At 40.8% G+C, this 212,391-nt stretch overlaps 14 protein-coding genes across 35 annotated transcripts; 4 read left to right on the top strand and 10 right to left on the bottom strand.

The window, feature by feature from the left end:
• Positions 1–8,421: 8,421 nt before the first annotated feature.
• LOC137199202 (G patch domain-containing protein 2-like) lies at positions 8,422–31,895 on the bottom strand. Of its 3 annotated transcripts, none has more exons than XM_067613331.1 (10): positions 31,042–31,888; positions 28,867–29,547; positions 23,524–23,585; positions 22,473–22,631; positions 22,091–22,170; positions 21,924–21,988; positions 21,773–21,812; positions 21,567–21,658; positions 17,477–17,562; positions 8,422–12,033 (listed from the first exon to the last, which is right to left on the bottom strand). In XM_067613331.1, the coding sequence occupies exons 2-10, from the start codon at positions 29,541–29,543 to the stop codon at positions 11,858–11,860; spliced, it is 1,437 nt and encodes a 478-aa protein (XP_067469432.1). In that variant the 5' UTR covers positions 29,544–29,547; positions 31,042–31,888; the 3' UTR covers positions 8,422–11,857. The 3 variants fall into 3 exon arrangements, with proteins under 3 accessions (XP_067469432.1, XP_067469430.1, XP_067469431.1); XM_067613329.1 differs by having other exon boundaries at positions 28,867–29,576; positions 31,042–31,887; XM_067613330.1 differs by lacking the exons at positions 21,567–21,658; positions 21,773–21,812 and having other exon boundaries at positions 28,867–29,576; positions 31,042–31,895.
• A 475-nt stretch (positions 31,896–32,370) lies between these two features.
• On the bottom strand, positions 32,371–52,396 carry LOC137199203 (uncharacterized). 2 transcript variants are annotated; one of them, XM_067613332.1, is made up of 4 exons: positions 52,252–52,396; positions 48,777–48,977; positions 34,339–34,460; positions 32,371–33,173 (listed from the first exon to the last, which is right to left on the bottom strand). In XM_067613332.1, the coding sequence occupies exons 1-4, from the start codon at positions 52,275–52,277 to the stop codon at positions 32,863–32,865; spliced, it is 660 nt and encodes a 219-aa protein (XP_067469433.1). In that variant the 5' UTR covers positions 52,278–52,396; the 3' UTR covers positions 32,371–32,862. The 2 variants fall into 2 exon arrangements, with proteins under 2 accessions (XP_067469433.1, XP_067469434.1); XM_067613333.1 differs by lacking the exon at positions 34,339–34,460 and having other exon boundaries at positions 32,935–33,173; positions 52,252–52,367.
• A 6,909-nt stretch (positions 52,397–59,305) lies between these two features.
• Positions 59,306–73,706, bottom strand: LOC137200454 (Intraflagellar transport protein 43 homolog). Its single transcript, XM_067615290.1, has 9 exons — positions 73,588–73,706; positions 71,845–71,946; positions 68,225–68,295; positions 65,847–65,882; positions 64,953–64,999; positions 60,870–60,942; positions 60,081–60,156; positions 59,881–59,943; positions 59,306–59,620 (listed from the first exon to the last, which is right to left on the bottom strand). Exons 1-9 carry the CDS (start codon positions 73,630–73,632, stop codon positions 59,522–59,524), a joined length of 612 nt encoding a protein of 203 aa, XP_067471391.1. The 5' UTR covers positions 73,633–73,706; the 3' UTR covers positions 59,306–59,521.
• A 1,140-nt stretch (positions 73,707–74,846) lies between these two features.
• tgfb3 (transforming growth factor, beta 3) lies at positions 74,847–86,076 on the top strand. Its single transcript, XM_067615288.1, has 7 exons — positions 74,847–75,647; positions 80,290–80,453; positions 81,793–81,922; positions 82,081–82,188; positions 83,953–84,106; positions 84,729–84,882; positions 84,976–86,076. Exons 1-7 carry the CDS (start codon positions 75,302–75,304, stop codon positions 85,132–85,134), a joined length of 1,215 nt encoding a protein of 404 aa, XP_067471389.1. The 5' UTR covers positions 74,847–75,301; the 3' UTR covers positions 85,135–86,076.
• Positions 86,077–86,210: 134 nt separating this feature from the next.
• ttll5 (tubulin tyrosine ligase-like family, member 5) lies at positions 86,211–140,758 on the bottom strand. Of its 7 annotated transcripts, none has more exons than XM_067615275.1 (32): positions 140,674–140,758; positions 140,079–140,222; positions 136,915–137,021; positions 136,696–136,778; positions 135,872–135,978; positions 135,464–135,594; positions 135,262–135,344; positions 134,068–134,137; positions 133,892–133,976; positions 131,556–131,657; positions 131,326–131,417; positions 130,983–131,090; positions 121,330–121,411; positions 120,955–121,016; positions 118,441–118,532; positions 117,823–117,864; positions 116,775–116,882; positions 116,576–116,667; positions 114,941–115,003; positions 114,156–114,304; positions 113,625–113,868; positions 112,391–112,508; positions 111,849–111,995; positions 111,634–111,725; positions 111,353–111,501; positions 110,497–111,075; positions 110,221–110,408; positions 107,457–107,596; positions 98,414–98,612; positions 94,085–94,293; positions 90,713–90,795; positions 86,211–87,884 (listed from the first exon to the last, which is right to left on the bottom strand). In XM_067615275.1, exons 2-32 carry the CDS (start codon positions 140,135–140,137, stop codon positions 87,832–87,834), a joined length of 3,918 nt encoding a protein of 1,305 aa, XP_067471376.1. In that variant the 5' UTR covers positions 140,138–140,222; positions 140,674–140,758; the 3' UTR covers positions 86,211–87,831. The 7 variants fall into 7 exon arrangements, with proteins under 7 accessions (XP_067471376.1, XP_067471375.1, XP_067471380.1 ...); XM_067615274.1 differs by having other exon boundaries at positions 140,623–140,742; XM_067615279.1 differs by having other exon boundaries at positions 98,414–98,606; positions 140,623–140,742.
• On the top strand, positions 137,331–145,703 carry erg28 (ergosterol biosynthesis 28 homolog). Of its 3 annotated transcripts, XM_067615292.1 has the most exons (6): positions 137,331–137,550; positions 141,719–141,897; positions 143,318–143,472; positions 144,182–144,272; positions 144,362–144,480; positions 144,655–145,703. In XM_067615292.1, exons 3-6 carry the CDS (start codon positions 143,340–143,342, stop codon positions 144,741–144,743), a joined length of 432 nt encoding a protein of 143 aa, XP_067471393.1. In that variant the 5' UTR covers positions 137,331–137,550; positions 141,719–141,897; positions 143,318–143,339; the 3' UTR covers positions 144,744–145,703. The 3 variants fall into 3 exon arrangements, with proteins under 3 accessions (XP_067471393.1, XP_067471394.1, XP_067471392.1); XM_067615293.1 differs by lacking the exon at positions 141,719–141,897; XM_067615291.1 differs by lacking the exons at positions 137,331–137,550; positions 141,719–141,897 and adding an exon at positions 143,024–143,125.
• flvcr2a (FLVCR choline and putative heme transporter 2a) lies at positions 145,503–169,379 on the bottom strand. 5 transcript variants are annotated; one of them, XM_067615284.1, is made up of 12 exons: positions 163,924–164,011; positions 159,566–160,238; positions 156,631–156,772; positions 154,199–154,339; positions 152,817–152,884; positions 152,428–152,531; positions 150,573–150,683; positions 149,911–150,016; positions 149,697–149,808; positions 148,981–149,045; positions 147,757–147,867; positions 145,503–146,971 (listed from the first exon to the last, which is right to left on the bottom strand). In XM_067615284.1, exons 2-11 carry the CDS (start codon positions 160,181–160,183, stop codon positions 147,802–147,804), a joined length of 1,533 nt encoding a protein of 510 aa, XP_067471385.1. In that variant the 5' UTR covers positions 160,184–160,238; positions 163,924–164,011; the 3' UTR covers positions 145,503–146,971; positions 147,757–147,801. The 5 variants fall into 5 exon arrangements, with proteins under 5 accessions (XP_067471385.1, XP_067471383.1, XP_067471384.1 ...); XM_067615282.1 differs by lacking the exon at positions 147,757–147,867; XM_067615283.1 differs by lacking the exons at positions 147,757–147,867; positions 163,924–164,011 and adding an exon at positions 160,465–161,284.
• Positions 169,380–169,469: 90 nt separating this feature from the next.
• On the bottom strand, positions 169,470–174,805 carry LOC137200453 (jun dimerization protein 2-like). Its single transcript, XM_067615289.1, has 4 exons — positions 174,608–174,805; positions 172,520–172,737; positions 170,913–171,017; positions 169,470–170,788 (listed from the first exon to the last, which is right to left on the bottom strand). Exons 1-4 carry the CDS (start codon positions 174,792–174,794, stop codon positions 170,603–170,605), a joined length of 696 nt encoding a protein of 231 aa, XP_067471390.1. The 5' UTR covers positions 174,795–174,805; the 3' UTR covers positions 169,470–170,602.
• Positions 174,806–175,388: 583 nt separating this feature from the next.
• On the bottom strand, positions 175,389–178,812 carry fosaa (v-fos FBJ murine osteosarcoma viral oncogene homolog Aa). Its single transcript, XM_067614913.1, has 4 exons — positions 177,912–178,812; positions 177,049–177,276; positions 176,613–176,720; positions 175,389–176,515 (listed from the first exon to the last, which is right to left on the bottom strand). Exons 1-4 carry the CDS (start codon positions 178,230–178,232, stop codon positions 175,847–175,849), a joined length of 1,326 nt encoding a protein of 441 aa, XP_067471014.1. The 5' UTR covers positions 178,233–178,812; the 3' UTR covers positions 175,389–175,846.
• On the bottom strand, positions 177,922–189,212 carry mlh3 (mutL homolog 3 (E. coli)). Of its 4 annotated transcripts, none has more exons than XM_067614905.1 (13): positions 186,230–189,212; positions 185,954–186,055; positions 185,775–185,860; positions 185,496–185,600; positions 185,314–185,398; positions 183,097–183,165; positions 182,887–182,995; positions 181,719–181,878; positions 181,575–181,598; positions 181,391–181,469; positions 181,116–181,267; positions 180,929–181,004; positions 177,922–178,015 (listed from the first exon to the last, which is right to left on the bottom strand). In XM_067614905.1, the coding sequence occupies exons 1-12, from the start codon at positions 188,850–188,852 to the stop codon at positions 180,933–180,935; spliced, it is 3,666 nt and encodes a 1,221-aa protein (XP_067471006.1). In that variant the 5' UTR covers positions 188,853–189,212; the 3' UTR covers positions 177,922–178,015; positions 180,929–180,932. The 4 variants fall into 4 exon arrangements, with proteins under 4 accessions (XP_067471006.1, XP_067471008.1, XP_067471005.1 ...); XM_067614907.1 differs by lacking the exon at positions 177,922–178,015 and adding an exon at positions 179,257–180,562; XM_067614904.1 differs by lacking the exon at positions 177,922–178,015 and having other exon boundaries at positions 180,839–181,004.
• Positions 189,213–190,604: 1,392 nt separating this feature from the next.
• acyp1 (acylphosphatase 1, erythrocyte (common) type) lies at positions 190,605–192,868 on the bottom strand. The gene is made up of 3 exons (XM_067614917.1): positions 192,754–192,868; positions 192,456–192,543; positions 190,605–190,999 (listed from the first exon to the last, which is right to left on the bottom strand). Exons 2-3 carry the CDS (start codon positions 192,534–192,536, stop codon positions 190,784–190,786), a joined length of 297 nt encoding a protein of 98 aa, XP_067471018.1. The 5' UTR covers positions 192,537–192,543; positions 192,754–192,868; the 3' UTR covers positions 190,605–190,783.
• A 55-nt stretch (positions 192,869–192,923) lies between these two features.
• Positions 192,924–196,646, top strand: LOC137200245 (zinc finger C2HC domain-containing protein 1C-like). Of its 2 annotated transcripts, none has more exons than XM_067614911.1 (3): positions 192,924–193,051; positions 194,132–195,446; positions 196,100–196,646. In XM_067614911.1, exons 2-3 carry the CDS (start codon positions 194,190–194,192, stop codon positions 196,202–196,204), a joined length of 1,362 nt encoding a protein of 453 aa, XP_067471012.1. In that variant the 5' UTR covers positions 192,924–193,051; positions 194,132–194,189; the 3' UTR covers positions 196,205–196,646. The 2 variants fall into 2 exon arrangements, with proteins under 2 accessions (XP_067471012.1, XP_067471013.1); XM_067614912.1 differs by having other exon boundaries at positions 192,968–193,051; positions 194,110–195,446.
• On the bottom strand, positions 196,514–204,473 carry LOC137200244 (serine/threonine-protein kinase Nek9). Of its 2 annotated transcripts, none has more exons than XM_067614910.1 (23): positions 204,056–204,473; positions 202,992–203,169; positions 202,836–202,891; positions 202,677–202,747; positions 202,461–202,566; positions 202,090–202,221; positions 201,883–201,993; positions 201,686–201,750; positions 201,503–201,553; positions 201,205–201,397; positions 200,968–201,112; positions 200,676–200,876; positions 200,473–200,519; positions 200,170–200,331; positions 199,961–200,069; positions 199,705–199,866; positions 199,436–199,603; positions 199,295–199,348; positions 198,953–199,140; positions 198,653–198,814; positions 198,441–198,545; positions 198,292–198,345; positions 196,514–198,198 (listed from the first exon to the last, which is right to left on the bottom strand). In XM_067614910.1, the coding sequence occupies exons 1-23, from the start codon at positions 204,239–204,241 to the stop codon at positions 198,001–198,003; spliced, it is 2,904 nt and encodes a 967-aa protein (XP_067471011.1). In that variant the 5' UTR covers positions 204,242–204,473; the 3' UTR covers positions 196,514–198,000. The 2 variants fall into 2 exon arrangements, with proteins under 2 accessions (XP_067471011.1, XP_067471010.1); XM_067614909.1 differs by having other exon boundaries at positions 199,289–199,348; positions 204,056–204,472.
• A 153-nt stretch (positions 204,474–204,626) lies between these two features.
• Positions 204,627–210,609, top strand: LOC137200247 (CD209 antigen-like protein E). Of its 2 annotated transcripts, XM_067614916.1 has the most exons (6): positions 204,627–206,796; positions 206,897–207,016; positions 207,243–207,506; positions 207,612–207,775; positions 209,669–209,808; positions 210,266–210,609. In XM_067614916.1, the coding sequence occupies exons 1-6, from the start codon at positions 206,733–206,735 to the stop codon at positions 210,414–210,416; spliced, it is 903 nt and encodes a 300-aa protein (XP_067471017.1). In that variant the 5' UTR covers positions 204,627–206,732; the 3' UTR covers positions 210,417–210,609. The 2 variants fall into 2 exon arrangements, with proteins under 2 accessions (XP_067471017.1, XP_067471015.1); XM_067614914.1 differs by having other exon boundaries at positions 206,720–207,016.
• Positions 210,610–212,391: the final 1,782 nt, after the last annotated feature.

The raw sequence follows: 212,391 nt of genomic DNA, 5'->3' as shown, positions 1-212,391 counted from the left end.
CCAACTGCGAAACAGTTGGAAGATTAGTATACGGTACATATATACAATTAGTTCCCACTGTTCCTCTGATCAGACTGGCAGCCATATAGTCACAGCTTGTTCCTTTTAACCGTTACTACCATGGTACTTACAGTCTTGGCAGGAAGAGAAAGGGAGGCCACCATAACAGATGTTTTGCAGATTCACAACAGTGAACAGAGATGAACTTTGCAGGTACAAGACTTCTGTCCTATGCACCTTCCTATAGTCACATATCATTCATAAATCAAACTGTGATTCCATCACTTATCAGATATATTGTTTTTGTGAGGCTAAACCGCCATAATGTGACACAAGTGACAGTTGAATGAATGTCATGTCAAGGTCAAAAGAGGCATGTCACATGTCAGCACACTGCAAAGTATTATAGTCATTTGATATAGTACTAAGAAAAAAAAGATTTTTAAATAAGTCTGGCGGTATAGAAGAGTGGAGATTATTTCACTTGTGTCTAATACATATCAACCTTTTTAGGGATGATCTTTCTATTCTACTGTTATAATGTTCTCATCTGCTTTCTACTGTAGCAAGATTTTGATCTTATCTCTTAAAAATACCAGAAACCTTTGCTTCAGATGTCTATTACTTTTATTCTGTTCATTCTTTTATGAAACATAAACAACATTTTAAGACTTAAGATAACTTATGTAACCATGTTCTTTTCACCTCACTGTCTCTCCAACTGTAAGTCTCTCTTTTTCTGTCCGTCTCCCTCTGGGGTCAGCGAGTAGTGAGTCAGTAGAAGTGAATGAGAGAGTGCCTGATCTCCTGTGAGCGAGGCTGTCAGCGTGGCTCTGAGTGGGCTGTGTGGAGCTTCTGTCAGAGGGTGTCAAATTTCCCCAGTCCACACTGTGGCCCTCTGTCCTGCTCGTGGCTGGGTCTCAATGGGCCCTTTGATGGGCCACCCGAGGCCTTTCATCGTGCACCTTGCCAGGGTGCACGGGGCCTGGGGGGGGGCTCGCGCTGCACAACACCTGGCAGGTATGCAAAACCACGTGCCTGAGCCAAAACAAAAGCCACTCTGTGAAGCGTTTATTGGAAATTAATTTCCTCTCCCTCATCTTTTTGCATTCATAAAACGCAGGACGGAAAAGAACAGGATGATATGGGGCAGCGCTCAAACGGGCAGGAGGTAGAACTGGCAGTAGTTCATAAAGGAAATCACAGGACTCATTGGCTAAAAGTCAGATTAATATCCGATACACCCAATTTAGGTTGTGAAAATTTTTCACATATTAAAAAAATGAAGCTTATTTGTGTGGTCGTGTGCCATGTGATCATTAATGTCTCAGCACAGGAGAGATAATGGAATGTTATATGGAAATAAAACAATTAGCACTGAAGTTGAGAGGTTATCATTTGGGAGCACAAAAATATACATCCGTTTTAAACCACATAATACTAGGAGTGCAGTGTAAATTGGACAGTTCTATCTGTCTCAGGTCTTATCTTACTTGGCCCCCTTCTGTTCCCATACACCTGCCCCTGCCTTCCTCGGCCTGTACTTCCCTTCCTCTCCTTTGCCCCTGCCCCATATACTGTAGGCCCATCCCTGAGATCATCCTCTTCCTCCCTTATCTGCAGTTCAAAGCCTGTTGACTGAATTATCTCCAGACTGTAAGAGAGAAAGGAAACAACTGTCGGCAGCCCTCAGTCAGCCGGAGAGAAACTCTTCTCCGACAGCTGGTTGGTTAACTGGTCTTTACTGCCTAATCCCAAGGTGGAGGGATGGTAGCGGAGAGAAAGCGCAGTGTAAGGACACATCAACGTCTGTGCATGGAGCTCTCCACAGACAAATGGGTTCAGTGTTTCCTCTCGGAGAGAGCAGTGTCATGAGATAGTGGATGTTCATAGCAAGAGCGGAAGCCGAGGTCTCAGGTTTGAGTGGCCACAGAGAGTGCTTGACTGAGGTGTTGAGAGGAAAGGTGTGGTGGCCAAACCCACAGGAGGACAGAGGGCAGATTTAACTGCTGCGCTGAGGGGGAAGAAAGAGCAAGCGCTGCACTACAGGATGAGTGGAGCCTTTTGAACCCAGAACACCTGTGTTCTCTGATCAAAGGAAATGTCTGTGTGCCATATTGTTTCCATAATCGCAGTTCCTTAAGAGACTCTAAACTCAATTAAGTAAGACGTTTACAAAGAAATATCTTTTCACTCTCATGTTAGTTGTATCGCCACTGATTCACAGTTAGTGCCTGTCTTGGAGGTCTATTTACAAAATTTCTACAGTGTCATAAATCCAAAACGAGACAATTAAAACCCCATATTTTTAAATATCTTTTTTTTAGTGATTTTACACTAATCTTTCTAGTAGCTCTTATGATTTCAGCTTCAGTTTGAAGGTTTTAAACTCTGCTTTGGGGGTAGTATTGTTCAAAATGGGCATGTTTAGTGTTGTAGTGGCATTTCACAGTGTTACCACATTGGTCTTGTGCTTCCCTTGGGTGGCTTATTTCTCCGTCCACTCATTCTTCAACATATGATTTTCACTGCTGACCTTTCTTTTCTTTGCACTGGCTTGTTCCGAAAATGCTATTTCACTTTTTCAAACTGAGCTCCTGTCTCTGACAATGAACTTGCTCACTGCAGGCTGAAAGATGACAGGCGGGGTGATGAGATACCGATGTTGCTCAGAAGTGGACTACTGAGTATGTGGGTTCTAGGATGTAATTGGGTAAATGTTTTAGACACTTGAATTGTGCTGCTCCAGTTCTTTGAGGAAACTAGACGAACATTTCGTGCTGCTGTTCTGTAACAACATTACTGTATTAACTTGATATACAATAACTACAAGTTTTTGATTGTTTAGTTGTCCTACAAGTATCAATGAACTTTCAGTTCCTATTTTCTCTGCCGTAAATATAATTTTGGACTGCGTAGTTCCTTTACCATGTAAATATTACCAACTGTTGGCCTGAATTGTATTAATATACATTTGATTCCCCACACATTTGCACTGACGACATCAGCATGGCCAGTCAGCATAAACGTTTTACCACCATATGGCTCGACCCTTAACTACAGTATGGGCTGTTAGATACAATTGATTTAAAGAAGCCCAAGTCCTGCACATCCACATAGATCTCCCCTCTGGCCCCCTCGTCTGTCTTGGCTCTCTGGCACACAAGGTCATCCCCTAGCCAGTCACGACACTCCAATTAAGGCGACTGATGGACGCAGCTAATTGGTAGGATTTATAACCTCCTTTTATTATGCTTTATGAGGAAGGCAAGTGGAGGGCATTACCATTTATAGGCCCCAGGCTCCATGCTGGATCACTGTCATCCACTACTGTCCAGCCTGACTACTGAATAACCGCAGCAGCCTGTGTTGCAGGAGCTGGGGAGTCTAAGGGTAACAGTGTCCCCTCACCCTTTGCTGTTTTGGATTTTGATATTTGAAAGGAAAAATGTCGTACAAACAGAGGAAAAAGAGGAAGACATAACTGAAGAGATAGGAAGGTTAAAATAGAGAGTGAAAAGGAAGGACAGAGTTAAACGTAGGGTGAGGCATAGAGGGAGGCTCCACGGGGCAAGGAGGCAGGAGAAGGCAGGCAGGGCTCCCATAATGAGTGTGTGGTTATTGATTGTATTGTCAGGGTGGCTGACCAGGGTCCCGTGTGCTATGGGCCCCAGTCCATCTGTGGACAATGCAGTCAGTTACACCTCACTGCTCCGTCTAATAAAGAACAGGCAGATTGATGTCACCAGTATGGTTGAACTCTACCTAACACTCACCAGCACCACTCAGCACATACACACACACATACACACACACACACACACACACAGGCACACAGGCACACGTGTACAGTAGGACAGTTGTGAAGCAGTGAAATCATTTCTATTTTCTCCTCAGTGAAGAGAAATTACAGGAACTACGGTTTACGATTAATAACAAGCTTAAAATATATAATGTAGGGTGGCAGCAAATGATTATTTTCATTATCAATTCATTTGACAATATTCTTTTTAATCAATTGATTAATCATTTAGTCTATAAAATGTCATAGAATAGTCTAAAAATTGCAAAATTTTTAGAAGTGATTAACTGATTTGTCAATTTACAATGATATAAATCAGAGAAAGGCATAAAATCCTCACATTTGAGAAACTGGAATCAGTGAATGTTTGGCATCTTTGTGTAATAAATGATCTAAATTGTTGATTCATTTTCTGTTGATCATTTCAGCACTGATTTAACACTAAGCAGCATTTGAAAAAAAAAAAAAAAAAAATATATATATATATATATATATATATATATATTTAGTGCTTGTATGTTTTTTGCATTTTGCATTACACACCTTGATTGTGAGATAATGTACTATAATTGGAATGAATTGAAACTTGACATTATGGATAATGGACACACACACACACACTATTGCATTTGGTTTGTATAGATAAACAACAGGAAAGTTTGCTCTGTCACATATCTGTATGTTCATCTACTGTCTTAACACTATAGTTCATAACAGCAACACATATCTGCCAGGAATCATTTCACAACATATGACATTATCCGGTATTCTCAACTGAACTGACTGACTGACAGCGTATAACGTCAGGACCCACATATAAATGGTGGAACAAGTGCTGTCATAATGAAGGCTCTGTGTTGTTCTGCTGGTTTAAGTTGGCTCCTTTAGGAGGAAGTCAGCGCCTCCACCTGAACATTTAGCTGCACCCGAGCCCCATAGCCTCGGTGGCAGCAGCACAAGCGATTACTCCTGCGCAGCCAGCCAAAACACAAAAATCAATAAACAATCTCAACGTTTCTGAGGGCCTTTCGTCTGACTTAATAAATGTCTCAATCCACTGTTATGACTTCATTTTGCTTTAACGTCTTCTTCATGTGCATCTTTTGCCGATCAATTAGAGAATGGAGTGCCCCTTCTGTCACGACACCTGCCCTCCATCCGCTGCTGCAACACACACACACAGACACACACACATCTCATGCCCAAGCACAAGGTGAACAGCTATTTTAATCCTTGAAATCAGATACTTTTTGAAAGCACTCTCTTAAATGGCTTATTAGAGGCCAAGCCATCCACTCCTTTCAGGATATTTTTTATCTCATGTTCTTGTGATGGATAATTTTATCTTGTCTCAATTTGAAAAGAATGATTTTTCTCATCAGTATGTTAGCCAGTCTTGCACAGTATATTGCTCACAGAGAAATCCCATGGAGCAGTGTGGCTCTTGGGTCCAGCCGGGTAACAAGACATATATGTAGTCTAAGTGTGCAAGAGAGGCACCATTTCCAGGCTGTCAGTGGCGGTGACGACCACAGCATCTTTCTCTCAGGCTGCTCCTGCTGTCACAGGCCCTAATCCTGGTGCTGCAGGGATGACAGGTGAGCGGTGCCAGAGCCCTTGGTCTGTGACTGGAAGCTCCGGGAGAATTTCACGCGCATCCCTCCCTTGTCTCCCATCGATTCTGCCACTTCCCATTATTGTCAATCAGAGCGGCACCGTCTCCACGGGAGGAGCTGTGCGGCAGGCGATTGCCAGGGCAGCGGGGTGCGGAGAGTAGCATGCTGCGCGCCTGCCAGCCACTACACCAGCATGGGGCCACCAGGGGCCCCTCTCAAGAGGCTATCCGGGCAGGATGCCACAACTAAAACTGAGACCTTTTGCTTTACAACACATAGTGCACATGGCTGAGAAGCACAAAGGGGTGAAACCTCTGGAGCAGCTTTGTGTCGACATTAGGAGCAGCTGAGGCCCTCGCTGCAAACATAGTTTCACAGGGCTGTCAGCGGGAAAGCATTGCTGCTCTCTCAGACGTGACCGCCTTGTTAGAAAAATGACATAATAACAATGACAGGAATAATGGAACTGAAGTGAAGCACTGTTGTGCAGGTTAAAGAGGGTTTTGGCTCTCTTGGGCCCGGTCCATAAGTGCGCTCTCAGCACGGCCACATCCTCTGGTGGCTCCTGACCCAGAGTGGGCTGTCAGCGTGGTGCTGTGCAGGCGTTCTGGTCAGGTAAGGCAACCATGCGGCGGCTATAAGCCCTGGAGATTGATGGGAGTGGTGCCCTCCCTCCCTGCGCTGTAAAAGATTATCCGCTCACCCGCTGGAAACAAAGCTGTGATGGAAATTCGTCTCGCATCATCAGCAACAAAATATCTACACGGCGAAGCGGGAGTCTCTCATTTTTCATGGGCTATATATTAAATAAAAAAGGGCATTAAAGAAAAAGGGAAGGGGGTGGTCTGAGTGATAGCACTAGTTAGTATTTTTTTTTAAATGGGCCACTTGAATCAGGGAGATTATAAGGTTTTTATTGGCTGTCAGGAAACACAACTTTCTGCGTACTTCACCCGCTGAAGCTCGTAACGCTCTGATTAGAATGCCAGCAGAAATGAAAAGGGATGGTGCTGGTGTAAGACACAGGAGAAGCAGCAGCACAGGCACAGATGCCCTGGAATCTGCTCTCCCTCAAATACACAAGGGGGACCAACATGCGCAACAATAAAGCAAAGAGTGAATGAACAGGCTGCACACGAGCTTCAGACAAAATTTATACACCAAGTTTCACAGTCAGGTCTGGTGTCAGGATCCAGTTATGCTGTAGGAGACTGAGCCGTGCCTGTTCTGAACCTGATACATGAGACACATCAAGTAGAGTGTTATCTCTCACTAAGTGAATATTGCATTCAGCTGATATGTGATATTTGAATTTCCCATTAGGCGGGGGAATATGTGTCTGAATGAAAAAGCTCAGTGATGCTTGCTCATTTCACAGCAAGCAGTGAATGGAAACCTTGCTTCACAGTTGCAGTGTGTCATAGTGGTGATAAAGATGAAGTGATGGAGGGGGACTCCTGAGGGGGGTGACTGGTAAGAAAACTGACTGCTGTTATTCACAGGGTCACCTACACAGGGTCTTACAAGTCAGTTTAAAGACTAACTATTATTCACTAGAAACTCAACCAACTCAACTTGATGACTGTGATCTTCTCCAGTGGTTTAGGAGTGTTTTAAAAGGCAGCATGGATACCTCATGACTGAAGCATCAGAGTGAAAACGGTCATTATATCGACTTGGAGAGACTCCAGTCTTTTCACGTCTGTCAGTTTGTTCAAACTCAGCTTTCAATTTCCCATAGTGGAGAGAGAGTAAGAGAAGGTAACATCAAACTCCCAAACATGACAGAGCTTGCTCTTTCTGACGAGAGGAAGCCATTGATTTTTCCTCCATTTCACCATCAATCTGGTGGAGAAGAGGTGGCTGTGGGTGCTCAGACAGCTGATGATGTGATTTGTAACCGTGGACCACCGGTGAGCGGAGAGAATTGCTCTGACTCTATGGCAAGTGACTACCACCGTCTTCAGCATTCAGCCGCAAGATTAACAGTGGGGGATCTACTGATAATCTCCACTGGCTGAGGGAGTATTTTCTCTGTCAACCACACTGCAGCCATTTGTATTCAACAGGACCACTGTCAAATCTTGTGAGGCTGGTGACAGTCCATTGTGAAATGTATAGATCCACAGCTAACTATTAGTTTCATTATCAGTTGTTCTATTGATTATTTCTTGATTATTTGATTAATTGTTTATTCTATAAAATGTTGGGAAAAAATACTAGGTCCAGGAGCACTGTTTTGTCCAACCAAAAGTCCAAATTCCAAAGTTATTTAGGTATAAAACATAGAAAAGCAGACTGGAAGTGGAGAATGTTTGCATTTTTATTTTACTATTTTAGCTATGCTGGTGTGGCACCGCATTTGGTCAGTTGGTCCCAAATTTTTAACCAGACTTAAGTATCTCAACAATTATTAGATGGACTGTCATAAATGTTCATACATTTATTGTCCTCCGATGATGAAGAGACTTTGGTGATCCCCTGACTTTTTTTAGCGCAACCATGAGGTCTATCCCGACAACTATTAGATAGATAGCCATAAACTTTGTCCCTCAGGATTAATTGTAATAACTTTGATGATCCCTTAATTTTTTATTTAGGGTCATCATCAGGTCAAAATTTCAGTTTTTCCAATACATTATGACCAAATACCTACAAAAGTAATGACATTCACATCTGCCTCCGCTGTACTTTGTAGTGCCAATAAGCAAATGTTAGCATGTTAACACGCTAAGCTACGATAGTGAAAATGGTAAAAATGACACCTGCTAAACACCAGGTTAGCATTGTCATTGTGAGCACGATATCATGCTGATGTTGGCATTTAGCTCAAAGGCGCCATGGTGGTTGAGTGCTAACCCCTCCGTCCCACTGTTTCCTGTCTCTCTAATACTATGAAACACAAAAGGCAAAATACCCTAAAAAATCTTCAAATAAAAAAGTTTACCATTATGTGAATACATACAAGTCAGTAAACATTTACATATAACCTTCACACCAAAGTCAAGATCACCAAAACTCATTTATTGCACACAAATTCAGCATTTGGAATAAATAGATACTGCACATTTTTCTATAAATACTCATGACATACAACAATGATTATAACATCTATGACATATAGGCAAGACATACATCCTCTTTAAAAATCCCAAAAATCCTTTTGAACATACACAAATGACATTTTTAACAGACCTACCACAGCTTCTTATCTGGAGCAGTCTAATCAAACATGTCCACCTCGTCCATACATGTATTTTTTTTTATGAAATATGTAATGATCACAAAGAACAGAGGAACAGAACTACTGTATAAACGCTGCACAGCAGGTTTGATTAAATTTTACCATTGTAATGTCTCACTAACATTTAGTGACACTGTGCAGGCTTTCTGAGCGAGGAGTGATCCTCTTTAGATCATTTGCAAAGCAATTAGGCATGCCTTCACTACTATTAAATATAAAGATAACAGCCTATGAGATAAGATGCTATTTGTACTACGTATCAAATGTGGATAGCTGCCTAAGAGCCCTGATATCAGGGATATATCTCCCTGATATTAAATCCTTGTACATGAAATTAAAAAATACGATAGTAAAAAATTAGAGAGACATATCTACCATGCTATCTATCATGAAATTGAATTTATGAATTTAATGTCCTCGGACCTAAATCCTCAATTAATGGACCTATAATTATGCATCACATCATAAATACTACACATTTTATACAGTGCAATCACTTTAAATGCATGGCTTGATGGATAATATCAACGCTGACATTTCAATGAACAAGGCAAATATATAAATACTTTTAGCTGCCAAGAAAACATGAGATAATGTAAAAGTTATTGATCATTGCTACTACAGCATCACCACTCTGACAGTCACAGGAAACCCTGAGACCACACAAGGTTGGATTTCATTGTGAGTAGGGTGCCCACATCAAACCAGATCACTTTTGAAATCCAAAGTGAGTTGAACTACTGTGACTCGCAACATGCATTTGTCAGCAGGAACCAGAGAGCTTCTTTTGCATGTGTTTCTATCATCACTATGCACTACATAGCAGAACAAACGCCGCTGACAAGAAAGGAGCCAAAAAAAAGGCAAATTCCCCGCTGACCTGTGACCCGGGGGACAAAGAGGCTGCCCTGCATGCATACAGAGGAGGTTCAAACAGAGTTTATGACTGCATTATCTCGCCTCTTTCTCATCACCCCTCCACCCATCAGTGGACACTAGGAGCCACCACGGTGGAGCAGACAGACCAGGCATCACTCATTCACTCGCCTCCTAGGTGCCTTTGTCAGGTGATTGCTGGCGGAAAAAGGAAAACAGATCAATACATCTCCCATGGGCCTGACAGGTAATCTTTACCTGGGATGAAATATGAGTGGTACCAGCCTGCTGAATTCCTTAACTGTAACAGGGCAATTGACTGGCTGCACGGAAGCCATTCCCCCACTTCCTGGCCATTGGAAATTTATTTTGGGGCATACGGTTTGGCTAAGATGTCATTATGGTGACTGCTAATTACCATGGAGGGAGGTGAGGTATTCCCTTCCTGCTACTAATGAAACTGTATGTGAATTGATGCGTCTTCCTCTGTTGTCAATGCCTTGGCACCAAAACACAGACTGACGGATAAGGCAACAGCCAGAAGCTCTCCTTAAAACACTACACAGTCGATACTTGTCAACGTGTTCAGAGGCATGTCTTGAAGCAGCCATCAAGGTATTTATCAAAAGCCTCTTTTTTTCTAATTACGAACCTCAACCTGTGCTATTCTCAATTCTCAATCAGGTGTGTATTCCTGGCGTGGTGTAACTCTGAAAGACTGGTTGCTGGCTGGCCACTGGACTCCCTGGTAAAGCTGCAGCAGCAGAATAGTCAAAGGGGTGGGAGGGGGTGTCTCAGCCTCAACACTTTGACTGATTCCTGTGGCAGGATGTCTTGTGTGAGGCATCCATTTAGACGAGTGTGCACACACAGCATTTATAAATGTCATCCCTGGCCAACATGATCACATAAAGCCTTCTCAGACAGATTATTGCAGACGTATAACTCACGTTAATTGGCAAATCTCATTCTACTAAATGCGACTATTCTCTTAAATAAGGCTTTAAAGTGTCTGAAAAGACATGTGATATGTGACTGATAATCTGGTTCATTTCACTAAAAAGGTATCTTGTAGTCATTACAGAAAGTGCATACCTGTTTCCTTTTGCTGTTTGGGAGGATTTCAGATTTTTTTTTTTAATAACTTTCGCACACAACCAAATTCACTCTTTTGTCTAAAGTCAAGTCAACATTTCACTGTCAAATACCCTTTCAAGATTTGAAAAGGTGCAGTGAGTGTTTGTTCATGTTTTGAAAGACTACAACAGTTATCACCCACATGGTTCAGGTCAAGCACAATGTACATCACTTGACTCCTATATAAAAATACATTTTTCTGAAAATAGTTCTTGTTTATCAGCTTGGCGAGAACTGCTGTGTTTCATCTCACTGTACACTGCCATTGATCTTATAATGCATCTGATGCCGAGGGAGCTGGGGAAATGTATACCCCAAGGGTAGGTGAAAATACCGTGTACGACTCTCCTCTCCTGTCTCCGAGAGCTCCTCCAACTCCTCTCTGCTGGCTCTCGTTCGCTCTCTGCACAGTTCCTGGTGCAACTTACCCACCACTGCTGCAAAAACAGTTTGTTCAAAGAGATTTGCAGCTGGCCTTGAACATAAATACGTTTGGGGAAATTTGAATATGGAAGGTAAGCTGAAGAGAACAGAGGCAGCCCTCCCTCTGTGTTGTGCTAATGAGCACCCTTGTAAAAACTGTAGCTTTTCAAATCCATGCTAATAGGAGGCCTGTACTTTGTGTGGCTCTCTAGCGGTGGTCGCCTCTCTGAACCCTGTAGCAGCATGTGGTAGCTAAACATTCTGATGCTCTCCTGTCTCTGAGCTAGCGACTGTACATGCTGCAGCACAGCCATTGTTGACTAGCATAAAGTAGAGCAGACTCCCCCCTCGGCCACCCAGCCTCGACTGACCATCCTCTCCCAGTGTCCCTGCTGACAAACGCTGCGCTGCTACAGTGGACATAATTGTTGGATTGAGTGGTAGCAGGTGGCCTGGAGACTGTGCGTAGAAACAGGAGGAGCCGCAGAGTCTTGAGTCACACGAGGAGCCTCTTGAAGCTGCCTTCTTACTTGAGGAGATGGCGGAGGGTTTAACAAGGCTTGATTGCATTAACATTTGTCATGCTTAATATACTACCTAGAAAGACTGGATCTAGCAGTAACATGCTGATTTGAGGAGTAATGATGTGCTTTGTATTTTTTCCCATCATAAAGTTTGTGCAGCAAGACTTTTAGCGTTTTTATTTTCTGGCTTTCCCTTTGTTATGTTCTTCCAGGCTTGGGCGTGCTTATCCTGCGTTCAAGTGTCCTCATGGTCCCCCTGGGAGAAAGATAAACTCTCAGGCTTCGCAGAAGTAGAAGACCGTGAACCCGCTGCACTCGGTGCTCCCGAAGCCGCCACAGCCTCTAGGGTTGAGGTGCTGCTGGCTCCCTGTGCCTCTTCTTTCTGGTGATCCTTATGAAATGGGTTGCTAGCTGCAGACAAAAAAAAAAAGAAAGCATATATCATATTCTGGACATGTAACACAACAAAGAGAACAAACAGTAAAAGATACACACACAAATCACATTTTCCTAGACTGTTTCAATGGGCAGCCTCTCGAATAAAAATTAAATTTAGTCCACGACTCTTGGATCGCTTTATGTTTTAGGTATATTGAAATAAAACTTTGAAGCAATCCTCTCCTAATAGGTTAAGTATTAATGAGGTTTTGGTCAAGTGAGCCAAATCCAATTTGGCCCCATATGACTTGTGGACATGGTTATTAAAAGGCCAATCTGTGCTGCTCCTATGGCTTAACTTCCCCCCTCCAGTTATGCTGTGTAAGAAGCTGTATGTTTTTAACTCCATTCATCACACCTTCACATCTCACTGACTACCTTCCTTTTTAAAGATCCTCTTTCTCTTGATCTCGCTCACCTTTAAAGCTTTTTGTCTCTGCGAGTGAAGGGAAATATCTGAAAGAGAACCGGGGCCAATTTTCTCAGAAGACAGAGGAACTCTAAAACAATTGTGCTCCCTAACATGCTTTCCTGCTTTCCTACTCCACGTTGATAAATAAATCTTTCCTGATCTCCCCCCAAAAAAGTTAGCGGCGGTCACACAAGACATTTGCGAAGCAGTCCCAGAGCAGAGGACAAGGGAACTAGAAGTGACATTGTGGCTCTGGGCTGTCTCAAAGGATTAGGCATTACAGCATTCGCTGGCATGTGCTTTTGCTCGTTCCCATTATATCTGCTTGTGCCTCTTTCCAGATGACTTCTTCCCCAAACTGATCCGGCGGGCAAGATAATTGATTAATATTTCTTGAGGGAATGATGACTAACCGTTGCTGAGGTTCAACCAAAACACTTGAGTTAAACATAGTCAAAGCCCTGGATCAAAATTCAGGGGATTTCATATTTGACAGATACACAGAAGTGGCTGGGAACATTAGTCAGTGGGTGTGTTAACATGCACGTGCCATACCAGATACTAGCTCGAATCCTGGGTCAAGGTCACATTCAGGATAAGCTTTTTTTTGTTGTAAGAAAACAGACATTTACGTACATATTTTTAATATTACAATACAAATTAAGGCTACACTAGTTTAAGTAAAGTCACATTATTCCTGCTAATGACTGGCTCATGTTTAGCCTATTATATGCAGTGGTGGAAGATGTACTCTAATCTTTTACTTATATTAAAGTTCCAATACAACAATGTAAAAATACTCCATTAAAGTAAACTCCATTAAATTCAAAATCCTACTTCAGTATAAGTAGGATTAGTATATAGCACTCATTCTTCAGATTATATATAATTATATATTACATTATGGCATTGTTATGACTGATGCATCCTTGCAGTGGTTTTTAACTACTTTATATATAGTTTGGTAGTTTAGTCCAGTAGTTCCCAGCCAAGCGGAACAGTCTTGGAATCTTGAATAAATCCGAGGGGTCGTTAGATGATTAATCTAGGAAGGCAAGAAGAAAAAAACAAAGTTCCGCTCCACACATTTACATTCACTTTTTAGTTTTTTCTCTAATCTTTGCTTTTTTTGTATGAAATATTGGATAATTTAATTTCTTTGGGCCTCTGACGATTTTTTAAATGAAACCATCTGAGACGTTTAGATGGGAAATGTCTCTTTGGTGGAACTGCTAACAACTCACAGACATCTGAAATGTGACAAGGGGCCTCAACTAGTAAGGGATCACAAGCCAAACAGGTCTGGAACCACTGGTTTAATCTTTAATAATGTCCTGTATTTTAAGATTATCATATGTTTTTAATTTAAAATCTTAACCTGAAAGGTAACTAGTAACTGTAGCTGTCAATTAAATATAGTGCAGTAAAAGGTGCTATATTTCCTTCTGAAATGTAGTGCAGTGGAAGTATAAAGTGGCAGGAAATTGAGTGCTTAAGTAAATGTACACCACTCAGTATGTAGGTTGTCGATAAATAACATAGCATTCACATACAACAACCCATTAAAATGTATATTTGCATATTTATGGGCTTTCAAGAGAATTAAAAAACGATGAAAGCAAATAATCAGCTGCTTAAATAAAAGACTGTTTCGTTTTTCCTGAATACCTGCACCTACCCTCAACAAGTTTTACATCAAGGTCAATGAAGACATTAAACGCAAAGGTTTTCTGTCAAAGTGGGAATTACAGTACATGCATTTATTGTGGGTGATAATGGGAGGTTGAATGGAACCATCTTACCATCTTAATAAGCTCTCATGTGATGCTCTCTAAAAACAATCATTACAGGCCTTCCTGGAGCACTCCCCTTCCCCCTGTTTATTAATCAGCTAATTACACATTGACAGTAATGGGCCTGCTGATTCCCACACTTAAATGAACAGGGCTGAATAGCTCTTTAATAATTAGCCTTTGTGTTTCTCTCTCTCCTTCTCTCTCTCTCTCTCTCTCTCTCTCTCCGTCTCACACACACACACACACATATACACACAACGCTCTCTCCACAAGTTGAAAAAACAGGACATTCAAATCAGACCTCCTGGTGAGAAGGTTTGCACATAAGCGAGTCAAGAGCGCCGCACCCGACAGACTGCGCTACTAAAAACAAAATCTGTCTCCACAAAAAAAAATAAGCCAAACAGAAAACAATTAGAATGGTTACAAAGGCAGCGGGTTAAGTAAGTCAACTTGTGTAGGTTTCAGTGTTGAGCTCAGCCTCCAGCAACAGCTAAAACCACCATGGAAGTTTGGTGGAGCAGCGCAGGCAGGTGCAGGTGGAGATGGAGGAAATGGGTTTTTTTTTTTTTTTTTTTTTTTTTTTTTTGAAGGACGCGAGCAGGGTGCGGAGTGGAGCCGGAGAGGGCGAAATAGTGCGGTGGGCTGCATTTCTGTCAGCAGAAGTGATGGCTGAGTGGTAGCGTTATTTGTCTTGTGCTGCCATACGGCCCTCGCACCAGCCTGGGCATTAATGAGAGGGGGCCGGACCGCCGGGCAGGAACACGGCGGGCCTCCGACGCAGGTGATCTGTCACGCAGCCGTCTTGCTCAGGCAAGGAGACACATGAAGACAGAGAGGAAAGGGAGAGGCGGCAGGGCTGACCAAGGGGCTGGCCTCAACATGGGCACCCACATGTGGTACTTTCCAACACGTAGAGATAACATTCAATAACAATCAAACTGACTTCAATCCAACCTATTTACTCCATAACTCTCCCCCAAAATTTAGCACACTGAATAAGTTCACGTTTGGGTTTATTACCGTCATCCTTTTACACAGATAAAGATGAAGGGCATTACAGGAGACAGCAGGGGAGGAGTAACATTGCAATAATTAATTAGTCTGTGTGTGAGGCCAGCCAAGGCTATTAAAATCCATCAGGATCTTTACACTTACTGATTCATCTCTGCTGCACAAATAATTCTCCAAAAAATGTGCAGTGTGTAGATTCATTGTCATTCTTGGCCACTGGGCAGCATGGTGATATTTTCCAGAGTACAAATATTGATATTCTTGGAAATTGTACAAACCATAGACAACACTCAAATTAATTAATCTGATACCTGAATTTTAATGATATCAGGTGAGATATAGCAGAAAGCTGGCATGCTTTGTTCTATATCTGAAAGGGAGTTGTTGGATTGCTGGATTGCTGGTGGTGAGAAAGTAGAAAATGGACAATTTAAGGCTGAGAAATGGAGTGGTCATCTAATCCAAACAGATACCTGGCTTGATAAGTTGTTGTTTTTTTTTTCCCACAACCAGCTTCAGCACTGCTGTAGAAGTGCTAAAAGGGTAAAGAAAGAAGACAAAGCAACAGCTGGGTACCGCCTCAGTAATTCCCCATGGAGCCCTGGAAGGCGCCTCCAGCCGCAGACCATTTTCACTCCTGATTACAGAGTTTCAAATCAACCACTAACACATACAACAATCCACTTCCTCTGGCCAACTCAAACAAAGACTTGGCTGTCGTGTTCAGTGAGAGCAACACCGGGAGCCGCGTGTTCTTTCTACTAAATGCAGTCAACAATCTTTCCATGCAAACAAGATGTTTACCAGGAAACAACTCCACTCAACAAATCACTGACTGTGATTTTTGTCTCTGTACACATTTGTATCAGAATGGCAACAAACCAAAATTTGTACACACACCGAGTGTGAGAGCTTGTCAGAGTGAATGTGCATCTCCTGGCGCTGGCGAGATTACTGAGAAGAGACATGGTGCAGCAGGCTGCCAAAGTAAAGATTTATACAGAGCAGTTGCAGCTGCAGAAACTGACATTGGATGACATGGGATGCATGATAAATCACGGTGGACAGGGGGCACTAGACTCAAGAACCAGGAAAACACTCTGAACAGGGCTGAAGGGGGATGAACCAATCAGGAACACTCTTGCACTTCTATGCAATTTAGGAAACAGATCATCTTTTGGTCACTCACTCCACAACACACACAATAAAGGATTTAATTTGTAGTATCTACATTAAATTAAACATTAAAATATTCTGTATTTATTTTAAATATTTTATTTGCACAGATTACACTGATGAGTTATTTCATTTGAGGAAAATGAATGAATCAGCTTTCATGTTTTAAGATTTTAACAAACTTCTTCGTCTTATGTCTTTTACAGCAGACTGTGGGTCTGTAAACTGTTGAGAAACTGAGGGATGCCCCTTGTTCCGCATGTTGAATATGAGGGGTCCTTAAGGGGCAGGGGTGAATCCTTTTTTACTTTTATGGGAAGTGGTTCAGCGCTGGGGAGGTGAAGGACAGAGTTGCCGGCCGTTCCATCACTCAGTGCAATAAATGGATGCAATCTGTATCCAAGTAAAGCATTGGCTGTTTTTAAATTCCACCTCTTTTATCCAAATGAATGATGGACCCTGGTACAGTGCACTGTGCGGCAATATTAATATACATCGGAGGCCTGCACCCCTCACTAAATCAGCGAACCACCAGCATTTGTTATTTAAATGACAAACAGCAGCTGCAGTAGTGGAGCACGGAGAGGGGACGCAGAAGAAAAGGTGGACAAACCAATTCAGATTTCAATCCAGCAAAGACACAAGGCCCCGAGCCATCAGTCTAATGAAAAAAGGCAGCTCCACTGGTTCAAACACACACAGCGGCTGCTGCTCAGTGCCTCCTCCAATAGGGTGAACTCCACATCACACTTCTCTTCTTCTGCTTTACACAGAAAGCTCCAAATGTAAGATAGATACCAAGTCTGACTGTGCACTTCACTCTGATCTTAACTAGTAAGAATTCTGTAAGTTCTTCTGTAATTACAAAAATGAAAGACAAATTTTAACACCTCCTTAAAGATACATTCAGCTCTTCCTTTGAGAAATGCAAACTTTGTAACAACATAACACCTCCAATAATAATGTAAGTGAGGCAAGAGATTCATATATATATATAGGTATATGTGGAGGATATTACCTGATGTTGTGATGGACACAGCTTCTGTTTTCCTCCTCCTCCTGATGTCTCCTGTGCGTAACAGTCCTGGAGTGACGTTAGTCTGCCTGGGGGACACATATACAGACCCAAGCAAACGTTACTCACAAATACGATGATGCAGCTCCCACCCACAATCCACATGTACTCTTGTAAAAAAAAAAATATAAAAGAAATCGATAAACGCGAGCGCCGCACAGCTGCAAATACTGCAGTTTACATTGAGCCTCGGTAAGGTGCATGTTTTACCACATATTAATTTTTCTTCATTAATCTGCGTTTTCACCAGAGAGAATATTCAATGAGGAGAGGTGCTGGGGTGCATGTGGCTGAGTCATTGCAGAGTTCACATAAACAAATTACACCTGCTCTATGCCTCCTGTGTCATATGTCAGGAGCACTGAAATAGGAAAAGCCCCCCCGCCAGCTTAATAGCCATGACTTCTGAGATGTAAAGTTAAGGTCAAGGTCCGTTCCATCACTGGGAAGAAGGGGGGGGGGCAGCTGATGTGATAGGTGCAGCGTGTATGTTTGTGTACAGGAGGTGTGAGGTAGCTCCAGTAGGATGAAATGACAGGCAAAAATGCATTATGCTTTATCTTATACACAACTACACTGTATCCTAGAGAGAATTTAAAGAAGAATATGGCGTGCTGTTTGAAAATGCCAATAAACATGACCTGTAAAAATGGAATTAATGACAGATTGCAAAACAACAGAGCAGCATCCAAAAGTAGAGCTCCTTGTTAACCAGCTCGGCTCATCGAGGGCTGAAGGCTACATAAAGCTCACAACCCTAACAGACACGTGCTACAATAAGGCCCCGTCAGGGCAGCCTTTTAACAGGCAGCGTGTTCCATGACCTCCACACCCATAAATCACATGACGGGTGTGCAGGCACGGGGTGTCGAGAGCTGTGCGGGGCACGCTTTGAGCGAAGTCTCTATGTTGTATAATCAATAGATATAAAAATAAATGGCCTGACCGTTATTCTCTCCCTGCTACCCCTCTCTAATAAAATCCCAGTAATGCATATTTCATTTACTTTTATACTTATTGATTACCTGTACTCCAGTTAGTAAATCACGCGCCTATCGATCCCTCAATCGTACCTCTGTCGGACAGCACATAACCAGCCATTTGCGCCACTGATAAAGAGCTCAGGCATTGAACTCCCTACAGTAAATCTTTGCAAACTAACTTTTTAATTCCAAAATCGATCCCCGTTTAAACGTTGTCGCATTATTTCACGAGGCACGCCTGCGGTATTAAAAGTAATACCCTGATGCATTTGGTCTTAATGTGTGGAGGTCCATCCCTCCATCTCTTCCCTCATTACACCGAGGCCGAGGCACTCCAGGGCCCCTGCAGCCTGGAGGGAGGTGAGGGCCCTCCCCTGCTGCTGAGAGCTGAGAGGCAGAGCCGCTCCAGGGCCGCCGGGAGCCCACCGAGACACTCAGCACAATGCTAATCAAACATGAGAATACCATCAGCTGGCTCATTAACCAAGGCAAAACACCGCCATTCATCTCAGAGCAGAACCCAAAGGCGTTTTATAAGCATGTTACATGGCTCGGTGTAAAACTGAAAGAACTGGTAAAAAAACGCACAACACTGTTTTTATTATTTAACATCTGTTACTTCATCATTTTTATCAGCATGACAGATGTTGGCCAGTTGTTTTGTCCCTAAATATACTGAAACCGTGATGAGAAAACAAAGATTGACTTAGAGGCAATGAGGGGAGAAAAAACAAGTAATATGTAATGAAGATGGCCAACAACAGCTAAATCCTATCAAAGACACAAGGACACTGAAGAAAAAGTCTCCAAGATAGATTTTTTCAGGTCATATGAGACACTTTTAAACGCAGTGTGGTCCCTTAGGGTACAGAGTAAAACAGCACTGACACAGGGTCAATTGTAATTTTGGCGCCCACATCCAAAAGCAAATATATCAATTAAAAATAATAAATCAAAAGAGGAGTGAGGTACAGCAGTTACAAAATGGCTATCTATTTTCATTAGGGTACATGGCGCTTCAGGTGTGAGCAGGATCTCAAGATTAATAGAGGTATTCAAATGAATCAGAAAGGATTAGGGTCTCCAGGGAACATAATCAATAGCTCCAAATCAATAATCAATAGGCCACTCACACCAATATACTAACTGCTGACACCAAGATCTCACAATTAAAATGAAAACTGGGAAGGGAGTGGCGTAAGACTATGATTTATCTCACAGCGCAAGTGTCATTTAGAAATAAATAAGTCAATAGATAAAAGCTGCTGCTGCCTCGCTCAGGTGGGAGGCGGTTATGCATTTTAACGTGGCCACCGGCCCCGAGCATTACAGCCAAATCCCACAAAGCATCGCGCCTGTTCACGCTCCGAGACCAGGATAAACAGCATGCAACCTCATACAGCCTTTATCACTTAACATCAAATATCTGATTGTCGGCGTCAACTCGCAGCAAACGGGAGATGACAGCTTTTATTAATACAGTATCATTTCAACCTGGCCGCGGTACAAGATTAATGCTTACACTCTGCCCACAGAGAAAACACTTTTCTCTCAAGGGTGTTTGAATACAAAGAAAAGTCAGATGTATGGGAGCTCGGGGCTAGAAATCGATCATATGATGTTCAAAAAACATGAAAATAGAGTGAAGTGAAATCAAGAGTAGACCGTTTAAAGTTTGTTAAGAGCAGGTATCAGCAATTATAGTATCGCTCATCACTGTCATGCAGTGCGAGAATTGTTGTTGTGTTTGCGTGTGAGTTTCGGATGAAGTGAAAGGAAGTAAACGGGCGCCATGTTTGCGGAGCTGGGTCACAAGGACAGAGGAGCCATCTCACTAGAGAGTGGATTTGAGCAGCTTGGGGAGATAGATTCAGCTCGTGCCCGTCCAACGGGACACATCAGAAGCCCCACTCGTCAATCCCCCCTCTCTCCCTCGTTCATTTGGGAGTATGATTTATACTTTTTGAAGTGAAGGGTCTTGAATCCCACTATAAAGGAATTAAGAGGTCTCCCCTGAGTCCGCCATTCAAATGAGAGCATGGCATGGATATGAGGGCTTTTTAATAGAGAGAAATTAGTATTCACAATGCCTCAAACTGGAATCTGAAGGAACCTTTCAGGTGGAGAAGAAAGGGCCAGTTTAGAAAAGAAAGCCCTAAGAAGTCGGGGGCTTTTCATAGCAGTCGTGTTTTTGCCCCTCATCAAGGAGCGCCGGAGCGCTCTGTGAAATAACCCAAGAGAGAGGGTGGAAAAAGTGAGTGTGTGTGAAACAAAAATTAAGAATGCATCATAAATAGGCAGAGTGGGAACAATGCAGCGAGGAGTCCCACAGTCTTGAGGCCAAAGGGGGCTGCTCGGCTTCTCAACAGTCCCCCACGCAGATCCAACAGTTCCGGGGATGACTGGGAGCCATGCGATGCTTTGACAAACATCTTTTGGATTTTAAAATGTTTTTGTGCAGTCCCAGAAATGCCGGAATTTAAATCTGCATTAGAACTATGTCCACACATCGTATTTCTCTGTTTGGGAACACTGACCTTGAAAACTATTGAATTGAAGTGTTGCTGCATCCAAGTGTTACTTCTGCAGCTGTCTATTGTCAGTTCAGTTTAGACTTTAGGCCAGGATTGCCATTTGGATGAATGTGGGGACATGTATTTATGCATATGTGTGTGTACTAAATCATTGAAAAGAATACATCAAGTATAACATAAAGATTTAAATGACTTTGAATATTTTAGTTTTTTAAACATGGCTTGAACTCAAGTGTGTGTTTCCTTCCTCCACAGCTTAATCTCATTTTGATAGAGAAGAACAACAACAATCAACCCACTGAATGTATCTGCCCACACACAGACACACACAGTCTCTGAGGCATCACCTTAACATGGATTACTCTAGTTAACAGCGACCTATGCTCTCTAACTGATTCATTTAAATGAGCCGACCATAGACTTGTCCATCAATATATTGAGCTTTAATGGCAAAGACTGAATTGTGTCTCCGATAGGCCCTTGAGAGGTTGCGTTAGTTAACGTGGCATCAACTACCTGTTTCTGCAGACAGAGGAGGAACATCTGAGACGGGAGCTCTCTGACACCATGTCAATGGGACACACGGGTAATTGGCACAAAGGGTTCCACTGAAAATTGAAAGTATCAATAACATTTAGATTTTGAGACTCACAAGTACAGTCTGAACAAAGTGGGGCCAAAAAGATAATAAAGCTTGGAAAGAAATGTTTAATGTGACATACCTGGCTTCGGTCTCGTTTTCCAACAGAAGGAAGCCAAAAGCTAAAAGGAGATTATAAAAGTATAATCACTGGATTCAAAAAGATGATGGGAGCAGATGCACCTAATTCAAGATAATTGAGTTTTGTAAGAAAAGAGTTTGAAACATCTTACTCTCTCTGGTAAGGATCTTGAGAAAAGTGTCTCAGTCTCTCTACAAACACTGGCATGCGGTTACCCTGTAAAACACAAATCAAAGATGCACAGTAAGAAACGAACATAAAAACTGGTTTTCAGTAATTGTAAGTCTACTGAACAGGAAGGTGCCAGTTTGCTTTAACCTTGCTGGGAGGCCTCCTCCTATCCTTCCTGATGCAGCAGGCAGCGGTGCCAGGCAGGCGTTTAAGATGTGAATGATACCCTGCAACAGTACAAAACATGACATTTATCTTCCTGTGTTGAAAAATGGTCAAAATGATTATTATTGCTTAAGAAAGATGCAGGAAAAAGACAAGTAAAACTTTATTTAAAGTATATACTGTAGCAGGTTTTATGCAGAAAATCAAACATCTGGCGGCAGCAATTTGAACAGTGTTCTAAGAAAGACCTGAGAGGATCATTACAATAGTCTGTTCTACAGGATAAAAAAAAAGCAGGCACTAGTCTCTCCAAGCCCGCTGTTGATAAGACGGAAGTCAGAAACACTAAATCATCAGCCACAACCTCTCTGAGAGGGTCGTGCGGGTTGCAGGAAGGTAGGCGATGGGCGGTTATCCTCGAGGGAGAGCTGATTGTCTGAGTCCCAGCTGGGCAGCAGGCTGGCCACGCCTGACCCGACTCCACAGTCCCCCTCAAAGAACCAGTCACTCTGCTCGTCATCACCTACGTAAAAGGAAAGGGAAGATATTGCATTGGTGAGCATGTCATTGCTGCAGCCAGCAAATTTCCAGCAGTTTCTGCCAAAACATGCTTTTCTAAAAATGTTACATTTAAAATTGTGCTACTGTGCTGCACTTAACCAATTATAAACTTGCCTCCAGTCTGTGGGACGACCAAAAACACGGAAAGTTAACCAGAATAATGTTAGAAATGGGAGGTAAATAATTAAATGGCTACAAAACACTTGGATAATGCTACATGAGCAATTTGGATACGTTTGATTAACATTATATTTATACATTTTAGATGGTCAAAGGCTGAGATGAAACTGCAGGAGCTAAGTGTGTTTGGTGGTCCTACAAACTTCTTGCTGATGTGTGTGTGTGTCAAAAATGACTGAATTTTCATTTTAGGCAAAATCTTTCCTTTGACGACACCCTAATAGACAACTAGACAACACCAGTCTAATCCCCAGACACCGAACTCCCTTCTCAGACCTGTCAGTCAGCGAAGCGCACGCAGGAACCATGCCTCTCACAGTCAAGGTGTAGTGACAACTGTTAAATCAGAGGCCGTCTGGCCCCACCACGGCTAATGAGATTAGCAAAGGCTTCAGCGCTCATTAACACGACATGACAACGTCTTATTAGAGTCGCCTGGGTGCCCAGCAACCAGCCCATTGTATCGAAACCTCCCTCTCTAGCCCCAGCATTCCCTCAGAGTTGAGCAGGGTATTGTCCAATGGTGACAACTTGCCTCATTTTTCTTTACACGATTGAGAATGGTTCTTCTGTTAGCTGCAGACACTCAAAATCAAATCAACTGTTTACTATTTTTAATTACAGTAAGTGAAGAAGCTGCTGCTCTGTATGTTAAAATATTTGTTTTTTAATACCTTGCCTCCCCTCATCATTGGTGAAAAGGCCGGGGTCACTGCTGCATGTACTGCTGGTTTCACTGCAAAGAAAAGAGGAAAAATATCACGTGAATTATTGCCACTGACCTGTTTCTTTAATATCAATGACATTTTAGGGATGAGGAACGATGTTCTGATTTGTAATCTCAAACCTTATGGGTTCTTAGGTCAGACAATGTTATAGGATCTGAAAAGTGAACAATGTGAATCAAAAATGTACATGCCACTGTAATGTCAATATTTAACATGTAACATTCACCGATAAAAATAATGAAGAAGTCCGGAGCTAGAGGTCGACATAAATGGAAATGACACAAAAAGACAGAGCGTGCTGTGTTCTCCCTTGTTGCGATAGCAAACACAAAGGCATGAGGAGAGACTCTGATCGAAGCCACTGAGTGACATGCACAATCTAATTGAATATCCTCCGCTGTCAGCTCCAATCTAATCTGGCCTGCGTTGTGGAGGATGACAGGAGAGCGAAACACATTCCCCCTGCCCACCCCTCCCTCTGGGTGTGCCCCACACACAGAGCGACCCACAGACGTGCTGCTTCCACACACAACAACTGGCCAACATCTGTTGTGTGGGTCTGTGACTGCACACTGCCTAGACTGCTCCGTTGCTGCTCCTCTCCACACCCCCAGGCAACCCCCGTTAGGTTCCCACCACACCCTCTGTGCCCCCTCTGCTACCCCAGACCACATCAGGTTTCTCTGTGCATTTCACACCTCAGCCAACTTGGACTCGACCTCCAGACACTCCAAGGTCATGGAAGGGGGGGTGGAGGATAGGAAGGAACAAGAGTTCAAAAAACATTTTTCAAGATTTTTCTTTCTAAAAGTAAACCAAGTTGTCACACAGCTGTCATTGCTTACTTTAAAGAAACGTAACATGCAGATATATTCAACTAGCTACATAAATACTTGCAGTATATTTCATAAAAGCCAGTTAACTTAAAGGACATTGTTGCACATGTGGGTGAGATGTTCCTTCATTATGAACACGAGCACTGCAGTTTATTTGAGTCAGTCCTACATACTGCCATAAATACTCACTGATGTGTATTAATCTGCATGAGAAAATAGTTCCCAACAAATGCACTATTTACTCCTGTTTGAGTAACAATTCCTAACAACTGCAGTATTCAGCTATTTAAGGAAATTACTTAGCCTTTTTTTCATTAAAATATATATTTGTGACCCATTTTTAAAGATACGTCTTCAGTAGGCTGCCACAGGGAGGTTAGGGATGTCTTAAAGTATTGGTCTTTTCATGACATTTGTTGACTATAACACAATATATATTAACACCAGGCTCATCCTTTGCCTGCCATTCAAACTCCTTTATGAAAGAGAGGGAGCCTGACGTTCTTCATTGCTTGCATTTTGCTTCCTGTTTGTCATTGCTGACCTTGCTCACACCAGAGGCTGGAGGGTCAGATATGCGCTGATACGGTGCTTTGCCATATTGCAGACGCCTGCCAGTGACGGCAGGATCAGAAAAACGTCCGTCCAGCCTGCACATCTTCCTGGCCAGATGGTCCTGCATCATCTCCCCTCGCATCCACAAGAAGCAGATGTGAGAGGGAGCAGGCCTCTCCGGGGAATCTGGAAGATGTCTGGCCTAGCCAAGCATTCCTGGACCGTCCCCTCCACCCCCGTCCTACACCCCTTCAGCCCTTCCCAACCTCTCCAGACTGATTCCCCAGGCCTCTGCTCAGCTGCACCCCACTTCTGGACACATCGGTTGGCATCTGGAGCACACAACGCTCCATCATCAGTAGAGGACACAAGCTCTACAATAAGCAATTACTACCATTTTGGTTTTATGCTTCATTCAACAACCTTTCTCCCTTTGAAAGATGGAAGTGTTTGTGTTGCACCAGAAAGGCCGGGGATGCACACAGCACTTTGTGGTTTCTTTTTTTGATGAGGTGCTGACTTTTAACTGTTTCCAGCAGCGCGATGTCTTCCTCCATTTACTTGTTGAAAAATGTGTTTGCCTCTTATTGGAGGGATTTTGTGCAAAGTTTGAAAAAGAATCACAGGTATAAACAATTAATTAGAGACACCCATTAAGTATTTATCCGTATTAAAGGTGTAATGTGATGTTGCTTGGAGCAGCACAGGGCCAATGTGAGACCGTTTCCATTAAGTACTGCCTAATTAATGCCATGAATAATTGAGACGCCCATTTTTCTTGGGACCAACAGAAACACCTCTTCTTTCTTCAGCAGTGACCTTTGGCAAGAAAAGCTGACAAACTTGGTCGATGTCTCACACAGAAGTCAAAGGACATCATTCCAGTGTTTGCTTAGACTGCAGCGAGCAGAGCCTCGCGCAAAACAGCACGTCCCCCAGTTCAAAAATAAGATATTCTATTGCGGATTAGGTTCCATAAAAACAAATACGTCTTAATTAGATAAAACACCATATGTCCATGGTGAGTCAAAGGCAAGGGCAAAAACAAAAACTGCATTTCAGTGTTCTGGTGCTGAACTTAACTCCCCCAATGGTCCTATTGTCTCTACACAAGCCAAAGAGGTGAAGCAAAACACAGTATCCAGATGAGCACTAATCATTAGGATATAATCCTCAGCTCCTGGGAGAGGCAGACCAGTTTGCACAGAGATTACAGGCTAGCCGCCATTTATTGAGCCCAGGCTCATTCTGCAGAGGAATAAAGAAGAGGCAGAGACAGAGGGGGGCAAAGCGCTGATAACAATGGATCTGTGGGCTCTTCAAACAAGCCGCCCCAACCCAAATCCATGCCCTCTTCCATGGGTGTCTGATTATAAGGTTATCCCACCCTCCCTGAGCTGCAGTAATTGGATTAGTCTCAGAGATTTATGAAAATTAACTTCGGCAAATGGCGCACAGCTTTCACAAAAACTCCTCATTGAGTTTTCAAAATATAAATTACAGCATGATAAAGCTGAGAAAAGCAAGCACAATGGAGTTGTTTTCCCATGGCGGCGGGGGTTGGAAGTCAACGTCACCAGTAGCAGCACACAGCAGGAGACAGAGGCTGAGCCCGGGATGCCGTCTACCCACAGGTGAGGCCTGCTTGCTGGGCCAGCCTGGGTGCCAGGTGGCCTCACTGCCAGCAGGCTGGGCCGGGCCTAATCAAGGATGTGGAGTCCAACTGGAGCTGCCAACATCTGCTCTGCTTGCACTTGGGTGGCTGAAGGCAAAGCTCTGCTCAGTATGCACATAAGAGGAGTGACCTTGAGGAGAGGCACGTTTTAAGAGACCAGACACTCCATATGAAAAAGGTTAATGGAATGAACGGAGACCAAAGAAATCTGAGTGCTTCAAAAGACATTTTCACAATGGCATCTGTGTCTGACATCAAGTGGACCGTACACTCTCGGATTATAAATATTGCTGTTGTACCACTGTCAACCACTCATCACTGCTGCCATTTTTTCATATCCTTTGCCTCCGCCAGGGCTTAACCATTAGATTGTTCAGCCTTCAGTACAGTGTGGCAGTCTACTGAGCAGCAATCAAGAGCGTTGGCGTTGTGTAAGTGAGAAATGATTGACAGCGTGCTATGGTGTTCCCATTTATTTCTTCTCCGGAGCTGTTTTCTGTCAGGACGGCTATTGATTTTTCCATAAAGTAAGAAAACAAGTACCGTTTAGGGGCTAGGGAGGTCAGCACAAATTAAACCAGAAGATGTAAAGCCTTCTGTCTGTCCCATTACCGGTTACCACAAATGTCTGTCTCATGTGGGGTTTTTTTTATAATATATATGATCAACAGATAATGAGATCATCAAGGCAAATGCACTGTACAGGAGCATGGGGAACTGCAAGGCTTAAAAATTATGTTACCAATGTAGCAATAAGCAATTTTATAATGAAACACATCTAACCAGCATAATATCCAACTATTTATCAGCTCATTATACACGGGGATCATGTGAGGTATTTACGGCCAAAACACAATTTATACATTCTGAAAAATAAACACTCAACACTTCACCCTTAAAAGTTTTGATACACCATAATAATATTATCTGATAATGATACACACTAGTAGAACTGAAACAATTAGTAAATAAATTGTCAGAAAATTAATCGGCAACTATTTTAATGATTGATAAATCCTCGATTTTTTTTTGCTGATTTCTGAAAACATTTGCTGATTTCAGCTTCTCAAATGTGTGGATTTGAAGCTTTTCACTGTTTTATATCATTGTATTACTTTGTATGTCTTATGTAAAGCACTTATGAACTGAATTGCCTTATTGTAAAGAGTTACTATACAAATAAACTTGCCATGTGTTGGGTCTTGGACTGTTAGTTGGACAAATCAAGACATGTGAAGACATTAACTTTAACTCAGGGAAACGCTGACATTTATAAGACCAAATGATTAATTTAATAATCTACAAACACTATAAATAATCATTAGTTGCAGCCCTTGATACAAAACCTGTCACCATTTAGTCTTTGCTTCACTGTAATAACATTACGTCCCTCTCTGCTGCTGCCAGTTACCACCACATTTAGTTTTGCTAAATAAAATGCACACAAGAGGGTGCACTCTGGGATACTGGGACAGGCACAGCTTTAATTACCCAGCCCAAGACAGGAATTCATTTCAAAACAAATCAATACCTCACCAAGTCACGTGTTTATTTGTGACAATATTTCTCGAAAAGAAATAATGAGCTGGCAGATGCCCGGAGGCATAACTATCAAAGATCCCTCCCTGGTGATCATACCAGCTATAGGAGATGAGGATGAAGAGACTCTATCATTCATTTTTAATGTCAACTCAATACTTTAAAGTGGAGTGGCATGATTGTGATACTTTTTTTTTGGTTTAGTTGAGGACACACTGAATATTGACAACTGGCTAGATGAAGACAGGCAGTATAGATCATCTTAAATGTCGCCTTGTTTAATTGCTTCTGTCTGATACTGTAGTAGTTATGCCCATGACTTTTATGTTATAGGTTTAACTGCCTTAGTAACTTTCTATTTAAAGGGTAAAATTGGCTTTTAGAGTTTTGAGCACATCTTTCAGAATGATTTTAATCTTGACTCTTTAAACAATGACAGGGTTAACATTTGGCTTGTTGCAAAGCTGTAAATTTTGAAATCTGGAATTGCTTAATTTTCACAAACAGTGAACCAAAAACCTTTTCATAGAACACTAAATAAATGTCAGATGTGGACTGGATCTTTGCCTAAAGGCCTAACTGTGAAACAGTAATATAATGAATGAAAGGTTAGGTTTGACTCAAACAAAAAGAAGAAAATGCTATTTTCGGTGTGCAAATATCTTTCCGTGAATATAACATTACCCCTCAGACATGTTCTCATCTCCACCATCTCTGTGTTCCTTGGCCTCCAGTGTGATCTTACTCTTCCAGCACTCCTTTCCCATCAGCCTGGCTCCTTCAGTCTGCCTGTCTGCTCCCACCCAACCACCAGACCTATTCTTCGATCCAGAAAGATGCTGCATCCTGGACGGCCTGTGCCTTCGTTTTCCATCCACACCAGAAACCTTTAACTTCCGCTGCAACCTGACCGTGACGTCTGAGGTCATACGTTTGACCTTCCTCCGCCTCCTGAGTGGCCGCCCCGGATTATTCTCAGTGAAGGAGTCAGACTCTGGCCAGGAGGGCTGCCTAGTCCTGGTCGGGCCTCCTCTCATAAGGGAGTGCCACTGGTTGGTTGCAGTCATATCGTCAGAGTCGCTGCAGTAGGCCACGGAGGCTCTGAAGGCTGAACGAGCGTTCCCCCTGTAGTTTTTAGAAGCCTCGTCCAAGCTGGACTCTGAGGCCTCAATCCAGCAGCGTCTGTGCTCCAGCGGGTAGAGGGAGGACTCGCGATGGCGCTTACGGCCTCTGCGTCGGCGGATCTGCCGGCGTTGATGCAGTGGATTCAGGACCATTTCCTCCCACAGCTCCCCCAGCTTACTCTGCTCTGAGGTCTGCTCCAGTGCAGACACCAGGTCCCGCACCAGCTCATCCATCATGATGCTGGAAACCAAAGACGCAACAGAGGAAACCTGAGTGATGTGAAGACAAACAGTTAAACACTGTGGATGATGGTACATCAAAATAAAATGCAATACGTATAAGCAGAGTAGATCTTTTGATCTGTACAGTGACAAAACAATGACAGAAACAGAAATGTCTAAAGATGCAGCTCCACTGATGATCACCAGATTCTGGCTCTAATATAACTCCCACTTACATTTATTTAATAAATCATCATTTTTATACAAATACTTACTTTACTTGGTATACTGTTTGCTTGTGTGACAGTTTTGCTTGGGGACATCTTTATCTTTACCTGATAAACAGCTGTTTTATAGGGTTGGGCATTCTGACCAATAAGATGCTAAATGTTTGGCAACCAGCAGAGATATTGAGATACTATTTTCACAATGATATCTATTCATGGCTGTACTATATTATTGCAAGAATTAATAACAACAAAATAATAGATTTGCAAGATTTTTGGCATCAATGTGATAAATCACCTTGTTCATCCTTCGGGTTTTTAATATATTAGCAAAAAGTGTAATAGTAGTTAAATGTTGTTGTTTACTCTACATATGGTTTCTCATTTGAAATTCCAGAAAATGTACTACATAACCATTGATATCATTATGTAGCATTACATTTTATCTATATCACCCACCTCTATTGTCTCGGGCTTCATCAAGGACCCCTAAACTTACACAAATTAGACTACAGACCCCCATTTAATAAGATTTTGTCCCAGGGTCTGATAAGATTTTTGCTTTTGGATGTTTTATTACAGAAAATGTATGAAACCTATGACCAGAGTAGTCATACATTCTGTTATTGTGTTACTTATGGATGGAATTATAGTGAAAACAAATTATTCCCCTTTCCACTGGGGACCCCCTGAAACCCTCTCAAGGACCCCAGGCCCTATTTCGAGAACCACTGCTCTATACACCTGTCATGTACCCCACTACACAAAATTCATCAAGATATACCAGATTTACACCAGCTTTCTCTCTTTTTAGTTTGGTGATTTTTATTTGAAGTCTAACAGCGTTAAATTGTGGAGGACCGTCCACACTGTGACACTGTGTAGCTTCCCTTGTTTGATTGCAACGTTACTGAAAACGACTGCTTGTTTGAGCGTCTACACATCAGCAGCAGCTACAAAACGCTCACAGCGTCTTCATAGCAGCTAAGAAAGCGACTTCTGCAGCTGTAGGACATCAGTGGATGAACACAGTGGCAGAGCAGAGGCAGGCTGAGCTGAGCTGAGCTGAGCTGAGCTGTCTGCTCTGTAGTCTGTTACATAACAACATCTCACACGTGAGCTCAGCACAAGGACAGTCACACATCTCTCTACTGTTAACTGTCAGCGAAATACACCTTGATACAGCAATTCATGCGAAAACCGTGTTATATACGAGCCGAAACAGCTACTGTAATGCTATGAGCGATAATAATAGGCAGAGAGTCTATTGTGTTTTGTGCACTCACCAGTCGCAGCCTGTCTTGTTTTGTTTTCAGCACAGCTGGGACACCAGACGCACTTCCGCCCTCGCTGCCCAGCCAATGAGATCCCTCCGCCTCTCTGTGCCACATCACCGTCATGTTTATGCAGATAAGGACAACACACGAGTCTATTATCACGCAGCTAACACATTTAACTTTCACTATCATAACATTCCTATGACGAGCTGATAAATTGCTGGTGTTTATTATTATTTCAATTAGCTGCATGACCGTAAATGTTCTATAATGTTTCTGGTGATCCTGTTGTAGTGTATTATTGTTTTATTTCAGTTAGGAAACAGTTAGGAAAAACTTATATCTACATTTTCTTGCGGTATAGAGCCAATATTCATGTTAGTTTTATACTATTTAAACTGCCAGTTCTGTAGCCAGGATTTTAGAAATATTAGTCAGACAAAGGCCCCCGACCGTTTCCTTAAAAAAATAGTCTCTAAATGATTTTTTCCAAGTTTTATTCCAATGGAGAAGTTCTTTCACAGGAAATTCCTCCAAAAACCGCTTGTAAACTGCTTGTAACTAAAAATAAACCTAAACCTCTAACTAAAATAACAGCCTCAAAACCTTTATTCCTCAATAATTATGATAATGTCTAACCTTTCATTTACATTTTGACCTAGTGTCACAAAACAGTTGTCTCTTATGTGAGTCTTTTGTCTTGAGAACATACTAAAAACATTTTGTCAGGTATTTGTTCTTTTTCAATTCTCTTGGTTTGGCGCTCGTGTTGTGAGGTTCCTTCGTGTCAGACAGTGAACTCTTGTCCCAATCTTGCTGAATGGTTGATGGTTTATGAAAAAAACCTAAAACTAAATTAGTACCAGATGACATCGTTCTTCCCAGGAAACTGCCTAGGATGTTTTTAATGAAATTCCACTTGTGTAAAATAAAAAGAAATAATATAAGTTTTATTTTCCAACATGAAGGTCTAAATGGTGTTTCAAAGCCCTCTGGGTCTAAAATTACTGGAATCAGCTTTAAAAATATGTGGGTTTTTACCCGTAGAGTTATGTAAATTCCCCCAGGTTGCTAAAACCTCCAATTTCCAAGAAGAAATACAGAGAACATGACCTCAGTGTGTTTAATGGCAGCTACGGTCTTGGTTACTGATGCACTTCTCGTAAATGTATTATGTTACGGTTGCCCTCATGTAGTCTGGACACAGTATGAACACCTGTAAAACCTTATGTAATACAATAATTATGCAATAGACTACTAACCATATACAGGCTTTCTGAAGCTTACATATGACCAGTTTCTGCTGAGACTGTCATAGAGGTTAAGTCAACTGTAAGGTGATTTTCACAGCCTGAATTTATTGCCACTGAGTGTAAAATACATTAAAAAGAATACTAAAAAAGAGCCAAAAAAACGATCCAAAAACAACATATAGTTGAATCAAACCCTCACTGACACTCTCAGTAAAAGTCAGTGCAAGCTTTACAATTTGTCGCAGGGCGATTGCATTGAATTGCATTGCATTTTACAGCTTTCCATGCAATTGTAGTTAATTTTGTGAATATGTGAGTATCAAGAGGTCTATTCACAATGCTGATTACTGATAAAAACTTCTATAGACAGGCCATTGTTTTGAATCTACATGTCTGTTAATTTCTTCAAACAAAATCAAAAACCCATGTAAAGTTTGTGATTAGTTGTAGATTATAAGATTAGAGTAATTCTATTACCTCCACACCTTTTAAAACAATAGTGGACTAATGTGTGACAACTCTCTGTAATGAAGGGTTGTCTCTCAAAGCCAGTGTGTTGCTGAATGAAGCAAAAAAGTCATTTACCACTTCTTTCATCTCTCAGATGAAGGCAGCCCAAATAATAAAAAAAAAGAAAAGTCTGTGAAAATGAGTACAAAAGCCATTTAATCTCTCTCATCTTCCTCTTAATAACTGCAAATTTCCCCTTGGGCCCATGGGAGAGGGCCTCTCTGTGCCGCTGCCACCTTATCTGTCGCCTCCATATTTCAGCATGCTGAGCGGCTCCCTCAGTACCCAGCCCCCGGCCTCCTCTCGCCCGGGCCTGTGGGGAAGCTGGGCTCCTGGGCCCACCATTGTTCTGGCCTGGGAGGCAGTCCGGAGAGAGCCCTGAAAGCCGGAGAGTGGGAATATTAAAAAAAAAAAAAAAAACTTGAGCCACTGCCTCATTAAGTGGCAGCCTTTCACAAGCAAACATATCAGAAACAGCCCCCTTTCAGAGGCAGTAATTAGCAATTTGGAAACCTTTCCCCCTCAGGATATACAGTTTCAATTTAGTCAGCAGCTTTAGATTCTTAGGCACTTAATATTCATTGTTTCTGCCATCTTCCCAATTTCTCGACGTACATTGTCTAGTCTTTCACTGGCGATAAAGTGTTTTATCTTTCATGTAATTCTTCTTTACAATGAGCCCTCTGCAAGAGAAGTTAATTTTTATAAATAATTTTCAAAGGGATTTGCAAAGAATGTGAGGGATATGATAGCAAAGTGCTCTTCAGGAAGTGCCAAGCTGAATATCCTATGGAGCTTGTGCTCGATTGATTAAGTCTGGTTGTAAATAGTCTATGGGAAAAGTTTGTGCAACTTCCTGGGAAGTTATTTTGGAGAGAAACCATATACAGTGCAAGCCATTACACAGGGCAAAAAGCAAAGGATATTTAAGTTTGAATGGTGATATTTCATAAAGCACTATTCAAAAGTAAATTAACACCAGCAGAGGCTTTCATGATACAAAAGCATCCTTAGATTCTGCAAGTTTTGCAGTGTGACATTGGTTCTTTGGGTCACGATGTTACATTTTCCAACTGAGTATTGATGTCATGAATTATTTGCTTATGTTTTTGTTTTGCATGGTAAACCATTTGCATGGATGCCATAGCAAATGTTTGCAACCTGCTTATTAAGCCAAACCACATATCTTACCTCAGGGGGGCAAAGCTGACACTTATCTTTGCCACCATGGAGCCTTTGTTTGAAAATGCTACCACTTCCATTAATTTCCAATCAGCATTGTCTAATAGAAATAATTGATTTTTGCCTCCTCTCCACAAATGAAAAACGCTTGTGATTAAACATTTTGTCTGGAAATCTAAATTCCAAGATCCCCATCAACACTTGAGCAAAATAGGCAACTCATTAAAGCACAAAAAAGAACTAGCTGAGATGTGAAAAGAAGAGACAGGGAATGAAATAATGAATGGAGTCCGAGTGAGCTATCTTTCCCAGGCAGAGCGCCACTAGGGATGCAAACTCTCAGAAACCAGAAATGAGCTACCTATCTGTGAAAAGAGTGACTGCTCCATCCTATTTGATTTGGCTCTCCTATCATCTCTTAAGAAGATGTCAGCCTTGCTTCTTCTATTGCTCTGAGCCTTTATCAACCCGGAGACGATTTCCCTGCAAAAAAAAAAAAAAAAAAAGAGGGGGTGGGGGCGGTAGAGGGGAGGGGGGTATTTCAGTGCCTTTCAGGGAGCAACACTAAAGAATAAGTGTTATGCGATAAAAAGGAGGTTGTTAAATAGATCTGTCTATTTGTATGGTAATAATGATCGCTTAAAGACTCGGGGCTCCGTGACTTGTAGAACAAGGAAACAAATCTGTATTCAGGTATTGTGTTAACACGACTCTCCAAACGACCTTGTGAAACTTTCATACAGTAAAAAATGAGTTGGATTCTCAAGTTTTTTTCCCCTCTTTGTTTGTATCATTCTTTTCCCTTTCCTTTTAGAGTGGAGGCAATCCTGCACTGAGCGAACCTGTCTCTCAAACTCCTGTAGGATGGAGCCCTTTGAGTTTTAAATGATCTTGGTCAGAGTTTTTATTTATTTATTGAAGTATCTGGTACACATTTAAAATTCAATATTCAGTATTTAATTCAGTATATTAGTAAGAATTCCAAACAGGGTGTGTGGTAGTTACATATGTTTGAATGTTTGTGATATTGTGGAATTAATTAGAGTTTTACTACATTTCATGAAAAATGTATGTTTTTTTTTAAATGAACACCTTTTTAAGTAAAGAAAATTGTGTGCAGTAAATTTTTGCAGCCCATTTAAAATAACATGGTGGGAGATGTACTTAGATTCTTAACTGTAAAAGTACTTTAAAAACACTTCAGTACAAGTAAGTCCAGCATTCAATTTTTACTTTAGTAGACAGTACAGATGTATTAGTAGCAAATTTGTAACCGGTGCAGGCTGACCTAGCGTAGCTCCTACTCCCTCCAGTAGTTCCTGAGCAACCAGGATGCCAGGGTGGCTGGGTGACTGTCCAAAGGAAGCATAACCCTAAGCAGAAGCCCACAGTTAACCACCAACCACTTCACGTTTCTAACAGGTTCTCCCCACTCAGTGACACACCCGCTGAGAAACCAACTGTGATTATTGGCAGCTTCATAGTGAGAAACATTAAGTCAGCAACACTAGCGTCCATAGTCAAATGTATTGCTGGGGCCAGAGCGGGCGACACTGAGTCAAATTTAAAACTGCTGGCTAAGGATAAGAGTCGGTATGGACATATGCAAAGACAATGTAGGACTCCATAGTTTTCTCTGGGCCCCTGCAAAATCTGACCAGTGATGACATATATAGCCGCATGTCATCACTCAACCACTGGCTGTCGAGGTGGTGTCCAGCAAATGATGTGGGCTTTATAGATAATTGGCAGACTTTCTGGGGAAGACCTGGTTTGATTAGGAGAGACGGCATACATCCCACTTTGGATGTAGCTGCTCTCTCATATCTAGAAATATGGTCGAGTTTATTAGTAGACCAAAACCATGACAACCCAGAGTTGAGACCAGGAGGCAGAGCTGCAGTCCTACATGCTTCTCTGCGCTTCCATTAGAGCAGTTACCCACCTAAAACCACATAGAGACTGTGTCTGTCCCTAAACCACTTAAATCAATTAAGTCCAAAGTAAACAGAAGAGGAGTTACACATAAAAATCTAATAAAAATTAACATGATCACTGCAAACAAAATAGGAGAATTAATATAATAATATGTTAGCATAAATGAATCCACTCCCCTCAGTCATATTAATACTCACATTCCTTGAGACCTTAAATATAACTCATTTGAAAGCCATGTTCTTAGTCTTCCACACCCAACCTGGAAAACACTATTTGTTATAGTGTAACGACCCCTGGCCCGTACTAATTATTATCTGAGTTTTTATCAAACTTAGTAGATAAGGTTATTACAGTAGGTGACTTAAATATTCATGTTGATGTCCATATTGATATCCACTGCATTTATCTCATGATTAGACTTCACTGGCTTCTCTCAGAATGTAAATAAACCCACTCACTGTCTTAACCACACCCTTGACCTTGTTCTGACATATGGCATCAAAATCGAACATTTACAATTACAATTTACAATTTCATTTAACATTTAATAGTCTTTCCACAAAATCCTATTTTATCAGACCACTACTTGATAACTTTTAAATTCCTATTACTGGATTACACACCATTAGACAAAACTGTCTTCACTAGATGTCTCTGATACTGCTGTAGCTAAATTTAAGGAAGTGATCCCATCAGCATTGAACTAAATGCCATGTCGTGATACAACAGAGGACTCTTATTCTAACTTTAGTCCCTCCCAAACTGATCATCTTGATAGTGCCACAGGGTCACTTCGAATGACACTCGACTCCATCGCCCCTTTAAAGAAGAAGATAAAACAAAAGAGGTTAGCTCCAAGCACTCGTTATGCATAATGGTTCCTCTCAGAGATTTATATTAATATATACAGTGTATGTATATATTATTCAATTGTTATTATTTATGTATAAACTTGTAAGTAGCATGTTAATGTTGCAGCTGGAGCAAAATTGAACTTTATAAATTATAAATGGTTGGTGAAATGTAAAATCAACTCTGATGTATCATTTCTTTATGACCTTTGAGAATATAACTTCTCATCCATATCATTTTCAAACATACTGGTAAAATATGTTTGATACTCCTCTTCCTTGGTTTAAAAATTTTAGGTGTATTTACTGGTCATCTTGCTCTACTTATTTATGGGCTTTCCAGGTAAAAATGTCAAGATGATCAAAATATGTTATTGAACACTGTTGTGTACTTGGCAAAGTTTATATATTTGATACTCGAAAAACCTGGTTTTGAGCTCCTTCATATTATTTCTCAAACATTACTACATAAATACTGCAGGAAAAGATAATTATGAAAGGTAGAGCAAAAAGCTCAGACAAATAAATGGGAGATATTGACAATATCAAAAACTTGGGATACAGAACTATGATATCATAACTTAACATTATTTGGCTTTTTCATTTAGTTTCTGCTATAGAATGAAGTATTTAATTTGAATTGCTGTAGAAGTGATTTGTTTTTGTATTATAACTACATATAGTACTTGACATGTATGTATGTTTGTATAGGTGTATATATATGTATATAGCTGGTACGTCTGTTGTAATTTGTATGGTTATGTTTGTGTTCATGACATAAGTTATGTTATATATGTTAATTGTTTTTGTGTCATTTTTGTAAATTAAGAAAAATAACTATTGGGCATTTTCAACATTCATAAGAATGTTATGTATGAACGTTTTTAATCTGTAAAATGACATGTAACTATATATGTGTAGTGCAGTAAGAAGTACAGTATTTCCCACTGAAATGTAGTGGGATAGAAGTATAAAGTAGCATAAAATGGAAATACTAAACATACCTCCAAATTTCCCTAAATTACAGCATTTGAGTAAATGTTTCTTTCCACAACTTAATGTTAGCTATCTTCTCGATCAATTACCAGTTTCTCACCATTATGAAGCTTTCCAATTTAACCCTAACTATTATAACCACAGCAATACCTGCTGACTGTCAAAAAGCTAACCCTGAGGTCTCTCATTAGGATTCAAGGGCTCCAGTTTTCTGTTCCCAGGTGGCGTAAGCTATTAACAAAATTATCTGGAAAGCTGGCCTATAAACCTCTGGAGCATTGTTTTGTTGTCAAGCAAATCAAACAGTAAGTGGGGTTTGTTTGTTGTTCTGCGTACCTGGAGACCGACCTGTACGTTGTTTCAGATGCATCACTGCCATGGGTAGCCATGTCAACCTGCTCTAAGAAGGTGTGTTTGACATGTCAATTTAGCAGGCAGCAGGTTGAAGCAGAGCCCAGTCATTTGACTTTTTATCTCCTCTTTAGATATCTGCGCGGCATGTCAGTGTAAACAACTGAAAGGTCTCCTCGGGTTGTGAGAAGAGTGTGACTGATTCTTTAAACACAGAACTGGAGGATTAAAAGTTTATGCGATGGAAAAGCCCCCATAGCACAGCTGGTGAAATTTTCTGTGGGTTTTTTTTTTTTGCATGGAAAAAATACATACTGTGTGTATGCAATGACACTGTGGAGAATGTAGTGGAGATAAGATCAAGACATGATAAAATATGGCATTCAACAGAGGGAATTAAATGTGAACTGACCGAAAAATCGTCTGATTTGTCTGTTGCAAAGTACAGCAGTTAAAGAATAAAATAACACCTGTCTCTCTCCAACACAATAAACCAGCTGTAAATACTGCTTTCCTAAAGATTGTGTGAATGTTTTGTTGAAACTGTGTCAGATAGGTGTTAATTATTTTAAAACTATAGTTTGGAATGTTGTGTAGACCTTTTGGATATTTACTTGTCATAGCAGGAAAAGTACAAGTGCATTAATGGCCGCTCTTTTCCATTTGAGTGCCTCAGTAAGTCATGCCAGTGAGCCACTGTGCCAAATACCAGACTACTGGAGTTGGAACAACTACAGTAAAGGGAATGTAGCCATCATCAGCATTATTAAATTACACCTGTGCTTTTCCTGCATGTCTAAATGTCCTAAAGCTTACTGTAATCAACAGGCTGCTCTCACAGCACAAGGTTTGACTTGTCATATACTGTAGGAACAGCACAGATGTTACTGATAACATTAATGATGGCTCTGTTCAGTTTAAGTGTCCCAGTTAGCCACAACAGTGTGAAAGTGAGCCAACATACACAATACCAGGACCCTGAAACCAAAGAAGCTTAATGGAATTCAGCCATCATTAATTTTATTATTATACAACTGTGCTTTTCCTACTGTGAAAAGCCGTTGACCGTCACACATGAATGCAGAGAGCGTCATCAGTACTAGTTTACAACATTGATGGTAAAAAATTATGGATAAACCCTCTGTGACATCACCCACAGGTTTCCTGAGGGTGGGTGGAGCTGATCTAGCGGCTAGCCACCTGTGACTCAAAGTGACCACGCCCTTAATTATGCATAACGTTAAGCCTTAATAAAATTTAAATTGGTGAGTTATATAAGAATTCACCCCCTGTACAGTTGTCATGAAAGATGAAATTACCTATACTGACATACTGACCAAAACCGTTTTCTGTACCAGGCTGTAAACATGTTTATTTCTGCTGTAAAGTTGGGAATTTTAACATGGGGGTCTATGGGGATTGACTCACTTTTGGAGCCAGCCTCAAGTGGCCATTAGAGAAACTGCAGGTTTTGGCACTTCCATGTTGGCTTCATTTTTCAGCCCTGAAGGTTGCCGCTTGGACACAGCACAATACAAATAATATCACGCTTCACCAGCTGATTAGTGATGTCCAATCATAATCATGCAGGTGAACACCAGGATCTATTTGATCCCTCTTATGTGCTTAGTTTATTGAATTGTTCATTTAACTGAAATGTAATGTTCATACATGTATTTGTTATCCTCAGAGTCTTTCAGAGCTCCCTCAAAGAATGGAAGCTGTACACCCATTTGCTATAAATGGTCTGGGCGAAGTGTTTATGACTTAAATTAACAAGATGAGCAATTGTTGGTTCAGTTGACAAGACGTAGTCTGTTACGTGAACATTTTAACAACACAGGAGGTGAGACAGAGTATGACCATGTTGTGTTCATCCTTCTGCTTACTTGTGCAGTGGAATATATGGAATTACTAACAGCTATAGTACTAAAGGGACTGTTACATTTTCATTGTGGATCTTACTGATTAATAAATTTAAACATGACATAATAAAAAAAAACTACTACCAAACTATTTGCACATTTGTATGAGGGAAAGACCTAAAGACCCACACATATAATAACAAATTTGTTCTTACAGCACTGGATGAGATCTGTTGTCCCAAAATGATGCAGCAGATATTTCATTTATTGAGTCTTCCCACATTTTAGTGTACAGTAGTATTTGATTTAAAACCACCATCATCTGTTAGTTAGTTTTAGAAAGAGGAAAAGGAGAGGGAGGTATGTCAACAAAAAATCTCTGGGGAGGTTTGAGAGAAACATCTGAATAAAATGTGTTTAAAAATGTTTACATCTGTATGATATTGTCTTCTGGTCGGTCGAATCTGAGCATTGGGACGAAAATAGGTTATCTTGTGTGTAATTCTTTCATCTGTTGTTAAATAATTGTTATGTATTTGGAGGAATGTCAATGCTACAGAATAGTGAAACATGAGCAAGATCATTCAAATGACACTGAAATGCAGCACTGATTTAATCAAGACATGAGCAGTATTTAAAGTGTAGAGAAAGCATCCTTGAATTAACAATTCACCAAATTACTGCTTTGTCCATATCTGTATTTGTTCCTTACAACCGCATTACTGTCCACAATGCCTACTGCTGAAAAGAACAACCAGAAAGCTAAGGAGGAGGAGGAGGAGGAGGAGGAGGATGCAGACTCCACGTAGCTCTCCAGGCCCGGCGTGGAAAGCACTAGAAGTAGATTGATTAGCCTGCTCAGTTTGGCTGATTAATCAGGGCCTGTCAGATGGAAACGAGCACCATTTATGGCTGATTATCTTCCCAGAAGGCAAAATCTTAAGGTACAATCCACAGTGGAACTTTTTAACCTCAATTTAAACCTAGCATTTTCCATCTCCAGTAATGAAAATGCTGCTTTCATGAAGTTTCACATTTCTAGTATATGAGTATTGCACTTAATCAAGCTTTGCATGGTACACAAGAGGAGTAATCTGGTTCACGTTTGCCCTCTTTCAATCCACAAATTACCAAGGCTAGTCTACATTTAATTCAACGAAAATTAACATTTTATCAGATATACTCACTAAATGACAGCTAAATTACTTGCTGTAGCCTAAAGCCCTCAGGCAGGAACCTCTTTATCATCTAAAAATTTAGGCTAAAGATGACACTTGACATCAAGACTCCAAAGCGAGAGAACCTCTTTAAGTGGCTTAAAATCAATTATAAAGACAGGTAGTTAAAAAATGGATTTGTTTTAACCCGTTTAATTCAAGTTCTGTTTCTGCATTTCTTTCAACTTCTATTTTTAACCAATGTGAATTACTTTTTTACTTTAATATCCTTTATGTGATACTGTTGTCTGTTTAAAGGTCACATATTATGCAAAATGTACTTTTCATGTCTTTTCAACATAAATGTGTCCCTGGTGTGTCTAGAGGCCCCCAAACTATAAAAGACAATCCTCTCTCTTTGTCTCCTGCTCCATCTTTCAGTAAATGTGTGTGCAAAAAACAGTTTAAATTTAGCTCCCTTTATGACATCATAAAGGGATCCGTTGAACATAGACCTCCCCCCAGCAGGCTGACATTCCCCACTCACTGAAACCTACTGAATCAACTTTTGAACTAAATCAAAGTTCTGTTGTTTGCCGCAAGAACCAACACGAGGAGGAAGTGAAGTGTTGGATTCACTATATTTTTTAGGGAATTGTCCCCAGTGACTCGAAAATATATGTGCGTATAATGGATGTATACCGGCTGTTCGTGACCCAACCTCAAACTTGGAACTTGTTTTACTGTTAATTTAGCATGTTAGCCTGTCAAACTTGGCATTTGCATGCCGCATGGCTATTATGGCTAGCGATGTCAGACTAATGTTGTTGAGGAACAGTCAAGAGAAACTGTGTGAACGTTAAGCCTTATTTGAAGCCAACTAAATAATGACAGTAGTAGGTTGGATGGTGGTAACTGTTTTTTCATGTTACTTTTTGTGGAACTTTGAACTGCAGCGCTAGCTCAGCTAGCTTTGTTGTTACACGTTAACCCGTTCTGCTCTGTGATCCTTGCTGGTATGTGTGTGTAGCTGCTGTAACATTATGTAAATGTACTCGATAGACATGCCATGAAGGTAACATGTGAAACAGAAATGGTCAAACTGCAGGAATTCCTTTGCTTGGCAACATTGTGTAACTTAGATTAGCACCCAGCAGCTAACTTGCTCAGACTGTAAAGCTGTAGTGGCCCGCTACAGTGTGTAAAGTGTGTGTAAGGTGAAGCCGAGGTTAATACGTTCTGATCCACAGATACACTTAGCGTTACTAGTGACGTTACTGCAGCTCTGTTGCAGTTCCAGTATGAATATGAATACTGTCAACAGCCCTCTGTCTCTCCTGTTGCGGTCATATAATCTCGCATTGCATCACGGCCGGAAAGTCACACCCAGTTCTGGAGTGGGGCGCGAGGAGCAGCAGCTCATTTGCATAGACACAGAAACAGCCCATGGGACAGGACAGAAACAGAGGGCTATAGATTCACGCTAGAATGCATAATCTGAGTGGTATTTTCAGCAAAAAACTTCAAAGACATGTTTTGGGGACCTCAGAGACCTATAATATGTGACCTTTAATGGACATAAAAGGAGCTCAGACTTCCACACTTCTCCAAATATCTGCTCCTCCTAATCATCTCTGATATTTCTTTACCTGCACACCAGAGAAGAACAGAGAGGACAGTCTTTGGGATAATTATTTTGCAGAGAAAGGTTTTAATTATATGAACTGTTTCCAAAACATTTTTGCTTTGATGCCAACGTCATTATCAGTCTTCCAAAAGGGTTAAAAACCCACATGTGGAATTTAAAGCATATGCTCTCTGATATGAATATTATGTTTCTAATTTGACGTTTTTCTAGTTGTGTGTTTTCAAGAGTCATTACATTGTACATGTAAATTAAAATACTCCTATAATGCAGTGTACTGTACTTAGGTGTGGGCTAGAATTTACTTAAACTTACTATGCATTGAAATATAAAATCTAAACTTCCACAAAATAGAATAAAACATACAAACATGCATTGAATTTATGTTTTCACCCCACATCTTGACCTACCTTGTAGTTATTCATCTGTATTTTAAATTTTTATGCTGTATATCCAACATCATATTTTAATGCATTATGTAAAGCACTTTGAATTGCCTTTCACATGTGACTGTACCAACCAAGTTTTTATCTGTTATCAATGAGAAGTTGAATAATGAAAAGCTACAACAGAAACTCAAGTACCAAAACTAACTAACTGCAGGCTCTGCTCCGGTAACAGTGAAAGACTTTATGCAAAGTGCTTCTGACCTTTTACATTCAAGTGAGCTTGATATTATAGTAATGCTGACACTACCAAATTGGAAAGCGAACACCTATCACCCTGAGGACAGTTGCAATCACCCTTTTCATCTTCTACAGCTCATTCTCAATGGAGCTAGACCACAGTGTGACACGGGACTTTAACTTTCTTCTCTACCACTGTAGAGACGGGAGACAGAAGTGAAGATATACAAACACAGACTGAACTTTATCTGACGTTTGAATGACACATCACAGTTTTCCTTAATGTCAAATTAATGTAAAATTAGTCTGTGCATGTTGAAACTTGTAGCTACAATTTCTCTATGGGAAAGAATAGGAATAGGAGAGGATGTCTCTGGTGGTAACAGCATTCTCATGTCTGTGGTCGACCCTTTAGCGTCCACCACACCTCATGCTGTCGTCCAGCCCTGCAGCCCTCGCTCGCTCCACAGTGGCCTTTCCCAGCCTGGTCACCCGTTTCCATTTATCTGCTGGAATAACTATAAAAATCTGTCAGGAGGCAGGGTGGGTTTTTTCGCTCAGCTCAGCCCAGCTGGCAGATTGAGAGCCCCCTGTAATGCACAAGTCTGTTTTTATTATTCTTGCTGGGGGAACACTATTTCATCAAGTGCATGATTCCACAGAGGAGAGGAGATAGCCTCAGCCTGGCTATATTTCTTCCAATCAAACATTCCAAGGGGAAAAAATGAGTGGGTGCCATCAAATCCCAGAATAATGCTGCCAGATTTTATGTAAAAAGAAGGACTGATGGACAAATACAGGAAGGCAAGACAAGTTTAATGACGTGTGTTCAGGAGCTGAGATTGGAAAACTGACAGAGAAAAGCAGCCTCTTTGCTGGAATATAAATTGTTGTGCGCTGTAAAAAGGCTTTTATCTGGAGTGAATATGGGACGTAATACACAGGTCAGGGTTAAGTCATTTTCTCCGGCAAGTTAAGCGAATAATGAAGGCGAGCCCGCATGGAGAGGAGCACTGCTACTGCCAGTTTGTCTTCATTTATTATGCCAAATCTCATGATTTTGGCGTTGGCGCGGTGAGTGCTCTGGCGCGCACCGGTGGACGACATATCGCTTAATTTACACAAGGTAATGAAAGCAGGGAATGGGAGGACAAAACAATTTACCTGCTGACACGGGAAGAAGTGATTTGCGAACATGGGGGGTGAGCGAAAGAGCAGGCAGAGGGCCAGGGCCAAGGGGTGGAAGAGGGGCAGAGATAGGGATGAGGGGAAGGAAAAGAGAGAAAGGGGTGGGGGAGAGGCTTGGAAGGATGAAAGAAAGGGAGGTAGAGGGGGGAAAAAAACAAAAAGGATGAAACTGACAGACAGAGAGAGGCAACTCAAGCCTCAGCCTCCTCAGGTGATGATGATGGCTTCAATGAGGCAACAGTAAACTCTCACTCTGTCTCTCCCTCCCCCACAGACACCACGCACAAAAATACACGCAATCAGGGGGCGAAATTGACCTCAAATCTGGAGGGTCTTTTTCTGACAAGGCCCTTGTTTTACTCCTCCTTTCCCCCCCAATTGTAATCACTTATCAGAAAACCACTTGTGTAGCAGGGACGGGTGCCGCAACAGGTATTTTCACACAAAGACCAAATCTCTGACTGGTGTCTCAAGACGATTTTGCTGACCAATTCAGTGAGCATGTGTTAGATTTAGGCCCTGATCAGACAGAGCGCTTTCTGCAGGTTGCAAAACGAGGCGTTTTGCTGTGTTTTGTTTTCGGGTTTTTTTGTAATTGTTGCTAGGCAACCATCAAATCACCTGTTCTTAGCCTAACTGTTATTTTGCTGTGAAAAAACTCACAGATCTGTACCCTTTATTCTTTTAGATAGTTAGTTAGCTAGTTAGCTAGTTAGTAGCTAATTACCTTACCTAGTGAATAAAAATCTGCATATCAAACGGACAGGCGGAGGGCACTTGCTCTGGCTCCAATTGAGGGTGAGAGGCTGTTCCCAAATTGTACGTTGGACACGGAAAAAGAGATCCATATGGGTGCATAAGACCCTCAGAAAGAGGAGAAATCACAGAAGGCCCACTTTTCAATTCATCCAATTGGACAATGGGAAAAAATGCAAACGATGTCGGGCACTTTTCTGCTCTGAGTTGGAGTTTTTTCTACTCGAGGGCACTCATGCAAAAACGCGAGGCGCACAGAGCAGAAAAACGTAAGGTGCTCAGCAACGCAAAAGCAGCGAGCAAAAAGCTTCAGTCTCACTGACAACAATTACAAAAAGCCATCCCCAGGCTGCTAAAAAAGTGCTCTGTTTGATCGGGACCTAATGGAGTATTTTATTTGTGAGGAAACATACAAAGCAGAGTAGAAACTGGCATCATTTCATGCACAGATGCTGTGTTCTAGTATAATTTGCTCTTCATCCACATATACTGTAATCAGGAATAACCCAAATAAGGATTACAAAACAATTGATCCAGATCTAAATTAAGCTCTGTCGACAGCCAATCACTCCACAGTATTGATGGATGCGTTCTAAAAGTGTACGATTGGCCATTCAGCTGATGGCCTTTCACACAAACAGAAGAGTCTGGCTGAGACTCCCTGACAATATGGCTGGAGCAGCACTGTAATTTTCCAATCACTAGCCCTTCAGGCCAGGCCACTCCTTAGGGCAGTAAGATCAGATGAGCTCCGGCATTTTCTTTTGTAAGTGGCCAAACTCTATTTGTCTGCTCACAGGAACAAAAACAATCAGGGAGCCGAGAGAGACCGGCTTTTTGGTCTCTCTGGAGAAGGGCCAAAGGCAGAGCGGGAGGAGGGGGAGGACAGAGGATGGGAGAAGGGGGTGGTGGGGGGGGGGGAGTGGGGGTGGGCAGCGGGGTGACACAGATAACCGAGCCCCCCCAACCGCCGTGGGTGGTTGGTTCTAGTGATGATGAATGGGGACGCGGCTCAGCACCAGGTCCCTGCTGTCAAGGCTCTCGGCAGGACGAGACAGAGAGAGGAAGTGTCACTCTCGGCGGGCCTGCTGGGCCAACCTGGACTCTGCTGAGTCCTGCTGCTCGAGTCTTCACAACAAATCAAACACCATAACACCCACCCCTCCCAGAACACGGCCACACACACAGCTTGGTCTCCACCACTGTCTGGAAGAATGTGTTAGAAAACATAACCAGACTGTTTAGGCGTGCTGTATCTGAATATCAGCTCCTATCTGCTTTCCAAGTGTCTGGTCAGATGTGAACGGATATTTAGAGGCATCCAAGTGGCCGGGTAGGAGCTTGGCTCTCCTTGGACGAGAAACTAGTCCTTGGGCTGCGGTTGTGAGGGGGCTCCCTCTGTCCTCCACCCTCCCCTGGCCGCAGCTCTCTCCACAGGCTTATTTCCCCTCACAATGAGAGGTGACAGTGAACAGTGGAACTCGTCAGTGTGAATAACACGCAGTCACGCTTGGTGAGACCCTCCGGTGGAGCACGATACACACACTCGCACACAATGATGCACACACTGAGGCTCAAGGGCCCAGCGGCAGGCACGCTGTCAACCTCAGTGCACTCCCTTCCATTACAGCCTAACAGGGGACAAATTGAGCAATCTGATGGGTTAAATTTGACACGTTTGCCAGTCTGACCCATGTTTGTTGTACAGTACACTCACTTTGCATAGTTTTATGGGGTGAGAAGAGTGAGCTACAGTACGTATATGAGTTCCTGATGAATGCAATCAACATAAAGCGCTATCTTGGATTCATAACAAAGGTCAGAAGGACATTTTTCAAGTTTACAAACGCAGCTGAGCTCACATTACTGTACCATCAGGTCTGTCGCAGTCGTATGTCCCTCAGTGATGTGCTGTTCTCTTTGAGTCTTGCCGTGTCCTTCAGTGGCTCCTTATAAGAGCAGTCCATAACACAACCAGTGGTCAGGCTTAATTTACCCACTTTCTCTGTCCACTGCCCCATCAGCATATAGTATCACATAACTGCTAATGGGCTAATGGAGGAAAGAGGGGAGGGAGCGAGAGCGAGAGGAGGACAGCGATAGTTAGGGAAATGGAGCTCGGGTTCATCCAAACATTTAATAACTTATTCAATCTGGAGCGTTCACCTCTTACAGGGCTAATTATATCATTTAACTGGCCTGGGCGCGGGGGGCCAGTGTGGACGCACCGTCTTACGGTGTCATCACATAATTATGACTTATGCCAGCGCAGCCTAGCAAGCTGGATGAAGTCAGCTTGCCATAAATTTTAATGATCACTTAGACAATATGAACGTTCACAGGGCTTCCACAGTGTTAACAGGAAAATATGGACACTGCAAAAGCTGAAGTATGGAAACACAGAGGGAGAACAGAGAGGTAAGAGGAGAGAAGAGGAAGCAAAGTGTATGTGTGTGTGTGTGTGTGTGTGTGTGTGTGTGTGTGTGTGCGTGTGACATGTTTGGGAAAGGTGAGTTTAGACAGGGTAGACACAGCCACTTGATTGTGTGGGATCAGGTTCTGTGGTCACTGGGCTGCTAGGAGGCCAACGTCAGGCCTGTCAGAGGGCTAAACACCCGAGTGTAGTCTGTTTCAATGGAAAAACAGCAGCTGACACTCAACGCTTGCGGGCCAACTGCTGACCTCATTCGATGGATAAAACGTGCTGGACGGAGGGGGAGAAAGCCTGGCGAGGCGAATATGGAAAGTTGGTTTTGATGCTTTATTCCTCTGAGCAGCAGAAGTTTCTAATAACTTTCAGAAGTTGAAAAAAAAATAGAAAAGGCCATAATGGTGGGAAAATAGATGGGGCATAATGAAAAAGGCTGAGTGTCTTTTTTTAATAGCTGTAAAATGGCTAATTAGCCCTCTATGATTGATCATTGTGGGAGCACGCATTGGGAGGTTTGAGTCTCCTGGGCTTTAATAGTTTTCTGGTAAAATAATTTTACATTTCTGGTGTGATTAAGAAATGTTCTGTGACCTCTGTGACCTTTGAGTGTGGTATGTGGACATATTTCTAAGTCAACTTAGGCTCATTGAATGTTGTGTCAATACATTATTTTCGAAAACTGCATTTATTTTAAGAAAATGTAGTGCAGCATTAAAAATGTAATGTAAACATATACTACAGGATAAGGAATATTGATTTCAACATGCAGGTGGCCAATCCAGATATTCTGCACTTATGAAAAAAGGAGAAAGGAGAGCAGTCCAAAGAGAAGCTGATCTCCATTGCACTTAATATTAATGTCTGTTTTGTGGCTATCCCGTTTCAGGAGGACCCAGCTTCTGTGGCGGAGCGATTGAATGACAGAGATTACCTGTTTGGAAAGCCCCACGAGACAGCTGATTGATAATGCATGACACAAAAATGTTTTTGTTTACCCACAGAAATGGCTTTGAGCAGGGGTTTCAGTTTCTTGTTTTTTCTCCCGGAAACCTGATTCACCAGACTGAAGTGGATTGACGGGAGAGTCGTGGGTCAGGAGGTCTCGGCTGAGAGTCGACTGCGGCGTCTGGCTCCATAGGTACCTTCTGGACTGGGGATCATCCACATCATATTCATCCCATTGGGCCTGTGTTGTCCTAGAGGGGATATAACATGAAAACATAATCTCACACCACAATTTCATTCCTTCAGCAGCATTAGATTAGATTGAAAGTTCCCCTGCACACTTTCCTGGGGCTGTCAAATGAGCTGTCAGTCATGTGTCAGAGCCGGCCCATGCTCATCTGCTCTAATACATCACACAGCCTTTTATATGGATCAGTATGAGTGTGACTCTCTACACAAACACCAGCAGCTCCTCCGCTGGGATGCCGGGTGATTGATAACATTTCCCCGGCTCTTCACACTCATGCCCATTTGTTTAGTTGGTTGGAGAAGGGCCCCTAGTGTCCACTGACATCTACAGTGCCCATCATCGCCTCGTGCAGAACATGACATCAGCCTCCGGAACAGTGCGACTCGTTCTGATACATGCCAGGAATGGGCAGCTTTCCATTCATAAAGTGCGGTGTGACAGTCACTGACAGATCTCTTGTATACCAGAAGCTGATACTAGTATTTCCTTAACAATGAAAGCATGAACTAGCTCAGGTGCCACTTTGTAGTAAACATGTCAGCTATTAAATCAAGTATTTAACCCGCATATTATCACAGTTGATAAATGTTTATTGCTCATTATGTCAGTACACTTTTAATGCCTTGGAAATCCTCAGCTGCTGACTCTAGTCCGAGTGTCGAGATCACCGGGGGGAATCCTGAGCCTGTTTTGTGTACAGTCATATTGGCATATTGGTCGAGCTAATGGCCACTTGGCACGTAGACAGCTATCCATCCCAATCTCAGCTTCACTAATCCAATTGTGGCAACCTGCTTGGCATGAGAGAGACTCATCTGTCTTTACTGTTCATTAATAGGGCTCCTCCTCGAGCTCAGAGCCCATTCACATTCCTTTGGATCGGGCCGAAAGCAAACTCTATCGCTGAAGCGCTGGATCTGTGCTGGAGGTACAGCCAGAAGGGGGGTGGATACATAATCACTTCTGAGATACATAATCACTGCTGTGTGGTGGAAAGTATCAGAAAATATGAAACCTCCCTAAGGGATGAGCTACATATTTTCACAGACAGTATGAAAAAACACTTTTCCTATTTGCCATGCACTCTCCTGAACTCGTCAATAAGTATGCAGGTATGTGATTCAGCTCAATATCAGGACGACCATGTTATGGTTTTTTTTTTTGTTGTTTTGTTTTTTCAACCCCGTCCTGAGTTAAGAGCCTTCTTGAGATTGTTTTTTCTTTCTCTCCATGGCAGGGCTTTATGTCTAGCGGTGGAATGATAATAATGTTTCTAATCTTGTTACATTGCACACAGAATTGTCTTCCATGTTAATGATGGACCGGCCCCCTCCCTGCTCCAGTGAGATGCTTACTTTCAATTTGTGTACTGTCATCTCCCCGCCACGCGGCTGAAATTGATGCACCCTCTTCCTTTTAATTAAATCAAAAAACAGTCGGGGGTCCAGGCAGGTGGGGGACCTGCTCCCATATACAGCCATCATGAAGACCTGGCTGACTCCAGGATGAATCAGGGTTGCTCCTGTTCATGTTTCTGAGTCTGTGTGCTGCCTGTGCAGCCAAGTTACTGTATATATGAAACTAATATTAGTTTTAAATTACAAACAAATAAATGATCTTAATAAAGTTAAACAGATTTTTTAAATGATGTTCACCCAGTCAGGAAAAAGTATTTAGTTAGGGGTTCAACTACAATTTTAGTTTCTTATAATATTGATTTCAGTCAAAAAGCCAATGGACATTTTTACTGGTAAATAAATAAATAAATAAATAAATAACAATCCCAGGAATCTTTCTCAGGTAGGTTTGCCCTCGGGCAGAGCTGGAGCCAGAGTCTAAGAAATGAGAGCGTAAAATTCCCACACATTAGAAGGCGGGTAATTGGATTTCCTGTGTCCTGTACGGTGGGCAATGTGGTTCCTGCAGCTGTGACATTATCAAGGTAACATAACCTGAAGGCTGCGGTGTAGCAGCACAGGCCCCGCAAGGCCTGTCCTCCAGTTCCACATCACTGCCTGCTTGGCTATTCATCCTGTGGACCCTGCAAATGAAATTATGGGAGGAAGAGCAAAGGACATTCTTTGGGAATTAATCCCATTTATGCCTAAACCCACTTCAGATTTTTATAGTGAGGCCCTCTTTAGATGTAAGGCGCATTCACAATTAGACAAGGCCTTCGGAGGATTGAAAGAAATACTGTGTGTGCTGGTTTGTTTGGTGAGTAATTTGTGGACACAGACAGGAAGTAGGAGAGCATGGAGAAAAAAAAAAGAAATATTGAAAACTGAAAAAACTGAATGTTATTTTGATGTCATTGAGAAACAGCTGCACCAGATGTCTTAAACTTCAACATCATTTGACTAAAGTGTCTAAATGCTCCGTTCATTTCAATAATACAGTTTGGACATCGACTGGTGGATGTGTAAATGTATTTATTATGATAAATGAAAAATATCTTCTGATCTTATCTGAAATAATGCTTTTTTTTAATCTCATTACATGAATCTACAGCAGCCAGTAATTAACATAAGTGTATATTATTATATTATATTACATGACCAAAATACATATTTTTTATTTAGTATCAGAGTTGATATAACATTACCAATTAAAAGCTAGTGGACACATTACTGTGGTATCTGCAGTCAAATCCCCAGCAGCACTGACAAGTCCTGCACACATATAGGCTACCAGAAGTTATTAATGAGGGGAAAAAATGATAAAATATCCTTTATATATTAATTCTATATTATATTTTAAAAGTGTATGGTACAATTATCACTACAATTTTAAATATATATATATATCAATTAGAAAATCCTAAATCTAAAACCACATTGACATCACTATTATAGCACTTTTGTACGAATATTGTGGCGATTTTAGGTCAATCGACCACATTTTAGGACTATGTTCTAACTGAATTAGAGTAATAACGTGTTTAGGGCAAAAAAAATCAAAATATTAAACTGCGCCATCACTTGTTTGACTTGACGGTTTCTTATGTTTTGTTTTACATGACTGATATTTACTTTCTCTGTGGACGTTGGGCTTCATTCTCACAGATAAGTGCTATTTAATATTCTTTGTAACCTACGTTATTTAAAAAAAAAAAAAAATCTTCCATAAATACAATTTCCAGCCCACAGAAGAGGGGCCTGAAATGTGTCCAGGAAGTCCGCACAACCAGGTCACCATGTCAAAAATGCCTGCAATTAAAAAAAAAAAAAAAAAAAAAAAGTCTTATAAAGTATTATAAAGTGTTTCCATCTTACCTCTGATACAGATGATTTAATTGCATCGCATCCTCTTGTTTAAGCCACACAGTCAGAGGAAGCACCTGACATCAATTAGCCTCGTCTGTTTACTCTCGCGATGCATTGCAGAGAAACACTGCCCCCTAGTGACGTCACGTGAATACAACTAGTCAAACTACAATCCCAGCGTTTGTTTTGTAGACTGAAGCTCCTCAATTTGTAAGATATTTTTGACTCGTGTTTTATTTAAGTCTATCAGGGAACTACAAAGAGCTTTAAAACATGAAAATCTCATCAGACTGGATGAATTTAAATAAATAAATAAATAAATTTTATGTCTCTTTTTTTCTTAGAAATATCTAAGATTGTTTCTGATGCTTTTTGTATGTGCTTGTGTGTCTTTTTTGTTTGTCCTGTCTCTGGTTTTATTTAATCTGCTGTACTCAGCTGTTTGTTGTAAAGGAAATCTTTACCTCATTGAGATACCTAATTAAATAAAGGTTATGATAATAATAATCAAATTCAGAAATCAGATTTTTTCTCTTTTCATTGAATACATTTTTTGTCAACAAAATGTACGTAGACCAAAACCCTCAAACATATTGTTGTCATTTGATATGCTATATCAATGTTGATATATATCGAATTAAAAATATTACAAGGCTTTGCTGCAAATAGTGAATTTATATTACTTTAATTTCTTGATTTAAATAATTATATTAGATTGGATTAGACTAAATTTCTCAACACTGGTTCTGTGTTCATATTAAAAAACATACTGCATGTCATTGTCATAAACCTGGAGATACACAGCTGAGGACACACACACACACTCACACATGTATTAGTACAAGGGCTGGGCTGATTACAGCTCCTTCACTGTCCTCATCAAGACCAGAGCAGACCACAGTCAGAGATGAGAGGCCCCAAACACACACACACACACACATGCACACACACAAACACACACATACAGTGCATACAATAATCCGTTCTACCCACTGCACACAGACACACATACTGTACTCATAAACACAGAGATAAACAAACACAAATAAACACATACACACACACACACACACACACACCATGGCAGCCTCCTCAGGCAGCCACACAGCTCAGGCAGGTCCCTGCCATTATCCCGTCCTCTACCCTAAACACGCAGTTTTAATTTCAAAGCTCTGATTAGCTGATGATTGCATGACAGCCGCCGACCAGGTTCCCTTTTCGCCCGGCTCCCAGACTGCAACTCAATCATGCCCAATTAGTGGGTCCCCAAACACTCTCTCTTATTAGAGGACTCATAATCGACTCATTGTGTCCTGATTTGGCAAATAAATCACTCTGGAGGCTGCTGACTCCCCCCCACACCCAACCCCCCTTACCCCTCTTTCTCTCTCCCCCACTTCTCTCACTCTGTCTTTCACTGCCCACTCCCCTTCTTTTCCTTGTCCAGGGGTTCAGTGACAACGTTTTCAGGCATGCTTTTCATTGGAGCTGACAGTTTGAGCAACGCCGGACTTCTTTTTTTTTTTATTCCCCCTGAAGAATGAAGAATAATTTAGCAGCTAAGGCAAGGCAGGCAGCACGCTGGTGTCCTTGTCCTACAAGGTTAAGAATCCATTCCATCTGAGCAAGAAAGGAGTGAATTAAAATAAATGATGGCCAGATATTTATTGCGAGTTTGTAGATGAAGCCAAGTCACTCCAGTGGACCAGCGGGGCCTGGGCTGCCAGTGGCTCAGTGTAGCCGAGTGACCTCCCTACCTCTCGCTGCCTAACTGGGGTATAACACTCAATGTCACATTACTCCTATCCTGCATTTGATATATTTATTTTTATCCCTATATATATTTATATCTATAAATGCATGTGTTGGGGACATCAGGGCAGAACGTCAAATGAGATAGCAGGGACATATTGTATATGAAATTATCTAGCTGGGGAATGTTAAAAATTATTGTAATTTGATTGAAAGAGGGGAATTCTTGAGAAAAACTGAGATTTGCAGACACAGACAAGGAGATCCTGAATGAGACGGTTGGGATAGGACACATGGACACAAATGTCCTTCAGTCTGGAGACACAAAAACTCAAGGCCAGTCTGACTTACTGTACTGACTGTATCACACAGTTTTAGTAAAGGTAAGAAATTAAATTAGGATTCTTTTTTTTAATTAAAGGGGGGGCCAGTTCCCAAATTTTCTTGCTACATGTAGTTCCTCAGGACTAGAAAACCACATTGAAAAGGTCCAACATGAGAGCTTTACACACTCAGTGAGTGGACCAGCTTGAGCCCGGGGGCTTGCGGAGTGCTGGGAGACCTGTGATGTTGTACACATGCAGAAAACCAGTGGACTGTGATGTAGTGGACTCCGAGTCAGACCCAAAAAGTAGCTTTAGCAACGTCCCACTGTGATGTTGAGCTCCCTCCGCAGGCTCAAACAGCCTCTCCTTCAGCAGCAGATCCTGTGAACTCATGATGCTGCTCGTATTCACACAGTGTGTTTATTTCTTTTATCCAAACCAAACCAAGAGTTTTCACCTACCCCCTCCTCCACTCTACCATGTGTGGTTGGTGTGTGTGTGTGTGTGTGTGGAGTGGTCATTAGTCTCTGTTTACAGTGGAGAGAGCCTGGCCAGCTGGCATGTGACGTGTGATGTGCCGCGCTGTGGTCTACCACTGTGAGACCCCCGTGGCAGAGTCGTGGAGGCCCAGCAACCCCCTTCCCCAGGCAGGCCGCAGAGACCGCTGTGAGCCCTCGGCAGATGGAGCCTCTAGCGTTTCTCGTCTCTTCCACAAGCAAAGAAGAGGTGGAGCGAGCGCTGGAGGTGGGACTGGCCCCGGCCCCCATCACAGATGCCAGGAGAAGGCTGAGACTCTGGCGAGGCCCTGCTGTGAGGGTGCTGGGCCGGAACAGGTGCAATCTCAGCCCCTCGATCCCCTCTGTCAGCACCTCAGTGGTTGAGCCCGCGCTCTCTTCCTGTCCTCGCTCCTTCTCATTCACACACTCGAGAGGTGTTGTGGGACTACATCCAGCCCCTCCCAACATGCAGCCACAAATCCGTCCACGCATCCTTTTTTTCCAGACACCACAAACCACGACCAGACACAGTGCTCCTGTTGCCTTTTGTCTTCCCTTCATGAGAAACAACAAAAAAGTTCAAAGCACAGTGGCAGAAGAGTGTGTTTGTGACCCTCAGAGGGCAAACACCGGAGATGTGTTGACTCAGGCATTTTCCTTTTCTCGCCATGATAAAATCCTCGGCTGACCTCGCCACTGCCAGGGGGCCAACACAAACACTTTCCCATCAGCCCTTGCTTTATCTACAGCTACAAGACAGAGAGGTTCTGCTGTATACCTGGCTGCATGATGGAAAGAGTTTACGACGGGAGGGGAGGGGGCGGGGGGGCCCAACAGGCCACCTTGACCTGTCCCTGCTCGGAGGACCCATTTGCCCCCCCGCCGTCCCCACAGCGACCTGGCCACTCCAACCGCCACTGAGTTATTATCATAATTTCCCCGAGAGGCATTGCAGGGCCTCCACGAGCAGAGAGGCATCCGTGTTTTACAGAATGTTTTGTGTTTTATTGCCTTTAAGTCACTCATAGGCCAGCGGAGAGGGCCCACAATGATAAGAAAACCAGTCATGTGAAAAATGAAGGACCTCGCGTACAGGACTGAGAGGTGAAGAAGGGAAATAATAAAATACATGACAAATGTGGAGCCCGACTGTATTTCATGTTCAAACCCCTGTCTCGCCTTCCAACCTACCGCTGCACTAAAAACATATGAGGGGAAAGAGGGAAATAATAATGAATTCAGCTAATCTCGTTACAAAAAGAACAGAAGCTTTTTTTTTTCCCCCGTCTCATGGTTTACACTTGGAAAAAAAACTCCCAGCCCTCTCACTCCCCCTCCCAGGTCCTTTGACAACATGACGGCCGTAAGATGCCCAGGGGCATTCCAAGCTGCCACCGTCCCGGCCATTTCATGTCCGAGCCCACCTGGGGTAAACAAAAAAGGACTTGGAGCGATAGAATATTAACTAAAGAAGAGAGGGGAAAAATAGCACTGACAAAACTGAAAATACTTTTCAAACCGTCAAACTTTAGGTCTTAAAAATATCACTTTCATTGTCTCCTTTGTGGAGCAATTCCCCCTCACCTCCCACAGCCCCCTGCAGGCTTTTAAAGGTGCAGTATATCTAATGAAAAATAAAACATCTGTTTAATCTAGCATTTTCAAAGGCAAATCTCCTTTTGATCAAAAAATGATATTGATCTGACTGCCTTAGTTGTGTGGCGAGGATTTCTCCTTTAAACTTGAAATATCATGGAGTCTTTGTGGCAAATCAATACCGCGGCTGCTTTTTGAGGCTCGTTTCAAAGGGCACAAGATCCATTTGAATATGGTTGCATTTGCATTTATTATTCCTACCGTCAGAATTCAAATTGACCTTGCATATATTTATGTTATAAATTAATGTGTAAAACATGATCTCGTCCTGGCTTAAAAAGTGAGACAGCTTTATGTTCTTGCCGTTTCAAACTGATTATCATCCTCTCATGAGAAACTCAGGGTTTCGGCAGGCTCGTGGCACCTGACTGATGCAGTGCTGACCGGGTCAGCGACAGGGAACCTGTGACAAGCACGCGGCCCCTGGTGGAATGAACTGGTCCTAATATTGCACAAGCTTTAGCGTGTCTGTCCTCACCCCTCACTCTGTGTCTGTGGGGCCCCGGCATCGGGCCCCAGTTATCTCCACATCTCCCCATTTTCTTTAATTACACCGCAGCATATTGCTTTTGGACCATATGGAAGGCAGATATTGAGACCAGATAAGATGTATAAACTTCTGTCAACACCGCAGCATATTAGCTAGAGCTGGAAGCATATTATCTCTATTCTATCCTTCCAATTAGCGCCCAATATCAAAATACATTAAGACAAGCCTGTCGACAAGGAGCAGGAAAAAACATTACATAAACGGGGCCTTCGTCCGTTTTTTATTAAAACTGTATTACTTCCTTGCGTTTGTTTTCTTTGCCACAAAATGAAAAGTCATTTCCACCAAGGGACCCAATAAAAACACAGATAAATTATCCATTTAAACTCAATGGCCTGAAAACTCCCTGTGCTCAGCTGGTCCGTACTGGCTTCAAGGTTTTACAGTGAGTCTTTAGTAACAAACAGCTGCTTTCAAAATAAACAGTGTAGATTCACACAAGAAAATATATTCTCTCTGAGATTTGGTGTGCCATGATGTTGCATGTGTCCCATCAAATCAAAGGATTTTAAACATCGTGTCATTACTGGAACATTTTGAATGAAATATCGGATTACACGAGCATGCATTGGGGCAATGTGGATTTTTACAGCAGTAATGGCTCCATTATTTTAATAGAAAAATGTCAAGGAAAAACAAATTACACCCTAAACCAACATGAGGCCTGTATCCTCAGATCTGATATCCACAAGCATCAACATGGCCTCAGACTCACTTCACCTCCCACTGACACCATGTTCATCTGAAAACTACCACCATAACCACAGAGCTCTTGAAGAACGCAACTGTCTTCTTCACTAGAAATAACGTATATATTGCAGTTGTTTTGACATGATTGAATTCGCTGCACTCAGATGGTGAGAGGTCATTCCGAGTCTTGCTGCAGCATCAGAATATACTGATGTACACAACAAGAGACATGGAGAGAATAAAGGAGGAGAGCGGCAGGATGAGGCAGTAGAGAGAGGTCACTTTGAGAAGCTGGATGCAAGCACATGCCAAACAGCGTCTCTGGATCTCCCTCTCTCTCTCTCTATAATCTCTTCTCTGATCACCGATGCTCGGTCCAATCATTTGAGGCCGGCCACAACCCGTGATCACTGGGCCCTAATCTGAGTCCTCGGCCCGTCCGCAGTCCACCTCAAACAGCACCGGCCGGCTGCCAGCAGAGGAGTGGCAGGCTTAGCCTTCTCCAGAGAGACAGCTAGAGGTTGTCTCTACATGGATGGGCACTTCGCAGCTCGGCGGGGGCGGGAGGAAGGGGCAACATAGCAGCTGCTCAGGGCATATGGGCAGAATTCATTAAGTCTGGCAAAATAAGCCAATTGTGGAGGCGGTAAAAAGTGTGCGTTTGTATGTCTGATAGAGAAAAACAGAGATCACTCACTGCTTTTGCGCAATGGGCTCAAATATTTTACCACATACAAATATTCTGAGCACAAATACCCCATGTGATAGCTTCATCCTGAGGTATTACACTTGATGAAGTTGATACAAGGCCTACCAAATGAAAAAATCTGGATCTATTTGTGATGGGCAGTGATTGAGCTGTCCTTGAGGACTTTGCTGTGCATCTCTCAAATGTCACGAGACTTCTCTCTGCCTCAGAAATAAACCTAATCACAATCTGTAAATGTTACAACTGTTTCCTTAATAGACCTGGCCTGACTTTGGAGGCCTGCATTTATATTCACACACATGAACCAAAGACAAAACTGAATGCTGATACACAGGACCAGCACATATTGAAGACACAGTATACAACACGTTTCATAAATTAGCAATTGTCGATTTCAACTCAGAACTGGAAACGACCACATTGTTCAGAAGAATATCTGTTTTTTCACTTTAAAAAGCACACAGCAGCTGTATTTTTCCAGACTTACATCCATTCCTCTTTATCCAGTAAAAAGGTATAATGTATGCTAATCCCCCAGGTGTCAATAGGAACTCTGTTCAATGCATTTGAGATAATAGTGAAGAAGGGGTTGCTCCTATCGAAGAGCTGGAAGATAAAGTCAATGGCACAGTCAATAACAATAAGGTTGTAGGCTTTAATGAGGAATGTTAATTTGAACACAATCAACTGGATTTCAGCTTAGCTGATTATCAACCTTGGACTTGTATGAGGGTGTTGATAATGCTGGAAGTACAGCGAGGGCATTTTTATCTGTGACAGCTATTTTCAGAGGGGCTTTTAAATCAGTTTGCCTTTTGGCTGTTTAAGTGAAAACTAACAAACGAAAAAGGGTGAAATCCCAAAAACCTAAATAAAGACAGAGTAAGACAACACTGCACTGCTCACTGCGCAGTGAACTTTATTTAGAAAATGCAAGAAATGCTGTATATACACATTACAAAATATAAATTCTGGATAACAAACAGTAATTAAAGTTAATATAACCAAAGTCACTGGCCCTTCTGTGTAATGGACATTCAGCCAGTTCCCACTGGAGCCATCTAAAGTCTCGGTCCAAACCTCCTGCTCATGTTACTGGCTATGCAGCGTGCTCCTCACTCTCTCCTTGATCCCATTCCATCAGCAGCTCTGAGGACACCTCTGTAAACAGATGATCCCAGTCCCAGCTCACATCTTCCTGCAGAGCAAAAGAGAGACAGAAGAGGGGGAGAAAAGAAGAATTAGGGAGGCGGAGGGAGACAAACCGAGAAAGAGAGTATGAGGAACGGAGGGAGCAAAGAGAGGAGAACGGGGAAGGAGAGCAGAGGGTGTTAATGTACACATCATAAATCTTGATTACCTGGGAGACAGAGTGGCAACCTCCCCTGGTGCTCCAGAAACAGCTGGACAGGCCTTCGCTAGGAGCTCACAAGCTATATTTACTAAAAACTCACTCACCTCTTTCACCTCCTGCTCTGGGGCTAAAACCTTGGTGAGGAGCTTCAAGTCAATCTCTCCATCCTGAAGAAAGAGCGCAGTGAAATGCACTTAGCTTGCGCAAACAGAGGTGATGCTGGTTGCAAAAGTAAATGTACTACCTTGACGAGAAGAGATGTAAGAATATCAAAGAGATATAAAAATAAATGTCCTTGACTTACTAGGGTCTGGAACGCAGAGTAATACTTCAGATCATTGTCCAGATCTCTGTAGGTCATTACCCGGTTCACCTGAACGCTAACGGGGTGACATAAAGCCAGAACAGTTGAGAAAACATAGGCTTGTGATACACTTAGAGATTTTTATTTCAATCAGACAACAGACAAAATATTGCTTTCACAGTACCTGCAAACCTAGACTGAGAAGTGGCTTTGGAGAAGTTTGAAGTTTGTGCACAACCAGGTTTCAAGACTTCAAGCAAAGACCACAGAGAGCAGGAGATGGTTGCCAAGTGGTAAACGCTTCAAATTGAAACCCAGCTGCTTATCTGTGGGTTGGAATTAAGTGGGGGGGCTCTCAAAGTGGCCGGGGCCTAGCAGTGCATGCCAGTCCTACTTACTGCACATTACACGCTACATTGCCCCCACAATGAGTTCAATGTGGATATTATCTCGCACAGAGAGCAAGCCCCAGCCTAATAACCTCCACCGCTGTCATAGCCTTGCTACATATTCGACACATGTCGGCGTGTCTCTCACTGCCCTGTAAATCAAAGGGCCCGGTTAGTAAGGACCCTGGTAACAGAGTTGCATAAATCACACCCAACTGTTATTTCTCCATTTCAGGCCGATAAAGGTAGACACTCTGCAATGGCACGAATGAGGACAGGTAACCATCAAAGTCACCAGAGCAGGCTACTGATCCTGTGTCCTGTGCATGGACAGAGGTTAACTGTCAACTCTCTTGTGTGATAAGGATGAACTTCTAAGAGTTTTCAAGGCATTCAGTACCTTGGTGGAGCGGCAACTTGCATGGTGAGATCCTCTTCCTGCACCTCATCGAGGTCTGGAATCACTGGAATATCTAAAAAACCAAAAAACAATAAAGAGACCACAAAATTGAATCTTGCAAATTAAAAATTGAATCTGATTCTATTCTAAAAAGTGTCAAAATTTGAGAAAATCAGATCGGTAGGCAAATGACAGAATCATTAAAAAAAATACAGTAAATCCCCTGTGTATGGCTGCTAGAAGTGTGTGTGTTTGTGTGACTATGTGTCTGTGTGGCACTTCCTCCCCTCCCTCTCTCTAGCTACATCCTCGTAAGAGCTGCCCTGTCACAATAGCCATGCGGCCATGAATATTCAGGAGTCAAGGCGGCAGCTCTTCCTGCTGTGAGAGGGGCGCTGGCCAGGGGCTCCCCAGAAAGCACCCCCTGCTACCTTAGCATTTGGGCCCTGTCAGCGCCGCCCACCCCCAGGACCCACAGTGGCCGGTAGGCCGACCTCCATGTCCACTCTGCCACTCCGACTGGGGCGGCATCCAGCCATGTGCAAGAGTATTTGCTTGCGGGCCCATCTGTGTGGGGTCGGAAGTCACAGTGCGGCCTGGCAGGGGCTGCAGTGCCAGGAGCCGCCTGCCCGCTGCTCAAACAGTGGGAACCCACTTTAATTGGCAAAACGCAACAGGAGAGAGGATGGCTCCACTCCCAAGAAGGACAGGGCAAACTTTCACAGTATTTTTCAGATGGACATTTTTTGGAGGCAGGAAATAAAAGAGGGATAATAAGGGATAGAAAGATTGGATGGAAATAAGCTAAATAGTTAATAATGAATAAAGGGAATGAAATGTGTTCAAAGACTTGGCTGAAATTTCATAATAACTACCTCACTGTGTGTTGACATTTATTATCAAAAGGATACTTTATAGATTGAGAGGAATGTGTGACACAAATATCAATGAGGGGGGGAAATATTTATTCAAGTAAAAAGTTTCACCATGTCAGCAACATACATTTTAAGTAGTAATGACAGTTGCCAAACACTTAACTGGACTCCCTGCTGCCCTTATAGAAAATGCGTTAACTTGGGGTGTGATGCAGCTTTCCTGAACAATATTTTCTGGAGGGGCAGCCGATTGCACATCCTTATTAGCTCTACAGTTGAGTGTTGACAGTGAGAGAGACAGAGTGAGAAGAACAGACAGATAGTGAGAGAAAAAGAGCGAGCTGGACTGCATGAAGAGGGTTGTCAGTAATCTCTAACCACAGTACTGCACCCTGAGGGGAAAGTCAATAGAGGAGCTAAATAGAGGTGAGGAGATGGAAGTCTGCATCTGATGTGAGGAAATATCTTGGCATCTATGTCACCATTCCTTCAAAATAACTCCTGAAAGTAACCCCGAGTTGAAAAACATCAATCATAGATGGAACGTTACATTTTAGTACTCCATAAAAGTTATAGAGATGAAAAGAAATCACTTTGATTCTCAACGTATTTCTCATCTGGATGAAGAATTCTGTCGACAACTTGGTCAAAACCTAACCCATCAACTTTCTGTAGATAACAAAGCCTCCCCCTCTGTTGATAACTTATTTCTTTCTCTTTTTTAATTAAACCAAATTAAAAATGCCACGCTCGTTTAGCCACTGACAAGATTCATCTGTGTTTCTGATATCCAAATAAATGCGGGCGCGGGTATTTCATATTCATGAGGCCCCGGTGACACTTTGTCCTCTCATTTACAAAGCACAGCGTTCAGCAGAATCCGTCCCCCCTGGACCCCCAATCAAATTTAATGGTCTTAGTGCAATGACATCAAAAAGCCTTGCTGTCCAGCTCTTTGCAAATAGTTTCCTGGGTTGTCTATCTGCCCACACACACCTTTACTCTATTTCAACCAGTAATACGCTATTAACACACTCGATGAGAGTTCAATGTGAAGCGCAGAGGCATATGTTGTCTATATGCAAAGTCTATTATTAAGTGAATAAAGGAACAACATTTTTAAATGAGCTCCAAATTCAACCTATTACTGGAGGTCAAGCGGGGTATCAAAGCAGCTGAAAACAAGCCAGTGTTTTCTTCTGACACAAAGGGCAACTCCATCAAGAGGAGCTGTCTCTCCCCAGCTCGGCACCCATTACCCACACAGACTTCCTTCCCTCGGCTGGACATGTATCAAGGTGGCTTTTGTCTGGCAGCGAGCAGGCCACGCGTATCCTTATTACACAGTCGCGTCCGGCTTCCCCGCTGAAGCATGTAAATATCAAAAGGGGATAATTTGCTGTGGATGTAGACATACTCCCGGCAGGCACACGCCAGTCAGCGACTTTGGAGAACAGGACGTCTCTCCCCCACATCACCTGGGCTCCTATAATCTACGCAGGGGTCCAGTCAAATGATTACCCAGGCACAGAATCCATTTGAAAGGCTTATGGGACAATATTCAACACATTGCCGGCTAAGAGTAAAGACAGTGAGACATGAAACAGATGAGTGTGTTTGCGATACTGGTGCTATTTTAAGTGACCAGCAGGAGGCTGTGAGGGCAGCTGATGGGGAGATGGGAGCAGGGGACTGGGCTAGCCTTCTCGCTCTCTCTCTTTCTCTGCTTGTAGCCAGTGGACATAAGGGATAAGGGTAGGGGACATAATCAAGATCGCAGGGACTATCTCACTACCCCTAAGCACTGTAATTTCCAATGCCCCTGCCTGCGGCTCTGTATTAAGAGGTCTCCCTCCGCAGAGTAATAATCTTTCCGGCGGCATTAACTGCAAGAAAACCAAACCTCTGGACTCTTCATTCAACTGGCCATTTTAGCCAGTTCACACTAGACAGTGACAGGCAATATGTGTGTGTGTACATGTATGTAATAGGTACATACAGTATTATAAAATTAAAAATTAAGTACTTTAAAACCTGCAATTAATGTTGATTTATCATTACATTCTAATTTAATTTGAAAGTTTTTTAATGTATTATACTTTTTAAATTTTCCAGTGGTTCAACAACAAACACCAGCAAATAAGTCTTTGAAACCCAAATAAAATATAATATTTTAGGGAGGTATTGCAACATTTACATCAGGGTTGAGTGGTAATTAAATATTATTGGTCACCATCTCTCCATGTAATAATACTGTGCGAAAATCTTCACAGACTTCATACGTAAAATTGTCAAAAATTTAATGTTTAAATTAAACACTTGAAAGCAATTTGATGAAAATGAATTAAAACACTGTGAAGCTTTGTTTTGAGTTGTATAAATTGATATTATTCTTCTCATTATTAATATTCATCTATTTATTATGTATTGCAATATTCTGACTTTACAAAAATGCTGATGGATATTTTAGGCATGGACATAGAGAGCTAAAGTAAGTAAAGTAGGCTATAGCAAAAAGAGTTAAGATCAAAAATGGCATTTGTTCATAAATGGCATACACACTTCTACCCGAGGCATTGATGCGTATAAGTCCTTCACTATTGTCAACTGAGCAGTGCATGCTCACATATCTTTACTAAGGCAATTTCACCCTATTTTGCCTGCTGCTTTGCACTGCAAAATAGAACAATTATCCTTCGCAGGGTTTTGCTGAAATTTCCCACCTCAGTCCCGACATTGTTTGTGGTGCGCAGAGTTGGGCCCTCAGGTGACTCAGTCTAAGCAGAAATGTTCCCGCTAGATCTGTATTCAACAGCTCTTGCTTCACTCTGTGTGTGTGCGTGTGTGTGTGTGAGATTGTGACAAACTGTGTCGCTTTGAGGGGTGAGGGTACCACTTAAATCCTGCCACAATATTCTCCAGCAACTATGGATCTAATTTTATTAAATTAACATATTTTATCAAACGAGTGTGTGGCTCATGCTTATATGGTGTCGCGCACTTGGTGGTCAAAGGCAGGGCTCTAACACGTGCATTCATGCTGGATCCAAGGAGAAATATATGGTGGGAGAATCAGTGAAAAGCGATGATCTGACTGCCTGCTTATCTGCTCTACTTCTGGAGGATGAATGTGCAAGGGAGGCACTGGAGGGCTCCTCTTTGCCCGTGAGCAGAGACACAGGGTGGGGGATTGCGAGGGTGCTCTTACCTCCTTCATCATCTGATCCCTGGGGAGTTTGTGGTCGCAGGCGACGGCTGTAGAAACAGGAAGTGTGAGAGTATGAATTATTTAATGCTTTCAAAATGCACCCCGATGGTGAGGTCATCATAGGGAATGAGTGAGTTGGCTCCTGGGCTATTTTGCTTTGATGATGGGCCTGTTTTTTGTCTTCTCCCTCTTTCATGATAGGTAGGACACTTGCTTGAGCCTGACTGGACTTCAGAACAGTAGCCTCTGTCAAAAGGCACTGATTGAGCTATGAGACGCTGTTGTGCTGCCTGGGTGACCAGCCTGGCAGCCCTGAACAAGATCACCTCCAGGAATATCTAAACAAAAAAAAAAACAAACCCAGCTGGAGCAGCAGTCTGAATAAGTATTACCAAGACAAGACAGTTGTGACAGAAGCACAACATCAGGGATTTTTTCTGGAGGGTAACTTTCATTTCACACAGAGTCTCTGTCTCACTGTAACCATTCAGGCACCGATCTCCAACTGCGATGATGAGTAAAACACAGTCGACCGCGTCCTCTACCTGCCTCTCCTCATGGTGATGTCTATTCTAGTCACAGAATGATGTGAAGGAGGTTGAGGGGGGAAAAAAACTAGAATAACAGGAAACATGTCTCCTAACAGCAATAAAAGTGATGACAACTCAGTCACGCTGTATTTTAATCATGTTAAGTGATTGTTCTTGGAAGTCATGGATTAGTTGCAACCAAGGACAATCTGAAAGAACAGCGCCATGTTCACTTTACTGCAAAGGGAACAAACTTTTAAACTAACCTATTTTTATCCATATACAAAAATGTAGCTGTCATTGCATTCAATCAACAACTGCAAGAGTACAATGAAATATGGATGAGGAGTCTGAGTCAACTTACTCTTCCAGATCCTCAGCTGCAGGTCTTCTTGAAGATCTGTTTACCAGCAGAAAGAACAGCTGTTAGACAAATTATATAACACACTTGTTAAATAACATTTTTCCTTCCTTCAAAATAACAGTAAGCTCAAAACTTCCTGATAGATATGTCTTCTTCATCCGTATCTAATGATAGTGATTCCGTTATATCAGACACTGTGGGGTCTACAACAGCCGTGTCTTCTCCTCTCCTCTCCGTTTTCTCAGCCTTGCCTCCTGCTGGATCATGCCGCTATTTTCATACTTCTCTCCATTTACACAGCTCAGCTTAAACAGAGCACGCAAAACACCCAAATACTGTGTTTTGACACTTTTCTACTTCAACATGGCAGTTTTAGCACACACTATCTGTTTTAAGAAAGGTAGCAATCACATGTGACATCACAGAAATACAAGTATTACCACATTATCAACGCCATTTAACCATATCTTTACAGCAAAAGTAAGTTTTAGTATGTTTTTCTTATTAGCCTAAACATGTGTTTTAGTAGCAGCTTTTTCATGCAGCAAAATGCTTTTGTTAGTTCTCCTGGTTAAGTAGTGCCCCCTACTGGTTTTAAAGGCAATACAATCAGTACTGCGACTGTCTTTTACTTGGTGTTATTTTTCACTCTGCCAAAAACCAGAAGTGCAGACCTACATTGTTAATTTATATTATATGAATGCATTTTTTTTTTTTTACATATTTCTATCTAAAACACAACTATTAAAAAAGGTGCTTTTTACAATACATCAGTTTCAACATTGGGAGTCAAATCACTGCACAACTTGTGTTCAGGGGCTCCTAACACAATGAAGTAGTATAGAGATCACTGGCTGGTAAACCCTGTGTCGACGAGGATGGAAAATCAATTAAAGCTTGTATGTCAAAGGTAACACCTGCAGTACCATTCCTACTTTTATGTCACCATCAGAGCAGGCAACATTTCAATCCACGCAGGATCTTTATTACGTCAAATAAATTAAAGCTCGCAATCTCATATAAACCCAGATACCAAGCCTTAGAATCTAGTACCCATGTGTAGAGAGTAGCATCTTACTTTAACCTGAATACACACAAATTAATATATAAATCATGATGTATTTATTATGTGTATTTTAAAGACTGGAACCTTATTAATTAATCATTTACTTAATCCAAAACAAAAGGAGAGAATGACAACAGCCTTGATGATACTAGAGTCCAACCAGGCAGGGCAGAGAGGAGCTGAGGGAGCCTACCTGCCTGCCCTTGGACTGTGTCCTGTCTGGGGGGCGGGGGTGGCGACACTTAAGACACATTACAGGCCCCTTGATTAAGACTCATGTAAGGCAAAGCGATAGACATGGTAAAACTGTCTGGAAAAAGTTGTTAGGGATAAAATATATTGTGACAACCTGGTTTCAAAGGTTCATCAATAAACTGACAGATCATTTAGTGTCAATTAGAAGTGATAGATCGACAAATCCAGGGATTTCTGCGCTGGGATTAGTGGGAGGAGGGCGGCGGTGATTGAGCATGAGGGGTGACATTGAAGGGAAAAGTCCTTGCCAGTTCCAGGGGGGACCATTACTTACTTTGTTTCAGAGAGGATCAATGCACGTGCAAACCCCTTTTACACCTCCTGTATTTCAATCGCTTTGAGACTGGGAATCAAGCTGGGTTACGCAAAAGCAGAGAAGCGACACGCTGACCTTCTGCGAGAAAGGAAAGATCTATTGAGTTTGCTGTTTTCCCTGCTTTGCACTAACGGTGCAGTAAACTAAGCAAATAGGCACAATTGACTCAGCCTGTTCACTTCAATGCATCTCCTGTGCTCTCACCTCCAGTGAGACTGAAGAGAAGAAGCGCAGTGGCAGGTGGAAGAGAAGACAGGTGAGGTGGTTCCACATCATAATAAAAACTCTCATATTGAGTCAGTCATGTACAGTATTTAGATTTGTAGTGTTAGTTGTAGATGAAAGCTTTTGGCAAACACCCTCCATCTGTTCCAAATATTTCATGAATTCTACATGTTGTGCACCCTGTGTAAAGAGCAGACCGCAGTGGTAAGGGGTGATTAAGTGGCTTGAACCCCTGTGATGAAGTGCCTAGCTGACTAACAGTGCCCTCCTGTGGCTGATGCATTAACCATGTCAATTACCGCCTTGCTCACAGATGAAGACGAATGGAGAGTTGCCTGCTCAGACAGGCTCCCTCTAACCTTGTTGATTCACAGCCTGAGTGCCAAATATGCACTGATAAATAAGCTCATTCAACAGCATGAGAGTTCATTAATAACACATAAACCAAGACCACAGCTCGCAGTCCCCGCCTCCAGTGTAGCACTGGGCGATGGAGGAAAAGGTGAAGATACGTACTTGGCAGAACTGGACCCAGAGCTTTCTTCTGCCCAGCCGCCCTGCCTCCGGGCTGGTTTAGGAGGGGGGCCCTGGAGGAAGAGAAGAGTTTAACAGCAAGTTCTATAAAAAGTTTACTCATTCACATAGAAGAGAAATTAGATTTATATGTAAGAATATAAACTGTCTTTAGCAGAAAAATATCATGGTGTAATATATAGTTTTAATTTGTATCTTAGTTATGAGTCTTATGTGTAACATCAATATTACACATTTAACACAGTGTTGAATAGTATATCTTGTGCTTTATAAAGGGGGAAAAATAATGAAAGAGAAACTTGTAAAAACCAGTGTAATTTTTACAGTGGTGCCAGTAGGGGGCCCTCTTGTCTGCAACAACAGAAAATCAAGACCTCAACAGAGACAGCAGACTCCAAACCTTAGCATAAAAGTAAAAGGCAGGAAAGGTAGGTTTAAATGTCCTCCTCAAGGTGTGGGGACCATTAAAACCAAAGCTACTCTTGTGCTCCGATGTTTAAAGGGGACCTATTATGCTCATTTCCAACTCTATATTTTTGTTCTGGGACTCCACTAGAGGAGCTTTGCATGATGCACAGTTAAAAAAAACTCCTTATTCTTATAAGGAGTCTTATAAGAATCTTATACTGGTCCATTATGCAGCCCCTCAGTTCAGCCTCTGTCTCTAACAGGCAGTCTTAGCTCCTGTCTCTTTAAGGCCCCCCTCCAGTTGAGCCCACTCTTCTGATTGGCCAGCTTTCAGGAAGCCTGCCGAGGGGCAGCCGTATCAGAGTCGTGTTAAATTACTGCTGATGCAAACCCAAATTCCTGCTTTACTGCTTCATATTAAAAGCTTTTAAATGACTAAATAACGGGAGATTTTTATTGTGAAGAATTTACAGAAAATGAAACGTGTTCCTCACCAAATTAGCAGAGCTTCATTAACGGCACTAAAAACCGGCCGACACAACACCATATGGAAATATCTGGAGCTATTTGTTCAGTGGATCAGTTTGAAATAATGCAGGGAGGAATAGTATGAGCAGAAACAGCCAGTGATGATGATGTTTGATGAAAAGCTGCAGACGACCAGTACACCTCCAACAGGTAAGTTACTTATTTTACTTTGCCCTGCTGTGTAATGGAAAATCATTCACAGCGTGCCAGCTCAACTCGAGTCATGGTTCAGTGCAACTACCCCTAAAATAATGGGAAAATGCCATTAAGTTAACGGAGCAGAGCAGTGAACTTGTGTGCTATGCATGGAGCAGATGACCATATAAAGAAATCCGTCACGAGCCGACGTTGGCTTAACAGAAAAAAACGTTGGAAATTGAGCATTCAGAGTTTTGCTAACAGGGATTACTTCATTATTTGACGCTTTGGCCACATTTAATATGAACATCCGACACTGTAACATTATATATGACTGAAAATAAGGAATAGGATAATAGTTTCCCTTTAGGCTACAAGCTACCACAAAGCTCATGTACAGTAAACAATAAGTCTGGTATGTGCAGCACAGTCGTCTATATGCACGCCATTGTTTTGTTTATTATAGTTTTCAATACGTCCATTTCCAGGACCAGAACATATGGAGCAGAGTGTGGGAACTGCCAGGGCCTGTAAGTCTGACCCCTAAAATAGATTAACACGGAAAAAATGACCCTCACCCTCTCATTCTTTGATTCTGAAAATAGTAAACCCAGTATGCATCTTGATCCTGAGACCGGGACCCTGAGAACAGCACTTGAATGAATGAATTCCTTAGAGCACACAAGGGTGGGCACTAGACAAATGAATTAGGAAGGAAAAAAAGGCACAACATTTCTCATTACTAAATTGAGTCTGCAGAGGACAAAGTGCTCGTGAAGAATTTCTTTCATTTATGATGAAAGAGGAAATAATCTTTCATGGCTGGTTCCTTCACCAGAGCCATTTATAAATCTGAATGTCACCATTAAGCAGGGCAGGAGGAGGGGGGAGCCCGCACTGCTCCGCTGTATATTACTATTAATCCGGAGAGCTGAGGCTGAACAAGCTCCCTCAATTTTGTGTAATTAGTGACTGTCTCTTTATCAAGAATAAGAGGGATTAGAATAAGGACAATTGTGGCATTTTAAGCAACGTTACAAAAATCACTTTCAGTCATATGAAATCACTCTGATGTTTCACGATTGGTATTTCAAACAATGAACAGTTTTCATGAGAGACAAGATAATAAATTCAAGTGTCTCTGAGTGTAATAAATTCGTCCTTGGACAGTTATGTCACTCAACAAAAATGGAGAGCACCATAAGTGTCCTGAGAAACAAAACAAATCCGTGACTCCATTTCTTCATGACCAAATATGAACCTCACAGTTGTAGTAAAATAGTTATGGCTGTTAAGCCAATTAGTTTAGTCCTCGTGGTTTCTAATTCAAGAATCTCTGATGGTCTCTAGGGCAAGGAACTTGTGGTGTCCAAACCCTACGAGCCCATAAAAGCAATTGAGTCTTTGTTTAAAAGGATGTCAGGAATGTGACCAATCAGTTGGGTATTTTAGGCAGAAGAGGCCAGGGTTGATAAACGAAGACTGTAAATAAACCCACCCAGTCGCACGACACTCTGGAAAAATGTATTGCATGTGCACAGCAGGTCAAAGAGGGCGCGAGAATACTGGTTCATACATTAGGGAAGTTGGCCTAATTTGGAAAGATTAGCCTAAAGCAAGAGCATTGCTGGAATTTTTTTGCTTTGGGAATGCTGGCTGTTTTTACAGTTTGCCTATCCAGACAACGTGACTGATTCCATGAATGCCAAAGATAGTGAAGCGAAGTTATTTGTCGTCTTTCAACTGTCACTGTTGATATGACTTCCCTCATATACTGTTGTCCTATATTTAGCCTAAGTTTAGCATCACTAAATCCAACATGTTTCAACATCACTGAGAAAACTTCACAACAGCATTTCTGCCACGACTTAAAGTGATTCATGTTGCATTAGCCAGTGAGAGCAGAGGATTAATAAAAATTAATGGTAGAGAAATAAGTGATGTAATGTGCTTGTTTTTCAATGAGACAATTTATAAGAGTACAATTACAGTGTTTTGTGACTTTTAAGGTTTATAAAGGTTTTAGAGCTTCTATGAAGTAACACTTCAAAACACTTCATGCAAGCACATGAAATCCAACACAAACAGGACAATAAATGAATAGCAGCTACTCTGGAAGTTTTTACTGCCTTCGCTTTACAATCTGCTGAAATAGCAACTTATCTGCGTAAATAAGCACTCCATTAAAACTTTATACCATGTGTGTCAAGCTGGTGTCACTGTGTATGCCGTGACATGAAAGAAGGCAAATCTCAACAGGCTTGGATATCAGATCCAACCAGCTAAACTACAGTATGGGTCTCACTTTTAATGAATCTGTGCATTAATTGCAAATGGTATAAAGTTGATGTCTGGAGCTTTAGCAACAGAAGCCATGCAAAGTCACCACGTTTTTCATGCTACCTACCTCGTCATCATCCTTTGATTCATGTATGAGAGAAAATCAAAATGCATATTGATGAGGCTTATTGTGAGGTGAAATTATAGCATGCAGCTAATTACAATAATCACATGATCAGAAACAGTACCTCTCCCAATGAAGCGGAGGTGGAGGACTTCCTTACGTAACGAGATTCCTCAAACGATGATTGGTCTGCGGTAAGTCGAGCCCTTCGTCCGGATTTTGCAACCTGGAAAAATGTGCAAATACTCAAAATGGGAAATTGATTGCTTTGATTTAAGAATGTGAATGTAAGAGCACTGGCACTCACAACATCTACAAAATGCTTTGTGGTTTTGTTTTTATTGAAATGTACCATCTACTGAGCCAACCAAATGTTCTATGAATGGACTTCAGGTTATTCCACTTGAATAAACCAAGTTTCTACAGTCATGTCTGCATTCCCCAGTGTGTGTGTTGCTTAGTATGCTCACTTTTTATGCACTTTTTGTGAACATGTGGCAATGATCACATATATCCCTTCCATGAATATCATGTGGGCATTATCAACAAATTGTTTGAAAGGACTGGAAGAGTGGAACAACACCCCACAGAGTAGGGTCATCATAATATATTGGTTGGACACTTTTTAAAAAAAAAAAGTTTGACAGCACAAACATACCCAGGATTTCTGGAGAACATCTGTAAACTGAAACGTTCATACCAAACAAGATCTAGAGCAGGTAAGTGTCTCAAATCTGACTGAGTGACCTAAATTAACTTTTCACAGACAAAGGATTTGGTGTAAATAGCAGTAGTACCTAGGTGCCTAGTGCTGCTGATGTGGGATTAATAATAATAATAACAACTTTATTTGTATAGCGTATTACATGCAAAGATCGAGCCCAAAGTGCTCACAAAAATAAACAATAACAATACATATAATATAACATTATATGTAATGCAGCAATACACATCATATAGACCAGAGAGAAAAGGAACTGGGAAGCTGATATTAGCTCTAACAGATTGGGATGTATAAGGCTGGGAATAACGGCGAACATGGCAGGTAGAGATGGAAGGTCATGCCTTCATTAACATGCTGTACCACATTGGAGATGCAGGTGATACATGTAGGTGCACAAAAGGTTAAGTGTTAATGCTGAAAAGTAGCATTGTTCTCTAAAATGCTACTTCGACGACAATACTATTAAAGCAGTTTTTCTCTGTAGTCTTCTAGCAATGGTTTATCATTGAGTAATGTTAACTCAAAGAACAGCATTGCAATATTGCCTTAATGTCAACTAAGAGCAGTTGGGTGTGGTTGTTTTGTTTTCATTTCAAATATTTTTGCAATAAAAAAAATGAACTTCAGCACCTCGAACATCCTAATAGCTGCAGAGAGTATTTCTAGCACTGTCAGGGCAGGAGACGAGTTAGAGGATAGTCTTTTATGAAGAAAGGTTGTGACAGCAATTGAATTATTGTAGATTCCCCAAAATACGTACGGTATGATTCGTGTAAGTTTTAGAACAAACATTGAGCTGTAATTTACATGTCGAGGGATTTGAGCTAGCACGGCTAACCGCTTAGTTAGCGTTAGCTAACTGTTATATACTCACAGACAAACCTTCCTGTTGCTGTTGCTGAAAAGCTGCAAACGATAATGTCGCTTTGTTTGTATCAGGTTTTAAATCGCAATCTCTGTCACTGACTAGCTGATGTTTGCTGATGGTTAACGTTACTTTAGCTTCATAGCTACGTAACAGCTAGCTAGCGATAGCCTCGCTGCACCGTTACAGTGTGGTCTCAACTCCACAAACAATGTTAGCTCTGCTTATTAATTCCCTTAATGCATTCATTTACTGCACTATTAAAACGAACCACTCACATTTTTTACCGCTCCAGCATTTCCGAGCTGAAAGCTATCGTCCATTTCTTTCCCAGTTGCTACGGCTAGGCCAGCGTCTTCCTGGATATCAACAGGCGTCACGTAGCAACGATCTCCATGGTAACGCCAATCAGGAGGAAAGTGCGTGTCATAGTAAATTGTTGTGAATCCATTACATGAATGAATGAATAAATAAATAAATACAGCGGTTACACGGTACAAGTATTTATGACAAAGTGACTATAACGTTGCCCCTGTTTTTGCTGAGTATGATTATAATGATTAAATGCATGTAAATTTCATCCCTCGTCCAGCAATTCCCTATGAAATAGTCATCTTCTTTTTTTATCAGTCGTATCATCATAAACGTAATCATGAAGAAATTAGGTAAGGACAAAGATATTAGAAGTGAAGGATGATCTTCGGTATGTTACCATTTTAAGAATTCACATCGAAGTGTTCAATTATGACTGTGTTTGGTCACTAAAAAACAAGGACCAGCACTGAGGACAGCAGGGAACCAGATATATGTGACAGTAAAATGATGTCATCTAAACAAACTGAGACATAGCTGGCCTTTAAACTAACAGCATCTCTCCCACATCTTTAGCATTGATTCCTCGTCGTTAATGAAGTGGAAAAAATGTTTTGTTTTGACTGCAGTGGCCTACCACAGTCACTGTCCACACATACACAGAGATAGAGGAAGAAATATGACCTGATGTTGCTCCACATGTCCGCTAGATGTCGCTGTTGTGTATGTTTTATGTCAATGGGGAGAAGCTGAACGGTAGCAGCATCTAAACAGATCACAGCAGCCGGCTGCACTCCCTTGTGCACCTTCAAGATCCCTTTTGTTAACTTTGGCTTTCCATATGCGTTTAATGTCCATCTGAACTGTATTTGATATGTTGTCGATATCGTTAAAGGGCCTCTATCTAATCCAATTAAGGAGCACCATAGTTCCTATATGCTGAGTTGATGAGGGATTACATATGAGTGCATTTTTAAGTTTTATTCATTGGTAATTAGCTCAAGTGTCCTCTCTTCAGTGGGAATTCTTCCTATTGTCCCTCTTGCGAAATCACAGATTGCTCAATATTTCACACATGTGAAGTTTGATTCGAGATCAGCTTTGACAGCATAAAGTTTTGAAATCTTATTAAGGACACTGCAGAATGGGACAGACTTTATTGTCCGAGGAGAGGTTGCCCCTCCTTCGGAAACGTCACAGCTTGTGGCTATAAAGTATGAGTGAAAGGGGAAAAGCGCTGGAGTGTGTTTGAGGCTGGACTGCAGGGAGATAGCAAGAGAGGCGCACTGACTCCATGAGCACAAATGGATGGAAGGAGCCTAATGCAATGGAGACACTGAAGCACGGTGCAGAGATTGGTGCCCTGTAAACTCTGGAAGAAAGGAAAGAGATGCGTGTATGTGGCGAGGGGGAATGAAGAGTAGGATAAAGAGTTTTGATGAAGAGTTGAGATTATTTTTCAGAAATGGCACGGATTTGCTCTCATGCCAATGCGCATTTTGCAAAGATGAGATAGCACTTGAGAAAATGGGATTCCTCCAGGAACAGAACTCACTCACGACCTGAATGAAAAGAGAAAAGGGGATTCTATTCAAATCGGAATTTAGTTTTTTTTGTTGTTGTTTTTTTCCGTTCTTTTTACTTGACAAGCCTCGGTTGTGAGTGAACGCAGAGTGAAATATGAATCTGGGCAAAGCACTTCTGTTTTTCCTCCTCTCAAATTGTGTGACAATGACTTTGTCGCTATCCACTTGCACCACTGTGGACATTGACCACATAAAGAAAAAGCGAGTGGAGGCGGTTCGGGGACAGATCCTCAGTAAACTCCGACTGACCAGTCCTCCTCAAACAACAGGTCCGAGTCAAGTACCGTTTCAGGTTCTGGCCCTTTATAACAGTACCAAGGAGCTCATTGAGGAGCTGGGGAGAGACAGGCAGCAGAGTTGTGGACAGGATAACACGGAGACTGAGTACTATGCCAAAGAGATTTACAAGTTCAACATGGTCAATGGTCCAACAGAAAACAGTAAGTTAACTCCCTTTGACATGTTTGTTTGAGTGTTTGTAAATTTGCATAAATCATATCTCTACTACGAACCCGCTGAGCTCTGGATGTGGGTGGATAAAATATGTAGCTATTATTTGTGATTGGCAGTGGGCCATACAGCTAACCTTTTTTTCTCCCTTTTTTTTAAGATGTAGATGCCCAAACTTGATCCAAAATACCGTGACGTATATTTTTGTGAAAGCACTTGTGCAAATGTATTTACGCCCATAAAACTAAATCCTTTCCATTTGGCCATGATACAAAACTATTAGCTATAAGTGAGACAACATAGTCAAAAAAAAAAAAAAAAAAAAAAAAAAAAAAACAGGATCTAATTTTTCCAGCTGGCGTTAAGTCCACTCGTGTCTGTGCAGCTTTTACGCACAGACGCGCCTGTGAGCAGTGGAGCGGCGCGCAAAGGAGAGGGCAAAGTAAACAGTCTAATTGGAATGAGCACCATTCCTCATACATACCTCACACCAAAGCCATGGGAACTCCAGCCTAAGTCTGATACATTCCTAAGCGGGGAAAATTCTCAGGCAGTTAAGTCTAGTAGCTATTTATTGCCAACTCCAATACCTAATTTCCATTTTCTGGCCGTGAGTTTCCCAATATTTTTCATCCACTGTTACGACTCTCTCACTTCTATTTCCCCACTATTTCTCTCTAGTAGTGAGGAGACGAGTGGCTCTGTGTTATGATCTAATTCCCCTGTTCATCCATATTGGTATTTCCTGTATAAACTATGGTCCATTGATTGTTCCAGAAATCTGAATCAGAAGCTCACTGAGCAGCTCCGTCCGTGATTCTCCGGAGTTTGTTTTTTAAGTGGAGGAGTTGGATTTGTGCCTGTTGACGGTCAGCGGCCGGTTAGTGCGTGGTGTTACCATTTTGAAATCAACAGGTGTTTATGCTGCGCTGTGACACTGAGCAGAGCCTCCAGCATAAGCCCCTGAATCAAATCCATTTCACAGGTCCCACAAAGTGCTTCTGACATTCAAAATACACAGCTCGGGGTTTATCCACTGGTCAGAGGTAGCCAGAGCTCCCAAAACAAACAAGAGGTCTAAGGAGTGGGATCAGTGATGGCCAGGTGCCCAGGACACATCACGCTGGCCTCATACTGTAGCCCATACTGTAGGTGATAATACAAGACGTGAACTTGACTTAGTACTGGCAACACTTACTGCACTAAACAGCTCATCTAAGGAGGATATTACCCAAATTAACACAAGGTGCCAACATACATTAATTAGGAATTTTCTCCTCCTTTCCATTATGCAATCTTAAAGAGTGCAGGACATGTTTCAGTATGTAGGAACATAATGTCTGTCACCTTGATAATTTTGCAGTGTAGTTCATTTTCATTCCTGCTGGATATAATGAGTTTTACATTCACTGTTTTTGGAAGGTGGGAGTGTTTGGGAATAGAGTCAAGTTTTGCTTTTTTTTCGAGCCCAGTTAAAAAGTTAAACAGAAAGTTTTCTCTCATACTTTAATGCACCACATGCTCTAGACTGCTTTTATTAGACATTACTACTAATGCAAATCAAGGTATTTGTTATTTATGAGTAGATGAACCATAACTGAGACAGGGCAGTGATGTAGATGTGCCTAGAAAGCCAGCGTGGCACCTTATGTCACCCATATGCCATCCTGCCTGTCATTATAAACTAAATACTGTTGAAGAAATGCCTAAAGACATCTTAAGTATACCATGATGACACTGAACATAAAGAATCCACTGACTCTCACATCTTAAAATTAGAAAGCTCAAGCCTTGCACACTGAAGCCTGCAGTTTCAGTGAAATTTTAAGCCCATCATTGACTCAGTGTTGGGTCAGTAAAAAATGAGGACCGGCGCTGAGGACAGCAGGGTATCTGATATATGGGATAGTAGAAAGATGATGTCATCTGAACAAACAGAGACAGAGGTCTTTGGCTTATTCCCAAAAACAGAGCATCTCTCCCCCCCAACTCCCACGCCTTTACCATTTTTGCTTCCTCATCCTTAATCAAGTGGAGAGAAAAAAAAAAAGTTGTTTTTCTTCAGAACAGAGCTCCTTCACATTATCTCCTCTACTTCAGCGGCCTGCCACAGTCAGTGTCTACATGCAGCCAAAAGAGGGAAGGAGAGAAATGAGGCCCGGCTTATTTGACAGTTAAAATCAAACCTTTTCATAGTAACATAATGTGAATAAATTTGAAAATTCTAACTTAGGCTACCACAATTTAACTAGAACATTGTGCATTCTTGCTAATATATTTCAAAAGAAATTTGTGTTGTCCCATATGAGGTCTAGACACCTCAGCAGCTGGCTAGCACCTGCTGCCTTATGCTTCCTATTTCCTTTGTTTACCTCCACAAAGCACTGGAGAGACTGACATCACAGACAATCCTCCAGGCAAAAGGGGAAAGAGAGGTGATTCCCGAGAGTTTTTTTTTATCAGTGTCCTGTTGTCTGTGAGCAGAGAGGACAGGGGAGGAGAGGAGGAGAGGGCAATCCTAGACCCGGGAGGCGTCTGTCAGTGTGTGAGCGTGTGTCAGGGTGTGAGGTGTGGTCGAGCATCTGGTTGAGTCACTTAATGTGACTATTCAAAAGTCTGTCCCCAGGCCCTCTTGTACTGCTTCACCACGAAATCCCTCATTTAAATCCTGTCTATGCTCAAATGAATCCAATCAATCAACTGGGTATCATTTTGTTACCCAGGCTTTTTATATGTGACTATAAATACACTTTTGCAAGGCTGTTAATGAGAATGTCCCACAACAAAAGTCAATTCTCCAGTTAGAATCTGATCTAAGAGCAGTGTGTAATTTAACTCAATCAGTAGTCATAATAGTAGATCTAATTTGTTTACCACCATAATGTTTAAAACATACCAAGTGATATTTTTAACTCTAATATTAAACATTAAAAAAATATTTCATGGATCATTAGCAGTGGGTGACTGAAGAAGTGGGACCCTAGAGAAACTTTTTGACATTAATCAAAGAGTTTACAGGTCAAGTTTATGTCAGCATCTCGACACTGGTCTTAGAGAGCTCATGTAAAAATTGCAGGGGTCAGAAAATTAGTGAATGTATTTCATTTTAATTATGCAAGCAATCCCCTCTACTTGCCAACATGGAACAAATTACCTTTCAGACCCTTGGCAAAAATAAGCCATAATGTGAAATCCACCTAAAACCATTGCAATGGGAAAAATGAGGTCATCCAAAAGGAAACCAAAGACTTGATTAGAATTTCAAATCTCCCCTCGAAGTGGGGCTTTCCACCTTCTGTGGGGGAGGCAGGGAGGGTGGGGGGGTGAGGGGAGAGGGAGTAGTGAGTGAGGGGAGGAAAAGGCTACTGAGGTTTCCTCCTTATAGATTGTGTGGAAACACTGGACAGATATATGGCTGGGGATGAATGCTGAAAAGGTCACCTATAAATAGGGAAAGTTGTAAAAAAAACTTTGTGGAAATATCAGATAATGACTGGGAGGACGCTGAAATAGGATTATGGGTCAAACGAAGTACAGATACTTGGAGATGTGCAAGTTCCTTTTGCATGATGACACAGAAACAGCCGAACATCTGAGTTTCCATTGTCCAAAAACAGCTCGAGGTGCAAATCAGCTAAAGGTGCAATGCCCCTTTTAACCACCAGCAAATCTGAGGCTTGGTAATAAAGCTTAAGCTTGGGGTAATAAATTAGCCATGGCTTGGCTGTAAATGACTGTTTCCACTTGGCTCGTAAAAAGTTTGCTATGTGCTTGTTTTGCTCAACACTGCATGTGCTTGGCCTGTTAAAATAATAAACTATTCAACGGTATTATGGTATAAAAAAGGGGAAAGGCTTCAGTGCAACAGGAAGCTTTTCAGATAAAATCATAATGGGGCCATTTATTTAGCAGATTCTGCTAAAGGTCAGTGTGGCATGCTATCACATACACACACCCACATGCCATGTTAAGGTCTACAGCAAGTTATTACTTGTCAAGCATGCATTCAGTGGAATTACTGTCATGATGGAGTTGCCCTCCTTGTTTGGTTGCTCAGGTATTGTCCTGTTCCAGCACTAGAGCCCACATGTTGCCGGCTAAACCTCTTGATCCAGGGAAGTACTTGGCTTGTGTCTGAGCCCTCAGAGCACCTGTTGGGTTCCAGAGCTGGTGGGAGGAGCGCGCTGCCGTCCCACTGCAGCCTGCTCAAACCACCACATGGGACATTTGGTTTTCATTTCATGACTTCAACTTGTTGCTGACTTGGACCGCACAAAGCATAAACAGATGGTTCGTGGTAATGGCTCACATCTCCCTGGAATGGACTAGAAATGGTTAAAAATGTTTTTTTTCTATCTGTAAGCTATCTAAACTTGTAGTGGGAAATCCTCTGCAAAAAGCTTATCAGTCATCAGAAGGTAAACATGTCCACCCCTGTAAGGATATCTGTGGAAAATAGGCTTTGATTACATGTACACAATGAGGTAACAGATGAATAAGAGCTTAAAGGGATTCTGACAAAAGAAATAGAGAATTTCAGTCTTATTGGATATTCCAATTTTTTTGGTAGAAGAAAACTTTAATAACATTTTTAAAGCCAATCTTGAGTCATCATTTCCATTTTACCTGCAGATGACCTCCCCTACTGCCCAAGGGGTATCACCTCCAAGGTATTCCGCTTCAACGTCTCGACCATGGAGAAGAACTCCACCAACTTGTTTCGGGCCGAGTTTCGAGCTCTGCGGATCCCCAATCCCGGCGCCAAGAAAAACGAGCAGAGGATTGAGCTCTACCAGGTGTGTGAACTGACCGCTGGTTTCCACTGTTAGCAGAACACAGGGGGTAATGTGCTCTATTTCTCTCAGAAGGCCTATTGCTAAGAGCCCGTGTAGGTCAGCGAGGAAGATGAAAACATTTATATTAGGGTGTCCAACTCCCTCTCTTCTCTTTTCAAGCGCTGATCATTATTCCATGTGCTTACAGTCAAATGGATTCTACATTAGAGCGAATTTAAGAGCTTGCACAGCCGTCTTTGAGAAACCCTAGATTACCATTCGACGATTTCTTCTTTCTTAGCTGTCAATCTCAAAGCAGTTGTCCATCCTTATTAGATCAAGTAAGGCATTATGCTTTCAACAGGGGGTTTATAGATCTGCACCTGCATTTGTGTGTTTATGAGCATTTTGTTTTTTTTGTGGTGTGTGTAAAATCTGTTAGATCATCTATATGTGGGGTGGCAAAGATCTTTTTTCTTTTTTTTTTTGGTTCGGTTTCCTCATTAATCTCCCGTGAGAGACTAGGAGTAATGATCAGGTTCCAACATTTCCTGCCAGGGAGACAAGCGTCTCCGGACTGCATACCACCTCTGAGGCAGGCTCTGGCCAGCGCTGAATACAGACTGTCAGGCCCTCAGATTGTTTCCAGGGGCCTAGGAGGAGATAGAGGCAGGGTCACCCACTGGGGGAGTAAATGGAGCTGCTCACTCGCCCCCACACTTTTCAGGCTGGAGCTGATTGGCAGAGGGCTGACGCTGGCAGCCCTCGGCCCCTCGTTCCCACAGGAAGACAGATTAGATGCTGACAATGTTCAGGAACCTGGTTATCCTAGCTCTGCTGTGGGGCTAAGTGCTCATACCCACCACCCAAACACACATATTTCTCACTACAGATAAACACCTTTGTTCAGAGAAGTGCTGGTGCAGATATGAATGTCTAAACCACACTTTTTCAGTCAGATTGCATTTTCCTACAACCTTGGTTTGGGGTCTCGACATGATAACACAGTTAGGTCATGAATGCCAGCAGAGATACCTGCTTTCTGAACTGTGTGACACTGCATCTGGGAGCCCGGCTCAAGTCAAAGTTTGAACTGCTGATGTGAAGGACAGCCAGGTTCTCATTGGCAGGAGGGTAACACGCAGGCATTAACTTGCAAAATGGGGATATCAACACAGGGAGTCACTTTTTCCATGAAGAGTAGACATTTGGCCCAAGGCATCCTGGAGAGTCTGGCTCAGACAGACAGCTCTGGTTCTGTGTGTGTGTGTGTGTGTGTGAGTGCACGTGTGTGTGAGTGTGTAAAAGAGAGAGAGAGAGAGTTTATGCAGCTGGGTCACATTTTCATCTCTCCGCACAGATCCTCCAGAAAGACGACCCCAAAGCCAAACAGCGCTACATTGGGGGCAAGAACGTCCTGACCAAGGGAACGTCTGAGTGGGTCTCCTTTGATGTTACAGAGACAGTGAGGGAGTGGCTGATGTACCGACGTGAGTGGGGCACCTCAATTTTTCCTTGCATCACACCTTATTACATATCAGTGCTCCTGCCAAAGAGCACAAGTTCATTTGAAATGAAGGATAATGGTCTTGGGGGGAAAAAAAATGTCAGCTCCTTACATCCCTCTGCTCTCGTTTTCCCCCCTCAGAGACCAATCTTGGCCTGGAGATCAGTGTGCACTGTCCCTGCCACACTTTCAGGCCTAACGGTGACATTATCGAGAATGCCAATGAGGTGCTAGAGGTCAAGTTCAAAGGTGAGATTGCATTTAATACCTCTGTGATGCGAGAAGTTAAGATGGTTTGAGGTTGTGTTCAAATTGTCAGTCAATCAGACACATTTATATAAATCTATATGAAGAATATTAGGATCAGGGGAAAAGAAAAACACAAGTCCTCAAGAGCAAAAATGACATATAAGTAAAATCAACAATGGTTACAGTTGTCGAATTTAGTGGGGTGTTCTTACTAGGAGGTTTAGGGGTTATGTGCCAGATTATTTTTTGGCAGGCATAGTGACGGATTTTGTTAACTTTGGACAGAGCCAGGCTAGCCCCCTGTTTCCAGTCTTTATGCTAAGCTAAGCTAACCGACTGCTGGCTGCAGCCTCACATTTTAACAGACACATTGAACTCTCAGCAAAAAATCAAATAAACATATTTTCCATGATATCTAACTTTTCCTTTCAATATCTCTCTCCTTGATGAATCTAAGATTGTCTACTCTCATCATCTTTCATCAAATTTTGGATCAATAAATCAGGTGTCTTTCAGTATTCTTCTCTGATTAAATTTGTCCTATTTTAAGACTGCATCTCGGTCTCAATCTCTCCTGTTGTGCATTGAGGACAGACTCTTTCATCTGCAGGTTTCCTAGATTTTGCGCATCATGGCCTATGACCAGATTGTGGTCGCTCGGTCTGCATTTGGTCAGGATTTGTCCCCGCTTTTGATCACTCACTGTGAAAAGATGTTCTGCCAGTTTGTATTCTTGATCGAGGGCCGGATAACAATTCAGTTTATTTGATTTGTGTTTGATTTGTCTAAATTTCCAGATAGACATCTTGTGTTTGTTGAAACTTGGGTTTATTATGATTAGCGCTATTGAGGTATTGTTGGTTTTAAGATGATTTGCATTAGTGGATTTCAGGACCAGTTGATATAAGAGGCTTTTTTTGGATTCCAGTTTCAGATGTTTCCAAAAATCATATAATTTTTTTTTTTTTTTTGGATAATTAGTTATCAGTGGATCATTGGTTGGTCATTAGTTCTTCTTGTGATGTCTGATATGGCCCTACACAATTCTTTATTCAGGGCCTCTACAGGGAGCTCCATTTGGTGTAGTCATGTTGGAAGAGTGGACCCTATACTTTACTTCTACAAGGGACAGGGGATTGAATTAAAGTCAAAATATTTTATATCTCACTTCAATTACTATACCTATATTCTGGATTTTTAAGTGTAGCACACTTATCAACATGTGCCTCAAGCAGTGATACTCATTGAGGTCTCTCCAGTAAGATAATGGGTTTCCTTTCTACAAAGAAGAGAGACACAGAGCATGGGAATACAGTTGATCTGGTATCTCACTTAGCATTGGGGCCCCCGGGCCCTCGATCCTGGGAACACTCCCGACTGGCTTGGCCACAAGGAATGTGCTGCCACGGCGCTCAGACGTTTGGCCCCGAATTAAAGAGGGGCCAACATATCCACCAGCAGCATCTCTCCTGAGATATCCACTGCTTTAGCTATCAGGGGTAGATTGGATGAGCAGACGCAGGCCCAGGGGGGAGAATGGAGGAAAGAAGGAAGTTAGGGACCAGTGTTGAATAAGGAGAAGGGTGAAAAGTGAGCCAGAAATGAAATGAGTGAAGCTCAGCCTGGAGATGATCCTTCCATAAAAATTACACTAATGAGAATCAAATTGTGGTTCGACTGGAGCCAGCTCTCAACAAATCTTCTATGTTTTCGTGCTGTTTGTTGTTCTTTGTATCTTCCTGACTAACTGACTTGTTCCTGCAGGTATGGAGGGAGACTACGATCAGAGCCGTGGGAAAAAACAAAAGGAGCAGCTCTACCCCCACCTCATCCTCATGATGCTCCCTCCCCACAGGCTGGATGCCCAGTCCTCCTCCCGCAGGCGCAAGCGGGCACTTGACACTAATTACTGCTTCAAGTAGGGCACATTTTCTTACACTGGAAAATGTAATGCACTGCTTGGACTATTGTTTATTGTCTTTAACTCTCTAAAATAATTTCTCTGGCTGCACCTGCACTGCCAATTTTGGAGATTTGAGCACTTGTTAGAAGACAGATTATGGGTTATAGTTTAAAAAAGTGACATTACTGTCTTGCAGGCAGTTGTGTCTTATTGTCAAGTTGTGCTGTACACCAGCCAAGGCAACATGAAATGGAAATATCATCTGTCATGTCTCAAAAATATGGCAGGGAAGAAAAGTGCATGGGCACAGGATACATAGGATAAGCTTTTGTTAATCAGCTAGACGAGCATGACAGAGGTATTAGCTGATACAAGTCAGGATCTGTCCCAGAACCAGCAAACGCTACCTCCTCTTACACGCTGTCTCCTCAGCTCTGGATTTCCTCTGTCAGGCTGACAGGCAGCACCAAGACACCTGGGCTGACTCCAAGAGGGAAAATAAGGGCACACCTAAGAGTGGAATTTCTCAACTTCTCTCATCTCTGGCAGTGAGGCCGTAGGGAGGAAAATGTATGCTTAAATTTGTTTGTAATTAGTGAAATGAAGAGTGTAATCCCCTCTCCCTTCTTGTCTGCAGCAATTATGAGGAGAACTGCTGTGTGCGACCACTATATATTAATTTCCGCCAGGACTTGGGCTGGAGGTGGATCCATCAGCCTGAAGGTTATTATGCTAACTTCTGCTCCGGCCCCTGTCCTTACCTACGTAGCGCTGACACCACCCACAGCTCGGTGAGACAAAGTGCCACAACACATTTAAATAATGAATAATGTTTGGGAGATGTGTTTGCTGATCCCATTCGCCTTCTGTTCTTTCTTCTACAGCTGCTGAGCTTATACAACACCTTGAACCCAGAGGCGTCCGCCTCACCCTGCTGTGTCCCTCAGGACTTGGAGCCCCTCACCATCCTCTACTACGTGGGTCGCTCCCCGAAAGTCGAGCAGCTCTCCAACATGGTTGTCAAGTCCTGCAAGTGCAGCTAAACGGCTTTGGGGCCCCAGCGAGAGACATGGGATGTGACGGCTCCCAGCACTACTCAGGAGCGGGTATGAGGTGTTAAAGGGGGGGGGGAGGCGCGGTACAGTTTGTCCTCCATTCCTCCTGCTTCAGCCTTGCCCGAGCTCTCTCACGAAAAAAATCAAAACCCCGCCGACAAGATGCGGCCCACCACTCCGCTCACAATCATTGGCAGCATTTACCCAGAAGACTCGTCAAACAACACTTCACTAGCGGCACCCTCAAACCCATCAGACCTCTTGTTGACCTTCAGCAATCGCCTTTCTCATCAGTGTTTCTCATGTTTTATTTCATATGCCAGCATTTTGAACAGCCTGTACCTCAGTATTTCGTGATATTTCATGGTATTCAAAAGAGGAACAGAACAAAAAAAATTGTCTCCCAGTGGCCACCGCATTCTTAAGGACATACAAATAATTGGGGTCAAAAAAGAGAAAATGACTGAGCATGCAGACTGAACTCAGCGTGATAGGAATTCATCAAAGAGGGTAAAACAAAAATGATTGTTTGCTGAGAGCAAATACATCCCCGGCCAATCACGCACGGCCCTGACACACAGGACACGTTTGGATGTCTGAGCTGGAAACCGAGGCTGTGCACGCCGCAGCTATCTACACTGTTTATTTAGGATTAAATGCCGTTGAATAAAAATGATCTTAGGAAAAAAAAAAAAAGAAAACATGCTGGAAACCAACCTTTATTCAAAAGTAGTATTTCCATGGTTATGTTTACCTCTGTAATGCAACAGGATGGTGATTCCAGGGATTGTTTCATTTTACAGTGAAGCCTTTCTGTTGTATGAGACAATGTATGTCACTAAGTGAACACTTAACTAGATCACGAACTGTAAATGTTTTTCTTATTACTCTTGGAAACACTTTTTTTTTAATTAAAAATGGACAGTTGGATAGAGTTGTTCTATTTTTGTTATTGTTGGAGGGTTTTTTTGTTTTCATTAAGTATTTTAGAGCACTTTATTTTAAAGGGTGATGGAGTAAATTTAGATGACCAAAGTGAAGAAATCAACCACTTCCACTGTACCTAATGTTGAACAAATACTGTATATTTACTATTGTATTCTACATATTCATGTCAATGTTGTTTGCTACAAACAGCCTAAATGATTCCAAAAATATTACATTTCCATGCATGTGTACTGTAAACAATCAGGAGCGGAACAGATTAAAATATTGGACTGTAAACAACATTGAATCACCACAGTAGAATATACACACTGATTTGGATTCTACTGTTGGATTCTTGTAATACAGCATGCACTGGCTTTAATAGCAGTAAATCCACAACATGAAGTTTTAACATCAACCACTGCAAATTTTACAAAATACCATCAAGTATATTAAAAACAGTACTGTTGTACTGAGCTGAAAACTGCAATCTGTGCAAAACCACTCTGATGATAATCATCAGCTGATATGAGAAAGACATGCATGAAATTCAAGTATTTCTGACAAAGTCATCATAAACATATGCTGAATCTTATGATATATAACAGAGATGCTTTATTCTATTAACACGCCCTGAGTGAACTCGCTATATGGTCCCAAGCAGCAGAATATCCACGAGGATATTGGTCTGCTGGTGCAGCATTAACCTTCATTATAGGCAAGGCTGTGCATAACCATAATTCCTCTTTATGTTATGCTTCAAGCTACAGAAACGGCCGAGAAGGCCTTTTGTTCGACAATGTACGATGTAAATGCAATAACACAATAATTTACTTCTTAAGACAAAAAATATTAAATTTGGTCCATCCATAAAAACATCAACATCTCAGCAGTTCACAGGAATAATCACAACTGTATTCTTGATACAAAACTTAAATATCTGTCAACCCTGCAACAATGTTACATCATCACTGAGAACAGGAAACAAGGCAGAAACTAATCCGAGTTAAACTCTAACAATCAGAATTTTCCTTTTTCGTTCCTTCGAGCACAGGATGCTAAACTTTAACACATCCTTTGGTGAGGACCAGAGAGTCTGATTTGGCAACTGTTTGGATTCCAACAACAACTGGGAGTCAGAGTGTCTAATGCCAGAAGCCGCACATGAAAGGAACCTCCCTGCATACTCACCATTCATGGCAGCAAGATGAGAAACTGCTCAGGCTACAATACTTGTCAAAATCTCATCAGATGTCTATCACGGACAAAGCCCTCATCTAACCTGCTTGTATAACTTTTTAGGGGGGGAAAAAAATGTACATGAATGGAGTGCACATGCAAAATGCCTGCAGGGCTTGAAGAACCATCTGCCGAAGGCTATCTGTCTGTGAAATCTTTTTGTGGCATCAGCAGCATGGAGAGAATGAGGGCGGGCAACTGTTGGGATATAGACTGAGTGCCAAAGGGGATAGAGGGGTTGGAGGGGAGGGGCTGAAAAGGCCATCTGATGTTGAGCTGCGCAACAAAATCCCAACCTGCGTCAAAGCTGGGCATTCCTGGCCTGGCATACTATCCTCTTGCATGTCTGTGGCTGTATCAGAGAGAAATTAATAGGACCCTGTTCGATGTCTGGCACGCTTTCATCTGTTGCTGTTGTCCTTTCCCAGAATACACCTCTGTGATGTGGGTATGTAGTTACATGCAGAGACACCTGTCAGGCCAGCAGAGCGGCAGGACGTGCCTCTGGTCGCCTTCGTGTCATCTCTGACTGGGCTCCTGGGCCTGGAACAGCTTGCGGTACACAGAAAGACCTGGAAAGCAACAGATGAAAGAAAAATGAATATAAAAGAGGTGGAAGGGCAGCACTCGGTCCTCCCCGCAGAAGAAAAAAAAAAAACAGGAATGCTCAGGTGAAAACTTGAAAGACTTCCTTAAGAAGTGGTGAATGTTGTGTTGATTCTTTTGATTATTAATGGTCAAGGTGTTTAATGGTCGGGTTTTGACCTGAACGTGGGGAAGACCAGCAGATCTGCTCAGTCAGCTCAGAGGTTAGCCTTTTGTCTGGCTGTCCCTTCACTCGCAGCCCCTCATCCTATCGCCTGGCGCGTGTCCAGGCATCCAGTAGAAAAGGCATTCCAAGTACAGTTAGAGCTGCCGTGTTTGTGCTCCCAAACAGTATTCCCTTTCATTCCCTCTCTGCACACTCTGTTTATTTTGGTGCTCTTTTACACCGTGGGGCCTGACTGAGCTGGAAAACGAAAACATCTCCCTGACTTCCAATCCGATGACATGACCGCTGGAAGCAGCTTCCTCTAGCTCAGCAAAAGAAAAGATAAAGGGACAATATTCTCTCTTACAATCCCCACTCCAAATGACACTTGGAACAAAAAATGTCAAACAAATGACGTCAAGTCGAGTTTAATCGACGGCAAATTGACCCAAAAGATCTGACAGGTGTGATCGTGATCCACCATAATTATTTATTAATCAAACAGTTTGCATCTTTGTGTGCAACAATAGTTCTTACATACACACATCTCTTATTACATTTGCTTATCTACTATTAAAATACATTATTCAAAGAAAGTGATCCACCTTTTTCTGTAAAGAAAACACTTTGAATCAAACAACTATTAGCTTACATAATACATCTGAGAAGGGGATGACAGCCAATAACTACCTTTCCTCCCCAAACAAGGCACCACACAGTCTGATTTTGAAAGAGAGAGGCTTAAACTATTCGTCCTGACATTATCACACTCCCATTAATATGGCACAAGTGCAGCATTCATTTCCTTTTAAAACTGAGAGCGATAAATCTTCCCCCAGTCACCGGCTGCGGAGGCCTGAGAACTTCAAGAAAGGGAAGGAGTGTAAAACACATGTGGCCGATAGAACCTGTAAGCTTTGATAGCTCCTCATCAAAACGCTGCCCTCATTTCATGTCACAAATAAACAGGAGTGACGCACACAAGAAACGGGGAAAGAAGGGTGGTTTGATGGGAGCAGGAAAAGTTTTTGGAGGATAAAGGGAGAGTTTTACAGAGCGAAGAGAGGAAGAGATTACGAGAGCGCACAAGAGAGAGATAAAGGGAGAGTGTGATTAATGATGGTTGACAGCTGATCATAGAGAATGCTCTCCATTTTGACCCGCTTTAACTCCCTGTCAGAGTCAATCAGGGGAGCTCAGTCATCTCGCTACAAAGGTAAACTGGGCAGGCAGAAAGACCTGACTCACTCCTAAGCTCCACAAAGGCTGTACCCCTTCTAATAACACCATCCCCCTCTCCGAAACACCACACTGAGTCTCTGTTCAACTCCCAGTTCCATTCTCAAAGCATGGATAAACCTGCCCTGCTAACTGGTTTTGGTACTAGGATTGTTTTTTTTCTCTCTCTCCTCTCTCTCTCTCTCTCTTTTTTTTTTTTTTTTAAAGTTTTAAAAGTCAGGGGCGAAGCATCTCCCCCACCCTTTGCGCCCTAAACGACGGAAAAAATGCATTCATGAAATTCAGAAGCTGCTCCCAACGGATCCAGTTACAGTAATTGATGAGTTTATAAGATGTTTGTTAACCTAAGCCAGCCTTCATACTTTAGGGGGGAAGAGGGAGAATGAAAAGAAATGTTCTGGTCACAGACACACGCACACATATTTTCAGGAGGTGCACAGCTACCGTACTTTTCCGACAGCTCAGTTTTGGACAAATGTAGGCTGATCTCTGGTTAAGCTTTGCGACTGTGACACTCACATGATGTGATGAATGGTATGATTTTCTAATGCTAATGTATAGTATGGAAAAAGCGCCTTGATCAGACAAACAGATGTGTGCATCAGCTTAAACTGCTTAATTTCACTGTTACTTCAATAAGCTCAACACTTCGCTCAGCTCCCGGCAACTCAGGATGGAAAGAGTTGTGCAAGTACTGAAAGATGACAGGGCACACATGAGTGCATGCACCCACAATTGCAGTGCGTTACCCACAATAAACTCAGCGAGGGCTGAGCTACATTTTCATTTTCTTGGTGTGATTTCTGGGGTACAACTGGACAAGGCTTTTGGCAGATGCATAGCAATTACAACTGGGGAGGAATGGCCAACAGATGGGAATACCCGATCACTGGATCTCATTACAAAAGAAAGATGTCATCACTGTTATAGCTCTTTATCCTTCAGCAGTAATCTGACCTCTAGTCTTGGACACATTCAGACTATATGATCAAACAGCAAATTACTGCACTGGAGAGTTTGTTTATGCCCATTCAGTCCTGGCTGCTTCAACTCTACTTGGCATGAACTCTAAAGAGGGCGACGGCACTTCGAGTCATTTCAATCTAATAAGCAATAAAACTTCGCCTGTACTGAGGTTCTGTTTAAAATTTGTACAGTAGTTATTTTTACAAGAGTGTAGCTGTGCAAAATACATTTACACACCCTTACACCACTGGGCAAGCAGGACCTGGGTAAAAATATCCAGTGGTGTTTATCAGTCCTCCATGGGGAATGTCCACTATGCCTGTAATCACTGACACTGGCATAGAAAGGGCATAACTTCCCCTCTGCATGAGGACCAGCGGGCACCAGCGGGGCCAAGTTACAGCACGGAATTAAGCACGTGCGGAACTGCAGCATCAGACCCACCTGTTTTACCGCAGATGGCCTCGTAGACCATATGCTGGCCGCTGGACACGGTTCCGCTGGCTGAACTCTCCGCAGACGTCTGCCTGTTAATCAGACATAAGATATGTGTGAGTGATGAGCAAAGGAAAGACCCTTCCCCTGTGGTCTTGCGTGGTGACAAACTGTATTTAAAAAGGCCACGCTTATCGCCCAAACTGTTAGGACACCTCGTTCTGGATTTAGCTCAGTGCATTATTCAACTCTGAGCTAAATATTTAATCAAATATATTAAGATAACGGTTTTTGGCATCTTGTGATTGTTTGAGCTTATGTGTGTGTGCACGATGTCTGATGAGTCACTCGGCAAACTTGAAATAGCCTTTCTGTGTGTGCAGTCAGAGGAGCCCAGCAGGGGTTAAGTGTTTACTGAGTGCCTCTCATGAGCTATTGTGACAAGAAGGGGGCAAATTCCTGCTGCTTGTCCTGGGTGATGTGATTTTCACATTGGCAAAGTTATTCTGTTGATTACTGAGTGTGTTTCACTGCAGGAAACGGCTATAGAAAGAAAAGGCACATTCATACAGAGTGAATAGTGAATACTGTGGTATTTTCTTAGTATATATCAAAGAGCTTTGTAGAGAAATCTAGAGATCATAGACAACAAATTACAAAGCCTTTTTTTTTCACATTATCAGACAGCAAACAGTGTTTTCACAGAGTAAACCATTAGGAGAGCTGGTGAAGCGTGGAGCGGGAGCAGACATGTCTGTAACCTTATACATTAAATCTGTTAAGCATTTTTAGGGGGGAACAATAAATAAAGCTTAGCTGGCATTAACCTCTCGCCCCATAACAGCAGCTTGCCAAAGGAGCATTAACAAGGTAATGAGGGTACACACAGCCTCCTTGTAAGGGGCTGCACAGTTGTTCTTTCATACCATTACACAACCACAAATAGAACTGGCCCACTTTAAGCGTGGCATACCTCGACAGGAAGCAACCCCTTTCATATTGAGAGGTGTGGGGGTGGGGGGTGGGAGAGAAAAAACTTGACCTCTGGGTTCTTCACATCACTTTCTTTGTCAACAGTCTCTCATTCTGTCGCTTCGAGAATCGGGCAGCCGGCAGCGCTGTACTGTAGGTGAGAACTAAATCTGAACTTGTAGTATACCAGCCCAAAGTTGAAAAATGTTTTAAGTATGTAGAAGTTTTCAGACTGACCAAAGGGGATAAAGTTTAACCATAAACACACTTTTGGCAGCTTCGGTGTGTATACAGTATCCTGTGAAAATAACTACTGTTGTGGCTGATTAATAGGGAGTGAAAGCAGCGGCAGGGCTGACATTAATGGTGCTGCTGTAATTGTCACCCTATTAGTAATGCCACACGACAGGCCGGGTTTCCGTAGTTACAGCTGCAACTAGCCAAACCTCGCAAACAAAATACCAAACAGGCTAATTTATTTGTGTTACAAATTGCTCCTTTCAAAGCCTTCACAGAAGTCATACCACTTTGAGTCCTTGCAGCCCCTCGGGTTGGCAGTTGTGGTATGTTGATAGACCAGAGAGCCCTGCCCTGCCCTGCTGAGTATGATACCAACATTTGCAAGTGCACTGCATGCGAGTTAAGGTGAAAAAAAAAAATCTAAGTCACTCAGAACTCTTGCCAAGGTCCCTTCAGGCTCTTTTAGTCTTCAATTAAAAGTCAGTGATGACGAGTCAGTCAGACCAATCACTAGACAGGAGTCAGCATTTTTACACTAAGCTGATTGGACGGCGTCCATGTGAAAGTCTTATTTTGTCTTTTAGGCCTTCTGACAGAGGAAATCATTTGGCTGCATCGGCAAAAATCTTCACTCCATTTCCCCTCCTAAACAAGACCAAAAACCAAACGTCACTCTGATAAATACATTCCACTAACAACTACCAGTGATCATCAGTGGTGTATAACACAAAAGGAAAAAACAGGCAAGGTCAGAGCTGGTGAATTTGTATCAAACTGTTTTCACTTCAGCAGCTGGCTAGAGGAAGGTGTTTGGAGGGCTGGATAACCTTGAACTGTTTGAATACACCAAAGTGATTCTATTATAAGTTGGAGGAGCTTAGACCTACACTGGGATGCATTTCAGATGTGCCTCAATAACAGAGGTATTGAGTTGCCCCTAAAATGAGCGCTGGAAATAAAGGGAAGCAACTTATTATCCCACCATTCTCTGCAAACAATCATCTCCCTTTCTCCTGGACAGAGTTTACTTTTCTGTCATTCTTTTTTTATTTTCTCCCCCCCCCCCCTCTTTATTCTTTCTTTTCATTGTTTCCATCAGTGCATTTTTGGTCCTGAAGCTTCCGTTTTTCCCACACTCTCCCCTGTCACACTGGTCGACCACAAAAATGCAGGACAGAGGAGAGGAGTGTGAGGGGGCTCTGGAATTCCACATGCAGTGGGTAAACACGGCAACTGCCAGGAAGATACACACACAGGAGCAAACACGGCACCTACCCGGCTGCCCTAACCTATACTACAACCCCTGCCCTCTTAACTCTTCGCTTGCCAGGCCTCTGACGGCACAGTTTGTCCAGTCAAATAAAATGACTGAATGCAACACGTCAGCAGAAAGAGGGCTTTGCTCAGTACCTATCTGCTGGTCTCAACCACATTAAAACCGCCAGGGTGTCAGCAGAAACGGATGGTCGACTTAGCTGACAACTCACATACTGTATGGTCTCATTTAACTCATTTAAGACACAGAAAACAAATACTTCTTTCAGCCATTGTTCCAATCCATTTACAATCCATTTCTTACACATTAGACGAGTGTGAAGAGCCCTTCACTGCTGCAGCAGAGTGCTTGAAACAAACAATCAGCCCTGATCACAAAGGTTTGCTGTGTTGTTGTGTAATTTGGCCAGATGTTGCGGTAATAAAGCCATAAAGTAAGTGAGGGAAATAGCTGGGAGTTCAGCCCTGTTTGACTCCTTTCCTTTTATTTTCCCTTCTGTGCTCTTCAGCTTATCTCCAAACCAAACAGGATTTAAACGTCGCTCGGAGCTCGGGCCCTTCCATTGAACCACGCTCTGTTTACGGTTCAGGCAGAAATCAGGCCTGTGATGAGGTTGTTTACTGAACAGGCAGATACACCCTGCAGCCAAAAGACTGGGAGCACTCCGCACATATTCTAACTCTCATTAGCATTAGCCATGTCCTCTTGAACTCCCCGATCCCATGCACTCTGTCTCACTCCACAGGCAGGGTCCAATCACTGGTACTGCTCTGCAATCACTTAATGTGCCATAAATTACATGGTGACTTTGTTCAACGTTCAGCTCTACTGGATTTAAGCAGCAACAAGAGTCAGGAGCAAAAGCATTGACTTGGTTGAGAGGCTGTTCTTACTTGATGAGGCGCTTTGTTGCTGTTTTCCTGATCTGACCTTCTCTGGCACTGCTTGGAGGCTTTGGGGCAAGAACAGGTCTACCACAGGTCTGGATGTGGCTGTGTCCATGACTGGGATTGGGTCGAATGTAAAGGCTGGATGGAGGGCAGCTGGATGGGTTAGTGGGAGCCTGGGCATGAGGAGTGGTTGTCTGGTCTGAATGTTGAGCCTGAGAAACAAGAAAGACAACTGTTATTTATTACATGTCATTAAAAAATGAAACTATCTGGACACTTTTATTAAGATACTGTGCATTGATGAGTTTGCTGGTGGTTTAACTCTTGGGAGGGTGTAAGGGTGTCAGTACAGTAAAAGCAGCTAATAAATGATCATCTCTCACCGGTCAAGCATCACTAATCCTCTTATCACAAAATTTTGATTTAAAACCATATTTGCTGAAGCTGTGTGATATTCATCATCTACAAGTGCAAAAACAAAAATATTACTGTAAAGAGGCCTTCAAATTTGCACACTGATATCTTAAGTCTGCTAACTGAGGAATTCTAATAGTAATAAGACAAAGCATTTTGTCAGCTGACTTCCTGTTCATGGGTCTTTGCTGCCAGCTGTATTAACATGTGACAAACAGTTTCAAGTATCAAAGGCCGGTTGCATCATATTAATGGTACGTTAAATAGCAAGATGACATGATCAACTTTGAAACTTCCAACTTTGGAGATAGAATAAGTTGATTGTTTGATTTAGTTGAAAACTAAATATAGAGATCAAATTGACTGTCTGAAACTGACCAGTCTACATCACTTTAACTCATCTTAATTTAATGAACTGTGAGGAGAAAAAAGCTTATTGAAGAACCAAAAAATGACTCTGGACCGGTGGAGGCGGTGCCAGAGGGTTACTGTACTGACCCGAAATACATGTGTGCATTTTTTTGACAGAGCTTTATAGATGCACCAGCTGGAGTAAAATATATTTTTAATAACAACTCTAAAAGCTAAATCCTGAAAAATATCAATACAATAAGCATGCTGCTAGTAATTTCCACACCAAAACTTTTCAATATGTTGATATTATAGGTACTCTAATAGGTAAGGTAGCCGCCGTCACTTCTGGTATTCCACAAGTATCAATTCTAGGCCCTTTACTACTTCTAATATATGGAAATAATATGGAACCTGTGATCGGTTGTAAGCTTTTCTATATGCTGTTGATCAGTTTTTCATAAATACTCTAACCTATTTCAAGAAATGTTGAAATTGAATACATTACTAATTGACTTTAATAACATCTATGCCAGACTGAATCTACTGTATTCTGTTTGCCTCAAATAGCAAAGCTGCTCTTAAAAAAACTTCTTCACACCAAATTATGGAGTCTTGATTAGGGTCAGATATAAGAAAAGGTCACGTATGTCCATGATATGATTGATAATTGAAGTGCACAGAACTTTAAATACCATGATCCCTCAAAGCATTATCAAGCTCACTTAAAAAGTGTACAAAATGTGTTTTGATTCTGACAAAAACGGAATCTTTTACACTGAGACCTTCAAATCATTACAATGGTTAAATATTGTTTATAGGGTTAAGTAGAGACTGGCATAGGTTTCAGTAAAATTTATAGTTATGATTGGTTTGAATCAAGTTCTCAGTGTATACTGCAAGTGGCATGATTTAGTAGCATCATCAAACAATTTTTAAAAGTATTTTTCTGAAGTTTCTTTTAAGACAAAATAAAATCAAACCAAACACTAAAAGAGGATTAAGGTGGAATCACATTTGGAATGTCTTATTCATGGGAAAAAAGTGGTCTCTGGTTATTAAGGTGAGTCAAAGTACTGACATGAGTTAGTGCAGATATTAATGAAATGCCATCCAGAATCAAAACATGCTCAAATTTTTTTCGTTTTTTTTTTTTTTGGCAACTGGCTGCACTAAAAAGCATTCTTCAAATTATTTGTTTGTTAATAGATCTCTTGGCTTGGGAAGAAGGAAAATACCATTTTCATTCTGACATAATATTTTAGAGCCGCATTTCACTCTGTCCTTGCAGTGCCGGGAATGCTTTGCATACATTCCTTCCACATCTCATGCCTATGCTATTTTCTCTGCAGCTTTATACGGCTATCTAACAAGCTAATGGTTTTCCAGCTTCACAGTGCAGCCGTTCAAAGGGCCGGCAGTGTGACAGGGAATATCTGATGTAATTTCTTTGTTGATAAATGAGAAGCTGCGTTTCCAGGTTGCAAGGCCTATGGCCGCAATTCAGTTTGAACGAGGCCAGGAAGGGCACCTTTCTTTGGCTGCCAGGTGGCCTCAGGCCAAGCCTGTGGAGGAGCCGCACAGTCTGCACCCAATAACTGGAACGTGGATTGGAGCGCCGGAACAGCCCCATGTCTCTTTCTCTCTCAAAGAGGACATACAAATATATGTACATAGACTCATACTCTATCCAAATGCATCTATTAATTTTCCCATAGGGCCAAGACAGCATTTGTATCAAAAAGTCAAAGTAAATTTTTAAAAAATGATCAAATTTGATATAAGTTAAAGTCAAATCATTGACTATTTACCAGACCAATCAAAGTGCATGCCCTGCAAAGAAAACTTTAAATAATTCTCTCCAACATCATAAAGAATGGGTTAAATAGTAACACATACAGAGGCTGCAGGATTTAGGACTTTAATCTTCACTGACAGAAAGACCCGTGTGGGTGGAATGAACAGGGAGTGATGGCAAGGATTTCAGGGAGGGTTGTCTGATTCGATGGTGAGACAAACATATCCAGAGTCAGCCTTCCTATGACCTCAGTTTGTGAGGGTTGAACAACAGGATGGCTACGTCTCAACAGCGCATGAACTTCACTGTACACATGCAGTCCTTAATGCCACAAACCATTGCAGATTGTTCGAGATATTCCTGCCTCCATATGCTTGGAGGACGACGGGACATGCCCGCAAAAAGAGCAACTTGGTCGAATGTGTTTGAACTATGAGATGGGTAATGAAACAGAGGAAAGGGATCGCTTTCATAAAGTGACTTGCGTAAGGCTGCTGGACCAAGCCAAGAGAAATATCACCTCAATTGCATTAATTAAGGCCCAACCAAGATGATGAACAAACAATGACGTGAGAGCAACTGCATTACTCAGGACAGATCGGAAGAAAACGGGTGTTTCCAGTCATTCCACCCTGTAAGCCGTCCCATGGTGCTCTCCTGTCTCCTTTTGTCTCCATCCATAGATTGAATCCACAAAATCTGCCGGAAAATGAATAACTACACTCATCCTGTTAAGATCCTCTTTCAGAACAAGGACGCAGAAAGATGGGGGGCCCTATCCTTTTTCTCCAAACATTAAAATTAAGCTGTACAAAATGACTCTAATCTCCCTCAGAAAACAGCCAAATCACATCTGTCACGGCTAGTCAGGCATGACTGAAAGGTTTTTTGTCGCTACATTACTACCGCTGAGAAAAACATATCCCAAACTTTTATTTGGGTTGTAATGGCAATACAAATGGAGCTCAAATCTGATATGAACAGTAATGGTACAACTCATAAAAAAAAAAACGCAACTCATAATGGAATCTCTCTGGTGCACTCACGGGCAGCATTCCTTGATTACTCACCTTCCAATATAAGCCTAGCAGAGTCCCTCAGGCAAACAATATAGTCTTGGGGTGAGGAGTCATGTTTGGCTCTCCAGGAATGAGCTTCTGTTGAGGACGATGTTCCCACCGAACATCATTTTGTTAAGTGGTTTGGAAGGGGATTCTCAAAATAGCTTTGTAAATGCTAACATGAAAGCTTTCCCCTTGATGTGGGCACATTTTGCACTGTTTTGGACAGTAATGTGCTTAGGTAAGGGAATATTTTGTACAGACACAAATATGAGGGGTTTTTATAACTAAATAGTTCTCATACATGTCACTCAGTAATCATCTGTGCTGATTTTAGAGTAAAAAATGAAGTGACAGCTAACAAAGTTGAACCACGCATTTTCTCTGAACTCTTCCATAGCCTTTTTTTAGATTAGGAATTAAGTAACTTTTTATAGGAACAAATTATAAGGAATTCTAATAGTATCGACAACAAAAACTTTCATAAGGGAGCAGGGAAAACATTTTTCCACAAAAGGAGCTGGGTTCGAGCCCATGTGTCTGAAAGTAACTCCCCAGCTACAGTGTACTTGAGGATAAAAGTCGACCTCTACTAGCTCTCTGTGCTCTGTGCACAAGACCACTTGTGGGGAATTCCCCTTTAGCAATGATAAATGTAATCATTAAAGTATCATATTTAGGTGCAATAATGTGGGAAAACTTGTGTACCTTGTGTCTGCAATGGCTCTGCTCTGAAAATTGTTGCGACTGAAGTCTCTGCTGTTGCAGTTGCTGGATAGCGAACTGAAGCTGGTAGCTTCCCTGGGTGGGCTGGTAGCGTTGCTGTGGGTTCACACCTGTCACCAAGCTATAGGCATTCTGCACCTGGCCGTCCCAAAGACCCTCCTCATCGTGCAGCGGCCTGTGGCTTGGAGAGCAGAAATGAAAAGAAGTCAGTGAAAAGGTCACAGAATTCAAAACGTGTAAATGTTCCATCTAAATGTTTTCACATTCCCCGTGTATAAATGCAGAATATCTATGAGAGTTTCACCTCATGTTAGAAAACCTTTCACGACTCAGTCTGAAGAAAAAGATCCTTTAAGTTGTGATGTGACATAAAACTACCATAAAGCTTACTTTGTTACTTAGTTAATTGAATGTATATGGTAGTTTAATACATTTTATACATTTGGTGAGAGTTCAGTCCTTCTTTAGACACAAGAGGGACAGGAGACAGAGGAGAAAGGGGTGTGATGAAACAGTGTTATATCATGCATTGAGTGGTTCTAGTGTTAAGATAATGTTGAAATCACTTTCTTTCTAATATTGTCATTGAACAACTGCTTTTACAGTTGATTCCTCATGTGATGCCAGTTATCTGTGAGATTTGTGCTCTCCATTATGTGTTTTTCCATACATTCTAGTACAATGAAGCTGAAAGGAGGGTACTACCACCTTTAATATGTGATTAAACAACAGCTGACCTATAGTAATAAGTCATCCTTGGCTTTAATATTGGAGGAGAGTGCAGGCTTCAGTGACACAACAGTGAGCCACTTGGTACAATATTTTCTTTGTCAGTTACTTTATCAACTTTTCCCACCAAGACAGAGATACGGCAGTAGCTAATTAACCCCCCCGTTTCCCTCCACATGTTGAGCTGCAAATCCGCCAGCTAAAAGTAAAAAAGACGAGACAGCTCCCAGCATCCCAGCCGGTGGCTCCTGGACCCGCAGAAGCCTCAAGTCAAAGTGTGCAAATCAGAGTCAAAGTAGAGGGCAAGCCTGTGGCAAACATAGACTGAACTCAAAACCTTTCCTCTTTGCTTCAGTACTCCCCCAAGCTTCACGTTCCATTCACATCACAAAGCCACAACCTGGAAAGCAAACCTTTTGACCAGCTCCACGAGTTTGTAACTGGATTATCTGTCATTAGAACTAAGCCTGTTTCAGCCTTTTTTTTTTTTTTTTTTTCCTTTTTGGCCTCTGCTAAAGCAATGAGGTGACCTGCCTCCTCTTCAGACACGCTTAAATTGAGTCTATGTGTGTCTGGTGTGCTGCTATGTACCATCTCAGCCAAAAATAATGCCTTAAAGAGCACTATTGGGAGCAGTGAGGAAAAATATGACAGAAAAAAAAGGAGAGAGATGCATGTACAGCTGAAGAAATGGGATCCCTGGGGGTCTTAATGACAAAAAAGTTCTTGGGAATTCCTCCCATTCCATGCAATAACATTTGTCCATTGGTCTAGAGTAAAAGAAAACACTGCAGACTTAAAATCACAATAGCTGCAATATTTTTAGAACCAAACTACGATAAGCTCTAAAATTAGAATTCAATTAATCTGGAACAACAATGCACACTGTGGGATAATAATCTGCTGTCGCTAAAGTGAAAAAATATTCTTGTCCTGTGTGGCCAAACAAAGACACAAGGGATCTTAAACTCATGTGAACATGCTATCCGCCCATGCATTTCTCAGTTCACATAATGGCACATATATTGCAAAAACAACTGGTGCGACCATGAGCCAATTCAATTTTTTTAAGTTCTGGAAACAAAGGCTTGTCTGTGAACCTTGCAAGGCCAGAGATTCTACAACGCCAGGAGACAAAACAAGAACTCGTTCTTTGTTTACAGCAGTCATTTCCTTTAACTTGGCTGCATTTCGCACACTGGACCGCAGGGACCTTCAGTGCTACCATTTTATTAGCATATGGTCTAAGACTGACTACTTCTCAGGTCAAGAGCATGTGCTTTCTTTGGGTGAAACCTCTCTGTAGGACCCCGAGGAGAGGTCTTTTCAGACAGGACTTGTCAACACAAGACCATGCAAAAAATACTACAAAACCAGAATGAACTAGAGTTTTCAGTCATATAATTCCAACACATGTATTAGGGAAAAAGAAATAAGAGAGAAGAACAGTATTGCATCTGAGTTTCTCATCACTAGCGCAGCACATGTGTTGAACTATCTGGGACTTCCCTGCCTGCCGGACTTCTGCTCGTGGGTGTCAGCTTACTCCCCGCTGTGCTCGCCATCCTTTAATATGCTGATATGACTTACAGTAGAACAACACAGCAGTGCAAGTTCAGCACATGTGCGGCATCAATCTAACTCAGTGCGAATGTGGGAAAATGGACGGCCTGAGATGACGTCATGCCACAGTATCTCAAAGCCCTGCCTGGTTAGTGTAAACATCAGGCGCCTCAGGGGTGTGAGGGTATTTCCAGCCATTACTAAAAGTTTGTTTACCTTGTTTTATTGCAACGACATGACATTGAGCAGAACTGTCCTTAAGATACAAAAAATAAACAGCATCTGGGGATTTGGTGTAGTAGCAGCCTAGATGTGGATGGTGATGCTTTAATTAATGCGGTGGCGTGCAAGGAAGGATCCTGAGGCTACCTGAGTCTAATCCAAGAGGCAGGTTCACTGGGTTTTCTGGATAACTTTGTTGAGTAAAACTCTGATCATCCTCATATATGGAATATGGACTGATCCAAAATGTTCAGTTCTGGGTTTTCCTCTGAAAAGGAGGCCAGGGGAGCCCATGGATAACTTTGTTGTTTGTATGTTGAAAGAAATGTAAGAGAACGGCAAAGTTAGCTGATAAGTTTGATATCTGTGGATCACAATCAGGGCGAGTGAGCCACAGATGTGGTCACAGATAAAAGCACAAGGAAATAGGGGAACTCGAACATGGAGCTAAAAGCCTGATCCATCAGCGACACAAGAGTCACATATCTGACAATCCTGCTAAATGGGGGACATACACGAAGGGCTGAAATAATCAGTTAATAAACATTCATCAATTATTTTGATGATTAATTTAGTTGTTTTAGTCATTTTTAATTAAACATTGTAAAATATATATGGCATATGTATAGTTGAATATTATAGTTTGTGTCTGATATGATTTTTCCACCAAAGAGTCTGCAAACTACATGTACTTCTCCTTCCTAATCTTCAAAAATAAAATGCAAATTCTATTCACCACAAAAGTTTAACTGCAGAACATGTCTCCTACTATACAGAGAGCTCCATTCTCAGTGTATGTGCACTGGACTGGAGGCTTCAAGTTTTGACGTCACACTTGTATAAGTTGCCTACTGGAGCACGACTGGCTTCCAAACTAGTCGTGATGTCACAAATCTGCCTTAAACTGAGATTTACAGTGAGCGCAGAGAAACTTTCTCCCTTCAGCAGATGAATGTTAAAATAATCTTTTTTGTTGTTGTTTTTGTAATTTTTACTGCTTTCATCTTTGGTGCATGACAGTGTTTCACATTGTGAGATATGCCTTGTTGCTTACATTATATGTAACATCAGTGGCATAAAAAACAAAATCAAAAAATACAAATAAATAAAATCAGTAGTATCATAACATGACCAGGAACAACAGATTATAATATTAATTACTACAGGCTTATCAGTCAGTGTGATATGAGTTCAGAAAACTGGTGCCTTACTCTTGTTTCTGTTATTCATCCTGTTAAGTATAAGCTTGAATTAAGCTCTTTTTATCGTGGTGTTTGCTCTTTTTTTTCTTGCACTGGAGATCTGGGTGTTTTCCAGTGTCTAAGTATTGTCCTTGCAGCCACTGTGGTGCCTAACATAATTACCCCAAATTCTCCACTTGATATGTTGTGTATTTGGGTTCTGTCCCCTAATAAACATAATCTTGGAGATAGTGGTAATTTCCTTCCCCACCAATTGCCCAGATATTCCAAAGTTGTTCCCCAGAAGGGTTGATTAATTGGGCATTCCCAAATGCAGCGTAACAAAGTGCCTGTGTCTTTCTTGTTGTGACATTTCCAACACAAACTCCTATTTATTAAACCCGTTCTATTGAGTCTTAGTAGTGTCCAATAATATCTGTGTATTATTCTATATTGGGTGAATTCCCCTTTAGCTTCCCTTATGTATTTCCCATTGTTGGACATAATTTTCAGCCAATCCTCCTCCTCCATCACACATCCAAAATCTTTCTCCCACAGTATTTTTAAGCTCTTACACTGAGCAGTTGGTTGGTTGTTCTGTAAAATACAGAAGCTTGATGGCACTGAAATAGTGTGAAATAGTCCATGAATTTGGTTTCCATCTTTGTAGTGAATCCTGGAGGTAATACAGTTCCTGATTTGTACATACTTACAAAAATGTTTTTTTCACTTAAGATTACATTTTCTTATGATGTCAGAGTATGACATAAACACACCCTCTTCATATAAATCAGCAATACTACATAGCCTGTTAACATGCCACTTCTTCCAATATACTGGTGTCTTTCCAATGCTAATCATAGAGTTATGCCATGAGGAGGAATAGTAAGTAAGAGTAGAAGAATATAATGATAGTTTAGAATATGATAATTTATACAATTTAGGTATCTTGGTCCAGATCTCTTTGGAAAGAGTCAATACATTATGTGAACACTATTTAATTTATCAATAGGAGTAAATAGGAATGACAGCTTATTTTCAATAGTAACTCACTCTAACTGGTTATATTTATTCCAGTCTTTGACTATTTTGGCCATTTCTAAGGAAATACAGTGTAATCTTGAATCTGGTAACTCTAAGCCTCCTTTGTCCCTTGGAGAAAACATTTTCCTAAGTTTAATCCTGGGTTTTTTCCCCTCCCTTAAAAAGTATTTAATTATTGTATCATATTGTTTAAAAATCTGAGGAGATATAGTAACTGGTAACATCATACGTACATAATTGAATTATGGTGCACCCACAATTTTTATTACATTAATCTTCCTCCATAATGTAAGTGTAAGTTTCCCCACTTTATCTAAATTAGTTTAATTTTTTTGTAACACTGGTTCAAAACTTAATGTAGGCATTTCCTCCACATCCCAGCTTGGTTGGATTCCCAAGTATTTCATTTCTTTTGGCATCCATTTAAAGCCAAAATTTAATTAAATTTCATAAATTTGCATTACATAATCAAGATATAGGCATAGCTTCTGATTTTGTCCAATTAATTTAATATCCTGATTATTTGGAGTAAGATTGTATTGTGTCCATTAAATGTGGTACTGAATTCAATGTGGGTTTTTTTTACTAGCATCAAAATATTGTCCACATACAATAACAATTTGTGCTCCTTCCAGCCCCCTAATATTTGCGTTTGCTTTGATGGCAATAGCCACTGGTGCCAATGCGATATTGAACAATAACGGTGACAAAGCACAATCCCTGCCGAGTAGCTCTAGTAAGGTTAAATAGAGGTGAGATTACGCCATTGGTTATCACCACTGCCTTTGGGTTCTTGTATAATGTTTTAATCCAGTTAATTAAAGTTGGTCGAAATCCAAAATGTGACAAGGCTGCAAATAAAAACTCCCACTGAACTTGGTAAAAACTTCTCGGCATCAGGTGAGAGCGTCTTTTTCTGTCCGATTCAACCAAATCAAATGTAATAATCTTGTCTGTTGATGACCTATTTTTCCTAAATCCTGCTTGATCAGGATGTATAATGCTTGGTAATGCCTCTTCCAGGCGTAGGGCCAAGATCTTAGTTAAAATCTCGCGATCCAGGTTAATCAGACTTAAAGGTCGAGAATTAGAGGGGTTTGTTGTATCTCTATCTTTTTTTAGGTATTACTGATATTAAGGCCTTGTTGAATGTCGGGGGAAGAGTATGTAAGTAAGAGTCCTAATGTAAAAGCCTCATTTTATATCTCTTATAATATTGGTGCCAGGATATCTATATACAAGGCCATGTGACATCACTGCTTTCATGTATGACACAGCATTCCTGGTTTCATTCTTTGTTACTGGGCTATCTAATATTTCAACCTGTTTGGATGACAATCTATGCAGATTAATGTTAGGGGAAAAAAACCTGTCAGTTCCCTTTTGTTTGGGATTGATGTCCAGTGTGTATAGTTCTTTATAAAGCTGTTGTAGGACCTTGTTCATTTCCTTTGTTGAAGAAACTATTGTATCACCTTTCTTAATTGCTGGTATTACATTACAGGAGCTTTGTTGCTTTAGTTGTCTAGCAAGTAGCAAGTAGCTTGCCTGTTTTCTCTCCCCCTTCAGTTCAGTTTGACACTGAAACAATCAAAACTCTGCACATACATCATTCTGCACAGTGAACCTCAAACATCCAAGTCACGTAACAATAAGCAATTTTTGAGTGGAGGAGGGCTTTAATATCTTTGGACTGTTGGTCAGACAAAACAATTATTTTGAAGATTTCACCGTGGGCATATTTATAAAAAAAAAACATGACGGACATATTTCACTACTTTTTAAAGGGAAAAGAAATAAATTAATTATTTAATTAATCTAGATTACTTGATAGTAAAAATACTCACTTGCAGCCCTACATGCATGTAATAATACTGCACATTGAGGGACTGGGTATCACTGTTAAGGTGTGCGTATCCACTAAATAACCTAAATCCATTCTCCTCCTTCCTATTACAACATCTGGCTCCAATCAATGTGAATAAAAACGTCTCTTCCTTTAAATTTGAAGGAAGAGAGACATCAAACCAATTTTGTGGGACTTTGTCCGCCATCAAAGAAGTTTTAAATTTTCACCAGAGTTTTTCTGATTAGTTGGGTTGTTGGTTCAGCAAATGGGCTGTCATAAAAATCCTTTGGAATGGTATGTCCTTACAAAATCCGACCAAGTCAAACAACAATCTGACAAAGTATTGAACAGGACTAAAAATACCCTGAATAAGCAGGGTTGTGGTCTTTCTCAGTTGTGCTGGAATGAACATAGAGAAGAGATGATGGTTTTGCAGTCATTTGTACGTATAGCGAGGAGGAAACGGGGAGACAATTTCTGTGGCCGTGGCGCTAATGCAGCTCAAGACACATAAATGAGTGTTCACATGACAAACACACAATGGGAAGACCAACCAGGATCTGCTGTTGACAGTAAAAAACACAAACTTGGAGCTCCATAACAAACTCAAACCACAATTTACTTGCTTACTAGAAGAAAAAAAAAAAACTAATTTTTTTTTCAAAGTGGAGCAAAAATAATTAGTCATGGTAAAAAAATACCAACTTCAAACATTATTAATAACAAATTGGCTTTATGAGAACCAAACCAACCTCACCAAATACATTAAACTGTTGCTTTTGAACTTGTCTCCTTGACTGTAGTCTAGAAGTCTCACAGTCTGTTGAGTGTTTTAAAATGCTTCCATCATTTCGCAAGTGCACTGAATGAATATCATCATAAATGTAGCAGTAGGTCCAACACCGGAAATGATCACAAAGTTAACTGTGGGTGTATGAGGACGTGAAGTATGGTTGAAAGCCGACTGGTTGTCAGCACACTGGAGTGAGGCAGCAGCTCTCAAGAGTGCTGATGCAGCATACCTGGTAGATCCTGACAGCGGCACTTCAAAGACCAGTGCTACTCTTTGAAACCCATCATACTTCACCCCTGTGGTTGCTTAAAGAGCCAGTGTGCTTAACAGTTTCAGTATGTTTGGCACAAACCATCAGCCCAAGTGTAGGTGGGGAGGGGGGTTGGGGGTAGGGGGTTTCTATGGTTGCAGAGGCGAGAGCCTTGGAGCAGACAAACTATGTGGGTGTTGATATTGCCCCCTCCCCACCACCGCTGCCTCCACGACCCTTCCAAAGCAATGTTTTAAGCTGCCAGCATGCTTCGCACACTCCCCCGGCAGTGAGCAGTCAGTTCCACTGCTACGTAGCTCCACAAAGCACAATTAAAAAAAAGAACAAAACTCCAATTTCCAAGCACGTATTGAACTAGCCTGCCCAGAGGGGTGTTGGCACTCTGCAATCCTTTTCCAAAGACTAACAATCTTCAATCTAAAAACTCGTCAGAGACCATTAAAAAAGTCTTTAGATTCTATTGAGTGTGACCAAATAGACTACCACAATCTAAGTGTCTACCGTAAAAACTTGTGTAAAGTTGATTACACAGAAAATCCTCAGGACATTAATTTAGACAAAGTGAATAATAGTTGATACCTGAGCAGCTCCTCTGAATCTTTCATACGTATCTATCGCTCTGCAAAGTGGTAAGAATGAAAAAGCACCGTCCCTAAAGTAAAACAGTATTTTAACCCTTCGGGCCTCATCACTGATTCTGAAAAACAAGAATGGTTCTGTGTACTGACTCCAACGTGTGTGTCAGTGTAGATCAGCACAGCATCTCAAACTCAAAGCTCTCAGAAGAGAGATATGCTGTTTACCTTGGCAATGAATCCCATTGAGTCTGTAACACACTATTCCTTCTCTGCAGCCTCAGGGGAGGCCAAAAAAATAGTACATGTGAGCACAATTGTGAGAAATTTGACCAAATGGGGTACTGGAGCTATTTTAAGTAAGCAAAGGTGTGGTGTGTGTGGTACTTTCCAACAATAAAAGTATACTAAGATGTTGTACATATGATACCTTTCTCCTTCTTATATGGAGGTCATGTGTGTCTTAAACACAGAAGATTCATCATTTTCATGTTTTATGATTTACACAAAAAAAAATTTTTCAGAATAAAAAAAAAGCAGAGTAGTTCAAACTGATTTTCAGTTGGATATTATGTCCCCATGCACCCAAAAATTGTGTAAACAAGGTTCTCTTGTTGATTATGCATAGACCACTAAGTGAAAAAAAAGTAAAAAAAAAAAAAAAAAAAAGCTGCAAAAAAGTATTAATTGAAATCCACTTTTTTACCTTATTTCCAATATTCAAAATAAGAATTTATACATTGCATATTTAAAAAAATAAAACCTAAAGGCCTCAAAGTGTCATTTCTTTGGACTCACCCAGTGCTGCTAAGTAGATCCATTCCAGAGTGAACAGCTTTCACTGGTCCTTGGGTCGTAGCAGTAGTGTGTCGCATCTTAGGGTTCAGAGTGAGGCTCTCTCTGTTCAGCATCCTGTTGGCCAGGTTCAGGTTTGTCAACTGTAAGCAGAAAGAGTTTAAAAGACAATTTAACTCAAACCAATTTAATTTTAATTGTCATTCACTAACAAAATCAATGTTCAATCAAGTCACTTCAATCATCCTTCTTGCTATGTTTGATAAATAAGTGCTCATATTGTGTTCCTCCCTGCATCGACCACTTCAATCTCTTGCATCTGGGGGCTGTGTGAAATGTACACACAGCACATGGCAGAGCTAGTCTCCGCTCAGCACTAAACCCAGGTGGTCCCCTCCCCCTCCTCCATGCCTAACAGAATCAGTTATCATGACTTGCCAAATCTGTTTACAGCCACATCAGCACTACTGTAGCAACTGCCCCTCTGTGCCGCTCTATTCTACCCTGGGAATCATTTACTGTGTTGAAATCTAATGGTAGAATTAATCACACCGCTGTGGCGTTTTGTTTACTTTATTTCCTCCTGTATAGCATTAAATCCCCAATGTGAAAAATTGTGAAGCTGCCAAGCCTTTTAGTACATGAAAAACGTGTCAGCGTGTCAACTAGAATCACATATAATGCTTGTCTACTGCACCTACTGTGGTCATGACTATCCATTACTCAGGACGAGAGTGGGAGGAAATGAAAACACACACGTTGGTGCCAACACCGCTTGGGCTTGAGGACGAAATGTCATACATATGATGTCAGGAGATCAAAATTTTGTTTGTTTACAATAACTTCCAGGTAGAAAACCCCTGCATCACGTACATACACTTTAATGGCAAGGAGCAAACGGGGGTGAGGAACAACTGAGAAATGTTCTCTCAACTGAAAAGAAAATGGTTAAGTCTTGTTGTGTATGGGGCTGCCGAGTAACATTAAAGAGTGGAGAGGGGTTTGGATTTTTCAGATTTCCAAGACAGCTCTGGATTCAGCGTCTGAAAAGGGAGGAGATCCAAATGCTTGTGTCAGTCGAAAAGACAGAGGCTTACAGTGTCAGCAGTTGGGAAAACCTGGCAGCATGAACTTCATGACCGAATTTGTGTGAAGCATTTTGTGACAAGTAGGCTTTATGCCTCATTTGATTTTCAGCATCAAAGAAAAAACTTATTTGAGATTGTTGGCGTTGCGTTAACTAGGCTAACGTTACGTCAGATAGGTCGGACCACCGTGTTTAATGTGTTTATATCTTCAAAAGTTATAGTTACGGCGGAAAATGACAACAGAAACAAACAAGTTTGCCAATTTCACATATCTCCGCAATTAAAATCAACCACCAGTTGTCTATCCAAAAGTGACTGTTGTTGTTAGCGCAACATTACGGTGATTTGGGCTGTATATGTCTACGACAATAAATAGTTCTTTGGCACAACTCCAATCCTGCAATGTATATAATTGCCATAATGTCCCATCATGGTAGGTTATGTTCGAATATACAACACACAGGCAGAATATTCAGTTTTAGGAGGATGTAATGTCCTGGACACTAACAGAAGCACAAACACACACACTGAGAGGATTCATCTTAATATCTATGTATCACAGTGTAAAAGTATATTTAGTTTATTGTAAGTGAATTTCAGTTTCTAATTTGTATATACAACCTTGCATGAGAGTGAGTAATTACTAAAACTTTAGGGTTAGTGCAACAGGGTGTTGTTCGTGTTTACGGAGTTCTCCATTTAGTTCAGCAAGTGATTTAATGACTTCTAATCTGAGCCTTTAAAAAAACAAAATGTACTCTGAGCCTTTGAGTGCAAAACACTGGCCTGTTTTACTCTGCAAAATAAACAGCTGCCATGCCCTGGATTAACTATTCATAGGAAATATAGCAAACACCTTTCAGATAGACAGAATAATGTACAGTCAAAAGGAAGCCACAAAACTGCAGTCTGTGTGGTCTGGTGCCATCACAAGAAACTCTGACAGAAAAAAATCCAGTGAGGCAGAAGAGGAGGAGGAGGAGGAGGAGGAGGGAGTAGGGAGGAAGAGGGAGGAGGAGGGAGGAGGAAAGGTTGAGGGGCTCCCCACACCGAACGACAAACCTTTGGGGAATATAGGAGAAGGTAGTGATCCAACGAAGGTGGTGAGCCAACGAAGCTGGCGCTCCCCTGCTCGGTGCCAATTTGCCACATTCCTCTATTTATAAGCATCAATTACCACAAAAAAGTGGCTGCTTGTTAAGTATCAACAGAAATCACTCCCCCATGGTGCATCTGATAATGAGACCTCACACAGAGCTGAGGCTTGATGCGGCTCACCACTGTTTAGGCCAGCCAGCTTCAAACCCCAGTTCCAGACCCACCCCCACACCAACCCCAGCCCACAGACTACAGGCGAGCCGAGGGCTGAAGGAAGAAGGTGCGCTGTACGAGGCAGCAGACCCTCCGGCTCCAACAGGTCTGTTGAATGAATGAGCAGCTAGATGACGCCAATCAGCATGGGGTCAAGCCAGGTTTATGCATCAACAAAGAGAAATATCAGGGACCTCACAGTGAGAGACTACTGCAGAGGGCCAGATTCTTCTTCCTTACATGAAGCACCACAGAGATCAGTTTACAATTGTTTAATAACTCAACATAGTTTCTTAGCTGAACACAGTGAAACTTCCTGCTCCTGTTGGCTCACTGGTTTATAGAGGTTGGAAACATAATGAACTCACGTGTTGTGTCAGCAGGTTGATGTTACTGGAGCTGGCATAGTGGCGAGCAACCTGCTTGTCAGCCAGCTTTTGCAGGGCTGAGATGAAGGCCTGCTGGTTCGACTGGGCCTGAGCGGACAGAGAGTTCAATTCCTTGAAGGTCCCCACTGAGTTTGACTTCAGCTTACTGGAACTGCTCCTTTTGATCACTGATATAAAGAAAAAAAACATACAACAAATGTACAAACATGGGAATAAACTCTATATCAAGACAGTAATGTAGAAAAGTAATTTTACCCTGGCCTGCAGAGGTGGGTCTGGAGAGCCTCTGGCTATAGATGTGCATGGCACTTGGGATGGAGGAGGCTGCAGAGCTGGACGTGGATGAGGTAAAGGACGGGATCCTCCTGAGCACCTGGGTTGGTTGGCCTGTAGACGCTGTGTTATGGCCAGTGGAAACAGCTGTCCACATCGCTCTTTGGGGCTGTGTGACCACCGGGGCGGAGGTGTATGCAGGGAGGTCAGAGAGAGTCTCGGACTGGCAGAACTGAGATTTCGCCAAGGACTGCGCATAGGAAGGTGGCTGAGGGGGAGGCGGCGGTGGCGGACAGTGAAGAGGCAGGGATGTCGGGGCGGGAGAGCAGTGCTGCAAATGAATATGGGTGCAATCCAAAGTCACAGGAAAGCTGGAGCAGTGCTGAGAGGCCTGAACCTCTGGCTGGGTTTTAGCAGCTCTAACTGCTGCTTGTTGGTCTTCGGGCAACAAACGGACAGAAGGCTGACTTTCAGTGGCCTTGATGTCTGGGTCACTGCTGATTTTCCCAGCGGAGAGCGAGGATTCTGAGGCGCTGGAATCCTCTTTGGCCACAGGCAGAGCTGTTCAAAGGAGGAAAGAAGCCAGAGCTCCTTTATCATCAGTTAGCCATTCCATGGCTCTGACACACATTTGTTTTTCCCCAATGAGTACTAATCGTTTGAAGCTGACCTTTTCTTCACCCTGGATGACTCAATCTTTTTTCCCTTTACTTTTTTTGGATTTAAAAATCTAAACATCAAAATTCCTGTTTACCGTGTTTGAATGATAAAATATGAAACACAAACCAGACCTACAGTAAGAGAAATATGAAAAAGAAAAAACATGGATGGAACTCACTTTTGGAATTCTCACAGTTGCCTGGCTCTCCTGAGGCATTTATTTCATGAAAGTCTTTCTTAACACTCCTGTCTTTTGTTCCTAGGAAGACGGTGGCTGATTTATTTTTCTGTGTGTAGAATGTCAGTACTTCCTCCAGATCATTTTCACTGTTAAAAAAAAAAAAAAAAGATAAATGTATATTGCAGATTGAGATCACTCTTCAGTCAGTAGCATATATAACAAGAGCAGTAAAGAGCCAAGCGCTGAACAATGGCAAGTGAGCTTGCCAATTCACTAACCTCGCTGCTGTGATGTACTCTTGAAATACACTGGCGTTCACACAATGCTCCTCTTTGCTATTCTCCTGTTTTTTTACCATATGTTCAGTTTCCTGAAAAGATAAGAAAGAACAACAGAGCTTGTTTGAATAGAAATACCACAGCGTCTTCTTTGTTTGAATCACCTCTTAAAAATTGTAATTCTTGGGTAAAACCAGAGTCTGGGAACTTGGTACCTTGTTGTAACAGTGAATAAACTCTCCTAACTGGTGGGACAGAATGCGTCTGCGGTCTTGGAGTGGTAACTGGCGACTGGGCAGGACCACCTTTATGTCTTGTTGAAGGTTACTGGCTGCTCTTCTCAGGAAGCGAATCACTAACTCCTGTACAGACATAAAAAAACACATACAGAATATGCAAAATATTTTATTATAACTTCCCTGAAGCACTGATTCACCCTGTTGCGCTAATTCAAGCTGTCACAGAGTTCTCCTAAACCTTTGAATTCAATGGTCTGCAGATTGGCTTGGGTTCAGATTGATTTTCCCAAGAGGTTTGAGGTCAATGATGATGACTTTCCAATCAGAGACCATGTTTTCCTCCGAAGTAGCTACAAATGCCTTGAACACAACTCAGCTACAGCCAGAGTACAGATGAGTAACAGAGTAATGATAAGGAGAAATCTGGCAAGGGAAACAGTGCTCCAGGGTTATTCCACTCCTGTCCATTTATTATGAAAAGGAGATTTTGAAAAAAGAAAAAAAAAAATCAGTTATACCATTTGGTCATTGTCCTTATCTGGCCAAGCTGGGATGCTGTTGGCCCTGCTCTCCGCCAACAGTCTCTGCTGGACTCGCTGCAGGTAAGAGGAAAAGGCCATCCGAGCCTGCACTTTACTAGAGAGGAGAGGCAGAGGCAGAAGAGAGAGAGAGAAAAAAAGCATCACAAAGCAGAACTGCAAAGGTAAAGCAATTTTTATTAACCACGTCCTCAAGCTAGGTCTTTTGAAACTGACAGTAACAACTGCTTTGTTGCTTTGGAATCTGTGATACAGGTGTTACAGCAGAAAGAACAAGCAGTCGCACTCATTCCATTTGCTAACATATCATCCACAAAGACAGAAAACAAAAACAGGTATGTATCACTTTCAGCCAACAGTTGTTGAAACACAGTGTATCTTGTCCTGTGCCGCTATCAAAATGATAAACTGTCTCCATGGCCCAGGTGAGCCTGGAGATGATACTGTCAGAACATTGTAGTTGAAAAAAAAAATGTTTTGGAAAAAGCTGTCAAACACAAACAATGATATGCTGTACTATAATTTCCCAGCTTCATGTACAGTCCTGGCAAGCAGAGGAATTTTCTACAAATTCAGACTTGTTATTGTATTCCTCCTCAAATTATAATTTCAGGCACACTAAAAAATCGACAGGAGACTTGCAGTCTTTTGTTGCCCTTAAGTATAGCAGTATGTAAAGTGTGGTGTATGTCAGACAATGTTTAGTCCTCTTTATTCAAATTAAGGAATATATTAACATTGAAATGTTTCCATCCTCTGCCAAATTTGAAAACATTCATAATGTTTTTCATATCATCTTATCACAACTCCCGTTACTCTTCACTTGGGTAAAAGTCAAGTTTTTGCTACTGCTAGAAAAAAAAACACATTTATTTTGCAGACTACTTTTGCAGACAGAAGATTATAGTCAGTCCAAATAAAACAATGTCTTCAGCAAAGCACAAAAAGTTAAATAGTGGTTTTAAGGGGGTAAAACTGTTTCTATATAAATATGACAAACAAAATTTGTTGACCCTAGCAATGACCCACCAAGTCACAGGCAGTGTCCCAACCTGTGGTGAGGAATTGGGACACTCCTTTGGTGGGAGCACACCCTTCACATGTCTCCCTTTAAAAGAGGGAAGGAGGGTAAAGTGAGTAAAAAGTAAATGGAATAAGGGGAGGATGATGAAAGAGCTGCCAATGTGAGCAACAGCCCAGAATACAGACTGACCTGAGGTCCCACCCCTGCTGAAGGATGTTGAGCAGGTTGACTCTGGGCCTGGCTGCCTCCGAGCTGGACAGAGTCTCACTGTGAGAGCGCTCCAGTGATGTGGCCACTTGTTTTCTTTGCTCTGCTACCAAAGCCTTCTGTGAGACTGGTTCGAAAACTTGTTTCACCTCCTCTCCTTCCTCCTGAGCGCACTCCTCTCCCTCCAGACCGCTGCTCTCAGTCGGGGAGGCCTTGGATTCCTTCCCTGAGTTATGCAGCATTGCAAGAAAAGACAAATGTCAGCCACATGACTGGCATTTTGGATAAAATACCCACATACACTCAAAATAGGCTTTTTACTGTATTGTTGCTGCAATGAAATGAACTCATTCAGAGTCATATTTGGCTAACCTTACTGTGACACAAGGGAGATATTTATTGGAACCAAAAGTGCATTAGCGTGCAATGCTGTCCTACTTAGCTACACTCTCTTTAGTTTCAGATGAGAATTAAAGCAGTTTCCTGAGCTGAAGCAGGATCCATCAGGCCTACCCGATTTCTTCTTCCCTGCAGCAGAGCGATGAGTCAGGTGGCGCTGTCTCCTCTTACGTGCCTCCAGAGACAGCAGCTTCCTCTCGTACTGGACAACGTGATAGCCGTGGACTGTGTCCACCTGCAGCTGCACATTCCCGTTCACATTCCTGAGAGGCAGAACAAGATGTGTCAACTCAATCGTAATGACAACAACAATAAGAATGATTCATATGCGTATCATCAACAAACTTTTAACTTTAACTGAAGCCAGTTCTGTGAAAGATTAGTGTGGTTGAGTGGTTTGTCCAGAAGTTGACGTGACAGACAGTGACGATCCAAAGGAGAGAGTATAAATGTCAAATAATAACAGCAACTGAGGTCTTGCAGCAACAACCGTCTCCCTAATCTGGCTACCAAAGGAATATGGAAAAATCTTAGATGGGCTTAGTTGGGGTTCAAATCTCCAGACAATATTGTGAAACAGTCAAAGCAGTGGTTATACATGAAAGCCCAGACTGATTTAAATAACATAAATGCATGTTGTATTACAATAACAAAAATGTGGTTCAATAAAGAGGCAGAGTTCATCTATAACTGTCTTTCCCCTCCTGCCCTCAAATCGACGCCACTATGCCACATAGACATTGGGCGCGCTGGAAAAGTTGACTGCGCAACGTCTTGTCAGCTGTTCCTCTCACCTATCCAATCGAAAGACAAAACAAACGCCACGTTAGAATCCAACCGTTTCCACAAACTGATGGAGAGATTTATTCCCCAATCCCGACCACAATGGAAACGCTTACCTTCCATGGAAAAGTCTGTTTGCCAACATGTAGTTCATTGATGTCTTGGACTCCAGATATCCACTGAGAGAAGAAGATAATAAGCAAATTACAATAATCATAAAGGCAGGGTCCCGAATGAGCCTCAACCTCCTTATTTGCGGCAAATGTGTTAAAATGAGGCTTCTGTGATATAGCTACTCTGGGAGCAGCTGCTATTAAACTTTAATTTCCAAGACCGCTCAATAATTTGCTTTTAAAGATGCCACAAAATCCCTGCTGCTAAGAGAGCCGTCTATCTATCAAGCAACAAATCCTCCTATAGGAATATGAATTGTAAGCACAAAAATGGATTTCCTCTTAAATAGGGGAATTTCAACATAAAGCAGTGGTTGGAAAAAAAATATAAAGAGCTCTGCAAATACCTTCTGACAACTAATGATTAGCAACTCTGTAGCTACAACTTACACCAAACGACTTTTCAAGTGATTTCACTGTCGCAGGCAAATTTCCATGTCGGAATAAAATCATGTGAGTTGCTAGAGTTTTGGCGTGCTCCCGTCGTCTCAATCGTTTGGTGTAAGGTGGTCATAAAACTCAGTCCAAGCTGTCTTAAGTCAGTCTTTTTCACGTCTTGATGTTCCAATAAAATCAAACATGTTTAATATTATCTGAAGTTTTTTTAGTCTTGGCTCATGCTAATGGTGAAGTTCAATGACGTGAACATTGTCAACAACCAATAGGTGCGCTCTCTCCAGCACCAAACAGGAAGCAGCACACCAGTTAGATAGTAAACACGGCGGGGACTCCAGGGAGGTGCATCCTTGCTGTCCCCCGTTCTCTCAACCGGGGTCATGTCCACATTCTGCGGTGTCTACTCTTTTTTTTTTTTTTTTCTTTTTTGGCAGATTTTTCAGAACAAACCACTGCACACACAGGGGCAGCTGTGGCCAAAAGCTGCTTCTGTTTCTGCTCCATTGTTCAACAGTTTTTCTTCTTGTAAATTTCCACCAGGAGCAGGATGGGAAATAATCTCAAAAGGAATCTAGTTGTAGTCTTGCAAATAGTGACCCTGCAAGATCCCCTGATCTCTGCAAAATTATAACATATTGGGCCAAATCCACAAAAGGATTGCGTGGCTTTTGCGGACACTAAACCTGTGTAAATGAGATAAAAAGATAGTGTGTAATTCACAAAGCACCCTCAAATTGCGCTGCTAAGCAAATCGTGTGCGCCTGTGCCATTTGCATGAATGTAAAATAGGTAATATTCATATATTTGGCGCAAAATTGGCCCCTTTCTATGCAAATAAGCCTCATTGCAAAAACAGTCCAATTCACAAAGACCAGCGCTAATTGCCACACACAATAAAGGTGGAGTTATTAGCGATAGTTGGTGTTAACTGCGTGCACACTCTGTCTCTCGGGGTAGAACAAGTGCTCCACAATTGACGGTACTATTAGCGGGTGCGATCCATTCTTTGTGGATTTGACCCATTGTCTTCAGATGTGAGAGGGTGTCAGACTTCAGTCTTTTAACAGTCTTTTCAAAGCCTTCTAGTGCATGGCAGGCATTAGTCTGGTGGTTCAATTAGTGACAGTCAAGAGTAGTAGCTGGATTATAAGTGATCAGTCTCTTCTTTCTAGTTCATCTTACCCATAGAGCTCCCATGTTTCTGCGGTGGGGAAGATTCTGATGAAGCCCCCTCGTCTCTCATACTCTTCCTTTATCCTCCTAAGCACTTTAATCTATATCAGTGAAAGAAAACAGAGTCTGTGTTTATTCAGTTTAACAATCTGTTGTATTTAAAGTGTATCACACACAGTATGTCACACTGCCATTATTAAGACTGTACCTCTTCAGCAGTTAAGCTCAGAGTGCTGTCTCCATGGCCTTGTTTAGCTCCCAGCTTGTCTTTCATCCCCTCTGTTTCTGAGTTACCAGCTGATGCAGGCCTCTGCCGCTAGCGGGGGAAAAGAGTAGAGATAATATCAGTAATATTAACTAATACAAACCATGTATTACCATTCATCTTTCCAACACAAATACTTGCAAAAGTTAAAAAAAAAGTTTGAATTTAAATATGCTCAAAGGTTGTCTGAATAGTTGCAATTCTTAAATTATTGTTTAAAAAAAAGTCATCTGTCACTGACAATTATTTACAGATCTGAAGCATATTTCTCATTTATAGATGGAAAATGTGAAAAAGATATCCTGAACACCCAAAAAGAATCTCCCTTCTCTTCTTTTCTCCCTGTCACATTAATGGAGCATTTTTTGATACGAGTTGGCATTCTTCTGCATTCACTACCAGGCTGTGATTGACAACTCTGGCACACAGGTTAGAACTCGGGGCCAGACAGCGGGCAACAACCCCACAGGATCACATACAGAATTTGTCATCTAAATAGCAGGGGGGATTACATTTAATTTGTCTGATGCGGCTGGGGGGGATACAAAGGCAGCCAAAAAGTGACAAGGCCTAAACCCTCGCCTCAACTGTTGCCCCAATCAGAGTAAAGGAAGAGGACAGGTTCTCTGTAGGCCCCTGGAGTTCTTCAGCAGCCTCTATGACAAGCCTGCTTTAGAGTCTGGCTTGTTTTAGGTATGTCTGTGTAACTGAGACTCTACAAAGCAAACTTTCTGAACTTTTGAGCTAAGTGGTGCATTGCAGCATTTGCTAAAGCAGGCCACTTTGCTAATGTAATGAGAAATCTATTAAAATACGGCATTAGGAATCGATATAAGCCATTTGTCTGTCACTATGAGAAATAGTAAAGCTACATAATCAAATGAGCAAAAAGGAGTAAGCAATTTCTTACCGGTAATGTAACAGGCATCAGGGAATTGCAAAAGGACAAGGCAAAGGATGATTAATATGGATGAGTCAGAAGAAAACTTACCACTCTGGTGTGAGCAGTGCCTGTCGGTGCAGAAAAAGGTTTCTAAGAGGCAATGGGTGAAGACAGTGAGTTGCAGGTGAACGTCAGAATAACTGTTGCACACGTATTCCTACTGCATCAACACGCAACAATGAGACATTGTTACTGTATGTCTAAACAGGCCTTTTACACAACATAAGGTGGAGCAGAAATCTGTCTGATGTAGTAATCTCCCTCCAGCACATCCTAGGCCAAATCTGGGTGCAGTAGTCGAGTGGAGGGAGCCAAGTGCATTAGCTGCTGTGGCATCATTAGCCAACAAGGCCCAGTGAGAGCATTAGTCACTTGATTAGAAATGATAAAACAATAAGCCACAGAGTGCAGCACTTACAAACTGATGTCACTCAAACAGTGTAATTACATTAGCAGTTGTTTTGCATTACAGTAAATTTTCCATGAGGGGATGAGAAGAGCTCAATGACAGTGGCAGGAATGTACTGTAAGCAAAAGAAAGACCAAAACAAGAATGGGAATGTTTCACAAGGAGAGGTAAGTGAGTGCAACACTTGGCTTGGCTGTTCGCACTGTGTTTATGTGTATATGTGTGTGTGTGTGTGTGTGTATGTGAGCGTCCAATACCTGTGTTCTTTGGGCCGGGTGCTTGAGGCTGGGGTCGAGGGTGACTCGCTCAGAGCGCGGCTGCCTCGACAGGGGGTCCTGACACACAAAGCCTGCAGGGACAAAAATCAGCCATAAAGTGGTATATCAGTGACATCAGGTTTAAAATATGATACTCATTCCCATGACCTGTAGTCTGTTTATTGCATCAGATCTTCAGTGTTTGTGCAAGAAATCAACGCGGAACGTGTGGCAAGAAAGAAATAAAACATGTAAATAAAAAGTGTCTTTAACAATATGATGCTTTCATGAATTCTAATAAATATAAACACAGCCTCCTGTTGTGCATCACTGCCTTGCTTAAGTGCATCTCACTGGTAGTTTATAAGGGTGGGAAAAATGTTTACATTTCCACTCTGTCAATAAGATTTCAATCTATGATCCTCTGTTTATTAATTCCCACACTCCCTCGAAACTAGCTAGCGGTAAAAGTGAGACGTTAGAGAAATATGTCTGCAGTCACACTCGAGTTGGATGAAGTCTATTGACGGCTCAGAGCTCGAAGCTATTTGTGTTGCCTCATCCAAGCCGTCAGGTAGGAATCAGGCCCCTGCCGCGCTCTTACCTAAACACAGCAATTATTACAAACATGGAGCGACACGGAGCTGACAGCTACACACAGGCGGAAAATGAATGCTAATGGAATGCTGTCATTATATACAGGTCTGGGATGCGACCCAAGTGTTATCAGCCTACAGCGACTTAGTTTGTTTGCTACATAATAGATGTGCTGTGTTTTACATGCCACTGCTCATTTTCCCCAGACCCGCAGTAATGTCTCAGTCCAAAGATAACTGGCAATTTATTATTCTACTCTTTCATTTAATGAGCCGGAGGGGAGGGTTTCAAGCCACAGCATGGCCTAGGCTATAGCACGCACGCATATGTGCATGCACACGCACAATAGCCATTCTTTTAATATCATTAGGCCCAGACCACAGACAGACTTAATGGTTCGGTGCCAGTTGAGATTGACGCCTGCAAATCAGTGGGCTCCATGTATACTGCGAGTGGCTAGAAAGTTAAAGTAGATGATTAAGTAAAGTTGAATCATCAAGAGACAGGGAAATTTGTTTTTTTACTATACGTATAGTAGCATCTACAAGGTAAAAGATGAACTTTCGGATTGTATATGTGCACCGTTGGTAGTGGGCAGAATATGAGATAAACCTGGATATCACAAAATATTTTCAAGCTCTTCTTCTGCATGAGAATTCAATAATTAAGAGGGGTGGAGACATAACAGAGACACATCTCTTTCTCTTCTGCAAACACTGTTGTATAAACAGTGTTTATCTCTGCCTTGGGCTAGGCATTTTTCATGTCTTCATGCTTGCGATTGCTTTAGTTTGACATGTAGGATCCAGTTTCTCAAGAAAGCTTAATGACTACAAAACAGCTAAGGCCTTCCTTGACAATTTTGTCCGCAAGTCATTTAATGTTAATTAATGAAGGCTGTGGTTTATTCTCTCAACACTGGAGCTCCCATCATGAAGCCATACAGCTATTTTTGGTAGTTTGCGCAAACTCAACTGGTGGAATGTAGGAAAATATTAAACATTTAACAATAGACGACTGTCTCCACCAGCTTGAAACCTGCTGGTTACAAGAAAGGCCAACAAGCATCTAGGCCTTCACAGTTAGTGAAAAAAAAAAGAGGTGAAAAGGGAAATTCAGAAATACTTGACTGAAACCAACACAGTGGAACCTTCTACAGGCTCATAACTAAAGAGTATGACTCTTGACCAGGAGGCCTCTCCACAATTAAGATTGTTAATCCAAGTAAATGATTTTGCAATGACTAATCCTTTAACTGTGTAATCTACAATGATTAATGCATTTTATCCATGGTAGCGACATGGCTATAAGGGTGGAAATATTGGTCTGTCTGTGGGTTGGTTCACCACTTTGGTCCAGACTGGAATGAAGGATTGCCATGAAATTTGGTACAGCAACGTGCTGAAGTGAGAAGGCGATCATAATAATCATATACCAGCAGCATTGTCATTGTGAGTATGCTGACGTCAGTGTGGCTGTTGACATTTGGTCTTGTGTGGCTTTAAACCAGTTTAATGTTGTGATCAGTTATTTTAAGAGTCCTTCAGACCCGTCTGATGACTGATCACCATGATACTACAGTATATCTTCAAGATTTTTCTGTTTTAATCCAGATGTTCCAGCTCAATTCTTTCATTCATTCATAGGAAACCACATTTTTAGTTCTTTTAATATGTTTTTAACAACATCTGCTTCTGTGATATTATCATTTTTTGAGAGACATATGAAAAGAATGATGTTTTGTTGTAGTTTCTGTTTACTTAAAGTTCCTTCGCTCTAATGTAAGGGTAAATAATATGACTCAAGATTTGGACATTTAAATTATATAACCTGGATGTCTATGACGTGCAATCATTGGTGCAAAACCCTGGAATCAAATGGATGTTGTTTTTAATCACTGTTGTAGCATGTACTCACCCACAAGCGAGAACATGTCTGCAATCATGCTGGCCTTTATCTTCAGATCCAAGGGCGCATCACTGTAAATAAGTAGAAGAAGAAAAAAAATGAAACAAAAAAACAAACACAAAATTTATACCACATGCACAGAAAAATAAGTCAACATTCATAAGAAGATACAGATTTGTTGACTGACCTTGACTAAACCGCTAAACTGATATTTTTGTGGAAATAGAAACAACATCTAGCCTGAGGGTGTGTTTAAAAAAATGTAGCTCGTGCCATTTCCTTCTACATGCCATCTTTTTTTTATTTACCTCTTTTTCTACATATTCAAAGAAAAGCCCTTGCTTGAGTTGGTGGAGTAAAAATGATTATGACAGTGTCACTCACCAGGCCAAGGAGGGAGAAAGGTTCACCTCTAACAACCAGGGTTTGAGGTTGGTGTCAATGAGCACGTCAAAACCATACAGTTCTACGAAGGGAAAAGACAAAATGAATCAAAAGGTTTTCACCACAGACTGGGAAGTCAGCAGAGCGAGACAGAATTAGAAACCTCTAAGATCTGCTCCCTGAAAATAAAGGATGAAGAGTATCAAAGTCACAAGCGTTTCCAGAGTTTTATCATAGCCCAATTATGTGGCATTTGGCAGCATGACTTGTGTCTTTCTGCTACTGATTACATGCATGTTATATACCCAATCACTCAAGAGAGAAACATTCACCAAAGCCTGCTACTGAGGGATTGGCTCTATTACATTACATACTAAGTACATACACATTTCATCTGTCATGAAGTTGCTTACGTAAGACGGTAGATCAAAAACAAACTGGGGCTGTGAATATTTTCGTACATACAGTCAATAATTTTCTCATGGCTGGGAAGGTTATGCAGTCTACATATTGTCACTATATATTAACAAGAAGAATGGCACTCTAATGGCTACCAGAAATAACTTCACCCCATCATAAAGTCAGTATCTTGTCCAACTGGGGCAATAAACTATGAGCTCCAGCAGTACAAAGCTGGAAATCTGACAGAAATGATAAAGCTTTTACATTGTATATATTTCACGCTAATAATAGCCGAGCGCTGAGTGACACAGAGAAAGTCACAAAATGGTCAGGAAGTTCCCCGTGTAAAAATTCATCCATTCTATCCCAATTTTCCCTCTCGTTTCACTGACTGATACATGGCTCACTGCGACACTGTTGGCCTATGAAAGCCTTCGCACTGCTCTGGGGAGTGTCACCCTAAGCCGACGACCCGCCGGCCCCAGCTGCAGCGTGCAAGGAAACCACAGTATTTTACAGGGATAGGGCAAAGCCCAGCTATAGAGCCAGAGGAAAAATCCCTCTAATGGCACTTCAAAAGAACAGACTGTGTTGAGAATAGGCCGGGGGGTTGGAGGTTTCAAAGCTGCCATAACCAGCACTGTTTGTTCTAGCATCTCAGGTCAATGCCAGTGTTAAGCATACAAAAGCCAGCGTGACAGCGAGCGATGGCTTGATATTGCACTTGGTTGAATAATAGTAGGCTGGGTAATTCTAGTTTAACAGGATGAGTTACTTTTATTAGTGCATGCACATTAGTTATTGCAGTGTTTGCTTAAAAATCATTAAGTCATCTGTTAAACAAATCATGGCCATACAGAAGTTTGGAGAAAAAGTGGAGAGCGTGCACATCCAAAACACTTATGAGTGCTGGAACAAAAAAACAAACTGGAGGCAGATGTCATACAAATGTCAGCACAATGTATTGATACATACTGTGGTTCCCAATCAATGGAATTTCACAAAGCAAATGCTTTGATCCAACAGAGATCTTTGCCAGTTTTACTTGACAATGCTTGATGCAACTCTGTTAGACATGTATAAGCAGTTAATACTCTGTCAAAATGTATTTATTGGAAGCTATAGTACAGTCTACAGAACTTTTGTTGGACTGCTCATAGATACATCAGAGGACAGTCATATAACTCTGGGCTAGTCTGATGCTTGGCCAAACCTCCTTAAAACACTTCTCCACTTTTATTTTCATTATCTGTATTAACATGAACTGAAGAAAATCCAAACTGGGTTTTGTGCAGCATATTTCATTTGGTTTGCTGTATATTATATGGGTTTAGAGTACAAAATATGGTACAACCATGAGGTTTAAATTGGTGTAACTGCTCATTTTATATACTGATGATGGAACTGGACAAAGTTTGCCAACTGCAACTGCCATCTTTAACTTCTTTAACACTTAAGGATGGACTGGACCCCCACTGCTAAGAAGTACTTGCTTCAGCAGAGCACTAGGATTTACTTTTCCACTTGCAAGCTTATCCCATTTTGTCCACTTTTGTACAAAAACACACACACACACACACAGATTGAGACTAAGGGAGAGATGGAGAGAGCACGTGTGTCATAAAACATTATGTATTAGGTTTGGGGAACAGAGCACTGGAATAAATGGGTTTGAGCCTGGAGTGCCTCATCAGTGGCACCACAACAACAGGGGAAAATAGGGAGGTGTTACACCACCTCACCAGCCCCCGACAAGCAGACTCCATGTGCCGCGCATTTTCCCCCAATTAGGAGCAGACGCCGCTCCTGCCCCATGAGCCTGCTGAGCCGCTCACTGGCAGACACGTTTGTTCTGCGGCTCGACCGCTGCCGGGGGGGAGCGCTGTTAAATGCGCCCGCAGAGAGCCCACAACAAGCATCACAGACAAGGAGATGAGAGGCAGCGAACATCCACATCACACCCATTAAAGAGGGAGGGAAAGAAAAAAAACGTGACAGAAAAAAAAAAAAAGGGATGATGAAGAGCGTGTTTTTTTAAATTTTTTTATTATTGGATGGGCGCTGCTGGAAACTTCAACACAAGAGACAAACACCCAAAAACAATAATCTCCCCACCCTGGCCATGCAGCCTGTTGGCCCTAAATAACAACAGCAGCACAAAGTATTTCCTTCATGTGTTTTCTTCATAGGCGAGGACAATTGAATTACTCTTGCATCATTCGGAGATAAATTATTGCTGCTGAACTGTTTCTCGGCTGTTGCAGGGAACACAGCGGAGCAGCTTGGAGCCACGATCATGAAAACACTCCGAGGACAACAAATTAAAGTTACAGTTAACACTCTATGGCCTTATTATGATAGCGGGGCCCAATCCATTAATCATTCTTAAAAAGACTCTGAGTCATACGGCAGCCACACTGTCATCATAGGCATACAAACATTGTGCTAGAGTGGAGTGTGGGAGTATCTGACAAATGTAAAACAGGGAGAGTGGTTCACAGACAGGGGATCCAACCACACTCAGCACTTAATGAGGGACGTTCAGTGGAACCCAGGACCAGTAAGTGGAATGTTTTGTGTGTAATAAAATAGGCCTTTGGCTTGGCTAATCAGATCTTAGTCAAAATATCTCGTAATCAGCATCCCTCAGCAAAAAGCCTGTCCATTAATCACACGGCAGCGGTAAGGAGCTGCATGGGTGGCATTTTCTCTCCACAGACACACACACATACACACATACACACACACACACACACACACACACACACACATACACACACACACTTTTCTTACCAATGTAAAACGAAAAATCTGTTGTTTTTATTTCTTCCCACATGAAACATTACAGAGCTATAAAAAGATTTTGTTACGGTATGCCCGTTAAGATATGCAGTGCAATTTGAGCAAAGGGAAGAAATCCCATTTGAAAACAATAAACATTGTATTAAAGCCATTAATAGACATTAAATGGCAGGGAACAATTTGCAGTAAATTAAGATTATAATGTGCTTTATGGTCTCGCGTGGCTCCCTTCCAGACAAGCCAGAGACTGTATAAAAACTCTGAACAATAGCTGCTTTTATCCGCACACTCGCAGCCCTAACACACATGTATGTGTTCGCTGCCATTAGTTCTGATGCTTTACCTGTTTACAAGTACACAGCAGCTGTAAAGGCCAAGGATGAATGTTATTGTAGGCGGCGGAGTGGGAAAGTAGTGAGGAAAAATGCAAGAGGAGGAGAAAGAGAGTTGAGAGGGGCTGAGTGAAAAAGACTCTTGGTGGTTTGGGTGGGTTTTATTTAGGAGACAAGAAAGAGCCCACAAAGATACTACACTGGACTCCCTGAAGCTATAGACAGACCAGTCTGTTTGTAAAAGTCATGCTCTACACCGGTTCCTACATGTCTGTGTATTCATACTGTACATACATACACGCACGGTTTGCATGGAACATGACCACACTGTGAGAGACACATCAACAAAAAAGAAGATGAGGGTGGTCCTCTGGAACCGTCACTGTCTGTCTTTGGAAACTTAATCCTGTAGACAGACGATGAATGCTGTAATTAACTTGCTTGGGGCCATCTGAAGACAACAAAATGACACTAAATTCAATGGTAAACTGATACTTCAGAAGTAAGGTAATGGGCATGTTCACCACCGACCACAGTGTATTATGTGTCTTAGTAAAAGGTGTACAGCCTAATTGCTTTTGTGCTACACAGTGATATTACTGTGGTATCTATGTCTATACAGGTCTGTATAGGGATAAGGTTCACCCAGTACAGAAACACCCTTAAACTAAAAGTCATTGTTTAGTTTGTTGTTTTATTTCAAATCCAATGTGGAATGAGTAGAGCCACAATAAAATGTAGATATAATAATTAAGAATTCTTGTTGACTCATTCTGTACCACTGTTCCTGCCAACAGCCTTGCATAATGTACGACACAAAAGTTGGCACCAGTGTAGCATCAGCAGGCTTGAGTGATTATTCTTCATATTCTCACACTTTCCTTCTACATTCTTAAGTTCATACTATATATTTACTGTTCTACACAATGCAAAAGCCATATCATCTGATACTGCACACACAGAGGCAGAAACCTGTTTATATACAGTTTGAAAAGCTGTGTAAATGCATTGTCCCAGGTGCAATTTTTGTGACGGAGATATACGTATAAAAACAGGACATACCTGAATAAAAGACTGAATGAAAGCAAAAGAAAACTTGTTTTTCCCATTCTGTTTTTCAGTCTCACCCCAAAGATATTTGTCAGCTAGCTGTTTATTCGTGTCTATCAAGTGTGTACGAGGGCCAGGTTATGGCTTGGAAAGCCACATTTTCCTGTAAATACCTGCACAGTCAACATTCACACCCTGGCTTGGTGTGGTTTCTCAACCTAGCGGTGATATTCAGAGTGCAGATAACATCTTTATGCAGGCGACTGCCTGATGGTGTGAGTCCATGCTGCTACGCTCCCAATACAACCCAAACAACCACCGATCAGGGGGGGTTATTATGTCTACACAAGCCTGTCACAACTGCAAAGCCCTTTATTTTTCTAACATCTGAGAGGTTAAAGAGAGTGTGTAACATTCACTACTGAGCCTGCTTTGTTGTGTAAAAAAAAAAAAAAAAAAAAAAAAGTTTAAAAACAAAAACTGCACATGCGCACACGCAAACACAAGGAAAATAAATGACAAACAAAACAGATTATAATAGTTCTTGTTTTAGTCGATGTTTTTCTCATTTGAAATGTAAAGAATGAACCATGATATCATTTTCTTTCTCTTGTTGGAACATACAGAGGCTCCAGTCCTCTGCTTTTGACTTGAAGAGCAGAAACCCAGAGTTCCTGTAGGAGATTCATAATGTAGATATTGTTGTTCTTCAGGAAACATGGTGTAAATGTAATGTTTCCACTGGTTGTCCACAAGGTTATAGAGAAATCATTATCTTATCTATCTAAATGAAAGGAGTTACACAGGGCAGGGACTCAGGGCAATTGATCATTTGTTACAAATCTCAACTAACCCATTCAATAGACTTAATAAAAAAATGGAGAATTCTACATCTGGCTAAAAATGAAAAAGCAAATGATTTCAACTGATAAGGAGGTTTTCCTTTGCCCTACATACATTCCTCCATCTGAGTCACCTTTTTTCAATGAGGAGAGTTTCTCCATTCAAGAAGGGGAGATTAATCATTTCCAGAATCAAGGAAATGTTCTGGTCTGGCCTGAAGGCTAGAACAGCAGACAAACCAGACACCATTGATACTCATGGGGATTAACATTTACTAGATAACAACAACATACGCCTCGCTGCATACCCCACCAGAAAGAACTATGACAAACTGACTAACACAAATGGGACACAGCTCCTCCAACTCTGTCGTACGCTGGGTCTGTACATAGTCAAAGGTAGGCTAAGAGGGGATTCTCTTGGAAGGTATACCGACAGCTCATCTCTTGGCAGCAGCACAGTCAACTATTTTATTTCTGACCTCAATCTTGTGTCTCTTAGAGCATTCCCAGTCAGCCCCTTAACACCTCTTTCAGATCACAGTAAAATAACCACCTATCTGAGGAGAGCACAGCCCAATCATGTGGTAAACCAGCCCAATAAACTACACCCTCCCTCTCCTACAGATGGAGTACACACAGCAAAGGCAAATTAGTAGCCAACAAATCCAATCACTCCTGGACGAATTCCTTTCAATATCATTCCCCTTCAATAATGAAAGTGTAAATGTGGCTGTTGAGAACATAAATATCATATTTGATAAATCAGCAACACTAACAGATTTAAAGACAAAGAGCAAACCTAAAAGATTAAATGATGACAAAAGGTTTGACAGAGTGTAAAAATATAAGGAAAGACTGAGAAAGTTATCCGATCAGAAACAGTTGGACCCAGGCAACCAAATGATACACCTTCATTATGGAAAAACACTAAAACGATACAAATATACCCTAAGAACAGAAAAGGAAAAGCATATCCGAAATCCATTTAAAGTCATTGAAGGATCAATTGAATCCAATCAATTCTGGGAAAATTGGAAAACCCGAAACAAATCAATGAATGATGATTTGGTAATCAAAAATGGAGATATTTGGACAAATCACACATTCTTGAATCAGCAATTAAAGACTACCAGAGTCCCAATGACACGTCAATTACAGAAAAAGAATTACTTGAAAAAGTAAACAATCTAAAACCTAGAGAGGCCTTTGGTCTAGACGCCATTTTAAATGAAAAGATCAGATACTCAGACATTAAATTCATACTGACTATCCTAAAAGTTTAAATTACTGTCCTAGCTGCAGGCATTTTCCCAGATATTTGGGACCAAGGATTGATGACACCAATTTACAATAATGGTGACAAATTTGACCCAAATAATTATAGGGGAATCTGTGTTAACAGTAATTTTGGAAAACTGTTCTGCAGCATTATAAACAGCAGACTAATGCACTTCACTGATGAAAACAACATCCTGAGTAAAAGTCAAACTGGATTTCTCCCAAATTACCAAACATAAGACCACATCCTTGTCCTCCCTCCTAACTGACAAATAAATAAACCAAAGCAAAGGCAAAATCTTTGCATGTTTTGTAGATTTCAAAAAAACATTTGACTCAGTTTGGCATGACAGCTTTTTCTGTAATCTGACTGAAATGGGTGTCGGTGGTAAAACATATGATGTAATAAAATCAATGTACACAAATAACAAATGTGCTGTTAAAATTGGCAACAAGCAAACAGATTTGTTTTCTCAGGAACGTGGAGTGAAACAGGGCTGTAAATCTGACCCCTAATGTATTCAACATTTATACTAATGAATTGGCTAAAACACTAGAACAGTCTTCAGCACCTAATATCACCCAATATGACACAGAAATCATGCCTGCTGTATGCAGATGACCAAGGAGGCCCTACAGCAGCCTTTAGATCACCTGCACAGGTTCTGTCAGACCTGAGCCCTGACAGTGAACCTCAAGAAGACAAACGTAATGATATTTCAAAAAAGGTCTGGACACAGTTGAACTAGAACACAAAACACTTACACACATTTAGGCCTAAATATCAACACCACAGGTAGCTTCATCATGGCTATGAATGACCTGAAAGACAAGGCAAGGAGGGCATTCTATACAACTAAAAGAAACATCAAAATAGACGACCAATTAAAATCTGGTTAAAATTTTTTTCAATCAGTTATAGAACCCATTGCTCTGTATGACTGTGAAGTTTGGGGAACGCTCAGCAAACATCTAAATTTCACAAACTGGGACAAACATCCAATCCAAACACTTCATGTGGATTTCTGTAAATGTATTCAAAAAAAGTAATAAAAGTAGTCAAGTCACCTTGACAGAAAAACTACAAATAATGCCTGCCAAGCAGAATTGAGCCAACACCTCCTCCAAATTGAAACTGAAAAAAGAGACATCAAATTCTACAATCACTTCAAAACAAGTGACCCTCAAACATTCCACCACAAAGCCCTAAAATACCAAGAGATGAACCAGGAAAAGAGTCCCCTCAGCCAACTGGTCCTGAGACTCAGTTCCCTAACCTCTACCAACCCTGCAGAGCCTCAGGACAGCCCACAGACAATCTGGCCTGACCAAATTATAACAAGACGAAAAGAAAAAATGCATCACTTATTGGAAAGACACCACAAAAACTCAAAGTAAAATGGAGAGTTATCTGGCCCTAAAGCAACAGTACACGGCAGAATATCTGACCACCGTGACTAATGAGGCTTTGAGAAAGACACTGACTAGATACAGACTCAGTGGACACAGACTGGTCGTCATAGACAGACCTGGCTGCTGCCGAGGGAGGACAAGCTGTGTTCACTGTGCACACAGAAAACAGTACATTTTTTGCTACACTGCAACAAATATGCAGAAATTAGAGCATTATTCTTCCCCAAAATTCTACACAAATATCAAGAATCTGAAACACAATCAGAAAGGGACCAATTCAAATACCTATTAGGAGAAAAACAAAATTCCTGCATATTGGCAGCTAAATATCTGGCTTCTTGCCACAGCCTGAGAGACATCCAGTGAAACGCCACCAGATTAAATACTGGCTGTTCTTTGTTTTGTTCACATTTACTGTTGTTGTTGTTGTTTGTTTGCTTGTTGATTGACTGTCATATTCGAGTTTACTGGGGTTTGTGATTGTACATATACTGAAGGTATACATTTATTATTATTGTTGTAACTGTTGTTATTGTTAGTTATTCATAACAAACATGGCTATTACTATTAGCATTAATATTTGTTTGCTTCGGCAATATACGCACTGTCTTTTCATGCCAATAAAGCTCATTAAGTTGAAATTGGAATTAATTGTGAGGAGGAGAAGGAGAATTATAAACAAACACAAATAGTGAGAGAAAAGGAAAAAGAGAGCGAAAAATAGACAGCGATACTGAGGGAGGCTCGGGCCAACGTGCTCGCTCTCAAACCCAAAATCTCAGAGAGACTGCCAGACACACAGAGAGAGAGAGAGAGAGGGAGAGAGAGAGAGAGAGAGAGAGAGAGAGAGAGAGAGAGAGAGAGAGAGAGAGAGAGAGAGAGAGAGTGAGAGAGAGAGAGAGAGAGAGAGCGCAGACAATTAGTGCCAACACTAACATGGGTAATGGCTCCAAAATGGAGTTCACTCGAGCCCGCTGGTAGGCAGGAGCAGCCAAGAAAACAGTCAGCCTAAATCAGGCAAAGTTGAATGGCAACAGAGGAGAGGAAGCAAATTCCTGCTTCTGTCAACAGGCCCTTCACGACCCGGCGGCTAGTCAGAGGGCAGCAACAGGCAAGAAGGCTCCACACTGAGCAATGACTGTCTGCAGCCTCAGTTCGGCTCACTGAAGAAACAGTATGGAGGAATTGCTGGACAATGAATCCGAAACTGAAAGGAAATGGGAGGGGTGTGGTAGTGTGCATGACTAAGTATTTATGTGTATTTAAGCCCAGAGTTTAAATTTAATTCAAAGGAAATTCTTTTTTTTCACAATTCTACTATATAGCTTGTTTTGCTTATGGTGCTCTTCACCCTCAAACTATCCCATGGTGTTTAGATCAGCTGTTTTGCATTTGCAAATTGCAACATGATTCCATAACTCAGACTGGCTTACAGTACGTTATACATCTAATTGACATACACCGATTACAGGTGCTAACATGTCAAACTTTTAAAGTCACAAACATTTTGAGAAGAATATAAAATGAGTACCAAAGCAGTTTGTCTTGTGGGGAACAAACATCTTGCAGGCGGTGGCTATCTGTAGTTCAGCACTCAGTAGAGCTTTGATGATGAGGTCCTCCACCTGTCTCATCAACACTGGGAGAGAGAAAATGGGAAGAAAAAAAAAGGGACGGATGGAGTTGTTTTGATTAATTGATAGACAAGTTTTGTTAGAATTTTGATAGAGAAAAGTGATCAGGGCTTGTGTGCTACTACAAACTGAGCTAATATGAATTGTATCATCTTTTTATGGACTTTTAAATATTATATGCATGGAAATTAAAGGGAAAAAAAGCATGAGAAAAAGGGAGAGAATGAAAGTTTGACTCACATGTGGTGTCCTTCCCCTCCTGCTTCAAATACCTCAACACTGCACTCATACTCCACTTGTTCCCATAATCTTCAACTTCAGGGTCATCACAACTGAAAAAGGAAGAAATGAAAGTTATAATAAATAGATGAGTCAACCTAGCTTCCCATAACAGCCCCGTTTTCAATTTAATGCATTCATGAAACAGAAACTACTGTTGACATATTGTTAACTCGGTGTACGCTGATTACCTGACATAATCGCTGCTCTTTTTGTTCACGCTGTAGTTAGTGAGATGCATGAACGTGTTCTTAATGTTCTTTGAAGTCCGGTCATACTTCACTGTGGCAAATCTGCGGACAGGCAGTGTTTATTTGTACCAGAAAGAAAGGAAAAAATAATAAGTTGTCATCCAACCATTTCACTACATATCTCTCTGCCATAATGACCACTTTCATAAGGCTGACACTTGACTGAATAATGGGGGCACTTAGGAAGAGATTAGTTTCTGGCAGAGTTTGTGAGGAGTGGATGCCACATGTGCAATAATGAGAATTCCTTGGCACACACTGTGTACCTGAATACCAACACAACCCAAAGGAATGTCAAGAGATTAAAGTGGGATTCAGAATTTGGCCATGATTTATTGCACAAGGTTTATAATCAAGCCAGCAAACAAGAGGGCGGTGACACTCTGTTTCCAGCACGTACCTCTGTCAGACCAAATCGGCGAGCCAGTCGCTCTATCAATCATCTACTCTATCCTACCCTACCTGTGCCTGATAACAGACACCCCTTGTTTTAATAAATAACTATTGCTATATTTCTACAGCCAATAAATAACGTGCAATTACACAAAGACATCATGAGATGCTATCTGAACACTGACATAATCTGCAGCGTTTGATGAGCACATCCTACAACTGAAACAATAGAGCGCTTTGTTTCAAAGTTACTACCACTTCACACACTACACAGCAGTTGGTCTGGAAAGTTGAGACTGCCCTCTTCTGGGCACTGAATGAGCACCAGTGAATGTGCCTCATAAAAGTGTGTGATGGATCTCACAAGTAGCACCAAGCAATGTCTACACCAGATCACTGTGAAACTGAGAGTAATTACACATAATAAACAAAGGTAGATTCCCTATTTAACTATTAACTATTCAATCTGCACATGTATAAAACACATACATAGTCAAATGGTTACATGATTTTCTCAGTACTGAATTTACATTATCAAAAATCTTCACCCGGTGCTGCTTGGCACAACATCTCACATCCAAACTGCACTAAAACTACCAAAACACATTATACATGTCTCACAGTCACCTCACTGTGATATAAAAGTAGCAAAAGTTCCCTCACATCAAGAAAACTTTGTCACTCATAACACAAAAAATCTACATATTTCTTATAAGACTTTCAAGCATCTTTGATTTTCTTCATAAACTATCTATTACAAAACAAGAATAGCTCCTCTTTCCTGTATAGAGTGTACTGCAGTATATATTATAGAAATTCATCAGAAGTGTACATGAAATAAAACTACAGTAATACTATGGTAAAAAAAACATGTTTAAACAGTACTCTACACAGTACATCTACTCATTAATATACATATATAGTGTACTGTATAAAGCAACGGTAGTTAACCCCGCCATCAGGGACATCTGATTATGTGGACTGTTGTTATAAATAATAACATTTATCCCAGGACACTCTGGCTGGTTCCATTTTAATGTGATAAAACGGTTTTGAAGATGTTCCTCTTTGTGTAGTCTGTAATGAAACTGAAATTCAGATAATGTTGTAGAAATGTAGCATGTATTTATCAGTGAAAAGAGTAGGTAAATGTGCAAAATGGGCTGTAAATACACAACCGCTGGTTAACTTTGAGTGAGAAAAGAACTCACTCTTTGTGGAACATTTTATGCTTTTATTTGACAGCTGACAGTAGAGCGATGACAGGAAATGAGAGGAGATCGACAATAACGGGACACAAATGTGGTAAATATTTGGTCGCAGTATGCGTATTGACATTTTGTGTCACTATGCACAGTTTAGTCCACATAGACTGCTACTGTGCTAAGTGTGAGAAGAGTTCTGTAAAAGTGTCTAACATCCACTACTAATACTACATGTATTAAAATGTTTTAATAGTGTTGTCATTTCTTCCATCAGCACAGCTGGACACGGATCCATGTTTTCATTATTTGTCTGTAATTTGTTTTCAAGTAAGATAGCTCAAGAGATGACTGAATGACTGTAGATGACTGGTTCATCTAAATGACATCATCAGATTTTGGGTGGTGATCTATCTGATGATGAATGAGCCTAAAATCTAAGACCTTTAGATGTTTAGTGTTGTTTATTTAAGTATTATTTAATCAGAAGTGAAATATAAACTGTTACAGAGGCAAACAGCTTGAAATTTGTGAAGCTGTTCAGCATGTTATTACAAGTCAAGTGTGCTGTATTTGTTTCTCTGTCCCCAAGAGGATCAGCAATCACTGTAGTGTCAGCGAGTCACCATCCTAATAATTATGTAAACAATGTAAAAAAAAAAACCCACACATAGAGCTCACCTCGCCAGGCCTTCCTCATACACGTAGATGAGAAGTGGATCGTATGATGTTACCAACACGTACAACCGCACATCAAACTTGAACTCTGTAAACAACACAAAAAAAAATTAGTACAGTCATATAGATGAACCAGTTCAAATCTGCCTTCTTACCAAAAGTGTGTGTGTGGAACTCACCATCTATCAGTAGCGGGTTATTAATATAGCGAGACACCAAGATGTTCTCATCCATTGATATCTGATTTGGCTGTAGATTGCAAACAGAAAGAAATAAAGACAGTATTATGAATACATGCGGTACGTCACACAAAGAAGAAGATGCAGGCAATATATTATAATAATCATCCAAACAGGTTTAAAGCTACAATCTGTAACTTTCCACACGTTCACACAACAGCAAAGACCATCTACTGTAGTGTACTGTAGTGAAGCTGTTTCACCTTGATGTGGTTGCAAAGTCATCACATCACCAGGCAACATAACAACTGATATTGTAAATTACACTGTAATTAAGTTACATGGCATTAGATGTGACCTGACAAACTAAATGATCTTTTTTTTAGTGTTTCCTAGCACTCATTCATTCATATAGTCAGCGTTAAATAATGAATTCTCAATATCTGATGTAAGGCTGTGGTTAACTGTAAACATCAAAGAATAATCAGATCAAGAAAAGTTAGAAACTGCGGTGACGCTGGCCATAGCTGGTCAACCTTCAATAATAGCCTATAAAAACACAATCTGGTGGTGGGAGATGGGTCATTTATGAGGCTGAAATGTGTTGCAGGTGGCGAAGTTGAGAAGAGTTGAAAAAGAGGGGGTGGCAGGGTAACCTCAGTGCTGGCTACAGTTCAGAGAAAACCCAACACACACACCCCCCCCAACCCCCCAAAAAATGAACGTATTTCTTTCTTCTCTCCAAATATCGCTCTGACATTCTTTCCACTGTTTCATAAAAATGCCTTAGAAGAAGAAGAATTGTGCGCATGTTTTCCAAGAGTGAGAACCTTGTCGAGCTCCTCCAAAAGCCGGGGCCTTGGAAGTGTGTGATTTACTCCGCAAAGCTTATTAATGTCTGAAACACTGGTTGATACTTATTTCAAAGACAGCTGTATCTGTACACCCCCACGCACAAATAACATCTGGCCAGCTGACTGTTTCAGTTCACACGGTATTTTTTTTTGAAAAGTCAGTACTGCCTTACAGCACGGTTAACTTTCATTCGGTTGGACATTAATGTGAATCTGTGTTACACGTGAATTGTAAGCTTCACATATAATTTTCACACACAAACTGAAAAACAGATTGATACTGTCACCATTTCTGTCCCGTGTCTCTACTGTGTTGTCCGCTGGGGAAAAAATCACTCACATTGCTGACCAAGTAGATGCCTCGTCCTCTTGAAGATGCTACTGGTTTAATTATCCATGGGCCCTTGTCCTTGGCAAAACAATCTAAGCAGGAAAGAGAAGAGGAAGTATTTATAGTGTATGTTTAGAATTGGCAATGGCATTAAATATATCATAACTAGAGCTCCGCTTAGACCGACAGGATCGTGTGGGAGGTGTCTTACTGCAGAATTCCTGGTACTCAGAGGGGAGCACAAAGGTCTGAGGAACGATGTGGAAGTTTTTGAAGCCGTGAGTCTGCTGCATTCGCTGGATGTTTTTATAAAGACGGTCTTTGCGCGTCAGTTCGTATGACCTGGAAATGAACAGAGGCTCCGGTTTAAAGCACAAACTTCGACACAAAAATACAAATATACAGCACCGTGCATACACAACAGCAGTAGATCGCCCTCTGCCTGACAATATGATTCATTTCGTGTTTCAGAGAGGCACCAGTCCAAAATAAATGCGCTTTGCACTGGAAGCCAAGAAACACACTGCCAGAACTGAAGGGCTTAAAATGGTTCAGTGGTGATATTTATAACACAGAAAACAGTGGCAATACACTCGTATACTCGAGTGCTCTGTTATACCTGGGAAAGTGGTTGACCCTCTGGAAATCTTGAAGGCTACGGAGTATGTAAGGCTTGAGGTGAGATCCCGTCCACATGAGGTTAAAGTCATTACTATTTGGGTGAACCTAAAAAAAACAGACATAATGTTTGTTTGCAATTAACAGACTCTGGATTGAATAAGTTAGATCCAAGTATAGAAAATTGATGTGCACAGAGAATGAGATCTGTACAGTTTCCAGTCACCAAAAGCAGTATTAGAAGCAGATCAGACACTAACCTGGAGAATTAAACCCTGCTCTATTGAAATCATCCCAAAATGATGGCCAACTCACAGATTTTCATCACCATCATCTCATTTTATCTGTTTTGTTTTGTTTTGTTTTATTCCAACAGTTCATTAGGAGGCTGAATTCACATGACTGCTCGGTGTCTAGGGGAGAGCCAGATGTTTGCAATAAAGGCTTATTAAAGTTTGGCTCTGTGGAGGCTGTGGTAGACACTCGTCTGCCTTTGATGATGGGTTAGCGGGAGTCAAGAAGCATTGAAATGAAATAAAAAGGGAATTAATTGTAACTGCTTGGAAAGAGCAATAATGGGGGTTGTGTGCCCTCGTGAAAACCGGATTAATGCTCTTGAGGTCATTTTGGTTTTTTCCATGGGTGCATTCCCGGGCTTTGACATCGGTATTATCAGTCAAAGAAAAAAAAAAAAAAAAAAGCCCCTCTATCCCATATCCTACATAGCAGAGAGGTAAATAAATAGCATGTGCTGCAAAAAAAACAATACAGATTTTATAAAGATGCTAATCTTTTAAATTTGCATGATTGAGTGGAGAGCATTACCTCATGGAACCCATGATTGGTCAGTAATCCTCGAACCAGGCGGCTCTCTGTGCGCACAATCTTGAAGGCCATGTTGTATCGCTCTGAGCAAATTAAACACTTGGGATTTTAACTTCACACACAGTATTCCTTACAATAACAGGTTCTCAGGATCAAACTAATTGAAGCCCCCTCCCCCCCCCCAAAATGTTTTTATAGCTTCAACAAATTCTGGTGTACCTCCGATAGAGCTGATATTCCCATCTTTGGAGACGATGGCTTCGGGGAAAAACAAGAGAATTGGGATGGTCTTGCTAAGGCCGCTCCAGGCAACGCAGGGATGATCTCTGGTGGACAAACGTTTAGATGAGATGCAGTCACAGTTAGAGGCAGATTTTTATAAATGTTCTCAAATTCCAGGGCTCACAAACCTTCTCAAAATTCAAATAAGAGAGAGAGATAAACACCTTACACACAGAAAAACTTCCCGGTAATGATATCATGGAGATCCACTCTGGGGTAAATTATACTGCCCAAAATCTTTGGCGGTCATCCCCCCGATGATGTGAACTCACCTATAAGGGCAGCTTACCTCATGCTGAGGGAATGTATTCTGACATGGTGTTTATTTCAGTCGAGCAGATAGAGACAGAACCACACACAGTTTCTGGAGGCGCTGGGCAACAACAAACCCATGTACTGTACTAACAAAACGACTTGTAAAACTGCACATTATCTGATAGTACCAGACACAGCCTGCTTATCGGAGGGTTAAAAATAAGATAAGGCGGCATGTTGATGGAGTAGAACTCAATCAGGCACGGCCAGTCTTGATAAAGGAAGGGGAGGCATGTAAACAACTGCTGAAGTATCCAGGTATGTAAGACAATGCGGCAGATATCTTCTCCACTGAGATGAGATTGTTTTGCAGGCCCTTAAGCAACGTGTTTTGATCATATTTAAGCCATCAAAACGATTGAAATACGATACTCACAGGATGTGAAGGTCTTAGACAAAAGGCCAAATTGTTACCATCCCTGTGATATTTTAGCAGGTTGCAAACATTAGTAACTACTTTTTTCCTATAATACTGACTGGATTTATAAAAAGACTATAACTAGGCACATCTGAGCTGTTGACAGAGATTCATAAAGGTCTTTAAGCCACTCAGCCTGTTTTTTTCTGAGCATCATATGACTGGAATATTCTTCCAAGTGACTTTAGAGACCTAACAACCTATGATACTTAAAACAAAAACTAAAAAAAATAAAAATTAAACATTTATTGGGAAGAAAAAAGTGCCAATGTGGTATTTAACTGTACACTCCCCCTCATCTGTCCATCAATCAAATTGTCAACAACTGTTCATAAGTTTGTTTACTTTTTATTTTCATTAATGATGTTTTCAAAAAAGTATTTTCAAGCCTCTACGCTACAAAACCTGGTTAAGTCTTGTGCTTTTTTCCTTTGGTTGCCATACATGCTTTATTCTATAGGCTATATGTGTTTCTCTTTATTTCTGCTATGTGCTTCTTGTATTTGCCTGCAATGTTATACTTTGTTGTCTTTTGCATTATTTAGTGTTTTCTGTTGTTGTTATTTGCAGTTTTACATCACATTAATGTCATTTAGTAACACCCCTGGAAAAGAAAGTGGCATCACTCAAGTCAGAGTTGAGCAGAAGAAACTTAAATGGGTTGAAATCAAGTGTGTAGGCGATGCTTGTTGGGTGATAAATGTACTGGAAATACTACTTTTCAAACACATTAAATCAAAATGTCTTACTGTAGCAGTGCATGTGATGAGTGTGAGTTGATAGATTTTTAATAATTTCATGGTTTTCCTGCTCTGGCAGTAATTCAATGGAATATAACAGCCCCGTCAGTAAAAGCAGCACCAGTCACCTGGAGGTTAAACCTTAATACTAAGCAATCCAAACTAATTCAGGAGATGGGAATTCACCTCAAAGCAGGCACAGTGGCTCTCAGTAAGGTATGACTAAGTAAAGCTTAAGAGGGAATTAGTTGGCAGAGACGAGATAAAAAGACCAACTGTTCCAACTATGATCTGGAGCTATAGACGCTCCTCCCTCTCATCCGGTTGAACTTTCATCAATTATGCAAAAATGAAAGCTACTTGACGTCTTCATTATGTCTAAATGTATCTTGGCATTAATTATTAAAACAGGCTCCCATATATAAGATTACACATTCAAAATGAGTATGACAAATTACAACGACAAAGACGTTCATACAGCAGGAAAAAAAATGTTTTTGCTCCAGCATGGTGTCACATTAATACTGTATTTAGAGGTCAATCTTTATATACCAGGAGGCTCAGTAGATTAAGAACCTAAGTGACACAGATGGAGACCTGCTTAATTCACACAGCCACATCCACAAGATGCAGGGACTGAGCGGTATCCTAGTCATTTATCCATAAGTTTGAACTACCTACGTCACAGTTATGAAAACAGTGAGTGTGCTACATATTAGAGGAGGAACCTATTTTGAGAGAACTAAAAATACTCAAACAAAGGTGCTGAAAAATCTGCTATAAATATAAAAGAATAAGCATTCTGTTTGTGGTGCCATCAGAGTAGTCTGGTACCTCTTAATCGATTCCCAGGTATCCATATTTTTTAAGAAATTCAAATAGAATACATTGATGAATAATTTAAATATATTATAATATAATGACAATATATATGAAATATCTACGAATAATAAAGTGTAAGGAAATTACAATTCAGTTTTATTATCATGCTATCGTCAGTGTGGACAGTCCATGGACAGTCATGCACCCTCCTACCTTAGCAATATCCACCTGTCTTACACTAATGTACAGTGTATTATACTATAGCATATTAACATCATTGAACAGTGTATACTCAGCAAATAGTATTATAGTTATGGTTATATCTCTGGTGTCTATTCTATTCTTTTATTTTTAAGTTAGTCTATTTAGTTATTGTACATAATTATCCTTTAATTGTATTTGTTTCTTCTGTCTGCCTCATTTTTTTGTATTTTGATTTATGTCAAGTGGCCGCTGTGACACTTTAATTTCCCTTTGGGATTAATAAGCCACTCTATCTATATATCTATCTATCGAATGTAGAAGTTTGACATATAAAGACTTCTGGACGCTGAGGTGACTCTGTTGTGATTTTGCATTTAGATATGTAGAAATGACCTCAGAGTTGGTTCTTTTTTCATTTAATTTCCAGGCTGGGGGAGCAGCAAATGATTTTATTTATGATGATGAGTAAAAGATGGGGTGTTTTTATACTGCTAAGCCTTGACAGTACTGTTTCTGGAGCTGACTGGGGTCGATCACGTTCAGTTTTATGTGATTATACAATTAGGACAGGACATATGCACAAACTGCAGACTTGTACTTACTCTTGCTCGTCCTCTGAGGAGGACTCAGAGTCCTCCTTATCCCGGATCACAGCTGGCATCTCTACAGTGTAGGCGGACGAGCTGCCCGGTGAAATCTTCCTGGGATCAAGTGTCTAGGTTTACCATGGTATCCACCTCCTCCACCTGCCAACAGACCAGTCAGTGAACGTCTCGTCAACCTGCCTCCAACAGACGCGAGTCCAGTAAAAATACAATATTAATAACAACGTTACTAAGACCCGTAAACAACTAATTTCATATTCGTGCAGACCTGAAACACTGGTTCACATTTAGCACACAGTTAGCTGAGAACAGCTGCTTCCCCCCTCTCTCTACTTGTGGTGGCAGTGAAATTATTTTCTATGACGGTTAAAGGAGTCACATAAGAATAAACCCAGACAACAAGCGTTAAAGCTAAACAACATACGACTTTACTTTAGCGTTAGGTATGGGAAGCTAACCAGGAAGCGTCTGCCTTGATGGAGGCCGTTAAAGTCAACGTTTTTTTGAAACGACAAACACAAACACAGCAACAAAAACTTGCCTTTATTTCTGGGAGCCTGCTAACGGCCAGCTAGCTGGCGTCACCACTCACCAGGGCCAGTTGATCATCGCGGTTAATCTTCCTGGTAACTACAACAACTGAGTAGCAACAGAGCACGGCGCATGCGCACTTACGGTGGCTGTTTTTTTTATCCGCCTGACCAAATTTTGCGTTGAGTCCATCCAGCGATGACATCATTTCATGGACTAAAGGGACCGAGTTCATGTCCCCAGTTTATGCAAACCTTTTTCAAATACCATCTCGTTTGCTACAAATTAAATCCTGTATGATATACAACATTTAACTGCTTATTACTGCTTTATATATTTATTCTTCGACAGCAGTGCGAACAAATGAATCCGTTGTGGGATTTATGAATTAAATTCTAACAGGTACAGTTTAATCTGTAATATTGATAAACAACATGTAAAAAAAAATGTGTTAAAAGCTGTTTCAAATGTACACTCAATGTCATTTTGTACTTCTAAAAGGTAATAGTGTGAGTATTTGCACACATATGACTAAATGGGGAGTCACAAACAACACAAACAACACATTATAAATAGAAAGAAAATCAAATAAAAATTTAATACAAAATATATACATAAATTAAATAAAACGATACTTTAAAAAAAATACACTCAATGACAGTTTTTACAGCCTTCTTATTAGTGCAAAATTTAATGGTCTGTAAGCTGCTCACATGCTTTTTTTTTTCAAAACTTTATTTACTGGGTTTCCAGACAAGATAACAGACAAGTAGTACACTGAGTTTCAATTGAGACTTTAAGTAATTACAAAACAGAAGATCAGAAGAAAAAGAAACAGAACACCTGTATGAAAAAGGAAACATAACAAGGCCAATGGCCTAAGAGTTTTTCAGTCCGGGATGGTCCCCATGTCTTCTTCAAACTGGCAGATGATCCTCTCAGTTTACACCTAATATTTTCCATATTTACAAGGTAGAAAATATCTCTAATCTTATAGTTTTGTAGGTGGAGCAGGAGATTTCCATTGCTCACATTCTTTATGAAAAACTGAGAAGAGAGGTTTCATATCATAGCTAAAACTGTTGTTTTCTATTCTACCAAACCAGATGTAACGAAGACAGAAGTCATCACAGGTTATCCTCTCGCTCCACATGTACTCTTCGTTTGAACGCAGCCTAACCTGAAGGGTGTACTACAAAACAAGTTCAACATACCCAGGCTTTCTTTGTGTGAGCTGGCTCGGCAAACCCTGAACTCGCGATCAGAGATAAGTGGTATCACGAAGGTATGAGATATGATATGAACTTTCTTTGTTCACCCAGGCTTTCTGCTTCAGGTTCTGTGTGCGTCCCCATAAAAGGGGGCGTTTTGCGCGTCATTTGACAAAATGGACCGATCGTGCGTCGCTTATTTCAGTGAGGAGGAACAGATTATTATAACGAGAGGTATGAATAATATAAATACATTATCACAGCAAAAAGCAACGCTGTTGCTGCAAATAAAACGAGAGAGGAATGGTGGCAGAAAATCGCTGATCGTGTAAATTCGTTTGTTAAAAAACGAATTCATTAATTTATTAATTACGTAATTAGTTTATATACATATTTTACCACTCAGTGCACTCACTGTGCCTCCCACAGCCAAAGCTCTTAAACTTTAAACTTGATGCAGCAGATTTAAACATTATACTCAAGAAGTGCATTCAGGTCTGACTCTGTCCCATAATGAAGGATAAGTGGAAATCACTTTAGATTCTGGCCAAATCAAAGTGAAATTAATATTATAAATTGAATATTATCTGTGACAAATACCAATAGCTTAATCTTTTTTTGTTCAAAGTATTTCGTCATTAGTTTTTTTGATTTGAAATACAATTTGATATATTGTAACCATAGACTGTATAAAAATATGGACGTTGTTACCGTGACGTCACCTGTTGGTTTCTGAAGAGCGGTTTTGAAGCTCAAAGCGAGCATGGATGTATAAATAAATAAACATGTTTATTTCTGCTGTAAAGTTGGGCATTTTAACATGGGGGTCTATGGGGAATGACCATAGACTGTATAAAAATAATGAATGACTCGCTTTTGGAGCCAGCCTCAAGTGGCCATACAAGGAACTGAAGAAAAAACGGACTTTGTAGCAAATCTGCAAAACCATGGTGATGTACTCAGGTTAAAAGAGAGCCACCTTAGTGACATTTAAAACCCTGGTTTTATGCCATGGATGTATTATAAGAGCTGGATACCGTCTGGATGCAGTCTGCAGGTGACCGGATTGCTTGATAACTATTGGTTAGCGACGAAAATGGGCGTAACCGGAACGCTCGAATAGACCAATCACGTACATGGTACGAGTGGCTGGAGCCACTTCTGCTGCTCTGTTATTGGTTGAGTCAAGATTGAAGGACTTACCATTTTATACATAACGTCATCAAACTTGGTTGGCTCTAGTCCCACTTTACTGTCTTATAATGGAGCATGCCCACGCTGTAGTTTGATAGACGCCGCCAGGTAAAAACATGCACCATGCATGTTATTTTTAACACCAGTAACATCCAGTAGACACCTGTCTGTCTGTCTGTCTGTCTGTCTGTCTATCTATCTTTATAGCACAACCAGCTGATTGTACTTGCATTGGCCTGTTGGAGTTTCAGGTTGTTTATCCTGCAGCACTTTGACAGTTTGACTTTTCCTTGCTGACAGGTGCGTCTCGCAGACAGAAGAGATGAGTCGCTTTCTGAACGTGTTGCGGAGCTGGCTGGTGATGGTGTCGGTCATCGCCATGGGAAACACCGTCCAGAGTTTCAGAGATCACAGCTTCCTGTCAGAGAAGCTGTACACTGGGACTCCACAGTTTGGTGAGGAAACACTTCATTAGGTTTGTTCATTATTTGACTGAAGGTGATATCATGAATTGTTGAAAAGGTTTGGTGTCAATATGTATATGCAGTTTTTAAAAACTCCTGATACTTGCATCAACTGTCATGCAGCATTTAAACTGTATATCACAATATTAGGGGCCAAAATCACAACCATATATAGTCTGATGATACTTCCCACTGGATAAGCATTAGGCAAAGAGCAACTGTTTCATATCATAATTAAACCAATAATCGATAACCTTAGTAAACAGTTTTCAGATTTAGAGGCCGATCAATGCTGGATTTCTGAGGCCGCTACCAATATTTGTTAGTCTAGATAGATCTAATAAGGATACTTTATATTGGCCTGGTCAGAAGTTGAGCAAGACATTTTATTAAGTGAGGAAAAAACTTGTCTTCAGCTGTAAACTTGTTTCTAAATGACCTCCAACATGTTTTTGACATGATTGTACTGCAGTTTTTTTATTACTTATCATCTGCTGCTACCAAAATATCTGCAATAAGGTTATATAGGTTTATAATATTGGCTCTGCTCAATGTTTTTCTATTTAAAATGAATCAAGGCATTGTTACCTTCTAGTATTCTCTTCTAAAGAGCCATATGGGAAATACAAATAGCTATATTTGGATATTTTTTTCCATTTTCTAAACTCCAGCATTCCTGATTTTTCCATTTTCTTTTCAGTGAATGGTCTCCAAGCTCGAACATTTGGCATTTGGACGTTGCTGTCATCGATCATTCGCTGTGCCTGTGCCATTGATATCCAGAACAGAACGTAAGACAGCTCGTCTCTCTCTGCACCTTGTTTCTGTTGGCAGTCTGCGTTATGTTCTTACAGTGTGTCATCATGCCGGCTCCCTGCAGGCTGTATCACATCACCTTGTGGACATTTGTGCTGGCGTTGGGCCATTTCCTGTCAGAGGCTTTCATCTACAAGACTGCACCGCTGACTATCGGGGTCATGGCACCTCTTATTGTGGCAAGTAAGTACTGACTACACTGAGGAGGAGTCTCCCGAAAATGTCAGTTTTAAGTTTTAAAACATCTTTGTACAATGTCTCAATGTCTCATTTTCCTGTCATTGGAATTAGAAGTTTAAAAAGTTTTATGTAGACCTCTTGTGTCTTAGTAACAACATTATATATTTGTTTTTCTAGGTTTCTCTGTCATAGGAATGCTGATTGGATTCCAGTGTTTTCCAGAGACGCAAGAGGAAGTCGGAGCACGACAGAAGAAACGTAACTGAATCCCGCCTGAATCTGAGTTTTCCACCAGACATGTTTGGACTGGTCGTAGTGTGTGGCTTCCTGCCTTGAAGAACATGAGATCTGGATGTCAGTTCATTTCCTACTGTGAATGAAACTTTCTATACACTACATTCATCTATATCTGGGTCGTATTTAATGTTTTATAAACTGATATTTTAGTAGTCCAATCGAAAAATGTTTGACGGAGTAGTTATCATCTCTTCATATTTGGTTTTGTTATGCTACAGTAATTGACATGGAGGTTCTGAAATGTGCTGAATGACACTCATTATCGTGTCTGTGCCTGTAATCTGACGAAATAATCAGATGTGCTTTGAAACTGCTGAACAAACATTGTGGTGGAAACGATTACAGAAATAATCCACAATAGATTTTCATTCACTCATTTTTATTTTCATTTCACCAGATCACCACTTCCTATACATTTTTTTTTAAACAATAGCTCAGATTTACCCAAGAACCCTGATGAATACATAGTATAAAACTATGCTCTTCATCACAGAGTATCTTATGATATCAGCAATTATTCTTGATGTTTGTTCTGTGCTGTGAAATGTTTGAACACCCTTTGAATTTATGCACAAAATTATTTTTGAATGAAACGATCTGTTGTTTTGAGACCTACAAAATGTTTTCTATTACATTAATATGATAATTATGTGTATTTATAAATCTATGAGCTACAAATGAAAAATATGTTGGGAAAATTTGCTGACGTATTGTTTTCCCTCAGTGTAAGTGTGTTTTTGCATTATTTTTGATAAACATTTAGTATCCCTTTCTACCCAGATGTAGTTTGAGCTGAAGTGAGAGGTGTTGATTATTTTCTGCTAATTCTGTCTCTTCCAGCTCTTTGAAATGTTATTGGATGGATTCAAATGCAGAAAACATGAAAACAGTGTTGTGTGAAGAAATAAACTTCCAACACTCTGATTATATCCATAGATACAAAGAGTGACACTTTTTACAAGAACTTTTCTCATCATATATGGAACAAAAACAATGTTTTTGACTTGTTTTTACGTATTTTTTTATTACTTAAGTGTCATAAAAATACTCAGTTTTTCCTAAAATGCCCCTGAAGGAACAACTAGCACCTCTCACAATCACATAATCATTATAAAACAGGAAAATCACCAGATGACTAGCCACAAGACATTAAGTAAAACATGTTAAAGACAAACTGTACAAACACCGGTTACATAGTATCAACTACATGTCTCAGTAACAAATTTACAAGCTAAGAGTCTTATATATAAAAACATATTTTTGTGCAAAATTACTGTGCAATAGATCTATTTGCCTCATCCGCTCGCCAGTTGATCCAGATAAGATTTCTTCTTCCTGTGTCTGACGAGATTCTTGTAGAGATCAAGGACAAAACTGACCTTCCAAAGTGTACTCAGATGCACGGCATCAATCATATTTGTAATCAGCAGTATTCAAGAGTAATACTCCCACGTGATCCTGAATGGCAGGCAGAGATAATATGATTGTTGAGCTTCTGTTTGGCAACCCTGACTGCCATAACAGGAAAACACGTCACTGTTTTTAGCATATTCTAAAAACTTTTCAGCAATGTAAATACTGACACCATATTGGTCCACTATTAGGAAACACTCACAGTTTAAACATTGCTCATTAGACTGCATAGAACACTACATTAACACTAATTGAAGGGGAAGTGATAAAAGGAAAAAGTTCAGTTACAGTAGTAATGTTGGAGTCACTAAAGTGGCAGTTGCGTTCCACTGATGATACATTTAAAATGCCCACATTGGCTAAAATGAATAAAGATGTTTTCACATAAGGATGTAAAAACCTTTGAGGTTTCAAGTGCATTCCTCTTGTGCATGATTGACTTGTGCTTGATTTTGGATGAGCTAAGTTGCACTTGGGATACTAGTGTGAATCAGAGTCTTTACAGTACATCATGTTGTAAAGCAGGTCTGCTCGTTCGTATTGTGCTCGATCTGAACTCTTAACAGCAGCTTTTTTTTACTCTGTGGCCATGTATGTGTGGAAATGTGTCAGTTCTTTTGTTTGTTTGTTTTTATCTGTATATGATGTCAAGCTTGTGATGCTTTGATAGAAGGAAGGTATGTGTCTTCCCTTCAGTCCAGCAGGACCTCCTTCCTTATAACTTCCCTTCTTTCAGGATCTCAGGAGGAGAGACGCCTCCTTCTTCTAGATCAGCTGTCATTTTCTGCAAAGTACGGAGACAGGAGAGAATCACAATCACATTGTTCAACAAAAACTGAGCTTTTTACCAAAAGAGACACAAATTCTCCACTTATTATAGCATTCAGAAAGACAACAGAACATTAACATAGACCAAAAAAACAGAACAACTCAAAACTTCATCAATACAATTCAAACATTTAGTTAATTAGGTCATCAAAAATGTGAAAAGGCTCAATTCAGATTTTCCTTAAAAATTAAGAGTTTTCCACCAGAGTTTTCCACTTTATGATTGATTAAAGTAAAAGATGTTCAAGCACAGTGACACAAAAAACAACAACATTACTGACAGAAATATATTTAACTACAGTATTAATTTCATCTTGATGATGACTTAACGGGAAAACACAGCTCTACATTTTATGAACAGAAAAGTTTGAGGACCCTTCAACCAAACTTTGCAGGAGGTTTGAATTCCTGGATGAATTGCTTTTTTACTTAACAGCAGGATAACCTGTTTAATCTAAGAGCTGAAGTGGAAAGAATGTACTGCAGTCTAGTAATAACCTCAAATATTCTTCATACCAATATTAATAACATACCAGTCATGCTTTTGGGGAAAAAAATAATTAAACCTTCTATTTTTGTACATTGAAAACAAAATATGGTTTTCAACAATTTTCTGGACAGTTTCAGTGGAAGTTTCACATTGAAGTTTGTTAAATGACAAATGATACTCTTGTCTGTTGTGTGTATGTGGGGAGTTTATTATTATCTGTGTTGAAGCTTCAGAAGAGTGTGTGCCCCTACCTTGGCAGGTGTGTGTTTTGGTTTTTGTGAGGTTGTGGGTTTATGTCATGACTGCCGCTGCCAGGGGCCGCCGCACGCTGTGGCCCCGTAGTCCTGCACGGAGCCTGTAGACTGGAACGATAACTTGGGTGTCACACCTCTGAGGGGCCCTGAGGGGACCTCCTCATCCTCCACCATCTTCACCACCACCACCAGTCTGCCCCCAGAAACCACTGCACACCAAACTAAACTGCCTGCTATCTGTCCACTGGCATAGTAGCTTTAAAAACACCCTTAAATATATCAATGGGATTATTTACTTGCAAATGGCTCATTTTTAAGGTTTGTTTCTGCATTGTTAGTGATCTCACTGTCTCCTCATTTCTAACAACTGGCTCATGATAAACTAAGTGTAGCTTATTTAAGTTCTGTTAGTGTGCAGGATTACCGGAGCTTTCCGCTTTAGTTGCATTTGCATTGTTAGAGCGGAGGAGGAAAGACAGCAAGAGGTCCTGAAGTTGTTTTAAACAACAAGGAAACAAGCTGAGCTGCAGAGCACACACGCCGTGAAATAAGAACTTGTTTAAACTGGCATATTGTCAAAATTCAAAGGTGATTTTGAGCAGCTGAAAGCCACCAGGGTTTATTTTCTGTTTCACTGAATTTAAATATATATATATATATATATATATATATATAGTATGTTACATAAATTTGGTGCATGAGGATGGTGCCACATTAATTCAATAAATGAAACCTGCTTTTTACCTATTAAAAGTGAATTTGTGGAGTCTAATTATCACATTATTACAGTGATTTATAAAACTGATTGTAACAGATTTACATACAACATCTGTTTGACAGCTGTCAACTGCACCCGTATAAAAGTGTAACAAAGCGCATCTCCACAAGTGTTAAACCGAAATTGGGTTTTTTATAGCCAAAGTTCATAAAACATGCTGTTAGAGCGAGTTGGAGAGCTGTCAGACGAAGCAGAGTTTTGCTTTTTTGCAAACAGAATAGAGGATGTTTTTAGTGTGATGAGAGAAAGTTTCCACCAAACAGTGCAGTGCAACTCCTGCATTCACTTGTGTGCATGCCGGCAGCAGTGCGCTGCAGTGTGAGGACTGCAGAGAAGCAGCCAGCAGAGTTAATTCAGCCCGGGCGACATCTAACACATTCCCTCTCCACAGGGATGTGAAGATCTCACCACTGACTTCATGCAGAGCACACAGATGTACTTACACTCACTGTCTGCACCTCGGCCTGTAGGTTGGCCTTCTGCCGCCTGAGGTCGGACTTGATGAATCCTGTGATGAACACGGAGGAGGGTGGAAAAAAAAAAGATTTTGTTATGGCATTTATTGCTGTGGTAGCCTTTCTGTATAAATAGGGAGTTTGACACTGTGTTTGCAAGAAAAATCGCAAAATGTGGAAAATGGTGTTCATTAACAAACTGAAATAGCTCCTCAGTGGTGTCTCAGTTCAATATCACTTACGTCATTTAGAAAAATGATGAATTTGCAGGTTTTCTGTCAGATAAATTAGTTGTTAGAATGAATCCACACCCAATGTACCCAAGAGGTAACAACTACAAATGGCTTTAAAAGTTGTTTTAATAGAAAAATAACATAATTTTCTGGTATTAAACAGCTGTAAATAACAAGCTGAAGTCCTCATTTGCCTTTAATAAAATAATGTCATTCATTCAGCCACTAGATGGCAGCCTTATCCTGTGGAAAATGTGAATATGTGCACGTGTGACTTGGGGATTGTAAACACAAAGCACAATGGTTTAAACAGTCATGCTCCACCACTAAAATGCATCATGTGTTAAAGTTCCCTTTCATATCACGTGCACACATGACAAGAGTCCAATGATCACTGTTGTTTTGAGGGTGTTTCGGTGTTGTAAACAGGAGAGACATGCTGAGGAAACAGAGGAAAGGTTAATATCTTACCTGTTAATACTGTTCCTATTAGCAGAAAGATACACAGGAAGATGTTTCCCGCTAAAGTGCCCCAGTTATCAATGATCTTCCCTTGGGAGATGGTGAAAATGATTCCAAAGATCTGAAATAGGATTCATGAAACGTTTACAGCCCCTAAATAAAATGTTGTCTTTCTTTTGTATTCTGTCTGGTGGCCAGATGTGACCGTGCTGATGTTACCAACCTGGGCTGAACAGTTGAGAAGTCCAGATGAGGTTCCCTCTGATTCAGGATAGGTGAGCTCTACTGCAAACTCAAAGCCCAGAGGCAGGTAACCTGTCATGAAGAGACTACAAACAGACACTCAAGGTCAAATAAAAGACTTAAAGTGTGTGATCTGCAGTGGTTTATTCCTTAATTGTGTGCTCAGTTTTCATCCTAACCAAGGAAAATGAAACAGCTCCACACATTTAAAAGTGGGGCGAGTGTATATTGCTGTATAATACATCCTGTCTGGATTTCAGAAATGAAACCCAGAAAAAGGAATCGCTATGGAAACCAGATATGGGCGTAATCAGCTTACCATAAATAGCAATAATTGTGAGGACAAAGCACGTGGACTTGGGAGTCGGAGGAGCATTAATATTGCTTTGACAAAGCAACTCTCGTACCAGATGGGAGAGAAGCAGAGAAACATAAACTACAGCCTCACCAGAATGTCTGGCAGGAGCTTTAAAAAACTGTCTTGAAAATCAAACGTGACAAATATTGTTCATCACATCACAACCTCAGGGTAACCTCAGAATAAAATAAATAACACACAGGGCTATCACATGTTGGCTGCTCATTTTACCAGGTTAGTGGGTGTGATGTTTATGAGCTCGGGGGCCTTTACTGGTTACCTACCCTAAAAGTCCAGCTGTGAGAAACACCACCCAAAGGTGACCCTGATTGAGGGTGAAGGCATACACCAGCATCGCAACCAGAGAGAGGATATACACGATCAGGGTGGTCTGTCTGAGGAGAGAGGAGGAGAATATCAATGCATTCACACACAGCAAACCTAATTTGCTGGTATATACTGAAAGACCTGTAAATCTAAATACTCCAAATCATCTTAGAAACCCATTTTAATCAGATTTGACTTTTACATGAATGTTTAAGAATCTGAATCCTAATACTGGGCTTACATTTGTTACACACCAGAGCTGATCAGAACAAGTAAATCCTCCAACATCATTTAACAAAAAGGCTTTATGTATATGCAGCTTTCTAAAAGCTACTTGGGAATTTAATTTTTTCCTGATATTCCACAGTCTATATTTCAAATGGCTAAAGAAACTTGTAGCATCAACTGTTTTGGCGGCAACACACTTCATTATAAGAACCAAAACTAATAAGTACAGCCAGCAGGGTTAAATTAGGAGCGCTAAGATTGTCTAACCAGCCAATGACTCTTCTCCACCACATTTAACATGCATCATTTCATGTGCGTGCGTCGACTTTGTACAAGCCCAACCAACAATAATTGAAAACAGGAGTGCCTACAAATATCCTCAAATCCCTGCTGACACAAAACTGCCATTGAGAAAAAGATGTTTTATGTTTTTGTTTTTTAATTTTTAATGAGTAATACTTAACAGAAAATATGCAGTATATTAGATTATATGCTATAACTTTCTGCTGATTGAGGGCAATGCTTGACTATCGACTGGGAAAACCAATATTCCCGAGTCACTGAAGACCCCTCATCATAACCCGGACCATCTGCACAAACAAGCTTACTCTGGTGAAACTGTCTCTTGTACAACCACGCGTAAAATATTGCTCCAAAACATTTTTGTTAATATAACATAGTCCTTTGACTCTCTCCCACATAGGACAATGGGAGCGTGAGGGTCAACAACATAAATATGGGCCTGACTGCTTTGACAGCTAAGCATCCTGATGGCATGTAAGGAATCTGAGGACTGAGGATTTTATCTAGTCATAATAGTTTGCATGCCAGATAACTGAACGTTGTGTACCAAAGACTTAGAAACCTGATCCCCAAAAAAAGCTGTCGAACAAAACAAAAAGGACACCATCACTGATCACAAAGCGATCAGATACTCTCACTTTTAAGATTGCATTATTACTGTTTTCCATGTTTAATGCAGCGGCACGAGGCCTGAGATGCTACCCGGGAGAACCAGTAGAGTACAGCCTGTCAGTTCAGATAAGCAGAGAGGGACTTCAGATATAAAACTCAGTTCCACTGGATTCATCCGTGCCCACTTTGAACAAAAGCTTTAATCCACTTAGACATCTTCCTTTGAACGAACAATTTAAGACGTTCATATAAGGAGTCCACGTTTTAAAGCACAGCTAACACCGCAGTAAACAAGAGCGACTGTTTGACCTTGAAGACTGAAAATGACGTTGGAGCAATCGCTTCAGAGATCACAGGGAGTTTTCACATCTGCAGTTCCTCTTAATTACTAATTAGCAAATGTCAGCATGCTAACATGCTACACTAAGATGGTGAATATTGTAAACATTGTCCACGAGGCAGATGAAGGTCATTTTAGTCGTCTGAAGAATGTGATTAGAGGGAACACTCATTTTTAACGTCAAATGACGGAAGTAAAACTACAGGGGAAATTTGTTTTGTCTCAGTGACAGGGGCCTTTACTAAAACACATTCTGGCAACCAGTTACAGTCACACACTGAATTGTCTTTACTCTCAATAGAAAACAGTGTTTTATACAAATATCTTACTTGTAGGTTTTAGTCTTGTCCAGCCAAATGCCACATATGAGGGACCCCACCATGCCAGCGATGACAATGGTCAGACCGATTCTCCCGGCATTCACCTCTTCGCCCTGAGAGGATAAACCAACATTGACAATTCTGGTTTTACAGACCATATAAGACATCTGTGACATTTTGCATCCTGCAGTTATTTTGTCCTGGAAGCTCCGGGACATAACAACCAGAGTCCCAGACTCAAGGTCATCTTCTCGCCAGCGTTATTGTTATCAGTGTCAAACAAAAATTACACAAATGTCTTCGAGCGTGTGCATAGTGACACTAAGCAAACAAAACTTCTTGTAAATAGAAGACAGTAAGGCAGTAGCATGTTTTCCAGCAGACACACTGGGACTTACAGGATAGTGTTCAATGATCATCCGGTTCAACAGAGTGGAAACAGCATAGAAGCAGCCGACGTTCAGCCCTAAAAAAGACAAAAGAAAATAGTCTATTCTGAGACAACCTGTAGGGAAAGGACAAGGTCCAGATGGGACCTTCCCCCTAAAAACACTGTTGACAACCTCTCACATCAAGTCTGTAGTAGCCTCCAGACATTGTCAATACTTGACTAATAGCATCAAAGTTTATACTGGATCACGTGTCAATCAGTGCCTCTCTCTAAACACAGAAGGGCATTAAGTCTGATTGTCATGATGTCCAGAGGGTACATATTTCCAGGCTAACATTTTTTAATATTCTTCAAACTGTCAATCATTAACATAATCATTCAATCGTGACCTTTGGGTTTTTAAACAGTCAGAGCAAAAAAAGGGACATCTCAGAGGACCTTTAGATGGAAGTTACACATAGGCAGTGCACTGGAAGTCCATGTGTTATGATGACACATCCTCATATCTGCACACCAGACGATAAAGACAGTGAGTATCCATAAATATGATTGTGACAGCTTCAGCTGTAAACATCTATGTTGAGGCTTTTACATCTTTGTTACCTTTCACCTTGATATTGCAACAACATCTGAGCTACAAGTAAGTGGTTAAGTAAGTGATAAAAGTAAGGAGCTGGAACACGGGACGACCGGCAAGTCCCGATGATGTAATGGAGACGTCACCATGATACAAACACATTCACAAGTATGTGAAGAGTCAGATGTGTCTCAGACTTCCTTTTCTGTGAGCTTCATGATATAACTTTTATTTGAACTTTCTATACTACTAAAACATGCTAAAGTTAGTATTTTTTGGAGCTGAAAGTATTACAACTGCTCATCTTAATGCAAGGAACATCCTCTGTACTGTACAGCCTTCTGTTTGCTGGATCAACATTTGGGATCTCTATGTGGAAATAAAAACCTAAATATAATGCTGAAACAATTAGTTGATCAACAAAATATTAATTGACAATTGATACCCATTTATGAAAGTATCTTATTTCAAAAAAGGCCAAACATTTGTTGATTTCATCCTCTCAAACGAGACAATTTTCTACTTTTTCTGTTTTATATTGTTGTGTATTGAACATATTTGGACTGTTGATTGGACAACACTTGTAATTTACTTCAACTTTGAGGACTTGTGATGGACATTTTCCGCTGTTATTTGACATTATATAGACTAAACTATTAATCTGATAAATAAACAATAAATCAATCAATAGCCCAGTGATTTAAGCTGTAAATAAAACACCTAAGGACCTGTTCCTCCAGACAGGGTGTAATTAGGCAAATAGTTTCTGTTCCACTTGTTCAAACACGACTGCAGCAGGAGAGAAGACCCACCATAGCTGACCACCAGGAGCATGAAAGGTTTGTTGCGAAGCAGCCTCAAAATGGAAGCCGTGTAGGAGTATTCGTCAGGAGGAATGCTTCTGGCCTGAGCCTGGGCCTGGGTGGGAGGGATTTCTGGTCTCTCCTGGAACACTGGAAAACACACACACACACAGTGATTCAGGAGGTTATATTTGTCTTTAGGATGTAAGACGTTTGTAATCTAGGGAGAGAAAACCAGCTATCTCATTAAGGTAGTGATGATAGTGTATCGTCTGTTCTCCTATCAGCCGGCACAGACACCAAAAGGAAGTTAAGCCCAGTGTCAGCCAAGAGGTCATACTGACAGGAGGAAGAGTAACAGTGGAGGCAAAATAGGTGTGTGTGTGTGTGTGTGCACTTGCACATAACAGCAAGGCAGGGTTGGACATTCCTCAGAAGATAAGATAAAACATTTTGTCAGTTAATGACCTCAGCATGCTCAGCTACGCTGTTTCCCAGCCAGCTAATTATCTATTTGACACACCTGTTGTCAATAAGCCAACAGGCTGAGTTAACTAACAACAAACATTATTTTATTAGACTTTTATCAGCTTTAGTTTAATTGGTTGTTTTTTTTTGGTTTTCTGTTCCTGTTTTAATTACTTGTCTCTTTAAAGCAATTTTTAACTTTTGAAAAATGCTGAAATAAAAAGTTGTTAAAAGCTAAACACTGTTAACTGAGGCACTATTGTATAAATTCCTGTGGTATAGTATACTAGTGTTTACAGACACACAGTGATTAGACTATTGACACATATCGCAACGTTAATTACGGGGCTAATTTTTACTGCTTGTCCCTAGATTGGCTTTTATGTCTAATCTGTTCCACAATATTATTACCACACCCATAATAAACAAACTCAGTATACAATAATATTAGAATGACAGCAATGCACCCAGATTGGATGTAAAACCAAAACTCTGGATTTTTTTAAAAATAATATCTTAGTAACATGATGTAAATGTACAAAATAAATGTTTTCTTATTTATTTTTCTTCTCCTCTGTTATCACAGGTACACAGTTCCATAGATAGGTCATGTGATGACAACTAATCTATCTCCTTAACAACGGACCAAATTCCATCCGCTGAGGAAGACCACCACACTTTGCAAAATCTCTCTGCTGGATTTTTTCAGTGTGTGTCTGTGAAACAGAGCACTATATATCATAAGAATTTATTAATATGAATATTAAATCACGACAATCACAATTTGCAGAGCCGAGGTAAATAATAGAATAGTAAATAGACCCCACTTGTACCAGTGATAGATAATAAAGAATAAATAGCTAGTGAAGCTCTGTAAACTGAACCACATTACCACGTATGCGCAGTGGCCTCTGCTTTACACAAAACTACTCTCCGGAGACTGAAAACATGATCATTGGGATTAGTCTTTGGAGCAGTTTCTAAACAAACCGTCATACCCAAACTCTTTGCGGGGGGGAACATGTCTCCTGGTGCAACGGTGCAACAGAGGTCTACAGCACAGAGGAATAAGATATATCAGGCTTTGAATACACACACAGTACTCGTAAGCAGGATCAATTCATTGTTGGTTTGGCTCTGCACATGAGATTTGTCGACACTAAGAAAAATACAGAAAATTGTCAGCCTTATCCTCTAAAGAAGACTTTGAGTCACCAACCTTTGACCTGACACAGGCTCTAAGCTCTGATTGTCAACCAAGGATCTGTCTCTGAAGTAAATAAGACCTGTAGTGAAGCTTCACGATACTTCCCTGACTGTCAGCAAGTTTTAGTCCTTGATGGAGGTGAAAAAGGAATTTAACAGAGCTGAGAGGGGAAAATGATTTAATAAAACACTTCTATGACTCCCAGAGTTCCTGCTTGTATTTCACATCGTGTCTGAACACATCTCATCAAAAAGGTGGACAATTACAGCAATTACTGTAGTTGCTCGTCTAGTGGACAGCAATGCAGTTGAGTTTTCGGTAGAGCGCACATTTCTACACACTCAGGGAGACTCGGCTTTTCAGCAGTGCTGCCGCAGGAGTCCCTAACAGCCCTTCCATATAAAAAATGAGTGAACTGATTGTCAAACAAATGCTTCTGGAGAATTGTTGGTCTTCTCATCCAAAAATATCATTACAAAGATAACTAAAAAACTATTAAATCCCATCGGCATCACTGAAAGGGGCAAAAGAGGCGAGCTGAGGTAACAGCTTTGTCACAGTCCCTGCCACGGGAAAGCACAAACTGTCAAGATGACTCCCACAGTCTTTCTATATTTTCCCAACATGACTGTGGGAGTTATACTGTATGACATTGAAAGGGACTTGCGGTGGACTATTACTGCATGAGTGAGTAAAGAGCCCTGACAGTTCTTAACCACTCTATGAGCCTTTGAATGGGAATAGTCATCTTCCCTTGAAGACTTACCGATGACAACGAGGACAAAGATGAGGGTGGCCACTCCGGCACTGATGTAGAACATGATTCTGATGTGGTATGCCAGCTCGTTCACATCGTCCACATTAGGCACAAGGATGGGTGGGATCAGGAACCCGATGGCAATGCCCATCTGTAGGTGAAATGCACAGATTTTAAAAATGACTCTTTGCCTTCAGCTGACAACTAAACACACACACACACACACACACACACACACACACACACTCGTAGACTCACACTTACACTAAGTACACATCAGTAAAGTGGGAAAGTATCAATATAAAAGTGGAAAAAGGTTGAAATAAAGAATCAGAAAAGAAAAAGGTAGTTGAGTCTTACAGTGAACGTAAAGTAAGTTTTATGCTGCCTCGAAAACAAATCGTTACATCAAAACTTAAGATTTGACAGTTTGGCATTTGTGAGTGATGGTATACCCACCACTGTAAACTCACCAGTGATACATGCTTATTTACCATAATGCAAGGGGTCATATTTCTTGGGAAATGACAGTAAAACCCCACCCCACCCTCAGGGTCCAACGACAATTCTATTGGATCTTGGGGACAAATGGGGAGTAACTAAACTTTCCAAATTTGAATACCACATGAGTAGTGCCCACTTCCTCAGCATCCTACAGCATCAAGAATTTTCCAGAGGGGACACCGGTCGAGGTCCCACCGCTCTAGGGGAAAGGTGAGAGAAGGGAAAGGGCAAAAATATGACAAGACACGTTCCTTCAGGAGGAACAAACCAGTGAGCAGCGTCTCAGGCGTGTAAGCACAGAAATATGTCCTGCAAGAATGATACACCATGACCTCTGGAGCCGCACCTGTTATCCTCTACATTATACGGACACACTTCACATCTGGTATATTGATGTTAAATATCTAACATGAGCTGCTTGAACGATTGTTAACTTACCTGGTGCTCATTTTGCTAGAGAAGGCTTTGTAAGATATTCATAGGAGCCTATAAAAGATCCCTACAACGTCTTTGTTCACTGTCACACATCCGAAACAGACACTGCATCCCTATTTTTGGTGGATTTTCAATGGAAGAAGCCTTGATAACTTGTCAAAAATATGCAAAATTATTTATTTGGTTTACATCAAGAATGTCGTCTCTTATGAAGTTTCTTTTGGCACACAAACTGTTCATCTGTTTGATCTTCAAAGCAAATCTTACCCACTTTTTGTGATCGTGAACTATTTCTAAACATCCGATGGGATATGTAAACTACTTTAGCCTGAAAACTTGGAAGTATCTTGTTTAGGACCTGAGCCAAAAGGAATAAAGTCGTGGTGAGCGAACGAACATCAACAACGTGTTCTTTTTATCTGCAGCTGCGGGGAGCGGGACTAAGTCACAAAACAAAAACATGCCTGACAATGACCGGTGTGCAGTGTTTGGTCTCACGCAGGTGAGAAAGGACACACTTCAAGTGAAGGAAAAACAGAGGGGTGGGACATCTTTTGAGGGTTCGTGTTTAAAGTTTATGTTAAAGATCGTGCAAGATCACAAGACATCCATATATAGCCTAAAACATAAAAACTGTTCTGCCTGTACACCATCCACTGGCTGTTTTTATTGGCTTGTACTGAAAGAATAATTCATGCTATATTTAATTATGAACCCAGATTCTTCGCATTGGAAACGACTCCAGATTGCATTAAAACTTTTAAAACTGTGTCACTCCCACAAAACTTTTGAATTAATCATCTCTTTAACAACACTGTTTTTGGTTTCTCTGCTATGTTCAACTATATGACTTTTTGGCTACATGTTAGGGAAGATCTAAGGTGAAGGAGACATGAAATGGCATGCTGAAGATTTCTGTTTATCTCATTTTACAGTTAATTTACCAAAGTTTACCAGTTTGTTCAGAAGCAGGCGGTTCAAGCGGTGGAAGTCACCCGCCATCCCACGTAATATCCCCTGGCTAGGAAGAGCAAACCACACACATACAGACATAAAGGAAATCACTTTGAACAATTAGACGATACCGGTATCTCCCTTTTTTTAGTGAGATAAATCTAAAGCTCTGCCATATCTACTTGCTTCTCTACCTTCAGCCTCTTTGTCATACACCTGTTATCTGTCTATATTGTAACTGTGTGTTATGTAGAAAAGCAAAGTAGGAGCCTTTTTTGATTAATTTTGAACTTGACTTGGCCAAAATAACTTCCTCCTCAATCAACTCACTGCTTTTTCGCCCTGGTTTTCTTTTCTGGTTCAGAAAGTTGTGCTTGCTTATTTCCTATTCTATAGTCTGAATTTCAGACTACACATTTATAAAATGTGATATTGTGAAAGTGAGTAAGTTAATTAAATGAATAAAGCTCAAATTCTACTCAAACAAATCTTCTTTGACATTTGGAAAACAACCTAAATGTCAACTGTGAGCAAATACTGAGCTAAGTTCAAATATTTACTCTCAACTTCCCATTTACCATGTCGGCAGGCATGTGAGAAAAACTGCCTGACTAAACCCTGAGGTAAATCTTATAGAACTGAAACTATCAATGTAAGCATCTATTAAGTGTTCAATTCTGCAAGTTAACATGCATCATGGATCCTTTCACTGCTGGAGGCTGAAGCAGCTGTGTGTTTTCCCCCCTGGCATAATGAGTCACTTTATTTAACCTGCTGACTCAAGAAGAAGAACGAAGAACAGGAACAGAGAGGCTCAGTCATACATTCAAGATGGCAGATGCGACATAACATGTACCTGCCTGTTATTAACACATTGCCTTTCAGTTATGCTGCCTCTGAAAACAGTGTTAGAGACGATAGAATTCTCTTTCATTCTCTCACATTGACCAACACACACATACCGTTCCCTTAACACCAATATGAGATGTGCATAACACCATACACACACTGCCAAAGAAGTTCTGAGCCCAACAGGTAAACAGAGACACACCTGGTTTCCCAGAACGCCAATGGAACAGGCGGTGGACACCTCTTGCTGCCCGAACCACAGGGACGCAAGTCTGGATGGGATGCCCAGGATATAAACTGTGGCAACTGAACACACAAACTGGCCGAAGAAGGTCATGGCAAACATGTCAGGGTCAGCCGTGCTCGTCTTGATCCAAGCCCCGATACAGTTGAAGGCGGAGCCCACAACCACGACGTCCCTAAGGCCTCGGTTGTCGAGCAGCCACATGACAGGCAGGATGAGAGGGATGTAAGTGAGGAAATAGATCATGGAGAGCCAGTCGATGGCAAGGGTGTCGATACTGTAGAAGCGCATGAAGATGTTGCTGATGATGCCGTACTGCAGCCACATGAAGGCGTTGCTCATGGAGTAGATGCTGAAGAGGAAGAGCATGACCCAACGCCGCTTGTACAACTTGGTCTCCATCAGTGGGGAGAGATCCTCAGTGTCCAGGACGGAAGCCTCCGAGGTGACGCTGCCGTCTCCCAGAGACAGACGGTGGTCATATTCTCCCACACTGGCTCTCTCTTTTCTTGACGGGGAACAAAAATCATCCTTGTCCTCCATCCACTCGTGAGAGAAAACATTCTGACCACTCATGTTGCTCCCACTGAAATGCTTCCCTTTTCCTTCAAGCTTCTGGGGAACTTAACAGCTGGAGGGAAGAGCAAAGCGCTCTCTTAACACCATGGCAATTTACCTGACTCGCCCCTCCCAAACCCAGCAGGTACTTCCTACACGCTGATCATAAATAAGCTTGTCTACTGTGCCAAAAGCAGAGATTATTGCTTATTAATTCAGCTGATTTAGCAGGTCTGGGGCGCAGTTTAAATATAATGAGCGGTGTTGGAAAGCTCCTTTCCAAAACAACAGTTACATACCTGACCGACTGCTGGTCAAAGCTCGCCTGCCTGTTCTGGTATTTAACACTTCTGTGGTCATGTGATTGTTTCCTTTTGTGAGTTCTACTTCTCATTTTAAACTCCTCCTTCCAGCTATGTCATGGTATCAGATATCACCTGATAGCAGGCACTCAACCTGTGTTGAGTCAGGCACATGACACACACAGATCTGATCAGATGAGCTAAAAGTCAGTTGAGAATGATGGTTAAGACTGAAAATGACAGAAAATGGACAAAAGTGGAAGAAATGGTGAAAGACAAATCAGAGCTATTTGAAACATGAAGCTACGGCCTCAAAAGTTTGTTGGCGGCAAATATATACGCAAAGCAAATGTGTTTAGGTGGTTGACCTGCAGCCTTGTGCAAATACATGAAAACATACAGATTTGCAGCAAAGTGGCAGAAAAGTCCTTGTTCTGCATGCATTCACAAATAGCTTATTATCAACATCAAATCAATATGTGAGAAGAAAGATTTAAACGTTAACAGTGGTTTATCAAACTGTTAGAATACAAATCGTTTTATAAGACTATGAGACACGTTTTGACAATTACAGCATTGGGTGGTTGTGGGTTGGAAGTCTGTGCTCAAACACAAGCTGACAATATCCCACTGTTTGAAGAGCAGTGAAGAGAAGAAGAGAGTGTTTGTGGTTCATAAATTGGATTTACTAATGCCCAATCAATTTATATAACATTATCTTCCCCACGCATTACCACACTGACAGGCCTGAAACTGGTTGATTTAAAGAGTAGGTTACAGTCACAGTGCGGTCAGAAAGCATTAGCACAGTGACACATTTTTATTGTGTCAGCTCTGTACTCCAGCACACTGGATTTGCTGCTTATGCTTATATACTGTCTCTGAATTTTAGGGGATTAAAGTAAGTAATTGTACAAATGAACAAAAATCTCTTCTTCTGGTAAAAACCTATCATTAGGCAACAAATCATTGACCAGATCTATACTGCAGTCATCATCATCCACAACCATGAAAACTTTCTGTCTGAAATGTGCATAAATTTACAAGTTGGCTATAATTACTTCAACTAAGTCTGACATATGAGACTTTTCATATTGTTCAGAGTATGATCAGCATGGTATTTAATGTAAACACATGTTGAGTTAATTGTTCAAGTGCTCTGTTTTGCTTATTGCAAAGTGAGAATCTGAGTGAGCGCAATGACAAAACTTAGCTCATCTGTTGGTGTAATTAATTCTCTGTATTTTATACTCTTTTCAGAAACAGACCAGAACACATGAAGCACTGACTTAAGAATTTGGTCACTGTAAGAAATGATTGGATCAGCGAGTTCACAGAGGTCACGAGGGGACACTGATGTCGAATATGTCAATGATTTGGACTCTTTAGATAGTGTCCGAATTGAGACTTACTTTGGACTTACTTTGGACTTTGGTTTAAGACTCACATATACTTTGACTGTTGCTGACACTTTGCCATACATGATTGAAATTAATACACTAGTATGACATAAGAGGGTCTTGACTGTTTTAAGAATTCAGGGTTTGAAAGAGCAGCCTGTGATATCTAATAGTTATCTGTATTAATGAAGATAATACCAACAGGACACAGAGATTAATGGTACAGGACATGATGATGCACCGACAGACAGACAGCTGGAGAGAAAGGTGTGAGGTGGAAATAAGATGAAGTGCTGCTGATGCTGCATGATGGACACTAAATAGTGAGTTTATGTTAATCAACCATAGTGGAAACTGGGGCTCTGTGTCACCTCTTTCTTATACTCACAAAAGTATTGTTTTTTATTGAGCAATCCTAGTGTGGTCAAATCAGGATAATCAGACATTATTATTGCATTCATATCAATCAATGTTCATCAAATGATAAATAAAATGTTGGGTAATTTATTGTTGTTCCACTTTTTACGAAAAAATTATTCTATCAAGTAATCTAAACAAAGTTTCTTGAGGACACAGTTTCACTAAAGCACTCAAATGTTTTATCTGGTTGAGGACTGCAACTAACGCTATAGCAATTATTTGCATTATCAATGAATCCATTATTTATTCAATTGATCATTTTGTCAATAAAATGTCAGAAAATAGTGACAAATGCCCATCACAGGTCACCAGAACCCATGATGATGTCTTCAAATTGCTTAGTTTAAAATTATATTTAAAAAAGGAGAAAAGCAGCACATTTGAGATGCTTTTAAAATGTATTTATTCATTTTGGTTATAAATCAACCTTATGTTTATAAGCCTGATTGCATAACTAATTTCATAATTCTACATGAAAAAAACATGAGAGACATTGAGTTTTATTTACTGGCCTTTAGGTATCAAACACATTAACCTATGCTTGGGACAGTGTGGCTGAAATAGTGAATGTTTATTAAAATGATAATATTTCTTTAATTTGAGTTCTAATAAGGGCTGCAGCTAACAATTACTTTATTAGCATCATCATGGCTCTTTTACATTTGGCACACAGAGTTAAAAAGGCCTTCAGATCATCATATTGAAGGATGTTGAAGGTTTATAGGTAAATGACCTGTAGCCCCAGTTTTCTCTACTGTTGTGAATGTTTAAGTCAGTGGTTGTCAAAGTGGGGTCCAGGGACCTCCAGGAGTCCTTGAGGGGTTCAAGGGGGTCCCCAGCAAAAAGGGGAATAATTTATTTTCACTATAATTCCATCCATAAGTAACACAATGGCAGAATGTAAGGCTATTTTGGTCATGGGTTTCATACATTTTCTGTAATAACATCTAAAAGCAAAAATCTTATCACATGGGGGTCCCTGGTCTAATTGTTGTCAGTTTAGGGGTCGTTGACGTGAAAAAGTTTGAGAATCACTGACTTAAGCAGCTTGATCAGACTGGAAATTTCCGACGCCAGTATTGTAAAGCCCCTGCTGTCTGCAGCCTCCACACCACCTCTGCCTACATGAAGAAAAGCCCATGAATGGAAGGAGTGAAGGGAGGAAAAGGAGAACCAACACCGATTCTTCATGATATTGAAACTGCAGCCCCCACATGTACTTCACGGTCTCTATTCTCAGGCGTCTTTAAGGAATATAAGATATGAAATCGTGACACAGTATCAGTGCTTTATGTGAGGCACAATACTGTACTTACTTCACCGAGATTGCTTTGTTGGCAGCGCATTCGCCTTACTTCCGCAAAAAACAGCTCAATAAAACGTTTAGGCACATTAGATACACCCATCATAAAATTATCTCAGGATTGTTTACTCCACTTCTAAAACACTTTCGGCATTTCGTCTATAAGCAGTTCCACGATCATGTTCCTCCTTCAGGCTATTCCTGAGAGCCATATATCATAACCTCAGCTGTAAATATAAACACAAAATCCTACAGAGTCTACTGCTATTATGAGAGGATTTTTTACACTGAAAACATACAAAAAAAATTAGAAGAACTGTCAATTTACCATACCTGGAGCAGGGCAGCATTGTTATACTACTAGTACTACAGTGAATTAATGCACTGTACCAGCAGAAGATGGCGAAATTGTGCAGACACTGATTACGTCATTTCCCATTTGGTTACCTCCCTTAAAACAAACAGTTTTTAACATATTCAAGTGTTTTGCTCAAATAAATAACAAAGCGTTGCGCTTGAAGTGGACTTATGAATAACAATGATAATAAATATGTAACTAGTCTATATGACATCATTTTAGTGGTAGACACAAGAAATAAAAGGTTGCCTAAAATAAATGTCTATAAAAGTTGTTTTTTTCCCCTCTCCTATTTTGACACCTGTAAATGGCTTGTATGTCCCGAAAAGGCAATCTTTTCCAAGACATAACCTATCTGCACAATATGTGCGATTTAATGCCCTAAAAGCTGTTTTATTCAACCACAGAAACTCCTATGATCAGTAACTTTACTTTTCTTACAGACAAAATCTGTCCCAACACAAGTGCTGGACATGAAATGAAAAGGTTGTATGTCTGAGCATGAAGACAGTGCCATTCTTCAACAGACCCACTCGAAATGTGTTAGCAAATAAGAAAAATCTATGAACCCATGAAGCTTTTCTCAAAGTAAGCAGGTGTTGTGGTCACTTTTGGGGACATTACATAGACTTACATTAATTTCCTGGGGACTTACCCTAATCATAATCACTACTTGCTTAAGCCTAACCTTAACCACTGACCCAAAATCAGCTTCTTCCCAATTGGGGACACGGCTTTTGTCCCCAGTTGGACAAGCTGTCCCCAATTAACTGGTCCTAAGCCTGAATTTGTCCCCAAAAGTATCCTATGACAGACCACACACACACACATACACACACACACACACACACACACACACACACACACACACACACACACACACGTGTCATAATACTTTGTTCAGACGAATAGCCTGTACAAATATGTACATAATGTTTCACGCCTCTAATACACTGTGTGCTTATCACTGCGCATGACTGCAAATGCTACACAGATGAAAAACATATAGGTATTATTGGCAAAGATTGTAGACCTCAAAATAAATACTGCAGGCCTGTGTGGCTCATCCAAAATCAGGCAACAGTTGAACATTATTAGGTAGTGGTTGCGACACGGTGGCGATTATAGGGGGCCACCCCAGACCTGATAGGTCATTGGTCAAGTTCATCAACACAATAAGGCGGGACAAACGCTGGTCAATCAATGATGACAGGTGATCAGCTGATATAAGGACAGTTTGACATTTCTAGCTATTGTAGTAATGGTATGACTGAGCTAACGCCATGATGATATGAATGACGTTCTGACAACTGTTTTAAATATGTTTTGCACAGGTAAGGAAAGTATAATGGGAATATTGTGGTGACAAAATATAGTAAACTGTTGTGGACATTGTGTTACACAGTGTAAGTGAGTGCGTAGGTTGTATGCGTAATGAGCGTGCAATAGAGAGAGAGATAGATAGATAGATAGAGAGAGAGAGAAAGAGAGAGAGAGACAGAGAGAGAGAGAGAGAGAGAGAGAGAGCCTGTGTGTGTGACTGTGAGGCTAGCAACTGGATTATGAAGTAGTATAGTTGTGAACGTCCCTGTGTAGTGTGTGTACAGTTTAGGCTATTTGTCAGTGAATAAATGCTACAACTCCTCAAGACCCAAGCCAAGTTCACCTGTCTTGTTTGCCACCTGCTGATTTAAGTGCTAGCAATTAGCATAAGCGATTAGCACGTGTAAATCACAGTTTAATATGTGTTAGCAGTCAGCATTATAACGGCCATTTTGATTCAATAAAACTCGTGAAATGTTCATTTTATGTGCACCCATCACAGTAGTAGTAGGTAAATAATGTTATTTGTGTTCAGGGTGTGTAAGGATACATGTAGCAAGACCGTGAAATGTTTAGTTCATGTGCATCCACCACAATGAGTTAGTTTGTTCAGTTGTTCAGTTTGTTTCATTGCATTTTACTTTGTTATGTCTGTAACATTATTTGAGTTCAGGGTGTGTGATCATTGCTAGATGCAGGTAGTTAACCAGCCAAGTTACACAGTTAAAGGTGAAATATGATGTTTTCAATTAGTTAGACTGACTAAGTGACATCTGTGGAACATAAGAGAGTGTTACTCATGCAGATGAGAAAATATGTTTATGATTATGCTCCATATTGTTTTATTGTGTAGGAAATGTTAAGGTGCAGTTTACACATGTTTGTAGCATTGTGTACGGGTTGCTTAAAGTAAGTGAAGTCAACTGAGAACTTTAAAGCAGGAGTGTAAGCTAAAGCTATTACAGTGAAGTTCACACTTAAGAGACAGTAAAGCTGATGCAAGCTGAACTACCACCATGATGATGTGAATAACATTGCTAATATCGATTTTAAATATGTTTTGCACAGGTAACCCCTGTGAATAAATGTGTTGCACCAGTTTGGACCCAGAGCTTCGTTCTGAACCTGTTACATACAACATATTTACTCCACTACAGGGAAACAGCTCTTAGAACATGTGTAGCCTAATCTGAACAGAGTTACTGATTGAAAATAGTTTAAAAGTGTTTAAATAACCACTGCTTCCCAGAGACTGTGATGGTAGCTGCATGTTAGTGCTGTTCTCAGCTGTAATATCAGCTTTAGTTGTTGTGGGTGGTCAGCATGGCATCTTTAATTTAATGCTGTATTATAAAATGTAAAAACAACAACCTGGCCTTGAGTACAACATTACAATGGATGCTAACATGAGATTTGGAATTCAATTGTGATTTATCTTTGCATAGGTTGAAGCAACACGATGCATCTAACATTTGTATTTAAACATTTTGATCACCTGCCATTCAGTAATGTTCACTATGCCACGGCCACCCCCGTCAAAATGTCCTGGATACACCACTGTGGTTATGAAAGACACAAGCTATAAATGATCTTATTGGGTAACCCATCACTCACAATATCAAAATGTTTTCTGTCACTTCTTGGTTTTGAGTAGCTTTAACTAAAATATATTTTCTAGAGTAAGGTCCAAGGACCTCCAGGGATCTTCTGGTCTCAGTGCAAACTGTGGCATTTCACTCTTGCTTTTTTAATCCGGTGAGAAGCTTAAATGATCAGTTTTAAGCAGGACTGAGTCCTAGGTTCATTTCATGTCAGTTGAGATTTGATTAATTGTAAATTTATTTGAGAGTTTTTACCACTAAACCACGAAGGCAGGTCCTGGATGTAGAGGGGGGCCCTGTCAGAAAATAGTCTAACTCCTTAGATGATATTGCTGCCACATGATTGTAGGCTATTCAGTCAGCTGTTTTTAGGGGGTTTTTTGGCCCTAGAGCCCACTAATAGTTTAATCCGGCTATGACTTTAGGTCACAGGTTTCATGAAATCCCCCTGCATGCTGCTGATTTAAGTAAACATTCAAATTAAATGATTTCTAGGGGGTTTCTGGGGACAAATCTCATGGTGTAGAATTTAAAGGTGTATTACATTGACTCTTGATGATGCTTGTGCCATCAGAGATCAGCTCACCTGATTCCCAAAAACTCCAATAGAGCAGGCGGTGGAAACCTCATCCGCGCCGAACCACACCGAAGCCAGTCGGGAGGGCATCCCGAGGATGAAGACCTGGGCCAGGGAACTTGCGAACTGCCCCAGCATGGTCACCCCGAACAGGTCGGGTCTGGCGCTGGCCACCTTGATCCACGTCCCGGCACAGTTGAGCGCGTTGGCCACCAGCGCTGTGACGCGCAGCCCTTTCTTATCCAGGAGCCAGGTGACCGGGAAGATGAAGGGGATGTAGGTGAGCATGTAGATCATGGACAGCCAGTCTACAGCGAACGCCTCCACGTTGTAGAACTTCATAATGATGTTGCTGATGATCCCGTACTGGATCCATTGGTACGCGTTGCTCAGGGAGTAGGAGCTGAAGAGGAACACGACCACCCAGCGCCTCTTGTATAAACGCGTGGTGGCCGCGGAGCCGCTGTCACCGTTTGGGATGCTGTTGCATTCAATTTGTTCAGCGGCATCTGGACCTTTCGCTGCCAAATGTGGACCATTCTCCATCATCTGTGCGCTCCTGTCCTGAGAGTCCCGCTTACTGTCTCCCATCTTCTGCGTCTGTTGAAACGAGCGCACTTGGAAGGATGAAGAAGTCTTCCACCAACGCAGTAAGGTGTCTTGAAAACCAACAGAAAAAAAAAGAAAATGCACCGATAATAATGGAAAAAAATAGCAAGTATCACTTTGGTTAACTTCTTAATGAATCCTCTCATTCAGTAGAAGGAAGAATACACCTCTGGGTTCCTTACAAACAGGAATGACTACATAACAGACTTATCAGATGCTTTCATTCCGAAGAACTGACCGCCTACCAGAAGTTCATTCAATATTTGAGCTGTCTGAGAAATCCTCTGTATTACATAGGCGATAGGCTACTACATGAGCTGACTCGACCTTTACTCCACCCAGCTGCTGAGATAAGAAATGACACTGTTAACTGGGAGCTTTAGATGTACAGAACAACAGACAACAGGAGAGAAACCTTATTAATGCCTGTTTTAACTGACTGTCTGCTGCAGAGTATCACTCCACCGCTACAGAAAGATATTTTTAAATGTATTGTCTGGTTTCACTTGTCTCAGTAATCACGTTGTTAATCTGCGAGTTAAATCCCTCTTGTTAAGAACAATAAGTGCCTTGTTGTTACCTTTGTGCTTGTAGTTATTCAGTACATGCTGAGAACTTCTGTTCTTTTATGTTTTTCATAATAGATCATTTGTGTTATTAAATATAAAATTTAAGGACTTAATAAAAATGTGATTACATTATATTATTAGTGCCCATGTGAATAAACATAGAAAAGCCATATAGCAATAGTTTGGTGGCTTGATATGAATGAATGTAGAACTGTATAGTCTATGTGAAGTGAGGACAATAAAATGAGCCAAAAATATAAATATACTGTATTACTTACTGAGGCATATAGTCATATAGTGTTACATGTCATGTAGAATTAACCGCTGGTGAAATGAAACCCTTCCCTCTGCAGGAACACATAAAAATGAACCGGACCTTGTAAGGTAGTTGTCATGGATGATAGTTAAGATTTTTTAAAATAAAATTTCTACCAGCAATAGTGTGAAACTGATAAAAATGTAGGTGTGAAGGGTTAATCAGTGCTGCTTGGCCACCAGATGGTAATGTCTACTAGAATGTTGCATTACTACTAAATGTGTGTTTTATTGTATCTTCTGTTCACTTTACCTTCTTTTTACCTCACTGTTTTACTCTTTTCACAAAAGCCGTTTGAGGGACGGGGTTTGCAAATTAGCAGCTGCTACAAACACTAATACTTGCATCAGATGGCTGTTCTCAGTTTGTCTATGTACACTGTATCTGTTACTATCAAATAAACCATGAATAGATAAACAGAAATGTTAATACATAACACATAATAATACATAATTGTCACGTTTTCAATTGTGTTGGACTGAATAAATTCCAGTAAAAAAAGAAACTAAACATTTATTTCTTGAAGAAATACAAAATGTGATTTTGTGATAGCTTATATGCTTATATAACATCATATACAAAAGTATAAAAAACATAAACATAGTTGGTAGTAACAATATGGTAACAGAAAATAAAGTACAATGTAAACAATCCTTTTATATATATATACATATATATATATACATACACATATATATATATATATATGTATATCGATATATATATGTGTGTGCATACATGACGCCTGCGCCAAAAAAGGGAAAACAGGAAAACAAGAAAACCTGTTCTTCCATCAAATGTATCATAGAATAAAAATGACCAGACAATCAGAGAGGAAAGATTCTGACTTTGTCTATACATCTTTTGAATTATTGTCAAATTACTGTTTTTCCATCAATTGCATGAGCAAATCAAAGGATCATTCCAGTAGTTATATTTTTCTATTTCACTCGGTTTTTTTAATGAATTTATTTTGGTGTAAGTTCACCCATTTCCCCCCAACTGTGCTCTTCTAGTTGTTTATAGAAACCTATGATCCCCAGAATGCCTTTTGACCATCCATATGTAGCCAGATCACATATATAACCATTGTTCTTCAAGGCTATTACACCTGCCTCATAAGGAAACAGTAATTGAATTATATGTAATTTGGCTACATACTATAAAACTGTTGAATCGAATGTAGCCAGTAAATAACCAGATGAATGACTAAATTTACTGAGCTGAATCATTTTCCACGTGTTTTTGAATTTTTTTGCAACTAACCACTGGAAAGGTGTCAAAGCGTGTGTATGTCTACATTTAGCTATGCAGACATATGAGACAAATCCACCATAAAACAACAAACTGTAGTCAGAAATGTAAAGTTATTTGCCCGATAACTGTGTTATGTTAATTGTTTACCTTCATACTGATAGAGGCTCTGATGACAAAAAATGACAACTAAATAGGAAAGCAAGAGAGAGACAAAAAAAACAAGTTTGATTTAACGGCCTAAACAGTGTCCAATCTTATTGGATCCACATGTTGTGGTGTAATGCTCTGTGACTTAAGGTAGGAGGGCTTGGCTGGTTCTCCTCCATGACCGAGGCCCAAAGTTAAGTGCTGTTTGTTGGCTGCTTCTTGTCCACTGTAAACTGTAGAAAACTCATTGCACCTTCACTTGGCCTCCAGCTGCAGCAGCAAGGGGTTCACCTCGCTCTCCGGGGTTTTGACACTGTCTGTCCTGACAATACACGTGGGACGATGGCGGTTAAGCATGAGGATCAGTTGCTGTCGCTCCAGTTTCAGCTCCTCAATCTGGGCTTTAAGGTCAGAGTTTAACATCTCTAGTCGCTCCGATTCCTGTGGGAGCATGAAGGGAAAAGGGAGAAAGAATCAAAAGACGGGAAAAGGACTGAGATAAAGTAGGAATGTTGTTTTGATAATTACGATGGGTATAATAAATATGTGAGAGGATATGACTCACCTTTTGTAGATAATCTGTCCTCTCTTTCTTTTTGTTTCGACATCGTGCTGCAGCCACTTTGTTTTTCTCTCGCCTTCGTTTCCTCCTTTCTTCTTCTTCATCTCTCTAAACAGCAGTGCAGATAAAAAGGTTTGGACATAAGTTAAGGTGCGATGGACCCGCTGTTTATCGGGAGACTCCCCATGTTTAAGAATAACATTGAAAATTATTATTTTACCTTCTTCATATTACATTGTCATTAGACTATAATAGCGTTATGCCTGGGCCGAGTCTACTTCACAGTCATAATAAATGAGCAAAAACAAAAGTTGATCTAAATAAAGGACTAACAATTCTCCTACGTTTTTGTTTTTTTCTCTACTAACTTAGCAAGTGTGTCACAGTCACAGTATGAGTGAGAGCACTAAAATGTACAACAAATGTACTACAATGTACTGTGTGTATAACAACAGCTGGTAGTTAGTTGAACATTAGTTTAGTGGAGTGAACATGAAAAGATGATGGAAAAAAACATGAATAAAAGTATTTAAAAAAATTAAAGGTAAGAATAATATACAACTGCCTACACAGGAACAGTGTCACAGTGCGCAACTTTAACCAGACATAACTGGACTGTGTCCAGCCTTGTCGGCAATATTTTATAGTTTTCTTTTTACATTTTTACTTTAACACTATATCAGGAACACAGGTCAACCCTTAAAGGACAAGTACAGAATTTTCCAAATCTGTCTTAAAACAACAGTCAGGTGCCCGTATGAACACTGAAAGAGGTTTTGCTCTCATTCTTCCTGCCACTACTGGTCATTAAATGATCCCTTTTAAATACACTTAGAATGTAAGTGACAGGGGACAAAATCTATAATCCTCATTTTGTTCAAAAATGTAATTAATAGTTTATGTGAGTTAGTCAAATCAAGCAGTTATCATCCAGCGTTACAGTCTTTTTAGTATAAAATTCCCTATTTGTGTCTTGATGGACAGTGTTTCCCTGTTGAACTGAGTCAAAGGATCATAACAAAAAGGCAGAATTTGGCACTAAAAAGACTTTAGAAGATATCCACTTAATCTGACTAATGTGGACGGCTGAAGCTTCACATTGGGTTCAGATAAACTTTTAAATACATTTTTTGCTTATATTGAAAGCACATTATGAAGGGATCTCTTAATGGCCGGAATGAACAGGAGGAATGATTACAGCAAAAAAGCTATTCCATTCAGGCAGATGTATGATCCTTGTCGCCATTATCATTATTTTCTCTGGACTTTCATGTTGGAGAGACTCCGGCAGTACATTTGACAACAGTAACATGTTCCAATATGTCCACTAGGTGGACCTGTTGTTTAAGACATGACACAAAACTACACTTTCAGTTTCTTTCATTCCAAGCTAAATTCATAAATTATTGGGTGCATTTTACATGCAGTTAAGAAAGATCCTGTATGTATGAATACAGTGTAGGGAACATTTTTAATCTACTCTTTGCCCTCATAAAAAATAACTCATAAATGTTTGTTAATGATAATTCAGAACACTGAGTAAAAACTTGACATTTAAATGAGTTTACAAAAAGTAATACTGGTTACCATCTGGTCAATGTTTCATATACCTCAGTCTTGATGACTAGGGGCCTTTTCCCCAGACTGTCCAAGAAGTGCAGAGGTGACAGCATTGTTCCAAACTCCTGGAGGTCACCAAATTTGAGCTTGTCAGTCAGCGTGGTGGCTGAGATCCCAGCTAGTGGGCCCAGGCTGGGCAGGGAGCCTGCTGTCACAGAGGGATCTGGGATTTGTCCTGGCATCGCGTCAGACTCGGTCGTGACCACAGCTAAGAGGCAGAGTGAGAAAACGGGAGACTCAGACAGCAACTAAATCAGATCAATGAAAAACACATAAAACACTGTCTGTTCTACTTGCTATACTACATACTGGGACATACTTTATGGTGTGAGGCTAGAAAACAGCCTTTTTACATTAACAAACTGGAGACAAACAGATGTGCTTTGTTTGACCTACAGTCAGTTAAAAGGCTTCAAGAAGGCATTTGCCCAAGGTGCAACGCTCCTTAGCAGTCAGCGCTCTGATGAATTGCTGGTCTGTTATAAGAGCCGGATACTGCGGCTGCCTTTCATTAGGCTATTTTATTATTTTGCTTCTGAATGAATATACTACCATTTACAGAGATCTTGGCAAGAATTTACGTTATTTCATCCCCAGAGGCAAAAAGAGAGATGAACAACTGTACAAAGCAGACTTAAACAAATTCCCCTTTATTCAAGCTGGGCTAAAGATAGCCTTAGCCAAGAAATACCCATTAACTGTGGTTTCCTCTTTATGAGACTAATGTCAGAGGCGTGGAATGTGGGTGCCAAAATTCAGCATAATGTGGTAAAGCTTGAACCTGAATGTAACTAGCAAAATGAAAAATTAAAGGTGACACTGCACACTCAAAATGTTTGTGCTGAACAGATTCTTAGTATGTTTTGTAATGGTAATTACTTTTTGTTGAAAATGCTGAATGTGGACATTTAAATATATCCAAAGACAATGAGAGAGGTGTGTGTGTGCGCAAAGCCAGCCACAGACACAGGATGTGAAGACAGATTTGTGGCAAGAGGGGAATTTATGTACTGTACTCATGCATCTATCTAAGACGCTGAGAACATGAACTTACAGGCTACATGAGAATAACTTTCAATTTTCAATCAACTTCCCTAAACTATAGGTCAAAAAGACAAAGTGGAACTTTGAAGACTGCGGTGTTGGTACATGACGGCTGTAAGAAACATTTGCCTTGAAAATGGTGACAAACACATTGTAAAAAAATGTAGAAAATGTGTAATTACTTTGGAAATTTTGGTTTGATTTTAAATTTGAGTGAAAACAACACCAACCCAAGCCAAAGACAAAACCATGTTCTCGAATATGTTCATAAGAGGGACCTGCATGCACACAATAATGACTTCTATTTGAACTTACAGTATTATGGGACACAGCTTAAGCATGATCACACATTCTCTCATAATGGTAACTTTATTAGACCCCAGAAGGTCCAAGGAACCTATTAACTTATAACAGCCTACAGTCTGATCAGTATTAGTATTTTTACTCCATGCACTTTTACATGATCATGTCTACGGTTATAGTTTATAAATATACATCTGCAATAGTTTAGTCATATGAGTGATAACCTGAAGTCGACTACATTGTGCTGTAGCATGCATACTGAAGCCATTGGTCAACTTGAAAGCGGAAGTTTTTCTTCAGTGCGGCATTTATCTTACGTAACTTTGTCTTTCCATCAGAGGGCTGCAGTGATAAAATGTTACAGCTTTTCGTTCAGGGGGGCTTTCGCTCTGGATAAACGATATTTTTAAGAATCAGTGCACAGCACCACTTCAAATGCAGGACTACACAAGTGAAGGACATTTTGTTCTGAATTGTGCACGCTGTGGATCCACGTTAGAGCATGCAAACAAAAGAAAATGATCTTTCTGTAGCATGCTCAGCAAGATGTCACTTTGAAGACCGAAAAGCTCGTAAAACTCAAAAATGCAATGAAATGCACCCTGAAATCTGAAACATACTCCTCGCTTGTTCGCAAACTATGCTCGTTGTGACTTATGCGCGGCGCGCCAATAAACTATTTAGTATGTAAAAATATTCAGCTCTTTACTTAACAAGTTTTGTATACGGACCTGACTTTGATCCCAGGTGTAACAAATGTCTTTTCTTCTGGTCAGCCGAGGGTCGAGAGTAGATTTTAAAAAGTGGAAATCGTTGCATCAGCCCGATTTTTAAACGTGATCCCAATCTGGGAGGATTTGGGAATGCGGAAATTAGGCTATGCCAGCCAAACGTAAGCAGGGATGTAAAAAAGTACATAGTGGGGGCAGAAGTGGGGAAGTCGCACCGCTCCTCCCATAAAGAAACACTGCAACGACAGCATATGGCTCAGATGTAGGCCTGCACTGGAGATACATGACAGCCTGATCTGTACTGAACCAAAAAACACAAAGTCAAATACATAATGCTAAATTATAGGCTATATAAACCTAAAGCTATGTTAAAGAAACACTGTTGGGACTCCATAATAAATGAAAATACTATGTAGTTACACACATATTACCTTAACTCTGCCTTGCATATTATGTCCATATTGCAAGTTCTTTTACATGATTATAACCTAATACTTTGATTTTGTGTGGAGCAAACTTTACAGATTGACCTTTTAATATTTTACTCTTGATAGGAAATAAAGGAAACACATGCATAAAACACCACTCTGAATGTAGATTTATTGTAATTATTCAGCAGCATAGATAAGCAATCGATGCTCATTTACTCGTTTTTTTTTTAAAGTTTAACAAATAAGTCAAAATCTGAAAGGTAAAAAAATAAATCATAAGTTACATCTTGATATATATATTTATATATATATATATATAGTATATAGCACTGGATGTTTTCATGGAAAACTTTCAACATTTTAACAATGAGGTCAAACCACAGTTGGTGACATTGAGGTATGCAGGTACTTAACATGGATGGATATGTAAATACAACATTTACAGCAATCAATACACTAATGACACCAAAAACACGAAACCATACTGTAACATTAAATTCCACATTACATCTTAGATCTAGTAACAGATCAGATATATATGAGCTTTGAAAATTATTCTGAATTTCTCGGCATGCGTTTTTTAAAATCAAAACTTAACTTCAGTCCCTCCATGCTTTTAGTTACATCACTCTGTTGGCTACGTAGCCTATCTGGAGAAAGTTTATATGTTTGCTTAGTCACACACAAGACAATTCATGAATGTATTTCTTGAAGTGTTACAGCATATTGTTGTTCATATAATGTTCAAAGTCAGGAACTTGCAAAAAGAAAAACAAGAGAGATCATGACAATCGCTTCCCTCTGTACTCTATAAGGCGAGGAGGGTCGGAGAGTTGAGGATATCAACAGATTCAGCTTTGCCCCCTCCGCCTTTACTGCTGTCCAGTCCCTCTGTGAGAGAGTCCAGCTCGGGACACGCAAATGTGAACACAGACAGGTAGCTGCTGCAGGTCGGGGTGGAGGTCACCACGGGAGTGCTGAGAGGCTCCAGGTCGCTGGAAACAGACTTGTACAAGGTCTCCCAGTCCGAGACCCCAAGAGAGCTGCTCAGGTCTATGTCTGGCACGGATCGGGCTGTTTCCATGGGGGTTTTCTCCTCCAAACTGGGCAACATATTGTCCAGTAGCCCCTCCTTAATGTCCAGAGAGGGCTCGAGATCGCAGATGTTGATTTCAGCACTGGCACACAGCAAGATATTGGAGTTCCCGGAGATGGCTGTAGACGGATCGCTGGGGATGTCTATGTCCTGGAGCGAAGGAGCTTCCTGTGTGTCATCCTCTGGAAGCCTGTCCTCATCCGGACTGGGTGGGAGCTCTGGGGACCCTGCGGGCTCCTGGAAAATAGACTCCATCTCTTCGGACATTTGGCACACTGGTTTGTGTGTAGCGAGGATAAATTCAAGCCGTTCTTTCTCTTTGAGGAGGTTGGCTATTTCCGTCTCCAGGGCTGCTTTCTCCTCCTCCAGCTTGTCTGTCTCCTTCAGATAGACCAACATCCACAAATCATCCACATGGCAAAAACACACAACAGTAGGTGCAAATGACAGCTGAGTAAATGCATCACTGTTTACTTACAGCTTGCAGTGTGTCTGTGAGTTCCCTCCGTCTGTTGCGACACTTTGCTGCGGCCATTTTATTCCTCTCCCTCCTTATCCTCTTTTTCTCTTCCTCCTCTGGAGACAGCTGGGATGTAAAAGAAGTAATTCAGTTATTACCTTGAAGAATCCCGCCATTTCATCTCCTAATCCGCTACATCCGTTGCCAATTCACCCTCTGAAGAATGGCAAAAGCATGTTTCGCTGCAATGCGTCTAAAAATAGACCATTGTTGCAGACTTGCTGTGACCTGAATATAAATTGACTGCCTAAGGAAGGCACACAGCCAGCACACGGCACCGGAGGAGCATGCACAATAGCACTGTTGCACACAAGGAATTCAGATGGGCATATGTAAATTCACACTATCGACTACTCTGTCCAATAGCAGGTAGACTTCATCTGAGCTAACCTACCTGCTCCGTTTTCCCCTTTCTGACAGCATTTTTTCCTTTATTCCCGCCCGCTTTGGGTGTTGCCTGGTGAGAGCTTTGTGGTTCATTGGCTTGCTTGCTACCCAGAGACGGGGAGACAGATGTAATAATCGTAGGCTGGACCATCCACTGGAAATCTGGGGTAGAGGAAATTGCAGTGACTGTTGGAACAAATGGGGTGGCTTCAACGCTCATGTCTTCGCAGATCTCCTGGAAAAGATGGAAATGATCGACATTGAGAACTACAAAAAGAGATCTGTAAAAAAAAATAACTATTCCTCTCCAATCAGTGGTTTCGGTTGTATCATGACAATAACAATGAAACCCACAAATATGCTCATTAGTGTGTAAAACAGAGGGTACCCTTGTTATATTTTCTTGAAAGATACCCAACCAGAAATAGCCTTCTCCAGATCAATATTTGACTTTATCATTGTTTCTGACGTCAACACTGACGCAGAGATGCTGTGGAGTCTCCTGAATGGATTTATTTTTCTCAATGAACCGCTGCATCGACACGCTTGCGTTTGGTCCCAGGACGTCGGAATCATAACAACCCGACCTACAGTGATATGTTGTGACATTTCCACCTGCATTAACGGACTGATCGAATTAAATATCAAATATGTCAAAAAAAATAATGAGCAAAAAAACAACAACAAAGCGCACCCTGTTAATTAAAATCATAGCAATCAGTCCCCCCTCCCCCTCCCCCCACCACGAAGATAAAAAGCATTAGGGCACTCAGAGTGTGGACCACATAAATAAAAAAGGCTGTTTAATATATTGTAAAATGGGTGATCCCGAGCTGCACGTTGAATATATGATCAACAAATCATTCATACCTTTGCATTGTTGCTCTCTGAGGAGGCAGCTGGAGAGCTCGCCTCTTCTGGCGTCTTCTGGCAGAGTGTCCCGACAGGAGACTCTGTCCGGCAGGTGGGAGAGACTGAATCCATGTCAGGCGTCAGGTTGTTATGATACATCACGAGGGGAGGAAAAAAAAACAAGTCCTGATCAATGACAAATATGACTCTGGCCTTCCGCTTAGGCAGAACGGCTGGGGTCTTTTCTCCAGGTATATACCTGGTAACTGGACGACTAGAATGCAAGCCCCTCCTTTTATGCTCTGCTAGAATTTTATGAATGAACCGAGACTGTACCATCCGCGGAGGGGGATGAGACTGACGGCCACACAGGCCTACATTTTGGCTTAAAATAGCTTTATTTTGATATTTATCCTCCGGTATATATCCCTTCAATGAGAAATATGTTAACCATTTCTCTTAGATTTGGCCACAACTGCATCACCGCGCGAAAGTAGAATACAATCTTCACTCCCATTCATAAATATCGGCTTCATATGAAATGCAGTGCGGGGTGAGAAACGTGAGTCTATTTATAAATACTCAATTTCATGAACGACGGAAACTTGATGTGTGCTTTCATTTAATCAAGTGTTAAATACATCTGAGCGATTACTAGGACATACATAGCCTAATAATAATCACTGTTATCGTTTAATAATGTAAAACGGGCTTGGTTGACCATCTCAAAAATACAGTATTTCGCCCCTAACTTATTTAACCCGCTAAAATGATTTTCCCCTTCTCGTTTCATTGTTATGAAACATACCAGCCTGTGTGTGTTTCTGACTTGACAGTCTGGCCGCCATTTATCGGTAAAAGTCAGCACTTCAATGCTGTTTTGTCCCCGAAAGAGATGAAAGGGTGTTAGCAGACATAATGAAATGATGCTGAATTGTTTACTTAGGAGGTGAAGAGGACAGGTCGGACATGTGGGGGCGGGGAAGTCACGTGACATGGGCCGGAACTGGAGGGCGGGAGGAGCAGCAGTAGCATCAGCATCCTTCACATCCATCACAACTGTGTGAAAGCAGCGTGTCTACAGCTACAGTCCGGGGTTTTCTTTCATATAGTCTGCTGCTCACAGGCGAGTATAAAGTCAGCTAACAAACAAAAACTATTATTCATTTAAAGTGAACGTGTCTCTACTGCAGCTGGACCGCATGGAAAACTTTCTTAGACTATTTGTCTGGTCGGTTTCTTGAATTTAAACAGATTTCCCTCTATTTTCATGCCAAAAATGCAAGAATGGAAATGAAGACATTAGTTCCCTACAATAAGAAGACAACTTTAACAACAAATAAAGACAATTTCTTTTAAATGCTCCCATCATGTTTACTTTTATTGAAGGTGGTTAAAGAGCTAAAAATTCAGACTTTATATAGAAAAGGACACTTCAAAGTATTGCAGGCAGATGTCGCATTATTTTTGAACTGATACTTCTTCATTAATAATTTGATATTTTTGGTATAACTGTCATAAATTGTTTTCGCAAGAAATGTTTGAGAAACGATTAGTAGTGGCATCTTTAAAAATGTCATTCTGCTAAGAGAGTTTAATATATACAGTACATGCTCACAACAGCATCATTTATGTATATCCAGCCTTTCAGAGCAGGAAAAAACAAATTGTGACATTACCGTTATAGTCTGATTTTTAAATTAGACTATAACAGTGGATCCACTGAGCTCTTCTGTTAACGTTTTCCTCAGATCACTCATTTTTTTGGCCTCATGTTGTACACCAAGAATGCCACAACATGGAAGTTTGTATCCGCAATGAAAGATCATGACCAGTCTGAGGATTACTTTGATAGAAATTCACCAGTGGCTGAGTGAGGTCTTTGTATAATAACAGCTTTTCTAAATGAACTCCTGGGATATAACAACTCAAATGGACAAATCGTTCGTAATGGGTTTTTTCAAGAGCCAATTTGTGGTCTACTGTGGAGACCAAAGATGCATGATTGGAGTGATATAAGTGATGCAAAAACTTAATTATTAATTAATACTTGTCATTAGGCACTGGTGGGGTCACAGACCAACTGATTAAGCTGAGCACGAAGCACAGCACAGAAGCAAGGAATTACAGGTATAAAGAAGTGAGGGACTGTGTTAAAATACTAATACTGATAATTAAATGCATAATGAACTTTGTGACAACCATAAGAGAGATAATACAGAGGTCACAGCATATAAACAGGTTTGATAAATACTACTCTTGCAACCTCTTTGTCATTTTGAAAAAGAGGAGAAACTGACCCCCCCTTGAGGCGAAGCCAGACCTCTTGAGGACTTTTCACAGTTAATTGCAGAAGACCCTAACGACTTGAGGAACGATGCAAGACACAAACGGTAAATGGATTGAGCAATATGTTTAGTGTATTTATGAATCACAGCTAAGGCAGAAAGCTGCAGCTGCACTGCTCCCCATGTGTTTAAATAGTTTAACATGTTCGTGTTTTCACAGCATCCCTACAGTATATGTGATGTCACCTGCTGTTTGCCGTGTGGAGACGAACATAGTTGAGGGTTTGAATACAGAGTTGCAGCAGTTTTCTGATCTGCGTGATTCCACTTCGATTAAATCAGCAGCAGTGACTGTTGACTCAAACTCTCAAACTGACTCATCTGTTAAAAACAAACACAAAAAAACCCCAACTGCCATTTCCTTTCTTTAACAGATGCCACGTATACACAAGTTCTGTCCTTGAGGATCATCTCCATGTGCTGCTTCATTGCACTGGCCACTCAGCAAGTTTTCTACTTGAGACAATTCCTCAAGAAGAAAGAAGTTGATTGAGTGAAGAAGTTTATAAAGCACAACCTGAGGAATATACTCTGATCATCAAGTTTGAAGTTGTATTTGTATTCATTTTTAGGGCTTTTCCAAAAGGACTTTAGGGATAAGTTGACAAATTCATCCATTTCATTTTTTTATGAGTTTACAATTTGGTTGAGAATAAATAAAATACATTTTTCAAAAAAAATACACACCCACTTATCTATTTCCATATAGTTCCCATGCTTTATACATTCTTCTCAGTTTTCGGAGGTTGGGTTTCTGTAATTCCTGCAGGGACAAGAATGCTTAGTCACCACCAAGTTGATAATTGCTGTGCTGTTAAATGCCTTGAAAAATACATTTAGTACTAAGTTCAGATGTGCTGCTCCATTCTGGTACCTTCTGGTTTGTGTCCAAATGGAGGATATCTACGAGGGGAGCGATGGATGGACGGCCATGGGCGCACTGGAAGGGCAGCTGGCAGGAAGACAAGGACGCTACCAAGCTGCAGCACTCATCTCTGTTCAGGCTGTCATTGAATTTGATCGCCCCTGTTTAATGCATACATGTATACATCTGAGTTGTATGAAGATTTCAGTCTTAAACTATAATTTATTAAATCATCACTGCACAAAAAATAAACTCATGGATGGAGTTTAGTAATTTAACCTTACCGTGGCATGCTAGGGAGGCAAGCACTTTGAGCACAGTGAGAGGCAGAGTTCCTCTCACTCGACCAGCTGAACATAGTAACTTAGACAAAGAATAAGAGAAACATGACATGTTACCCTCTATCGAGAAAAATAAGCTTTTTCCTCACAAAAAGGTCAGTGGATAGAACGACATTGCCAAGCTTACCTCAATCTGCTCTCGGAGATACTCCTGAAGTGTGATTAAAAAAAAAAAAGAAGGAAAACATAAGAAACAAAATTGTAAAATGCTCGATCATTACAATGAGTGATACAGTTGACAATATTGATATTGAAGATTTAAAAGTCTTACCTCAACAATAGGTTTGATAACAGATGTTCTTCCCCGCCTGAGCTCATTACTCTCCTTTTCCACGAAGCACAGTGGGACCTTCCCTACGAGCACTTGTGGTTCTGCCGCCTGTGAGAACTTCACTTCCAGGCCCAAACTCTGCAAATGTGCCTGACAAGACCTGTAGTCCACAAGCCATAAGTGACACAGGAAACGCTGCTCAGGTCACTTGTTACAATAATAATGCACATGTACTAATGTACAGTTTATGCACTGAACTGCTGGTTTGAGGATAGTTTAGTTAAGGTTAGAAGATGTAAGCTCAAGGATGTCAAGAGGTTTTGGACATGATTAACTGTGTGTCTCATTCTGCGAGGCCTCGCGTCATCAGGGAGGGAATACGAGAATATCAAAATCATAAGATGAAAATTTTCCCTCAAAACTACATGATTCCCTTTTCATAACCATGTTCAAGAGGGGAGACAGATTGTGGCAGTTACAGAACCATCATCCTCTTCTGTCCCTACAAATAGACTCCTTCCACTGTCTGTATCTGAAAACTCCCTGAAGTACCCATCCAGAGGCATGGTTGACATGACTTTTAACAACACTCCCAATTACAAGAAATACACAGTGAACAAAAGCAACCTCTGTACATAATTAATAGATTTAAGTAAGGCACTTTAACTATCTTGAGGGTAATCTGGCGTGTGCTATTAATATGAGCTCCCCAGACAAGAACATTTGAGCAATGACACTACTGAGTGATGGCATGTGAGTCAAAGTGCTACGCATCAGCTCTGAGGTAAGACAGCGGGTGAAACGAGGCTGCGTCACTGCACCCATCCTTTTTGTCATCTTTATTGCCACCATCATTCACCTCATCGGGCAAAATCTGCTGGGTTGTTGTATAGAGCAGACAACAGGATTATAAACCTGTTTAAGGCCGGCTGCAGCGGAAGAGATTCCATCAAGCAATGACAGATGACCAGATGACCCCTGCTCGACTTGAGCGATCACTGATAATAATAATAATCTGTGGAGTCTGGTGTTTACCTTGGATGTATGTGTACATGTTTCTTTAGCCATACTTTGAAGAAATATATATTATCACACTATGTAGTGTCTCTGCTTTTAAGTCAGTCGACTGGTTTTGCAGATGTAACCTTGTGCAAACAGTAAAACACACCTGAGCAGCCTTAGCTCCTCCTCTGTTACACTGATCTCAAGAGGTGGAAAAATGGTTGATGAACACAGACGTCTCTGTCCCGGTGCATCTGGGTCATCTTCATAGGAATCTATAACAGCGCAAACACAGTTATGACTGTAGTATCGTATCAGTGTCCCAGCATCCCTTGCCAATATTAATAATGTGTGTTGTGTGTTTGTTTTTTTTTACCTGCTACTAGATTTTCAAGCCGAACTCTCTCATGTGCAGCGTGTTGGTCCAACAGCACCAGAAGATTCCCTGGGATTTCAAAATTACATGCATAAATATGAAATGCACAAAGTATAAAGAAATCAAAAAACAATTAAAGCTGCAAGCAGCGTTGAACGGGCCCTTGCGCCTCTGCGCACGTCGGGCCACGGCGCAATTCACGGGCATGTAGATGTCTTCAGACCCGGGCTGTTTTCAGACAGTTCAAGAAGGAGATAAACATCACTTCCTTTGTCCACTATTTTGCCCGCTGTTGGGACTGCTTTACTGAAATTTCGTAGGGAGCGCTATTCAGCCAGTTTGCATCACTGATGGAATATTGTCATGTACACGTGTTCAGGCAGGGAGTCTTATCAAACATGTAAAGTTTGGTGCAGACTGGAGTATTTACAATAAAGTTCTAGCAACTTCCTCTGTCATGGCGAAACATTAAATCTCAACAGTGTGAGGATGAGAATTTTCTGCAGGGTGAGACATGGCTGCCTTGCTCACACCTGTGTCATCAAAATCATGCAAGTTTTGCGCCCATTCACTTGAATTTCAATTAGTAAATTGAAAACCCTTGATGAGTTTGTGCGTAAAGTAAATTAATTTCCTAATTTTCATCAAGTCTATTTTTAGGAAAGTAAAGACTTTTAACTAGGGATGCACTGCATTGGATTTTTGCCGATATCCAGACCACCGAGCCCCGGTTTGTTATTCAGGTTAAAGTGGGTCTGTCGGCCAGCTGAGTGAAGTGAAACCTGCGGAAGAAACACCGGGACCATCAGGGTGAAGCAGTCTGAACACAGCAGAGGAGCTGCTGTGTTCAGACTGCACAGTTGGAAATCCCTTAGCTGACAGGATGTACCACTCTGTTTGGAAAAATATTTTACTCTCCTCTTTTTGGTTTAAAACAGCGGTTGGCAACCAGCATATTAGGCGCATTACTGCCACCCTCCACTTCAGACTGTCAATGATTAAATCCTACACATTATTCCTGTCTGTCTAATAAACTACAAAACAAAACTGCTGCTCCACCCTCTTGGCAGGTCCATTTAAGTTTTAATGCTGTGCCCTGGAACTGAGTTCTTCCCTAATATAGGCTATAATCTTTCTTGTTCATTAGTACAATATATGATTGCATGTGAAATAGTCTCCTCAGCCAAGTGGGAAAAAATATGTGCATATATCAACATTGGCAATTGGCAAAAGAGTTTAAATATGTATGTGATAAATTGTAAATATGTATGTAATGAATTGTTTTCTTTAAGAAACTGTTACTTGAACATTTTTCAGTGTGCTCCTAAAGTTATATGTGTGCTCCTAATTTTTTTCATTTAGGAGCACATTTGTGAAACACACACTTGTGAAACATCCTCATAAATCTCATGACTTTGGCCTAATCCTACATTAAAAATCACATTTTTTGTAGGAAATTTCGTCACTAATCCATTGATACAGGTTTCAAAGTGGTCAGACTTATAGTGTAGACATCAGAACCATTTGTTTGACACAAAGTTCATGCCTAGAGATTGCCTCCCTGTTGGTTTACATTGTAAGGTGTGATGTGGCACTACAACTTTCAGGGCTTATTATATCTAAACCGTTCGAGTTATTACAAAGTTTTTAACTTTTTTTCAGCCTAGAGTCATAAGTCATGTAATCAAGTTTGAAGCCGATACCATTAACGCCCTAGGAGGAAATAGCATTTCTTGAGGGTCCAAAATTGGCGCAAAGTCATACTTTGATTGGCATATTGCGGACTTCCTGTTGGATTTAGGTCAGGGGTGTCAGCATATGATTTGTAAGTCTTGATGAGACGAATAATTGAGTTTTGGTTCGATCACTCTACAACATTCCTACGGGCCGTGGCAGCCATATTGGATACATAGGTGGCGCTATAGAGCACATTTTGGCACTTTGGGGGATCATTTTTACATTTTATCAAATTTTTCGCCAGACCTGATGTGTGTGCCAAAGTTGGTGAGTTTTTGAGCATGTTTAGGGGGTCAAATTAAGGGTTGAAGTGGCGGAATAATAAAGAAGAAAGAAAGAAACAAACACGCGAAATACAATAGGGTCTTCGCCCCTTTGGGGCTCAGGCCCTAAAGAAAGAAAGAAACAGAACAGATACAAGAGGGTCTTAGCCCCTTTGGGGCTCAGGCCCTAATAAGACTTGAAAGTTCCTCTCCATACCTTCAGTTTCAGTGTGTGCTGCAGACTCTTCATCTCTTGTATTGATAAGACATGCAAGAAACTTCTTATCCACTTGATGAATGACCTGTAAGGTAATTGCAACAATTACTTTACAGCATAATTTAAATCAAAGTGGTGAAAACATTATAAAGAACATTTTCCCTGAGTGCTTAAAACGAAACCTTCATTGAGTGAATCATGGCCTTAGAGAAGCGGTATGGAAACAGGATGTTGTGGATCTTTACAGCCAGTCCGTCAGCTTGCCCACTTGATATGTCCACACCAACCTATTAGCAAAGGAGATTTCATCATTAAAACGTCATAAACTGAAATCTGAATTTGTATCGAGACACCAAACTTGAATACAGATAAAATATTTGGCATAATTAAATCATTGTGAGATTACAAGGCTGTTTTTGAACCAATGGTGTGTTAAAGTAAATGCGAAAAGTTTTGTTTACCATAGGAGGATGGACAAACACGGGATTATTCCATTTGGAGTATAATGAGGAAAGTGAGTTGGAGCTCTCATCACCATCACCATCACCTGTGAAGGCAGACAACATTACACATGAACACAAATACGCCAGATTAACTGCTGTACCCTAACAGTCAACAATCTGCTCTATCTGTGAGGTACCTCTGTCACCAGGCCCTGAACTAATCACCCTTTCAGCTCTGGATTTAGGCAGGAAGGGCAACACTAGATCCACCTGAAATGGGTAACACCTGTATTCCATCCCTACAGTATAAGGAACGGGGAACGAAGAAAGTAACACATGAAAACCATGGCTGACATTGATCCACATGAGAACACTCAATTTCTAAAGACGGTAGATCTATCCATCTGGGTTAAGTCAGTGATGACAGTGAGAGTATTCTTGGTTACTGTTGAGTGCAATTTCCAGTTACTCACCAATTTCCGAGATGCCACTAACTGCCATATTGGTGACATCAGATGTACAGAGGACTTGTGTTTCTTCCATTGGTGGGTCGTCATATCTACTGAGCCCGGTCTCTTTGTTGACGTAAACTGTCTTTCCCACTGATTCGTCATAGTGATGAACCCAGTCACCTGATGTTGTAGCCTCTTCCCTCTCGGCTTCCTGAGGTTTTGAATTGTCGTCTGGAACTGGCTCAGTGTTCAGTGCGGCGTCACAGGCATTGTTGTTGCTGTCTTGAATGCTGTCATTACTACTGAGACAGGTGTTGTCCTGAGAGGTAGACCTGGACAGGTGTGGTAATGTCCTTACATCTTCTGTCCTGTGTTGACTCAAACGGCAGAGTTTAGATGCCAAAGATTTTTTGCCTCCAATCTGACCTGAGGCTTGTTTCAGCCGGGTGAAAGCTGAGAGGGTTGGCGGGCTTCGCAAGCTACTCTGTGCCTCTTTTTTTGTCTCTGTAACATCACACTGTTGTCCACCTTTCTTTGAAACCAACAAATTCAGGGGATTCAAAACAAAGTTGTCTGTCTGAGGAAGTCTAGCATTGTTCTGTAAGCAAGTTTGTGGAGAGGGTTCATCACATTTTCCATATATTCTCCTAAACTTGTCAAGAGATCCGGACTCCTTACATAAAGACATTTTTTCACCAGATATTATTTTGGGAATCTTTGAGGGGATAACAGGAGCAGAGTCTTTGAATACTTTCTGATAAGATCTGTTGTGGTCTGCATCAAGTGAAATTTTGCGTTTTGATGCAAAGGAACTTTCTCCACATTTCACTGCTAGATCCTGTTGTTGAAATGCGGGCCTTTTAATCTGGGGCAGGTCCTGAGTCTGCAGACTTTCATGGATGTATGGATTGGACAGACTTATCTTTCTGTTACTTATTAGAGTCTGTCCATGTTGTCCTGTACTCTGGCAGTCAAGCAGAAGTTGCTTAGTACTGTCTGAATCCAGCAGAATTTCCTGAGTGACATTGTTGAGAGAATTTACATTGTTGGTTAAAGCAGTATGGTTTAATTTTATCTCTCTTCCTTCTGAAAGTTCCTCTTGTTCACCTTCTCGTTGTCTGACTGAATTTGACATACATAAAATTTGAGAATCTTTCCCAGCTTCACTTAATGTTGGCTCCTCTTCTACAGTAAAATCATTATCAGATGAAGATTCCAGTACAGTCAGATCACACTGTGGTTCATCTCTACTTTCTTTGCCTGTGAATCCTTCACTTTGAATGTTTTCTATATCGTTTGCAGTTATCCTTTTCTGCCCTAGTTGTTCCTCATTGTCTTCTTTACATTCCATCTGTGCAGACTCCAGACAAACACCGTCCTCAGAAACAATGGGATCCTTGTGTTTACGATGAACAGATTCAGATGCCAATGTCATTCCAATGCTGCAATCCAGTGTGGAAGTACTGATAGCTGCTTGGACGCCTATGTCACTTTTGTTCCCTTCTTGGTCTGCGCTGTCAGTGCCAAACAATTTTGGAGATTCACAATCCGAGTCATCTTGAGAGAGCACAGCCACCAAGTTCTCCCTGCTCAGGAACACTTTCACTGTCTCCTCAATGCAGAGTAAAATCCCGTCCCAATCTTTGAACTCTATTAGAGTTTTGGCAGGCTCAAGACAAATGTCATATTCTGAGTAAGAACATTTAATATTAATGATGTATATTCCATGCTGCTCTTGGCTGCGTTTCTGCTTTGGACTCCTAATGGCAGACTGCCCATCCGGACTTTCATTTTTCTGATTTGAACTGCTCAGTCGGCGTAAAAGAAAGTTCAGCAGCTTGTGTATCCGTGTCTTCAGGACCAGTCTGTCATTTACATACAGGAACTGTAAGCTGTTGTTGTAGTGGCCCTCTCTGCCAATGTAGCCAATCACTTCAAACGGTCCAAGGCTGTAGTTGATTTCTCCCAGTTTCTGTGCTCGCCCGAGGCTGTGTATCTGAATAAACCTGTGGTAAGTGTTTCTGGCTTTAGAGAGCTGCACCATCATGGCTCCTGTGCAGTCATTCTTCAGGGTAAAGGACACAGAGGGATGCATCAGAGATATGGCCTCCACTCTGTGTCTGATCCTCTCACCCTCCAGGACAGCATCCATCCTCTTTCTACGGACCGGCATGTTGTGGAAGAAGTTACAAATGACAACAGTCGTCCCTGCAGAGGGCCGAGTAGTCTCTGCTTCAAAGACATCCAAGCCCTTGCCATCTTTGAAGATCCTGCTGAGCGTTTTCACTGATGATTTGGTCCGGGATGAGATTTCAACAAGCGTGGCTAGAGAAACTATACTTGCTATGGCTTCTCCTCTGAAACCATAAAACCTGAGGTTGTCCAGGTCTTCAAGTGAGTTGCATTTGCTGGTATAGTATCTGTTTCCCACACACTCCATATCCTCAGCGTTTATGCCAGCACCGTTGTCGATTACCTGAAGTTTGAACGCCTCCATGTCCATCCGGACTCCCACACACGTCGCCCCGGCATCGATACTGTTTAGGATGAGCTCCTCTACGCATTGTTGAAGTGAGGGAATGGCGACACCGGAGCGAAGTTTCCCTTGAACCTCTTTAGGCAAACACTTAATCATAGTGTTCATTAAATTCAGTCATCTGTGTGTGTTACTGACTGACTACAAAGTCCTAAGTTCATCAGTTGAATTGGAATTAACCGTTGCAAATGGACGTGCAGCTGTTAGCTAGCCGCTAGTTTGTTCCGCGAGTCCCAAAGAAAACCTTCTGACCGCGACATATCCCCAAAACTCGTTCACATCGCTAAATAAGTTAGATAAATTAAATAAACAATCGAAAACCAGCCTACAGTCAAAGTAAGCTGCTGTTTACAGTCAACGTGAAACAAGAGAGGTGGCTTTTTGAATAACGGCTAACAGCCAAAGCTAATACTGCCACCTTCTGGTGTGAAGGACCAGTTTAACCGTCGTGTTTTTAACGCCACCTACCGTGTGGAGTGAAGTATTTCATATGTTTACAGCTTTTATACTGTATATTTTACTAACTATTAAGTCATTGTATTATCCTTTTCATGTCTTAGTTTGATAAATAAATAAAATCCATATACTGTTTCTCATAGTTAAACAGTTTCTAATCCTTATTCATATTATTCCTTTCAGGTTCCATTCATAAAAACGTCTTATATTTCTAATCTTTGAAGTCCTCCCCACTCAAAAAATGTTTTACACTTGTTGATGATGTATGTGCAGTTTGACACTAGAAGGCTGTTTGCATTACGTTAGTCTGTGGAAGAGGAACATTTTGTCTGTGCTCACAATAAATTTCACTTTAACACGTTTAAGTTGCATACTGGATGGATCGTGCTCCATCCAGTACTTACACAACTGTGATGTGGAAACTTGAAGTAATACATCCAGTCTCTACATACACTGAGAATTGGACATCTGAGACATCTTGTGTCCTGCAGTTAAACTTTTGAAATGAAAAATATTTACACATTCATAGATTCTGGATTTTTCAATGTAGAGTGTTTTATATCCGTCTTTAACATGTCTAGAGGGGATCTTTAAGTACTACTCTGTCTTTCCTACATGTAAAAATTCAATATCCTTTTTTTCAGTTGATTCGGCCCACTAAGAAGTGTGCAGATGTTATTTTGTATGCCAGTCTTGGTCTCGAGGACATCACCTCCTCTTTTCATTTCCTCCCTCTAAACCTCTTCGTAAGTCTAGTTTGCAAGGCCTGTGACGTCACCAACCTGAAAGGCCTTTTTCACAGCAAACATTTTGACTTGTCACAGGTGTTACCAATAACATTAACAATGTGTGTCTCTGTGTCCCAGTAAGCCATGACACTGTGACAATGAACCAGAGCAGCCAAATGGAATTTAGTCATCATTTTTTAATTATTTACACTGCATGTCAAAATGTCTAAAATGAAAAAGGCCTGTTAAAGTAAAACTTATCTGACACCTTTTTGTGTCCCCACTTGTTCTGTCAGAGCCTGTAGCATCTTTTCAAGATATACTAATAAAACTGCAAAACTCAGTCCTTGCCTGAGGGGGTAGCAGTATTCTGACTATTTAGACTCCCCTCAGTTTTTATGGAGGCCAAGGAAGATGGCAGTGACAGATTTCAAGGTCATACTACTGCTGGTTACCTGGAATGGTTGTTTGCAAATGTCCCCTTCAAACAGATTTACAGTCTGCATTTTTAAATAATGTGCTCACCTCTGATAACCACTCAATCAAGTTTCTTTAAATGTCTCTGGTCTAGTCACTGACAGCCAAGTTTTCTGTGTTACAGCTGATGTATCCGTTTTAAATGAAACGTATCAAATATACTCATATAGCTGTTGGTACATCAAAAATGCAAACAAAGTGTTGGTGAGTAATTCTCCATTTATTAATGTAATTCTATATTTTATGGATGTTAAGGAGACCTAACATGCACATGTTCTCAATTCATGACATATAATGCATCCAAATAAATAAAAAAAGTCTAAATAAATAAAATGTCTGCTTAAAAGTTAATAGTATACGTAGAATGTATGAGTTATTTTATTTCACTATGTTAAATGATGAGTGCTCTAGGCTGTCAACTGTTTTCTCTTTCATGAACTCCGCCTTGGTTATGTGTGACTTGGGGCTCCCGGTGGATTTCAGCCATTCTTGCATTTCTTTCACCTTGCCGCGTGGCCCCTGTAGCTGCCCCTGAACAGTTCCTGCGCTTGTGTTTTGGACCCAGCCAACCAGGCCAAGCTTCTTCCCTTCTGCCTGGAAGGTGAAACAGAAAGTTAGATACACAGAGAAGATGGCTGGAATAGGACAGAAGGGAATTAATAATAAGAGTTAGAAAAAGAACTTATTAAAAGTCAAATCTCATAGAACTTTTGGACAAAGGCTGCTCATCATTCTCAAAGAAATGAAACGTGGGTGTGACAGATAAAAGACATAGGAAGTTTTTTTCTGACCTTGGAAATAGTAAAAATCTTAACTCCACGTCCACTTAATAGCTTTTTCTAAAGCTGTCATGCATCTGACAGTCCTCATTGGGAAATGGAGTTCGCTCAGTTATAATCCTAGCTCCGGTGCCTCTCATGTATTAACATTACATTTGTGTCAGGTCGAAGGTATTTCCAGAATCAGTGAAGACTCTTATAACTATTTGAATGGAAATATATTCTGTCTGCTGCATGATAGAAAGTTAGGACTGTTATTTCCTATGCAGGTAGTATATTACACCTGTCCTTACCTGTTTTGTATGACACAAGAAATACATAAAAGCATTATTTTCATATGTAAAGAAAGTAACATCAATATGGAGAATTTTATTATATAAAACTTAAATTTTGGTTGGGTCAAAGAACTTGAGCAACAGCGTGTGTCATTTCTGGGTACCATCTTTGTTTGGATTAGGAAATTGCAATGTAATGTCAATGAGTTGAATTTTTTATTTTTTAATGCAGCAGACATAATATTTTTTCATCCAGATGATTGTGCATCTTTGAGGACTCTGGGGGTTCCTATAGCAAAGAGGTAAAATGTAAACGACCTTCTGGGTTTTTCAAAGGTTATTTATTTCTCAGTAAAACAAAGCTATTTGACTGGAATGTAATGTAATATGTAATGTAATAACAGATTCTTCCCATCTGCATGGACATTACATGTTATATTACCCCATAATCTTATATTTGCACATCTGTGAACTTTAATCTAACATGGTGTATTTCATTAATAATAACCTTCGTTATTATTGTTATTATTATTATTATTATTAATAACTGCACACTGCATATACTGTTTACTCCTGGTCAATATTTTTGTACATTTCTGTTCATTCTCTTCAATTCAAAATTTAAGCCTGTAGCAGCTCAGCTTAGAATTTTTTTTCTCCATATTTTTTATTGCACATTTCCTCTTTCTTTTTTTTATATTATTTAGGACTACTTTATTTTGTATATGTTTTAACGGTTATGTACCACAAAACCGAGGCAAATACCTTGTATGTGCAAACCTGCTTGGCAAAAAACTTGGTTCTGATTCTGAGAAGCAGAAACTGGGGCTAATATCATCCATGATAATTAGTTATGGGTGTTATCGTGTAACTCGTGAGATGAGGATAAAACTTAAGAGAAAGCAAGTAAATGGACCTTGAATTATATACTTTATCTGTCACACTGACCACACTGAACTGAGCTCATAGAGGCTAGCTTATCAGTGTCAAACTCACTTGAGTGTATTTCCGAAAAAATACACCTTGCACTCTGCCAAAAATTTCATAATCCACTGAAATTAGCTCTTCATCAGACATACTGGACCTAGAAACAGAAAAATAAAGATAGAACTTGTTTGGTGTGATATCAAAGTTAGTACCCCGTCATGCAGGTGCTACTTTACAGCTACAAGCTATGCTAACACACAGTTAAATTGTATTCAAACGATTTACAGCCTAGACACTGAGCAGTTTGGCTTCATATTATTCAAACTACACAAATACATCACTGCTCGCTGTGTGTCATATAGTTCACCTTAATAATGACGGGAAGCTGTGAGACGACCATTCAGATCCGCTGGAGTGCTAATTGAGCAAATACGGGACTCTGCTTCAGGAAGTGACGACACAGAGAACGCTCGAGACAGTTGGTTTCCAGGCAACGAATGTGAACATTGGGAAAAGTTGTTGCAACGTCATGACTGTCAAACAGCGGCTATATTTATAGATAAACTCACCTTTACCTTTAACTCAGACAAAATTCAACAAGTCAGTAGGAGTTTGAATTTCTACACGTTAATTTTCAGGAATATTTGTCAGTCACGGGGCTACTGGTAAGTGAAAGGAACCTGCTACTTCTTTGACATTGACTTCTATCATTTGGCTAGCCAAATGTTCAAAAAACAGAAAAAGCATGTTTTGCAGCTGTTTTGTTGGAGTATGAGTTTATATTACAGAGATTCCTAACTCACTGCCTATTTGTTTGTTTTGCAGGCAGGCAGAAATAGTAATAAGCGGTCTACCATTTCATGTCACTATACCATGTTCAGAGGTCAATAAGAAAAACAATGCTTCAGTTAAAATGATCAAAATTCCATCTTCCCTCATCTTCTTCAGTTCATAAATTAACTTCAAAATGACACCTACAGGCATTATGCCACTTTGCAGGTGGATTGTGGTATTTTTGGAGCAAAAAGGATATGACAAAATAATTTCCACTCAACGTCTACTTACTCATTGTTCAGAGCACTTTTTTGGACTTCTTGTCCGTTTTGGTTTTAAAGGTGACCTTGAGCATTCATTATTCACTTCAAAACAGCAGATGACTAAACTAATCTATTTGTTCTGGAGCTTTTGACTGCATCATATGGTCTTCATCAATAAACTTTACCGCCAGCATGGATGATGGAGTCCTAAAAGTGCTGAGAATAGTTAAAAGTGTAAACATCTACAGTTGTATGACAACTGAGCAAACTACATATACTGATGAAGACTGTGTAATTTGGTCAAAAGCTCCAGAAGAAGTGAGGAAGAGTGGAGTAATCTAGGAGATTTTTTTTTGTCAACTGCTATTTCCAAGCTCAAGAATCATTGTGTCATGTTCAACCTAAGGACTTGTGCACTGAAATCTGTATTTATATTGCAGGGCTTCATAGTTTTTTATCTTAGTGGCATATTTGTTCTGACTTAAATTCTTTCCTATATTTAGACTTGAGACTAAATACATGGACTTGGAATTGCTTCAGTAACTTGAGACTGACTTGGGACTCAAGCAAAGTTGATTTATTTTATTTTTACAGCTTTTATTTAAAAGAAATAGTCATACACTGCCGGTATCTTGAAAAATTCACACTCTTTATTCTCTTTTTTAATATCACTTTTGAATTTCCAGCTGTTTTTTTTCTTGATTAAAGAAATTGCAGGGGAAAACAGTTGCTGGTGTGAACGACTCAGGAGTCTCATGGAAAAGTCATGAACACACACACGAGAGAAAGGCGCAGTCCTCAAGAGCAGTGCAACGTCGCAGGACAAAGACGTTGCAATGTCCACACTCAAGCACAACATGGTGTTGTACCTGGTGGGAGAGCGGCTGGAGAAGACCGGCCATTTCCAAACAAGCCTGTTCACCACAGAAGAACTCTCAACCCCAAGATGCATGACTCACTTGAGCTACATGATTTTGAAAAAATCACGATTTCAGGACAACCAAGAGGCCCTTTGTCATCCCAAGAACATCATTCGAATGGCATCAGAGAGACCACTGGGTCCCATCATCCAAGAAAAGACTCACCCAGAGTGCCCAACAGAGAGCTGCAGATGTCCAGAGCAATTCATGCAAAAGAGCTCATACTACAGGAGAAGCTGTGGAGGGCTGAGGATAAAATAAGACAAATGATCCAGAGGGATAGTGGTGGTGCTGCTGCTGCTGCTGCAAGTGATGACCAAAAGAGTGAGGAGGAGAGGCATGACAGAGGACAAGTAAAGAGCGGAAAGTCTCTGACGAAAACCAGGTTGAGAGAACCAGCGGGAGGCAGAGAAATGTTGAAACATGAAAGAAGACCAGAGGATGTTAAACAACTGAGAAAGACGCAAAATCAGACAAACAAGGAAGGCATAAGGAAGACACATGAAGAACAGGGGGCCAGATGGGGAGGCAGGGAAACAGAAGTTGTTCAGTTTGAAAGGAAAGGAAATAAAGGGCCTCATGTGCACATAGTGAGCGGAGAGCTGAACAGAAGAAAAGGAGAGGTAGTGAAAGCAGAACAAAATAAGACTTCTACCAACTGTGACATTTGGACAAGAGAACAAAACTATAAAGAAAGAAAGACGGTATATGGTTCACATGATGATGATGATGATGACGAGGAACTGGACAGGCACCACAAGAGTCAACAGAAAACTGTTCATAGACTGGAGGCGACAGAAAACCACAGAGGTGCTGGAAGTAAAATATCTGAGGAATCATCCCTCCCACCAGTTTCTAGTCCTTCTCATTCCAACAGAGCGCAGCAGAGGGAGCTCAGGCTCACAGATAGCACAGACGCCGGCCTTCAGCTTCTCCCTTGCAGAATCTGCAACAGAAAGTTTTCACATGAAAGATTAGAGAAGCACGTCCAAGTCTGTCAAAAGGTGAAACAATCTCACCGTCAAGTCTTCAACTCCTACATTAATAGAACCAAGGGCTCGGCCATAGAGGAGTTCTGGAAAACCCACAGCAAGACTCCAGAGGTAGGCCAGTGTTTTATTTCTCTTAAAGGGCTACTCCGCCAATTGTACACATGGAGGTTTATTTTAAAGGTACTCTGTGGAGTTTTTAGCCACTAGAGGCTCTCTGGAGCAATGTTTATTAGAATGGTCCCCAATTTGTTTGTATATTGTGCACGTGAACACGATGCACATGCAAAACACAGTCTACTGATCAACAATTGGTTGTGGTAATCCTTTAATGTGCCAAGAAATGTAGCAATGCACCAATAAAGGCAGGAAAAAGACTGCCAGCAAGCAAACATGGATGTAAACAATGTTGAATTCTTCCAAATATTGGCTCTCCAAACTTTTTATGAGGAAAGCAACGTATTCACAACATGCCTCAAGGATTCACACAATGCAGAAACACCGAATGTCTGAATGTGAAGACTCCACAGGGTACCTTTCAGTTTACTTGTCATTTGGGAGACCACTCAGCCTGTAAAAACAGTTGAATAGTGTCTTCTCAAGAAGCTGTCAAATCTGATATTTAACCCTGATGACTTTGTAGTGACAGATACTAATATCAACCATGTTACCTTGGCTTGGAGACCCCCAACTTTATTGGAATTTAATTGCTTACATTAAATGAGTAATTACTGTATTTGATAAGTATCTGATATCTTTTGATTCAGGATTTAAAGAAAAAGAACCAAAGACAGACCCACAAGGTGAACATGAGGACTTTGCATCAAGGTCGACCCCCAGCTGGCACTTCACAGTCTAAGTGGTCCAAGTAAGCCGAGCCAGACGCTTTTACCCTGAACCAGCCGAACCACAACAAATCCTCAGGTGTCAGCACATCAAGTCACCCATCACCATGTCGTTATTGTCAACACTGTGTCTGAATTTATTGATTTAATCACTAATTAGAATTCTGTGTCAGAGCTGCTGTCTATATTGTCTGAGTATATTCCCTATTAATTAAACCAAATTGTCCATGTTAGTTTTGGCTCTTTACAATGATAGCATAGTAATATCAACAAATAGAAATAGCTACAGTATACTGAAGCTTGCACTGTGGGAAATATTAACTATACACACACATATAACAAAAGACAGCTGTTAGTTTTATTGATGGCTTTTACACAAAGCATAAAGCAACAGTGTGACTGTAGAGTGTCAATACAACTGTTAGATTTCCAGAGACTGTTGAACAAATAAAACATATTTTAAATGCTGTCACTGTATTTAAAAAAATCACCTAAAGGCACAGCATTGTCATATTTGCAATTTTGGTTTCAATAGCTTGCTAAGGCACTGTGACTGTATTTAGCATGGAAATACTAGTTATATTGTTGACACAAGACAGTTCATTGACCACAAATGAACAGCTTGTAAGCTAATTATAGGTTAAGGGTTTTACATATATATTTTTGTCATAACACACATACAATAAACAAAACCAACAGACCTCAAACAAAAACACAATTAGATATTTTCTTTCACAAATGATGCAAAAGATGGCAAAACAAACATTTCAGAAAGTACCAAAGACAGATAAAATGGCTAAAAAAATGCAGTAAGAAAACAATAACATTATAGCTGCATCAGCTATATCAAAAATGCTTTAAAGACCACGTTTTCCACATTCTAAGACAGTTCAAGTGTTCATACATGTCACAATGAAGACAGACCTACATGTGCTGCACCAACAAGAATTCAAGAGTCGAAGAAGACAATAAGTAAAAGCAACCTACCTGTTCTTAAAAAATAAATCAGTAGTTTCCTGTTTCACACATATGCTCTTTACTGTATATGACAATAATACATGCAAATTTAAAAACTATATATTTGCATGAGATAATTAGAATATGTTTGTAATATCTAACATTTCTGATAAGTATGAAAAAAAGGTTTTAAAGGCTATATTGTATTTGGCACTTTAACCGTATAGGAATAGATGAAATGACAATAATTCTAATGAAGTGATACACGACAAAGGTATGTTTTCACATTGAAAGATGGCACTTAAATGAGTCAGGATCAATCTGGACAATATGACTGTCTATCCTCTCAGAACTCAACAGAAACCTGAACTTCGGACGCATTACTGTAGCAAACAGTCTCCTATTTTGCATATTCTGGTCTTACCTGTTTAATGATAAATACTAGTCTCTGAGGCACTTAAGGACTAAAGCCCCAATGCTGACATCACTAAAAGTCAACAATAACACCACCAAAACTTGGACTTGATATTCACATTGCAGAGTAACACTATGATCAGATTGTCTCTCGCAGGTGGCAAGGTCCGATTGCTTCATGTTGAATCCAGCCAACATTTCAGTCTGTGGAGAAACTAGCTAGATCACTGCACCCGGGTGAACACAAGTGTGCATGTGAGAGTGTGCAAGGTATTATACAGTATTGCATATGCAATAAGAAAATTCATGCAACTTAGCGCTCTGTTAAACATGTATAACGTAACACACTGTGAGTGGGCATGAGGCTGCACTCTCTACTGCAATCGAGCTCGTTGAATTCAGTATGTGCTAAGAGTTTTGACATTTCTCCCATAACCTGGATATCTGCAGGTTCACACACTGGCTCCAGCAGATCTGCCCCCGTGGTTTGTGAATCCGCCTCCTCTTCCTCCTCCTCCTCCTCCTCCTCCTCCATCCCCGGACATACGATCAGAGCGGTGGTTTCCATTATTTTCACACCCTGCTTCCCGTAGCGTTGAACGATTAATTGCCGCCCAGAGCTTCTCATTCTCCTTCTGCTGCTCACTGACCTAGAGATGGAAGGAAAATATGCCGTTACTCACGAGCATGGATCAAAATCTGTTCTGTGGCGGGTGGGATGCTCTTGGGGATACATGTCTCACCTGCTTCTCGAGCATCTGGATCCTCCTCTCTTGCTGAGCTACTGTCTCTCGCAGCTGTAAAATAAACAGTTTGTTTACATACAGTAGAAACAGGAAGTCGGGTGCTAATTAGCTCATAATTTACAATGTTGAGTGTGCAGATTTGATACCTGTGCAACCTCGCCACTTGCTCTGCAGCATGCACCTGATTCTCCTTTTTTGCAAGAGTCAGCCTCATCCAGCCCATTTACTTTATCACAACTCATTCTTTTAGTCTGTGAAGATAACGGGAGACAAAGTTGAGCAGTAATGTAAAACATGTATGAAAACATAATCCTTTATCATCAAGATCAGTGCAAAACAACTTCTATGCTGGCATTACCGATAGGCCTTTCTTACTGCTGACTGCTGCTGCCGCCGCCGCCGTTAACTCTTTCATCTCCTCATAAGGTAGTGTGACGCTCTTAGAGAAAGAGGAGAGCTGGTCAGGAGTGAATGGCTGGGAGCCGTCTGGCATCGGGATGAACTCTGCATCCTCAAGTTCCTGTTGGATGAGAATGAGTAAGAAATTTATCAGACTACATTGTCTGATACCCATTTGAGTTTGATGGTGTAGCTCCGCTCCAAAAACATGATTCAGACTAATGTCTCCGTACTCTTTCATGCTTTCATTGCAACAAACCTTTCTAAGCCAAAAAGGGCAGGAACTGTCCCCAGTCTGGCTTGCCATTGACATCATTGGGGTCTCCATGAGGCATCCCTCAGGATCAGCCTCCCCTGTAACCCCGAGACCCCTGTCACGACACTCCGTCTCTGAACCGGGCTCTATTTCCAGATCCACTGTGGATGTGGATCCGTCCTGTCCCAGCCCTGGATAGACACACACACGCACGCACACACACACACACACACACACACACACACACACACACACACAAACACACATAAGATGCCGACTTATTTATCAATCAAAGAAATTGATCAATACACAAATCGGTAAGCAAAGAAAAGTATTTACCACTACCAATTGACAGTCCACTGCTGTTGGAGCGAATAGTCTTAGAGTTGAGCACTTTCTCTGCAGATAAGAAAACACAAGGTATTAATCAGACAGCTGTTTTTTAGTGGAATTACGCAGCACAAGTGTCTGGTTGAGATGACTAACCCATTATAATAATAGTGTGCCATCCACGGCAAGAGAGGTCTGGCACATGGTGAAGGGAACCAAAGATAGGCCTTGGCATGGCAGGGCAAACCTCTGAACCAAATCCCTTATCAGGAGGCATTCCAAGTCGCCCATTTCCGGCGTTTCCCCATGCAAAGATCTGATTGTCTGAAAGAAAAATAATGAATAAAACAGCCACAAATCTTATCATGAAATCAGAAAAAAATACATATCATTGCCACAGACCACAGGACTGCGTGTGTTCTTACCTTCAGTGGCTGCAATGGTGAAGCCATCTCCACAAGACACTTTGTTCACTGTCTTTCCCCCAAAGGGCCCAACAAGGACTTGGACACCCTGGTGTTTCTTAAAGTCTTTAACACCCAGCTGTCCGTACTTGTTGCACCCAAAGGTGATCAGACGACCGCGTTCTGTAAAGCAAGAAATAACATGACAAAACGATTTATTGAAATAATGACAATTTTCATGAGCAAGAAAAATGAAAACCGGCTCTTTTTGCAGTACCATCGATGGCAGCGGTGTGGGTCTTCCCTGGAGCTATGACCTGGATCTTGAACCGCGACAGCTGCTTTACCAGGGTCAGTGTGGTGATGTACGGGATCCCCTGGTAACCCTGGTGTGATGTACCGGGAAGAATAAAAGCTTATAAACATAGCTGCGTCACTTAAAGTCTCTATTATTATTATTATATCCCTTTAATTACAACCCAGTACCTCTCCAGGGTGGTTTTTGAGACCAGAGATCCCCTGGTTCAGGCCTAGCTTGTTAAATTCATTGTTTCCACAAGCTAGAACTTTGCCAGTTTCTGTCAAAAAGAAGGTTCCATCGCTGCTACATGACACAGCGGAGATGGTGGCGCCTTTGGGGAGCTCCACCTGGGAAAACCATAACACAGCTACATGTATAAATATTTTATCATCAGGACTGCATAAAAACATGATCTTATTCGCTCTTGTAAGGATTTTACCTCTTGACAGACAGTCAAAGATATGCCAGCACAGGGAACAAAGTCTTACTTGCATCGGAGAAGAGAAGTCATCCTCACATTCCAGGCCAAGACGCCCTACAGCAGGAAAAAAAAGAAAAAAGAGATACATTAAAGATAAAAAGTTGATACTAAAAAGGGCCACTGTCTCCACCTGCTGGCAATATTTATAACAGCAAAAACAACCTAGCAGACACAGTTCAAAACACCAGTAAATACAGCAAACCTATGTACCATACTCTCCGCAGCCCCAGGAGTAGATTTCCCCACTATGAGTCAGGACCACCACGTGGTTGTCTCCACACGACACCTGACGGACATGCCGCTCCTCAAAAAACTCCAGTAGCACTGGCTCCAAAATCTCCATGCCCAGCTCGCCCTCCACTCCGATGCAGCCATAATAGTCTGACCCAAACATGTACATCTGGTCCTCATCTGCAAAGGCAGCAGTGGAAAAAGTTTGTTAGAAAAGGTGTGGCTTTACAGACAAATATTTGTGTTTTCGCCTGTTGCTTCATTCGCTCACCAGTGACACAGGCTGTGAAGTCAGCCCCGCATGCCACCTGTCGAATAGCCTTCCCCTGGAGCTTATCCACCTTCTTTGGCTGCCTGTACGAGGCCTGGTCTCCGTGCCCCAGCTGGCCCACCATCTTTGCCCCAGCTTGGATATTCTGACCAGAAAGTTGAGAAAGTTGCTTGTAGTGAAAGCACAAGAACAACTGGATCCAGTACATCTATCCCAGAGTGATGGGTTAATACTCACAGCCCAGGTATACAGCTCTTTTTCCACTGTCACCACTGCAAAATGACTCTCCCCCGCACACACATGTTGGGCACTGCTGCCCCCTTTGAACGAGTCCAGTTTCTGGGGGGTGAACTTCCCTCCACCCCAGAAGTACACCTCCCTCGAGCGTGTGGTCACCACAGCAACAGGGGTCTCAGTCACTGTACTCAGTCTATGGCACAGGCAGGACAACAGTCATCAGTTATATACTACAAAGTTATACTTGATGAATGAAAAACAGGCTTGAGTGGAGAACATAGAACAAATGTTGACTTACTTTGGTTTCTTCATTGCTGAATTCAGCAGTGCAACTTGCTCTTCAAACTCCCTACCAGAGAATGAAGTTGTCAAAGGATTGTTGTGGGTGTTTTGATTGTATCTTTATTATATAAAACAGAAACTAAAAGATTTTCTGATCCAAGAATTTTTTTAAAAATACAGTTTTTCTCAACCAACTTACTGTCGGCAGCAGGCGATGACTGGCTGGTCCAGAATCTGCTCAGCTGTGGGCCTCTTTGCAGGATCCTGCGACACAAAAGGATGACAAGAATTTTGATGTGATATCCACGACTGAGGTAAGCAGAATTATCTCCGACATCAAACCATTTGTTTCACAACAATCTGAAACAAGACTCTTGTCTGATTATTCTCACTCACTTGATTGAGGCACTCATACACCAGCTTGATCAACGCAGATGAATAAACATCCGAGTTCACTTCCATAGTCCAGTTGCCCTGGACTATTTTCACACAGAGGTTCAGAGGGTTCTGTACGGACACAAACAGCAGAATCAATTCATTCTTGGGGGGGAATCTGATTAAGGCAAATAATTCAAACTATTTCTAGCAAATTAATAAACCTACCGTTGCATCAAATGTTCTTGTAAGAGTTAAAACTTCAAAAATTACACAACCCATGGCCCAGATGTCTGATTTGAAGTTGTATTTTGCTCCCTGGCACAATTCAGGTGACATGTAATATGGAGTTCCCACACACTGGATTTACCAAGGAAGAAAAAGTGCAAAAGGAAAATAAGTGAAACGTTAGTTACAAATTGTTATGAGGATCAGTGAAGAAACTGTATATTCTCTGGATATATGTTGACTGTGCCTCTAAATAACATAGCAATATCAAAAAAAAGCATACACAAACCAAATATCTACACTATAAACTCTTTAACAGCTGTGTAATATTCAATCATTTGTTGTTGCAGGGGGGGATATTCCCAACTCACAGTCTCTGCCATTGAAAACTCAGAGTCTAGTTTCTTTGCAAGGCCATAGTCACCCAGCTTGATGAGGTCAGTCTTGGTCAGGAAAATATTCAGAGTTTTGATATCTCTGCAAGAAAAACGGAATGCCAACATTACCAAAAACTGTTGTCATTTCATATCCTTCAGTTATATCATCGATAACTGCCAGATACCTTCAAGAGAGGCTGAATGTTTTACCTGTGTAAGATCCCAGCCTTGTGAATGTGAGCCACTGCTGAGGCAATCTGGTACAGGTACCATATGACCACCTGAAGAAACATGTTAAAGGTGAACATATAAAAGAATACAATAATATGTTTTGTATAAAATGCTTGGCCTGCAATGTTCCACTCATACCTCCTCACTGAAAAGTTTCCCCTTCTGTTGGTTGATTTTATCATACAGATTCCCTCCTGCGATGACAAAGACATTTACTGCTCTGTCACAGATGAACAGCATTTAAACTAATCCTCAAAATCTTCACACTGGACACGTTGTACAGTATTTTCTTACCATTGCAATATTCCAGCTCAATGAGTAGAGTGTTTTTATCCATGAAGTGATTGAAGTAGGCTATGATGTTGTTGTGCTCCAGAATGGAGAGGATGCTTATTTCGTTCATGACATCTCTGCGCTCCCTTTCTGACAGCGAGTTCAGGTCCACCTCCTTCCATACCACTAGAGAGTTGTCCTAGGGAGACCAGAGGGGACATCTCGTTAACACAAAGAGAGAAAGCATGCAATTAACAGTTTATTGTTTAGCGCTACAACTAATGTTTATTTTCATGATCAATTCATCAGATGATCATTTTCTTGATTAATCTTTTCCCTAAAAATGTTAGAAAATAGAAAAAAATCTGTTTGATTCGTTTATTCAACCAACAGCACAAATGTCAAAGGTATTCAACTTACTATCATATACAGCAAAGAAAAGCACCTCACAATTGAGAAGCAGAAACCATCAAATTGTTTGAGAAATTACTGAAATTATTAATTAATGATCAAAATAGTTGCCAATTAATTTTCTTTCCATTGATTGATCCATTTATTGAGCAATTGTTGCAGCTCAACTACTGTTATAAATACCTTCTTATAGGTTAAACAGAACCTTCTTAGATTATTCAAAATGCATTTTTTTGGAGGGAGGTGTAGCATGAAATCTGCTAACCCCCATATGATACAGGATAAAGAAGTAAGGCATGGGGGTTGAGGGTCATTTATCTTGTTGTAGCTCAAGAATTTCTCACCCAGGTAAGGAAACAGAGGTACACAGTGTGCAATTCATTTAGCCAGACACATCAATCATAATAATACAATAACAATACATTTAGAAAACAAAGTGTAACACTTTCTAGCCATTTCTGATATATCTAATTAGTGTTTTTGGTATGTTGTTATTGAAGAAAAAGTTTTAGGAACCTTGTAAAGTTGCTTAAGACATGCTTCCCTTGCTCTCTTACAGTGATGGTGTCTTCACATACTTGATTGCTGCATGGTATTAAGTGTAATCCGTGGATTTCAACCGTAGAGGAGCTTCAGCTCTTCTGAAAAACAGCTGGGACTGAAAGCCAACTTACCTCTGTTCTTCTGTACAGAGTTGCTTCACCAAACGCCCCCCTCCCGAGGATCCGGATAGGAATGTAATGCAGCTTCTCCTCTTCGCCATTAAACGTGCTCGACGCTGATCGCTCACTAACCACAGACCCGCTGCCCAGATCTGAACTCAGCGAGTCCAAATGTCTTTCATAGTCCTCCAGTGACATTTCTGTTTAGGGACTTGTTAGCCAGTGGCAGTGATGGAAATAACCCGAACAGGCCTTACGACAACTCTTAATGAAAGACTCGTAACGTTACAAACCCGCACACACGTCTAACATGTCACCAGTGTCAGCAAAGCAAAACACCTGGTGACGTAAGAGTGCCGCGAGATGCCTTAAATCCACTTCAAATATACTATGTCACAAAAATACAACGTAGCAAAATGCGTGCAACTACAGTAGTTGCAGCACTGTCAAGTAATACGCAACAAAACTGAGGATGACTTTATGAACTTTCAAAATAGAAGGCGCGTATTCAAGCATGGTGTGGTGTATTTTACGATGAAAGTCAGCAGAATGCGTTTCCGGTAAGCCATTTTTTTCCCTAGGATGTTAAGGTCATGACCCACCTTCCTCTGCCTCTGATTGGCTAGTACTGGTTGTCTTCGTTGGTTGGGTTGGTTACATTCAATGGTTTTTGTTTTTTTATTGAACAATTTCAAATGACAAGAAGGGTACAAGAGCCTGCATACACACAGTAAATACATCAAATATACATATATATGTACACATACATACTGTATACTCTTAGTTATAAGTAGTGTCTATATACATATTCACATATGAATTTTATAACATAATCAATTGAAAGAAAAAGAAAAATTGTTTTAAACATGACAATTGCAAACTATAGGTATTTGAGCAACAAGGACTATAACTCAAAATGCAAGAGGGACTTAGACATGACTTCATATAATTCATTAACAGACTGATTATTCTTGGATAATATCTTTTATGGATGATAAATAGTTGGTTAGGTTGCGTTATTTTTTTCCCCAACCCGCATTCTGCGAAGACCCACCCTACTCTGCCTCTGATTGGCTGACCCTGATATTCTTACCCTAACTCCAACCAACTCTAACCAATCTAACCAACGAAGGCAAGGAGTATTAGCCAATCAGAGGCAGAGTAGAGCGGGACGTCGCGGAATACAGGTGGGTTAGGTTTAGGCATGAGAAGTGAGATTGGTTAGGATAAGAATAGCACGGTAAGCCAATCAGAAGCAGAGGAGGGCGGGTCCTGACTTCGCCATCCTAGGAAAAAATTACTTCCGGTTATTTAACTAGTGCTAACGCTGTGATTAGCTTGACCTGGCTAATAGTGAAGTCATCGAGATTGAAGTACAGTCGTATTCTTAACTGCGCCCCCCCCCCGTTTTCAACGTTTGTTTGAAAAATGTCTGGACTTGTCTCGATTTATGAGGCAACAGCACACCGAGGACTCGTCCATCCTTCCCTCGCGCTCAAACACGGAAACTGTCACATTACAGCGCCCCCTTCGATCAGAGTTCAACTATATTTTATTAATGTTGCTCTACTGAAGTTTAAATAGGTTAATGTTGGATATCACGAGTTCGAGTAAAGGTGCAATTTAATTGTGACACATATAAAAAGGGCTGTCAACGTTTATTTTTAAGTTTAGTCTACAATTTTAATTTCATACAAACATTTTCAAGGCAAATGCCATGACACATAACTTAGTTCACAGTAGACATGGGAGGGTGCCATATGGGTAAAATCCTCTGTTACTCTATCATTTTATGTTTTGATATATATCATACGTTTTCTTTAAAATCAAGTGAAAAACCTTTGATGGATGTTCTGCTTTAGGCTAATCCAGCAAATTAAAAAAGCTGACAAATCAAGATATATGAATGATACAATGCAATGATATCACAATTAGATAAAAATAGTATAAAAACACAATGTTGTTATAAAGCTGTTCTGCTCATAAATTTACAACATTGCCAACAAAGTTCAACTATCAGATATATTACAGGGATAGTTACTGCGGTACGAATAGAATCTGATTGTAGACAAATGATATTACATTTTATTTTATTTTATCAAATGTGTACTCTTTCACTGTATATATTGTCATATCACCCAACTATAGCTTGAAGAACACATATAGCATATTTGTGGGTACTGGGGGGGATTGCATAAGCAATTTTACTATCTATACTTGACAACATTAGTGATTTTAAAAAATGTTTTTATTTGTGACCTCTGGTCGCCCATTCAAAATCTCCCACAATCCACTGGTGGGCCACAACTCAGACTCCGTGATGTGGAGTACAATACATCACAGACCACCCATCTGATAAACGCCACACTAGAACTCACTAGAGAAAGTTTTGTGAATCAGTTAACGTCAAGTGTAAAGTTAATTAAATGAACTTTGAATGAATCAATAGGAATTTCCATGAGAACTTAAAGTAAGAGAGTGATAAAAAAAGACTTTCAGGAGACATTTTCACATATATAGAGGGTGGTGGGAATATAAGCTCTCTCTCTCTCTCTCACTCTCTCACACACATACACACACACACATGGTTTTGTAATATTGACAGAGCAGCCACCTCACATAGATAAGCAGTGGCATGCTGGAGGGAGATTTCTGAGTAAAAGCCAAAGGACGAGAGGGATATCCAGACATGACTTCAAATGATGACTGCAGCCAAGATGGAAAATCATTACACCATAACACAGGAAACAAAGGTGGGCTTGCATTATTTTAACTGCCCTCAAAATGCTTTTGCCAAACCTTCAGTGTCAGTTGTCCACTTTGAGCTCACATCAAAGTTGTCTGTTTGTTCAGGATCTATGAGCACGGTCAGAGTTGGGTCCAGAAGTCTTCCCATGTATCCACTGTTGATCATGTGTTTAGGACTACTAAACATTATTCTGCTGTTAGCTGCAGTTGTTATTGGGATTTACTGTGAGTACAACTGGTCAAAGGAAGGTGTTGAATCTCTGCTTCACTTGTTGTTTGGAATACACTGTACTAAATAATTCACTGACAACATATAACAAGCTCAAATAATTCTTACATAACGGGAATTGGTAAAAAAAAAAAAAAAAAAAATTAAAAAAAATCCATAAAAATACCAACGTGTATCACCTATGAGAGCGATTTGGTGGCTTCTTATCTCTGCTAATTGTAGGTGGCAAAGTCCCTGAGGAATACGCTCCCCACCAGATAAAAGCACAAGAGCTCTTCATAGAGGTGAAGCATCTTCAGGCAATGCAGAGTGAAGTCATCAAAGCTGAAGAAGAGACACATAAAGCGTTAAAGAAAGAGCTCAGCAACCTCCAGGCACTTCAACTGCAGTTAGATCGGAACAAGACCCTCAGCGACAGCTTTCAGAGTCAGATTGAGGCACTGCAAGTGGAGAAAGCAATACTGCAGTCCAGTACCTCTGATATTTGTGAGAAGCTATTGCATTCATTTTTCTTTGCAAACTATTCAACGCCAAAACCAAAAAAAGAGTTTCTCATTGTCATTAAGTTAACTTACTTTCTTTTTTTGACAGTGGCCAGTTGTGGTCGATGCCTCCCAGGATGGTTTTTATTGAACACATCATGCTACTTCCATTCTAAATCAGAATCCAGTCTTTTAAAAAACTGGCCAGACAGCAGAGCGGACTGTATCCACCGTGGGGCCGACCTGGTTGTGATCGATAACTTAGAGGAGCAGGTCAGTCAGAGTTATTTTTGATGTTTTGATGTACAGAAGTTAATAAAAACTGCTGCTTTCGAAATCAATATTAGCCTGATATCATCTTGACACAGGCAAGAAGAACTCAAGTGACATACAGCCAGCAGCTGATTACTTTAATTGCATTTGTTTCTTTTGCCTTTTTTGCTTCTTTGTTTTTGTATTTTGATTTATGTCAGGTGGCTGCCGTAGCATTTTAAATAAAGTATATCTATCTAGCATAACACAGCAGAATCTCCAACCAAACTGTCAGCTTTCTAGTTGCATTGTGGGTAATGTAGGTGCCAGGTTTTGACGAGGAAGAATGCATGGAATAAAAAACACAATATCTGGTTCGGCTGCATCCATTTTGATTCTTTTTTTTTAACCTGTCCATTGTGACTCAGACAAGAAGTGTAAAGCTAAATTTATATTTCTCCTTACACATTTAATCAAGCATTCTTTTCCCAGTAGATGTTTTGACTTGTCATAGCAGTAAAAGCACAGATATATTGTACATTTAACACTGATGGCTCGTTTCCATTGAAGAGTCATAATAGGTCACCAGTGAGCCAGTGCTGTTGTCACACACACGTGCATAAGCACACATATATGTACATACACATATAATATACTCATATAGATATTTATTAATATATTATAGGTAGGATAGGTAGGTTTATACTCTTTCATCTATTACTATTTTAAATATTTCTTCTTTTTTCCCCCTTACTGCACTGTCGAGGAGCTGAAACCTAAGATTTTTACTCTCTTATACTCGTGTGATGAGAACTGGAACTGGCCCCCTTAAACAGATGTAGTGGTTTTTTATGTGATTAACATTGTACATGCGTAAAATACATTTAATCCTAACAAAATTCGTTAATATATGTATGTCCTTGTATCAGGTGGAGAGGTGATGTGGGTGTATGAAGTCTCTGTCTCTTACAGAAAGGGCATGAGCAGGTCATGAAGATTTATAGGCAACGTGGACTGTGTTGTAGATGTTTGGCCAAAATTGTAAGCATGAGTGGACACAGGTACCAGCCAGAGCCTGATGGTGGCAGGGGTGAAGCCCACCAGAAGATATAATAAGGTGCTGGCATAAACATAATGTCATAAACATGTCATAAAGAAGATAAGGGACTTGCCTACTTGCCCACAGGAACATGTTGGGGAGCAGGGTGAAGTAAGGTGAAGTAAGGTGACGAGGAGATGAAAAAAAGGTGACGTAACTTGCCTTAATGTTAAAAAGCTGTTTTGTGTGTGTTAGGTAATTTTTCATTATAAACCAATATGTAAGTGTAATCAATAAAGGCACATAAGCCTCTTTTATTTTTTGAATGTGAAAAGCAAATTGATAAATAATGGTGGAAGAAAAAGGTGATGTTGAACAAATGCCAGGGACTGTCCACTGAGATCATTGTTGGCAATATATTAAATTTGGTGGCACATTGGGAGGCACTCTCCAGGGTATATAAGATGATGGTTTCCTATTCAGTTTTTAGGGTTTTGCTTCATGAACCAAGCCTCTGTTTACTGTATTAGGCTATTTGCACAGTAAATCTAATATTGTACTGAACTCTGAACCGACTGAGTGTTTTTCTTCAACTCTGAGGTACTGTCTTTTATTTTTGAGTTGTTTTACTAATTTTGAGACTAAAAGATGTTGTGTAGCTGAAGATCTATAAAGTTTTTTCAGTTACCACACAGGCTGCAGTCTTAACACCCATGCTTTTCCCGATATGTGCAAATATCTGCTATGAAAAGGCCTAAAAGCTTTAGATAATGTTAGGATGGTATATGATAGGCAGGCTTGTGTTGCGAGTTAATACTGTAAAGTTATACCTTTAAGGACCAAACTGTGCTGTTGTTTCCCATCTGTTTACCTAGGTCAATCTTTCTGAGTTCCTACCAAAACTGGATTCAAGACCATCGTGGAGAAGGCAAGGGGGAGTCTGGATTGGCCTTACAGACATTCAGACAGAGGGCACTTGGGTATGGGTAAATAATGTAACGCAGCTGGATAGAAGGTGAGACCTTTTAAGATATACTATGCTGTGTTAAAGGAATAATTTGATATTTTGGGAAATATTGTTCCCTTTCTTGATGAGCGTTAGATGAGAAGATTAATACCACTCTTGGCAAGAAAGCTAGATTGATGTAAACTTCATAACTAAGGATGATAATAAACCTTACAAACAATTATCTGAATACTGCAGACGTAAAATTAGGTAAACCACACATTGCATATTTCTGTACATTTTCTAAGTAAAATTGGAAAGAGGTTATCAAGTGTAAGAGATTAAATCAGTTTTGTTGTATCAAAGTGGACAAATCAGATGTTTAAATGGTGATATGTTAATCAATCTGCCTGCAACATCAATCTGTTGACAGATTAAAATCCTTTCATCTGATACAGTGATCAGTGTAATAGTGTAACTGTGTAACAGTAATCACAAAAAAAGTATAACTTGTGCCTTACTTTAGATACTGGAGACAAAGGGAGCATGATAACTATGGAACATTGGATGAGGACTGTGCAGCACTCGTGAACACGGATAGCCCTCAGGAAATGTGGTATGATGCAAGCTGCAAAGAGAACAAGGAATGGTTATGTGAAATGGTACCCAACAACTAGTTGTGGAGTCCATGGCAATCCATATCCAGGCTGGATTTTAATCTCCTCAAAGAAGTTCCCTACATAATGTCCAACAAGGTCAGGACCATCATATGAGAAGAGAAGACTAACTCAGTTATCTACTGTATCATATCAAGATTTATTGTTTGTATATTTATATGCACATGAATAAATACACGGAATATATAAACAACTTCAGTGCAGTTGTGCTTCAGTTGCTAACCATCTCCTGGCTGTAGCTTCATATTTCACAGATAGATGTGAGAGTGGCATTGATCTGCCCATCTACTCTTGGCAAAAATGTGTAACTAGTCCTTTAACAAACATGTTCTGCAGACGGCCTCAGCTACAGGTTACAACAGAACATACTGACCATGGAAAGTCTGCTTTTAGATATGCTGCATGGAATAGTTTACAACAGCTCCTGTAGCCCAGCGCTATCCCTGAAAAGTTTTAGAGATCTCATTAAGGGCGTTATCAAGTAAAAGCTATTTTACTGATAACATCAGTTACATTTTGTTATATGTGACCCCTGCAATCTCCAACAACTCACTGGGTCACAACTGAGACTTCTAGATGTAAAGTATTTCATATCACTGACCATCTATTTGTTTAGAGCTTTTCCCCATATGAACCCACCAGAGCAAACTTTGTGAATCATGTTAAAGTTCATTAAATGATCTTGTTATTAAGTCCACGGATGCCTTTTCCAATCTGAACATACTGGTTTTAAACTGGTAATGGCTTTAGCTGATAGCAGTTAGCTGGAGCACCTAAACAGTGCAAAAAAAAAAAAAGACTTTCAGGAGACAATTTCACATATGAGAGAGAGGGCAACGTGAATGCAAGCACACACACACTCACAGAGTTTTGTAATATTGACAGAACAGCCACCTCCCACAGATAAGAGAGGGCTGGTAAACATTTCTTAGTTAAATCCTGAACACTAGAGGGATATATAGAAATGATTTCAAATGTCTACAGCACAGATGGAAAAATCATTACACCATAACACAGGACACAAATGTCAAAAAAGCTACTGCATAATAATCTAATGTTCACATGAGCTCTTTACAGAGGAAAAGCAACTTCAGACAATACAGAGTGAAGCCATGAAAGCTCAAGAAGAGGCTCAGCAAGCGTTGAAAAAAGAGCTCAGCAGCCTGAAACTTAAGCTGCAGTTAGAGCAGAACAAGACCCTCAGTGATGTCAGATTGAGACACTGCAAGTGGAGAAAGCAACAACACAGTCCAATACATCTGATATTTGTGTAAGGCCATCGTATTAATTTTTCAGTGCATTTTCAAATGAAATCATAACACCAAAACCAAAATAGATTTTCTTCATGTTGTGACTTAAACTAAACATTTTACTTCTGTGCTAAATCAGCATCCAATCCCTTAACAAACTGGCCAAACAGCAGAATTGACTGTATCAGCCTGGCTGTGAGTGATAAGTTGGAGGAGCAGATGAGTCCCATATGCTATAAACAACAGGGAAAGGGGTGAGTAGATGGGCAATGATATTCTAAACGTTTTCATTCACAGCAGTCCCAACTAAAAAGTCTGTTATCAGTGTGGCACAGGCTGAGAAAATGGTCAATGAAGGACATTGAAACCCAGTCTGTATTAAGGCTGAGTTTAAGTTTTAAACAAGCCACTATATGAGAAAATGAACATCCAGCTATCCTCTGTAGCAAAATGTATCATGCACAAGCATCTTTGCTCATGAATAAAACTTGGAATACATAAACAGCAGTGGCTCTTCAATGCAGCCGTGCTTTAGAAGAATGCCTGTTTTGTTTTTTTGTTTGTTTGTTTTTTCTTTTTTTAGGCACGGCTCTGGGGATGCTAATGTCGATCTGTCTGTCAGTTTGGCTAAAACTTTACTCATCGCCTCATTGCAGACAGACCTCTACCTATTTATACACACATAACACAGAGACAGCACAGCATGTAACATGTAGAGAAAAACT

The sequence above is a fragment of the Thunnus thynnus genome, chromosome 16, assembly GCF_963924715.1.
Source record: "Thunnus thynnus chromosome 16, fThuThy2.1, whole genome shotgun sequence".
Lineage (NCBI taxonomy): Eukaryota > Metazoa > Chordata > Actinopteri > Scombriformes > Scombridae > Thunnus > Thunnus thynnus.
The sequence above is the reverse complement of the archived record's forward strand: the minus strand, read 5'-3'. Positions and strand labels throughout refer to the sequence as shown.

Coding starts and splice junctions, on each gene's coding strand:
- LOC137199202 (XM_067613329.1), bottom strand. CDS start 31,284: ATGCAGCTAATTGAAATAATAATAAACACCAGCAATTTATCAGCTCGT. Junction 21,989..22,090: donor GGAGGAGGCCTCCCAGCAAG/GTTAAAGCAAAC, acceptor TGTGTTTTACAG/GGTAACCGCATGCCAGTGTT. Junction 12,034..17,476: donor TGTGTCCATCACAACATCAG/GTAATATCCTCC, acceptor TTTTGTCTGCAG/CTAGCAACCCATTTCATAAG.
- LOC137199203 (XM_067613332.1), bottom strand. CDS start 52,277: ATGCAATTAAATCATCTGTATCAGAG. Junction 48,978..52,251: donor TTAAATCATCTGTATCAGAG/GTAAGATGGAAA, acceptor TATCCCCTCTAG/GACAACACAGGCCCAATGGG. Junction 33,174..34,338: donor GTCACTCTTTTCACAGATAG/GTAGCTCATTTC, acceptor TCCGGCTTTCAG/GGCTCTCTCCGGACTGCCTC.
- LOC137200454 (XM_067615290.1), bottom strand. CDS start 73,632: ATGGACGATAGCTTTCAGCTCGGAAATGCTGGAGCGGTAAAAAAT. Junction 71,947..73,587: donor ATGCTGGAGCGGTAAAAAAT/GTGAGTGGTTCG, acceptor ACATTTTTCCAG/GTTGCAAAATCCGGACGAAG. Junction 68,296..71,844: donor CCTCCGCTTCATTGGGAGAG/GTACTGTTTCTG, acceptor CTCTTCCTCCAG/GGCCCCCCTCCTAAACCAGC.
- tgfb3 (XM_067615288.1), top strand. CDS start 75,302: ATGAATCTGGGCAAAGCACTTCTGTTTTTCCTCCTCTCAAATTGTGTG. Junction 84,107..84,728: donor GACACTAATTACTGCTTCAA/GTAGGGCACATT, acceptor TCTTGTCTGCAG/CAATTATGAGGAGAACTGCT. Junction 84,883..84,975: donor CTGACACCACCCACAGCTCG/GTGAGACAAAGT, acceptor TTTCTTCTACAG/CTGCTGAGCTTATACAACAC.
- ttll5 (XM_067615275.1), bottom strand. CDS start 140,137: ATGCCAGCTGTGATCCGGGATAAGGAGGACTCTGAGTCCTCCTCAGAG. Junction 121,412..130,982: donor CCACAAGACAAACTGCTTTG/GTACTCATTTTA, acceptor TTCCCTTCGTAG/AACTGTATGGTTTTGACGTG. Junction 116,668..116,774: donor TGAGCTTAACTGCTGAAGAG/GTACAGTCTTAA, acceptor TCACTGATATAG/ATTAAAGTGCTTAGGAGGAT.
- erg28 (XM_067615293.1), top strand. CDS start 143,340: ATGAGTCGCTTTCTGAACGTGTTGCGGAGCTGGCTGGTGATGGTGTCG. Junction 143,473..144,181: donor CACTGGGACTCCACAGTTTG/GTGAGGAAACAC, acceptor TTTTCTTTTCAG/TGAATGGTCTCCAAGCTCGA. Junction 144,273..144,361: donor ATTGATATCCAGAACAGAAC/GTAAGACAGCTC, acceptor GGCTCCCTGCAG/GCTGTATCACATCACCTTGT.
- flvcr2a (XM_067615282.1), bottom strand. CDS start 160,183: ATGAGTGGTCAGAATGTTTTCTCTCACGAGTGGATGGAGGACAAGGAT. Junction 156,773..159,565: donor TTGGCGTTCTGGGAAACCAG/GTGTGTCTCTGT, acceptor TTTCACCTACAG/ATGGGCATTGCCATCGGGTT. Junction 149,809..149,910: donor TTCTCAACTGTTCAGCCCAG/GTTGGTAACATC, acceptor ATCCTATTTCAG/ATCTTTGGAATCATTTTCAC.
- LOC137200453 (XM_067615289.1), bottom strand. CDS start 174,794: ATGTACTTTTTTACATCCCTGCTTACGTTTGGCTGGCATAGCCTAATT. Junction 171,018..172,519: donor CCCTAGTCATCAAGACTGAG/GTATATGAAACA, acceptor ACTGCTGTTTAG/AGAGATGAAGAAGAAGAAAG. Junction 170,789..170,912: donor GGACAGATTATCTACAAAAG/GTGAGTCATATC, acceptor ATGCTCCCACAG/GAATCGGAGCGACTAGAGAT.
- fosaa (XM_067614913.1), bottom strand. CDS start 178,232: ATGGTACAGTCTCGGTTCATTCATAAAATTCTAGCAGAGCATAAAAGG. Junction 177,277..177,911: donor CAGAGAGCAACAATGCAAAG/GTATGAATGATT, acceptor CATCTTTTCCAG/GAGATCTGCGAAGACATGAG. Junction 176,516..176,612: donor TCACAGACACACTGCAAGCT/GTAAGTAAACAG, acceptor GTCTATCTGAAG/GAGACAGACAAGCTGGAGGA.
- mlh3 (XM_067614905.1), bottom strand. CDS start 188,852: ATGAACACTATGATTAAGTGTTTGCCTAAAGAGGTTCAAGGGAAACTT. Junction 183,166..185,313: donor AGCACACACTGAAACTGAAG/GTATGGAGAGGA, acceptor TTGAAATCCCAG/GGAATCTTCTGGTGCTGTTG. Junction 181,005..181,115: donor ATTTGGACACAAACCAGAAG/GTACCAGAATGG, acceptor TTGTCCCTGCAG/GAATTACAGAAACCCAACCT.
- acyp1 (XM_067614917.1), bottom strand. CDS start 192,536: ATGTCTGATGAAGAGCTAATTTCAGTGGATTATGAAATTTTTGGCAGA. Junction 191,000..192,455: donor TTTTTCGGAAATACACTCAA/GTGAGTTTGACA, acceptor TTCACCTTCCAG/GCAGAAGGGAAGAAGCTTGG.
- LOC137200245 (XM_067614911.1), top strand. CDS start 194,190: ATGAACACACACACGAGAGAAAGGCGCAGTCCTCAAGAGCAGTGCAAC. Junction 195,447..196,099: donor CCCACAGCAAGACTCCAGAG/GTAGGCCAGTGT, acceptor CTTTTGATTCAG/GATTTAAAGAAAAAGAACCA.
- LOC137200244 (XM_067614909.1), bottom strand. CDS start 204,241: ATGTCACTGGAGGACTATGAAAGACATTTGGACTCGCTGAGTTCAGAT. Junction 201,994..202,089: donor CAAGAACATTTGATGCAACG/GTAGGTTTATTA, acceptor GTGTCCGTACAG/AACCCTCTGAACCTCTGTGT. Junction 201,398..201,502: donor TCAGCAATGAAGAAACCAAA/GTAAGTCAACAT, acceptor CCTGTGCCATAG/ACTGAGTACAGTGACTGAGA.
- LOC137200247 (XM_067614914.1), top strand. CDS start 206,743: ATGATGACTGCAGCCAAGATGGAAAATCATTACACCATAACACAGGAA. Junction 207,017..207,242: donor AGTTGTTATTGGGATTTACT/GTGAGTACAACT, acceptor TGCTAATTGTAG/GTGGCAAAGTCCCTGAGGAA. Junction 207,776..209,668: donor TCGATAACTTAGAGGAGCAG/GTCAGTCAGAGT, acceptor CTGTTTACCTAG/GTCAATCTTTCTGAGTTCCT.